Source organism: Oncorhynchus gorbuscha, linkage group LG08, assembly GCF_021184085.1.
Source record: "Oncorhynchus gorbuscha isolate QuinsamMale2020 ecotype Even-year linkage group LG08, OgorEven_v1.0, whole genome shotgun sequence".
Lineage (NCBI taxonomy): Eukaryota > Metazoa > Chordata > Actinopteri > Salmoniformes > Salmonidae > Oncorhynchus > Oncorhynchus gorbuscha.
Genome location: NC_060180.1, coordinates 64,082,146 through 64,364,202, shown reverse-complemented (window position 1 = coordinate 64,364,202; position 282,057 = coordinate 64,082,146). Strand labels below are relative to the sequence as shown.

Below are 282,057 nucleotides of genomic sequence, written 5' to 3'. Positions count from 1 at the left end.
TCAATATCACAACCCTTGATAAAGGCGAAAAACCAAGAAGGCAATATCAATTTCCTTAAATGTGTCCATAATGGAAAGAAAATTGCCTTATTAATGTGTATGCTTTAAGTTCATATGATCCTAAGTGTTTTGATTCTCTGAACCGCATATTGTTAGAATTAACCAAATTCCAAATGGTTATTGGGACGACATGAACGCCGTTCTGGACATGCGGGACAAATTTAATAAGACCAACTACAATTCACAGGCAACCAAGCCTCTCCAACATATACTCTCTGAATACCACCTCATTGATGCCTGGCAAGCTCAAAACCCTAAAGAAAAATAATGCACTTTCTATTCAACCAGACACAACATTCTGCCGAATCGATTTCGTACTATTATCTACCCCTCTATTTTCTTTCATCAAGAAATTAGAAATTCGACATACGAACCTACAGTATCTGATCATCATGCTTACTACTGCCAGATACACATTCCAGAATCTCCTGAAAGATCCACAAGATGTCACTTTAATGTTTTCTTACTACAAAATCCTATTTTCTGTGAACAATTTGAAATGGAATTGAATGAATTCATAATGATTAACCAAAAATTCAGTTGATGATCCTCTGATTTTATGGGACACCATCAAAGTTTTTATAAACTATGCAACTGCATTTGTATCTGGGCTGAATAAATCACAATTAAAAGAAGATTTCCAGAATTGGAAAGGTTGTTAACTTCTTCGGGATAGGGGACAGTATTCGGAAGTTCGGATGACTGAGGTGCCCAAAGTAAACTGCCTATTACTCAGGCCCAGAAGCTAGGATATGCATATAATTGGTAGTATTGGATAGAAAACACTCTGAAGTTTCTAAAACTTTTAAAATAATGTATGTAAATATAACAGCGCTGATATAGCAGGTGAAAGCCCGAGGAGAATCCATCCGGATTAATTTTTTTTGAGGTGTCTTCCCATTCAAATGCTTGTTTATGGGAAAATCAAAGAAATACCTCCCAGATTGCAGTTCCTAGGGCTTCCACTAGATGTCAACACTCTTTAAAGCATTTCAGGCTTGTTTTTTGAAAAAATAGCTAGAATTTGTAGTTTTTCTAGGTGGCTCTCATTTGGACTGTAGTCTCGTGGTGGGCGTGGATGAGGGTGCGCACTTCCTTATTTATCTCCGGTAATGAACATACTATTCTTTGTCTCAAATTTTATCGTTTATTTACATATTAGGTTACCTGAGGATTATTTAGAAATGTTGTTTGACTTGTTCGGACAAAGTTTATTGATAACGTTTGGGATTCCTTTGTATCCAATTTGAATGAGAGGAACAGGTGGATTATTCTTATTTTCAATGACGGCTTAGGAACAGTGGGTTAACTGCCTGTTCAGGGGCAGAACGACAGATTTTTACCTTGTCAGCTCGGGAATTCGAACTTGCAACCTTTCGGTTACTCGTCCAACGCTCTAACTACTAGGCTACCCTGCCGCCCCGAATCAAGCGTGCCAACTAAACTGACTTTTTTGGGATACAAAGAAGGACTTTATTGAACAAAACAACCGTTTGTTATGTAGCTGGGACTCTTGGGATTGCAAACAGAGGAAGATCTTCAAAGGTAAGTGATCTACTTTATCGCTATTTCTGACTTTTGTGACGCCTCTGCTTGTTTGGAAAATGTTTTTAATGCTTGTGTACGCGGGGCACTGTCCTCAGATAATCGGCATGATATGCTTTTGCCTTAAAGCCTTTTTGACATCTGACAAAGCGGCTGGATTAACAAGAAGTTAACCTCTTGCTCCTACCTGACACGCAGGCGTCCCATCTAGACATCTGGAAATGCAAATGCACTACGCTAAATGCTAATAGCACTCGTTAAAACTCAAACGTTCATTAAAATACACATGCAGGGTATTGAATTAAAGCTACACTCGTTGTGAATCCAGGCAACAAGTCAGATTTTTAAAATGCTTTTTGGCGAAAGCATGAGAAGCTATTATCTGATAGCATGTAACACCCCAAAAGACCCGCAGGGGACGTAAACAAAATAATTAGCATAGTCGGCGCTACACAAAACGCACAAATAAAATATAAAACATTCATTACCTTTGACCAGCTTCTTTGTTGGTACTCCTAGATGTCCCATAATCACTATTGGGTCTTTTTTTTTATTAAATCGGTCCATATATAGCCTAGATATCGATCTATGAAGACTGTGTGATCAACAAAAAAAAATAGCGTCTTATAACGTAACGTCATTTTTTTTAATTAAAAAAGTCGACGATAAACTTTCACAAAACACTTCGAAATACTTTTGTAATGCAACTTTAGGTATTAGTAAACGTTAATAAGCGATCAAATTGATCACGAGGCGATGTGTATTCTATAGCTGTACATCTGGAAATAATGTCTGGGTAAATCTCAACCAAAATATCCGGTCGGAGACCTGAAGAAATGGGCTGTCTTCTTCGTTTGACCAAGAAACAAAGCCTAGGCAAAGGACAAGACTGTTGACATCGTGTGGAAGCTGTAGGAATTGCAATCTCGGCTCCAGGTAATTTGCTTTCCCATAGACAATACATGCAAGTGACGCATTGATATATTTTCCAATTTTCAGTGATCAGATTTTCCTGCGCTTTTCGATGAAACGCACGTTCTGTTATAGTCACAGCCGTGATTTAACCAGTTTTATAAACGTCTGAGTGTTTTCTATCCACACATACTAATCATATGCATATACTATATTCCTGGCATGAGAAGCAGGGTGCTGAAATGTTGCGCGATTTTTAACAGAATGTTCGAAAAAGTAGTGTCGACTTAAGAGGTTTTTAAGCTTTTAACATTTTTGGGGCAAACTTTCCGCTAGTGGAACCCCTCTACAACATTCCGCTGAAAAGGCAGCGCGCAAAATATTTTTTAGAAATATGTAACTTTCACACATTAACAAGTCCAATACAGCAAATGAAAGATAAACTTCTTGTTAATCTACCCATCGTGTCCGATTTCAAAAAGGCTTTACAGTGAAAGCACAACATATGATAATGTTAGGTCATAGCCAAGTCAAAAAAACACTCAGCCATTTTTCCAGCCAAAGATAGGAGTCACAAAAAGCATAAATATAGATAAGATTAATCACTAACCTTTGATAATCTTCATCTGATGACACTCATAGGACATCATGTTACACAATACATGTATTATTTTTTGATAATGTGCATATTTATATCCAAAAATCTAAGTTTACATTGGCGCGTTACGTGCAGTAATGTTTTGATTCCAAAACATCCAGTGATTTTGCAGAAATACTCATAATAAACATTGATAAAAGATACAAGTGTTATTCACATAATTAAAGATAGACTTGTCCTTAATGCAACCGCTGTGTCAGATTTTTTAAAAACTTTACATATAAGCATAATCTGAGTACGGCACTCAGAGCCCAATCTGCCATGTTGGAGTCAACAGAAGTTAGAAATAACATTATAATTATTCACTTACCTTTGATGATCTCCCAGGAATCCCAGTTCGACAATAAATGAATGATTTGTTCCATAAAGTTCCATAAAGTTCATCATTTATGTCCAAATAGACACTTGTTGATAGCGTGTTCAGCCCAGTAATCCATCTTCATGAGGCGCGAGCACTTCGTCCAGACAAAAACTCTAAAAGTTCCGTTACAAGTCATAAAAACAAGTCAAACGATTTATGGAATCAATCTTTAGGATGTTTATAACATAAATCATCAATAAGGTTCCAACCGGAGAATTCCATTGTCTCCTGCCATATGAGTTCTGTTATACTCACAGACATCATTCAAACAGTTTTAGAAACTTGAGTGTTTTCTATCCAATTGTAATAATAATATGCATATATTAGCATCTGGGACAGAGTAGGAGGCAGTTCACTCTGGGCATGCTATTCATCCAAAAGTGAAAATGCTGCCCCCTATCCTAAAAAGGTTAAATGATGTAAGACACTTGTATTTTCATGAATGTTCATTATTACGATTTTTGTATTTTGAATTTCGCGCTCTGCAATTTCACCGGATGTTGTCGAGATGTAGTTTCCATCAACTTTGCGCGTAAATGTAGCTATCAAAGAACACTGCAGTTTGCGGGTAGAGAGGTGGGTGAAATCATTCACTTCAGGAAAAGGTGTGATATAAATAAAGTTTTCTTTCATTATGTGTTGTCAAATTCATACAAATATTTGCTGCAATACGAGAGGTCTTCGGACTTAACATTTTTTTGTATTATTTTCTTTGAATGAACAACTAGTGGGTTTGGAGTGCTTCTGTCCTATTTGGAAAGTTGGTCTGCCTGCTCTTCAGTCTGAGATAGATATTCTGAGAGCAGGTTTGTGTCTTCTTCTGTGCACACAATTGTGTCTTTAGAAAATGGGTTCAAATTCAATGACTATGTAAATTCAGCAAAAAAAAGAAATATCCCTTTTTCAGGACACTGTCTTTCAAAAGATAATTTGTAAAAATCTAAATAACTTCACAGATCTTCATAGTAAAGGGTTTAAACACTGTTTCCCATGCTTCTTTAATGAACCATAAAAAATGGATGAACATGCACCTGTGGAACTGTCATTAAGACACAAACAGCTTACAGACGGTAGGCAATTACGGTCACAGTTATGAAAACTTAAGACACTAAAGAGGCAAATCAAATCAAATCGTTAAAAAAAAAAAAAAAAAAACTGCATAGTTTCCTAGGAACGCGCGAAGCGAGGCGGCCATCTCAGTCGGCGCCGGAAGTGGTACATTTCTACTGACTCTGAAAAACACCAAAAGAAATATGTCCAGGGTCCCTGCTCATCTGTGTAAACGTGCCATAGGCATGCTGCAAGGAGGCATGAGGACTGCAGATGTAGCCAGGGAAGTAAATTGCATTGTCCTTACTGTGAGACGCCTAAGACAGAGCTACAGGGAGACAGGATGAACATCACACCTGCGGGACAGGTACAGGATGGCAACAACAACTGCCCGAGTTGCACCAGGAACGCACAATCCCTCCATCAGTGCTCAGACTGTCCACAATAGGCTGAGAGATGCTGGACTGAGGGCTTGTAGGCCTGTTGTAAGGCAGGTCCTCACCAGTCATCACCGGCAACAACGTGTCACAGCATCATCGGACTGAGCTTGTTGTCATTGCAGGCAATCTCAACGCTGTGCGTTACAGGGAAGACATCCTCCTCCCTCATATGGTACTCTTCCTGCAGGCTCATCCTGACATGAACCTCCAACATGACAATGCCACCATCCATACTGCTCGTTCTGTGCATGATTTCCTGCAAGACAGGAATATCAGTGTTCTGCCATGGCCAACGAAGAGCCCAGATCTCAATCCCATTGAGCACGTCTGGGACCTGTTGATCGGAGGGTGAGGGCTAGGGCCATTCCCCCCAGAAATGTCCGGGAACTTGCAGATGCCTTGGTGGAAGAGCGGGGTAACATCTCACAGCAACAACTGGCAAATCTGGTGCAGTCCATGAGATGCACTGCAGTACTTAATGCAGCTGGTGGCCACACCAGATACTGACTGTTACTTTTGTTTTTGACCCCCCCCCCTTTGTTCAGGGACATATTATTCCATTTCTGTTAGTCACATGTCTGTGGAACTTGTTCAGTTTATGTCTCAGTTGTTGAATCTTGTTATGTTCATACATATATTTACACATGTTCAGTTTGCTGAAAATAAACGCAGTTGACAGTGAGGGGACATTTCTTTTTTTGCTGCGTTGATGTATTTAAGGCCTATTTCAGCAAGTTAACCATGTTTTTGCTGGCTTAGCTAGCCATGTTAAGGATGAGCTAACTAGCACCATCAGTCAGTGCACTGTAATGTCACGCTAGCTATTGCTAGCAGGTGATTTATCGAAATACTAAGTGAATGTTTATTTTCTTACCACCTTAAAAGGTTTATATAAAAAGGTTTGTACTTGTGCTCTGTATTTATGGATTCATATCACTTCACATTGAGGGCATGTATCATTACTGTTGCTCCTATTTAAAATATATATTGTGTCCTTCCTAACCAGTGAATGTGTGGCTGTGACTGTCCTGTCAATGACTGTCATCACTGTTTGATATTTTGCTTTTACCTCAAATAAAAACCAAGTCAACCTGAAGTGTGGGTGTCTGTGTGCCTTTCTTCTGAAGGGCTATGTGAAGTTGGTTACATCAGCAAACACTTTTTCAGACCAAGTAGTGACTATTCAAGACAAAGCCAAGACAGAACTAAATCTATTGATAAGACAGAGAGCAGAATTTGCCACTCATCGCGTTAGACTAAACCTTTACTTCCATGGTAATCGACCCAGTCATCTACTGGTTAACAAGCTTCGCACTAATGATCAATTAGCAGATATTGCAACTATTGAATCTGAATCAGTTGAATTACTATCAGAACTCAAGTTAATCAACCAAAGATTCTCCCATTCTATAAAGAATTGTACACCTCTGATTGTAAATCCAAACCAAAGCTAGATTGAATTCTTTAAAAAAATATATACACATAAATAAGAAGTTCTGTTCTCTCAATGGAGGAAGCCGGCTTGCTGGGAGCCCAAATCTCTCTCCATGAACTCAAAAGAGCATTGGATAACATGAATAAAGGCAAATCACCTGGTTGAGGTCTATTTAACATTTTGGAACTGTTACTGGTCCACTGTTACTTGAAATGATTTACACAACCGTTCACAAAGATTCATTTCGAAGGGATGTACCTTTTTTTGTATATATAAAAAAAGGTAAGGACTCCACCCAGTGTTCTCACCATCGCCCCCTATCTTTGATAAACACAGTCTCCTAACTTACTTAACCAAATCGGTACATCCGGACCAAATCCGTGTTTGTTAAAACACAGTTCTTCTCAGATAACCTCCGTCGTCTGTTACATATCTTACATGCTTCATCAGAAACCAAAGCTCCCTGGGCAGTTATCTCTCGTCGCAGACAAATCTTTATGTCAATCTCTCAACCATAGTAATATAATAAGCAATACCTGCTCTGTTCCGTTCAGAATAACTAGAAGTAGTGTAACAGTACTCTTCTTGCGTTGTTGTGAACGATCATCGACAAGGACCCCAGCATGTAGCACCATTCAATAGTGTATTATCTGATAGGGAAACAGCACAGACAGCGACTTTATTATCTGATAGGGAAACAGCACAGATAGCGACTTTATTATCTGATAGGGAAACAGCACAGACAGCGAGTTTATTATCTGATAGGGAAACAGCACAGACTGCGACTTTATTATCTGATAGGGAAACAGCACAGATAGCGACTTTATTATCTGATAGGGAAACAGCACAGATAGCACATCATGCAATACAGTCACCACAGATCACTCTACTCTCTGCATGCCCTATACAAAATACATGAAACACCCCTTGACACAGTGAATAAGCTAGCATTAGCTGAAATTATATTCACAAAGGAAACACCACACATCTGATCTACAATATTCAAGCAATATTTACAAACAAATTGATATAACTTGTACATTCCAATCTGCACTTAGGAGTATAAAGAATACTTAAATTATAAGAGATCAATGTAAGAAGATAGTGATCAAACAACTAGAAAAATTGGATCTAAAAAATAACTGTATTGCTATTAGTCAGATTCATGAATTGTAGTGTCCAATTTTTTAAAAAACTATTCAAGTCACAGCTGATTTCTCTTTGTATCTGAATAGTCCACTCTTACCTTTTGTATTGACTGCTCATCCCCAGGGTGTCACACCTTGGTCTTAGTATTTTGTGTTTTCTTTAATAATTTGTTCAGGCCATGGTGTGACATGGGGTTATTGTATTTTCGTATTGGGGTTTGTAGTATTTGGGATCGCGGCTGAGTAGAGGTGTTGTATAGGCTTGGCTGCCTGAGGCGGTTCTCAATCAGAGTCAGGTGATTCTCGTTGTCTCTGATTGGGAACCGTATTTAGGTAGCCGGGGTTTCACTGTGTATTTCGTGGGTGATTGTTCCTGTCTCTGTGTAGTTCACCAGATAGGCTGTAATAGGTTTCACATTCCGTTTGTTGTTTTTGTATTTATCAGTTATTTCATGTATCGTTCCGATTTTCTTCATTAAAGACATGAGTAACCACCACGCTGCATTTCGGTCCGACTCTCTTTCGACAAACGAAGAACGACGTTACACATGGGATTTCAAAAGTTAGTGGCATGGTGATTACTCATGTAAGCCCCTGAAAGTCACATATTGAATTAAATGAATTATGGAATGGATTCAGAATGCTCGGGGTTAGTTGTGTTGTACAGTGTGACTAGAATTGCAAATGGAGGGTACAGTGCCTTGCGAAAGTATTCGGCCCCCTTGAACTTTGCGACCTTTTGCCACATTTCAGGCTTCAAACATAAAGATAAAACTGTATTTTTCTTTGTAGAATCAACAACAAGTAGGACACAATCATGAAGTGGAACGACATTTTTAGGATATTTCAAACTTTTTAACAAATCAAAAACTGAAAAATTGGGCGTGCAAAATTATTCGCTCATCCATATATTTATATGTACATATTCTTTCGCAAGGCACTGTATATTCCTGTACTGTAAAAAAACAATCTGTTGATTCAACATACCATTGAAAGGTAACCAGCTGCAAAAGGATTGTGAGTTTGCTCACTAGTTGGGCATAAATCTGAACCAGCATACTGTACATGTACATTCTTATGTTTAATTGTATGTTCACTAAATTTTGAATTTTAGGATGAGGGAACATACAATTCAACTTGAGAATTGATTTGAGAATTGAGAATTGAGAATTGCAACTTGAGAATTGCATATTTCCCAGCATGCCTTGCTTTTTGTTTGAATTATAGTTGCCAGTGTTATGATATGGGAGGAAGGTTAGTGTTAGGAGATAGACAAGCACACTACCCTGATACACTTCCACACTCCAGGTGGCAGCAACAACTGGGTGAGGGCTGTGTTCTTCCAGGAAGCCTAGATAATTCCGAAGGTGCAAGCAATCGAGATGATTGGGCCTCAGTGTGAGAGAGGTGTCAGGAAACCTATCAGCCAGACTTTTGTTTGTTTCTATGTGTTAGTTAACCTCTTTAGTTGGGCATGCCTTTTTGTAGTTTGGTTTTTGTACAGATTTATTTTGTCACCATGAACATATGAATAATGTGATCAGGTGCATTCAACACCTGGTCACATGCTTAAGTCTCACATTTATGCACTTGGCCTAAGACCCCTAGACATAATGAGTGCAGCAAAATCAGGCTAGTTATTGGTTTCGTAACACCCCCATGACTAACGGTTAGTGACAGAGTAGGGCTGTCAAAGTTTGTGAGTGACATGTTAATTGGCTTACATTTTTTTGACAGCCACAATGTTATATGCCTCTCCTATTTCTATAATGTATCTTCTTAAAATGTGATTTTAACCCATACTTTAACCCTAACCTTAAATTAACACACTGAACAAAAATATAAATGCAACATGCAACAATTTCAAAGATTTACAGTTCATACTGTATAAGGAAATCAGTCAATTGAAGTAAATTCATTAGGCCATAACCTATTTATTTCACATGACTGGGAATACAGATATGCATAGGTTGGTCACAAAGACCTTATAAAAAAGGTAGGGTCGTGGATCAGAAAACCAGTCAGTATCTGGTGTGACTACCATTTGCATCATGCAATGTGTCACATCTCATTTGCATAAAGTTGATCTGGCTGTGGATTGTGGCCTGTGGAATGTTGTCTCACTCTTCAATGACTGTGCAAAGTTGCTGGATATTGGTGGGAACTAGAGCACGCTGTCGTAGATGTCGGTCTAGGGCATCCCAAACATGCTCAATGAGTGACATGTCTGGTTAGTATGCAGGCCATGGAAGAACTGGGACATTTTCAGCTTCCAGGAATTGCTTACAGATCCTTGCGACATGGGGCCATGCATTATCATGCTGAAACATGAGGTGATGGTCCAAACACACCAAGAAAGTTGTGAATAGGGCACAGCAATAGCTTATCCCCCTCAGGAGACTGAAAGGATTTGGCATGGGTCCCCATATTCTCAAAAAGTTATACAGCTGCACCATTGAGTGAGTCCTGACCGGTTGCATCACTGCCTGGTATGGCCACTGCTCGGCCTCCGACCATGAGGCACTACAAAGGGGAGTGCATGCGTACAGCCCAGTACATCACTTTGATTTGATTTGTCACATACAGTTTACAGCATGTATAAAAGTTGCAGTGAAATGCTTGCATGCTAGCTCCCTCAACATTGCAGTACAATAATCAGTATCAATAATAAAAAGTCCAATAGGAAATATCAAATCATTAGAAGGTAGTATTGAATGACAAGTAATAAACAGATATGTACAGTATAGATGGTGAATGTGCTATGTCAAGTATAACTGTATTTACAAATATAAAGTGGGTAGTGTATTGGTCACGCAGTTAAATAAATAGTATATAATAGAACACCGGTGTTGTGTGTGTGTGTGTGTGTGTGTGTGTGTGTGTGTGTGTGTGTGTGTGTGTGTGTGTGTGTGTGTGTGTGTGTGTGTGTGTGTGTGTGTGTGTGTGTGTGTGTGTGTGTGTGTGTGTGTGTGTGTGTGTGTGTGTGTAAATAGTCTCCAATGTTCCGATACCACTTGCCAGATGGTAACGGAGTGAACAATCCGTGGCTTGGGTGACTGGAGTCCTTGACGATCATCCAGGCCTTCCTCATACACCGCCTGGTGTAAATGTCCTGAAGGGCCGTCCGTACAACCCTCTGTAGAGCCTTGTGGTTGAGGGCGGTGCAGTTGCCATACCAGGCAGTGATACAGCCGGTCAAGATGTTTTCGATGGTGCAGTTGTAGAACTTCTTGAGGATCTGAGAGCGCATGCCAAATTTCTTCAGTCCCCTGAGGTTGAAGAGCCGCTGTTGCGCCTTCTTTGTGTGATTGGTCCATGTCAGATCCTCTATGATGTGCATGAAAAGGAACTTGAAACATTTGACCCTCTCCACTATAGCCCGTCTATGCAGATGGGGGCATGCACATGCCCTTGTTTCCTGTAGTCCACGATCAGCTCCTTGGTTTTGAGGGATGTTGAGGGAGCGGCTGTTTTCCTGGTAAGCCCTCTGCCAGGGCTCTAACCTCCTTCCTGTAGGCTGTCTCGTTGGCGTCGACAATCAGGCCCACCAGCGTTGTATCGTCAGCAAACTTAATGATGGTGTTGGAGTCGTGAGTACAGTAGGGGCTGAGCACACAACCCTGGGGGGCCACCGTGTTGAGAGTCAGCATGGCGGAGGTGTTGTTGCCTACCCTCCTCACCTGGGGTCTGCCTGTCAGGAGGTCCAGGATCCAGGACCCTGAGCTTAATGATGAGCTTGGAGGGGACTATGCTATTGTAAGCTAAGCGCAGGTCAATAAACAGCATTCTCACGTAGGTATTCCTCATCCAGGTGGGATAGGGCAGTGCAGTGGCGATTGCATCGTCCGTGGATCTGTTGGATTGGTATGCAAATTGTAATGGGTCCAGAGTATCAGGTAAGGTGGAGCTGATATGGTCCTTAACCAGCCTCTCAAAGCACTTCATGTTGACAGAGATGAGGGCTGCAGAGCGATAATCAGTTAGGCAGGTTACCTTTGTTTGCTTGCTTACAGGGACAATGGTAGACATCTTGAAGCATGTGGGGAAACTATTACATTTTCTCTCCGCCCCATGGCAAAATTAGTAGAATTGCATGAAATTCGTTTTAAAACTGCAACGTTTTGAATTGCAGAAAATGTACTTTACCACTACAAAAAAACACACTGGCACAGTCGTTAATTCATTGTATATTCTGTTGGTTCAACGTAATTTAATTGAAATGATGTGGAAACAACATGTATTCAACTAGTGTGCGCCCAGTAGGAAAAGTATCCATTGCCAAGAGTGGGTGGCACCAACCAAATATCACTTAGGGCCCCCATTTATTTTACCTTTATTTAACTAGGCAAGTCAGTTAAGAACAAATTATTATTTTCAATGACTGCCTAGGAACAGTGGGTTAACTGCCTTGTTCGGGAGCAGAACAACAGATTTTTACCTTGTCAGCTCAGGGATTCAATCTTGCAACCTATGGGTTACTAGTCCAACGCTCTAACCAGTAGGCTACCTGCCGCCCCATAAGGCTAGGCACCTCTCATGGAACAGATGGATTTTCCATTTAATTTACTTTGTCATAATAAATAATGCCACGCGGTGAAGAATAAATAAGTAGCCTAAATATTTGAAGAAATTCTTGTAGTCTTTCTCTGAATATGAGTCAGCAGGAGACCGATTTTGCATCTCTATTCTTCCTCTCAATGTAAGCAGGTGCCTCTGTTCTGGCAGAACACATTGAGCTCTTCATTACCCATTCTATATCCTTCTCCATTTGATGGCACAGTGGGTGACTCAGAGCTGTCAGAGCAGTCGCCCACAACAGCGAGAAGTACTTTCAAGTAAGCACTCTCAAAATAGCTCATGCGTTAATTGTTAATTGGTGTAGGCTCTTCACCCAAATGCAGTTTGGACAGGGACGCATAGGTTGGATTGGGGGTGAGATGAGGTAGTGGATCAGCGACAGAGGAAGGGAATGAATTAGCCCAGTTCCAATTCTTCAAAAAAGTAATTGGATTAAAGTGGTTCTAGTTAAAATTGGAGGTATGGACAGTGGTCCGACATTCGATCGCAAGTTAACAGCGGTATCAGATCTCCTTTACCCTTTTCACTGGAAGTAAGGAAACTAGAAACACAGACAATATGCCAGTTGACCTGAATGGGTATTGGAAAATGATCTCCAATGACAACTTTGAGGAGTACATGAAAGCCCTCGGTGAGTTGTTCCAGCATCTTTCATGGAGTTGTGGTGTGCAGGGACTCGAACGTGGATGATTCTTCGAAGATACTGGCACTGCGGTCAATATTTGGGCTCTAGGCATCAATCAAAACCTAAACCAGGCTTATAGCTAACATTACCACACTGAATATACTGACAAATATAGAGGGCTACGGCTGAAAATGGGTTTATGAGCACTGGTAGATACGTACGGTTACTGACATATTGATTGTCATTTTGAATCCTCTCCAAAATGTTAGTTTTACAAAAAAACTTTTTCAAAGGATGCCCAAAAAGAGGACAGAATTTACTGAGTTGGATCCAGTTATATATTGGATCCTACTGAATAGTGCCTACTTCTCACTTAAAACATGTTTTTTTAAAGGGGTAGGAGAGAATGAGTGTGATGTTTGGGGAGCCTTTCTGGTCATTAGTATTAAACTCTCTCTCTCTTCTTTCCTTGGGTACTCATCCATCACACAGATGTAAATGTTGCCATTAGGAAAATTGCCAACTTGTTGAAGACTGACAAAGACATCAGTGTTGATGGTGATCACATGGTCATCAAGACCCTCAGTACCTTTAAGAACTACAACATGGATTTCCATGTTGGCAAGGAGTTTGAGGAGGATCTGTCAGGGGTCGATGACAGAAAATGCATGGTGAGTTGACAAAAACATTTCCATCACACATTCAGAAAATGCATGGTGAGTCTGTTGTACATTCAAACTACATTTTTATTTGGACAAAACATCTTTCTGGATATAGACTGCATGAGAACAAAGAGTAAATGTGATGTCTCAGTATTATTTGATCAACCAAATGCCCTCTCAGATCCAAATGGCAGTCTATGTGCTTACCCACACATGACTGAATTACAACTGTGAATACAATGGGCCTCGAGTTGACACTGAGGGGGAAACGGTAGATTGCTGCTTCAGAGGGAATCAGTTGAATACGGCTAAAGAGGGTGGGTGTAATTTGTGGAACGTTCCAACAGGAATCTGTTCCAAAAACTTCGTAAAGTACAAGGTTGCCAACAAAAAACGCATACAAAGTAGCATGATCACTTCACCTAGCTAACTAGCTGCAGAATAGGCATCAACTCACCACGTAGCTTATTCTTAATGTTTGTCCACAGGGTACCAGAGTGAGGACAACATTTTTAGAATAAACGTGGTGAGTGAAAAACTTAAATGAAATGGCCCACTCCCTACCCGGTATCTTATTCTGCCACTATACAACGTTGTATGCGTTGTTTGTTTGCAAACTTGATATTTACAACGTTTTTGGAACGGATTCCTGTTGCAACATTCCACAAATTATACCCACTGAAGTGCTGGAGAACACTTATGCCTATAGGGCCAAGCCGAGTTGCACTAAAGGTAGCCTGGTTGAGCACCCACCATAGTTGCTGGAACTGCTTGAAAGGACAGCGTGAAACGAAACGTATCCAAGTCAGCACAGTACAGTTAGGATCGGCCTCAGTGCATCCGGCTATAGAGGACAATGTTAGAATGCTAGTCAGGATCTGTGAATTTATTCTGATCTGCATATTCTTCGCCTCAAAAAGAACTGCCCTTGTAAATTTGTAGGCAAATTACTTTCCAAGCCCATTACATGCTGACTAGATCGGGCACGCAAGCATCGTGCGCATGTTGATTTTACCCATCCACACCAGATGCGATCAGGACAACCAGGTTAAACTCTGAACCAGCTATATTAATTTGGCGACAGGTCAAAACACATGAAACATTCATGGTCATTTAGCTAGCTAGCTTGCTGTTGCTAACTAATTTGTCCTGGGATATAAACATTGGGTTGTTATTTTACCTGATATTCACAACGTCCTGTTTTTAGAAATTTAACCCATTTAGAGTCACACAAAATTGTGTGTTCTCTACTCCGACAATTAATCCACAGATAAAAGGGGAAACCTAGTTCGTTTCCAGTAATCTCTCCTCCTTCAATCGTCTTCTTCTTCTGAGGACTTTATATGGCAGTTGGCAACCAACTTTAAGGTTCATTACCACCACCAATTGGACTGGAGTGTGGACCTCAGTTCTTTTTCAATCACTGACGTGGGTATATGTTCCTAAAAACCAATCAGTGGGTGTGAGAGTTGGCACTTGCAGCGAGCCAAGCGTCAAAAATAGAACCAAGTTTGGATCAAATGATTGAATAACATGTATGTATACATTTAGTTTGCAACGCTCCCAACACTAACGCCAGCTGTGTGGTCAGCATGTTAGCCATCACCTTGTGCGCTGCTGCGAGTAGGCTACAATCAGGGAAGGAAATGACGTCATCTGTCATTGACCACTGGGATAACTATTTCATGTTCTAATTAACCATTTGTGAGTCAAATTCAAAAATTCGTTACTATACCTTTATGACTATTTACAATTAACACCTGACATGTTTATGTCATGAAAGAGCTGGTGTGTATAATATTTGGTCAGTATTGTGTATATATATATATTAGTCAGAAGGATTTAGCACTGGAATGCTCCTGTTGGTATGAATATGAACTGGCTTGGTGTACTGTTTTGAAAATGCTGATGGGTAAAGTGGTCATATCGAAATGGTTGACTGTCTGTGGAGTAGCTGGTTGTGATAACGGTACAGGCACTGCACTGACCTGCATTCTCGTGTTTCTCTTTTCTCTTTTTTAAATTTTTATCGGTATTATTACCTTTTATTGTGCATTGTTGGGAAAGAGCTCGCAACTCCTCAACTTAAGCATTTCACTGTTCTGTTTTACACCTGCTGTATCCTGTGCATGTGACCAAAAAAACGTGAAACTTGGTGACTTCAACAACATGGGAAGAAGATCTCGTTCAAGTCCTTTAACATATTATTTTCTCCATCTTGTAATGGTAAACTCAACAGAAGTTATTTTTGCTCTGCTGAGAAAAGTGTGTGTTTGTTTGCAAGCTTCTGTCTGCATGTGTGTTCCCTGTAAGTTGTTCTACATATGGTCATGCACCCTCTGTGTGTGTTTGTGTGCGTGTGGGTGGGTCATGCTCAAAACTGACAGTAGAATGCATGATGGTGTCTCTCCTCTCTTCCCGTAGACAACTATCTCATGGGAGGGGGACAAGCTGGTGTGTGTTCAGAAGGGAGAGAAGGAGGGCCGAGGCTGGACCCATTGGGTGGAGGGAGATAAGCTTTATCTGGTAAGAGAGTCTATTCATGTCATTTGAATGCAAGTCTACTTCCTCAGTTCCTGATTTCACTTTTTGTCACAACATATCTCAGATCAGGTGATACATTTTTTTTAAATGATATAGATGGATAGGCTATAGAAAACAATAGCAGAGATGAAAACTTGCAATGTTTTTGTATGATTCAGTTTTGTTCAAATATAGCTGGTTTCTGGCTTTGGTAACCTCAAACAAGATTTGAACAAAACATGAACCACCGGGGGAAATACTGCATGATTAAATTCAGAAACTTTGTGGATAGGATTCGAGTCTAAGGACCCTTCAGAGAATTGGCCCTTTTATAGTGCACCCCTGGTCAACCCATACACAACCATTAGTACATTTACTGACCTCTACAATGACTTCATTACCTTGTCATTACCGATTTTCATTCTATGATTATTGTCATTAAAGCTAAATAAAAGGCATTTGACTGCCAACTTATTGAGTCACAGTGATTTCAACAGATGTTCGCAATCTTTGGCCATTAAATTATTCATTAGCAAAGCGGCTCCCTGGAGTCACTAAACCCCGGATCACTGAACAACCGCGGCCTCTGGTGGTTAGAAATATAACTGCAAATACAAGTGCTTTGCGTATGGTTATTCTCCATAGAGGGGATTGATTTACTGCAACCATTTTTGATGTCTTCACAGCTGTTTACCTCAATTAATGATGATAATGATTTATTTGTCTCTCTCTGCACAAACAAATAAATAATTAATCAAAGGGATTTATTAGAAATCCTGTTCACTCTCTCGGTGGAACATACTTTTACCTTCTGTTCTCTCTGCAGGAGCTGAGAGTTTGTGGAGTTGTGTGCAAGCAGGCTTTCCAGAAAACCTAAACCAGCACTGGAACAACAGAACGGCGCACCCGGCCTGAGAGGGCAAGACAGACATGAACATGACCCGAGCCTGTGACAGAGAACCCCTATTGTAATCATCTGTCTGCCCATCCATCCATTCTTCCTTATTTCCATCCACCCTTTTACATTTAATTCCATCAATACTGTTACATTGCCCCACTCAAACTATCCACAACAGGGGAGATGTAACAAAAAGGAAAACAACTGTTCATCACTGTACTGTAACTCTGTCTCAGGGCGGGTGCTCAATTGATTAACATGTTATGTGTGTGTGTACGCATTTGCACTGCAGTAGGTGTGGTAGGCTTTGTGATTAGTGCCTCAATCTCTGATGATGCACCGGACAGACAACTGGTGGTAAGCTTGACCACTATCAAGGAAGGTTTCAGTGTAAAGTCAACTAATATTTGGGCCATGAGAGAAGCAGTGAAATTAATTCAAACGCACAAACTTTGGATGCTACATTTTAGGATACATAAATAAATGAAAAATCTGTATTGAAGAGTGAAGTAAATAATACAAATAAATGTAAGAAGATACAGTGATCACGTAACCAGGAAAACTGGATATGAAAAAGACAAGCGGATTATTCGTTGGATTCATGAAATTGAATGTAAAAAAATGTAATTAAAAAAATCCACAGTTTGTCTCTTTGTGTCTAAAAAATCCACTCTTACCTTTGATCATCCCGAGGGATTTTAAAAGTACCCTTTCCCAATCCCAGTGACAGATAGACCTCTGGAGACAGACAGACATGGAGAGAGAAGAAAAAAGGTAATCACTCATTTTGGCTAAACCAATCAAATCAATACATTTGAATCTATAAAGCCCAACAGTTATCACAAAGTGCTTGTGGTCTATTCCCACAAATTCTGGTTTACTTAATCAATCATTCAATGAGCAGCCCATTAAGCAATCTATCAAACATTTATCATCACTAGCCTTCTCATACCTTTTTACTTTGCTTAGTCAGCTGCACTGGCGATTTTAGCGTGTAAATCTTGGTGGGGCAAAAAAAAGAAGGTGGGATGCATGCCAGCAAAGCCACTATAACTGTGACAAACGGTGCCCACAAAATGTTAGGGCCGACATAAAGCTGTCCCAACACCTTACCACCGCTACACTTGGCTTTCAGCGGAGCCTTGTCTGGCAGCAAAATAGTAAATTCAGCCTCATGTATTGCCTTTTAAAAAACATAGCTGATATGGCTGACTTGCTTAAACAAATGTAGTTTCTTATGAAAATTGAGATGTACAAACTAAGGCATAAGGGAACGACATATAATATCCAACAAGTAATCAAACAATTCCACAACAACTACCTAATACACACAAAACTAAAGGGATGGAATAAGAATATGTACATATAAATATATGGATGAGCGATGGCTGAGCAGCGTAGGCATGGTGCAATAGATGGTATAAGGTGCAGTATATACATGTGATATGAGTAATGTAAGATACAGTGCCTTGCGAAATAATATGTACATATAAATATATGGATTAACGATGGCTGAGCAGCGTAGGCAAGGTACAATAGATGGTATAAGGTGCAGTATATACATGTGATATGAGTAATGTAAGATACAGTGCCTTGCGAAAGTATTCGGCACCCTTGAACTTTGCGACCTTTTGCCACATTTCAGGCTTCAAACATAAAGATATAAAGAAGAATCAACAACAAGTGGGACACAATCATGAAGTGGAATGACATTTATTGGATATTTCAAACTTTTTTAACAAATCAAAAACGGAAAAATTGGGCGTGCAAAATTATTCAGCCCCCTTAAGTTAATACTTTGTAGCGCCACCTTTTGCTGCGATTACAGCTGTAAGTCGCTTGGGGTATGTCTCTATCAGTTTTGCACATCGAGAGACTGAATTTTTTTCCCATTCCCATGACCAAATTATTATGGTGAAGCACATGGTCTACTAACAGCTTGCTACACAACATACACTTAGTATTACTTTCTTAGCTACAGTATACATATATCCCTTGCATATTGCATCGTTTATGCAGCAGCAAACAAGACATTTTTGGACTCACCTTGTGAAGGTAGTGCAGCAGTCCTTTGTGGGCGAATTTTGCCATCAGACTTTGTCATTGAAGTCTGGCATTCTCTGGATTTATGGTGGGAACTCGGGGAAAAAACACACAGTCACTCCATTGAATGGAATAAGGCTAACGTTAGTGGTTGCTTTGCAATGCTTGCAGTTAGCCACTGATTCCTTCCGAACGACTCATTGTTGATTTTGCGATTTCCAACTTGTTGTGTAATCTTTATGTCCAATGGCCGATGAGCACCTATTCATGTTATCTATAATTTATCTTCATTATTTCTCTTCATATGACAATAATTAAAAAGGATTTGGCAGTAGATAATTGACTTGATTCATGATGATGACTGCTAGCTAAGACTTTGAAGGTAAGATATTGACATGATCAGTCCAATAAGAGCTACTGTACATATAACATGATTTGACTTCATTTAATCTGTGTCCAATGACCTTGAGGCTTCTTGGAAGGGCACTTGTAATATAACTCTATGGCAGGACCCAAACAGCTGACATTTTGGATGTCTACCCTTACTAAGCACTTAAACTTGGGAACGATTAAGTGTCCCCATGAGTGACAGAACACTGAGCCAATCACGGCGCAATGCTCCTTTTTTTCTGCTGGCTCACCACCACAGAGAGCACTGAGCTAGGCGGAAACCCCTGCCTTTTGGAGCTGCCTTACTCAAGAAAACAAAAAAGAGACCATGTTTGTATGCGGCTTTATTAACTAAATTATATATATATATTTCTAGCCATTGCCGCTCCATTTTTCATATGTCCATTTGTTTTGTCTTGTTCCATACACACCTGGTTTTCATTCCCCAATCAATCTACATGTATTTAGTAATCTGTTCCCCATCATGTCTTTGTGTGTAATTGTTAATTGTTAACGCTGTATGTTCACACGCGATACTTTTATAGTTTATGTTCTGTGTCTTTGGGCACTTATGTCATTTTTTGTGCCTATTGTTAAACGGAATAAAAGTGTGCCTGTTTACTCTACTCTGCTCTCCTGCACCTGACTTTGCCTCCCGCACACAGCCGTAACATATAGTTTTGGACAATATGGGTTTTCTTTCTAGAAGAGCAGAAAGGCACTGTTCTGTTCCAATCAAATCTAGTCAAATATCCTGACAAATCCAGTGCCTTCAAGAAAGTATTCACACCCCTTGACTTTTTCCCAATGGTGTTGTGTTATAGCCTGAATTTAAAATTATTGATTACATTGAGATTTTATGTCACTGGCCTACAGACAATGCCCCATAATATCAAAGTGTAATTCTGTTTTTTGAATATTTGACAAAAATACATTTAAAAAATGAAAAGGTGAAATGTCTTGAGTTACTAAGTATTCAACCCCTTTGTTATGGCAAGCCTAAATAAGTTCAGGAGTAAATGGCATATTTCTGTCACGCCCTGACCATAGTTTGCTTTGTATGTTTATATGTTTTGTTTGGTCAGAGTGTGATCTGAGTGGGCATTCTATGTTGTATGTCTAGTTTGTCTGTTTCTGTGTTTGGCCTGATATGGTTCTCAATCAGAGGCAGGTGTTAGTCATTGTCTCTGATTGGGAACCATATTTAGGTAGCCTGTTTTGTCATTGTGGGTGATTGTCTATGTGTAGTGTTTGTGTCAGCACGATTATTCATTAGCTTCACGGTTGTCACTATTGTTTTGTAGTGTTCCGTTTTCCCATTAAAATGATGAACACTTACCACGCCACATCTTGGTCCTCCTCTCTATCTCCAGATGACAACCGTGACGATTTCATTTTCAATATATTTCTAAAAACATGTTTTCACTTTGTCATTATGGGGTATTGTGTGTAGATGGGTGAGAAATCTATTTAATCCATTTTGAATTCAGGATGTAACAACAAAATGTGGAATAAGTCAATGGTCATGAATACTTTCAGAAGGTACTGTGTAGATAAGGCCAATAATCCTTGGAGAGGTGATAATGCTTTCATTTCATTTTCCTAATTGGTAATTTAGTGATTGTAGGTGTCTGGGTGTCTCCGATATCCTCTTATACACTACATACTCTCACCCAGTTGTCTTGTCTGCTAGAATCACTAAATCTCTGCCATAGAAATTTCACCATGACGATGAGTACAAACAAAAGACTGGGTGATGTGTGTGTTATGTTGAGGCAATGAGAATTATGGGTTGAGATGAGGAAAGTTTTTTTAGATGAGTAATTTTGATGGATGGCTTACTGGTGTGAACACTACCAGGGCAGTCAGTGAGGTAGAACATAGAATGATACAAAAAAATTGCGCCAATATTGTCTTACAATGAGCTACACCAGTGATTTTGCCATATTTCATCTGGTCCATTTTTTGCCTAGTGGGCCTGTCTAAAATGATAATTAACTGGCTATTAATGGGGGTCTCAATTAATAAAATGGGCCGTCGTGGGAGTCTCATGGGACAAAAATGGGCCGGTGTGTTAGAAATGCCAGAGCTGATTTCTGGTCCCAGTCTACCCCTGAAGAGGATTATCAGCAAGCAAAAGCTTTTGCTTTGGCTTTTGTCCTGTTATTTAAGCCTGACTGTTTTTGTTGTTTGTTTGTGGAAGTTTAATCTCAGAACCCAGAACAAAATCTCACATGCTCTGGCCAACAGTCTGTTACAAGGTGTGTCTAGTAACAGTAGTGTGTATGGTAGATTCAGCACAATTTCAAGAACACGATCTTGTGTGAGTGAGCCTTACTCAAACATTTCGGTTTTCCATTAGCAGATACTTGGTTTGCAAATGTTGAACTTGATCAACCTGCAATCTCAAAGCTCAATACCCTGATGTTTGAGCAGAATAAATGCAAGGGACAAGAAAGAAAAAGAAAAACTCTCAGCGGTGCAGATTCAGTCGATGAACTGTTTGCCTATCTGTCCTCTGTGTGTGTGTGTGTGTGTGTGTGTATGCGTGCGTGCGTGTGTGTGAGAATTGGCGCTATGTATCTGTTATGAGAATTATGTTCTCAATGTTCAATACAGCATATTGGCACACTAAATAGTTACAATACAGCACATTGGCACACTAAATAGTTACAATACAGCACATTGGCACACTAAACAGTTACAATACAGCATATTGGCACACTAAACAGTTACAATACAGCACATTGGCACACTAAATAGTTACAATACAGCACATTGGCACACTAAACAGTTACAATACAGCATATTATTATTATTATTATTATTATTATTATAAACCCAATTCAATTAACTATTCAGCCTGAAACCCAGAATTTGTAAGAAACTGGTTGAAATGAAACAGATGGAGGCCCAGCTACGATAGTCAGAAAGTTTATTTACGAGAGCGCTGGTCTGTTGAACAAAACGATTCATTTTATACTGGCTTCTCATGCACACACATTCACTCTAACATAGACACACACATTCACACTAACATTAGCACACAATGCCCTGCTACCCGGCCGACAAAGATTAGGGGAATACGTGAGATTTACTCCCCATCCTCCCTCAGGATAGGGAGACCCTGGGAAGTACTCTCAGTGGCCCCAGTCAAGGTCGGCACCAAATCTTGCTCAGACAGTGTTCAGTGTTTTTAAGATACTATAAGAGACATAAACTATACACACGGATATATAATTCTACTGACTAAAACCACACACATCATTAGAATAATCTCATGATTCTAATCAATTTCATCATGAGTCTAATCAATTTCATACAATCATATGGTTTCAGGGTGGAATATTCTAATCATTTATATGAACATATAACTCCCATTATCAGTATTCCCCCATTTGCCCCCTTTAACAATGAGAGAGTAATTTTGATGGATGGCTTACTGGTGTGAACACTACCGGGGCAGTCAGTGGGGTAGAACATAGAATGATACAAAAAATGGCACCAATATCGTCTTACCAGTGATTTTGCCATATATCTTCTCTCATTAAAGCCGAAAGGATCAGGTGCGGACTGGCCATCTGGCGTCTCTTCCCCCCTATAGCCATAGCATTCGACTGTTTTAGCAATAGTACTCTGCCCTCAGCCTTGGCTGATATATAAAGAGACTGGGATACTTTCCACATGCACATATGATTCAGCCAAAGGATAACCATTCAACAGAACCAACACACCAGCAGACTTCAATGTCAAATCAGAGTTGGAGAGCAGTGATAACTTTGAGGATACATGAAAGCACTGAGGATGATTCTTTTCTCCATTATCTCCATGGACTACCACTATGGTATATACAGTATAATATTCTTCCATCCATCTGCAGAGAAGGATGAGAAAAAATGTCAAAAATATTTTATTATCAAATACATACTAGTGCCTGTACAGTGTGCACTACCACCGCCAATGTGCTGTATTGTAACTATTTAGTGTGCCAATGTGCTGTATTGTAACTATTTAGTGTGCCAATATGCTGTATTGCAACTGTACAGTGTGCCAATATGCCGTATTGTAACTATTTAGTGTGCCAATGTGCTGTATTGTAACTGTTTAGTGTGCCAATATGCTGTATTGTAACTGTTTAGTGTGCCAATGTGCTGTATTGTAACTATTTAGTGTGCCAATGTGCTGTATTGTAACTGTTGTTTATTGCAACTGTACAGTGTGTGTAACTATTTAGTGTGCAATATGCTGTATTGTAACTGTAACTATTTAGTGTGCCAATATGCTGTGCAACTGTACAGTGTGCCAATATGCCGTATTGTAACTATTTAGTGTGCCAATGTGCTGTATTGTAACTGTACAGTGTGCCAATATGCTGTATTGTAACTATTTAGTGTGCCAATGTGCTGTATTGTAACTATTTAGTGTGCCAATGTGCTGTATTGTAACTGTTTAGTGTGCCAATATGCTGTATTGCAACTGTACAGTGTGCCAATATGCCGTATTGTAACTATTTATTGTAACTGTATTGTAACTGTTTAGTGTGCCAATATGCTGTATTGTAACTGTTTAGCCAATGTGCTGTATTGTAACTAATGCCAATGTGCTGTATTGTAACTGTTTAGTGTGCCAATATGCTGTATTGTAACTATTTAGTGTGCCAATGTGCTGTATTGTAACTGTTTAGTGTGCCAATATGCTGTATTGTAACTGTTTAGTGTGCCAATGTGCTGTATTGTAACTATTTAGTGTGCCAATGTGCTGTATTGTAACTGTTTAGTGTGCCAATATGCTGTATTGTAACTATTTAGTGTGCCAATGTGCTGTATTGTAACTGAATACATTACATTACATTTAAGTCATTTAGCAGACGCTCTTATGAATAGAGTGCCAATATGCTGTATTGTAACTGTATAGAGTGCCAATATGCAGGTCTACTATATATTACATTTAGATACTATCTTCAGCAGTATTAACTGAAATATTAATGTAAAATAGATTCATAACATTGTAGTTACTCCACAATACTAACCTAATTGACAGAGTGAAAAGAATGAAGCCTACACAGAATACAATTATTCCAAAACATGCATCCTATAAGGCACTAAAGTAAAACTGCTAAAAATGTGGCAAAGAAATAAAAAGAAATACATAATCTCAGATTATTCCATCTAATCCTCATCTTCCTTTTCTGTTTCTTCTTCTTCTTCTATTTTTCTACTTCATTGATTACTTATTTTCCTGTCCTCAGCCCTTGGATAATAGCATTTCCTTTTTGTTTTACAAATGTGTTTTCCTTTATGGAGAGACATTGAAACAATATATTTTTTAAACACTATATATTTTACTGTATCTTAACAGGCTCTTGTGTTGGGGGAGGCGGACAAACTGTGTGCCCAGAAGGGGGAAAATGCCAACCGTGGGTGGAAGCACTGGAACGATCATGTTCATAATAGTTATACTGTATAAGCAATGGCAGTATAGCATCTCTATCCTTAACATTGCAGATAGAAATATTAATGTGGACCTGAAATGATTCCATATTGTGCATGACAGAGAACATGTTACTTCTACTGTATCTGAATGTTATCGAAATGTTGCACCTTCCTCAGGAGCTGATGAACAGCACAGAGATATCGTCACCTGCAGGATATAAGTGGATGTGCAGCTTATTTTACAGACTGACAGGAGAACGCCATTCCAAGGTAGCATCTCAATGATTCTTTCCTTCGTTTGCACTGATCGACCAGGACAAGACCTAGACCTATCCTGTTTCTTCAAAGGGAATGAGATAAGTTGAGGAAGATGACAGCCCAAGCTCCCAACACAAAAATGTATATCTGACCTCAAACACTTTAGATGTATTATCTGAATTCACAGAAACTGACCTGTGAGGACATAGTCTGCTTGTAGGGGTTTAAACATTAAGAAAAAATAATAAAGGACATCTGGATATAAGTTACTGGATTCACCACTTTCTTTTGTCATACTGTTTCAAACTCATATCATAACACAAGCAAATCTGAATAAAGCATTGTTTATTGTTCCCTCTTTTCAGCCTTATATATGTTGTTTTTGTTGGGCAAATATTCCATAACTCTAATACAATGTTGTCAGTCTTGAATCCGTCATGTGTTAGCCTAAAACCTCTCAAAGTTGATCATGGCAACCCACTATTATTGCTAAACGTCCCTCTGGCTGATAATTTATAAGACTCATTTGTATAGCCCAGTGTTTCTTAACCTCTGTGTCATTGGCCAGCGTCAGTCTGAGGGATGTGCTGAATTTACAACGGAGTCAGTTTTACAGTTCTAGTTTTAATGTGAGCGGTCCCCCAAGCAGAAAAAGCTCTGACACAAGAGGGACCATAGCTTGCTGGTCCCAACTGGCATAAAAAACTTTGAGAAACTACTACCTGGTCAAAGACAATTCCATATGGCCATAGCTGATACACAGCGAAGACTCCTAAACCATATAGGATTAGGAACATAAACTAGTGGGTATGCTTTCTACCCTGGACTGAACACCAGTCTTACAAAGATGGGTTACAGTTGGGCAAATGCAGCAAGTATACCGCAATTTGGGCCATCACAGTGATTAATTTAGTTCGGGAAATAACCGTCTGAACATTTTTATAAACTGCAGAAACATCTTAATGTGCACAACATGTATATGCTATGTTTGAAATAGTAATTTTAACAAAGTTATAGCTAAACTACAGCAGGGCACCTTGGAAAAAGTGCCACGACCCCAAACCACACGTCATCGATTAGCATCGCACGCAGTTTCAGGAAGTTTCATGGGTTCCACGTCACTACTCGACAGTCCGTCCACAGAAAACGCAGCACCGACTGTAATTATTCGTAATTCATTCACATAAAGAGAGACAATCCAGGGATAAAACATGGTGAGACAAGTTTACATTCGATATTGAAAGTTATATATTACGTACAGATATGTAGTCTGAATTGTAATGTTTGGTGACATGTCACCAGTTTATGTCAGTAAAGACGGCGCGGTAGTGATTGAGACATGCTAGCTAAGGTAACGATAGCTAGCAAAACAAGCTAGGCCTGTTGCTAGTCAGTTAGCTCACAATTTGTCCACCTACTAACGGTAGTCAATTGTATTTATAAAGCCATTTTTACATCAGCAGATGTCAGAGTGCTATACATAAACCCAGCCTAAAACCCCAAACAGCAAGTAAGGCAGATGTAGAAGCACGGTGGCTAGGAAAAACTCCCTAGAAAGGCATGAACCTAGGAAAAAAACCGAGAGGAACCAGGCTCTGAGGGGTGGCCTGTCCTCTTCTGGCTGTACCGGGTGGAGATTATAAGAGTATATGGTGTTAATAGATGACCAGCAGTGTCAAATAATAATAATCACATTGGTTGTAGAGGGTGCAACAGGTCAGAAGTTATATCACGAGTAAAATCAGTTTGCATTTCATAGCCGAGAATTCAGAGGTCTAGACAACAGGTGCGGTAGTGCTGTTCGTCCTTGTGTCTAAACTATTCCAATGCATTATTATATTTTGGGAATGATGATAGCTAGCCAAACACTTGCTAAGTAGAAAGGATAATCAAGTCAAATCAAATTGTATTTGTCACATGCTCTGAATACAGAAGGTATTTCACCTTACAGTGACATTTTTAATTTTATTTGACCTTTTATTTAACTAGGCAAGTCAGTTAAGAACAAATTCTTATTTTCAATGACGGCCTAGGAATAGTGGGCTAACTGCCTTGTTCAGGGGCAGAAAGACTGATTTTTACCATGTCAGCTTGGGGATTTGATCTTGAAACCTTTCGGTTACAAGTCCAACTCTCTAAATGCTTACTTACAAGCCCTTAACCAAAAATCTAATTTTATTGTTCACATACACATGGTTAGCAGATGTTATTGTGAGTGTAGGGAAATGATTGTGCTTCTAGTCCCAACATGTAACCTAACAATTCCACAACAACTACCTAATACACACAAATCTAAGGGAATGGAATAAGAATATATAAATATATGGATGAGCAATGACAGAGTGGCATAGGTAAGATGCAAAAGATGTTATAAAATACAGTAAATACATATGAGATGAGTGATGCAAAATATGTAAACATTAGTAGTGGCATTATTAAAGTGACTATTGATCCATTTATTAAAGTGGCCAATGATTTCAAGTCTGTATGTAGGCAGCAGCCTCTCTGTGTTAGTGATGGCTGTTTAACAGTCTCATGGCCTTGAGATGGAAGCTGTTGTTCAGTCTCTCGGTCTCAGCTTTCATGCACCTGTACTGACCTCGCCTTCTGGATGGTAGCGGGGTGAACAGGCCTTTGCTCAGGTGGTTGTCATCCTTGATGATCTTTTTGGGATTCTTGTGACGTCGGGTGCTGTAGGTGTCCTGGAGGGCAGGTAGTTTGCCCCCGGTGATGCGTTGTGCAGACCGCACCACCCTCTGGAGAGCCTTGCGGATGTGTCTGCTACTTGAACTCTGACACATTTATTTGGGCTGCAATCTGAGGTGCAGTTAACTCTAATGAACTTATCCTCTGCAGCAGGGTAACTCTGGGTCTTTCTTTCCTGTGGTGGTTCTCATGAGAGACAGTTTCATCATAGCGCTTGATGGTTTTTGCGACTGCACTTGAAGAAACTTTCAAAGTTTCTCTTTGCTTATTTGAGCTGTCCTTGCCATAATATGGACTTGGACACATTAAAAGAAAGAAAGAAATTCCACAAATTAACTTAACAAGGCACACCTGTTAATTGAAATGCATTCCAGGTGACTCATCTCATGAAGCTGGTTGAGAGAATGCCTAGAGTGTGCAAAGCTGTCATCAAGGCAAAGGCTGGCTACTTTGAAGAATGTCAAATATAAAATAGATTTTGATTTGTTTAACACTTTTTTGGTGACAACTACATGATTCCACATGTGTTATTTCATAGTGTTGACTTCTTCACTATTATTCTACAATGTAGAAAATAGTAAAAATAAAGAAAAACCCTTGAATGATTAGGTGTGTCCAAACTTTTGACTGGTACTGTACATGTAGGTAGAGGTAAAGTGACTATGCATGAATAATAATCAGAGTAGCAGCAGTGTTAAAATGGGTAACCATTTGATTAGCTGTTCAGGAGTCTTGTGGCTTAGGGGTAGAAGCTGTTAAGAAGCCTTTTGTCTAGCTATCCTTTGGCAAAGATGCTCTTGTCCTCGTAGCTAGTTAACGTTAGCTAGCTACACTAAATATCACATTTCCCTACTACCGTTACGTTGAGCAGTTTCAAGTTTAATGTCACATGCATAATTCCAGTGAAATGCCCTTTTTACACGCTCTAAACCCAACAATGCAGTAATCAATATCCAATATTGTAGTCAATATTTATCTAGCTAGCCATCTCTATATTTTGCATGTAAAATATTTTTATTTGATGGTACGGTAGCTGCATTGCTAGCCACTGTGCTGTGTTTACATTTTTGGGGATTTTGGAAGGATTAGTAATTGTGTACTAGCTAGAGTTTTATCACCATTAGCTTGCAAACTAGCTATGATCTGCAATCTGGGGTGTATTCATTAAGCTGATTCTGTTGCAAAACGTTTCTTTAATAGAAGCAAACGGAATGAAACGTGGAGGGGCCTACCTGAATTTGTCCAATATAGACTTTTTTCGTTGCAAATTGCAACTGTTTGGACTAATGATTACACCCCAGAACAGTACACTGTGCACTGCTCTGTCAGTTTATTTGGATTGACTTGACAGCATCTCATCTGTCTCACAGCCTCTCAGGCTGGACATCAAGCGGAAGCTGACAGCCCGGTCAGACCGTGTGAAGAGCGTGGACCTCCACCCGACCGAGCCGTGGATGCTGGCCAGCCTGTACAATGGTAGTGTCTGTGTCTGGAACCACGAAACGCAGGTAAACAAACACACACGGTTCCAGTTTGATGTTGAGTACTTGCACCATGGAGATAAACAACTCAAAGCGAAACGTATATGCAATTAAAATGTACGATTTGTAAATATCTCCAATCCAGACCTTGGTGAAGACCTTCGAAGTGTGTGACCTTCCAGTGAGAGCATCGAAGTTTGTAGCCAGGAAGAACTGGGTCATAACCGGAGCGGTGAGTGATGCTGATTTAAAATTCAGGACAAGCATCTAGCTAATGAGAAACGAGAACTACTTATGGTCTTTCTTCCACCACTTTGTGATGACTTGTAGAATGGAGATTACGTGCTCACTGCATTTGCAATGTCTTTCCTCCTTCCTCTCTGTAGGATGACATGCAGATCCGTGTGTTCAACTACAACACCCTGGAGAGGGTCCACATGTTTGAGGCCCACTCTGACTACATCCGCTGTATCGCCGTGCATCCCACCCAGCCCTACATCCTCACAAGCAGTGGTGCGCAATCAGTAACTCTTCTCTTTCTTTTTTTGACTCCCATCTTTTTATACTTTTTATACTAATTCTCTGTCACACAAGTATGATATTAAGTGACTGTTACTTCCTGTGTGTGTCCAGACGACATGCTAATCAAGCTGTGGGACTGGGAGAAGAAGTGGTCTTGCAGTCAGGTGTTTGAGGGCCACACCCACTACGTCATGCAGATCGTCATCAACCCTAAAGACAACAACCAGTTTGCCAGCGCTTCTCTGGACAGAACCATCAAGGTAACACCAGACACTGTGTGTGTGTGTGTGTGTGTGTGATGACTTAACAAAAGTTGTGCTTAACAAAAGTTGTGTGCTTACAACAACCATAGTGTCGATGTTTGTGAGTGTTGTTTTTTTCTGACACATGGTCTGTCTTATCCCAGGTGTGGCAGCTGGGCTCCTCCTCTCCTAACTTCACCCTTGAGGGCCATGAGAAAGGAGTCAACTGCATTGACTACTACAGCGGAGGGGACAAGCCATACCTCATATCAGGTGCTGATGACCGTCTGGTCAAGATTTGGGACTACCAGGTAAGACAGAGGTGGGATGAAACATTGTAGCCACTTCCAGATCATAACAAGCAGTGAAATGACATTCTACTATAGTAGATTCAGATTTATATGTAGATGAGCATGGCCAAATTCTGTGTAACTCAGTAGTAAATGCAGTAAGACACTATGCAAAGCATCCATTCACTACTGCGTTACTAAGGGTGAGTGCTGTCCTGTGCCTCACCTACTCAATGGAGGCGGGGTTAGTGGACTGTGTGTTTGAGCATGACTATTTTAGTCTTGCTGACCGTTCTCGTCCCCTTGTCTCTCAACAAATAAAAAATATGTATTGTAGATGTTTGTAGCAGAGTATCACTCTCTCTCTTTATTTCCTCCCATCAGAACAAGACGTGTGTGCAGACCCTGGAGGGCCACGCCCAGAATGTGTCGTGTGTCAGCTTTCACCCAGAGCTGCCTATCATCATCACAGGCTCAGAGGACGGTGAGGAAATTCCTGATACACACTCTATCATATTCCGATCGTCTGAAAGTACTTCTTCTGTTGTTGCTGAGCAGATATATTTGCTCCACTCTGGATGATTTTACATATGGAAAAATACAAACGTTAAATAAAACCGTTAAATAAAAACATGCACACAAGTCCAAAAAATATTTTTTTAAATCCATTCTCTGGTTCCTTAGGCACTGTGCGTATCTGGCACTCGAGTACATACCGTCTGGAGAGCACGCTGAACTACGGCATGGAGCGCGTGTGGTGTGTGTGTGGCCTGAGAGGCTCCAACAACGTGGCGCTGGGCTACGACGAGGGCAGCATCATCATCAAGGTGTTCAATAGAAACGTCAATGACTATATATTTGTGCATAAGAGTCAAACTCAAGAAAAAAATATATATTTTCACACTGATGGGTTTCCACTGAGTTTGATAGAATTTGTTTGTACATATTTCACACGTACTCTTTAACTACCTTTCTATGTTGAAACAACTACTCAGTGACATCTCCTCTGCGCTCCTGAAAGCCTTGGTACTTTATTCCATCCTCTCCTGTGATCTGTAGCTGGGGCGTGAGGAGCCAGCCATGTCCATGGACACCAGTGGGAAGATCATCTGGGCCAAGCACTCGGAGGTGCAGCAGGCAAACCTGAAGGCCATGGGCGACACGGAGATCAAGGATGGAGAGAGGCTGCCGCTGGCCGTCAAAGACATGGGCAGCTGTGAGATCTACCCCCAGACCATCCAGCACAACCCCAACGGAAGGTCAGTCCGCACTGCATTGGACTCCCGTGTCAGCTATTCAGGGAATAGATTCAAATGTCTTGCACAACAACTGCATATTTGTGTGCCACACCTTTAAAGGCAAAGCTGTTTTCAAATGTTAGATCAAAAAAAATAATTTGTTAGAAAACATATGGACCACACACACACACACACATAATACTTTAAAACGTGTTCCACATCTCCAGAAATAAATAGCTATTTCTCCAAACACACCTCAACTTCAGAGTCTGTTGAAAATCTGTAAGTTTTATTGAGCCCCTCTCTAATCCATATGCATTGTTGTTTGTGTTGTCAGGTTTGTTGTGGTGTGTGGAGACGGAGAGTACATCATCTACACTGCTATGGCCCTGAGGAACAAGAGCTTCGGCTCAGCGCAGGAGTTTGTCTGGGCACACGACTCCTCTGAGTGAGTCCATCTCACACACACCCTTACCATTTATTCACAGCAATTGGGATTTAGCTTTATATAATTTAATTTAATAACCAATCAAATGATGTAATTGTATTTATTTTCTTCTTCCAAGAATGGATGATTACTTTCTGTCACTCACAAATGTCCATGGTCTGTCTTGTCATAGGTATGCCATCAGGGAAAGCAACAGTGTGGTCAAAATCTTCAAGAACTTCAAGGAGAAGAAGTCTTTCAAGCCAGACTTTGGTGCTGAAGGTAAGTGGAAAAGGCCGGCCCAGGTAGTTAGTAGTGAACAAAGATACTGCAAACAAATTATGACAGTTTTGATGGAACCCGCCAGGTAATGAAAACAGAAAATAAAATTAACGTTCTTATTGGACAAATCCAGGTAGTCCATATGTGTTTCAGTGTGTTTTCTTCCAACTGGTGCCCAATGAATATGACCCTGATATAAATTTCCCTGCAGGTATCTATGGAGGCTTTTTGCTAGGCGTCAGGTCAGTGAACGGTCTGGCCTTCTATGACTGGGAAAACACAGAGCTGATCCGCCGCGTCGAGATCCAGCCCAAACATGTGAGTACTGTTGAGAAAATAGCATCTTTATCAGAATATAGATATGTACAGGAGCATCCTAGCATGTACAAGGGTCTGTTTCGGTGAATGTTTGCTTTTCTACCCCGTATCGTATTGATAGAAATGTGCATATGACATTAACGTTTTCATCATCATGACATCAGGACCGTAAGCGAAGCATGAGATAACACTGCATCCTCCTCTCTCTTTCCCTCTCTCTCTGTTTGTAGATATTCTGGTCAGACTCAGGGGAGTTGGTGTGTATAGCCACAGAGGATTCCTTCTTCATCCTGCGTTACCTGTCAGAGAAAGTAGCCGCCTCCCAAGAGAACAACGAGGGAGTGACCGAGGATGGCATCGAAGACGCCTTTGAGGTGTGTGTGTGTGACAGGCAAATACTCTGGTGCCCTTGACAACATAACGCCAGTGAACACCCACCTCCCTTCCTCCTCCCTAATCTGTCGGCCATTTTGTGTCTGTTTTGATCCTCCAGGTCCAGGGGGAGATCCAGGAGGTGGTGAAGACAGGCCTATGGGTGGGAGACTGCTTCATCTACACCAGCTCTGTCAACAGACTCAACTACTTTGTAGGGGGAGAGATTGTCACCATCGCTCACCTGGACAGGTACGGCGAACCAGGGTTATATTTATTAGAGCACAGCGTAGCAATACGTTTTGCAACAGAAAACAAAACAAATATTTCTTATTGGGCAAATTGAGGTAGGTCCCTCTCTGTTTGGTTCATAGTGAATACGATCCAGGAGTAAGAGACTGGAGTTGAAGAATACGTGGAGCTTAGTGCTGCTTTGAGTGCGACCCCTGTCTTGCTGGCTGTGTAAGCACTGGTGTTGGGGGTATAAGACCAGAAACAATAACCTCTGTAGATTTGCTAAATGTTTGTGTTATGTCAGCTAATGTAAAGCCAAAAGTCCCCACTAGTGTCCTCTTTAGGGCAACATTTGAATCAGTCAAGTCCTTTTGCATTGAAAGCAGCATATGTGCTTGGGCTACATTGACATTCATTCTACAACAAGACTATCCAACAAATAACTGAACTGAATAAACGGGGGGCCCACTAACTTACTCAACAACCTAAGTGTATTTATTTGTTCTGGACAGAGATTGAAGTGGAACTGACAGAGTTTTAACTACTTTGCAGATATCAAACAGACAGTCATATCAGCCAAAAATATAAATTTCCCAGTTTATGCTACAAAACCAACAAACTTAAAAGACGTACAGTAGACATAGTTTGCAGAATAGATGGATGTTCAGAACATGATGAATATAATTCACCAATACATTCCTATCAGGTTATAAATGGAAGCTGGCCTGGTACATTGTTTGCTGCCTCCACCCACTTGGGATGCACCGTTTCACTTTCAATTACTACATTTTTTGGGACAAAAGCGTATGAATGTAACTAAGGCTGGGAATGTCAATATAATCAAACTAGCAAGGGCAATGATCACAAGTCAGTCATAACATGCCTAATAGGCTAGCGTATCTATTTAGGAGGCTAAATATACAGAGACCAATGTTAGTGAGCTAGCTGCTGGGAGGATGTCATGTCATTGGACAAGTGGGTGAGTGACTGACTTTTTCCCCCTCACCGTTTTTCAGTGGCTACAGCTAAAGATGCAGGTGTCATTTGGTTAGCTAGCAAGAAATGTGAATTGCTTTGCTAGCTATGCTGACCTTGAACAACTATTCTCCACAGAATGAATATCTCTTAGTTGTCAATCATGTATTTGGCATTGATCAAATGGGCAGGCAGGCAGTTCCCATTCAATTGGCAAAATGTGGGTTGGGACGAGCTTGCATTGGCTGGCAAGTTGCAGAAGGGCAAGCTACTTTTCCCCATTGTTTATCAGTGCAATTTTGACGGCCAACTTTTAAGCTGAAGAAGAGGGTTTGTCACTCTAGATTTGAGCTCATCTTGCTCTGGCTAACTTCTGTTGTTGATTTTAGGGAGGAAGAGAGCCTACCTGTTCGTAGTGGTTTGATCAATAGGACTGTAAAGTTTCCAAATATAAGAGGACTCCTGTGGCATTTACATTACTGCAGAAACCCATTCAGGTCTATTTTGTGGCTTGTGCAAATGCTTTTTAATGGTCTAAAGTCGAACTGTTGCTACTGCCTGTAAACACACAGTCCAGTTGAAAGTGAATGATGGCAGGCCCTACTGCCTGTAAACACACAGTCCAGTTGAAAGTGAGTGATGGCAGACCCTACTGCCTGTAAACACACAGTCCAGTTGAAAGTGAATGATGGCAGGCCCTACTGCCTGTAAACACACAGTCCAGTTGAAAGTGAGTGATGGCAGGCCCTACTGCCTGTAAAAACAGTCCAGTTCAGTGAGGGCAGGCCCAGTTCCAGTTGAAAGTGAGTGATGGCAGGCCCTACTGCCTGTAAACACACAGTCCAGTTGAAAGTGAGTGATGGCAGGCCCTACTGCCTGTAAACACACAGTCCAGTTCACTGCCTGTAAACACACAGTCCAGTTCAAAGTGAGTGATGGCAGACCCTACTGCCTGTAAACACACAGTCCAGTTGAAAGTGAGTGATGGCAGACCCTACTGCCTGTAAACACACAGTCCAGTTGAAAGTGAGTGAGGGCAGGCCCTACTGCCTGTAAACACACAGTCCAGTTCAAAGTGAGTGATGGCAGGCCCTACTGCCTGTAAACACACAGTCCAGTTGAAAGTGAGTGATGGCAGGCCCTACTGCCTGTAAACACACAGTCCAGTTCAAAGTGAGTGATGGCAGACCCTACTGCCTGTAAACACACAGTCCAGTTCAAAGTGAGTGATGGCAGGCCCTACTGCCTGTAAACACACAGTCCAGTTGAAAGTGAGTGATGGCAGGCCCTACTGCCTGTAAACACACAGTCCAGTTGAAAGTGAATGATGGCAGGCCCTACTGCCTGTAAACACACAGTCCAGTTCAAAGTGAATGATGGCAGGCCCTACTGCCTGTAAACACACAGTCCAGTTGAAAGTGAATGATGGCAGGCCCTACTGCCTGTAAACACACAGTCCAGTTGAAAGTGAATGATGGCAGGCCCTACTGCCTGTAAACACACAGTCCAGTTGAAAGTGAATGATGGCAGGCCCTACTGCCTGTAAACACACAGTCCAGTTCAAAGTGAATGATGGCAGGCCCTACTGCCTGTAAACACAGTCCAGTTGAAAGTGAATGATGGCAGGCCCAGCCTGTCACAGTCCAGTTGAAAGTGAATGATGGCAGGCCCTACTGCCTGTAAACACACAGTCCAGTTGAAAGTGAATGATGGCAGGCCCTACTGCCTGTAAACACACAGTCCAGTTCAAAGTGAATGATGGCAGACCCTACTGCCTGTAAACACACAGTCCAGTTGAAAGTGAATGATGGCAGGCCCTACTGCCTGTAAACACACAGTCCAGTTGAAAGTGAATGATGGCAGGCCCTACTGCCTGTAAACACACAGTCCAGTTGAAAGTGAATGATGGCAGACCCTACTGCCTGTAAACACACAGTCCAGTTGAAAGTGAATGATGGCAGGCCCATATGGCTTATTTGCATACACGTCTATTGTAGTTCTGATTGTCTATGGCGCACCGGTCTGTGTAGAGTCTGGTCCAGGACAGGGCCGACATCTTTATTAGGTTTTATTTACTGCGGTGTCTATTAATTGTCCAAACGCACAGACGCTTTCTCACTATATATTGCTGTAGAATTTTCCCAAAAGCCTTACTCTACGTCATTCCCAAACATTCTATGAAAGTGCTCAGAAAATGTCCAATAAATAAGGAGGCAACATTCTTCCCTGGTGTATATGAACAGATTTGTATCAGATTTCACATTGCTAAAACGCTGTCAGTTACACGTTAAGCCTAGTCCTGGACTAAAAAGATCTTCCTATGAAAAGATCTTCCTTCATTCAGCATGCTTTTTAGTCGACAACTAGGCTTTATCTGTGCATTGGAAACCAGTCCTAGAACGCCATCTCAAAGTGTGATCAGTTTCCTTTTAAATCCCTATTACATATGGTCTATCTGCTCCATCCGTAGAACCATGTACCTCCTGGGCTACATCCCCAAGGACGACCGCCTGTACCTGGGTGACAAGGAGCTGAACATCGTCAGCTACTCCCTACTGGTGTCTGTGCTGGAGTACCAGACAGCTGTGATGCGCCGGGACTTTGGCATGGCCGACAAAGTGCTGCCCACCATCCCCAAGGAGCAGAGGACCCGCGTAGCACACTTCCTGGAGAAACAGGTCAGAAACTTCCTGTTCACAGAGGAAGTGAGGCGAATAGATGAAGTAAAATGTAGTATTTTGAACCTATGGTGGAGCCGGGGTGCAACGGGAATTCTAGCTAGACTATGGGATGCTAGCATTTCTGGGCTCTCCATTTCAAAACAAAAATTGTATGTGGCTGCTGTTGTGTGAACTGACTGTGTCTTTGCATGAAATGTTACTATGTTTACTGATATGTGCTTGTTGGTCATCCAGGGCTTCAAGCAGCAGGCTCTGGCCGTGTCATCAGACTCGGAGCACAGGTTTGAGCTTGCCCTGCAGCTGGGGGAGCTGAAGATCGCCTATCAGCTGGCTGTGGAGGCAGAGGTGAGACCTACAGTACAATAGGCTATGGAGAGACCACTGCACACACTACAAGAGTTCAAAGACTAAAGATGAATATATGTCAGTCATTCTACAATTAGTTATTCAATACTGAAGACTATCTTCTAGGCTTAAATATATTTAGTCAACATCTGATTTAGATCTGAATGGACTGTGTAGTTAAATTGAATTAATTAACTGTCCTTCAGCTAAGCTGCACTAAACGATGCTTAACTATGTAATTATTTTAGCTTGAAGTGAGGTTTCAACTTCCTACCATATCCGTCTAACTGACAGTACTGTATAACGTGAATGTAAACATTAGAACCATTGTTTTCTCTGGTGGCAGTCGGAGCAGAAGTGGAAGCAGCTGGCAGAGCTGGCCATCAGTAAGTGCCAGTTTAGCCTGGCCCAGGAGTGCCTTCATCACGCCCAGGACTACGGTGGCCTGCTGCTGCTGGCCACCGCCTCGGGCAACGCCGCCATGGTGGGCAAGCTGGCCGAGGGTGCCGAGCGGGACGGCAAGAACAACGTGGCATTCATGACCTACTTCCTGCAGGGGAAGTGAGTACAGAAGAGGGGAACAGGCAGGTGGATGGAGCACATCATGTGATTTTACATTGAACAAAAATATAAACGCAACATGGAACAATTAACATTTTTACTGAGTTACAGTTCATATAAGGAATTAAGTAAATTCATTAGGCCCTAATCTATGGATTTCACATGGGTGGGACTTGGAGGGCAATAGGCCCACCCACTGTGGAGCCAGGCCCAGCCAATCAGAATGGGTTTTTCCCAACAAAAGGGCTTTATTACAGACAGAAATGCTCCTCAGCACCCCTCCCCCCACAGATGATCCTGCAGGTGAAGAAGCCGGATGTGGAGGTCCTGGGCTGGCGGGGTAACACCTGGTCTGCGGTTGTGAGGCCGGTTGGACGTACTGCTAAATTCTCTAAAACAATGTTGTATTTATTTTGGATTCCCATTGCAGCTACTCTTCCTGGGGTCCAGCAAAATTAAGGCAGTTTATAAAATTTACAACATTAAATCATATCAAATGTTATTTGTCACATGCGCCGAATACAAGTGTAGACTTTACTGTGAAATGCCTACTATACAAGCCCTTAACCAACAGTGCAGTTGAAGACGGGTTAAGAAAATAAATATTTACCAAGTTGACTAAAATAAAAAGTAACAAGAATAACAATAACGAGGCGATATACACTTGGCACTGGTACCGAGTCAGTGTGTGGGGGTACAGGTTAGTTGAGGTAATCTGTATATTTGTAAGTCGCTCTGGATAAGAGCGTCTGCTAAATATCTTAAATGTAATGTTAAATGTAGGTGGGAGTGAAGTGACTATGCATAGATAAACATTAGAATACGTTCACAGGTTTCACAACACACTGTGTGCCCTCAGGCCCCTGCTCCACCACTATCACAGATCTACAGTACAAAATCAATGTGATCATGTGTGTGTATAGTGCGTATGTTATTGTGTGCATGTGTCTGTGTCTTTGTTTGTGTCTCTTCACAGTCCCCGCTGTTCTATAAGGTGTTTTTTGTATTCATTTTTTAAATATAATTTTACTGCTTGCATCAGTTACTTGATGTGGAATAGAGTTCCATGTAGTCATGGCTTTTTGTAGTACTGTGCACCTCCAATAGTCTGTTCTGGATTTGGGGACTGTGAAGAGACCTCTGGTGGCATATCTTGTGGGGTAATGATGGGTGTCTGTGCTGTGAGCCAGTAGTTCGTTCAGACAGCTTGGTGCATTCAACATGTCAATACCTCACATAAAAACAGTGATTAAGTCAATCTCTCGTCCACATTGAGCAAGGAGAGATGGAGCTAATAATAATAAGCATGTCAAAGTCCTTTTTGTGGTATCTGACCACACGACTGAACAGTAGTCCAGGTGCGACAAAACTTGGGCCTGTAGGATCTGCCTTGTTGATAGTGCTGTTAAGAAGAACCCCACCTCTTTAAGGAATACCTAGGATAGGATAAAGTAATCCTTCTCACCCCCCTTAAAATATTTAGATGCACTATTGTAAAGTGGCTGTTCCACTGGATGTCATAAGGTGAATGCACCAATTTGTAAGTCGCTCTGGATAAGAGCGTCTGCTAAATGACTTAAATGTAATGTAAATGTAAGTTAGAGCAGCACTTTATTATGGCCAGACTTCTCCCCATCATAGCTATTGTTGAATCAATATGTTTTGATCATGACAGTTTACAATCCAGGGTTACTCCAAACAGTTTAGTCTCCTGAACTTGCTGAATTTCCACCTTATTTATTGCAAGATTTAGTTGAGGTTTGGGGTTTAGTGAATGATTTGTCCCAAATACAATGCTTTTAGTTTTAGTAATATTTAGGACTAACTTATTACTTGCCACCCTCTCAAACTAATTGCAACTCTTTGTTAAGTGTTGCAGTCCTTTCAGTCGCTCTAGTAACTGACATGTGTTGAGTCATCAGCATATAAAGTAAAGCCAGTGGTATGTCATTAGTAAAAATTGAAAGAAGTAATGGGCCTAGACAGTTGCCCTGGGGAATTCCTGATTCTATCTAGATTATGTTGGAGAGGCTTTGGCTCCCAAGTGGTACAGCGTTCTAAGGCACTGCATCTCGGTACTAGAGGCGTCACTACAGACACCCTAGTTCGATTCCAGGCTGTATCACAACTGGCCGTGATTGGGAGTCCCATAGGGCGGCGCACAATTGGCCCAGAATCGTCTGGGTTTGGCCAGTGTAGGCCGTCATTGTAAATAAGAATTTGTTCTTAACTGACTTGTAAAATAAAGGTTAAATAAAACTACAACTCCAGCAGCAGACTATTGTTGATAATGTCAAAAGCCACAATGAAGTCTAACAAAATAGCCTCCACAATTTATCAATTTCTCTTAGCCAAACATCAGTCATTTGTGCAAGTGCTGTGCTTGTTGAATGTCCTTCCCTATAAGCGTGCTGAAAGTCTGTTGTCAATTTGTTTCCTGTAAAATAGCACTGTATTTGTTCAAACACATTTCTTTCCAAAAGTTTACTACGGGTTTGTAACAGGCTGATTGGTCAGTTATTTGAGCCAGTAAAGGGGGCTTTACTATTCTTAGGTAGCGGAATGACTTTTGCTTCCCTCCAAGCCTGGGGGCACACACTTTCTAGTAGGCTTAAATAGAAAATATGGCAAATAGGAGTGGCAATATCGTATGCTATTATCCTCAGTAATTTTCCATCCAAGTTGTCAGACCCTGGTGGCTTGTCATTGTTGATAGACAACGGCTTAGGCTGCTTATGGTAGAGAAATTAACATTCAATTCTCTGGTGGACATCCCTGCAGTCGGCATGCCAATTGCTCCCTCAAAATACATCTGTGGTATTGTGTTCTATGACAAAACTGCACATTTTAGACTCTCCTTTTATTGCGTAAGGTGCACCTGTGTAATGATCATGCTGTTTAATCAGCTTCTTGATATGCATTATCTTGACACGGGATAAATGCTCACTAACAGGGATGTTGAGAAATAAGCTTTTTGTGTGTGGAACATTTCTGGGATCTTTTATTTCAGCTCATAAAACATGGGACGGACAATTTATATTTGTTTAGTTTTTTTGTTCAGTGTATTACCATTGGAATCTTTCTGTCACCGGCCCTATTCCTTCATCCATGACAGTGAGGCATCAGACTTACTTGTTGTAGCTGTTAACAATGAGCAAAAATAAGCTCTTGGAAAGTACATAACTTTACTCTTTATGATAGAACATGTGATTAGTAGGAGTGTATTGGACCTCTCTCTGACACTGGTGTCTGGCTGTCTGTCCTCAGACTGGACCACTGTCTAGAGCTGCTGATCCGGACCAACCGGCTGCCCGAGGCGGCCTTCCTGGCCCGCACCTACCTACCCAGCCAGGTGTCCAGAGTGGTCAAGCTGTGGAGGGAGAGCCTGGCCAAGGTCAACCAAAAGGCGGCTGAGTCACTGGCTGACCCCACTGAGTATGAGAACCTGTTCCCCGGGCTGAAGGAGTCGTTCGTGGCCGAGCAGTTCCTTCGTGAGACCTGCCTGGGCAACTCCATGCCCGCCACCAACTACCCTCTCATCACGGTGAGTGGTGGGGATTGGAGGTGGTACTTTAATAAATGTGAATAATCTGACGTTCACATCTCAAATCTGAAAGATAGTTATGGATGCATATTTGCATCACAGAAGTTGTCCACTCTCTTCATCCTTATCTCATCCATTGCTGTCTTTGTTTGATCGTTGACACACAACACCCATTCCTCATGTCTCTTTTCTCCAGCCCAATGAAGAACGTAATATACTAGAGGAGGCCACGGGCTACGAGCCCAAAGGAGCTCCACTCTCCCTCGCTACACCGGTACTGGTAAGTCTTCATTCTTCTCAGAAACCTCCACTACAAAGACTAATTGGTAGTCAACTTGATTAAAGGCTTTGTAGTTCTAGTTCTACACAGACAATATGTTTTTGATATCACAGACCTAGAAGTGGAAGAGTAGAGTTTCACATCTAGAAAAGCCCTCACATGTTGGCTGGATTAAAGATGGAAACAGGGGAGATGCTAAAAAACAGATCTCACACCCCTGGTGTGTGGAGTCCTGCTCATGTCTGTGTGCGTGCGTCCACCAGCAGGCTGAAGACAGCGGCGAGGAGACCGTGCTGGCCGCAGGTGTGATGGCGTCCGTGTTGGCGGCGGTAGTGGCCCCCGTGGCTGCAGCCGTGATCCCCTCTGAGGCAGAGCCTGAGGTTGCACCTGAGGAGGAAAACCCCAGCTCATCTGAGTCACAGAAGGACAAGGTAGGCAACAGCCTCCCTAGAAATAGACAAATGTTCAGTAGGTGAGGCGCTTTACCCAGTGAGAAGAAATCGAGATGTATGAACATACCCTGCTGCAATATCAGTACCATTAGCTGTGTTATGGGCCAGCTGTTAACGTTGTGTGTTTACTTCCCCAGGTCCTGGACGAACTTGAAGACGACCTGGACAACATGGAGCTGGACGACATTGATACCTCGGACGTCAACCTGGACGAGGACTTCCTGGATGACTGAGAACCCCCCCCTTCTCTCTCATTCATGCTATCAATTTATTTAAGAGACCAAACCCACTTTTGTATTTTTACTTTACCTGTGTTATTGTTGTCCTACAGTGTTTGGAAGACTAAGTAGATCATGATGCTGATTCCCAGGCGAGGGAAAGAGGAGAGTTATACATGTCTTGAATCTTAAAGCAGATTTTTTTAAACTTCATCCAGGACCTTCACTAATTATCTGTGCATTGAGTTATATATTTTCACCCCTGTATGTGTTCAATGGCAAATCAGTGTTCATTTACGCCAAATAAATTGCAAATTATGTACATGTATGTCAAACACTGGTGTTGTCAGTTTGACCTTTTTGATCCATCGGGGGTGTAATCATTAGACGCTGGCTTTTAAACTGACCTCTAAAAAGTTCAATATTTCATTTGTGCTGTGTTTATCAGCGTTCTTTCACAGTAGACTTGAGTTGTTAATTCCGTTTTTTAGCTTCATTTGTCGTTCCTCATGTATAAAACTAGCTGGTTTTGAATATTACTTCAAATTGTTTTAAAGCAACCATTATTATAACTTGCCAGTAAGCCATCATAAAGTATGTTTTCGCTTTGACCAGTAGATACACTGCTTGACTTGACCAAGGGCTTACCGGAACCGAGTACCAGTACCTCACATGTTCTACTGCTTGTTCCTGCACCTCTTAGAATATTAGCTGCACCTAAATATAAGCAGTACCGGCATCTATTTCAGTTCAGCAGGCCACACAATTGTGGAATATTCCGAAAAAATGTGTAGAACACTAGCGTTATCATATTTTTGTGTAAATCCCTCACGGATTCAACGTTTGATTCAGCAATTAACCACGTCTAAAAGAGTGTAGTGTGTGTCTGCGCAGCTTAACTGTAGTCGATCTCAAATGTTCCGTCTTCAAGTGACATCCTACACTTTCAGTAAACACGTGTAGCTTTGTCTGCTCTTGGCTTTAAGCACAATGGTCTCATGGCGCGCTCTTTTATACAGAGCTTTTCAGGGTTATATTTTCGTTTTAATCTGAAAATCCGGTGTTTCTCAAGATAAAATCGTTCAAACAAGCTACCTTATATGTCCACAGCCGGAGTTTTACAGCCTACAGCAAATAAGGAGATGGCTTTATCTGCCTAAAGTAGCAACATTGTTTACATTTTGTGTTCCGGCGGAGGCACAGGTAGCATTGGCTACTACTAGCTACAACAACAAGCGGAATAGCGGCCAGATCAGCAGCGAAGGGTTTGGCTTGCAATGTTCTGACATTAACAAGATATCGAGATGACTTGGGATTCCATGGATGAGTGAAAATGGGGTTTGTGGTCCTTCTGTATGGGATATCATCTGAACTACTTCGGCCGGGGGTGTGTTTGTGCTGTTCCAGGTTGTGGCCAACGGCGGCCATGATGGAGCAAAAGGTGGTGTGGCCAAACGCACTTTTGTTGGATGCAAGAAGAAGAAGATGGTGAGTTTTTGTGGACCAAATGTATCTAAAATACAATGGTGACTTCCTTTGGGTTTCAATCATTTTGCTTAGATGAATACTATCCTTAGGTTGACTAAAAACCAATATGCACTAAATGGTATTTATCTACACAGGGACAGTAAGAAATGTCTAACTTTGTTTTGTTTTTTGCTTTGGGGAGTTTTTGTTTTTATTGGGCAGAGGGTGTAGTGCGTTTTCCCCCCATGTTAACATTTGTTCTTTTGCAGGTTTTACTATACATTTTTATATTTTATTTAACTAGGTAAGTCCGTCAAGATCAAATTCTTATTTTCAATGACAGCCTAGGAACAGTGGATAACTGCCTTGTTCAGGGGCAGGATGACAGATTTGTACCTTGGCAGCTCGGGGATTCAATCTAGCAACCTTTCGGCTACTGGCCCAACGCTCTAACCACCAGGCTACCTGCCCCAGTGTCAGAACTTAAAATACAGCCAGACTGGGCTGCTACTGTGCCTTTCTCTACTTTATAAACGGTTGAGAGCAGACCCACAACTGATGCAAATGGAATGAAATCTAGAAAATCACAGGGCTTTTGTCGTTATTCAAATGACAATTTCCCTGCAGTATACATGCCTAGAGTCAAATGCTGTACTCACCTGTAAACAATAGCCTAATTCAATTATTCATTGCAATGCAGTGTTGTAGGCTAGTCTAGGTAGGATAATAATCCCTAAACATGTATATCTCTCTCCTATTTCAAGGTGTTTTGGTTTTCCCTTATGAACTATGCTTTCCTGTCCGCTAACTATACCACACAGGTCAATGTAGTCTACCGGTGCCTATCCTGCCCTCTATCCATCATTCTTAATGACAATAGTGGTAGGTGGATAGTTGTCCAGATCTGCAATATCCTAACTAGTAATCATACCACATATGAAATCATTCAAAACTGCTCCAATATAAGCGGAGAGGCCATGGTGTGTCATTGAGCATGAAAGAACAGTGAAGACGTTCTCAAAAAAGCTCCCTTATTGATCTTGTTTAGGGTGTAGGGTTTGAACATAGCCTCAAGAGAGAGAGGGGCAATTCCTCTTGATGCTTTGTAGGCAAGCACCATGGAGTAGCGGGGTGACATTGGAGAACTTGGGAGGGTTGAAAACCTGGCGGGTTGCAACGTTCTGGATAAATTGCAGGGATTTGATTTGCCTAGTTGAATAACGGTTAAATTAAACTAAAAATTAAATTGATGTTACACGCAGGGAGCACAGCCAATAGCGAGTTGCAATAGTCCAGACGGGAGATGACAAGTGCCTGGATTAGGACCTGTGTCTCTTCCTGTGTGAGGTAGTGTTGTACTCTACGGATGTTGTAGAGCATGAAGCTGCAGGAGCAGGTCACTGCTTTGATGTTTGCAGAGAACAACAGGGTGTTGTCCAGGGTCATGCCAAGGTTAGTTGCACCCCACAAAAGACCAGTATACAAACAAACAAGAACAAATTACAGATAATTCAAAGGCAATAAAAGACGCACACATTGACTGTTTTTACAGCTTTCTTCGACCCCAAAGAACTGGGATGTATTCATTACACCGATTCTGTTGCAAAATGTTATCTTAAACGAAAGCAAATGGAACAAAACGGGGAATGAACTACATGAAAACTCATTTTCGTTGCAACTCTTTGGACTAAAGATTATACCCCTGTTCAGCAGGACGCAACGCTTTGGAACATTCAGATAGAAATAGGCTATGTAGCACAAACATGCCTCTCTGACATATAGAATAAGGAATCACATCGGCTCTATTCATGTTATTTCAATCTGCAATGTTCAACAAAAAATTGAAAAGTGGAACATATAAGTAAATAATATGGAATGGTGGAATGCACATGCCTTCTGGAAGATCTGATTAAGCAGAAGATGATGGCGGTATGGTCGCTGGAAGATGTGTGGGGGGGGGGGACAGCATGGACCGCGTACAGGAAAAAAAGGAGAAAAGTGGAACATGTTTTGAGTTCATATGGATCACACAGAACCTTTGGAAGAGCTATTCTGGCCCAGTGAGAGAAATGTCTGGAGACAATGGATCCTTAACATCTGGCAGATCCATATGTGGAGAAAAGGTTGGGGAATGTTGGGTCAGTGAAAGTGACTTGAAGCAGAATCATGTCTATTTTTTTGCATTTCTGCTGTCCAGTAGGAGCGTGCGCTCCCCACCACGCGATTGGGGAGAAGAACTGTGACTTGCTTTCCTCTCCAGACCAGGGTGCCGTTGAAAGGAGTGATAACTGGAGTGAAGTTAAGTGTTGAGGAAGGTCAGCTGAAGTAGAAGTTTCCCGGTGTCTTTGACGCCCGCCGTTTGGTGTGACGCAGACCGGTGGAGAGCGTGGTTAAACAGACAATACACTGTCTGTACTACTACATTTTGATGTATGTCTTTACCAGATAAAGTGAATTTAGGATGTGTCAGTTACCCCGTGAGAGCTTTTTTCCCGAACCCATTATGGTGTTTTAAGTGTCAATCTTATGGTCATGTGACAGCAGTGTGTAGGAGAGAGATTCCTAGATGTGAGAAGTGTGCAGGAGGACATGAGACAAAGGAATGTTTAGTATCAGTGGAAAAAGTTATGTGTAAATTGTGGGGGTACCCATGGTGCTGGAGATCAGAGGTGTCCGGTGAGAGAAAGGCTGTTTGAGGTTGCCCTGTTCGACTGCTAAGGCAGTGAAGAGAGGAAGATAGATCCAGGGTGAGGGATTCTAAGAGTAGGACGAGGCCAATAGAGAGTGATAAAACAACATGTGCTTCAATAAGATTATTTTTTTGGCATTCATGGCCATGGTTGTCAATTGTACCGCAGGAATGGAACATAAAATCAGAGGATAGATGTTGTGGTGGCAGCTGCAGAGAAGTACTTTGGTGTATAAGATTTTACTGCAGAAGAGTTACATGATGTTTTGAACCAAAATGGTTCCAATCGTTTTTCCACCATTCGTTGTTCTCATAGGGAATTTTAGAAACAATTCAAATAAGGGCTGTGTTTTTTTTTTAGCTTACCCTGACATGACGTTAATAACCATGTAAATCTCTCTCGGACAAGGTGATTTTTATCCATATATTCGGCACTACTTACTCTCCAAATCGAAAGTGCTAACTAGTATCAAAGTAGACATAATGCAATAAATCCCTGCGAGCTCCTGCCCGCCATCCCTAGCTGACACCTTCCTAACAGGTAGTGTCAATTTAAAACTTGCACAAGGCAGTTCACAGAATTACCAATTTAAAGAAATGTAGCTGATTTATTAATTACAAAATGTAGCTAACATTAGATAGTTCATCCAGATTCTTACCTCGATTCATCAGTCTCTTCCAGATCATCATGGCATTTGTAGTTCTTTATGATAGCCTAAATAGCGTTTCATTTTTGTCGGGGTAAATTCAGGCGAATATACTGATAAATCACCTTGTCCTAGAGAGATTTAGTTGGTTATCAAAACGTCACGCCAGGGTAAGTCTACACAAAACATAGTCCTCATTGGAACAATTTCCTTGTTTGACCGCTAGGTTTTACGGGTGTTGTGACTCATACTGCGGTCCTCTATGAATTCATACCTCCGAATAGTAGGCTGATACATAGGCAATACAGTAGGTGGCGGCATGTACCTATTACATTTGTTTGATGACAGTCAAAATACCAAAAAAGAAGTAGAATTGTTAGCTGACGTGTATGTGCTATATGTTGTTTTTGGTTGCGTTGTTGTGCGAACTCTGTGTTGAGCAACGGCGGAAGAGAGAGGTAATAACAGAGGTGCATATCTCTAGTAATAATTTGGGATGGTGTTTGGGTTATGTAACCTGTTAGACACGTAAATATTAAGCATATATAACTGAAAGGCCCAAGTGCTGCTGTGGAACCATATGGGTTTGGTAGAATGGCTGCGATCATGTGTTTTGGCTTCAGGCAGAACCAGTGGACAAACAGCAAAGATGGAGCTGGAGGAGGTGCAGAACTAACGCTCCCTCTCTGAATGCGATAAGAGGTAGTATGCCTGAAGTACTTTAATATAAATTGCAATCATGTTAAAATACTTCTCCCAAAGAACACGTATTCCAAAAAATGACCATGTAAAACCATTACGTCACATAAAATGTAAAAATGTGTTCTAATGCAAATGAATGGTTCTGCATTACTATCTATGAAAGTCATTTATCACAAACAGAAAAAGCTAATTTTTATCAACGATTGCACAAAACAGCAAGAAAGATAGTGAGTCACAGCTTCACTATTAAATGCAGATGGATCTATTTTAATATACCTTGCTGATTAAATACATTACATTTAACCTTCATAGGGTGGTCCTGTGAGAAAGTCACACCTATATTTCTTGACTTTCTTGTGATTTTTGTCTGCACCTTGACTCCTATTACTGCAAGCTACAAATCTGGTATGACTCCAGTCTTTGCTCCCCTTCTCCACATTTGATGTTGATCAATCTACTGGCATTTAGAAATATGGCACACACAGTTAATGAGTTGAGAACATGCATCATATGATCAATTGTTTTCTCTGTGCTCCAGTCTTGGGCTCCCACTTAAATTGTGTGAATTAATTTCCATTGTTTTTGTCTGAAATACCTTCCAGGAAAAAGGCAATGCAATCTGAGAACAGCAGTGTTGTTCAAGATGACAATGGAAAGGAAGCAGGAAAAATGAATTCTGATGGAGAATTTCAAGCATGTGGCAGCAACGATTCATTTCTAGATTCCATCTTTGAAGAGGAGTTGGATCGACTTTTGGACCTGTGAGTTGAACTATTACATTGTTCAGAGTGGATAGCATTTTAATTTAAGCATCCGCTCAGTATTGTTTGCTTAAATATCTTTAACGTTCTAACACCCATTTTACACATTTTGATATTGAGTCATTTGCATTTTTATTTATTGAAATTACCACACCCAGTGTGATATTTATAGTTTCTTAATTATATACACTACCAGTCAAAAGTTTTAGAACACCCACTAATTCTAGGGTTGTTCTTTATTTTTTTTCTACATTGTGGAATAATAGTGAAGATGTCAAAACTATGAAATAACACATGGAATCATGTAGTAACCAAAAAGTGTTAAAACAAATCAAAATATATTTTAGATACTTCAACAAGCCACCCTTTCCCTTGATGACAGCTTTGCACACTCTTGGCATTCTCTCAACCAAATTCATGAGGTAGTCACCAGGAATACATTTCAATTAACAGGTGTGCCTTGTTAAAAGTAAATTTGTAGAATTGATTTCCTTAATGTGTATGAGCCGATCAGTTGTGTTGTGACAAGGTAGGGGTGTTATACAGAATATTGCCCTATTTGGTAAAAGACCAAGTCCATATTATGGAAAGAACAGCATAAATAAGCAAAGAGAAATGACAGTCCATCATTACTTTAAGACATGAAGGTCAGTCAATATGGAACATTTCAAGAACTTTGAAAGTTTCTTAAAGTGCAGTCTCAAAAACCATCAAGTGCTATGATGAAACTGTCTCTCATGAGGACCACAACAGGAATGGAAGACCCAGAGTTACCTCTGCTGCAGAGGACAAGTTCATTAGAGTTACCAGCCTCAGAAATCGGCAATTAACTTTACCTCAGATTGTAGCCTCAACATCAACTGTTCAGAGGAGACTGCATGAATCAGGCGTTCGTGGTCAAATTTCTGCAAAGAAACCACTACCAAAGGACACCAATAATAAGAAGAGACTTGCTTGGGCCAAGAATCCAGAGCAATGGACATTAGACCGGTGGAAATTTGCCCTTTGGTCTAGAGTCCAAATTGGAGATTTTTGGTTCCAACTGCTGTGTTTTTGTGAGACGCGGGGTGGGTGAACGGATGATCTCTGCATGTGTATTTCCCACCGTAAAGCATAGAGGAGGTGTGATGGTGTGGGGTGCTTTACTGGTGACACTGTCTGTGATTTATTTAGAATTCAAGGCACACTTAAACCAGCACGGCTACCACAGTATTCTGCAGTAATACGCCATCCCATCTGGTTTATTTTTCAACAGGACAATGACCCAACACACCTCCAGGCTATGTAGGGGCTATTTTTACCAAGAAGCAGATGGAGTGCTGCATCAGATGACCTGGCCTCCACAATCCCCCGACTTCAACCAAATTGAGATGGTTTGGGATGAGTTGGACCGCAGAGTGAAGGATAAGCAGCCAACAAGTGCTCAGCATATGTGGGAACTCCAAGACCTTTGGAAAAGCATTCCAGGTGAAGCTGGTTGAGAGAATGTCAAGAGAGTGCAAAGCTGTCATCAAGACAAAGGGTGGCTACTTTGAAGAATCTAAAATATTTGTTTAACACTTTTTTTGTTTGATTACTGCATGATTCCATATGTGTTATTTCATAGTTTTTATTTATTTACTATTATTCTACAATGTAAACAATAAAGAAAAACCCTTGAGTAGGTGTTCTAAAACTTTTGACCGGTAGTGTATACCTATTGATTCTTGAAAAATAACACTAATGTCTCATGGGCTTAGTTAAACTGTATAAAATGTATTTGTAAACAAACAATATTAAACGGGTTAGAAAATCTATCATATTGGCCTTATGGACTGTCAAGCTCTCCATTCCGTATTATTTGCATAAATATGGAATTTTATCAACAAACCCAACCTTTCTCTAAGTAAGTTGATAGAAACCAGATTGTCACAATGATGCTGTTTTATATGTATGGCACCACCTAAAACATATTTTATTAATTGTTTTTCAGAGATGAGAATGAAGACCTTCCTTATCTGACGGAACCTTCAGAGGCTATGGAGGGGGAAGAATCCCCTCCCAATGGAACAGAAGTTACAGAAACTATAGTGGAGGGTGAATACCCTCCAGATGGGACAGAAGTTACAGAGACTAGAGGGGGAGATGACTCTCCTCCAATTATGACACGACTCAGGGTAAGGGGCATCTCCTCTCGCCCTAAGATCGAAGCTTCAGAGTCAAGTGAGGAAGATGGAGAAGACCTTCCCCCTGATACAGAAGTAATCGAGAGCAGGGCTTCAAAAAGAACAAAACTCACCTCTAGCCCCAAAGCAGCACCGCAAAGGAAGGCCAGGCCTCCATCCTCTCCCCCCTGGACACCCAGCCCTGCCAAATCCAAAAACAGAGCTCATGCAGCCACACCTCTTTTCAGTGGGTCAGAGAGGAAGTGGAGGACTGAGGATGAACCAGACCAAGAGCATAAATGGTTACCTTTCGAACCAGCTAGGACTCCTGGACCCCAGCTAGACACTTCAAAGAACTACACTGTTCTAGAGCTCTTCCAGCTCTTCTTCAGTAATGACGTTGTTGATACTCTCTGCTCAAACACCAACAAGAATGCCAAGAGAAGACAAGAACATGGAATCAAAGAACCATGGAAACCTGTATCTGTGGAGGAAATGTACAAATACCTCAGCATTGTAATCTATATGGGTCTGCTGAATGTACACACTGTATCAGACTACTGGAATCGAAACAGAATATATTGCCTTCCTTTTTGTTGTACAGTCATGACTATGACAAGATTTCGGGCAATCACCTATTCACTGCACATGAGTGACCCAGCAGAGGATGAGGAAAACGACAAGAAGAAGGGGACTGCGGACTATGATCGGCTCATGAGAATCAAACCTCTAAAAGACCAGATTTTGGATGCATGCAGAGCCTTCTACCACCCATTCCAGAACCTTTCCATTGATGAGCGCATGGTGCACTCCAAGGCCCGCCACAGCCTCAAACAATACATTAAATCCAAGTCCTACAGGTATGGATTCAAGCTGTATGTTTTAGCAGATTCAAGAAATGGCTACACCTGCGACTTCAATGTCTTTATGACCAAAAACCCATCTGCTTCAGGCAAAGGGGAGAGCTATGATGTTGCCATGAACCTGTTGAAGGTGCCTTACTTGGGCACAGGATACCACATTTATGTTGATAACTTCTTCACCAGCACAACTTTCTTCCGTGACCTGTACAAAAAGAAATTGGGAGCATGCGGAACCATACGTGAAATCTGTGTGGGCATCCGAGAGAACAGCATGCCTGCTCGAGCAGAGAAGGGAACCATCCGCTGGCTCCGTGATGGGGAGCTGCTCTTCACCAAGTGGATGGGCGCACAACCTGTCACCATGTGTACCACCATTCATAAGGCATTCGCAGGGGAGCAGGTCAAAATCAGGAAACAGAGCAAAAATGGATCCTGGACAACACAGTGCATACCCGTCCCAGAGGCAATCAAGCCGTACAACAAGTATATGGGGGGTGTGGACCTGTCTGATTCCCTTATCAAATGCTACAGTGTGGCCCACAAAACCATGAAGTGGTACAAGACCTTCTTCTTCCACTTTATAGACATTGCTGTGGTGAACAGCTTCCTCCTGCAGAAGGACATGGCCCAGATGAAGAAGAAAAAGTCCATGACCCACAAGCAGTTCAGGGAGCAGCTGTGCCTGCAGCTTGCTGACATTGGTAAGCAGGAGGAGGCTGAAGAAGAGTCTTCAGAGGAGGAGGAGGAGGAAGAAGAACAACCAGAAGAAGAGAAGGAATTGGTGGAAGTGAAGCGACCATGCTACCCTGTACCCATAATTGATCCTACCACTGTTGACTCCTCTCAAAGAAAATCTGGCGGCAGGAAGAAATGTTGTCTGTGCAAGGAAAGCCAGACCAACTGGCAGTGTGAGTCCTGTCAGGTAGCACTCTGTATGATACCAGACAGAAACTGCTTCAGAGTTTGGCACATGAATAAAAAGGATCTCGTAGCAGAAGTTTTCAAGAGGCATATAAAGTACAACCCATACCCTACCCATCCTTGGATGGAATATGGAGGGAAAAAAATTGAGTTCAAGTCTCAAAAACAGGCCCAGAGTTTCATTAAATGCCATTTTGGCTTGAGGAACAACAGGAAGTGAAACTATTTTGCTATCCTGTGCGCACTAATGATCAAACCACTATTGCATCTCTCAAAGAGAAACCGTGGGCAGGAAGAACTGTTGTCCGTGCAAGACCAACTGGCACTGAGACCTGTCAGGCGCCGCTCTGTATGATAGAAGACTGGAACTGCTTCCGGTTCTGAGGATGGCATAGGGCTCAATAGAATGTCTCTGGCACAACTTTTCAGTTCCCCTGATAATACCAGTGGTCTCAAGTGGGATGATGATTATGGTAATGTTTATTATTATGGTTAGGCTTATTATTTGTATTGTTTTATTATTTTAGTTTATTCTATTAATATTTGTGCCCATGAATGATCCCAGCACTCTTAAAATCTCTCACAGATGTACTGTACACATGAAGTGTCATTTGTGCAATGATTATTTAGATTATTTTGAGTTAGTCTTGCCAGAAACTGCTTCAAAATATGGAATATGATTAAAGACAATGAGCAGACTGATGAAAATATGTTTTTTCCCTGGACTACAAGCTTTCTGAAATAGGTAATAGAAGAGTATTGTTCAACTTGGCAATATTTTGCAAGTTCATGGGGACGTAATAGAAAAAAGTATTAGATTAATATTGCCCCAAGCCTGTGTGCAAAGTTGGTATATACAGTGCCTTCAGAAACTATTCATACCCCTTCACTTATTCCACATTTTGTCTGAATTCAAAATCGATTAAATATTATTATTTTTAAATCTTATCCATCTACACACTAACCTATAATGGCAAAGTGAAAACATGTTTTTTTTTTTAAATATTTGCAAATTAATTGAAAATTAAGTACAGAAATATCTCATTTACATACGTATTCACATCCCTGAATCAATACATGTTAGAATCCCCTCTGGCAGCGGTTACACCTGTGAGTCTTTCTGGGTAAGTCTCAAAGGCCCTGATTCCTACCCGAGTTATGGGCGCGTAAATGGAATGTTATTACATTATTATGCACTTTTCTCTATGCGTATTCCTACCTTGAATTTAAGCACGAGAATAGCACGCTATTCACTTGCTATTTGTTCTTGGTGGAGATCAAATAAATGAAGGTATGGCGGAGGTGTCAATAGATACGCCGTATTCTGACCGTGACTTAATTCCCTCATAATTCCACCACCTTTAAGCAAGAGGAAACCATGTTGAGCAAATCTGCCGGTTTCAAGTGGAAAAAGCATCAACTTTATTTTTCAGATAGAAATTACAGCATTCTCCATATACTGTAATTTATAACGATAAGAGTTAGGTTAATGAGTCATCTGTTTGGATAAAGGAATTGTAAATATAAATTGTGTTTTAGATCTATTTTATATTGTAATCGGTGGAGACAGATGTGAAACCAGTAATATGGCAGCAAACTGAAGCATATCAACTTTCCCACAGTGAACTTTATGAAATGCTGTGGCATTATGCAGAATTTAAATTGTATGGCCTTTTAACTTACAGCAATGGGCACTATCAAATGTCTTAATTATATGCTACCCCAGCTTTCTCTGTTTCCTATTTCTATTGTGTTAAATATTAGCCACTATCAGTATCGACTGTCAGTAGGCCTAATAACACATTTAACTGCCAATTTACTGTTAGTTCCCTTCAGTTGGTATAGCCTAACTTGCTTAATTTCCTCTGTAAATGCTGTCACGGCCATGTGGTTGTTGCTGAGGGTCATTAGTAACAGTTTCTAACATTAAAATAATACATAGTATTTATGGACCAAGCAGTTACAGTTTCATCCTGACCCATGGCGCAACACATTGACTGTGTCATCCCACAGTTCCATGGTTAGTGCAGGCAATAGAGGGTATAGTAAATTATTATTGTAAACTATTATTGTAAATTATTCTCCCTATTATAATTATATGTACACTAATCTTCCAACATCACCGTGGGTTAAATAACAATGTGGCAATTTTCAGAATGAATTAAACCACTGTATTTTTGATTAATCTGTATTTTTGTGCATACATTTTTTTAAATGATTCATATACACTGCTCAAAAAAATAAAGGGAACACTTAAACAACACAATGTAACTCCAAGTCAATCACACTTCTGTGAAACCAAACTGTCCACTTAGGAAGCAACACTGATTGACAATAAATGTCACATGCTGTTGTGCAAATGGAATAGACAACAGGTGGAAATTATAGGCAATTAGCAAGACACTCCCAATAAAGGAGTGGTTCTGCAGGGGGTGACCACAGACCCCTTCTCAGTTCCTATGCTTCCTGGCTGATGTTTTAGTCACTTTTGAATGCTGGCGGTGCTTTCACTCTAGTGGTAGCATGAGACGGAGTCTACAACCCACACAAGTGGCTCAGGTAGTGCAGCTCATCCAGGATGACACATCAATGCGAGCTGTGGCAAGAAGGTTTGCTGTGTCTGTCAGCGTAGTGTCCAGAGCATGGAGGCGCTACCAGGAGACAGGCCAGTACATCAGGAGACATGGAGGAGGCCGTAGGAGGGCAACAACCTAGCAGCAGGACCGCTACCTCTGCCTTTGTGCAAGGAGGAGCACTGCCAGAGCCCTGCAAAATGACCTCCAGCAGGCCACAAATGTGCATGTGTCTGCTCAAACGGTCAGAAACAGACGCCATGAGGGTGGTATGAGGGCCCGACGTCCACAGGTGGGGGTTGTGCTTACAGCCCAACACCGTGCAGGACGTTTGACATTTGCCAGAGAACACCAAGATTGGCAAATTCGCCACTTACAGATGAAAGCAGGTTCACGCTGAGCACGTGACAGAGTCTGGAGACGCCGTGGAGAACGTTCTGCTGCCTGCAACATCCTCTAGCATAACCGGTTTGGCGGTGGGTCAGTCATGGTGTGGGGTGGCATTTCTTTGGGGGGCCGCACAGCCCTCCATGTGCTCGCCAGAGGTAGCCTGACTGCCATTAGGTACCGAGATGAGATCCTCAGACCCCTTGTGAGACCATATGCTGGTGTGGTTGGCCCTGGGTTCCTCCTAATGCAAGACAATGCTAGACCTCATGTGGCTGGAGTGTGTCAGCAGTTCCTGCAAGAGGAAGGCATTGATGCTATGGACTGACCCGCCTGTTCCCCAGACCTGAATCCAATTGAGCACATCTGGGACAACATGTCTCGCTCCATCCACCAACGCCACGTTGCACCACAGACTGTCCAGAAGTTGGCGGATACTTTAGTCCAGGTCTGGGAGGAGATCCCTCAGGAGATCATCCACCACCTCATCAGGAGCATGCCCAGGCATTGTAGGGAGGTCATACAGGCACGTGGAGGCCACACACACTACTGAACCTCATTTTGACTTGTTTTAAGGACATTACATCAAAGTTGGATCAGCCTGTAGTGTGGACTAATTTTGAGTGTGATTCCAAATCCAGACCTCCATGGGTTGATACATTTGATTTCCATTGATAATGTTTGTGTGATTTTGTTGTCAGCACATTCAACTATGTAAAGAAAAAAGTATTTAATAAGAATATTTCATTCATTCAGATCTAGGAGGTGTTATTTTAGTGTTCCCTTTATTTTTGGAGCAGTGTATATACTTTCCTAACCCTAAAATGTGCCAAAATAATCTTGTTATTTGTTTTAATTTACCAGTTGGTATTAACACTGAGATGAATATGCATATAACTGGATGTCTTTCTTTCATTGATGCCTATTTTCTGAACCCGTTCTCTCAATATATTCTAATCTGTCAACAAAATTCTAATTGGAAGGTACACTGTATTTAAAGGGATGGCTTAAGATAAATGTAATAAACATGAGAAATTCTGTTGGCCAGCAAGGTGGGTTTTCAGCAGCTGAATTACATTTTATTCAGCACACGCAAGGGAAACACACTTGCGAAGCCCATTACGCACCTTCATAAGGTAAGTCAATATACTAAATACTGAGAAGTGTGTAGGAAAGGGGTGCATAAGATGTCATTCCTCTGTCGGAATCGGGCACTAAGAGTTTTGCACACCTGGATTGCACAGTATTTGCATTTCTTCAAGGTCTGTCAAGTTGGTTGTTGATCATTGTTATACAGACATTTTCATGTCTTACCAAATATTTTCAAGACGATTTAAGTCAAAACTAAGGAACATTCAATGTCGTCTTGGTAAGCAACTCCTGTGTATATTTGGCCTTGTGTTTTAGGTTATTGTCCTGCTGAAAGGTGAATTTGTCTCCCAGTGTCTGTTGGAAAGCAAACTGAACCAGGTTTTCCTCCAGGATTTTGCCTGTGCTTATAGCTATATTCTCTTTATTTTTTTAAACTCCCTAGTCCTTGCCGATTTAAAAAATAATTGAACCTTTATTTAACTAGTAGGTAAGTCAGTTAAGAACAAATTCTTATTTCCAGTGACGGCCTACCAGAAGGCATAAGGCCTCCGGTGGGGACGGGACCTGGGAGTAAAAATACAGTTTAAAATATTAATATAGGACAAGAGAGACAACACTACATAAAGAAGAGACCTAAGACAACAACATAGCATGTGGGGCATCACAACATGGTAGCAGCACAAAACATGGTACAAACATTATTGGGCACAGATAACAGCACAAAGGGCAAGAAGGTAGAGACAACAGTACATCACGCAAATCAGCCACAACTGTCAGTAAGAGCGTCCATGATTGAGTCTTTGAATGAAGGGATTGAGATAAAACTGTACAGTTGGAGTGTTTGCAGCTCGTTCCAGTCGCTAGCTGCAGCGAACTAAAAAGAGGAGCGACCCAGGGATGTGTGTGCTTTGAGGACCTTTAACAGAATGTGACTGGCAGAACGGGTGTTGTATGTGGATGATGAGGGCTGCAGTAGATATCTCAGATAGGAGGGAGTGAGGCCTAAGAGGGTTTAATAAATAAGCATCAACCAGCATCGTCCGGGTTAGGGGAGAGTTTGGCCAGCATTGATGTCCTTGTCCCATCGTGCACTAGTGACTCCTGTGGCGGGCCGGGCGCAGTGCATGCTGACACAGTCACCAGGTGTTTCCTCCGACACATTGGTGTCTTTCCGGGTTAAGTGTGCATTGTGTTAAGAAGCGGCTTGGCTTGGCTGGGTTGTGTTTCAGAGGACACACGGCTCTCGACCTTCGCCTCTCCCGAGTCCGTACGGTAGTTGCAGCGATGAGACAAGACTGTAACTACCAATTGGATACCAGGACATTGGGGGAAAGGAGAAGTCACTCAGTGACTGCCTGCAGGGAGAAACTTTGTAGCGGGGCAGGGGAAAAAGAGGGAGAAGCAACAGGGATAGTCACATTAGAAGCGGTGGGAGATGAGGAAATGTCAGACGGTAGTCCCATAGAGCGGGCTAGGGTTTGGCCAGGATAGGCTGTCATTGTAAATAACAATTTGTTCTTAACTGACTTTCCTAGTTAAATAAAAGAGCCAAGCCCAAGATCCTAGTGGCGCGTTCTAACATAATCTGCGTATTTCCGTTAGGGAACAACTTCTCTATGAAGTGAGCGTGTGGAATAACTACATTTGCCTTTGCACTCCTAAACAACGCGATTTTATAAGTATTTTGCAAAGGGTAAAGTCTACAACACTTAGTCCACTCTGTTCATAACACATTATAGTTTTGGGAACAGAAAGCTGTTTTGAGATCAAATGTTTCCTCAATGATAAAATGTTCAGAATATCGGCCAAAATCCATCTCTTTCCATCTTCTCCCACTGCTGGCCAGTGGGTTTCCTCCAAATTTATGCTACACATTTATACATCCAGTGACATATCTGTCTCGACATTGTTCTATCTGTGGTATAGCTACATACAATTTAGCATTGACTCGCGAAACTACCTCTAACTTGCAGAGACATAAACATTTATACATTCGTTTATGGACTCTGGGGAAGTAGAAAACGGGTTTCATTGCCAAAATCCCGAAGTAAGGTTATTCCTTGAAAAACCGTTACGATTATTTTTCTTTCCTCCTCTCCGGTAGAGGGAGCACGTTTATTTTAGGGTTGGTGGTTGTTTGTTGTAGACTGCATTCTGAACTCAGGAGGAAGGATTCTTCGTGTTTATTCAACAAAGTAACTGCCAGCTAGCGTGAACAACGACTGCCTAAATTCACATTTAGTCAAGATTGGAATGTAGATACATTTGGAAGGTTGCGCCTTTTCAAATTGGTAACATAATATCCGGGTACATAAAAGTCTTCGTCTGGCTGAACCTTTGTGGAGCAAGGTGCTTCTAAATAGCTAGCTAATACTAGCTAACGTTAGGTTGCTACAGTAGCGAGTTAAAAGGATTCAAAATAACAACTGGTAGCCAGCCGGCTGGCCAGAAAGCCGGGGGAATCACCGCAGCACCGCGGGGAGCCGAGGCCCGAAAGGAGCTTTCCAGGACCGCGGCTTGATGTACCCTGCCTGCCTCGCCCCAGCAGCCCACAATGGGGGAGACCAAAGTCATATATCACCTCGACGACCAGGAAACACCTTACCTGGTCAAATTGGCAGTGCCCGCGGACAGGGTCACACTTGCAGACTTCAAAAATGTTCTGAAGAAACCGAACTACAAGTTCTTCTTCAAATCTATGGATGACGATTTTGGGTGAGCATTATTAGCATCTAAACAGTCTGTTACGGGAACGTTAACTAATTCTTTCACAATTAAATTATAATTTGTCAAAACGGGTTGGCTAACGTTAGCTAATCAACGTTTTCATGGTAATCATGGCTTGAGTTTGTTATTCCTTTGTTTTAACGTTATTCGTCGCTTTAAAAAATATATATATTACACAGTTAACGTTAGTTAGCTAGCTATTGTAACCGTTATATATTTGAGCTAACTAACGTTCAAATTATTTACGAAACTAGGCAACATTGTCAATTTTCCTATTGCACAAGATTCAAGTATGGATAATTGAGAGAGGTGGGCTACCTAGTTACCTATCGGTTGTATAATAGCCAGTAAAGTGAAGTGGCTAACATCAGGGAGAAGGCCAACAGACCAGGTCAATGGTCTCTTCTCTCCTCCTGCTGTTGTTGTCAAAAAAGGGATGCAGTAGACTGGATGGTTGGACATTACGTTCGGTCACTTACTCGGGAATGCGCTGTTGTTCACTGGCAAGTTTACAAGCCAGCCCTTTGCGTGTGAAATGGTAAAGGAAATTATTCCATGTCCCATTAATCACTGAAAATGGCCTTAAACTTATCAGTAAGGTGATTTGGATAGATATTGTGTTCCTACAGTGCATGTCAGAAATGGGTAACATCAGTGTTGAATACTTTCGTTGAGTAAAATGTTTTTTAAAAAGTGAAACACCTCAATGGCCTGTTTTATAGAGAATGGCTTAGGTCTAACTGTCTATCCGGACGGTGGGGAACTCCCAAGGGGCTTTGCCAGATTGAGCTCCTGGTAGAAGTCCAACTCTTCAGATTGAGAGTCAGGAAAGGTTATGTATTTGATCTCAAACCGGTCTGCAATGGGACTGAATGCACCACTGAGATGCAGTGCATTGGGAAAGTATTCAGACCCCTTGAGCTTTTCCACATTTTGTTACACTACAGCCTTATTCTAAAAAATATCCTCATCAATCTACACACAATACCCCATAATGACAAATACAAAACAGGTTTTTAGACATGTTTGCCAAAAAATAAAAATGATATAAACATAAATACCTTATTTGCATAAGTATTCAGACCCTTTGCTGTAAGACTTGAAATTGAGCTCAGGTGCATCCTGTTTCTATTGATCATCCTTGAGATGTTTCTACAACTTGATTGAGAGTCCACCTGAGTCCACCTGTGGTAATTTAAAATGATAGAATATGAGTTGGAAAAGCACACACCTGTCTATATAAGGTCCCACAGTTGACAGTGCATGTCGGAGCAAAAACCAAGCCATAAAAGCGTCTGCTAAATGGCATATATATGAGGTCAAAGGAATTGTCCACAGAGCCCCAAGACAGGATTGTTTTGATTCACAGATATGTGGAAGGTTACCAAAACATTTCTGAAGTGTTGAAGGACCCCAATGGCCACTCTGACAGAGTTCCAGGGTTCCTCTGTGGAGATGGGAGAGTCTTCCAGAAGGACAACCATCTCTGCAGCACTCCACCAATCAGGCCTTAATGGTAGAGTGGCCAGACAAAAGTCACTCCTCAGTAGAATGCACATGACAGCCCGCTTGGAATTTGCCTAAAAGCACCTAAAGGACTCTGACCATGATAAACAAGATTTTCTGGTCTGATGAAACCAAGATTGAACTCTTTGGCCTGAATGCCAAGCACCTCTCATCACCTGGCCAATACCATCCCTACTGTGAAGCATACTGTGGGGTTGTTTTTCAGTGGCACGAAATGGGAGAACGGGTCGAGGGAAAGATCAACAGAGCAAAGTACATAGAGATCCTTGATGAAATCCTGCTCCACTCACGACCTCAGACTTGGGTAAAGGTTCCCTTTCCAACAGGACAATGACCTGTTGTCTCTACCCTAAGCACACAGCCAAGAGAAAGCAGGAGTGGCTTCGGGTCAAGTCTCTGAATATCCTTGAGTGGACCAGCCAGAGCCCGGACTTGAACCCGATCGAACATCTCTGGAGAGATCTGAAAATAGCTGTGCAGCGACGCTCCCCATCTAACCTGACAGAGCTTGAGAGGATCTGCAGAGAAGAATGGGAGAAACTCTCCAAATACAGGTTGTGCCAAGCTTGTAGTGTCATACCCAAGAAGCCTCGAGGCTGCTAAAGGTGCTTCAACAAAGTACTAAGTAAAGGGTCTGAATACTTACGTAAATGTAATATTAGTTTATTTTTATAAATGTCTAACAGTTTTTGTTTTGTCATTATGAGGTATTGTGTTTGTGTAGATTTATGAGATGTTTATTTTTTGGATCCATTTTAGAATATTGCTGTAAATGTTGAGTAAATGTTGTTCTCTCTTTTCCTCGCAGGGTGGTGAAAGAAGAGATATCTGATGACAATGCCAAACTCCCTTGTTTTAATGGTCGTGTGGTATCTTGGGTAAGCACACACACACCACCTTTGTCTTAAGTGTTTGTCAATGACACCCATCTGTTGTGGCTGCTATTGACTCTGAACATCACTCTGTCTCTGGGGAGGAGCCTCACTCATTTGTTTGATAATATCATTATTACTAGGGCCGGGACGATACCAGTATTGCGATACTCATTAGTATTGTGGCAATGAAACAACACAAAGCATAATTAACTTATTAGGCCTGTTTTCTTGTTGGAAACAAACAACATTATGTTGTCCTCCAGGGTCATATCTATTTATTTTTTCTAGCTATAGCACACAATATTATATACTGAACAAAACTAGAAACTCAACTTGTAAAGTGTTGCTTTCATGAGCTGAAATAAAAGATCCCAGAAATTTTCCATACACACAGGAAGCTTATTTCTCTCAAATTTGGTTTGCACATTTGTATACCGGTACATCCCTATTAGTGAGCATTTCTCCTATGCCAAGATAATCCATGCACCTGACAGGAATGTCATATCAAGAAGCTGATTAAACAGCATGATCATTACACAGGTGCACCTTATGCTGGGGACAGTAAAAGGCCATTCTAAAATTGCAGTTTCACAATGCCACAATGTCTCAATTTTGAACGAGCGTGCAATGGGCATGTTGACTGCAGGAATGTCCACCATAGCTGTTGCCAGAAAATTGAATGTTTATTTCTCTACCATAAGCTGCCTCCAACATTCCTTAAGAGAATTTGTCACTATGCCCAATTGGCCTCGCAACCGCAGCCCACATGTAACCACGCCAACCCAGGATCTTCACACCAGGCTTCTTAATAAAATATAATTTAAAAGTTTTATTTTTAAGACATGCAATCTACTTGCAGTGAAGACGCTCAACATTTTCACCTGTGGGATATTCTGAGACCAGCCACTCGTACAGCTGATGAAACTGAGGAAACTCGTTCTAATTGGCTGGGCCAGGCTCTCCAGTGTGTGTTCCTGGCTCCCAAATGGATGGACCTATGCCTGCCCAGTCATGTAAATTCCATAGATTATGGCCTAAAATGTGTATTTAAATTGACTGATTTTCTTATGAGCTGTAACTCAGTAAAATCGTTGAAATTGTTCAATGTTGCGTTTTAAGATTTTTGTTAAGTATACATAGAGCAGGGGATTTAAAAGACCAAAGAGTTGAATCTGCTTCGTGTTTTCATTTTTGCCATTGAAAAAAATATTGCAATACTGGTATCGTCCCGGCCCTAATTACACACACACGCGCTGTTTCTCATTCTCTTTACTTCTCGTCAATCTTTTTAGCTGTCTTCCGAATACACACTTGTTGTTTGTCTCCAACTCATACATTCTCAGTACACACAGACCAGTGTGTGTCTTCATGACTGAGATGTTTTTCTGCACCTCCTTGCTTGTCCTCTTTTTCTCAATTGAGTTCTGATTAAGACAAACTGAAATCACAGGATCATAGACATCACTCTCAAATAAAGAACTTCACTGCACCTAATGAGAAGATTAAATCACAGAGAGTGGCAAAAGAAAGTGAGGAGTGAAAGGGTGGTTTGTTTAAGAAGGAAATGGTGTGTGTACTGAGAAATTTGTTTTGGAGACATTAACAACTAGTGTAGGGTTCCCCAACTGACACCCCCGGGTGGTTTAATTTGGCCCCCCAAGTTTTCTGACCCCCTTGTTGGACATAAGACTGTACAAACACCAGGAAATCCGCTCCAAATTATTTTAATTTAAGAAATCTGTTCCCAAGTATTCCCACGTGATTGTATACACATGTAAGCAAGGTTTGAAATGATTGTTTTAGTCAAACATATGTTTGGGCTTTTTGCAGTCAATTTTCAGTCTACAAATTATTAGTAATTATTTTCCAGTGTATGTCTGTTTGTCGCCTCTCTGCTTGGTCTTTGGGGCTTACAGGCCTGGTTTGCTGTAAAACGCATTTCTAAAAATAGCTGTATAATGAATGCAAATAATTTGAGGGTGCATGATTGTTGGGGTCTCATCGTTGGTCTCTGTCCTCAGCTGGTGTCGGGGGACGGTGCTCACTCAGACGGGGGCTCGGTGGTTGAGAGTTTGTTGGAGCTGCCGCCAGCCCCCCTGGAGAGGACAGGGGGCATCGGGGACTCCAGACCACCATCCTACCAGTTAGTTGTGTGTGTGTGCCTGTTCAGATGTGTGCGCAATGTACTGTTGTGACTTTACTTTCATTATTCTGATGACTGTTATTTATCTAATCAACTATGTTTATTTGTTACCCGATTTTTAAAGTAATCATGTAACAATTAACTCATTAGGAATTTGGGCACCACGAAAGTTACCATGTCCCGAATTATACTCTAAAGGTCTTTAGCTATCACCTCCATAAACAGTCAACGGATTAATCATAACCTCATATCATCATTCTGAACAGTCGTACCCTCCTGCATCTGCAAAAAACCCAGCCTTATGATTCAGTACTACACAAGTTAGTTTAATTATTTATTTACTAGCTAACTACAGGATAAACATATACACTTAATACATTAGAAACGGGTCCCTAGTGGACTGACTCAATATGGCGGCTTGTTACAAAGGAGAAAGATAGGCTAGCCAGCCGTGTCGATGGTTACCATTGGTGATGATAGTAATAGAATACGGTGATTTGAGAAGAGTAGTAGAATGCTCCCACATAAGTTCACTTTTCTAGATACTTAGGATAGCTAATCAGCCGTACCAGTGATTGTCTGGGAGGTGACTACCTTGTTGAGATTTCAGAGTTCGAACCACTTTGGAAGGTGTGCTGCAGCTTAACGCCTCTCTGGTCTCGTATGTTAATTCTTAACCCACCTTTTTTAGATGGTTCGTTCAAAAGGGGCGGTTCTTGCGGCTGACACATTCTCTGACCTCACTCAAGGAGGTGGTGACTTCTTACTTGTTCAAAGTTATAGAAATAATTTCCTCATAGTTTCTAAGATCACATCCCTCTCTTAACAAAAACACTCTGTTTGTCCTATTTCATACACAATGTAGAGGATGGACACTGTACATGTAGTATGTAGACTTTCCAAGTTACAGTATTTCCTTTATAACAATATTTAATGACGTCACAAAATGACAACCAAAATGACATTATTATTATTCTTTAGATCGCCTCTGACCATCCCCCACGTTTTATGTTTATGAGATGTTGTTCCAGTATTTGCTCTAGGATGTTTTAGAGTTTTGTCGAGAAAACCTCTGTGAAACAAAGGTACACTCCTGTGTGAATTTGGAGAGGGAGACAGCTGAAAGTTCTAATCCTTGATTTACAGCAGGGTATGAGCTGTCACCCCCCCCACACACACACACACACACATCAGTTCCCTTCTCCCCCCTCTGTAGGTGAGAGAGGGTTTGGTTGAAGTCACCCGATGCAAAGCTGATCCGACCCATCTGGATCATCACAGTACAGTCATGACAGCACATCTATTTGACTGTTATTTTTTTGGTTGTGTGTGTGCTTGTGAAGAAGTGTGTTTTTGTCTCTCTCCAAGACTCTGTATATGTCTTAGGGTGTGTTTGTAAAATCACCCTAAAGTGTCAGAGTGCACTCTGGGCCCATTCATAAATTCACAGCGTTTCGTTCTTGGTGCGGTCAGAGTGACCGAGGTGGACATTGTGAGGTTTAGAACACTCGGAACAACGGCAGTCAAGCGCCCAAGCTAACTGGCTAAAGGTGGCAATTAAATATAGTAAATATATATTATTGTTTAACCTTTTATTTAACAGTTGAGAACAAATTCTTATTTACAATGAAGGCCTACAGTGGGTTAACTTCCTTGTTCAGGGGCTGAACGGCAGATTTTTACCTTGTCAGCTCAGGGATTTGATCCAGCAACCTTTCGGTTACTGGCCCAACGCTAACTGCAAAACCTACTAGCTTCCCGACACAATGAAAGAACACCATATAATCGCTTGACTTCCAAGTCTACTTTGATATGATGGTGCATAAAGGTGTTTCCACCTCCATTTCTCGCATAATTATTTTACAGACACAAAAAGACCCCACCATGTCGAACGAACAAATTACCTGATGGCATGTACAATTTCTACCGGAACTTCCTGTTTCCATCATAGCTGTTGTGATTTTTCTTTAAAATACGGTATGACTTTACTCACATGAACTGTGGATAGAAACGTGCTTACTGGCCACAAATATATTTTTTGCCAATGTTTACTTAAGCCTGCCTAAATTATTCTGTGCTCTAGCTCTATCAAACCAGCTCTGAAGTCGGTGTAGATTGACAGGGTGAATTTACAAATAATGTTTTTGTGCTTCTAACATCTGCCTAAAAACCGTGAGCACAACTTCTTGCTCAATGGAATAATTATTACTTTTGTGACACGCCACTCTTTTCTCTCTTCCCCTCTGACCCGCTCTCAATTTCTCCCCCCTCCCTCATCCCTTTCTCCATCCGTTTCACCATGTCGCACTGCAGTGGGAAGGCCACAGGTGGACGAGACTCGTTGGACAACGAGACTGAGACGGGCTCAATGGTGTCCCAGAGGAGAGAGAGGGAGCGACCTCGCCGGAAACCCACTCACCAGCCTGGTCTGAGAGCAGTCTGTCCCCTCCACTCCTCTCTTTAGTCACTCACTCAGCATCTCTCTTCCACTCCTCTTTGACATACTCTCTTAACTCTACTGTCCACTTCCTAGTGGATGATGTGACAAATGACAGTTTTTGGATAAGCTTGGTGGATTATGCACCTATCAAGGGGCAGTGGGAAGCTATTACCACCATTTTAACCGATCCAGCTTTATAGTTATCCAAACTACATGACGTTCCTAGGGCCTGGGCCTATAGCGTGAGGCCTTTCGCTGAGTGCCGTGTCGCCCCCTGCAGGTGGGAGGAACGGTTACTCGCGAGTGGGCCGAGGGGCTGAGCTGAGCCAATATGACAGCTGCTCGTCCTTCATGAGCAGTGAGCTGGAGTCCACCAGCTGCTTCGACTCTGAGGACGACGACGCCACCAGCCGGTGAGGCCCTCCACCTAACCGTCATGCAACGTTTGTCTAACCTCCACTTTCTTGCCTCCTTCCAGTGGGAACCTTTGCCTTATGTATACTGTGACCCTTTTGGGCTTTCTCCTCCCAGCTTCAGCAGTTCCACAGAGCAGAGCTCCTCTCGTCTGATGAGGCGACACCGCCGGCGCCGGCGGAAACCCAAAACGTCCAACATGGAAAGGGTGAGATGGGCGGACACGCACACAGTATTTTGATATGTAAATGACCTTACGTCTTTCGTCACGCTTCTTTGTCTCCCGCTCCTTCTTTGTAGTCTTCATCCTTCAGCAGCATCACAGACTCCACCATGTCTCTGAACATCATCACTGTTACACTGAACATGGGTAAGTATTTCTGTTGCTGTGTTTCTCACTTTTCCTGATAAATTGTAATAAAACTTTGGATAGTCGTCTCTGTTCGTAGTTCTCAAAGCGTTTTTTGACAAACTGGGTTATTAACTAATTAACTACAAATATGAAGTAGAAATCCTACACTGTCTCAATGTGCCTCCTCTATATTTCTATCTTGTAGAGAAGTATAACTTCCTGGGCATCAGCATCGTGGGGCAAAGCAATGAGAGGGGAGACGGAGGCATCTACATCGGCTCCATCATGAAAGGAGGGGCTGTGGCTGCAGACGGACGCATTGAGCCCGGAGACATGCTGCTGCAGGTGTGTCTGTGACTCCAGAAATGTGTGGCCCCCATTCAACATTGGAGCAGGGTGATCAAGTAGTTGTATTCAGGGTTGAGTTCATGATGCATTAAATGGACTGAAACAGGGTGGAACTACCTGAATATGTCCAATAAGAAATGCTTGTTTTGCTATAATTTCCTACGGTGAAACCTAATGCGTACCAACCAGATCAGACATCGTCTCCTCACTCCTAACAGGTGAACGACATCAACTTTGAGAATATGAACAACGACGATGCGGTTCGAGTGCTGAGGGACATCGTACACAAGCCAGGGTGATTCTCTCACACACACACACACACACACACACACACACACACACACACACACACACACACACACACACACACACACACACCTGTGTTCTTTCACAAGCACATTTACAAACACACACAAGTTGCAACCACAGTCTTAGGACATAGAAAGAATGTTGTATTTTATACTTTCACTTTCTTTGGTATTGTATTCGGTCTGTAAAAAGACAGGTGTAAGTTTTGCTTTGCTTTGCCTTATACAGTGTGACAAAAAAGTATTTAGTCAGCCACCAATTATGCAAGTTCCCCCACTTAAAAAGTTTGACCTCTGTCATTGCCAACAAAGGTTATATAACAAAGTATTGAAAAACTTGTTATTGACCAAATACTTATTTTCCACCATAATTTGCAAATAAATTAATTTAAAATCCTACAGTGTGATTTTCTGAAATTTTTTTCTCTCATTTTGTCTGTCATAGTTGAAGTGTACCTATGATGCAAATTACAGGCCTCATCTTTTTAAGTGGGAGAACTTGCACAATTGGTGGCTGACTAAATCTTTTTTTGCCCCACTCTATATGTGTGTAGTGTGCCTAGCCAGCTCTGTGTTAAGTGTGTGTGTGTGTGAACTCTGTTTACAGTCCCATCACTCTGACTGTGGCTAAGTGCTGGGACCCCAACCCCCGGAGCTGCTTTGCTCTGCCTAGAAGTGAGTATTCTCCTGCTGTGTCTTCCTCATGCAACACACAACTCAAAATATGTTAATGTTTGTGAATATTTGTGGAGGTTTTATGAATGGTTTTGTGATATCTGTGTACTATGTCCGTCTAACCCCCTTTTTCTCCCACCAGGTGAGCCGATCCGGCCCATTGACCCTGCTGCGTGGGTGTCCCACACTGCAGCGATGACGGGGGTGTACCCTGCCTATGGCATGAGCCCCTCGATGACCACGGTCACCTCCACCAGCTCCTCCATCAGCAGCTCCATCCCTGAGACTGAGCGTGAGTCACACATACACCTGGGTTCCATCAAAACTCATGGAAACACTCTAAAATACCTCTTGTTTTTATTGCGTCATGAAGCAATCAACAGTCTAGTATGTGAACAAGATCCTAATGTAATGCCTTTTAAGTTCTACTAATCTTTGAAACGAACCCACAACTGTCATACTGGGGAAAACCTGCATCCTAACTAAAGAGTCCCACTGTTCCATTCTAAACCTGTAAGCTATGGTCACTACCCTGGCTAAACCCAGTAACCCACACCTCCCATTTGCTCCTCACAGGCTTCGACGATTTCCACTTGTCCATCCACAGCGACATGGCAACCGTTGCCAAGGCCATGGCTTCCCCGGAGTCGGGCCTGGAGGTGCGAGACAGGATGTGGCTAAAAATCACCATCGCCAATGCCTTTATAGGTACACTCACACTTTTCCTCTACCTCTCTTTCTATCTACCCCTCTGTCTCTCTTCCTGTTCTCCGGTTTTTCACTTTCTCATTTAGTCTAAATTCTTTCTAAATTCCCTGTGTTCTTTCTTTTTTGCAGGTTAATTGCCATTGAATGTGTATGTTTGTGTCGAGACTCATTGTGTGCGTCTTCCCAGGCTCAGATGTCGTGGACTGGCTCTTCCATCACGTAGAGGGCTTCTCGGACCGCAGGGAAGCCAGGAAGTACGCCAGTAACCTGCTCAAGGCCAGCTACATCCGCCACACCGTCAACAAGATCACCTTCTCCGAGCAGTGTTACTACATCTTCGGAGACCTCTGTGGCAGTGAGTGTTTTCAGTAGATCCTCGTATTTCCTAGTTTGAAAACAACCCCTAGTCCAAAACTACAACATTTATGTTCTTGACCTCTCTCTGTCTCTCTCTCTCTCTCAGACATGGCCCACTTGTCTCTGCAAGACCACGACGGCTCCAGTGGAGGGGCGTCGGACCAGGACACCCTGCCCCCTCTGCCCCACCCTGGGGCAGCCCCCTGGCCCATGGCCCTGCCCTACCAGTTCCCCATCGCCCACCCCTACAACCCCCAGCCCCAACCCGACCTGCCCCAGGGCTTCCCGGGGGTAGGGGCGGGCAGCGCTGGCAGCCAGCACAGCGACGGTGAGGAAAGCTGGGTCTCACCAGCAGAATTCAGTCAAACCCAGACACAGAGAGATGGGGAACTAGTTTCAGTTAACCAACACTACAGCCTAGGACAATGCAACACTTTGAGTTAACACACATTGTAAAAAATAATTAAACTGCATCATAATACAATCGTAACAATAATTCCTGTTGATTTAAAAGCTATTGAGCTATTTATCTGGCACATTTGATCTTATTGGCCAGTCAATATCAATGATATGTGTTGGCCCCGGCATGAATCAGCACTACCAGGACTGACTTGTGTTCACAGTGTAAATAAATTATGTAGAAAAACCTCAAGGAGATTTTAAGATTATACAGGAGTGTTGCTCTAATGTATATATATCCAAATTAATTTATCTAAGTCATGCACGCAGCAAAGCCAGAACTTACACACAGTCAATCATATAAAACATTTGCAGTCATGTATGAAGGACAAATAGTTGGATGTTCATACACTTTGTTTGTTTTCCTCCCCTGACTCCAGGCAGCAGCGGCTCCAACTGCAGTAAGCCCGAGGGCAGAGGCGGCGCCGGGGGCTCCAACAAGTCGGGTGGTAGTGGCAGCGAGTCAGAGATCAGGAGCCATCGGGCCCCCAGTGAGCGCTCTGTGGCCCCTAGCGAGCGCAGCACCCGCAGTTCCTACAGCCATCGAAGCGCCCACTCACTGTCCTACGGCCCTGGCTTGGTCTATGCCCCCCCTGGCCTGCCCCCTCAGCCCCTCCACCTGGCCACAGCTGCCCCTGGAGCACCCCCAGGCCGAGAGCTGGCCAACGCTGCCCCAGAGCTCACCGGCTCCCGCCAGTCCTTGCGCATAGCCGTCGGCAACTCTGGCGAGTTCTTTGTCGATGTCATGTGATGCAGGTCATGTCATAGGCACACCACAAAATGGTGGATACGAATTGTTTTGTTTAGTGCTGAGAGGGACAGACAGGAGGAGGAGGTCTCTAGGAAATCATTGTTGGGGTCAATTCCATTTCCTTTTTGAATTGGCGGAATTAAAATGTAATTGAGCCCAACCCTGCTGGAAATGTCCTCTTGCTCTTCTGCTCTACTTTCTTCAGTGAAGAAACCCCCCGTCAGTTTCCTCCCTGTGAGGCGAGTTGTGTTTGGGTCGTGACCGGGAGGGAGGCCGGGGAAACAGCTGAGGATGACTCGGCGCTTTTCTACATGGATGTTTTTAATTTGTTGTTTTGTCTTTCCTCTCCTTATCTGTACGTCCTCTGTCCCCCTCCAACCCCAGTCCATCAGAGACAAAGGTTAAAAAAGCTTCCTCCCTCCCTACGTACTTTCTTTCACCTAAAATGGTCCCTTAACAACCGATTTATGTTTGCAAAGTGAAAGAAATAGAAAATTAACACTAATCTTAAATGGACTTTTATTTGTATGACTCTGTTTGACTATGAAAATGTAGTACAAGAGACTCTGTTCTCTTGTGTTTATCATAGCTGGTTGCAGATACATGTAGTTTCTTTTCCAACACTAAACATGAGCTTCCAGTTTAGACTCATTGTTAAAGTACATTTGTCTGTTAATCAGAGGTATATTTGTGTCTCTGTCTTGCGATAATGTACAGTGGAGAGAAAAAGGTTTTCTTACCAACTCTCACTACTCTTTTATTGAGAAATGTGTTTTTATTTATATAAATATAGTTTTATGACTAATGTGTTTTTTGTGTGTGTGTGTGTGTCAAGAAACCTGGGGACGGACATTATTTGTGTGTGTTTACGCTTCCTTTTAACTGGTTGATCCACTGCATCAAAAAGCTTTCAAATGTAAATGTCTGGATATGACACTTTATGAAGGGAAAATCTTAAGGGAGCATGACTTGATCATGCAGTTCCAGGATACATATTTTGAGATGAAGTTGGTAGGACTGCTGTAGCATCAAATCAAATTATATTAGTCATGTGCCGAATACAACAGGCCTTACAATGAAATGCTTACTTACGAGCCCTAAACCAACAATGCAGTTTCAAAAAAATAAATAAGGTTAAGAATAAAAGTAACAAGTAATTAAAGAGCAGCAGTAAAATAACAATAGCGAGACTATACAGGGGGGTACTGATACAGAGTCCATGTGTGGGGGCACTGGTTAGTTAAGGTAATATGTACATGTAGGTAGTGTTATTAAAGTGACTATGTGTAGATGACAACAGAGAGAAGCAGTGGTGTAAAGAGGGGGTGAGGGGGGGCACTGCAAATAGTCTGGGTAGCCATTTGCCTAGATGTTCAGGAGTCTTATGGCTTGGGGTAGAAGCTGTTTAGAAGCCTCTTGGACCTAGACTTGGTGCTCCAGTACCGCTTGCCATGCGGTAGCAGAGAGAACTGTCTGGGTCTTTGACAATTTTTAGGGCCTCCTCTGACACCGCCTGGTATAGAGGTCCTGGATGGAAGGAAGCTAGGCCCCAGTGATGTACTGGGCCGTTCGCACTCTGTAGTGCCTTGCGGTCGGAGGCCGAGCAGTTGCCTTACCAGGCAGTGATGCAACCAGTCAGGATGCTCTCGATGGTACAGCTGTAGAACCTTTTGAGGATCTGAGGACCCATGCCAAATCTTTTCAGTCTCCTGAGGGGGAGTAGGTTTTGTCGTGCCCTCTTTACGACTGGTTTAGTTTGTTTGGACTATGGTAGTTTGTTGGTGATGTGGACACCAAGGAACTTGAAGCTCTCAACCTGCTCCACTGCAGCCCCGTAGATGAGAATGGGGGTGTGCTCGGTCCTCTTTTCCCCATAGTCCACAATCATCTCCTTTTTTCTTGATCACATTGAGAGAGAGAGAGAGAGAGAGGTTGTTGTCCTGGCACCACACGGCCAGGTCTTTGACCACCTCCCTATAGGCTGTCTCATCGTTGTCGGTGGTCAGGCCTACCACTGTTGTGCCATCGGCAAACTTAATGATGGTGTTGGAGTCATGCCTGGCCGTGCAGTCATGAGTGAACAGGAAGTACAGGAGGGGACTGAGCATGCACCCCTGAGGGACCATGTGTTGAGGATCAGCGTGGCAGATGTGTTGTTACCTACACTTACCACCTGGGGGCAGCCAGTCAGGAAGTTCAGGATCCAGTTGCAGAGGGAGGTGTTTAGTCCCAGGGTCCTTAGCTTATTGATGAGCTTTGAGGGTACTATGGTGTTACACGCTGAGCTGTAGTCAATGAATAGCATTCTCACATAGGTGTTCCTTTTGTCCAGGTGGGAAAGGTCAGTGTGAAGTGCAATAGAGATTGCAAATAAACAAACAAAAAAACACTATCGGTGCCTTTTTCCAATGGTATCCAGCTGCAACACTGAAGTAGCTGTGACTAAAACCAATACTAACCCCATCTACTGGTCGTGGTTAATCCCTACCACATTTATTTTGATTTTATTTAACCTTTATTTAACTAGGCAAGTCAGTTAAGAATTAATTCTTATTAACTGGCAAAAGGCCTTCTGCAGGGACGGGGGCTGGGATTAAAATAAAAAATATAGGACAAAACACCACGATGAGAGCCCTAAGACGACAACAGCGTGGCAGCAACACATGACAACACAACATGGTAGCAGCATAAAACATGGTACAAACATTATTGGGCAAAGACAACAGCACAAAGGACAAGAACATAGAGATAACAATACATCACATAAAGCAGCCACAACTGTCAGTAAGAGTGTCCATGATTGAGTCTTTGAATGAAGAGACAGTTAAAACTGTCCAGTTTGAGTGTTTGTTGCAGCGAACTGAAAAGAGGAACGACCCAGGGATGTGTGCACTCTGGGGACCTTTAACAGAATGTGACTGGCAGAATGGGTGAAGGGATTGAGGCCTAAAATACATGTACTCATTTTCTATCCTAGATTGCTTTCCGCCTCTCTTTCCGTTCCTAGCTTCCTCTGCTTAGCTTTTTTATGGCTATTTTTGCATGAATTCTTACTTTGCTTGCTCATGTTCAGGCAATACTTTTCTATGACTGACAAACCTTTCTAGATCATGAATTGGAAGCTACACACTTATCTCTCAGCCTTCCAGATCAGGAATACTACATTTGTACCTTTGTTCCCTGCACAGTGTGTTTACCTGTTGCTGCTGACCAAGATGACCAATGAAGAGGAATGAAAGGCAGACTCCAAGTTAGGCTGAAAAGACGGCATACACAACCTCTTCCTGGTATCCTGATGGTTAATGTCCAGTTGCTGGAAAATAAACTTTGAACTCAGAGCGAGGCTTCAATCGTGGAGGGACATCAGGGAGTGCTGTGTGTGTTTTTACAGAAACATGGCTTATGGATGATACAGTCTACTCAGCTATTCAACCAGACGGCTATCCCATTTTCCAAATGGATCGAACGGCGGCTTCTGGTAACAGTAAGCAGGGAGGGTTATGTTTCCTCATTAACAATTCCTGGTGTAGCGAAGTTGAAAACATCTCGAGTTCCTGTTCACCCGACCTGGAGTTTCTGATGCTAAACGCCGACCCCACTATATGCCGAGGGAATTTACGTGTGTTATCACAGCTGTGTTTACTGCCACAAGCAAATACCAAGGTAGCACTCAGCGAACTGAACAAGATCATCCTGTACTGAATGACTGTGTGATCACGCTCTCGGTAGCCGATGTGAACAAAACCTTTAAACAGGTCAACATTCACAAAGCCGCTGGGCCAGACGGATTACCAGGACGTGTACTCAAAGCATGTGTGGACCAACTATCAAGTGTCTTCACTGACATTTTCAACCTCTCCCTGACCGAGTATGTAATACCTGCATGTTTCAAGCAGACCACCATAGTCCCTGTGCCCAAGGAAGCAAAGGTAACCTGCCTAAATGATTACCGCCCAGTGGCACTCACGTCGGTAGCCATGAAGTGCTTTGAAAGGCTGGTCATGGCTCACATCAACAGCATCTTCCCGGACACCCTAGACCCACTCCAATTCTCATACCGCCCACACAGATCCACAGATGACGCAATCTCAATCGCACTCCACACTGCCCTTTCCCACCTGGACAAGAGGAACACCTATGTGAGAATGCTATTCATTGAGTACAGCTCAGCTTTCAACACCATAGTGCCCACGAAGCTCATCACTAAGCTAAGGACTCTGGGACTAAACACCTCCCTCTGCAACTGGATCCTGGACTTCCTGACCGGCCGCCCCAGGTGGTAAGAGTAGGCAACAACACGTCTGCCACGCTAATCCTTAACACTAGGGCCCATTATGGGTGTGTACTACGTCCCCTCCTGCATTCCCTGATCACCCACGACTGCGTGGCCAAACATGACTCCAACACCATCATTAAGTTTGCTGTTGACACAACAGTGGTAGGCTTGATCACCGACAACGATGAGATGGCCTATAGGGAGGTGTGGAGCCAGGACAACAACCTCTCTCTCAATATGAGCAAGACTAAGGAGCTGACTGTGGACTACAGGAAAAAGCGGGCCGAACAGGTCCCCATTTCCATCGACGGGGCTGTAGTGGAACAGGTTGAGAGCTTCAAGTTCCTTGGTGTCCACATCACCAACAAACTATCATGGTCCAAACATACCAAGACAGTCGTGAAGAGGGCACGACAAAACCTTTTCCCCCTCAGGAGACTGAAAAGATTTGACATGGGTCCCCAGATCCTCAAAAGGTTCTACAGCTGCACCATTGAGAGCATCCTGACCGGTTGCATCACCGCCTGGTATGGCAACTGCCTGGCATCTGACCGTAAGGCGCTACAGAGGGTAGTGCGAATGGCCCAGTACATCACTGGGGCCAAGCTTCCTATCATCCAGGACCTATATAATAGGCGGTGTCAGAGGAAAGCCCATCAAATTATCAGAGACTCCAGTCACCCAAGTTATAGACTGTTTTCTCTGCTACTACACGGCAAGCGGTACCGGAGCTCCAAGTCTAGAACCAAAAGGCTCCTCAACAGCTTATATCCCCAAGCCATAAGACTGCTGAACAATTCATAAAATCGCCACCGAACAATTTACATTGACCCCCCACTTTTGTACACTGCTGTTACTCGCTGTTTGTTTGTTACCTATGAATAGTCACTTCGCCCCCACCTACACGTTCAGATTACCTTAACTAGCCTGTACCACCACACACTGACTCGGTACCGGTGCCCCCTATATATAGCCTCATTATTATTATTCTTGTTGTTACTTTTTATTATTACTTTTTATTTTATTCTAGTTGGTAAATATTTTCTTCTTCTTTAACTGCACTGATTCTTAAGGGCTTGTAAGTAAGCATTTCACAGTAAAGTCTACACTTGTTGTATTCGGTGCATGTGACAAATAAAGTTTGATTTTATTTGAAAATCATTAACCAGTAAGAATCTTCTCACCCGGAAGCAGTCTTTTATTGCAGCGTGTGATTTAAACCAAGCACGTTTAAAACACATTTTTCAAAAATTTCACCAACATGTGTCCTGACCATCTACAGTATATTTTTTAGAATCCCATCCTCCCAGGCCATCAGCTTAGTGTAGGATCAGTTAGGGTCAAAGTAGTGGAATGGGGTAGGGATTGTTATTTTATTAAATAGTGGTATAGGTGTTGGCTAGTTGGTGGTGCAATTTTTTTCCTTATTCCACTTTCTATTTTCATATCACAAAATGTAACGCGATTGACCACACACTACCTGACTGTAGGTAGGAACACCATGATACCAACAAAGAAGAAGGAGTATCAATGGTCAGCTAGTGGGATGCTGGTACATGAGCAGAATTGAGCAGTCGGAAATCCCGCTCAGTGGTGCGCTGGGGCCTCCGCCTCCTTGCTCAAAGAAAATAAAATGCCTCTCCAAATTCATTCAATTCATAAAAATCACAATTTAACCAACAGCCATCTATTTGTGTGACTACCTGGACCTACCATTTGGTTTTAAAGTATTGAAACCAAACCATATGACATGAATGAAAAGTACTTTAATAAACATGAAAAGGTGAATGTAATTGTATCTTTATTTAACCAGGCAAGTCAGTTAAGAACAAATTCTTATTTTCAATGACGGCCTAGGAACAGTGGGTTAACTGCCTGTTCAGGGGCAGAACGACAGATTTGTACTTTGTCAGCTCAGGGGTTTGAACTTGCAACCTTCAAGTTACTAGTCCAAGCTCTAACCACTAGGCTACCCTGCCGCCCCATTAGCACTCATCATTTCAAATAGGCTACATGTTATATTAAACAACATATAAACTATCCAAATAGGTCAGAAACCAGGCAGGGAGCCTGAGGAACGACCATTAATTATGTCAATTCTTTTAAGGCTATAGCCTACAAAGAAATACATTGTGAAGCATTTGCGAGTGTGACACAATAGGCTAGTAGGGACAATTTTGCCTTGTGCACTGGTCAGTAAAGGAAGAGGTGGGAAGTATGGGATGTAGGAAGTTGTGTGGAGTAGACTATGGGTTGGGCACACAGGGTTGAATGCCACGTTGTGGATGTGAAACAGGTCTGTGTGATGAGTGTTAAGGGGAGGAAACGATGGAGTATGTGTTGATATTTTGGGAGCTGTATGATGTAGATAGGGAGAGATTGTGTGAGGGGTTCGAGACAGTGTTGCCAACTCATTTTCAGGGTAAATTGCTTGAGGCAGGTTGATTTGTTGCTAAAAATGGCTAAATAACGCTGTGATGTCATTGCGTGATAATGTAAAACTGCGTCATTACGTAGAATACACCGTAACGTTACTCAAATTGACTGGCCATCTCTGCAAAAAATATGACTTGACAATTGTTCAGCTACAGACAGACTTCCACTATTTTCTGTACTTCTGGCTGCACAATTTTGATTGAGACATGTTAATTGATGTTGTAAGTTCTGTTCAAGATCAAACATTCGTGACCAACTATATTCATTGGGTTTGCCTCGTCGAACCCGTACTATTACTGCTGCAGTCAGCCAACAATGATTTGCAATTTGCTGAAATTGCTGCTGCCTGTGCACAAGCTGAGCGCCTGCTGGTGACGTCACTCACAATGCACTTTTGCAGCCAGGCACGTGTGTTGTGACTGAGTGTGTGACAGAAAATCGTTTTTGTGTCATTTATAGGGAAATGCGTGTATTTTAGAATTTGAGTCACATTTCAAAAGTTGCTAAAGTTCCAAATAAATGTTTTAAAGTAGCTAAATTTGTTGCTAGGTGCTGTTTGAAAAAAAAGTTGCCAGGGTAGTCTGAAAAGTTGCTAAATCTAACAACAACATTGCTAAATTGGCATCACTGGTTCGAGAGGCTTTGACAGGTTTTTTCATATATTTTTTTATTTAACCTTTATTTAACCAGGTAGGCAAGTTGAGAAAAAGTTCTCATTTACAATTGCGACCTGGCCAAGATAAAGCAAAGCAGTTCGACACATACAACAACACAGAGTTACACATGGAGTAAAACAAACATACAGTCAATAATACAGTAGAAACAAGTATATATACGATGTGAGCAAATGAGGTGAGATAAGGGAGGTAAAGGCAAAAAAAAGGCCATGGTGGCAAAGTCAATACAATATAGTAAGTAAAACACTGGAATGGAAGGTCTGCAGTGGAAGAATGTGCAAAGTATAAATAAAAATAATGGGGTGCAAAGGAGCTAAAATAAATACAGTAGGGAAAGAGGTAGTTGTTTGGGCTAAATTATAGATAGGTACAGGTGCAGTAATATGTGAGCTGCTCTGACAGCTGAAGTTTAAAGCTAGTGATGGAGATAAGTGTTTCCAGTTTCAGAGATTTTTGTAGTTCGTTCCAGTTTGAGTGGTGTAGTGGGAGGAAAGGGGCGTGGCCCTCAGGGCTCTATTTCTTAGAGGACTCATGAAGTTAGTCTAATCACTGGGTCGTGACTGGCCTCACACTCCAGTACAGTTGGTGGCGGTGTACTCACCAAGAAGAAGACGACGCTGGTCAACTGACTTATAAAGAGGAGGGGAAAGCAGTAGGAGCATAATTAGTGAGTGTGTGTTGTAGAACTTTTGCTAACGAACCCTGAAATATATCGGAGTAAAAAGGGACGTGGACTTAGGTGTGTGAGAAGACTGAGGTAAGATTGTAGTTATATCGAAGACAAACTAGTCTTAACATATTCAACAGTAAACACAGTCTAGCTAGCTACCGGCGTTTATACCAGAAAGGCGCTAGCTAACGTTCATTTTAGGCTGGCTGGCAGCTAGCTAACTATAGTATCTGTCTTGCTAACTCTCCATCCTGTTTATCCCAAACCGAAGGTCAACTATCCACTAAAGTTGTATGTGTAGCTAGCAAGACATGGTGGAGTATACGTTTTCAGTTGTGCGTTAAAGTGAAGGGAGAATATAAACAATTTATGAAATTGTCGAGATGGCGAGCTATCTTTTCCGGTCAGGCAGACATCTTGGTGGGGCAATAAAACAGCGAGTAAACCGCTTAACGTTAGTGGCTTCATGCCATGCACAGCGTGTCCGCCAAGTCAAACAACATCCTCGTTTCGTGGAAGGGAAATTATCTTGCTAATCCAGCTATATGTGTGTCCAGCTAAGTAAAAGCATGTGCTGGCACGGGAAACTGTCTCGCCTTCTGTTACCGTACCTGGTCACAGCTAGAATTCCAGGAATGTCTTTCATTTAATGCATATTATTCGTACGCCTCATTATATTATAAACTACAGCAAATGATTAACGTTAATACGTTCTGTCCCCCACCGCAATGGGCATAATAAAGAAATTCTGTATTCTTCAATCCAATACCAGCAACCGTCCATATGAACTTGAAACCACCCCCATACTATTCATAGGTTATTAATAGGGAATTTTGCAAAACATTAAGACTAACTAAAATGGCCCTCATTATCATATCTAAGCTACTACTGCATGTAACAGGAATTTGACTTGGTGAAATGTCATCACCCATTCACTCTTCGTTAGGTGGGTGTTGTTTTCACCATGGCCAGTTTGGACTAAGGAGCAGCCACGATGATTGGAGGACTGTTTATCTACAACCACAAAGGGGAGGTCCTTATCTCTCGTGTCTACCGCGATGACATAGGGTAAGTAAGGTGGTAATTGGTTCTGGGGATTATAGAAGTGGGTTCTGTTACGAGGGGAGAAGGAGATAGGAAATGGTGTCCGCCTGGTTGGCCTCAGGTAAGTTAGGGAGACGAATAATATCACTTTAAAAAAAATTGTACACAAGGTCCAACAGGAATTTGACTTCTACTTTATCCCAACCCCTCTGAAAGATGCACATGCAGGTTGGAGCAGTGGGCTGCCACACGGGGGACCCGTGGAATAGTTGTTGGGGGGGATGGTTAGGTGTCTTGCTCAAGGGCATAACGGCTGGCAATAGAATCTAGAATTTGATAGACCCAACCCCTAGCTTGCCAGCTCACTTCCCGACTGCTCTGCCTTGAAGTGATCACTGAGGTTTAATGTGAACTGATCAGTGTAAGTAATCACACAGCTTTCACCTGTCAAGCCCTGTCTGATCAGGGAAGGATGCATTTGTATGAGAGGGAGAACACCCTAAAATTTTGGTCGACCAAGAGTCTGTTCTTTCGACCCACCGATTGGTCGAAATTTTAAAGTGTATTTTTCTATGTAGACATCCTGTTTTAATCAAGTCAAGTAATGTAAACTTACCCCATTCCGTACAAATGTGCGCAACCGCAACATTCACATCCCCCAATTTTGACGTCACAGTTGCTAGTCCCATTCGTTTTCTTTGTTGTTTGAACTAGGTTTCTATTCAAGCGTTGATCGACAGGGTAATGGCTCTATAGAATTGGAGAAAAATTGAAAACTGACCCTCCGTTACATCTTGATGTGTCATGTCAAAATGTACAGCACACATAAAGCAACTATTTCTGTCTTAAAATCTCTCTCCACCAGGTGTAGCACTTCTCTCATTTAAAAACAAGAAATGGACAGTGACGGGGGTAAGGGGGATACCTAGTCACTTTTTTTAGTCGTCATTGCATGCGATCATCATTCTCAAAGCCGCCGTTTACTTCGAAGATCACTGTAGCACCGCCCTAAACCCAATTAACATTCGACACAAACCTTCAAATAGGTATGTAATGACACATTATATAAAATATTTAGTTTTATTTACATTTTAGAGGTGATAAGTTGGACCGATCGAGTGGAAAAAAAGCAATTTTCCCACACAACTGTCCTTCTCACTGTCACGCATTAGTTTCACTTCCCCACTCGCCATTTTTAAAAAGACCCGACGGGTCATTGCCTGCTTGAATTATGCGGAAATGGCCAGCGTTTAGGTCATGTAATTGATTCTGTTGGAAAGGGGAGAAATTGTGCTTTACAATGGTATTGACATTACAGTTGATCTGGAAGTTTTACTTTTTTGGGGCGCTAAAATAAGGGCAATTGTACAAACCAAGGCGATGTACGAGTTTACGTTAGTGTATTCAACGTATTCAGTCCCCTTCACGATATCCTCATTTTGTTACATTATAGCATTATTCTAGAATTGATTAAATTGCTTTTCCCCTCATCTATACACAATACCCCATAATGACAAAGCAAAAACAGGTTTAGATTTTTTCTCCAAATGTATTAAAAATAAAAAATCTATTTACATGAGTATTCAGACCCTTTCCTATGGGACTCAAAATTGAGCTCAAGTGAATCCTGTTTTCGTTGATCATCCTTCAGATGTTTCTACAACTTGATTGGAGACCACCTGTGGTAAATTCAATTGATTGGACATGATTTGGAAAGGCACACACCTCTCTATAAGTTCCCACAGTTGACAGTGCATGTCAGCAAAAATCAAGCCGTGAGGTCAAAGGAATTGTCCGTGGAGCTCCGAGACAGTATTGTCGAGGCACGGATCTGGGGAAGGGTACCAAAACATTTCTGCAGCATTGAAGGTCCCCAAGAACAGTGGTCTTCATAATTCTTAAATGGAAGAAGTTTGGAACCACCAATACTCCTAGAACTGGCCTACTGGAACAATCGGGAGAGAAGGGCCTTGGTCAGGGAGATGACCAAGAGCCCCATGTTCACTTTGACACAGCTCCAGAGTTCCTCTGTGGAGATGGTGTCCTTCTGGAAGGTTCTCCCATCTCTGCAGCACTCCACCAATCAGGCCTTTATGGTAGAGTGGCCAGACGAAAGCCACTCCTCAGTAAAAGGCACATGACAGTCTGCTTGGAGCTTGCCAAATGCATGTAAGGACTCAATCTTGTTTTTCATGGTCTATCTGGTCTGATGAAATCAAGATTGAACTTTTTGGCCTGAATGCCAAGTGTCATGTCTGGATGAAACCTGGTACCATCCCTATGGTGAAGCATGGTGATGGCAGCATCATGCTGTGGGGACTGGGAGAATAGTCCAAACCGAGGGGAAAGATAAACAGAGCAAAGTACAGAGATCCTTGATGAAAACCTGCTCCAACGCGCTTTGAACCTTCGCCCCCAGGCTGAGGATCTTTCTCTGAATGTCCTTGAGCTGCCCAACCAGGGCCTGGACTTGAACCCGATCGAACATCTCTGGAGAAACCTGAAAAATAGCTGTGCAGCGACGCTCCCCATCCAACCTGACAGGGCTTGAGAGGGTCTGCAGAGAAGAATGGGATAAACTCCCAAAATACAGGTGTGCCAAGCTTGTAGCGTCATACCCGAGAAGACAAAGCTGTAATCGCTGTCAAAAGTGCTTCAACAAAGTACTGAGTAAAGGGTCAGAATACTTATGTAAATGTCAGAGATCCATCTTTTTTTTTTGTGCCGGGCTCAAACTTACCGCGCGGTCTGTATTGCTTAAGCTGCAAACTTAATTACAGCTATTTCTGATAAGTTCTGTTACTGAAATCCCTCATATGTTTTTTGGAAAAACATTCCCTATTCCCTCAAACCTGGCTCTCTACAAAAATACATGTATGCATCGTGTGCACATGACCAATAGGGCCTGACCTATAGCATATCATAATCACGTCAATAAATAGCTTACAACAAACTCTGAACGTTCGTTCATTCGTGAATGCAATTTCCAAAATGGAATGGTTTATATATTAAGCCATTTTTTTTTAAATAACTAAAATGCTTGATTGCATTTCAAATCACGAATGACTCGTATGCTGTGTGACGATTTATTGATACAGTAGCCTATAAGTATTGAAATATAGGCCTAAGTAAGTTACGGTATTAAGACAAAACAGAATGTACTCTTATGCCTACAGCTTGACAGTGGTAATACAAGACTACTATGCTAAGCCTACTAATGATAATGACGTTACCTATTATTATAATGATCATAATATTAACAATAAGGAGATCAAGAAAAAGGAGCATACTTAAATTATATTTATAGTAATGTAATTATTCTGACTATTTGGAACAATGTAAACAACACTAAATATATGATAAATAATACCAGAAGCTGTTCTAATGAAAATAAGTGTAACGCTTTTATAGCAAAGTTTAAAAACCACTACATTTGTGTAATTGTTTACTTGACATGTCGTTGCGTGAGGCTTCGTGCTCACGGATTCAGTAGGCTATTAAACACACAAACAGGCAACAGAAGCAGGATCTTGCTTATTTCTGTAGATATACATGGATGATTTGTAATGCCAGGCACATTTAACAGTTAGGCTATTGATTATAGACATTAGTTGGGGTTTCCTCTCTCCTCACTTTTCTTAGTCAATAAGGCAAGGCCTGTTTTCTGATCTCCTCATTCTGCTGCTGCCTCCACTGCACTGTTCTCAACACCAATATACTGGTTAACTTTGATATTATGCACATAGCAACATGGTCTAGGAAAAGATGCCAATTCAACAGCGCATTGATGTGTTTCAGAACCACGGAGAGCAACCGCTATCAAACGCGCGGGCATTTGTTATAAAATATTATTTGTATTATTGTTGCACCATTGTTCTTATGTAATATAACTATATACAATTTCCTTAGACTAATGTACTGTGCCATCCCCATGGCCTCCACAATGGATTGGTACTCAGATGCCAGAGGTGAATTGTACACCATGATATTTAGCAGGAAAAAAAACATTTTTGCAACTGCTCGACTAAAGAAATCTGTCGACCAACAGACTATTGACCAAACAATCGACCAGTTAACTAAATGGGGTCAGCCTAATAAATAAATATATAATTGTAATTACTTATGTTAACTTTGGTCTTAAAACAAGTGTAATGCTATTATAAGTTATTGGTCTTTTCCTCCAAATGGTGATGGAGTGTGCATTTTTTTTTACAGGCATCACCTCAATGCACTGTGTATCAATCATTCTAATTCTAGCTCTTTGTCAAACCTAACCTCTAATTTGCAAGATCATAGTTATGGGCAGCTGCTTTCATTAGTTTCATGTCCTTCCTCTTTATCTAGTGGTTAGGAAAGTGAGGTGGAAGGCAGTTTTTACATGTAGAGGAATTAGTGTAAACCGGTTATTAGAAGTACAGTCGAGCCTTGTAAGCCTTTTTTTAACATGGGCGTAATTGTCTTTTTTGAAATTGAGTACAATGTTTTTACTACTGAGATATTGGACCAGCATTACAAATATCTTGTGAAAGTTATAAATATTGCGTTGGGAATGTTTTATCGTAACCTTGGTTGTCAGTTGAAAATTTAGAAAAACATACTCTAAATTGACTCTTTGATAAACAAAACAACTCATCCAACAGGAAGAGTTCAACAGATGGGTCCACTGATTTTCGCACCCACCAAAGAAAATAACTGTGCTAATACCAGACTATCATATTGTGGATAATCACTATTGAATCAGGTCTGACATTGCAACCTCTCTGGAGTAGCAAATGCTCAACCAACTATCTAACCACACCACTACAGCTCGGATTGATGCAGAATCAATACATTCAACTGCCAAGATTTTCCAGAGGAGACTCGACACGTTCAAGCTGCTTAAGATTTTAAGACTAGTTTTAAATTCAACCACTATTGGTGGTAAAAGTAGTTCATTTAACACATTGAAACTGCATTTGGTTGCCGACTACAGTGTTCCTCTACCATGGATGGTATTTCAACACAAAGTTACTCGCTCTATGCACAAAAATGTATTTGTGTGCATTTTGTCTCTCTCCTTTACATAATCTCTTTATCTGTTTGCCATTTTCCTCCATATCGCTGTCTTTGCCACTGTAGGAATAGGTAAGCAATGCACCAGCCTATCGAGCATGTCCCCTGACCCATGGTAACCAATTCCTGACTCTCAATGCATGACCTCTGACCTACAGCAACTACCTGATGACACTTTCAGCATGTCACCTGACATATCAGTGACCAAAGAAAACAAAGTTAATTATTACAACCAACTAATGCCTCACTGATTTTTATACACCTATTAGCAACAGGTGTGGCTGAAATAGCCAAATACACTAAATAAGGGGTGTCCACATACTTTTGTGTGTGTGTATATGTGTCTCCCCTGCTTAATGGACATTACCTTCTGAAAAAACAGCAGGACAGACTGTTAAATGAGCAAGTATAGTACCAGTGCACCTTCCATCTTTACCTCCATCTGTCTTAACTAGTGCAGTCCTGACTCTGCGGAGTCCGTAATCTGAAATTGGTTCCAGAGATCCATATTTCTGGGAACTATTTCCCTGGATCGGCTCTGGTTCCAAATAGAGGTATGATTAACTACTAGGCAGTAGCTTTGTGGTCAATATCATTTTCACTACTGTCAAGCTCACAGAAGTTGTGGACCCGTCACCTAAGGATCTATTCCAGAATATTGCACATCACTGATTGAGAATCGACAGTCTTGTCTGGACATGCTGCCTCATCTGTAGTAAGAACTGTAGTGATTTATACATCTTGGATGTCAAGTAGGTCTGAAAAGGGAATGTATGGAAGGTAGTGTAGGTGATTAGTGTGTGACTATCCCTCTGAAAGCCTAGTCGGAGACTGGTAATTTATACACATTACTTTAGACTACTTATGTATATGCGTATTAACCAAGAGCGTGATATGAGGTTGCTTTTGTTGTGATCAATTGCAGATGGAGGAACATCCTCTTCCACATTTGCTCATTACTCCTGACATGAAAGTAATCCGTATCTTGCTCTCTCTACCTCCTTTTCTCAGGCGCAACGCGGTGGACGCATTCCGTGTGAATGTGATCCATGCCCGGCAGCAGGTGCGCTCTCCTGTGACCAACATTGCACGTACCAGCTTCTTCCATGTCAAGCGCTCCAACATCTGGCTGGCGGCGGTCACCAAGCAGAATGTCAACGCCGCCATGGTGTTCGAGTTCCTCTACAAGATGTGCGACGTCATGGCCGCCTACTTTGGCAAGGTCAGCGAAGAGAACATCAAGAACAACTTTGTGCTGATCTACGAGCTGCTCGACGGTAACTGTCACTTCGTACAGTCATGCCATTCGTATCTTCTTTACTATCTCTTACCCTTCATCATTTATTCATGGTTTGGTTTCTTTGTTTTGTGTGCAGAGATCCTGGACTTCGGGTATCCCCAGAACTCTGAGACTGGAGCACTAAAGACCTTCATCACCCAGCAGGGCATCAAGGGCCAGGTGAGGATGAGAAGTATCCCCTTGTCATTGCTGATGACCTCTGCAATGGGCTCTGTAGCAGAACTTGTGTGCCGTCTGTTTTCCAAATGTTTTCTAAAGGTTTCTCCTATTGTTTCTTCTTTCTCTGGGGTTGTGGACACTGCCGGCTGCAGCATCAGGTAATGATGAGCCTCGTTTGGGCTGTTGATTTCAGTTCTATTTGGTACATTGGGCCTGGTTTCAACTATATGCTGTTTTTTTCAACTTCATATCATGTTGATCTCCCTCTCTTTTTACAGACAAAGGAAGAGCAGTCTCAGATCACTAGTCAGGTGACTGGGCAGATTGGTTGGCGTCGCGAAGGAATCAAGTATCGACGCAATGAGCTCTTCTTAGATGTGCTGGAGAGTGTCAACCTGCTTATGTCGCCTCAAGGTGAATGTTGGTCATAACACTTGACCGTAAACGACCTAAACAGGTGTTGAATATGCTAAGAGCAAAAATAACTAGGGGAAGTGTAGGAGTAATGTTGTTTCAATGGGAGAATCACAATGACATAGTGCTCGCGTCCTCTCTCCTCGCCGCCTCCTCAAAACCCATGGAATGAGAGCCAGAGGTCCCTCCCCTCTGAGCTTCTCTTCCAATGTTTTTTGAGGAGAGAGGACACAAGGAGTATGCGATTGAGAAAAGGCCCTAATGATTGAACCTTTCACTTTTATCTCCTCCAGGTCAGGTCCTGAGTGCCCACGTGTCCGGCCGTGTGGTAATGAAGAGCTATCTCAGTGGAATGCCGGAGTGCAAATTTGGCATGAATGACAAAATTGTCATTGATAAGGCGGGTAAAGGCGGTGTCACTGATGAGGTGGGAAAGAGGTGAGTAAGAGGTTGTTTTTGGATGGACCCAGGGTTGGGGTTTATTCCTTTTCAATTTGGGAAGTAAACTGAAATTCCAATTGCAAATTTCATGAGGAGAATTGGAATTTCATTTTAGTTCCTGTTCTGAATTGAAAAGCATTTGACTCCAACTCTGGGCAGAGCTTGTCATTAAAGGGCTAGAGTTTAATACAAGAGACTTGTGCTGCAGAATCAGATAATGTATTTCTCAATTGATTTTAAACGTGGTGTTGATTATGACTTATTCTTCTGTGTAGGAAATAGGAATGCGATCTTTATCAGACCAACTGTCAGTCCCTGGACTAAGACCTCTATATAGAGCTTGTGTTGAGACTTACCATTTTTTCCATTCGATACATCTTTCTTTCCCTCTCTTGTTCTGTACCTCAGTGATTTAGGGGGAGGAGGAAGGTACTGTATTGATATCTGGCCTTACTCCCATACCTCCCTGCTGTCTTGTCTATGGTGTCATTAATGGTGACTGCTTTACTAAGCATTTGAGGAGGCTCCCAACATTTACTGTATTAATCGAATAGTGTGACTGCTAATTGATGAGAATCTAACTAGCCTCCTCAAATCTTTAGTGGACTTCCCAATGGTTGTGTATTTCTTAGTCATCAGTGAGTGTTAGCTTTATTACCCACCTGCTTGACCCTTAACCCTGACCCAGTCTTTGACAGGGATGGAGATTAGCATCCACTGGGTTGCTGTGGTATCCCTTTTTGTGTGTCTTTATGTGTTGTGTGTTTGGGTGGTGGTGGTGACGTGTTAGGAAGTGGGGAATGTAGAGTAGTGTGTTTTTTAAATGGCTGGTTTGTGTGTTAGTTTTTAATGTCTGTATAAACAGGTGTGTATGGTGCATAGACAGTCAACCCTTCTCCCTCTGCTCCTGTAGTACCAGTGGTAAGCAGTCCATAGCCATCGACGACTGTACATTCAACCAGTGTGTGCGTCTCAGTAAGTTTGACTCGGAGCGCAGCATCAGCTTCATTCCCCCGGATGGAGAGTATGAGCTCATGAGGTAAGTATGTCACAGGCTAAACTTCAAACCTATATTACCCTGTAAACTCACATGTTTTGTAAGTCATCCCGCTTTCTGTGTGCATTTTATGTGCCCAATGATTGTGCCCCTCAATCTTTGGACGTCTTTGTACTGTTGCCCCCTGCGTGTGTCTGCTTTGACATGAGTTTGGTGTGGTTTTACCAGGTACCGTACCACTAAAGACATCATCCTACCTTTCCGAGTCATTCCGCTGGTCAGGGAGGTGGGCCGCACCAAACTGGAGGTCAAAGTGGTCATCAAGTCCAACTTCAAACCCTCGCTACTGGCCCAGAAAATTGAGGTAGCTATTCAGCCTTTTGTCTTTTTACATTTTGGTTAGTAAGCTTGGGGTAAACCTGTTCTTTGAATTTATATTATGTTTTGTCTCCTAAAACTTATATTTTCTTGGTCTGTGAATTTCACCTATTGTTATTCTATAAAGTTCAGGTTTAGACTGCTGTATGAGAATTTGTTTATCATGTTATGACTTGTTTTCTGTTGCTCCAGGTGCGCATTCCCACACCGCTCAACACAAGCGGTGTCCAGGTGATCTGCATGAAAGGCAAGGCCAAGTACAAGGCCAGCGAGAACGCCATCGTATGGAAGTTAGTGTTATTTCAACCCTCTGCTTCTCCCCATCACAGTACCAAAGATCACACTCTTATTTTGTATCTCCTTCCTTGATTGTGAATGTCTCTTTCTGATGTTGTGTGTTTCCTGCATGTAGGATCAAGCGCATGGCTGGGATGAAGGAATCTCAGATCAGTGCTGAAATCGAGCTGCTGCCCACCAACGATAAGAAGAAGTGGGCCCGTCCTCCCATCTCCATGAACTTTGAGGTAAAGGTTGCAGTCACACTCACCCTCTCAGCAGTAATGATAAATTTAGCATTTTATCATACAGTATTAATATGCAGTTGTGTAGAACTTGTAACCTGGATGTCTTTGTACCCCTCAGGTTCCATTTGCCCCCTCAGGGCTGAAGGTGCGTTACTTGAAGGTGTTTGAGTCCAAGCTGAACTACAGTGATCATGATGTTGTCAAATGGGTGCGCTACATTGGCCGAAGCGGCATCTACGAGACTCGATGTTAGAGCGCGAGCTGAGGCATACCTAGCATTCTCCCTCCACACTTTACATATTTTCTTATGTCCCTCTCTCTTCCCTCCATCTCTCTTCCCTTTATTCCGCAATGTTAGGGATGAATTTAAAAAAACTGGCATAACATACAGATACTGTATATGCAAAATGTGAACCATAGTATGGCATCTCTTACTATGGTTAAAGGTAGACTCAACGATATGATGTAGAAAGTAAACAGCATAGTGGGTCATTTTCTGCAGCAACTAAGAGCGTTGAAGCTCAACTTCTCTGCTATTTTGGTGCCCTGCACTGTGAGAGCTAAGTGTTGCATCTTGCTCATTTCAATAGCCAGTGCTGCTCATGGCAACATTTCGATGAGTCTACCTTCAACTTGCAAACAATCTGCCCCTGTATAGAAAGAATGACGTGAAAACTGGTGGGGTTGAAGGGTCCATAATGTGGAGGAAGGTCCGGGTTAAGTGTTACTGTCCAGGTCTTTGAAGCGTCCACTTGTTATCCACCCTTTTTCTAAATGGCCTTTTGAGTCCAACATCCTCTCTTACCTGTGACATGCATCTAGTGAGCTTATTGATAATTGGCTGTTTGTAAATGGTAGTTTGTTTCTTTGGGTGGAATACAACCTGAGCACTACAGTGGCTTGGCGCTGACCTGCCTTTTCAGAGCCCGCCCCACCCCCCCGGTGGTCACATTGCCTTGTTTGTAAAACCTGGTGACTGTCCAGTAAAATCCCATCATGTAACCAGCTCTGCCTGTCATTGTCTTTTTCTAAACTGGGTGGTTCGAGCCCTGACTGCTGATTGTCTGACAGCTGAAGTATATCAGACCGTATACCACGGCTGTTAAACTATTTACTGCTCTAATTACATTGGTAAACAGTTTATAATAGCAATAAGGCACCTCGGGGGGGTTGGGGTATATGGCCAATATACCACAAACCCTTGTGCCTTATTGCAATTTACATGAACACGTGCTAGTAAAGGATAGGTTGTGTTCCAGGCAGACTACATTCTAGTCTGCATCCAACCAATGGTTGTGTGCCATGTCATCAAATTGCTATGTGGTTACCTGATATGACCGACACCTCTAGGTGTTGTAAAAATCTGCAATGTAGTCATACCGGAACGCAGCCAATGGGGGATTTGATTAAGCTGGCCCAAGTTTGTACCGGGTGAGAAGTGATTGAACAAAACTAATGCAAAGCCGGCACTGAACACTAAATGTCAAGCATGTAGAGTAATGACTTAGGATAGCTGCATGGCGTCTCTTTAACTCATACGTGCTGTGTCTGCCTTGCCAAGTAAAAACTAGTTTTGAAAATGTGATAATGCATTATGGAAAGGATGTTTCTGAACAATGCACCTGGTGTTGATTGGGCTGTGACCCTTGTCAAATCAATCTCCCAAAACCTGAAGGATAGGTCCAGCTAGTGCACTGAGCAGGGTTCTGATTTAATGTGTGGCTGGTCTGGTGTGTATTAACTTGGCTATTACAATAAGCAGGAGGATCCAACTCATTTTTAAAAGAAAATTTACATGGTTGTGGGTAAATTTAAAAAAATTCCATTTATGTTCTACTGGTTTCTCTTAGCCCTACAAATTCAACACAAACAATGGTTAAAACAATGTTCTTGTTTCCATGTATATAGTTAGACAAGTCTTGCCACCAAGTGATCTATAGCCCATGCCCCTAATGAGAAGCAGTTTTAATGGACTGATTCTTAAATCTAATACTATGCTTAAAGTAATCCCATATTTCAGCTAGCCTACTGTATAGGGAATACATTTTTTAAAATCCTGCTTTGCCACCATGGAGACTAAGCCCAGTATGGGATGGGCCAACAGCCAAAAACAAGCAATGCCCAACTACAGGAGGGAGAGATGGGACAATTGTATTCCCCAGTCGTTTTTAAAATGAAGTCTTGTTATTGGGCACATTGTCAAACCCCAAAAAACAGGAACCCCCTGAAAATAAGTTCTTGAGCCCTACTGAACAAGATCTAGTTCTGGAGTTCAAACGCTGGGCACTATTCTTTAAAATCCACTGTCCAAAGACTGACCATCAAAACCAACTAAGCATTATTACAATGTGCAAAAACAGTCAAGCTGAATCCAGGTCAGTCCATGGATGGAGGACATTGACATGCCTACACAACTAGCAGTTTACACACATGCACAATAACACTTTGAGGGGAGAGCATGGGACTGATGGTTCCTACATTGCAAAGACTCAACTCTGAGAAGGAATTCAACAGTGCACCAAACACCAATTCCACAAGATAAAATCACCTTGCTAAGATTAACATCTTGAGTAGGAACGGTGCATCAGAGAAATTGATAATGTGAAATTAAAATTGAAGTGACATGAAGGGTAATGGTTACTGACTGAATAAAATTAAGAGATGTGACCGCTACACTGCATCAACCCTCCTTGGACTGACAGTAGTACAGTCCATAAGAAATGGACATCAATTGAAAAAGGGAGCAGAAAAATTAAATGGGTAGAGCAAATGAAGTGAGAGACAATGCTATACATATATAAGTGGACATACTGATTTGTTTGGAGGGGTTGAATGCTGATATTGTTGATGGGCGGGATTAACAGACCAAGAAAAATAAATAAAAGTGAGCCTTAATCTTCATCAGACTCATCATCCTCGCTGATGTGGTATCCCCGTGCTGCATTGTGGTGGGATGGAGGGGAAGGTGAGGCCTTGTTTAAGAAGGGTGAGGGGGAACGCTCGCGGGTGGGGCTGCTGCTGGGGCTGATGGCCTGCAGCATGCGCCCTTTGCCCTCCTTCAACATGTGCTTCTAGAGAGAGGGAGAGAGAGGCAGCATCTCAGTCTAGATTCCAAGTTAATTTGTTGCTCTTAGGCTATAAAACAAATCCACGTTGATCTACAGCACGACATCTTCCATTGAACGCTTCACTATATTATTCCTCAGAGCAGTAAATTAGGATTGCCACAAAAGACACCATTCTCATCCACATTAAAATACACACACAAAACAAAAAAAGGTCTCACCAGTGCTCCCTCAGGGCCGAACATCTGCAGAAAGTTGCCAATGAACTCCCGGGACTTCTCCTCCCACTTCTGGATGAGGTCAATGCTCTTGTTCTCCACCTTCTGCACAAACTCTTTACTCTTCTCCTCCACATCTTTCACCTTCCTCTTCACCTTGTCCACACGTTCCTGCAGGTGGTACTTCTTCTCCTGAAAGACAGGGACACAGTGTCATACCAGTGCATACCAGTCATAATGCCAGACCTTGGCAAGTGAGGCTGCACTAAACAAATCATGTTTCCTAGCAGCTTTTATTCAAATACAACTAGTACTACAACTAATTCTGATTCCACTGTCTTTCATGACAAATATACCTTTCACCCCTTTTTCTCCCCAATTTTATGGTATCCAATTGTCCCATCGATGCAACTCCCCTACAGACTCGGGAGAGGCGAAGGTCGTGAGCCATTTGTCCTCCGAAACACGACCCTGACAAGTCGCACTGCTTCTTGACACACTGCTCGCCTAACCTGGAAGCCAGCTGCACCAATGTGTTGAAGGAAACACCGTCCAGCTGACGATTGAAGTAAGCCCGCCACAAGGAGTCACTAGAATGCGATTGGACAAGGAAATCCCGGCCGGTAAAACCCTCCCCTAACCCTGACGATGCTGGGCCAATTGTGCGCTGCCTCATGGGTCTCCCGGTCATGGGCTGGCTGTAACACAGCCTGGCATTGAACCGGGTCTGTAGTTACACCTTAAGCACTGCAATGTAATGACAAATAGACCAATAGCTACCTCACAACTACTGCTCCTTAGGACTCAAAAGTCATCAACCAAATACCATCATTACTACTAATAATGATAGTAACATGAAGTGTTACATTGATGAAGCTGACGTTGAGCTCCTTGGCCGTGTAGCCGCGTTGCAGGTTGCGTCGCACGTACACATCATAGTCGCGGACGATGCGCGTGATGATGTCCGAGGTGGAGATTCCCTCCGTCCGCTGGGTAGGCGCAAACATGCCTGTAGGCACAAAGGGCCAAAAGGTGAGAGATGTCATCGTGACACACGGTCCCAGGACATTCATAATGGACATTCCTACTGGTTGTTATGGTACCCACCCGCCTCCTTGATGTGCTTGTAAACGTCGTCCTGGCCTGCTGATGTATATGGGATGTCGTCATGAGCAACAAAGTCGATCTGGTGGGGTGAGGGGGGTGAACGAGAGAAGGAATACATTATACACCGCACAGACAAAATACACTCTGAACGCACAACATTGCATTGCATTCCATCCCCCCCCCAATCCTTCCTCCCTCTCACTCTGTGCTTGGAGAGGAACTCGGGCGTAAGCGTCCAGGGCGCGTTCCTGACGACCTCATCCACGTAGCGACAGTGGCTGACTGCGTCGTAGCGCTCGTCCTCGTTCATCACCGTGAACCCCTTGAACTTGTGTGTCAGGTCGTCACTACACACTGAGACGAGAGGAAAAGAAGCATGGCGGTTCAGGGGAAGTGAGTAAACTTGAATTAGTTCTAGCACTTTACATAAGAGGGTGCTTGCCTCTGAAGAACCAAATAAATGGACAGACAGTAAACCAGCAAGAGGGCACTCAAGGCATGTTGAGCGAGGAAAGGTTGACACAACCAGAGTGAGACACTCACCGCCCACAATAAGGTGTGTGTTCGGAAAGAGGCCCTTGGCCTGCATGAGGGCCCGGGCATGGCCTGAGTGGAACACATCAAAGATGCCATCTGCATACACCCGAACTGGCCTATCAACTGTGGGAGAGAGGGACATGATGGTGATGACAGCCAATCACAGGTCACGTCATTAACAGGTCACGTCAATAGAGAAACATTCCTTATAGTTTCAGAACTGTTCATGTCTTTTGAATGGTACTGCTTGCTACAGTTTGAGAGTGATTGAGATGTGTTTCTGAGTGTGTGTTGATGTGTGTGTTGATGTGTGTGCGACTCACATGGAGTTCCCCTCTTGGCCTCATCCATACTGACTCGCAGGTATGGAGTGTCCTCAGCCGACTCCAGCTCATCAGCATAGGGGGCGGGATCTTTTAAACCCTAGTGTACGAATACACATTATTACCATGACAACCATGAGAAGGGTTTCCTTCATAAGAATCATGACTCATTATCTTATCTTAACCAACACACATCAACTCCCTGTAAATGAAGTCTGCTCACACACATAAAACCTCTTCCTCACTCACCACGGTGGATCTTGGGACTTTCCCTGGCCGTTCTACCTCCTCGGTCTCTCCGTTAGACCCATCTCTCCTCCTCTTCCTGGATAGGCTGGACCGGCTTGAGCTGTGGGCCTCCATCCCGGGGCTGAAATGTTACACACACACAGTAACAGCTATCATCTTGCTTAAAGAGAAAAAGCAATAAGATGCACTATTCCAAAAAATAGAATTTGCTGTCTGCATGGACAAAAACAACATTCACCTGTAGCGGGATGTGCAAACAAGGAGTCTTATTGCAGCTACTGAATGTTATACTTTTGTAAGAAATAAGCCTGTCAAAATAAAGGAAACCCCAATATAAAATGTCTTAATAGGGCTTTGAGCCACCAGATCAGCTTCAATGCACCTTGGCATAGATTCTACAAGTGTCAGGAACTCTATTGGAGGGATGTGACACCATTCTTCCATGAGACATTCCATCAGCTGTTTTGTTGATGGTAGTGGAAAACGCTGTCTCAGGTGCCGCTCCAGAATCTCCCATAAGTGTTCAATTGGTTTTAAATCTGATGACTTGAAACACACACCCTTTAACCACCCTGTTTCAAAGTCACAGATCTCTTTTCTTCTAGCCATGGTAGTCAAAATAATGGGCAACTGGGCATTTATATACATGACCCTAAGCATGATGGGATGTTTCTTGTTTCCCTCATTAACTCAAGTGTTTCCTTTATTTTGGCAGTTACCTGTCTGTCATAGATCAGTCTCTCCCCAATGAGTCTACATTGAATGCAATTCACACCAATTCCATTATCCACCACAAGGCGGCGTCCATCCACTGGGCACTACAAGGAGGTAGAAAGGTCGAGTGGTGTGTTTCTGCGTCTGCCGGCAGGGTCGAATGGTGCGGTTACATAATAACCCAGGCATGTTCTCGGTGAACACGTTCACTGGCCTTTCAATCACCCACACTAAGTCGACACTAATACCGTACAGGTTTCATGTGCGGACTGATGTTGAAATAATAAATATGCACATTTTTCAGGAAATAATTTAATTTAAGATATGTATTTTTTGCCTCGTCTAATTCCGGACATGCCTTTGCACTAACAAAATCAGTGACAGGTTAAAAAAAAGAACTCACTCCACTTTTTAGGGTAGTCGAGTGTTAAAGTCCGTTTGACGGCTGTAATATTCTTTAGTCAAAAAGTACTACTGGATTAGGGTAGTGGGTTCGATCCCCGGGACCACCCATACGTAGAATGTATGCACACATGACTGTAAGTCGCTTTGGATAAAAGTGTCTGCAAAATGGCATATATATTATATATAATATATATATATATTATATATATATAGTACTGGATTTATGTAAGGGGGGGGGCGCTTGTTGCGCAACAAGCTCGGCCTTTCCTGGACTGTTTCAGAGATTCACATGTCATGTCTGAAATTGGTTGCGATAAGGAGAAGACCAAGGACGATACATGCGATTAAAAAGTGATAGGCTTCTTGAAATGTAAACTGTTGCCAAACGGAAACAGTTAAAACACAACGTTCCCATAATTATTTACCCGTGTGTATGTTCCATATGGGACCTGTTAGCGACTTTAGACTACAAAAAATATTCCATTCCAGTCTACATCATCTCGCAACGTGACTGTGTGGGCTTGTATTACTATCTTCATGGGTACCGAAAATCCCCAAAAGGATAGAATAACAAGGAAAAGTCTCCTTCATTGGGACAGTTCCCACTTCCCCACGAGGACAAAGGCTATTTTATGCTTAGGGGTTAGGTTTAGGGTTTAAATTATGGTTAGGGGATAGTGATACGAGTTCGGGGTTATTGAAAATATGTTTTTTTAAGTTAAATACATTTTAGGTCCACACACGGATAGTAAAACGTATGGTGGGTGTATGTATCACCAACGTTGTCACTCACGGGCTTCCTGTGTCGAGTAAAGGCGTTCGCATGCTTACTATCCAAAACAGTTCAGTTTGTGCATATATTATGATGACACTTTGACGTTATGGTCTTCGGCAAGGTTTTTTTTTCCGGTTGTTCATGCTCACAAAATATTTTCTCGAGACGAACCTTCGACCTTCACTTGAAAGTACCTATACTTCAATAACGAGGAAAAAAAGCAGCAATATTACTATTTACCCATCTTGAGTCACTGTGTAGCCACTCTCAAAATAGTCCGAATGAATCTAAGATAACTCAAGAAATCATTAAGTTTGACGTTTTTGCCAAGGAGATCTCAGTCTCGCAATTTTACATCAAACGGGGATGTTTGGTGCAGTATTTCATAGGTGAAAACATTTGCATGAAAATTAGTCATCTCTTGTTGACTGACAACAATCACCAATAAAGGAGCATAGACTCAAAAAAGTGTGTGCACGACCAGCCCAAAAAAACCTAGCCGAAGACCAAAACGCCACAATATGTTTTCGTTATATATGCTTAAATGTACCAAACTGTTTGGATGCAAGTATGCCAATGGATGCCTTTACACGGGAAGCCTGTCCGACCTTGTACAGCTGTAAGCAAACGGGGCGTATCTGCTGGCTACAATCTACAGCAATCGATTGTCATCTGATAGTAGAGAGAAAGGCGGAGGTATGGGGTTATCACACGTAGCTAGCTTCGTTTAACTGACAAAGAGAGAGTGACCTCGAAGTGCAGATGTCCAGTCTTAATAACAAGCGGTCTTACATATACTAGCTTGACTATCTCTGACAATCCAACAAAGTACGTAGCTAGCTAGGTAGCCAGTTGTACCAGGTATAACTATGGGAAAGCAATCTAATCACACTATAGCTAGCTAGCTAAAAATATTTACTGTAGTATGATTCACGAACTTACCGTTGTGCCTGGCCTGGGTTTTGCAGTGTAGAAGTAGCTAACGTTACTGTTGAAAACTAGCTCATAGGCAGTGTTCTAGGAAAATCTTACTGACTGTGAAGTTGGTGCGCTTTCTGCTGCTAACTAGCTAGCTGTTGGCTAACGCTAAATGTAATAACTAGCTAGTATAACAATTTACCGACTCCCAACAAGCAGGTAACGTTAGTCCAATGTCACGAACTGTGTCAGCAGCTCGATATGTAGAGGGGAAGAGCAGACGGATTATCAACACAGTACTTCTGCAGTCCTCGGATTGACAGGTTTACTCAAAGACATTACAGTATGTGGTTTACTCCACATAGGAACTACAACAACCAGAACATATTTCCAGGAAATGACGTTATTTTTTAATGGATGGCCTGACGTTTCCGGTGAATTTTCCGCTGAAATCTCTGATGTCAGAGAACGGTATTATTCTGCCACCTTGAGGCAACTAACTATTCAGGCAAATTCATTTTTAGGAAACTACAATTTGATGTATGTATGCTTGCCAGTGGAGGCTCCTGAGGGGAGGAAGTCTCATAATGTCTGGAACGAAATGCTATGACTGGAATGCAGTGAATGGAATCAAACATCCAAACCATGCGTTTGATACTAGTCCAGCTATTCTTTTTGAGCCATCCTCCCCTCAGCAGCCTCCACTGTTGTGTGTGTGTGTGTGTGTGTACATACATTTGAAGTCGGAAGTTTACATACACTTAGGTTGGAGCCATTAAAACTTGTCTTTCAACCACTCCACACATTTCTTGTTAACAAACTATAGTTTGGCAAGTCGGTTACGCCATCTACTTTGTGCATGACACAAGTAATTTTTCCAACAATTATTTACAGACAGAATTTTTCACTTATAAATCACCGTATCCCAATTCCATTGGGTCAGAAGATTACATTCACTAAGTTGACTGTGACTTTAAACAGCTTGGAAAATTACAGAAAATGAAGGCCTTCCTTCAAACTCAGTGCCTCTTTGCTTGACATCATGGGCAAATCAAAAGAAATCAGCCAAGACCTCAGAATTTTTTTGTAGACATCCACAAGTCTGGTTCATCCTTGGGGGCAATTTCCAAACGCCTGAAGGTACCACATTCATCTGTACAAACAATTGTACGCAAGTATAAACACCATGGGACCACGCAGCCGTCATACCGCTCAGGAAGGAGACGCTTCTGTCTCCTAGAGATTAACATACTTTGGTGCGCAAAGTGCAAATCAATCCCAGAACAACAGCAAAGGACCTTGTAAAGATGCTGGAGGAAACAGGTACAAAAGTATCTATATCCACAGTAAAACGAGTCCTATATCGACATAACCTGAAAGGCTGCTCAGCAAAGAAGAAGCCACTGCTCCAAAACCGCCATAAAAAAGCCAGACTACAGTTTGCAACTGCACATAGGGACAAAGATCGTACTTTTTGGAGAAATGTCCTCTGGTCTGATGAAACAAAATAGAACTGTTTGGCCATAATGACCAAAGTTGTGTTTGGAGGAAAAATGGGGATGCTTGCATGCCGAAGAACACCATCCCAACCGTGAAGCACACCATCCCAACCGTGAAGCACGGGGGTGGCAGCATCATGTTGTGGGGGTGCTTTGCTGCAGGAGAGACTGGTGCACTTCACAAAATAGATGGCATCATGAGGTAGGAAAATTGTGTGGATATATTGAAGCAACATCTCAAGACATCAGTCAGGAAGTTAAAGCTTGGTCGCAAATGGGTCTTCCAAATGGACAATGACACCAAGCATACTTCCAAAGTTGTGGCAAAATGACTTAAGGACATCAATGTCAAGGTATTGGAGTGGCCATCACAAAGCCCTGACCTCAATCCCATAGAACATTTGTGGGCAGAACTGAAAAAGCGTGTGAGAGCAAGGAGGCCTACACACCTGACTCAGTTATACCAGCTCTGTCAAGAGGAATGGGCCAAAATTAACCCAATTTATTGTGGGAAGCATGTGGAAGGCTACCTGAAACGTTTGACCCAAGTTAAACAATTGAAAGGCAATGCTACCAAATAATGTACTAATCGAATGTATGTAAACTTCTGACACACTGTGAATGTGATGAAAGAAATTAAAGCTGAAATAAATCAGTCTCTCTACTATTATTCTGACATTTCACATTCTTAAAATAAAGTTGTGATCCTAACTAACCTAAAATTGAATTTTTACTGGGATTAAATGTCAGGAATTGTGAAAAACTGAGTTTAAATGTATTTGGCTAAATTGTATGTAAACTTTCGACTTCAACTGTACATGCAAATATGTTAGTATTTATTCCGGGTGATGATTGGCATCTTACATAAGAAAAGCACAAAATAATGTACCAATTATCATATTTTATTAATTTCGCTCTTACATTGCCAGCATACTTTATGCACAGTAAAATAACCAGGTTGAAATTTTCATCCAGCCCTTAATATTTAATTCTAAACACTGGTTTAGTGAAGATAATTACATTTTATCCAGTAATCTTGAGCCTTGAACTGTTTCCGTAAACATGAGGACAGGACGTCAGATCAACTACCAAAGCTTGAAGATGTCCTTATCTTACTGATCCATATTCAACTGACTGTGGATCAGTTGACAATCCCAAAGCCGCAAGAATAGGCAGGGCCAATCAATAGATACAAAATATTTTAAAAGTAGATGAGGACTAGACCGCAAAAAAACAATAGGACTGCTTATCATTACGTACCACTAATTTCTACCAAAACCATATAGAGTTTGCCCAACTTCTTAAACCAATGCCATGTTAGCGGCTTTGAGCATTCCATTTGTATGACAAGTATTTTAATTATAGACATTCAGGAACTGTTTGATGATAAGGTGTCATGTAAATGCATCATAATGCCATAACTTCAATGTCCTAACTTTCTAAATACATGGCTCTGGTTTCTACCATTTAGTTGTTCTTTTGGCATGAGTATTATATCCAGCTTCAAATCTTGTGCTAAGATTTGTGTTGCTGAATTTCTTTCCAGTCTGACCAAGGCATTTGGCCATTCTACCAAACAGAAAACATGTTCAAAGCAAAACAGAACATTTCTTTCAATACACTAAATTAAAGTAGAAATTGTAGTTCATATTACACACTGAAATTACAACAAAGTGGTGGCAAATAAGACTTCTAGAAACGACCACCAAAAACAGAGCTCACAATTCCACAAGATGGCCAACTTGCCTGAGATTGACAGAGCACATCACCTTATTATTTCAGAAACCCCACTATTGGAATGCAGCTTGATGGCTTTTTGTTGTGTGCTGAAAATTGTTAACCTCTATCATTTAAGGCACAAGGTAGGAATGACTTGACAGAGCTTGCCAAACGTAACCAGAGACAAATAACAAAGGTCAAACAAAATAATACAAATTAAGAACAGAAAGTCACAAAGTGCAAGACAGTGGCTCATCGTCCTTGGCCTAGCTGTGTGCAACTTAAGAAGACTGAGAATGTTGAGTGAAGGATAATGGGACGTCATCGAGCTGAGAGAGGTGGTACTTGGTTGGGCGGATACTGAGTGGAATGAACGGGGTGGACATTTCATCCTACATGCCCATCCGAATGCTCTGAATGATCTGGAAGATAGCTGTGGAGAGAGAATTCAAATGTCAAGAAAACAAATCTACACTGGAGTTCATTGACAAGGAATTTAGCTGAGTCAAAGAACCCCTCAGATGACGCTAGAAAACCCTGACCCCTAAGTGAAGGTTTTTATTCACTTACAACAGCAGTCGTCATTGAAGCTCGGAACACTGTTGGGAACTTACCAGTATGTACTGCTGGAATAGTTTACCTTTTCTCATTTCTTTTAACTTGCCAGTGTGACTATATCCCTCCTTTCCTGCAAAGTATTAATTTATGTTTCCAAGGTGACTAATGTAATTGCTCTATTATGTTCTGCTGGAATCTCTGAAAGTGTTGCCTAACCCACTGACTACTAAAAGCCTGGACTGGGACAAATAGCGGGAGGGGAGGACAAGGGAGTAAAAGCCAAAATGTCAAATCAGACCACACAGAAACAGTACAAACATTCTGTCTGACCCAGGATAAATGACGAAAACAGACTCCCAACAGTTAGCAGGCGGAGTTCTTCGAACACTTATCAAAACTGGTCTTTCCCTAATATTAGCTGAGAGGCAATAAGCGCATTGATATTGCCTGACAAAAAGCAAATATTGACAAAAAGATAAATGTGCAGAGGACAACCCTATGGCTGTGAGGAGATATAGTGGTCCTTCGTAGCTCAGTTGGTAGAGCATGGTGCTTGTAACGCCAGGGTAGTGGATTCGATTCCAGAGACCACCCATACATAAAACATATGCATGGATGACTGTAAGTCACTTTGGATAAAAGCGTCTGCTATATGGCATATACTAAAGAGCCTAACAAACCCCTAAAGGAGACCATTGCTTGGTTTGAATACGGTATGAAGGTCCTGCCTACTTCCTGGATCATGTCCCACACTGTTTTTCAATGGCCTTATTATAGCATCATGAAACCGTGACCATTTAAGATACTGTATATGTACAATTCTATTAGTATTTGTGGATTTATTTAATTCTACCCAATGCCTTTGAACATTTTCAATTATACAAAAATAAAATGTCATTGAAAAACCTCAATGAAAGGCATCAGGTAAATATAAATGATTCCACAAATATGAATATAATCTTACATAGGAATTTGATGATATAGTCTTGAAGGCCATTAAAAAACTGAGTGGTCCATGATCCAGGAAGTAGGCGGGACATTCATACTGTAGACGTGGGTGTATACTAGGAACCAAACAGAACTAAACAAGGAGGGACCTACCTGAATTTGTCCAATAGAAACAAATTTTTGTTGCAAAAGATTTTCCGTTTGCTACAGTTTGGACTAATGATTACACCCCTGGTCTACATCAAAGACTTTGTGAGATAAGGTTATGAGATATGTTTTTTATTTCAACGTTATATTCAGCACCATAACAAGTCGTACAAGACATCACACCTGTGGGAATGTGAACACCTGCACACACTTGAGAGAGGAAACATGCTCATTTCAGATATGAAGAAAGAAGCAATGGGAGGACACAATTTGCCCCAGCAGTACGATTTCACGTTCCAAATCTACACTTGTAGACCTCAAAGGTATAGATAGGTAAGCAATTTGGTTTCATCTGGCCTTATGACAAGCTCGGCAGAATGTTGGATACACCTTTCCAATCCTTTCAGATCAACAAAAGTGTCTGGGATAAAGTATGGATCAATTTCAGAGTTCTGCTCATCATCACTGGGAAATTAGTCAAATAGTCAACAGAACTCACCTGATCCACACACAACAAAGATGAAGAGGGCCAACAGCCATGGTCCCACAGCCACCTTATCATCTTGAGGGTTTCTCTGTGATATCAAATACAGTACACGTCATGCTACTGTACCTAACATGGCAACGGTAAAACATGTATCATTCTCAAACCGGTAATCAGAAACATACAGCTGTTTAAATAGAATCTAAACAACTTTGTATGATGTTACATTTCATGGATACTATCGCAACAGCTGACTAAAGATTGAAAGCTTGAGCTGGGCAACTTGGCAATTTGCATATACTATGGGCAAAGCATAAGTGAATGTTGACAAAAACTAAACAAAAACAACTAGCAAACAATCAGAAAATTAAGCATTTGCTAGTTACTCATTTTAAGTAACATATTCCTTAAATCAAAATAAAATGGTTCAAATATTACCGTAGATTTGGCTACGTTGCCTCTTTGCGTGATATTCTTGCTGTGTTTTTCGTTGGCCATACGAATCCTCTGTTTGGCGACCATCTTCCAAATAAGTAGGTTATTAATTATTTTACAAAAATGTGGAATGTTAGTTATATTGTTAATCTGGCTCACTGGTATGCAGCTGGCACTCGTCTACTCTACAGTACAAAATGTTTCAAAAGGGAGAATAGAAGCAGGGCAAATGTCTACGTATGCAAAGTCTTAAGCCCGCCCACACAGGAAGACCGCATTTCGAACGTGCAATGTATATTTGCTATATCTTTCCGCCGCTCACAGTGTGGCGATATAGTTCTTCCCACTTGGACCATTACAAACGATCGCTTACCATATTATTGCATTTGCTAGTGCTTCAGCTCTTTCGACTTTGATATATGTAGTAAATGCAAACCTAATGCACTTGACTTCGATGGCTGCATTGACAGAGACATGTTCATTTCAAATTCATTTCAGTAGTGTCTTAATTTTTGTATATGGGAACATGTAAGGTAGGACAATGGTTACCCAAACAAACAATGGTCAGAATGTACTCAAGCGGCAGAGTCGATATTCGCGTTTATAAACCCAGGGTCGTTACAGTACTAATATATCCAATCCACAGTTAGATGACAGGCAAGGCACTGCACTTGGTTGAGTGCAGTAAGATAATTCAATATTACAATTGACATATTTTTGGTTGTTGATAATTCAATTGTACAGGTAAACGGTCACCTACTCATTGAACGCTCGTTGCGCATCAATTTTAAAGCGTATGTTCTTGTGATGCGGTCTTTAATGATGACGTGTATCTATTTACCTATGCCAAAGAGTTTTATAACTAAACCAAGATAGACCACAGCTTGTCATTTCAATTGGCTGCAAATGAGTCATAGGGGCAGAACACGCAAAAGCTAGCGAGATCCCATTGGCGTGTGCTAATATATTTCTGTTAAGGAACGCCTACTCTGAGTAAACAACGGCATTTTAAAAAACTTTTGCAAAGGGTAAAGTATACAACATTCTAAACAGGCTTTCTCTGGTTGAGCAACGCTCTTTTTTATTTAACCTTTATTTAACTAGGCATGTCAGTTAAGAAAAAAAATATTATTTAAAAATAAGGTCTACCCCCTAACCTGGACGACGCTGGACCAATTGTGCGCCGCCCAATGGGACTCCCGATCACGACCAGTTGTGATACAGCCCGTGATCGAACCATGGTCTATAGTTTTTTATTTTTTATTTCACCTTTATTTAACCAGGTAGGCTAGTTGAGAACAAATTCTCATTTGCAACTGCGACCTGGCCAAGATAAAGCAGTGTGAACAGACAACACAGTTACACATGGAGTAAACAATTAACAAGTCAATAACACAGTAGAAAAAAAGGGAGAGTCTATCTATATACAATGTGTGCAAAAGGCATGAGGAGGTAGGCGAATAATTACAATTTTGCAGATTAACACTGGAGTGATAAATGATCAGATGGTCATGTACAGGTAGAGATATTGGTGTGCAAAAGAGCAAAAAAGTAAATAAATAAAAACAGTGTGGGGATGAGGTAGGTGAAAATGGGTGAAGCCTCGAGCACCGAGATGCAGTGCCTTAGACCGCTGCGACACTCAGGAGCCTTAACATTGGCTAGTTAACGTGTTTTTTGTAAGTGTCTTTGAAGGTGTACTGTCATGTATATTCATACTCAGAAAAATCACATAATTTATTAAACATGTGCTTAATTTTTCACTGAACTGTGACGTTTCACTTATAACTCAATTTCTCGGGCAATATGCTGCGTTCATACTAGTCGGAACTCTGACATGTCTGACTTGCTAACTGGTTGCAGTTATATTACGTGCCGCGTTCAATCAGTTAGCAGGTCGGAAATGTAAGTATTTCCGAATTCCGTCTAGAACGTGAACCTGGCAATAGTTTCACAGAGCAGAGTGGGGGACGGGAGCACCGGATTGATTGCAGTAGTGAAGAAATCGTAGCAGAATGGCGGAGAGGTGGCTACCTTTTTCGATCATATTTCTAGGAGTTCTCTCCTTGTATTGTGCTGCGTCGGATGATAACAGCGGCATTAAGAAGATGAAGATGCAATTTGCAACAGGGCCACTTCTTAAATTCCAAATCTGGTAAAGGAGTACAATACATTTTGAGTAGACCTCTGTTGTTCAGTTAGCATTAGCTACTTGCCTGTATGTGTCTAAACCGAATTTGCATTTCCTGTCTCGGAACAAGAATCGTTATAATTTCCATGTAATCGAATTGACTGTCAAACTGGTGTAGCGTCCCATATTTTTGTTCAAAACATTATCTAACCTATTTTTCTTGAATTAATTATTTAGCTAGGAGTAACGAGCTAACGAATTAGCTACGGCAGTGCAAAGCTACTGTAGTTAGTTAAATCCTATTAGGTAACTAGCTAACTATTTCTGCTCAGAAAGTTGGGTGGGTGCAGTCAAATAACCTTATTCAGCGCAGTATTTTTGGTTAGCTAACAACATCCACATGTTTATGTAGCTAAATGACAACCGTGTTTTGTCTGTTGTTAATTAATCATCTGTAGGTGAGAGTTTGAAAAAACATCTAGTTAGCTACTCCCACTGTCAAATCGTTAATCCTGTGATTTGCATACCCTTGTAGGCAATAACTGTTGGATTCATTTATACCATATCAAGAGCATGGTATTAACTCAAACCAAGGGAGATTTGTGTTTGGAATGTGAAATTGTTATGTTCAGTAGTTTAATGATGCATTTGTGCAATAGAGTAACCGTGTGCCATACAATGAAATGTCACCACATGCTTTACTGGCAACACCAGTATTAGCATGGAAGTCGCAACAACCAATCAAAGATTACTTTAGTTTGTGTATATGTTTGGCTGTGACCAAGTGTATCTAGTCTTGCCTCTGAGGACTGTGTGTTATTCTGAGTGCCCCACTGTCTGTTCCCCTGACTCTGGCCCTGTTTGACTCTCTCTCAGCATCTCCTGAGGGTACAAGAGGGTGTTTGAGGAGTACATGCAGGTCTTGTACCAGCGGTACCCAGACATCCGCATTGAGGGAGAGAACTACCTTCCTCTACCCCTCTACCGGTAAATTACACTCAATGATGTATATAAACCCTGGATTGCTGATGTTATGTATTGGCCATTGAGAGGCTTTGAAGCCACCGGTCGGCCATATTGGCACTCCCCAGTAGGAGCAGTCCTCCATAGGAATGAATGGAATTCTACAGTATTTTAGTTCAATGTTTCAAGAACAAAATTACATGTATTTATATATTTGTGTTGTTGTGGGGACCATTACATTAGTCATCTCAAAAAATTTTACTTTAATTGACATGTTTTTACCTTTTATTTTTATGTTTAGCTTACAATGTAATAATTCATAATGTCATTACAATATGCATTGAGTTGTCTATAATAATGTAAACATTAATGAATTAATTTCTATAGGAGTGCTAAGATGGAGGTACAGTGGCTTCAACACAGCGCTCCCTATCAGACATCTAGTGTATATCAAAAGAACTGGTTACACTGTGTGCCACCATACCATGGAAACACTTGACACTTAAATTTGAAGCGTATTGCAATGTATTCTTCCATGTGTGGTTGTTAACAACAAATTGACCCTCAGGTCTTCATTTGTTCTGGGCCTAATGGCTAACACACTACATACTGCCGGGTGCAAAACCCTTTTCTTTGTTGACGATTTACACCTTGATATCTGCCACTGTGTTCTACCCTCTCTCTGGAAGTTGACATCTTGTTTGCTGTCCTCAGACATGTTGCTTCCTTCCTGTCCATGTTCAAGCTGGCACTGATCGGACTGATCATCATCGGCAAGGACCCTTTTGCACTCTGCCGTATGCAAGCCCCAGGCATCTGGGTCTGGGGACAGGAGAATAAGGTGAGACTCTCTTAGGTAAAAAAATACTACATGACACTTGGTGTTAGCATCACAGGCATACCGTATGTTATTGTATAACAATACTCTGCAGTTTAAGTATAGCCATGTTGATATGTGTTTATTTAACTCAGTCCTTAAGAGATACATTGAAAATGTAAGAGTAGTCATAGGCAAGTCACTACTGAGTAGTGCCTACTGAGAGACACACACACTCTCATACCTTACCCATGGGAGTTCATAACAACTGTTTGTTGTTTTACCTGGCTATGAACCTGGATCTCCACGGTAACATGAGCCAGTGGCGCTGAAGTAGAGTGCACGCAGTATTGAAATCCCATCCATATATACAGTGAGCTCCAACAGTAGAGCGAGAAAGTTAGACGCACAAATATCCTCCCCCCAAGACATGCTAACCTCTCACCAGGGGTGGGTATAATTTTTTTTTTTTTGGGGGGGGGGGGGTTGTGATATTTATGATTAACATTCTCACTAATTATTCATGATTCATTCAGGATTATCTGTAATCATGGTAGCATCCACATTATTGGAGAAGTGTTTTGAAAACATTCTATTCTTATTTACAATTAAATTTACTCCAAAATGACATTTCTATTGGGCACAAAATAATCTGAAACACAACCAAAACAAACAGCAAATGCATCTAACACGTTCATAGAATAACAATCTTGATGTAATCATTGCGTTCTAGGAATATGGGATGAAAATAATAACCTTTTTACTACTTTAATACATAAGTGAATTTTACCCAATACTTTTGGTACCCTAAAATGGGGGGTTCACCTGATATGGATGAAAATACCCTCAAATGAAAGCTTTAACCTCATTGTCATTATATCATTTCAATTCCAAAGCGCTGGAGTACAGAGCCGAAACAACAGTCCCAATAGTTTTGGTGCTTACAATATATGCAAAACACACTGTGGGCAAATAAGAATGTACTTGGGTTATGTAAGCAGTAACACGGGAGCACTATATTACTCTTGTGTGTTCCTCTGCCTACCGCTACAACATGTTGCTGTTTTATCCTTGAGCTGGGGTACACAGGCTATGGAACAATTTGAGATTATCTATACTTCTATACATGTTACATACAAACTTTCTAACTCAAATTGACAACCAGTGAACTTTGCCCCAGTAATCTCAAATCCTGATGTGGAGACATCATTTATCTACGTGTCATGTTAGACACCAGAGAAGATGTAATCCATGGGAAAACACTCATCGATTGGTGTTGATAATGAGTTTCTGTTTGTGTCTCTTTCAGATTTATGCCTGCATGATGGTGTTCTTCTTCAGCAACATGATTGAAAACCAGTGTATGTCAACAGGAGCGTTTGAAATCACATTAAACGGTAAGGCTCACTTTGCCACATTACTTGTTTGCATGAGTATTCACAAATCCTCCACGGACCTTTCATCATTGTAAAACATCACACAGAAAAGAGTGCAGAGAGTTGATGTCTTTGTACCTACCTGGGCAGATGTGCCAGTGTGGTCCAAGCTGGAGTCAGGTCACCTGCCCTCCATGCAGCAGCTGGTCCAGATCCTGGAGAACGAGATGAAGATGAATGTACCCATGGACACACTCCCCCACCACCGCTCCTAACCCTGTCTCATCCCCCCCGGATGGAGCCATAGACCCCTCCACGTACGGAACCCTCCTCCACGTCTTCTATCCACCTCAGTCTGCACAGTGGAAAGAACCACCATCTCTCACACACACACAATATCTCAGACTTATTTACAATGTGGTATGGTGTTTGTGTGCTTAAATGTTCTATTCACTTGACCATAGTTGTCAGTTTAGGAATACTGAACCTACTCAACCTTCCATCAAAAGTTAGGGCGTCATTTTTTGACAGAACTTCAAGGACTTTTGGATGCGCTTGATGTACTCACTTTTGTCTCTTTCCTCTGCAGGTTTGAGGTGGGTTTCTCAATGGACTGTGAGGTGATGTTAATGAAGGTCTGCGCTGAAGGCAGGAAGACTGCTAGCTCAGACTGGATGTCCCCATTGCTCCTCACCACGCCCCTTTGACGCCCCGCCCCTGATGCTGGCTTGGGATCTATGGCAACCGCAACAGCCATTTTCTTGTACTATTACTACTGCAGATCATTCATCTTGTTGCAATAAACATTCCGTTTGGTCTCTTATGCTCACATGGATCAATTTAAGTGCAAAAATATTGATGTGAATGGTCAGATATTAGAGATTAATATAGATTTACCCCCCCCCCCCTTCCAGATCACAGGTCTTTAATCCATGTGAGTTAGGCATGACCATAATCAGCGGTGTCCATAAGGCCAAAATGATATAGCCTAATTAGCCTTTTCCTGTCTATACAGAAATAAATAAAATCATTTCAAATGGGCTACTAAAGTATGATTTGCCCATAGCGGGTCATAAGCATTGCCTGCAGTCGGAAGGAAAGGCAGCACACGGCATACACCAAATGCATGATTGTTTAGTTGTGACTGTCATTGAAAAGCAAAGGCCCAGCCAGGAATTTCACAATGTTTCAAAATACAACCGAAGAAAACCTTTATTGCTGTCAGGAGAAAACAATGAAAAGACTAATCTGACTATAACAATTATCAACTTAATTGAGCTAGTGGACATCTTGACAGCAGCGTGAGTAAAATAAAACGTTTAAGAGTTAATTTCCTCCAATTCTACACATTTTGCTGTGGGGCAGAGAGGAAGATTAGCTGTTTTACAATTAATTCCCTGCAATAATATATATATTTTTGCCATAGGGAGGAGAGAAATGCTTGCGGTTTAATATATGAATGAGACTAACCAAACAACAGTGGCTGGTAATTTGACCATGACAAGTTGACCACTAAATTAATTTAGCAATCCCCCCCAAAAAATGCTGATGTAAAACCAAATTTCGAAATTGCTCCTTGTGCATTCTACTATTCCGAGGGCCGCCAGTTGCCCTGTCCGAAGCCTACTGTACGCTATACATGCTCAGCATTACATCCAACAGGTATTGAGTTATATTATTTGCCTAAATTATGACAATACAATCTACTCATCACATTACGAATAGTAGGCTTGCATAAGTGCAAATGCGATGATGCATATGGAATGCTTTATTATGAAGGTGCATTTTTATGGTGAAAATTTGCTTGCCCAAACTTAACTCACACGCCTCATAGTCATGACGTTTTGCTTTTGAGCCATTATTTATATTATAACCATTGTTAGTGAACTACACGGAAAACATTTTACATCATCTGATCATGAGCATTTGAATAACATTTAAAATAGCATTTCAGAATGATTGTAATTTGTATATTTCTTTGCATAGCTGGAAGTGTAGCTAAGAAGATTAATCATTTGTCTGTCTAATGGTGGAAGAGTTGGGTGAGCTCGGACAAGGTCAACTGGTTTCAGTTGTTGGTATGACAATAAGTCAATTATTTTCTAAAGTGACTAGGCGGATGAGGTCAAGAGAAAAACCACACCAGCTGTTTTTCAAAGGTTACGTGCACAGATAGATCCAGGAAGGGATACATTTTTGTAAGAAACAGGATCACAGTTTCATCCTAAAGTTCTTTGTAAATGCAGGAGACCGAAAACATCGCAGATGTAATGTGTATTGGAAATGTATTGATTTAGAATTTGCACCCTTCAGTACTTATGGAGGACTACAATGGATATAAATTATATTCAAGGTACACAATATAAACTACCGTTCAAAAGTTTGAGAGAAAAGCACATATTCTTTGTCCATTAAAATAACATAAAATTGATCAGAAACACAATGTTGACATTTTTAATGTTGTAAATGATTATTATATATTCCATTATATTAAATTCCATATGTTCCATTAATAATCAGCTGTTTCCAGCTACAACAGTCATTTACAACATTAATGTATACACTGCATTTCTGATCAATTTTATGTTATTTTAATGGACTTTTCTTTCAATAACAAGAACATTTCTAAGTGACCCCAAACTTTTGAACGGTAGTGTATAAAAGTATATACAAACTTTTTTGACTCATCTCATACACTGTAACTACTGTGTATCTTTCCTGTAGTCTAGTCACTTTATTCCTAGTTATATGTACATATACTATATATACAAAAGTATGTGGATACCCCTTCAAATTAGTGGATCGGCTATTTCAGCCAAACCCGTTACTGACAGGTGTATAAAATAGAGCACACTGCCATGCAATCTCCACAGACAAACATTGGCAGTAGAATGGCCTTACTGAAGAGCTCAGTGACTTTCAACGTGGCACCATCATAGGATGCCAACTTTCCAACAAGTCAGTTTAGAATGACATTGTAGATGATTCTGTGCTTCCAACTTTGTGGCAACAGTTTGGGGAAGTCCTTTTCCTGTTTCAGCATGACAATGTCCCTGTACATGAAGCGAGTTCCATACAGAAGTGGTTTGTTGAGATTGGTGTGGAAGAAATTGACTGGCCTGCATAGAGCCCTCACCTCAACCTCACTAATGCTCTGAATGGAAGCAAGTCTCCAAAGCATCGTTTTAACATCTAGTAGAAAGCCTTCCCAGAAGAGTGGAGGCTGTTATAGCAGAAAAGGGGGGACCAACTCCATATTAATGCCCATGATTTTGGAATGAGATATTCAATGAGCAGGTGTCCCCATACGTGAGGATAATGTATCAACATCCAGACAGACCCAGGGCTCTCTGGTTTTAGTCCCTCAGCCATCTCTAACGACTCCTTCTGCTCTAGCTCAAAGGTTCTGAGCATTAGATTTCTAATAGATTTCTAATCTAATGCAGTACATTGCAAGGCCTGTTTTGTGGAACAGCCTACTCTTAACACACCATTGGCAATGTTCCAATACCATCTAATAAAATGATTTCCTAGCTAATCACTGACAGTTGAAATGGCTGGAATAATCTTTGCAGTAACACTTTCAGTTCGGGCCCCTGGATTCTTTCTGACCATGTGACTTGACCAGGAAAAACTATGGGTTCTAGGCAGCAGTAATTGTACTCTATCACAAGGACTTAGAGTTCTTCAGGATGCGTCTTTGACCCGCTCAAATTAAACGAGCGTCGGTGAACCACATGGGGATTTTATCTCGAATCTCAAAAATGTATCTGAGCAGCTAAGTCCTGGCCCATGTCCTGTAGTGTACACCCGGCTTTATGCGGAGACGTCAGGAGTCAATTCCTAGAAATGCGTGGAAAGCCACACTTAACAAATCCCTTTAATGAGAGAATTCCGTTAGAGTGTTCCACAACTGAAGCTTCTGTACTGTTCAGCTATTAACAATGTAAATAGTCTAAACGAAATAACTAAGTGTGTTGCATGGTAAGATGCCCCTTCCAATCATTCTTCTTCACACCAAAAGCTATCAATACTGAAACAAAATATGAATGCAACATGCAATAATTTAAAAGATTTTACAGAGTTACACTTCATATAAGGAAATCAGTCAACTGAAATAAATTCATTAGGACCTAATCTATAGATTTCGCACGACTGGGAATACATATCTGTTGGTCAGATACCTTAAAGAAAAATCAGGATCAGAAAACCAGTCAGTATCTGGTGTGACCACCATTAGCCTCATGCAGTGTGACACATCTCCTTCGTATAGAGTTGATCAGGCTGTTGATTGTGGCCTGTGGAATGTTGTGCGAAGTGCTGGATATTGGCGGGAACTGGAACACACGGCCATACACGTCAATCCAGAGCATCCCAAACATACTCATTGGGTGACACTTCTGGTGAGTATGAAGGCAATGGAAGAATTGGGACATTTTCAGCTTCCAGGAATTGTGTACAGATCCCTGCGACATGGGGCCGTGCATTATCATGCTGAAACATGAGGTGATGACGGCAGATGAATGGCATGAAAATGGGCCTCAGGATCTCGCCACGGTATCTCTGTGCATTCAAATTGCCATTGATAAAAAGCACTTTTGTCCATAGCTTATGCCTGCCTAACCATAACCCCACCATGGGGCACTTTGTTCACAACGTTGACATCAGCAAATCGCATGACCACAAGACCGGTTGGACATACTGCCAAATTATCTAAAATGACTTCGAAGCCGGCTTATGGTAAAGAAATTTACATTAAATTATCTGGCAACAGCTCAGGTGGACATTCCTGCAGTCAGCATGCCAATTGCACACTCCCTCGAAACTGCAGCATTGTGTTGTGTATGAAAAATTCACATTTGAGTATTTTTATTCTCCCCAGCACAAGGTGCACCTGTGTAATGATTATTCTGTTTTATCGGCTTCTTTACAGTGCATTTGAAAAGTATTCAGACCCCTTCACTTTTTCCACATTTTGTTACGTTACAGCCTTATTCTAAAATGGATTTTCTATTATTCTCATCAATCTACATATAATACCCCATAATGACAAAGCAAAAACAGGTTTTTAGACATTTTTGCAACAAAAAATATATATAATAAAACTGAAATATCACATTTACATAAGTATTCAGACCCTTTACTAAGTACTTTGTTGAAGCACCTTTGGCAGCGATTACAGCCTCGAGTCTTCTTGGGTATGACGCTACAAGCTTGCCACACCTGCATTTGGGTTTCTCCCTTTCTTCTCTGCAGATCCTCTCAAGCTCTGTCAGGTTGGATGGGGACCATCTCTGCACATCTATTTTCAGGTCTCTCCATAGATGTTCGATCAGGTTCAAGTCTGGGCTTTGGCTGGGCCACTCAAGGACATTTAGAGACTTGTCCAGTGTTGTCTTGGCTGTGTGCTTAGGGTCGTTGTCCTGTTGGAAGGTGAACCTTGAGCCCTAGTCTGAGGACCTGAGCACTCTGTAGCAGGTTTTCATCAAGGATCTCTCTGTACTTTTCTCCATTCATCTTTCCCTCAATCCTGACTGGTCTCCCAGTCCCTGCCACTGAAAACATTTCCACAGCTCGATGATGCCACCACCATGCTTCACCGTAGGGATGGTCCCAGGTTTCCTACAGACGTGACGCTCTGCATTCAGGCCATTCTACCATTAAGGCCTGATTGGTGGAGTGCTGCAGAGATGGTTGACCGCAGAGAAACTCTGGAGCTCTGTCATAATGACCTTTGGGTTCATGGTCATACCATCGCTCTGTGGGGGCCATACCATCACTTCCAGGACTCCTTGTTCTTCTTTACGCTGAAGATACAGCGAAAGTCATTAAGAACTGTTTGGGGTCGTTGTCATGCTGCAGAATACATTTTGTGCCAATCAGACGCCTCCCTGATGGTATATTGCACAATGGATAATTATCTGCTTGTACTTCTCAGCATTGAGGAGACCATTAATTCTGACCAAATTCCCAACTCCATTTGCCGAAATGGAGCCTCGAACTTGCAAGGAACCTCCACTATGCTTTACTGTTGCCTGCAGACACTCATTCGTGTACCGCTCTCCAGCCCTCCAGCGAACAAACTGCCTTCTGCCACAGCCAAATATTTCACCTTTTGACTCATCAGTCCAGAGCACCTGCTGCCATTTTTCTGCACCCCAGTTCCTGTGTTTTTCGTGCATAGGTGACTCGCTTGGCCTTGTTTCCACGTGGGAGGTATGGCTTTTTGGCCGTAAGTCTTCCATGAAGGCTACTTCTGACCAGACTTCTCCGGACAGTAGATGGGTGTACCAGGGTCCCACTGTTTTCTGCCAATTCTGAGCTGATGGCACTGCTGGACATCTTCAGATTGTGAAGAGAAGTAAGCATGATGTGTCTCATCTGCTGCTGTAAGTTTTCTTGGCCGACAACTGCTTCTACGGTCCTCAACGTTGCCCGTTTCTTTGTGCTTCTTCAAAAGAGCTTGGACAGCACATCTGTGTCTTGTTGCTGTGCTAAGTCTTGCCATGGTGTATGACTTTTGAAAGTAAACTGTCTTGGCTGTTCCTCACCCAGTTTTATTCCTCCTACCCAGCTGTTTCTGTTTCAGTTAATGATTGTGTTTCAACCTACATATTGAATTGAAGATGATTAGCACCTGTTTGGTATAATTGTTTAATCCTACACCTGACAATAAGCCTACAAAAACCCTGACTTTGTGCAAGTGAACCTAGAAGAATTGATGCTGTTTTGAAGGCAAAGGGTGGTCACACTAAATATGGATGAGATTTTCTTCTTCTGTTCACTCACTTTATATTTATCAATGAACTAAATGCAATCTATTAACGTGTTCATTTTTGAAAGCATTGTTACCTTACATCATTCTTTCACACCTGCCTAAAACTGTTGCACAGTGGTGTATATCAGCTCATGGAACATGGGACCAACACTTTACATGTTGGGTTTATATTTGTATTCAGTGTACCACCATTTCTTGACATGCCACTTAATAGGAGTATATTGCTGCCTGAAGAATATTGCTATGATAACCGTCTAAAATGCTACCTAGACTCGTAAAGAGAAGCATGTCTACAAGAGCATATTTTCTAATTAGGTTAAATGATTAAGGGGTTTAGCAAGAGCTTAAGCAGAGTCTCATCTGGACGGGAACAGTTCTGGTTGAGACTCTTAATGAAGAGACCGTCCCATCTTGGATTACACCAGACTCTTTAATCCACAGTGAAAGACATAGTACAACCCACTATCCCCGCTAGTGTTACAATCACAGGAGGTTGGTGACACCTTAATTGGGGAGAACGGGCTTGCGGTAATGGCTGGAGCAGAATGGTATCAAATACATGAAACACGTGGTTTGCATATGTTTGATGGCATTCCATTTGCGCAGTTCCAGCCATTATTATGAGCCATCCTTACAATGATTAAAACATAGCACAATTCAAGACTTTACTATTGACCCTGCTCATAGGTGTTTATCACAGGAAGCTGCTGAGGGGAGGATGGCTCATAACGATGGCTGCCATTACCACAAGCCAGTCCTCCCCAATTAAGGTTCCACCAACCTGTGTTTATTGTATGTTGCTACAAATAACATTATTTGATGTAGTACATTTGATACACACATGAATCTAGAAGAAGAAAAAAAATATCTATTTAAAGTCAGAAATTAATATTGAAATTAAGTTCAGTTATTGTGACACTATTGAGTAATTTCACATAACTCATTTCATGTTTAAAATTAAATCAGACTTCTCACAATTACACATTGCAGAGGTCTAAAAAGTATCAGACAACTAATAAAAAAGTTATTACAGTCAATATTACACAGTAGGCACAGTCTCATGGCACTATGATGTCACAATGAGCTGAGTGTTCACTGCATGTGACATGATACAAGTGGTGCTGTGTGAGTGCATAATGAGCTGATCGTTTAATAAGGACCATGGGGGTGTTGTGTGATGTCATAATGGGATGGAAGTTTGTACAAGTACAGTGCCTTCAGAAAGTATTCACACCCTAGACTTTTTCCAAGTTTTTGTTGTGTTACAGGCGGGATTTAAAATGGATTAACTTGAGATTTGTTACTGGCCTATACACAATACCCCATAATATCAAAGTGGAATTGTATTTGATATACATTTATCATTAATTAAAAATGAAAAGCTGAAATGTCTTTAGTCAATAAGTATTCAACCCCTTTGTTATGGCAAGTCTAAATAAGTTAGGGTGTGAAGGGTGTAAAGATTTGCTTAACAAGTCACATAATAAGTTGCATGGATTCACTGCAATAATATAATAATAAATGCCATTTAGCAGACGCTTTTATCCAAAGAGACTTGCAATAGTGTTTAACATGATTTTTGAATGACTACATCTTCTCTAGACCCCACACAGAATTATCTGTAAGGTTCCTCAGTCAAACAGTGAATTTCAAACACAAATTTAACCACAAAAACCAGGGAGGTTCTACCGATTGGCTGATAAATCATTTTAAAAAAGCAGACATTGAATATCACATTGAGCATGGTGAAATTATTAATTACACTGTGGATGGCGTATCAATACACAGTCACCACAAAAATGCAGGTGTCCTTAACTCAGTTGACGGAAAGGAAGGAAACCGCTCAAGGATTTCAGGATGAGGCCAATGGTGACTTTAAAACAGTTAGAGTTGAAAGGCTGTGATAGGAGAAAAACAGAGGACGGATCAACAACATTGAAGATATTCCACAACACTAACCTAAAACAACAGAATGAAAGAGGAAGACTGTACAGATTACAAATATTACAAAACATGCATCCTGTTTGCAATAAGGCACAAAAGTAAAACTTCTAAAAAGTTGGCAAAGAAATTAACTTCACATCCTGAATACAAAGCATTGTGTTTGGGGCAAAGCCAACACAACACATCACTAAGTACCACTCTTCATATTTTCAGGCATGTTGGTGGCTGCATCATGTTATGAGTATGCTTGTCATCGGCAAGGACTTGGGAGTTGTTTAGGGTAAAAAGAAACAAAATAGAGCTAAGCACATGGGAAATCGTAGCGGAAAACCTGGTTCAGTCTGCATCCCAAACAAACACTGGGAGACAAATTATTTTTTTTATACAAATGTTAGAATTTCTCTTCCACTTTGACAGAGTATTTTGTGAAATAGTTGACAATTTTGTTTTTTATCCCACCGTGTAACAACAAACTGTGGAAAAAGTCAAGGGTTGTGAAAGCTTTCGGAAGGCACTGTAGGCTGTGATGTAAGTCAAATCCATATAATTAGGAATTCATTTAATAGGATCACTATTGTCAAATCTGTGTGGTGTCATAATGAGCTGAAATGTTCAATGTTTCCACATAATGATGCTTTGGTATAGAGATCACAGGCAATCCTGGAGACACCTGTGGACAAAGGCCCTCTCACGCTCCTCAAGCTGAAGAGAGCAACTGAAGTCCAGTAACCTTTTGGCCAGAGAGAGGCTAGGAGCTAGTCCAGCCCTCAGAGGCCTTGGGTTGGAGGGGCAGCGCAGGCAGTGGTGGAGATGCCTAATGACCTGATGGACCCTTATCCGTCCAGCCAATAGAATACACTCCTCCTTGGATATGGATGGACCTGGAGCCTGAATCATCCCCAGAGCCACTGGCTGTTAAGAACAATAATTTGTAAAAATGATTTTATAAGATTTCTAGTTGAATAATTGGGCAAAATGTTGATTTCCGCTTAAATAGACCTTTCTGGTGCAAAATATTATGAAAAATCATATTTTTTCCCCTATTCAACAAAAGTAGGGCATTAGCACTTGACATGACTGACATGGTTTTAAATATAGTAATAATCTAATTATAAATGACTTAAGATTTCACATAACTGTAAATTAAATATGGTCCGTACAATATTGGCACCATTTCATATAACCAAATACATTTTATAACTAACCCAAGATAAACCACAGTGGGAGCAAATTAATCATAGTGAGCAGAACAAGAAAGGAGGTGGGCAGAGCCAAGCATGATCTAGAGAGATCCCATTGGCGCATTCTAGCATGTATTTGCATATTTCCATTAGAGAACACCTACTATGAAATGCGCTTGTGGAATTACGCAATTCGCCCTTGCACTCCTTCACACAATTTTAAAAAACTTTGGCAAAGGGTAAAGTCAGCAAAACTGTTACTAACAGATTCTAGTTTTTGAAACAGAAAACTGAATTGAGATCAACATTTTCATCAATGATAACAATTGCATAATGTTGGACAAAATCCATCTCGCTCCATCTTCTCCCATTGCTGGCCACTGGGCTTCCTCTCATCACCATATTTGGTGGTGAGTGGAAATTCCAACCGGATGCTTCAAACTTTTACATTCAGTGAAAAATCTGTCTGTTTGTTTTATCTTTGACATAACTGCCAACAGATCAGTTTCTCCTAAATGTCCACTGAGCGATGCAGACACACCATTCAAATGTTTGTTGACTCATTACAACTTCAGTTTTAAGGACTCAGTGATTTCCTCCATCCGTGACGAAGAGAAAGTGATCCTAGTTCAATTCTAATAAATTATTTTGTATTTTTTAGTGTTGAGAGCTAAATCTGGCTGAAAATATCACAGCGAGATGAAACTAGTATTGTTACATCCACTATATTCCACAGTTTCATACGCTCTACTGCAAGCCCAGCTGTGAGTTTCACAGACACAGGAAATCGTTCCTTTGTCTCGATAGGCCAGAAAATGTGACATCTCTGCCTATGCAAATGTCGGGCCTGAAAACTGACATTTCAAGTCAGCCCCGGTGGAGAGGAGGGCAGAGGTGGGGCTTTCTTGCACTATAAGACACGGGACCCTACAACATTCACAGGGCACTTTGTACACAAAAATATCAGTCAGAACCGCTCAAAGTCCCCCAAATACATCTAAGAGGATATGTGTTGGTGTGGACAGGTGTATAGGACTGAGTACATTTGTCAGTGAGTTGGCGTATGCTTACCTGCAAACAGGCCCCCACACTGAACTTGGCCTGTTGGCCAGCAGAAAGGAAGGACACAAACATGTGTTCCTGTCCCAGGACCCTCACCCCCAGGCTGCGGTTTAAAGATAGGAAGAGCGGCCGCAGGGGGGTGGGCGTCTGGCTGTGGCCTCTCCATCTCCACCTTCTGATCCTGGCCCCTGCATCATTCAGACACTGACCTCCTGACGCGTCCAAGCTCAGCCTGGGACAGACACTGAAGTTACGGACAAGACATTTTCCTGAATATGTACACATTTTTTATTACAAATTACTAATCACAGCGAGTGTCCCCGTCTTACCAGACATTACCGTTGCCATGGTAACATGTGGCCCTGCCATCAGATTGGAATAGGGCTCTGATTGGCTGCCCAAGGGAGTGGTCATCATGTACAATACATACCCTTTCTCTTCCATCAGAGATTATGACCAGGGCCAAGAAGCCAGAGGGATAGCTGTTTGGCATAATAAGGATGGACAACACAAAATTACATGATCATATAGTTAAAATCTCCAACAATGAGTTTACTTATGTTGTGAAAGGATACAAAACCTGGGCAGAACCATCTGGGAAGACTGAGAAACTTGCTCCCACCGGCATAATACTTCTCCAGAAATTGTGCCCCATCCTGCCAACACAAGCCATATACAAAACGCATTGATCAGTTAACCTGTATTCATAAGTATTTTCAGATGTGACCACCAGTGGCGTATAGTCATTGATGCCAAGGGAAGCAAGGCTTCCCCAAAATATTTGACCTTAATTTTCAGTCAATTCACAAGTGGCTGAATCTCACCAGAGAAATCAGTGCGAAGGAAATAGCACCCCCTCTGTCTTGGTATGGGTAACCATGCATCTAATGCTGTCTGGACCTAAAGAGTGTAACATGTTGCCATTTGATTGATTGATTGATGCCAACTAGCATTTGGCCTCCCTCAATAAAAAAAAAACAAATAATTAGCCAATAAGCATTGAGCTGAGCTCAATTGTGGAGTTGTCCTGGTGTAACAAAATGCCCGCAAGGGAGGGCTTCAGACCAATCAAATCACTTCCTTTGCCAAATGTAATTTTCAGAAAAAGGTGTCAGTTTCTGGTCTGCTAGAGTGTTTATGTCCTGCAGTAGGTAGCTTGCTAAATCAGCCCTTTCCTAAGCCATGGATGGAGATGGGGATTTGGACTTGTGGTTTTGACTTAATTCTCTGTACAGGCCAATGATTGACGGTGATTCTGATCTAACCATAAATTAATATGTTGTGCCACTGGACTGAGACGATTGAAGCTCAAAATGTAGCCTAGCTACCTAGCTAAATTAACTAGCTAACTTAGTGGTTCATTGTTGCCCATGCAAGGACATCAGGCTAGCAAACATTTTAGCTAGGTAGCCTATAACAAAACCTAAAAGTGCACTGTATGACAGAGCCATAGACCATTTTGACAACATGAAAGAGAGGAGGATCAGGGTATTGGCATTCAACTAGTCTACGAGTAGGGCGAGTCAATATGTTTTGTTTTATTTGCGCGAGCATGGACACACACAAATCAGTACAATGGACAGCCAGATGATATTTAGAAACATTGGACTAAATTGTTTTTGGTATCTTAATTTTAAAAAATGGTATGTATTAAACAAACCATATATAGCCTTATTGATTTGATGTTCTTTAAAATGTTTGGTGCTGGAATAGCGGAGGCAATGTCTGTTGTCTTTGTGCTGATTGCGGTAACCCTGTAGTTCTCAATCAGTAGTTGTTTAGTAAACTGTCAAACATTAAACTTGCTTGACCATGCTTCAAGTGATAACTGTGTTTGTGTTAGGGTTCGTTCCTGTTTCCTTGTCAATCATTGGTTCATTGGTGAAATTAGCATTATGACAAGATCTTTAATTAAATCATTCAAATAATGTAATGCAATTGCAGACAGAAGTTGACCATCAGGAACATAGCAGGCATGTTTACATGTAACTTCTGTATCAAAGAAAAGGTCCCATGTTATTTAATCAAAACCGAAGTCCAGCCTTTAGTGATGTCACTACTACGTCAGTACCTTTTACTCCTAAAACCAAAACCATGCCTACAAAGCTATATAAACAAGGCTTTTAGTGTTATCTAAAAGCTTAGCAGTAAATGTCCACTCCCCAAAGTTGATTTTTAATGGAATGTCTGACTAGTCTTCTCCTTCACTCCCCTGCAGACTTCTGTCTCAGTCACACATTTCTCAGAGGTGTCTCTTTATAAGAGAGAGAACTAGAAAACAACTCTGGAACAATTCTAAACCTTTATAATGAATATATATATCGTTAAACTGTAGTCTAGGACCATATAAATATGAGGATTAAGGAGTCTTATAACCCCTCCCCTTAATACAACATAAGCATAATCAATTATTCTAATACATCAAACATTTGTACAGCCCCAATCATGACCCCTAGGTGAACTTCTAACATATGCATCATTTGCTTTGTGGACTTCACCAGACAGATGTTGCTCTCTGGTTTTGTGATTAAACAAGCATATACTGCTGTGTGACTTGTCTTTTTGTTGTCACGGCCTTATTGTATATCGCGGTGGCGTATGAACGAAAGGGTTATAGAGCAAACACAATTATCACAACAGAGTTTGTAATATGGCTTTTTTTTACTGGCTTGGCTTCCTCCACATGCACCTCTACTGGTGACCACATGATGGCACTGTCCTCATGCAAACCTGTACACCAGAATCTCTCACTTGTCTTGCTGCATCATCCATCATGTTGTTAGGTTCAAAGTCAATGTAATAAAGGTTAAAAAATAATTTGTACCTGATGCGGAGAAATGCCAAACTCAAATGACTCATGGTCATAAAGGGTGTCTCCATTTTCTTTTTCCAGGTCCTCCTCAATCCCAGGATGTTGTGTAACAGTCCACTGTCCCTCTTTGGCTGTACAGGTGGACAGCTGGTAGCTGATGGTCCTAGAGAAGCGTGTGTCTATGAAACAGGACAGCAGGTCAATGACATTAAAACTACATCAGTTCAAAGTTAATGGAAATATATGGCTTTTAAAAAATATATAAAGATGAACATCCTGAATGAACTTAAAGTGATTAATTGACCATTTCCACAGAAAACAGACTCATATTTAAATGTGTGTTTATAAACTGTTGCGTACTCACAGGTATCTGCAGATCGGAGGGTTGACTGTGTGTCCTGGTAGAGTCGGTCTCGCTCTTGCTCCTGCTTTCTGAGGAGGAAGAGGTGGAGTTTGCTAGTGATGTGCTGGATTTCCATCCTAAATTCAAACTCCACCCATCCAGCACACAAGGCAAGCTCAATCAAGCACACCTGATTATGCTTATGGGATGGCAGACTATTCTTCTCAATCCCAACGTGTGGAGAACAATAAAGAGTCAGACACTAAGAAACTAATAGCAGATGATCCATTAGTAAGGAAAACCAATGATCCAATCATGTTCAGGCAGCAAGCTGCCTTAGTGTCACCTATTTCCTAGACAGAGAATAAGATGCAAATTTGTCCCTTATTTTGACCTTTCATCCATGACCCCTCATACCTGTGCTCCGCTCTGTCCCGGGCCTGGGCCTGCAACTCCTCCTCCTCTCTGGTTGGCTGATTGTTAGGTGGGAGTGTCGAGTCATCCTCCTGATCAGGTCTCTGCAGGGCAAGCCACCTTTCATGGGCCAGCATGTCACACAGCTGCTGGTACTGGGCACAGCAGAAGATCTGTGTGTGTGTGTGAGGGCATGTGCGTGAGATAGATCATTAAAGAGAGAAATAGAGTAGGGTAGTGTGTGTGTGTGTGTATGCATATAGAGTGTGGGGAGGGGCAAATGGAGTGTGGGGAGGGGCAAATGGAGTGTGGGGAGGGGCATATCATAAAAATCATGTGTCATGCTTTGTTCACACTAATATTCCCCATCCCCTCTTTATACCGTCCATGACATTCAGCCTTACCCCAGGGTCCTCTGCAAATGTTGGTCCAAGTGGAGGCCTTGCTTTCTCTCCACAGTACTCACACATCACTGGAGAGTCCACGAGAGGCTGGGGCAGGACAACAGGGGTGTGATCAAAGATGATCACACAATGGATCACTTACAATAATACAGAGTTATACACAGTCTCAAAAAATGTCTCAGTTGTGCTATTCTAGAAGAAAAATAAACACCTTTTTAGGCGAGGTGCTGGCTAGCGGAGTAAACTTGAAAATAAGAGAGAGCCGCACACTCTAGGAGCTCAGATGCAAAAATGTAATTACCAATGTTTCAACAGCTTTGACTTTGCCATTGTAATTGCCATTGTAATTGTTTGTAAGCTTGTGTAGTCAAATTAAAATATGATCGTATGCTATCCATTTGTTGTTTGTATGCTGTTCTTTGTATGACATTTTCATATTTAATAATTAACCAATGATATTAGGCTACACAAGCTTACAAACAATTACAATGGCAAAGTCACAAGAATGGCTATAGCCATGGCTGTTGAAACGTTGGTAATTACATTTTTGCATCTGAGCTGCTAAAGTGTGCGGCTCTCTTATTTTCAGTTGTGCTATTCACAATTTCTATTGCATATGGGTTGCACATTATATTCATAACATCACAATGCCAGTTCTATCCCTGAGTGGAAAACATCTTCTGAGATAGAAGTGCTGGGTTTGAGGGGCGATACTTTGACCTCCCATATTCTGATCATTAGTACCTGGCTGACACATGGAACTAATAAAGTGGACTATGAAGAGATTTAGAGACTAGGGTGTGGTAGCAGACAGGTGCGTAAGGTGTTTTACCTCTGGGAGGATGTTCCTTGGGTTTGGTGCTTGGTCCTGGGACTCCCTCTTATATCTAAGAACTCCCAGAAAACCAGAAGTGGGAGTTGGTGGACAATCAAAAGACTGTACATATTCATCTTGCAGCCCCTATAGAGAGAACACATAGGGAGAGAAAATAAGTAGTCAGGGAGAGAAGGAGAAAAATAACAAGACCTGTCTTAAATTGTACATTTCTCTTACATGGTCATCCATGAGCAAAAAGACTTCATTGGGTTCCTGCTCTAACCTAGAAGACTCATCTGAAAAATAGACAAATAGTCAACATAACTCATTCAGAATGACATGAGATCATTCATACACAGTGTAAATATGTTGCCATTTATTGCATTTTTTACTAAATTGTGGTCTTCTTGTGACTTCGGTCTCAATTAGTGACATTGATCTCATGCATCCTGCTTTAATCTCACCCACTCAATTGATCAAAGTTAAAACTAAGCCCAGAACTTTACATTGAAGGATATCAAAAACTGTTCCACCCGTCTCTGTGTCTCGCACTTGCTTCTCTCCCTCACTGGGCAGAGTAGTGACATCACCGTCCATATGCCAGCCTTGATTTGGGGCACCTGCAACTTCAGCCTCCATTATTTCCTTTTCAGAAAAAGACAGGTCAGAGGTAGACATTTACACACACACGCCTAAACAAATTCATACACTCACCGCAGTGTTGTGCTTGTTCAGACAGCATGTAGCTAAACTTGCTGATGTTGTCAGTAACCGTGGAGATGAAATGGTTGCGTGGGGCTTTCTGAACCTAATATCTAACCATATTGCCTGGCATTATGCATTCCAAAATAAGAGACAGCAATAGCATGCTTAGTCCTAGCAGGTGGGTGGGTAAAAGTTAAGTGTATTATTGTTGTAATGTAATTTATGAAAGTTTAATCAGGAAGGCTTGTTTGAATGCTCATTTAACTTCAAGCAGCATAGCATAATTCACTCTTTCCTATTATACAGGACATAGTGGGAAGGAATAGAAACGTATCAGCAGCATAGCTTCTCGTTCTGCTCCTCTTCCTGTTAGCCATGTGCGCACGCTTGCTGTTTAAACTATGTGCTCATTTTTGCAATTATCACCTCTGTCTCTCAACCAATGGGTATAAACCTTGGAATGTGTTTATATGTCAACTTACCCATGTTCTCTCACTTGCTGTGATAACCATCCACCATCAGCTATATTACCCTAAGGCCAGTCATCGAAACTTCTTACCCTCTAGCGGGGGTTTTATGCCAGCTGCCCAGCAAAATGCTGTCATTAGCATCTGATGAGGCCAAACCCCAAACTATTCAATACAATTCCATATCGCATTCTGTCTCTTATTCATTCCGTTAAACCTGTACTCGATTGAATTGTGATTTATTTGTTCTGTATAGTACCTTTATAATCTAACATTATTTTGCTGGGTTGGCCCTGTCCGGGTGATACCGTCAGACAGGGTGGTGCCACAGTGTCCCCTGACCCACCCGTCTCAGCCTCCAGTGTCTATGCTGCAATTGTCTATGTGCCTGGGGGCTAGGGTCATTCTTATATCTGTTGTAATTCTCCGGTCTTATCTGGGGTCCTGTGTGAATTTAAGTATGCGCTCTCCCTCTGAGTACCTGAGCCCTAGGATCATGCCTCTCGACTACCTGATGACTGGCTGTCCCCAGTAATGCTGCTGCAGTTTCAACTGTTCTGCCTGAGGCTATGGAATCCTGACCTCGTCACCGGACATGCTACCTTGTCCCGGACCTGCTGTTTTCGACTCTCTCTACCGCACCTGCTGTGTCGAACTCTGAATACTCAGCTATGAAAAACCAACTGACATTTACTTCGGAGGTACTGACCGGTTGCAACCACTGATTATTATTTGACCCTGCTGGTCATCTATGAACATTTTGAAGAACAATCTGGCCTTAATGGTCATGTACTCCTATAATCTCCACCTGGCACAGCCAGAAGAGGACTGGCCACCCCTCAGAGCTTGGTTCCTCTCTAGGTTTCTTCCTATGTGCCTGCCTGTCTAGGGAGTTTTTCCTAGCCACCGTGCTTCTACATCTGCATTGCTTGCTGTTTGGGGTTTTAGACTGGGTTTCTGTACAGCACTTCTGATGTAAAAAGAACTTTATAAATACATTTGATTAATTGATTTGTGGGAAAAGTAACCATCCTGCATTTAGCTTTCAGGTGTAGAAACGTTATCAAAACATTGTGTTTACTTGATAGCTACCTACACAAATATCTAGCTAGAACAAAGTGTTAAGAAATTCATTCAAAATATTAAAATCAATAAACAAATGTTGTACAGTAGGCATCTACAGAGGGAGCTAAGAGTTGTGTTATGTGTAAAACAACTTAAATTGTTTTCAGAGTAGGCTTACCAATTTTTGTGTCCAATTAACCAGTTGACTGTCGCACAGTTTTGATTAGATGGTATGCAGCAGTGGTAGGTTACCCTGTTCCTGGAGTGCTGCAGGTACAGGATTTTGTTCCAACTTGGCACCATGACCAACTGAGCTAATTGATCAGTTCAGTGATTGCCTAAATTCAACACACCTGATCTTTCAGATCGGCTCAATTAAAAACATGAAGTGCCTGTGGCACTCCAGGACCAAGATTGCCTACCCCTGGTATAAAACTACGGGCAGAATTTACTTTTCATAGCAGGTTAGGATAATTAACATAGCAGGTTAGGAGAATTGGGTTAAGGTTAGGAAAAGGGTTGGGGTTAGCTAAAATGCAAAAATTCTCCCTGACGTGGTTTGAACGTGCAACTTTTAAAAATCATAGCTGTATACCATCTAGCCACAACCCGCACCCTGTTACACCCTAATTCATTTCAGTGTAATTGTACGCGATTTAGATAACGCGTTATCCATGCATGCCAGCTGTGCCAAGGCAATTAAATTAAGAAAACAGATGAGAATGATTGTCCCAGCGGAATTCAATTGGCCAGAGAACGACTACACTATGTCAACTACAGAGTCCACCACAGCCACCGAGACTCCCTCCCACTGCTAACGCAACAACCATGAAACCCCAGGGGTGCGTTCAGTTTGCTTGAACGTTTGCTACGTTGCGAAACGGTTTGTACTGAACGACACGTTTCCCCCAAACTTTCTTGTATGTTCTTGAACAGACTGAAGTACGTAGGTTTGCTCCATTCTGTAGGTGTGCTGGGGTGTGGCTTGAAGCAATGAGTGACATATTTAAAGGGCAGGGGTGCACGAACCACAACCCAGGTTAAGATTCTGGTTCAGGATAAAAATGGCAGGGCAAAGTTGGTGAAGACGAATGTTCTGAATGAACAGCAGTATTATTGAAAACTGGAACAAAAAGGAAACGGACGGATACGTGTATAAATGATAATGAATCGCTTCATGTTGGGATGCGTTTGTTGAGTAAGGATGCATATGTTGGAATCCCATTTGAGGTGTTAAATGGTGAAGTACGTGCTGGGAAAAGTGGAATCTGTCAGAGTGGTCTTATTTTGATGAATTGTATTTCTGAAGAACAGAGGAAGATTGCAGTGAGTCTTAAAAGAATCCGGACAACAGGAGTATTATGTTTTGAACTTGGGAGTAGAGCACTGTTAGTGGAATACTACATTCCTCTGTATTATTTCCCAATCAGAATGAAGTACCCTGTCAATGCATTCTATGGGATCGTAAAACCCATATTATTATTATTATTATTATTATTATTATTATTATAGGAATGGATAGAGCCCCAGTCTTAAATTCAGGTAGCAGCGTTTATTACAAGAGAGTACTGACCAAAAATACAAAGAACCTTACATTATAACAGAGACAACATAAAATGACATCATCAGTTTCCCACATCCTTTCCGATCCACACAATAGTGCAGTGTCTTCAGCTCTGGAGATCTTCTTCTACTCCCCTCATAAAACAAACATTCCAATCTGTCTAAAAGACATCTTCTCCTCCACTACTGGAACATCAAATACCATTCTTATCTGTCAGAAAAGATATATGCCTCCCTTTTCCCTTTCCCACAAGGTACAGATAATTAATTTGTTTTACTTACATTTTCAGTAACAGCTTAACCAAGAACCCATACATTTCATACCATAACATAATAGTATTAAAATAACTGGTTCTAATCTAATGTATGCATAATTAATCATTTCAACTATAATTTCCTCCAACAAGCACCCATCAAAGGAGTCATCTCAGGGGTGACAATGGATGTTCAGGTTCAATAGCTGAAGGGAATTCCTGGTGGGGTTGGTGCCTGGCGTCTGACCTGTTGGGTGAATGGATGAATGAAGCTTGGTTGTGTAAGATATGCCGTAAGAGCTTTCGTCCCCAAACCATTGCAGTGTAAAAATTGTAAAGGATTTGACCATGTTTCAAGTGTGTGCAGACGGACAGAGTATATTGATGAATGATGTGTAGAAGGACGATGGTGTTGCAATTGTGGTGGGGATCATGTTCCCGAGTTCCTGGAGAGCCCTTTAAGGGTGAAGGGGATTGAGGTGGCAAAAGTTAGCGGTCAAGCAAATCTTCTATGCGGAAGCAATAGTGATTCTAGTGAAGATATGGTTGTAGACGCACCAGAGTACAGTAAATGTTTGCTGTCAGTCAAAATATACACTGTGTGTTAAAAATGGTGATTTTGTAACATTCATTGCTACAGTTATGAACTGTAGGGCACAAGTCTAAGAAACTGGACTTTATTGTGGCTGCGGCAGAAAAGTTTTTGGGACTTAAGGATTTTACATCTGAAGACTTGCAAGGCGTACTGGCTCCAGAAAACCCACCCTCCCAGGTTCACCTTGAGCCTGTGTAGTGATCAGATCTGTTTTATTTATTTTTAACAGAAAAGTTGTTTGATTTAGTTTATTTCTTATGTTTTGCGACAGGGGGTTGTATTTTGTTACATTTTGGGGAATTCTGTTTCCTTTCTGCACAGTAGGTGGCGGGATGCACATTAAATTATGCAAAAGCCAATATATCATTTTAAAAAAAGAGCCCACAACCCAACCCCGTTTTATTTCAACTAATTGTTCAGTACAGCACCGCTTCTGCTTAACTGAATTCTTCAACTACGTTTTTTCATACTGGACGTAGGCAAGGATCCAGTCTACCTACATGAGATCATGCATTCCTACTTCATGCACCAACATCTTCACCATCATTATCCTTTTCCATATCCTCCTCCAGCCCTGATCAACACTCTCTCTAAGACCACGATGCCAACTACAGAGACCACGATGCCAACTACAGAGACCACGATGCCAACTACAGAGACCACGATGCCAACTACAGAGTCTCTAACGATGCCCAAACCAACAACCATGAAGCCACAAGATCCTGTCTATCCCACAGGGTACTATCCACAGCCTCCATATTAATACACTAGTCCAGTTTGCCACAATTATCCTCACTACCATTATCCCCATCTTCCCCCTGCCTCAGAGGTCCATTCTAAGATGTACCATAATGCAGTTTTCTAGTATTTCTATGGTGCACTGGCAGATCAATTTAATGGTCCATGTTCATACAATGCCTCCAATGTCAAGAAAAGCTGAGTCTGAATGCAACACGAAGTCAATCTTTTTTGGGGCTCCTGTTTGTTTTGAGTAATTGGTCAAAAAAGTCATGGACATGACAAGGACTTTTTTTATTATCAGAAACTCATATAGGGCCAGGTGTTTTAAAAGTTTTTTTTTTTTCATGAAAGAGGAATTCTGACAATGGTAGTGTGTAACAATGGAATTAAAAATAAGTGTTTATAATTGAAGAGGAGGAGAAGGCAAGGATTTGTTTCTTGTTGGGATGTGATTATTATCATTTATCTTTTGATGGGGATGTTAACTGGAGTCCCAGATGTATTTAGTGCCAATTCTTTGACCCGCATTGTGAAAGGAAGAAAGTTTGTCGGTTCTATGTTAAAAAAAAAATGATAAGCACTTTCCTACGCATGTGAAGTTGGGTTATATGAGGTGAGTACTACTCAGTGATGGCTTTTGTCCCCAAACCATTACAGTGTCAAAATTGTAAAGGATTTGACAATGTTTCAAGTGTGTGCAGACGGGTGGAGTATACAGAAGATCAGAGTGAAGAACGGCCGTGTTGCAATCGTGGTGGGGATCATGACCCAGACTTTGTGTAGTGACCTATAAGGGTAAAGGAGGTTGAGGTGGCAAAAGTTAGGGCAGTCCATCGGCTCTCCTACGCGTAGGCAATCAAAAGAATTGAGAGAGGAAGTGAAGTTGAATGAATGGTAGTGGATGCACAAATGTCCAGAGTTAATAGGCCTACTTGTCAACCAAGAGATCCAGACATGCTGTATGCAAAGAAAGTGGATTTTGTGGCGTTCATTGCAACTGCAATAAACTGTACGGCTCAGGTAAAAAGAAAATCAAAGAATTTGGACATCATTGTGGCTGCCGCAGGAACGTATCTGGGAATTCACAGCGGAAGATGTGCAAGGGTTATTGGAAGATGTGCTGCCCTCCCGGGCTCCTGAGATTAATTAGCAAATGGGATCAGACATTGATTATTGATTTTAACAGATGAATCAAGGAGCATGTTGATGAGTGATTTTCGGGTAGTCAATATGAGTATTCCAACATCGACATTTTAGTATTTTGTGATCTTTTATTTTCATCCCACACAGTTGGTGGCTACAGTACTTATTTTTGCGTGTAGTTCGACATAAAACCGAAAGAATAATTATTCTCATCAGCAGTCTATGCTTTAGGCTGATGATTGGGTGAATTATCAACAAATATTTAACTTATTTTTGGTCGTTTATCAACATTTATATGGGAATAATAGGCTTTTTTTTAAATGGGAGCTGGGGAGCTACAGCTCATTGAGGTAACCTTGAATGCCAACATGTACTGTGACATACTGAAGCAGAGCATGATCCCCTCCCTTCGGAGACTGGGTAGCAGGGCAGTATTCCAACATGATAACGACCGCAAACACACCTCCAAGACGACCACTGCCTTGCTAAAGAAGCTGAGGGTAAAGGTGATGGACTGGCCAAGCATGTCTCCAGACCTAAACCCTATTGAGCATCTGTGGGGCATCCTCAAACGGAAGGTGGAGGAGTGCAAGGTCTCTAACATGCATCAGCTCCATGATGTCATCATGGAGGAGTGGAAGAGGACTCCAGTGGCAACCTGTGAAGCTCTGGTGAACTCCATGCCCAAGAGGGTTAAGGCAGTGCTGGAAAATGATGGTGGCCACACAAAATATTGACACTTTGGGCCCAATTTGGACATTTTCACTTAGGGGTGGACTCACTTTTGTTGCCAGCGGTTTAGACATTAATGGTTGTGTGTTGAGTTATTTTGAGGGGACAGCAAATTTACACTGTTATACAAGCTGTACACTCACTACTTTACATTGTAGCAAAGTGTAATTTCTTCAGTGTTGTCACATGAAAAGATATACTCAAATATTTACAAAAATGTGAGGGGTGTACTCACTTTTGTGATATACTGTAAATACATGTAAAAACGTAGCCTAAATGCTGAGGATATGGTTTATGCAAGCACCAACATCTCTCTCAAAAAATTTGACAATCCCAAAATGCGCACATTCATTCAACATGTGTAAAAAACTTAGGCTCAGTCTGGTAAAAAACAACAGCTGAAAACATCATGATAACGGACAAATCCACTGGAACACAATACCAATTTGTCTTTCATATTTTGTAGGAGAGCTGGGTGAAGATGTTAAAGTTGTTCTGGCTGATACAGTGTATTTACAGGCAGTGAACTATTCAACAGTGTCAGAATATCATTCCGAGTGCCTGAGCTTTTACGTGCGCTTTTTGGAGGCTGAGAATCATCTCTCCAAATATTGCCGTCTTAATACTTCTTATGGCTGCAGGGGCAGTATTGAATAGCTTGGATGAAAGGTGCCCAGAGTAAACGGCCTGCTCCTCAGTCCCAGTTGCTAATATATGCATATTATTATTAGTATTGGATAGAAAACACTCTGACGTTTCTAAAAATGTTTGAATGATGTCTGTGAGTATAACAGAACTCATATGGCAGGCAAAAACCTGAGAAGAAATCCAAACAGGAAGTGGGAAATCTGAGGTTGGTCGATATTCAATCCAGCCCCTATTGAATACACAGTGGGATATGGATAAAGTTGCACTTCCTAGGGCTTCCACTAGATGTCAACCGTTTTTAGAAACTTGAATGAGGCTTCTACTGTGTTGTGGAACCGGATGGGAGCTGTTTGAGTCAGTGGTCTGGCAGAGAGCCAGGTCCTGGTCAGGCGCATTTCACATGATAGCAACCTGCGTTCCATGGCTTCTCTACAGACAGGAATTCTCTGGTTGGAACTTTATTGAAGATTTATGATAACAACATCCTATAGATTGATTCTATACTTAGTTTGACAAGTTTCTTCGACCTGTAATATAACTTATTTTTTTCGTCCGGCGTTCGGATGGACCTGCACGAGCGTTTGGATTTGTGTACTAAACGTGCTAACAAAAGTAGCTACTTGGACATAAATAATGGACATTATCGAACAAATCAAGCATTTATTGTGGAACTAGAATTCCTGGGAGTGCATTGCATTGATGAATATCGTCAAAGGGAAGGGAATATTTATAATGTGATTTCTGATTTCTGTTGACTCCAACATGGCGGGTAATTTTATTTATTTTCTGAGCGCCGTCTCAGATTATTGCACTTTCACTGGCTGTTGTCATATCGATCCTGTTAATGGGATTGCAGCCCTAAGATTAAGAGTTGGATTAGTTGTTGGGTTGATATTTCTATAGAAAATGTACATTCTGAAAATAGTCTACATTACCTCTCTACATTTACTGATATGAAAATGTCCATCATACCCATATGTTAAGAACAGACAACGAATATGTTGTGAACTATTTTTGGGGGGGATTGACATTGTCTTGTTATGTAGCCACAGGAAGATACTGTTTTGCAATATCCTCCACAACCTTCTAATGTAGAAGCATTATTCCAAGACAGCGTCATGTTTTTTTAATGGTTTATGGCTGTCTTTCCGTTTATAAAACATAATAATTTAAAACCTTGCTTACATTTGTATACAATCATGCATCTCTCAGTTAAATTCGGCCCGCAACCCGCCAGTTGAGGAACCCTCGTCTCGACTGGCTATTCCTTTGTGATAAATAAACTATCATAAGGATATTCACCTACCAACAAGTGACTGTAATATTATTTGACAAGTAATTGGCTCAAACTCACAGGAAAAAATATATTTTGGGAGGAGCAATGACAATTGCAGTGAAGCTCCTAATCGCTAGGACGATGAATGAGTTTAATGCCAGAATCTACCATCAGTAGCCCTCAAAATGATGAACCCTATCCGATATGTATTTATTGGACTGCTTCTTTGTTCGTTTATTTCGCAAAATGATGTAGGACCTACGGGTAAGTTATCATTTGAAAAAGCGTTTTTGAAAGTGAAAGCAAGTAATGGGGCTGTTCTGCTAGTCTAAAATGTTAACAAAACATTTTAAACTTATGTTCGTTGTATTATAGTTCAAATAAGGAATAGGGTACATAATATCTTAAACATAAAATTACATATTGAATAGATTCTATATATATGTACTCTACTAAAAAGCTAGAAAAATACTAGTTATGCATGTCATTCAGGCTATAAAACAATGGCAACTTAACTCATTTCAGTTTGAATGACAGATCAATAACACATATTTCTATATGAATTTGGTCGGATTGCCCAAAAAAGTTACATATTGTCGCTTTAAGCAAAACATCCATGCCCCTGTAAAAACGATTTTATTTCACGCATATACTCTCACGTTTATATCCACGGATTCTCGAAATGTTTAGAATTAGAAGAGTGCATTTACTGTATGTCTTATGACCGATTTTAAAAAGCATTGCTTTTATAGTCTTGCATTCATAAATGTATTTCTGATATGGCCATATGCTGTTAATGTAAATATGATTTAGGCCTACATGTAGCATATTCTATCATTTTGTTGTTTAAATAAAATATGCAGTTTAAGGTCATCAGAAGTTCTAACAGTTTTTCTCTTAACATCACCTGCTCACAGTCAAACATGTACTTGAGTACATGTACACACGCTTCAATTCCTCCCACTATGAAGTCGCTGGGTTGTTGGATGGAGAACTGGTGGACTTCTACAGCAGTGCCCTCAAGTCCCCTGTACCTAAAAAAATCTGGAATGAAGAAAGTACGAGCTTTGGATATAATGACTGGCAGGAAATTCTTTCAGCTCGACAGAAAGTTAATACGTATTTTTTATCCAGTGCTGTAGATCTGAGGAGGCACTTTGTAAAACATCCCTTAAGTGAGTTGCATTTATTATGTCATAGTTGACCATCTTTGCTTTGTCAGCGTTGTTTTAGTTCAGTTTTAGTTCAGTTTTAGTTCAGTACACTATATGAGTGTTAATCCTTTTTATCTTTGTCGTATTAGGAGGTGATATTGTGCAGATGAAACTTGGTTGTACTGTGGATATAACCATCATTGAAAGAAAAAAAACAGAGAAAGCCGTTGGCTTTGCTGAGTTTGCCTATGATGGAAACACAGTGCTGTTCCTCAGTGATAACTCAAGTATGTGGATCCCAAAAGATGTATATGCTCACGATATTCATGATATCGTACACAAATGGAACACGCAAAGCATGAAAGACCACTTGACCAACTTTGTGAATGTGGACTGTCCAGTGGCACTTGATCGTTTCCGATTATTAGAGCGCACAAACTCATGTGAGTGTTACTATTGGTTGCACTGTGGTTTTACAAATGTCAAATTTGATTAGCTGTTCCAGAGCTTTCACACAGTTTTACTGGCATGTAAATCCCCACCCGTATGGAACACATTCTTATTACTTCTCCCAATTTCAATCAGTGTCTCTTATCACCTATTTTTCCAGGTCTCATATTCATGTTCTGGAAGTAACGATGTATTTCTATGTCTCTACAACGTTGTAGCTGCTCCAAAGGTCTACACTGTCCCTGGCGGCTCTTTAAAACCTGGGTTGATCAACCTGACTTGTTTAATTACCGGATCCTATCCAAAGTCATCACCCATTGAGCTGAACCTGTTTAGGGACAACATCCTCCTAACAGAGATGGAGGGTGTCCATTCCTCAGGAGTCAGACCTAACGAAGACCACACCTACCAGCTGAGGAAGACGGTGAGGATCGACACCTCCGAGTCTGTCGTTTATCGATGTGATGTCAATCATAAAAGCTTCCCTAAACCCCGGAATTACACTTGGGGTAAAATTCTTTTTTCAATTCAATGTCTTCAAAGCATGGACACATTGATGTTTGTGAGCAATTAAAATGGTCTCTTTAAGGTCAGAATTTGTATATGTAGATATGTTTATATGTTGGAAAAATGAATGTGGACACCATTAAAGGATTATTGCACTTCGTACACTTGTATAACAACTATGCAGAAAGAAATGGAATGACTACTGTGTGCTCTTGTGTGCTTACAGAGGTGAAAAAACAAGAGGGATCAAATATTCGAATTTACATTGGACTATGCATATTGTTGCTTTTCATACTGGGGATTGTTGTACCGTTTTTCAAAAACAGATGGAGATCTGAGCCTAATAGATATTTGGCTGGTGAGTAAAGTCTATTAAACCAAATGAATGTCAGCCCAACTTAAACAGAGACAAGGGTGCTCAACCAATGAATACAGTGCATTATATTAACCAAGGTACTAACCATGCTGGTTAATGACTTATTCTCTTTATTTAGATTCATATTTTGTTAGAAGTGTTAAAACACTGGCTTGATCAGAGCCATACAGACTCTTCTCCATGTGGAACCAAACATTGTATGATACTGTACGTAGAACATAGGTTCTAGACTAATGTGAAAGGATTTCCCCCAGCTAATCCTGGAAAGAATGCTGCCCTGGGAGTTCAAGATGGAGGTAGTTTGATTGGTGAGTTTCATTCTCAGGATTGGTCTTTTCCAGGACCTCTGTTTTTATATTTGATGCTGGTGCATGATAATCATTGTGTTTTAATGTCTTCATGTATTGATTATTTTAGATCAAGGAGGTGATGCCACTTCTGGTAAGTATTCTGTTCATGCGCAGTATTCAATTTGAAAGTGATCAACAACTCTTTAACAAGTGATGAAAATTAAATAGATGTGTCTATTCCCCTGATGCATCATGTCTTGACTATCCGAAAAAGAATAATGGCATAAAATGTTTTCTTTTCTTGGCTACTGTAGTCGATCTGTCCACTGAGAGAGAAGATCTTACAAATGCACCCGATGCTGAAGGTGAAAACGGTGAGATCATAATTTCCTGGCCAGTAATGAAAGGTTATCTAGCTCTCACAAATAAAGCTAAATAAAGCCAGAATAATAATATACATGTTGAACATAGCTATAGCCATAAGTAATGTGTGTTTCACTCACTGTTAATTTTGTCAAGGTCCTGACGTCAGCGTACAGTATTCTACAACGGGGCTCTTGGACGCATTACGCAAACGTGACGTTTGCGTCTAAACAAAAAATTGCTTTATTAAGCGCTAACATACTGACCACACCGCAAAATAAATGTGCACGCATGTTATTCAATCATTGCATCCACACTGCTCACGCGTGTCTGCGTAGCGTCTACGTAACGTCTGCGTGCGGAGCCAGGCGCTAAAATAGAACTTGGTTCTATTTGTGACGCTTAACACGCTGCAAGTCCCGCCTCTCACATCTCCTCATTGGTTTTTAGGAGCATATACCCACGTGGGTGATTGAAAGTTGAACTGAGGTCCACACTCTAGTCCAGTTGGTGGTGGTAATGCACCTTAAAGTTGGTTGCCAACTGCCATATCAAGAAGAAGAAAAAGCCTGAAGGAGGAGAGGTTACTAGAAACAAACTCGGTTTACCCTTTTATCTGTGGTTTAATTGTCAGAGTAGAGGGTCTTGTGCATTTCAGGTAAAATAACAACCCAATGTTTGTATCCCAGGACAAATTAACTAGCTAGCTAAATTGCCATAAATGTTTCATGCCTCCCCGCAGCGCTAGCTGTGCCACCAGAGACTCTGGGTTCGCGCCCAGGCTCTGTCGTAACCGGCCGTGGGGCGACGCACAATTGGCCTAGCATCGTTAGGGAGGGGTTGGCCGGTAGGAATATCCTTGTCTCATCCCGCACCAGTGACCCCTGTGGCGGGCCAGGCGCAGTGCACGCTAACCAGGTCACCAGGTGCATGGTGTTTCATCCGACACATTGGTGCGGCTGGCTTCCGGGTTGGATGCGTGCTGTGTTAAGAAGCAGTAGGTTGGTTGGGTTGTGTATCGGAGGACGCATGACTTTCAACCTTTGTCTCTCCCGAGCCCGTACGGGAGTTGTAGCGATGAGACAAGATAGTAGCTACTAAACAATTAGATACCACGAAATTGGGGTAAAATAAATAAATAAATGTTTCATGCTTTTTCGACCTGTCCCCAAATTAATATAGTTGGTTCACAGTTTGTTTTGATATTTCTACCTACTGATCACGTCTGGTGTGGTTGGACAAAATCAACATGCTCGCAATGGCGTTCTAGTCAGTACAGTACACTATACTACTATAATACTATACTACTACTAATATTGATTTCTGCCTTTGCTTGTCATTTTAGATGAAGCCTATGGAAGTCGTGGAAGCTCTGGTGAGTATTACAGCACTAGCAAGGTTTCCATCCACTTGTCGAAAGATTTAGGTGAATTATCTTTTACTTGAATAAAAAAGATATGTGCATTTTACCCTCGGAGGTGTGTTTCCATCAAACTGTCTTGTTGTAGATAAAAAAGCAGTGGGTAATGATGCACTGCACATATAAAGAACTTTGCATCATGTCTTTCCATATCCCAAATAAAACAAAGTTCAATGTGTTTCCATTGCATTATATCCTTGTCTCATCGCACACTAGGAACTCCTGTGGTGGGCCGGGCGCAGTGCATTCTGACCAGGTCGCCAGGTGTACGGTGTTTCCTCCGACACATTGGTGCGGCTGGCTTCCGGGTTGGATGTGCATTGTGTCAAGAAGCAGGTTGGGTTATGTTTCGGAGGACGCATGGCTCTCGACCTTCGCCTCTCCAGAGTCCGTACGGGAGTTGCAGCGATGAGACAAGATTGTAACTACTACCAATTGGATACCACGAAATTGGGAGAAAAAAAAAATTGTATTTATCAATTAGAAGCCAAGCACCGACTATCATGTCAGCATGGGACAAACATCTACATTAGAAAACACTTTTTATGCAAAGATGTGCTGTATTTAATTATGCCTCACTATGTCCCATCCAACAGCATTGCCTACAAATAATAATTATTGATATTTAACCTATTGGAAATTACCATTAAGCTCATCGCCGTGCACTTTCACCATCCTGTGAAGTTCATCTTAATTAATTTCATCTGTAGCCTAATTTAACCCTTCATGCTTTTCCAAGTCATAGTGGGAGGACCACAACATAGCATCACGTGACTGCAAATATATAGTGACAATTGCTGTTTTCCATCAGGGCCGTCTTGAACTTTTTATCTGACAGGTTCTTTACTTGCATATAAATGGTTGGATGGGAACATAGTGAGGCATAATTAAATACAGCACATCTTTGCATGAAAAGTGTTTTCTGATGTTGATGTTTTTCCCATGCTGCCAATCATAATAGTTAGAAATATAAATTAATAATCAACAAACATTTTTTATTGACTGACAGGCCTAGTTCTTATATTAGTGCTATAGTAGCCCGCTAACAAATCTTTCTTCCATTCTCTCAGATTCAGACCTGTCACAGATTCAAATAACCTAATTGGAATTCAACACAGACCCAGCTGACAACTAGTACAGGGTCTTAAGTAGGTACTTTGAAACACTCTGATCCGATTGTCAATTTCCAAGCGTTTTACGTGCCAACTGAAGAAAACCCAGAGTTTATAATTATGCATTACCTCTGCCTGGGATCAAGTTACCAGAGGTAACTGACTACAAGAGGAGACACTCAACACTAACATGGACTGACACACAATACAGTAAAGAATACTGAGGAAATGAAGGGCTTGTTAGGGACATTTCCTTGTGTCCTGATCGTTGTCTGGCTGTTATCACAGAGCTCATTACTAAGATGGTGATAGATATTTGACTATATATTTGTAATGTTTCTGTAAAGCAGGCTAGTTACGTCCTGTGTGGCTCAGTTGGTAGAGCATGACACTTGCAACGCCAGGGTTGTGGGTTCTATTCCCACGAGGGAGCATTATGAAGTATGAAAATATATGCACTTTCTTCTGTAAGCTGCTCTTATTTTGTAAATGTACTCGGATGTCACGACTTCCGCCAAAGTTGGCTCTCCTGCCTGTTCGGGCGGTGCTCGGCGGTCGTCGTCACCGTCCTACTAGCCACTACCGATCCCTTTTTCGTTTGTCTGTTGGTTTTGTCTTATTAGTTTCACCTGTGTGTATTTTTGTTTAATTAACGCCCTTATATGTAGTAGGTTGTCCCGCCCTTGTTTTGTGCGGGATTGTTTTTGTATTCATGTCATTTGGTGTAGTACTTGTGTTTTATTCTCCGGTCTATTTTGATCCTGTGTTTGATTATTCACCCTGTGTGTTGGGTTGACCGTGTGTTTTATTCTTTGGTCTATTTTGATCCTGTGTCAGTTTATTCACCCTGTGTGTTGGGTTGACCGTGTGTCTTTGTGCGCCGGAGTATAAACTGTCGAATCACTAAAGCTGGTCTCTGCGCCTGATTCCACCCACCTTGATAAAACGTCACATCGGAATTACAAGTCATGCTGTAATTGTCCCAAACTTCTTCAACTTGGGGACAGCTCAGGGATCAAGTATCAAAAATAGAAGTTACAATGTTCTACTTTTTCATGTACTGTATTGTTAAGATATTTTATCAAGGTTGAAGATAAATGATTAAATAATTCTACCTAGAAACTTAACCATTAGGATTAGAGGTTATGTAGCATGGACAAAGGGTAATTGGAAATGGTAACCATTGTGGATGAAGGAATGTATGTGTGTGTCTAAAGTAAACAAAGAGAATCATTAACCTATGTTTGAACCGACCCAGCTATAACTCTGTGGACATAAATTAATGCAGCGAGAGCTCCTCCGGGTTTTCCGTATCGGGGGGGAGACTGGAACTGTCAGCTAAGTGGTAATAAACTTGTGAGACTTCAGGAGATAATCCAGATATAGTGTGTGCGTTAGTTGGTTGGAATGGACTTTTGAAGCTGCTTTGTCGGAGAAGAGGAGGGTCATCTAAAAACTCTATGACGAAATGTGAGGTATATTAACCAATATACATGGCATTATGACCAGCGCTCTCGAGAATAAATGCTAGGCTAATTTCGGTTGACTGGTCTCTGTCCATTTTATGCAAATAAGGATCTTACAAATTCTTAGAAACGGACAGAGTATTTTAAATTGAATTGGTTAATGAACACATAAAAACTAAATTAATCTAACATGTATATATTTTCTGCTATGATCAATTTAAATAAATGCTGTATAGCTTTAAACTCCTGATCTTTGACACTATCTCTGACCTCCCAGAAGGACACTAAATATATGTTCAAAGAACTTTTCACATCAATGAATACATGCATTTATTTAACCCACCACCATCCAGTATAATAAAGATTTGTTCATACATTAAAGTTAATTCTCATTAAATGATTTCCCCCTTTTTCTAATGTCATAAGTCATCTAATTACCGGCTTACACCGTGAATCTAATTACCGGCTTACTGAGACGTGGTTAAGGAAGAGTGTTGCTAACCTTTCTGGTTATACCCTTTTTCGGCAAGACAGATCTTCCATAGGTGGGGGAGTGGCAATCTTTACCAAGGATTACCTTCAGTGCTCGGTTGTCTCCACCAAGTCTGACCCCAAACAATTTTATTTGCTGGTTTTAAGCATTAAACTTTCAAATAGTTCTTTGTTGACTGTTGCTGGGTGCTATTGTCCTCCATCAGCACCGGCCTGTACCCTAAATGCCCTAAGCTCTCTCCTGGCCCCTTAGACTAAGTCTGAATTTGTCCTGCTAGGTGACCTAAACGGGGATATGCTTAAACCACCTGACCAAGAACTAATTATTACCAATCCCACAAGGTATGACTCCAAACACACAGAAAAGCTACTCTCCTCAACGTTATCCTCACAAATAACCCTGATAGGTATCAGTCTGGTGTTATCTGTAATGAACTTAGTGATCACTGTTTTACAGCCTATGTTCATAATGGCTGCTCAGTGAAACGACCTGTCCTGATTTGAAATAGACTCTTGTTAAAAAACTAATGAGCAAGCCTTCCTTCGTGAACTGACCTCGGTAAAATGGTATAGAATCAGCTTGATCCCCTCTGTCGAAGATAGAGTGGTATTGTCAACAAACACTCACCCATAAAGAAAATGAGAATTAAAAACAGGTTCTGCCCCTGGTTCGACTGTGATCTGGCAGAGTTACTCCACCTTAAGAATTGCATTTGGCGAAAGGCTTGGCACACGCATACTCAGGCTGACTGGCTATCGTTCAGGCAAATGAGAAATAAGTGCACTCAGGCTATCTGGAAGGCCAGTTCTCTCTGTGGGTCTAAACCCAAGAAGCTCTGGAAAACGGTTAAAGACCTGGAGAATAAACCCTCCTCCTCACAGCTGCCCGTGTTCCTTAATGTTGATGATCTGATTATTACTGACAAGAAGTAGATGGCCTTTAATCACCACTACATGAAGTCAGGATTCCTGTTTGACTCAGCCATGCCTCCTTGTCCGTCCAACACTTGGACGGGCAGTTTGTTTTATTCACTACTTTAGCACACTCCGCCAACCCGGATGTCATAGCCGTGTCTGAATCCGTTTTATCACCAACACAAGTCAATTGTCAGCTTCAAGCTATCTCTAGTAGAACCCATGTCCTCAACGCCCAGACTAACTGCAGGGTGCAGAGTGGAGACCATAAAACACAGCATTAGCAGGACAGAAATATCTTACTGTTTGTTAAGTAAATAATTGTTACATATCCAACAAATAAGGTGAATACATCATTTTTCCCTCACAGATCACTGCCTCATTGCCTGCATGCGTAATGGGTCATTGGTCAAACGACCACCCCTCATCACTGTCAAACTCTCCTTAAAATACTTCAGCGAGCAGGCCTTTCTAATCAATCTGGCCCGGGTATCCTGGAAGGATGTTGACCTCATTCCGTCAGTAGAGGATGCCTGGTTGCTCTTTAAAAGTGCTTTCTTCACCATCTTAAGTAAGCATGCCCCATTCAAAAGAACTAAGAACAGATCGAGCCCTTGGTTCACCCCAGACTTGACTGCCCTTGACCAGCACAAAAACATCATGTGGTGTTCTGCATTAGCATCGAATAGCCCCTATATCCATCCTGCCCTGCCTTTATAAAATCTTCGAAAGCGAAGTTAACAAACAGATCACTGACCATTTCGAATCCCACCGTATATTCTCCACTATGCAATCTGGTTTCAGAGCTGGTCATGGGTGCACCTCGGTCATGTTCAAGTTCCAGGGCGGCAGGGTAGCCTAGTGGTTAGAGCGTTGGACTAGTAACCGAAAGGTTGCATGTTCGAATCACCGAGCTGACAAGGTACAAATCTGTCGTTCTGCCCCTGAACAGGCAGTTAACCCACAGTTCCTAGGCCGTCATTGAAAATAAGAATTTGTTCTTAACTGACTTGCCTAGTAAAATAAAGTTTTTTTTATTTATTTTATTAAAAATTAAACAATATCATAACTGCCATCGATAAAAGAGAGTACTGTGCAGCCGTCTTCATCAACCTGGCCAAGGCTTTCGACTCTGTCAATCACCGCATTCTTATCGGCAGACTCAATAGCCTTGGCTTCTCAAATGACTGCCTCGCCTGGTACCAACTACTTCTCAGATAGAGGTCAGTGTGTCAAATCGGGGGGCCTGTTGTCCGGACCTCTGGCAGTCTCTATGGGGGTGCCACAGGGTTCAATTCTCTTGCTGCTGGTGATCCAAAATTAAACTGATTTTGCAACAAAGCCTCCTTCACTCATGCTGCCAAACATACCCTTGTAAAACTGACCATCCTACCAATCCTTGACTTCGGCAATGTCATCTACAAAATAGCCTCCAACACTCTACTCATCAAACTGGATGTAGTCTATCACAGTGCCAGCCGTTTTGTTACCAAAGCCCCATATACTACCCACCACTGCGACCTGTATGCTCTAGTTGGCTGGCCCTCACTACATATTCATTGCCAAACCCACTGGCTCCAGGTCATCTATAAGTCTTTGCAAGGTAAAGCCCCGCCTTATTTCAGCACACTAGTCACCATAGCAACAGCCACCCGTAGCACGCGCTCCAGCAGGTATATTTCACTGGTCATCCCCAAAGCCAACACTTACTTTGGCCTCCTTTCCATCCAATTCTCTGCTGCCAATGACTGGAACGAATTGTAAAAATCACTGAAGCTTGAATTTTATATCTCCCTCTCTAACTTTAAGTATCAGCTGTCAGAGCAGCTTACTGATCACTGTACCTGTACACAGCCAATCTGTAAATAGCCCACCCAACTACTTCATCCCCATATTGTTATTTATCGTCTTGCTCTTTTGCACCCCAGTATCTCTACTTGCACATCATCATCTGCACATCTGTCACTTGTTAATGCTAAATATAATTATTTTACCTCGATGGCCTATTTATTGCCTTACCCCCCTAATCTTCTACATTTACACACACTGTACATAGATTTTTCTATTGTATTATTGACTCTACGTTTGTTTATGTGTAACTCTGTGTTGTTGTTTTTGTCGCACTGCTTTGCTTTATCTTGGCCAGGTCGCAGTTGTAAATGAGAGCTTGTTCTTAACTGACCTACCTGGTTAAATATAGGTCAAATAAAAATTAAAAATACCCACTAGTTGATACTTATTTATAAAACCCTCTTAGGCCTCACTCCCCACTATCTGAGATATCTACTGCAGCCCTCATCCTCTACATACAACACCCGTTTTGCCAGTCACATTCTGCTAAAGGTCCCCAAAGCACACACATCCCTGGGTCGCTCCTCTTTTCAGTTCGCTGCAGCTAGCGACTGGAACGAGCTGCAACAAACACTCAAACTTGGCAGTTTTATCTCAAACTCTTCATTCAAAGACTCAATAATGGACACTCTTACTGACAGTTGTGGCTGCTTTGTGTAATGTATTATTGTCTCTACGTTCTTGACCTTTGTGATGTTGTTTGTGCCCAATAATGTTTGTACCATATTTTGCTGCTACCAGGTTGTATTGCTACCATGATGTTGTTGTGTTGCTACCATGCTGTGTTGTCATGTGTTGCTGCCTTGCAATGTTGTTGTCTTAGGTCTCTCTTTATGTAGTGTTGTCTCTCTTGTTGTGATGTGTGTTTTGTTCTATATTTATATTGTATTTGTTTTAAATTTTTAATCCCAGGCCCCCGTCCCACCAAGAAGGCCTTTTGCCTTTTAGTAGGCCGTCATTGTAAATAAGAATTTGTTCATAACTGACTTGCCTCGTTAAATAAAGGTTAAATAAAATAAATACATAAATAAAATGATCTCCAAGTGTATATGACATGATACACTTCCAACACACATTTTTATACCATTCTGGTCTTGACTTTATCACTCGGAGGTGGTTTAGTCAATTGTTCAGTGAATTCTGCTTGTGTTATTTTGCCAAAATAATGCCTAGGCTTTAGCTCAGCGGACTTACACAGTTATGTTTTACAGTAACAACCTGGGTTTATACCCGGTTGGACTTTTCCCTCTTCCCTTCCTTCAATTCCACATTTTGTCCACTATGGGAGAATCTCAATTGCATACTCCTCGCATCCTCTCGCCTTGCTTCCTTCTCAAAACCCATTGGAGGAGAAGGTCAGAGGGGCGGGACCTATGGATTTTCTCATCTTCTGGATTTTTCATCTCCTTTTGAGGAGGTGAGAAGAAAGGACACAAGGAGTATGCTATTGAGATTCTCCCTATTTTTAATACCGGTCTCTTCTTTGTCTTCATTGTCACCTCCAGTCTTATCATTTCCCTCCTGATGATACTGTTTGACTGCACGGAGGCCCCTCTCGTTCACCCCATTCTGTCCACCACTATATATTTTCATATCTACTCTACAGAACACACACACAGACAATTGAACATCGCTGTATCGTCATCCCTGAAATTGAGTCACAAGAACTACGGAACATGAAGTGTCAGTGTCTTTGAAAGTCTAGCATAGATCAGGGGTTTTGGTTTTCATGTATCTTTACTTGGAAGTCTTGAATGTCAGCTGGTTAGTTGCCGTAGGGCTTTGAGTCTCCGGCTCTAGTGATCCACGACGGATTCTGGAGATGACTGATATCCTTGGGCGATCACACTACATCTCTCCCTGTATCGTCCAGAAGCGGTCTTTACATCCGGCTCAATGGTTTCACTCTCGGCTCATCGCTGTCCCTCGGTGGGTTGGCATTTCGGTCACAAGTCTCTTCAGAAGCAAGTGTGTCTCTGCAATGACTGTAAGTACCATTTTTTTGTGTTATTTTTGGCATGGGTAATAGATATGTGATAGCATGTCAGAATTACATTATATGGCTCCATGATACTCGCATGGTAATTTGATTGTTTACTGACCGTTCTCTGTCTTTGAGTAACACTGTCGTAGCAACACTATCGGTTCTCTGTGAGCCATCACTCTGAAGGGATGTTTAAATACAGTATGTTCAGATGGAGATCCGGTCAGCTTTTTGCTGCTCTCTAAACATCACATTAGATGTAATCACGTATGGGGGCCTATTTGTGAGCGACGTATGATGTTACACAAATGACATCAGAGCCTAGTGTAAACCTTTGCTGTGTTGCCTAATGAGAACATTTGCATACCAAAAGCACTCCTTTATCCATCTTCATCCTCTTCCTCTCAGGAAAATGGGGGACAGGATGGAGATAAGAATTGACCTCTATCCCAGGCCTGCCTCAGGCCCCAACCAAGAAATCAGCCCCACCCCCATGCTTGAACCAGGCTCTTTCCACAGTCAGGGTCATTTAATGGAGGACTTTGACATGGATGTAGAGGAAGAGGGCTACAGGAAGAAGGTCACAGGGCAGTGGTGCGAGTGCAACAAAGATGCATGTGAGGAGATGGAGGAAGGAAGAAGAGAAAAGGGCAGAGGCAGGATGGTTAACAGTCTGAGCTGGGCTGAGGAGCTGCAGGACATTCTCATTCCTGTGGCTGAGGCTAACTGTCAAAGGAGAACAAGCAGATCATTAAACATTACTGTAAGTGCTCTCTCTCTCTCTCTTTATCTCTGTGTTATGATGGTGGTGATGAAAGGTAGTGTGTGTGTGTGTGTGTGTGTGTGTGTGTGTGTGTGTGTGTGTGTGTGTGTGTGTGTGTGTGTGTGTGTGTGTGTGTGTGTGTGTGTGTGTGTGTGTGTGTGTGTGTGTGTGTGTGTGTGTGTGTGTGTGTGTGTGTGTGTGTGTACGGATTGTCCAGTTGATGGCACTGTTTTGTCTTTTAGTCCCTTCCACTCCAACACAGACTGAATATAACACAGCATACTTCAGCCAGCCAGTGATAGAATAGAGTAAGCAATTAGCTGGAAACGGATCCATCCTTTGACCAATCAGAGGTCATGAGGAAGTGGGGTACCATTAAAGAGTGTTGTGACACATTTATCTCGTCACTGGGTTTCAATTGTACCATGTGGACTAGTATTTCCTCTAAAACTCTTTTATAGTCACAGTATATCGCTAATATATGAGGGGAAGTGATGGAGTATGACTCATAGGTTCATTCGTTTAATCAGCCACAGTGAGCCACTGCTGCATAGTGACACAGCAGCCTCCGTGTGTGTGTGTGTTTGTTGTGTGTGTGTGTGTGTGTTTGTGTGTGTGTGTGTGTGTGTGTGTGTGTGCGTGCGTGCGTGCGTGCGTGCGTGTGTGTCTTTGCCTTCTATGTGTCTTATGATTCACTACACGAGGAATGAGGAGCAGTCCAAAGTTTGGACACACCTGTTAGCCTGGTCTCGCCACCATTGATTTTGTTTGTCTTCCATTCACTCCCATCCTAATTCTTTATCTCAACATGTCCTTGAATTTCTTCCTTCACATTTCTACATCATGCCATGTTTCCGTGTCACGCTCTATCAATCATGGTGTTCCCATGGTGGAATGGAGAGATAGAAAGATGGAGGTATAGAAAGACAGAGAGATTTGAGTCAGAAAAGGATATTCATATGATCGGTAAGATACATAAAAACCTCTATGTAACTGACAATCTCTTCAAAAAAAAAATAAACTATTGGAATCAAGACTTAAAAATCTCTAATAATGGCACAATCTAGAGGGAATATTGGAACATAAATAACGAAATTACAGTTAACAGAAAATGTAAGCTTAGTTCAGTATGCATTCATGTTTAAAATGTATTACAGAAGAGATGACGGCAGAGTCATGTCTTAATTGTAAAAGTAACAATGACTCAATAATCCATGGCCTTCTGGGAATGCTATAAAGTCAAAACGTTATGAGCCGAGTTAGAATGTTGTCTGTCAGAAGTATTCCAATGTAAATCTACTTTTAATCCGTCTGTTGGTATATTTCAAGACATGGCATATGAGGGTGCAGTGAGATACCCCATGGGTTGGACCATTCTGTTCTCGTCAATTCTCTTTAAAAATATATATCCTTAACTGTAACTCTAGCAAATAATATGCTTCATTATCTAAGTATTGAAAGGGTGTGGGCGACCGAGAGGAACAAAATGGTGCAATTTGAGGAGATAGGTGTGAAAACAGCTGGGTCTGGGTAGGTTTGATGTATGTCTGTTGTATTTTCTTTATATCTTTCTTTAACGAGGCAAGTCAGTTAAGAACAAATTCTCATTTACAATGACGGCCTACCCCAGACAACACTGGGCCAATTGTGTGCCCCCCTATGGGACTCCCAATCACTGCCAGATGTGATAGAGCCTGGATTTGAACCAGGGACTTTAGTGACACCTTTCCTTCGACCACTGCGCCACTTGTGAGCCCTTTTACTAGTGTATGTTTTGTAATGTTAAAAAATGTAAGAGAGAAAGAGGGGAATGGAGGATACAGAGAAAGAGGGGAATGGAGGATACAGAGAAAGAGGGGAATGGAGGATACAGAGAAAGAGGGGAATGGAGGATACAGAGAAAGAGGGGAATGGAGGATACAGAGAAAGAGGGGAATGGAGGATACAGAGAAAGAGGGGAATGGAGGATACAGAGAAAGAGGGGAATGGAGGATACAGAGAAAGAGGGGAATGGAGGATACAGAGAAAGAGGGGAATGGAGGATACAGAGAAAGAGGGGAATTGAGGATACAGAGAAAGAGGGGAATGGAGGATACAGAGAAAGAGGGGAATGGAGGATACAGAGAAAGAGGGGAATGGAGGATACAGAGAAAGAGGGGAATGGAGGATACAGAGAAAGAGAGAGATGGAGGAGCAGATAGCAGGTATAGAAAGCAGCAGCCATGCTAAACAGTCACACAGAGGAGAGTAGTGGAGAGCGCCTACGTCTTTCCATGAGAGGAGAGTAGTGGAGAGCACCTACGTCTTTCCATGAGAGGAGAGTAGTGGAGAGCACCTACGTCTTTCCATCAGAGGAGAGTAGTGGAGAGCACCTACGTCTTTCCATCAGAGGAGAGTAGTGGAGAGCGCCTACGTCTTTCCATCAGAGGAGAGTAGTGGAGAGCACCTACGTCTTTCCATCAGAGGAGAGTAGTGGAGAGCGCCTACGTCTTTCCATCAGAGGAGATTAGTGGAGAGCACCTACGTCTTTCCATCAGAGGAGAGTAGTGGAGAGCGCCTACGTCTTTCCATCAGAGGAGAGTAGTGGAGAGCACCTACGTCTTTCCATCAGAGGAGAGTAGTGGAGAGCGCCTACGTCTTTCCATCAGAGGAGAGTAGTGGAGAGCACCTACGTCTTTCCATCAGAGGAGATTAGTGGAGAGCACCTACGTCTTTCATCAGAGGAGAGTAGTGGAGAGCACCTACGTCTTTCCATCAGAGGAGAGTAGTGGAGAGCGCCTACGTCTTTCCATCAGCTGAGCAGAATCTCTCCCCTCCCTCTATCCATCCCGCTCCCTCCCCCTCTCCCTCTTCTCCCCCCCTCCCTTCTGCATGTAGCTGAGGCATATGAGTGGGTCTCCTGGGTCTGGCTCACTGCAGTGTATGGAAGGGTAGGGCTGCTGCCTGTGCAATGTACTGAAGAATGGTGCACCAGGAGAAACGTGTTTACCAGGTGTGTGTTTGTATGGTGTGTGTATGTTCTTGTAGTATAATGTGTTTACATGTATTGAAATACTGTATGTTAGGTTAATATAGGTATGTTAGATGAATATGTGGGTTATGTATTTATGTGTGTGTGATTGTATCACACCAGGGTGTGTCCGTGCGTATATTTGACAAGATTGCACGTCTATTTCCGACTAGTAGTTTTTGGTTTGCCATCCTGTCTGTGTACATTTCTGCTGTTTACGTTGTTTGGAGGTGTGTATTTCTGTGTATGTGCTGCTAGGTGTATGTGTATGTGTGAGGTATGTTCGTGTTTCGCCTAGGTGGTGTGTACATTTTGGTGTGTACATTTTGTACAATGCGTGCGACTTTGTTTGAGAGTATGTTAATGCCATGCTTTTTACAGTTAAGACATTCAGTATCATATACCAAAAACATCATACAGTGTGTGTTGTTTATGTTTCATATGTGGTGTAGATGTAGATGTAGTGTAGATGGTCTATCTACCCAGTGAGACAGTACCTGGCTGTGTGTAGATGGTCTATCTACCCAGTAAGACAGTACCTGGCTGTGGTGTAGATGGTCTATCTACCCAGTAAGACAGTAACTGGCTCGGTCTCCAGTGTGAGGAGACTAGAGGGGGTGGAGCGTTGGCTGCTTCTTCTACAATGGGAGCGTACATCTGTGATTTATGACGTTACATCACAGCACCATCTAATCACTATGCGTGTGTGTGTGTGTGTGTGTGTGTGTGTGTGTGTGTGTGTGTGTGTGTGTGTGTGTGTGTGTGTGTGTGTGTGTGTGTGTGTGTGTGTGTGTGTGTGTGTGTGTGTGTGTGTGTGTGTGTGTGTGTGTGTGTACACAGCTGATGTGGCACAGTCTACAAGTGGGCTTGAAGAAGTGTGTGTGTGTGTGTGTGTGTGTGTGTGTGTGTGTGTGTGTGTGTGTGTGTGTGTGTGTGTGTGTGTGTGTGTGTGTGTGTGTGTGTGTGTGTGTGTGTGTGTGTGTGTGTGTGTGTGTGTGTACACAGCTGATGTGGCACAGTCTACAAGTGGGCTTGAAGAAGTGGGCTTGTGTGTGTGTGTGTGTGTGTGTGTGTGTGTGTGTGTGTGTGTGTGTGTGTGTGTGTGTGTGTGTGTGTGTGTGTGTGTGTGTGTGTGTGTGTGTGTGTGTGTGTGTGTGTGTGTGTGTGTGTGTGTGTGTGTGTGTGTGTAACATACATGTGTGTGTGATGTCCCAAACTGTGAGTGGCCCTGTGTTAGGAAAATTATGATTAAATGACTGAACAAATCATTTTAAATGGAACTGTAACTAAGTAAACTTATACTCTGTTTTATTATATCTGATTAACAATATGAGTTCATAAGAAGGGATTGTGTGACACGGACAAGGAGTAATTAAAGTTAATGAACACCATTCCAACTTGGAAGAAAGAAATGGGTTGTGGATTAAGTAAACAGATAAGGTAGTTAACCTATGGTTGAACCGACAAAACTTAGCTCTGGGGTGTTTTAGATAAGGCCGTGAGTGCATTCCTAGGTTTGCTGTTAATTAGAACTGTCAGCTAAGTGGTGATCGATAATGTTGAGGGGTCAAAAGTTAATTCAGTTGTGTTGTGTGTCCTGTGTATGTGCTGGGGGGTCAGAATGAACTCAGAATGAACCTTTAAAGTTCCCTTTGTCTCGGTCTGGAGGAGGAGATTCTGTTAAGCAATGAAATGACGTCATGTTATTGTATATAAACTGTTGCTCGTGGTAACGTGGCAGCGCGTTCTGAGAATAAATTATGTTACCTATTATTGATAAGACTGGTCTCCGTCTATTTCATGCAAACAAGAATCTTACAAATTCTCATAAAATAAATTAAGGGAATTCAATTAATGAAAACACATTGGTATAATTAAATTACAACAACACCTGAGGGATGTGGGCGCAGTCACAGACTGTAAACATAAAATCTGGAAAGGAAAGTCATGTTTACTGTTGCATGATGCATTTCCATTGGATCTCTATCTGTGTGGTTGCAGAAGCAGGCCTCTATAAAGAAAGGATCTGTATGTCAACCTAAAAGCTATATGACACAAACAACCTGCCCAGGACACAATGTTCTTTGGATGTAGTGGGTGTGGAGTACAAACAGAAAGAACAGGAAAATAGAGATACAGGTAGATTAAAAGGTAGTCAGACATGGGAGATGGGACAGACCAGGTAAAGAGAGGAAGAGGAGAGAGTATATGAGAGTTAAGATGACACAAGATATTAAAGACGAGGACAAAGAAAGATGAGATCAAATCAATGCGAGGTGACTGGACATTTATCTCTGTGTGTGTTCCGCCTGGCTGCGTTGCTCTCCACGACTCACTGAGTCCGCAGTGATTTAGCACCCAGCCAGTCAGACTCCATTAAAACGCTCCATCCATCCCTTCTTCTTCATCCTCCCTCCATTCCTCCACCCATCTCTTCTCTTTGTGTGCTTGTATGACCATACCCCAACTCTACATCTCTCTATTCCCTTGGTTTAAGCAATAGTATACTAAGTGCTATTCGTTGTTATACTGACTATAGTTTTCGCATTTTATTTAATTGGCCCACCTACTATATATTTTTATGTTTTAGGCTATATTTTAATGTTGTCCAGTCATCTTAGTTTTCTATGCCTCTTAAAAATGCCAATGAATTAAAATCCTTCCTCTTTATCATTGGGTTGATGCCTGTTTTTATCATCAGGATTTTTACTTCAGGTTTATTGTGGTATTGTTGTATTTTCTTCAATATGCCTCCACTAGGCCCAGAGGAATGACAGAGAGTCCATCAGGCAGAAGCTAGCCTTTGGCAGTTTCTATGACGACGAGGAGCCAGCCATCTACACCAGCTGCAGCAAGAATGGCATTTCCTCCCGGTGGGTTTCTCTGATGGTGATAATGCATGAGTATACCAGATAGTGTGCGTGCATGTGTCTGTCTGCTTGCTTGTGCTCTTTATCTGAAATAGGTAGGTTCATTTGGAATTTTGAGTTTAATGTAGTGTGTGTTGTACTATTATGAAATATGGGATCGCCCATAGTTTTAGGACAGTTTTAGCTGCTGCGGTATCAGTATGCGATAATAGCGCCACACTAAAAATATTGAGTCAGTTGTGTTGCACCCTTTCCACCACTAGATGGTGTGATGCTGTGGAGCTCAGTGAGTGTTTGACGTACTTTCTAGCGGAAGAGAACTAGGCACAGGTCTAGGATCAGCATTCCTTCTGTTAAAAACTGATCATTGTCTGTAGGGGTAGCCTCATTCTACTCCTTGAATAGAGAGCAAGAGGGTAGAAAAATCGATACACCCCACTTCCTTTTTTTTTTATTGTGCGGGACCATTCTGGTCTACTTATTTCCCCTGGACAAAACATCTCACGGGCGAACGAGAGGGGACAATAAGAGAGTGAACGTTATTTATAATAAGGTTTACATGGAGAAAATCAGACCTCTCTGAAATAGAAATGGATAGCCCTCCCTTCAGCAAAGTATATTTTTCCTAAACCCTCCCTGAAGCTTAAAAACAAATGACCCTCCCCTATACAAAAAAATAATCATAAAACATCAAGTGGATAGCAGAGAACATGCTTACCGTTTAACCTCACTTCTTAGACAGACCAGAGCCGTAGATATGCAGTTTTAGAAACTGTTCTTTATCCTGTAAGCATTAGATGGCAGCGCACCAATTCTGATAGAGCAAAGAACTGCGGGCCAGAAGGTTTTGGGTTTGCAGACAAACCATGGACAAGATTAGGGGTGGAAATATCTCCTTTATAGTAAAAGCATTGCTTGAATCTATCATCGTGTTTGCAGGTCCGAGAAAAAATAGCCTTTTATAAAAATGTCATGCAATTCTATGCCAAGTACATATTAGCTGAATCTTTTTTATTACCACGCAAATTAACGAAATGACAGGCTAAGAATGGACAGAGAGATTGGCCTGTGTGTTCATTTGATCATATTTCTTAATGCCAAATCAGTGTGTCGTGTTTGCAACGAAACTGTCCCTTTTTGCAAATAATTTAATCTGAGATGTCATTAGGAATCTGAGCATGGTATTTTCAAAAATTAGGCCTATCTTTCCACCCCACACAGAGTAGGCCTACTGACGGAAACAAATGTAAGCATTACCTGCTGGCTAAAGTTACTCTTCTTCTGTTGCTTAACAAAACAAGAGAAGGTCACAAGTGTTTCCCTGAAAGCTGTCTGGGTTAAAACATACTCCCGGCCTGTTATACAGGAAGTGAATACCTTAATCAATTGACAGTGACATAATTATACTACTTCCCAAGCAAAGTCCATGTTTTGTCTCCTCGGCTATAGAAGGTTGTAGCTCAGCATCTGAAAGAAACAAAACAAAATATCCCCATATGCATCTGAGTCACGTCTTACCGGGGTCTTTTACAGCTTGTTTCTAGCATAAAACATTGCGGGCTAAAGCACTAATGAGATCTGTTTTATTTTCTTCAAAACTAACAAGGGGTAGGCCTGTACATTTTAAAATGTTCTTTAACTTTACAGCCCTTCACCGACAAGGAGGTAGGCTATTTAAAGAGTGTATGGCGGGTGAAGGTATTGACCGATAAATCTATGGATATAACAGTTTATAGCCTAATTTAATCTGTAAAACAGGTAGACCGACCTCATATTTCGTAAATAGGAAGAAACAGGCTCCGACACAAAGCCCTCTTGTCGTTAGTAAAGTCTAACTAAAATTAAGACAGTTTAAATGAATTATGCCTACTGGAATTGGACTACTTTCAGCACCATGAGCGGTCCATTTCGGATTCATTGTGTTGCGGCTGCTGCTTCAAGTTTCAGCACCACAATCTACGTTACTGAAATCTGGCTTAATTGTGAGGTCAATAACTCTGATAAATGCATCAATGGCAAGAAACATATTGTTTTTATTCAAATCAGTTTTATTTAGTAGCAAGCTATCAAAGTAGTTATCTTCACCTCTCCTTCTCAAGCTGAACAGAACATCGGCTATAGACTAGTCTGCACGCAAGATAGTGCATTTTTTTAGACTAGGCCTAATCATCAATTATTTTCGGGAGAAGCCTTTGACTCTACTCCTGAACTGCAACCGTAGGCCTACAAAGCACAGCCATTGGTTAGGCACAGAAAAACGTTTTTTTTTTTAAAATCAGGAAGAGCAAACAGGCTAGGGCTCAGGGTTGTAATGTCCAATGCAGCCTAGTTTTATTTACACCATCCTAGCAGCTATCTTAGAAATACAACTTTGCTCTGTGCTTCTCCGAGTATGCACTTCGTAGCCTATAGGGTATGGATCATTTGATTGAGACCACACTAAAAAGCCTATAGGCGCACATGATAGCAGAGAATCAGAGATGAGGGTCGGTATCGGGCACACGTTGATATAAATATCCTAATAAGCAACTAATTCTAAAACACTGAGAAATATAGACATTCCATCAATTACAATTACAAAATACTAAACCCTCCCCTTGACTGAAATGTAATTAGCGATGACCCTCGCCCATTTTCCTCCAGGTAACCATGCTGTAAATTCCGATCCCTCCCTAAGTAGACCAGAGCCAGGTGTTACATCTCTCACGTGAGAATGCTAGATATTATGGAGGATCCATAAACACACAGGAAAAGCATGTACACAGAACCAAAATATAAACACAACAATTTTGCTCCCATGTTTCATGAGCTGAAATAAAATTTCCCAGAAATATACCACACGCATAAAAAGCTTATTTCTCTAAAATTGTGTACACAAATTTGTTTACATCCCTGTTAGTGAGCATTTCTCCTTGGCCAAGATAACCCATCCACCTGACAGGTGTGGCATATCAAGAAGCTGATTAAACAGCATGATCAATACACAGGTGCACCTTGTGCTGGGGACAATAAAAGGCCACTCTAAAATGTGTAGTTTTGTCACACAACACAATGCCATAGGTGTCTCAAGTTTTGAGGCAGCGTGCAATTGGCATGCTGACTGCAGGAATGTCCAACAGAGCTGTTGCCAGAGAATTGGATGTTCATTTCTCTACCATAAGCCGCCTCCAACGTTGTTTTAGAGAATTTGACAGTACGTCCAACTGGCCTCACAACCGCAGACCATGTGTAACCACACCATCCTAGGACCTCCACATCGGGCTTCTTCACCTGCAGGGTTGTCTGAGACCAGCCACCTGGACAGCTGTTGAAACTGAAAAGTATTTATGTCTGTAATAAAGCACTTTTGTGGGGAAAACCTCATTCTGATTGGCTGGGCTTGGCTCCCAAATGCCCTCCCAGGCCCACCCATGGCTGCGACACTGCCCAGTTATGTGAAATCCATAGATTACGGCCGAGTGAATTTATTTCAATTGACTGATTTCCTTATATGAACTGTAACTCAGTAAAATCATTAAAATTGTTGCATGTTGCTTTTATATTTGTGTTCATGATAATTACCAAGCCATTGAGCGAGTTACAACAGAACCATTGGCCTAAGGGATAGGGGGAAGTTTGGGATTGGCCCATTGTCTGGAAGCAGCAAATGCTTTAAAAAAAAGTATATTCATGTCAGAGTGTTAGTTTATCCTCCCTGAAATGAGTCATTTAAGCGGAGAAAATCCCACAGGGGGAGACAAGAAAAGGTATAGAGAAAGAGCTTCCCGGAAAGCTACATTGTCTTCTCTGTTTTTCACCCAGTAACAGTAACACCAGAACCTCATTCTAAAGGGCAAGACGAGAGTCATTGACTGTAAATGGCTGAACGGGGAAGCATACAGATGTAATAAGCATACAGATGTAATAAGCATACAGATGTAATAAGCATACAGATGTAATAAGCATACAGATGTAATAAGCATACAGATGTAATAAGCATACAGCACATGCACACACTGATCAATGTAATCTTCTCACACTGACTTATAAATACTCATCAGCTCATAGCATAGTGCGAACACACAAAAACAAATGCACAATGTCACTTAATAACCTGCCCAGGGACTGTGGTTGAAAATTAGCCGGGCTGGCTAAAACCGGCACTTTTACTGAAACGTTGATTAATGTGCAGTGTCCCTGTAAAAAATAAAATAAACTCAAACGTCAAATGACACAAATGTCACACACTAAAATACTGTGCATTCACACGTAACCACTGAACCCACAAACCCAAAGCATACTACACCCACACACTAGGTTTATGAGTATAGACACACAAGGTTACGCCATGCCTTCAGAAACGGCAAGTCTCTCTGACGAGTGAACTTGAGTACCTACACCTACACATTTTCCTGGAAAAGTGGTTGGTGTTTATCCTAAATAAAGGGGACCGCCCCTTTTCAGTCCAGTTTAGGGAAGTGCTCATCTGTCTGTGGTCAAGCTACTGGAAATAAAGAAGTGTTGCCTCTTTCTGTCCACTGTTCCTATTGAACGTTCTCTAGTCACATGACCCTTAGTGGAGGTCAAAGTGTACCTACCGGTACATTGTAAAGTGGAAATTCCAATGCTAACAGGCTTTTAGGGGTTGAGTGCGGTTCCTATTCCTACTTTGAAGCAAGGAGTCTAGGTTTCAACCAAATTCTCATATCTTGTTTAGTGAGAGCTTCTTGAATGAACGACGTATGGACTGTTATGATGACTGAAAGTCTTGCTTACTGAAGGTGACTGAGAGTCTTTTTGACTCGTCATCACTGTGGCTGAGAGATTTCAATGGTTTCAATTATTATGTAATTTTATGGGTCTGGTTGTTTAATTTACCTTTTTGTTATTGCTTGTGACGATATATGATGTTACCAAACGAAACCGCACAATGCCCAAGGTAACATAGTAAACAAAAATCCGGGACACTCAAGATAGTGTAATATGTTACTGTTGGTATGGTTGCATAAGACAGAGGTTAAATACAGCGAACTTCTAGCAACCCAAAAGTTGTGTGTTCGAATCTCATCATGGACAACTTTAGCAGTTTAGCTAATTAGCAACTTACTACTTTTTAGCCACTTTGTAACTATTTAGCATGTTAGCTAACCGTTTCCCTAACCCTAACCCTAACCTTAACCCTAACCTTAACCCTTTAACCTAACTCCTAACCCTAACTCCTAGTCTAGCTAATTTTATCCACCTAGCTAATGTTAGCAACAACATTTCGGGAATTTCTAAAATATAAAATATCAAACGTATTGCAAATTCATAACATATTATATGAATTGCAATTCGTAACATATTATAGTTAATGGATGATGGACATCCACAAGTTAATACATACCATACGAAACATAGCATATCATACTAAATAAAGGGAGATCAATTCACATTGACTGTGTTACATTTACCCCTGAGTCCAGGTTGCACACAATCCCTTCTGCCCTCATTCACTCCCCTGTGTGGATCTGAGTGAAGGGAAGGGGAAAGGGGGATACCTAGTCAGTTGTACAATTGAATGCCTTCAACTGAAATGTGTCTTTCGCATTTAACCCAACCACTCTGAATCAGAAAGGTGCGGGGTCGCTTTCTTAATCGAAGGCTATGTTGTAGGGGGCTAACTGCCTTGTTGGCAGATTTTTCCACCTTTCCGGCTTGGGGATTCAAACCAGTGACCTTTTGGTTACTGGCCCAATGCTCTTCACAGCTAGGCTACCTGCCGCCTCCATGACTGGGTTACTGGTGTAAAAGCAATAGCTCCACCTTTCATGTTTTTTGAAAGTCAGACCTCAGATTAGCAAAGGACAGTGAATGAAATGCAGCCAGGATTTGTAGAGGTTATATGGATCAGGGGTGGGGTTATATGTATCAGGGGTATGGTTATATGGATCAGGGGTGGGGTTATATGGATCAGGGGTATGGTTATATGGATCAGGGGTAGGGTTATATGGATCAGGGGTGGGGTTATATGTATCAGGGGTATGGTTATATGGATCAGGGGTGGGGTTATATGGATCAGGGGTATGGTTATATGGATCAGGGGTAGGGTTATATGGATCAGGGGTAGGGTTATATGGATCAGGGGTGGGGTTATATGGATCAGGGGTGGGGTTATATGGATCAGGGGTGGAGTTATATGGATCAGGGGTGGGGTTATATGGATCAGGGGTAGGGTTATATGGATCAGGGGTGGGGTTATATGGATCAGGGGTGGGGTTATATGGATCAGGGGTGGGGTTATATGGATCAGGGGTAGGGTTATATGGATCAGGGGTGGGGTTATATGGATCAGGGGTAGGGTTATATGGATCAGGGGTGGGGTTATATGGATCAGGGGTGGGGTTATATGGATCAGGGGTAGGGTTATATGGATCAGGGGTGGGGTTATATGGATCAGGGGTGGGGTTATATGGATCAGGGGTAGGGTTATATGGATCAGGGGTGGGGTTATATGGATCAGGGGTGGGGTTATATGGATCAGGGGTGGGGTTATATGGATCAGGGGTGGGGTTATATGGATCAGGGGTAGGGTTATATGGATCAGGGGTGGGGTTATATGGATCAGGGGTAGGGTTATATGGATCAGGGGTAGGGTTATATGGATCAGGGGTATGGTTATATGGATCAGGGGTGGGGTTATATGGATCAGGGGTAGGGTTATATGGATCAGGGGTAGGGTTATATGGATCAGGGGTGGGGTTATATGGATCAGGGGTAGGGTTATATGGATCAGGGGTAGGGTTATATGGATCAGGGGTATGGTTATATGGATTAGGGGTAGGGTTATATGGATCAGGGGTGGGGTTATATGGATCAGGGGTGGGGTTATATGGATCATGAGTATGGTTATATGGATCAGGGGTAGGGTTATATGGATCAGGGGTAGGGATATATGGATCAGGGGTGGGGTTATATGGATCAGGGGTGGGGTTATATGGATCAGGGGTGGGGTTATATGGATCAGGGGTGGGGTTATATGGATCAGGGGTGGGGTTATATGGATCAGGGGTGGGGTTATATGGATCAGGGGTGGGGTTATATGGATCAGGGGTAGGGTTATATGGATCAGGGGTGGGGTTATATGGATCAGGGGTGGGGTTATATGGATCAGGGGTAGGGTTATATGGATCAGGGGTATGGTTATATGGATCAGGGGTAGGGTTATATGGATCCGGGGTGGGGTTATATGGATCAGGAGTAGGGTTATATGGATCAGGGGTAGGGTTATATGGATCAGGGGTGGGGTTATATGGATCAGGGGTGGGGTTATATGGATCAGGGGTAGGGTTATATGGATCAGGGGTAGGGTTATATGGATCAGGGGTAGGGTTATATGGATCAGGGGTAGGGTTATATGGATCAGGGGTGGGGTTATATGGATCAGGGGTGGGGTTATATGGATCAGGGGTAGGGTTATATGGATCAGGGGTAGGGTTATATGGATCAGGGGTGGGGTTATATGGATACATTTGGAATTGAGCGATTATCTCGCCCCCTTGCTTCATCTAACTGTATGCCTCTCCCTCCTGCTCCCCTTTTTCAGGTTGTGATTTGATTGTTCAATCTATCTCTCCGCCTCTCCTTTTCTATCTCCTTTTCTATCTCCTTTCCCTCTCTCTCTCTCTCTCTCTCTCTCTCTCTCTCTCTCTCTCTCTCTCTCTCTCTCTCTCTCTCTCTCTCTCTCTCTCTCTCTCTCTCTCTCTCTCACTGTCAGGCCTCAAAGTGGTGTGAATCTGCAGGTGTGTTTTGTGAATGACAGCAACAGTGACAAGGACAGCGATGCAGAGGACAGCAGGACAGAGACCAGCCTGGACACGCCGCTGTCACCTTTGGTACACGCTAAAGATGTAGATGTGTGTGGTGTGGCGTGTGTTCTCATCAACTGATACTTTGGAACCTGACATAACAGGACTTAACAGGAGAAAAATAAGCTAATTGACTGTGGAATGTGTGTGTGAGCACACACACCAATATGTTTGGGTTTGATGACTATGAAGTATGCATGTATTTACATTACAATCTATGATTCTGTATAACTAGCATGTGTATGTGTACTTACTGTGGTGTATGTGGGCGTCCATCCAGAGCAAGCAGAGTTCATCCCTGTCGGACCGGGACACGGGAGAGGAGGACTCAGACCCCCTGGAGGATTGTGGCTTCTGGCGGGTGCAGCGGAGGCTCCAAGAGGAGGCACGGGTGGCCCTGGCGTTGGCTCGCCCTATGGCCCGCATGCAGGTAGAGGTGGAGAGACAGATCCAGATCCACCGCCGCTCGCCTGTCGCCGACCTGGTCAGTGTGTGTGTTGTAGACCTGCCATTTCTGATAAGTTGACTTGGCTGGAGAGAGAGGACACTTGAGGCCATGGTGCAGTCATAATAACACATTTAATACCTGGGGTGGTGTAGCGGTCTAAGCCGCAGCTTAAGGCACACATGTCTAGTGTTGACATAGGTTAGAATCCAGGCTACTGCCATTTGACACAACCTCTATCTTTCCCCATGTCAGAAGAATATGTATTTAGAATTATTCTGGGTACATGCATTTACATTAAATATGTAAGATGCGAGATCAAGTTACATCTTAGATACAAGGGCATAGTACAAAATGAATAACATGGTATTTCCGTTTACAGTTGTTGGTGTTAAAAGCACTTGCTAAAAAGCCCTATAATGTAATGGCTAAGAAGCCAATTATTCTCAAGATCAGATGTTGGTTGAAATGAAACTGATACCACTTTCAGTCAAACAATGAGAACAATGAGACTTTTTCATGTTTCCTGGTACAGAGAGTGAAATTCTGCCGTCTCAGCCAGTTCCAGATTGGATTGTCATGAGTTCCTGAGGCCTTTGAGAACTCTTTCCTGTGTGATCTGAGGCCCAGGGTGATGGAAAAACACTTGTACTTCAAACCATTTTAACTTACACTACCGTTCAAATGTTTGGGGTCACTTAGAAATGACCTTGTTTTTGAAAGAAAAGCACATTTTTTGTCCTTTAAAATAACATCAAATTGATCAGAAATACAGTGTGGCTATTGTTAATGTTGTAAATGACTTGTAGCTGGAAACGGCTGATTTTTAATGGAATATCTACATTATTGTACAAAGGCCCATTATCAGCAACCATCACTCCTGTGTTCCAATGGCATGTTGTGTTAGCTAATCCAAGTTTATAATTTTAAAAGGCTAATTGATAATTAGAAAACCCTTTTGCAATTATATTAGCACAGATGAAAACTGTTGTACTGATTAAAGAAGCAATGAAACTGGCCTTCTTTAGACTAGTTTCTTCTGAAACTCGTCAGTCTATTCTTGTTCTGAGAAATGAAGGCTATTCCATGCAAGAAATTGCCAATGAACTGAAGATCTCGTACAACGCTGTGTACTACCCCCTTCACAGAACAGAGCAAACTGGCTCTAACCAGAATAGAAGGAGTGGGATGCCCCGGTGCATAACTGAGCAAGAGGACAAGGACATTAGTGTCTAGTTTGAGAAACAGACGCCTCACAAGTCCTCAACTGGCAGCTTCATTAAATAGTATCCGCAAAACACCAGTCTCAACATCAACAGTGAAGAGGCGACTCCGGGATGCTGGCCTTGCTGGCCTTCTACGCTCGGAGTCGGGAAGCAAGTACAGGGAGTGAGTGTTTTAATAAATAAAACTATAAACACAAAACGCAAACAACGCCCCAACATGAAACAGAGTCAATAACACCTGAGGAAAGAACCAAGGGGTGTGACAGATATAGTGAAAATAATCAAGGAGGTGATGGAGTCCAGGTTAATGTCATGAGGTGCTGGTGCGCTTGACGATGGGGACAGGTGTGCGGGATAATCAGCACCCTGATGGCCTAGAGGCCGGAGAGGGAGTATACGTGACATATTCCATTAAAAATCAGCCGTTTCCAGCTACAATAGTCATTTACAACATTAACATTTTCTACACTGTATTTCTGATCAATTTGATGTTATTTTAATGGACAAAAAACATGCTTTTCTTTCAAAAACAAGAACATTTCTAAGTGACCTCAAACGTTTGAATGGTAGTGTATGTGCAAGCAATTAACGTATGAGCAAGCAATTAACTTATGAGCAAGCAATTAACTTATGAGCAAGCAATTAAGCAGGTTACTCTTATTATGATTGCAAACAAAGATAATTAGGATATGGCATCCGGATTGGATTGTCCTCCGTCCTCAGTGTGTGCGTGACTATGTGTGTGTGACTATGACAGTGTGCGTGTGACTGTGTGCGTGCAAGAGGCCTGACAGGCAGCCGGGGCGGGACAGTGCGTTTATTAGCCTCAGCTGGTCGACCTAGTAATTTACTGGAATAAACTTTGTTGTCGACTTAGTGCTTTTTTGGAACAAGCTTTAGCACTTCTAAGAAATTGGTAGTTACCTAGATGTAATTTTTATATTTTCCCCGCCCCAAAGATTGTGGTGAGTGAGTTGTAAATACGACCATACAGTCATTGTGTGTCAGACCGAGCGAATTCCCCCCTGACTGGAGTTTTACATAACTGTTGATGTGTATGTCACTACCTAAACAAACAATGGTGAGATGATGTCATTTAACTCGCCCCGGTCTAAAGAAACTGCTCTAAGATCAGGATAACAGGAAGGATTGAATTATTTGCATATAGAGTGCATCCAGAAATTATTCACACCCCTTGACTTTTTCCACATTTTGTTGTGTTACAGCCTGAATTTAGAATGGATTAAATTGAGATTTTGTGTCACTGTCCTACACACAATACCCCATAAAGTCCAAATGGAATTATGTTTTTATTGATTTATTTACCAATTCATTAAAAATCAAAAGCTAAAATGTCTTGAGTCAATAAGTATACAACCCCTTTATTATGGCAAGCCTAAATAAGTTTAGGAGTAAAAATGTGCTTAAGAAGTCACATAATAATTTGCATGGACTCACTGTGTGCAATAATAGTGTTTAACATATTTTTTTACGACTACTTCATCGCCACACCCCACACATACAATTATCTGTAAGGTCCCTCAGTCAAGCAGTGAATTTCAAACACAGATTCAACCATAAAGACCAAGGAGGTTTTCCAATGCCTCGCAAAAAAGGACACCTAATGGTAGATGAGTAAAACATAAAATAAAAATCAGACATTGAATATCTTCCATCATCATGAAATGATTTATTACATTTTGGATGGTGTATGAATACACACAGTCACTACAAAGATACATACGTCCTTCCTAACTCCCTTGCCAAAGAGGAAGGAAGCCGCACAGGGATTTCACCATGAGGCCAATGGTGACTTTAAAACAGTTACATGTTTTAAATGGCTGTGATAGGAGAAAACTGAGGATGAAACAACAACATTTTAGTTACTCCACAATATTAACCTAAATGACAGAGTGAAAAGAAGGAAACCTGGACTGGAAAAAAGTATTCAAAAACATGCATCCTGTGTGCAATAAGGCACTAAGGTAAAACTGCAGAAAATGTGGCAAAGAAAATGACTTAATATCCTGAATACAAAGCATTGTGTTTGGGGCAAATCCAACACAACACATCACTGAGTACCGCTCTTCATATTTTCAAGCATTCTGGTGGCTGCATCATGTTATGGGTATGCTTGTCATCAGCAAGGACTAGGGAGTATTTTAGAAATGGAATATAGCTAACCACAGGCAAAATCCTAGAGAAAAACCTGGTTCATTCTGTTTTCAAAACAGACACTGGGAGACATTCACCTTTCAGCAGGACAATAACTTAAAACATAAGGTCAAATATACACTGGAGTTGATTACCAAGACGACATTGAATGTTCCTGAGTGGTCTAGTTACAGTTGTGACTTAAATCGGTTTGAAAATCTATGGCAAAACTTGAAAATGGCTGTTTGATGATCAACAACCAACTTGACAGAGCTTGAATAATGTGAAAAATTATGTGCAAGTATTGTGCAGTCCAGGTGTGCAAAGCTCTTTGACATTATAGAATTTTGTGTGTAAAATTGACAACAAAAAAAGACAATTAAATCCATTTCAATCCCACTTTTTAACACACAAAATGTGGAAAAAGTTGGGGGTGTGAAAGCACTGTAATCACCCTAACCCCAAAGGCCCAAATACAGTGCATTTGGAAAGTATTCAGACACCTTCACTTTTTCCACATTTTGTTACGTTTTAGAAATTTGTGCGATTAAAAAAAAAATATATATATTTTTTTACACTGAAATATCACATTTACATAAGTATTCAGACCCTTTACTCAGTACTTTGTTGAAGCACCTTTTGCAGCGATTACAGCCTTGAGTCTTCTTGGGTATGACGCTACAAGCGTCATGTATTTGGGGAGTTTCTCCCGTTCTTCTCTGCAGATCCTCTCAAGCTCTATCAGGTTGGATGGGGAGGGTCGCTTCACATCTATTTACAGTTCTCTCCAGAGATCTTCGCTCGGGATCAAGTCCAGACTTTGGCTGGGCCACTCAAGAACATTCAGAGACTTGTCCCGAAGCCACTCCTGCGTTGTCTTAGCTGTGTGCTTAGGGTCGTTATCCTGTTGGAAGGAAAAAACCTTCGCCCCATTCTGAGGTCCTGAGTAGGTTTTCATTAAGGATCTCTCTGTACTTTGCTCCGTTCATCTTTCCTTTGATCCTGATTAGTCTCCCAGTCCCTGCCACTGAAAAACATCCCCACAGCAGGATGCTGCCACCACCATGCTTCACTGTAGGAATGATGACAGGTTTCCTTCAGACCTGATGTGTCACGAGTCCGACCGAGGGTGGCTTCCCTTCCCGGTCGGGTGGCGCTCGGTGGTCGTCGTCACCGGCCTATTAGCTGCTACTGATTGTCTTTCCTCCCCCTCCTTGTATGTTTATTGGTAGCACCTGTTTGTGAATGATTAGTCAGGCTTCTTTAGACAGCCGGCCCGCCTGTTTGTTGTGCGGGATTAATTATTGTAACCTTCGGCTCTGTAGTAGAGGAAACGTGTTTGTTCCTGGTCATGCATTTTTCAGTTGTACATTTTTTATTCCCCGTGTTTGGGCCCGTTATTGTTGTGAGCACCCTGTGGTGCGTTGGTGCAATTAAAGAGCACAGCATTGCACTCTCTGTCTCCTGCGTTTGACTCCACACCCACGACACCCAGAGCATTACATGATGCTTGGCATTCAGGCCAAAGAGTTCAATCTTGGTTTCATCAGACCAGAGAATCTTGTTTCTCATGGTCTGAGAGTCATTTAAGTGCCTTTTTGCAAACTCCAAGCGGGCTGTCATGTGCCTTTTACTGAGGAGTGGTTTCAATCTGGCCACTCTACCATAAAAGCCTGATTGGTGGAGTGCTGCAGAGATGGTTGTCCTTCTGGAAGGGTCACCCATCTCCACAGAGGAACTCTGGTGCTCTGTCAGAGTGACCATCGGGTTCTTGGTCACCTCCCTCCCCCAATTGCTCAGTTTGGCCGGGTGGCCAGCTCTAGGAAGAATCTTGGTGGTTCCAAACTTCTTACATTTAAGAATAATGGAGGCCAGTGGGTTCTTGTGGACTTTCAATGGTGTAGAAAGTTTTTGGTACCCTTCCCCATATCTGTGCCTCGACACAATACTGTCTCTGACCTCATGTCTTGATTTTTGCTCTGAAATTAACTGTCAACTGTGGGACCTTATATTGACTGCTTTGTGCCTTTCAAAATCATGTCCAATCAATTGAATTTACCACAGGTGGACTCCAATCAAGTTGTAGAAATAACTCAAAGATGATCTCAAGGATGATCAATGGAAACAGGATCCACCTGAACTCAGTTTTGAGTCTCATTGCAAAGGGTCTGAATATTTACATAAATAAGGTATACATGTATCTGTTATTTATTTTATTTTTTTGCAAAAAATCCTAAAAAAACTGTTTTGCTTTTTCATTATGGGTATAGTAGATTGACGATTAAAAAATAAAAATAATAATTAGAATAAGGCTGTAACATAACAAAATGTGGAGAAACTCAAGGCTGCACTGTATGTTGCCTTGTTTCTCTCTAAACATGACTGTACCTAATGTTCCCCTGCTTGTCTAGTTAATGTTCTAACGTTGTCCCCATGTCTGTTTGTGTGCAGCTGCCCCACCTGCCCCATATCAGCGAGGGTCTGATGAAGAGGAGTCTGAGGAGGGGAGACATGAGGGACATGAGCCTGGGCCAGCTTCAGGTCATCACCAACGACCTGTACTCGCAGATACAGAGTGAGTACACACACGTACGTATGCACACGCACCACCGGAGGCTGGTGAGGGGAGGACGGCTCATAATAATGTCTGGAATGGAATAAATGGAATGGTATTAAAACACATAGAATGCATGTGTTTGATACTATTCCATTAATTCCTTTCCAGCCATTACTATGAGTCCGTCCTCCCCAATTAAAGTGGCCCCAGCCACCTGTGGTACACACCCAATCTACCTTTCATCACCACCATCATAACTCTGTTGTTCCAGGGGCTATAAGGATGTTAAGATAACGTTGTGGTGACGTTGCAGGCCTGAATGAGGAGCTGGTGCAGCTGCTGCTAATGAGAGATGAGCTCCATGTGGAGCAGGACGCCATGCTGGTTGACATAGAGGACCTGACCAGGTGAAGATCATATTGTACAGTACTGTGAACCTAGAAGCACACACACACACACACACACACACACACACACACACACACACACACACACACACACACACACACACACACACACACACACACACACACACACACACACACACACACACACACACACACACACACACACACACACACACACACACACACACACCTTAGTTCTGGAGGTCAAATGCAATGGAAAGTCTACGCTAAAATACAATCTTCTGAAAACAAACTAGTCTTTTTAAAAAAGGATCTAATGATGATTTTTCATGCATTCTTTAATGTACCTGTTATTTGTTGTTCTCTCTTGTCACAGGCATTCTCAGAGCCTCCAGAGACACATGGCAGAGAAAACCCTCTCCAAATAAAACCCATAGTCACCTGTCCCCATCATCACCTATGTCACATGACAGCCAGAACCAACTCAGAGCAGTGGTCAACAACCCTGGTCCTGGAGACCAATAAGGCATGCAGGGTTTTGTTCCAGGTCAGCACTTTCACACCTGATTTAACTGATTAATACCTTTGATGACTAGGCAAATGGTTGATTCAGGGTTGTTTTAGTGCTGGAACAAAAGCCTGGATATGCTTTAACTCTCCAGAACGAGGTTTGTTGTCCACGGCTACAGAGGGACCAAACCCAACCGGGAGTCATAAAAAAGTCCTGAATTTGAAGAGTTCAGGCAAAACTCCGGGCCCCAGTCATAAACCATGTGTGGTAGTGACAGTTTGATCACTGAAGATGACTAGGGTTCTGTTTGTTGCCCCGCTCAGCCAGTCGTGGTGCTTTGTAGAATACTAAACACACATAGCTGTTTGTCCTGTTGCTAAGGAATTAGCTCCTAGGCTTCCCAGTGTATAAACATTGCGGCAACTAAACAGATCTTGTATGAATAATTTATACACACAAATGGATGTAGTATAGCTGTTGTTGCATAATTCCACCTGTTTAAACATTCTGATGTTTTGAAGCTTTACTGGTTTATCCTTGATTTTGCCAAATGTTTACAGACAGATTGCAATGACCTTACTTTTGTCTGCACTTTAAATTAAATGGAAGATAAGAGTCCTTTTGGTGTTTTTTGTGGCAGAGTTCAAATAATGGTGGTGCTTAACTAATATTGATACCCATATGTTCAAAATATTAACAGATTTTTAGGGCGCGACCAAAGGTCATTATGCAATTCGATCCCTGCTTTGTGACCCAAATGCTACTCGACAGAAAAACAAATTATTTTAAGACAAAATATTATTGACAAAGTCAAATCTCAATGGTTAATGCCAAAAGATGCCTGAGCTGACTGTTCTTGACACTGGTAAAGTGATAGCTGGTCGGTCTGGACTAAATAAAAAACCTGTTGCTGAGCAGGAAAGAGACTTGGATGCCTTGTGGCCTGGCTCAAGATGGCATCTTTGTTCAGTATGATTAGTCCATCTTCAGCATTTAGAGAGTGTCATTTTCCATCAGCTCTTTTTTATTTATTTATTATTCTCTGTCGTATTATACTAAGGTCCTTCAACTGTATTATGCTGCATTCTGAAAACGTTTTGTGTACAGAGATTAAAATTATAGATAAACGTTTGAAGTGTGTGTCTTTATTAGTTCAATGTTGTGTTCTTATGGTCAGTATTGATAGCCATCTGAACCAGATCTAACTGACAGTAGATGAGACAGTCCAAATGACTGAATGAATTGTACAGAAGGATGCTTGAGGGACCTAAGAAGGCTACATTAGCCTACATGTGCCTTATAAATATATATAAACACATAAAACCTATAAATACAAACCAAACTACAAAATGGATACGGTTAGGGTAGCCTACTAGCTATTTTCTTCTACGGGTGTTAACAATTACATAATTAAATTGGCCTTAATGCTATGACATATCTTAATATAGGCAAGTGACTGTTGCATGTGTGTGCAAAACAGGCAGTTTCTTCCCTACTTTCTCACGTTGCACTACAATGCTCCAAACACTTATGTTATTGAGTTTTGGCCATAGTGAAAGCCCATACTGAATCATTACCTAGACTTAGGCCTAGCCAACCACTAGAGAGCAGAGGAGGCGACCACATATTTTCTACCAAACTGTGGGAAACTGCTGTGGTTATAGTGGCCACAAACAAAACGTCTAATACAATCAACTCAACTGCAGTTAATGTTAATTCCAGTTCCACTCTGGGAAAACGTTTCATTATATTGATATCACTGGCATCTAGGAAAATGACACACTGTAACATTGTTACCTGATTTACTTTCAATTTATATTTTCAAACATTGTTATTGTGGTAGGGAATTCCCTGCCCAGGAAAGTATAAAAACACTGAGAGATGAAGCAAGACACACAAAATAATTAGGATAAACCAAGGATATACATTGTTACTACCATGATACCAAACGCCAAGCTTTGTGAGTAATCTATAGCCTATATCTCTTTCTCTTCTAACAAAAGTATTGTTATTAAGTAGGTAGCCTATTTATTATTTGCTTAAAGTTAGAATAGGTCAGGTTATCTGAGAATATTTTTTTCCTGCATGAGAATATTGCAAAATCATCTAAACATTATTGGCATATTATTAACAAATGTATTTGTATAGAAAGTTTAAGTTTTAAGTATTTGTTCTAAGTTGTTCTTGAACCTGTCAGATTTTGCCACTTGGCTGCTCTTGGTCGCGCTCACTTGTTCTCTCTGGCACGTGAACATGTCCAGCTCAGTGGTGTCGCGCAACCGCCCGATAACTGACAACTGTCTTACTACTGCGCAAACACTACTTTGGAACATCACGGACGCACTTGCACAGGTGAGACACAGGCACATTTTCCAATACTGTTCTTGATGGCAGACTATTTATTTAATTCATATCTGCAGCCTATTCATTAAATTCGTATCAATACTAGGAACACCTGTTCAAAGGATTAAACTGCACGGACCAGGGTATGGAGTTGAACACGAGAACACAAACGGTGCAGGTGTGTGCGCCAAAGGTAAGAAAATAACCCCATTCTGTGATCTGTATTCAATTTTTTCAGACAATAATGTGAATTTCCCTATATAAGGCTATAAAAGATCCATGTTGAAATCCTTTGCTGAATAATCTATACTTTGTTTGACAGACCAAAAGCACTCAACAGCACTCAACATGTTCCAGAGTGACAAATGTAAAGTTTGATCAGGTAGGCTATTTGCTATTGTCTATAAATGACATATTACTGTTGTTGCTCAGAGCAACAGTTTTTCCCATAAGAAATGGCATGTTTATTTACAGTCTAAAGGGGGCAAATCTAACACACTGTCTGCCTATATTGGTAACTTTTTATATGTCCTTTTTCCTGTCTATCACATAGGACAAGTGTCTGAGGAACATTGAGGAGGATCTGCGTTGTTATAGTGACATGCTACAAGCTATTGACCCTAAACTGCTTGGACCCAATGTGCTGCAGAGCCTCGGAGAGATTAAGGAGGTAAAATATGGGAATAACTATGCCAAAGTACTGGCATGGAGAGGACATGACCTAAAAAAATAGCCTTTTGAGATATTTCTAACACAACCAGTTTTGTATACGAAAGTCATTGTAGCTGCAGGTTTAGGATACACAAGTCTACTGACATATATTGCCTCTTCTCTCACCCTTTCATTTGCTTTCGTTTTTTAAAACAGAACTGCTTCCCCTCGTCTTGGTTGGGAGTCTGGTCCTCTCAGCAGGTAAGAGATTCTCAAAAGCTACCGTGACTAACATAAAGAGGCCTTTCACCGACTAAAATTAGCAGGGATTACATTGGGATGTGGGTGGTGGAATTAATGGTCCCTAAAATATATCCTAACCAAATATGGTCATTTGTATGTCAACTGTGTGTAACCAAATAGAGATAAAGTTAACTTGACACAGTGTGCACTATGTTTATTTTCAGGATACACAAGGTTGTAGGCCTACTCAAGGTACTGCTAACCACAATTCCTTTGATGAAAGAGTACATTTGTGTAAAGTGCTGAAGGGGCTCCAGGTTCGCACCGTAACCATCAACAGAATCATTGGATATATTCATGCTGGAGAACACAATATGTAAGTTGGCATGTCATCATGGACCTGGCAAGCGCCTATGCTGTTGGAGACTATTCCTCATCGCCATCATCGTCGTCATCACCATTCTCCCAAGGGAAAAATAATAGTTTCCATGACCATAACAAAGTTGCCTTGTCCCGTGGACAAGTGTTCTATAATGTTATCATCAAATAACAGTCTGATTAAGCTATTGAGGATTTAGAATTTACAGGAGTCAAATATTTATGACTTAATATATAAGTATTTAATCTAAGTTTTCATTTGTTGATTTTTTAAAACTTGAAAAGCTAAATAATATTAAATGTGATATTTATTATCAACCTAATGGGTTGTATTATTTATTTTCCTAATTTATGATTTAAAAATATTTATTTTCTACATATCAATATAACTTATTTCAATGTTTACACAGTTTTTGTTTGAACATCTCCAAAATAAAATGCATTTAAGCAATTAATAAAAATAGCCTAATGCCAGCTGTTTTATTTCTCTCTTTGTTTTCATGGTATTTTACTCAAACTCTCTCTCTCTCTATCTGTTTGTATGTGTGTGTGTTTTGCGGTTTTTACTATCCTTGTGAGGACCAGAAGTCCTCACAAAGTTAGCAAAACAAGGAAAATTTGGACAAGTGGGGACATATCACTGGTCCCCATTATTTTAGTCTTAGGGGTTTAGGGTTACAATTAGGATTAGGGTTAGGGGTTAAGGTTAGAGTTAGGTTAAGGGTTAAGGAAAATAGGATTTTGAATGGGAATAAATTGTTTGGCCCCCACAAGAATAGTGTGTGTGTGTGTGTGTGTTGCCATATATAGTCAATGCATTAAACTGAGTTAAATGATGGGAAACAGTAAGATTTATTTCCAGGAAAATACACAGTGGTAACCCCATATCACTGATTTGGGTGGTGCCCAAACCACCCAATATGCTCGTTCTTGTAGGCCTACACTGGTCAATTCACTTGGAATCATAGCCTACTGTAACTGTGTGGAATATGTGGGCGGTTATTTTGAGGCCATACATTTGTGTAGGCGTATAGATTATGCAGACATGATGACATGTAGTTTACTACTTAGGCCTTCCTATACTCTATTATCGGGGTGGGGGTGGTATGGTTTTAACTGAACACAGCCAAGTGACTCCCGCATTGGTCCTTTTTTCACTCTCGAGAAACGTGAGCCCGCATGCAGTCGAAAAGGCTGACTGACACATTGTTCGAAAGTCAGATTTTTGCATTCGGTTTGAGCTCATAAATGGCCTAATGTTCGGCTATATTGGCCTATGTTCTTCCCATTATTAGTAGCTAGGCCAGGGCGGACAAGTGCAATAATAAGTTCTCCTTCGGGTAATAAATGTCTTACCTCAATAAATTCAAACAGGTGTGAATTTATAAAGACTATGTTGACGAGGAATAACATGTCTATTTGTGGGCATTGTTGGATGTTTTCAAACGATAACCATGCTAGGTTTATGTGATGGGCACGAGGACAAGGTTGGTACATTAGACTGCACCGTCGGTGAAGGGGTGCGGTTGGTCAGCAATTTAATGGAGTTGAGAAGATGTCGAGTACAAAGCAGTCTATATTTTGTATATTTGTATTAAGACATGCTGCCTGGCCATAACAGCCTACACAGACAAATATCAGTCATGTTCATTCAATGGAAATGTACCACTGCCACCCAGTGGAAGGTGCACGGTACTGTCAAAATAAATTCATTAGGTTACACAGGATTTTTTCATTTTTAATTAGCGCTGATTTGACACAGGTGCGGTAACCCCACATGTTCTCAATGATTGGTCTATGCTTGGAGATTTTTGTCATGTAAATGTTTGTAATTCGTTTTAAGCAATTCAGTGGGTCTGCGAAACTACATTCAGATTGCAAGCTCACAAATGGAGTTCATGCAAAAATCTCCGTGGTGGGTCGCGACCCTGCTGTCAATTTCTTTCCTCGCTGATTGTTATCAGTCTTTTAATCATCGTGGTTATAGTTATAAAGATGTCAGTCAGGCCCAATCCTTTAAACCGAGTGCAGAGCCAACCAGTCCTCCTAGCCCGAGAACAGTCCTCGTGAAGTGCCACGAAGATTCTCTTGAAGTCGTGGTGAATGCTGACCTATTTGACTTAGGCATTCTGGTGGACGGCAGCGATTTGCACCTAGGTTTCAATCAAATGGGTAGCAACGGCGTTGAAGATCCTTGCAGTGCGGTTCCAACGGGGGAGGCAGAGTTCATCATCTTTGCCCAGTTGACCGCATGTGGAACCAAACTCGCAGTAAGTTTTTCGAAAATTGCAGCTTAATTTTAAATTAATCGTGCCACAGTTCTAAGTAGGCTAATTAGGTTCACGTATTAAACAATTTACACAAAGGCTATGGGACTCTTGCAGGGGGGCTGAGCCAAAGGGCTATCTAAAGAATGTCCTGAAACGCTTCCATGGACAGGAAGGTAGCCATGGACTCTGCAGCTGCAAATGGTTTCGTGAATCCATGGCTACATGTATAGAAAGGGGCACACCGCCCAAGGCCATGATAAACCCAGCAAAAAAGAAACGTCCCTTTTTTCAGGACCTTATCTCAAAGAATTCTTTAAAATCCTGAGGACTGCAGACTGGGCCAGGGAAATAAATTGCAGTGTCCGTGCTGTGAGATGCCTAAGACTGGGATACAGGATGGACAGCTGATTGTCCTTGCAGTGACAGACCATGTGTGAGAACACCTGAACAGGATCGGTACATCTGAACATCACACCTGCGGGACAGGTACAGGATGGCAACAATGGCACGAGTACACCAGGAACTCACTATCCCTCCATCAGTGCTCAGACTGTCCACAATAGGCTGAGAGGCTGGACTGCGGGCTTATAAGGCAGGTCCTCACCGGCAACAACGTTGCCTATGGGCACAAACCCACTGCAGGACTGGCAAAAAGTGCTATTCACTGACGAGTCGTGGGTTTGTCTCACCAGGGGTGTTGGTCGGAATTGTGCTTAGTCGCTGGAAAGAGCGTTACACAGAGGCCTGTGCATGATCGATTTGGAGGTGGCAGGTCTGTTATGGTCTGGGGCGGTGTCCCAGCATCAGACTTAACTTGTCATTGCAGGTACTCAACGCTGTGTGTTACAGGGAAGACATCTTCCTCCCTCATGTGGTACCTGCAGGCTCATCCTGACATAACCCCACAGCGTGACCATGCCACCAGCCATACAGGAATGTCAGTGGTCTGCCATGGCCAGCAACAAGCCCAGATCCCCATTGAGCAGGTCTGGGACCTGTTGTATCGGAGGGGCTAGCCCCCCCCCTCCCCACACAGAAATGTCTGGGAACTTGCCAGTGCCTTGGTGGAAGAGTGGGGTAACATCTCACAGCAATAAATGGCAAATCTAGTGCAGTCCATGAGATTCACTGCAGTACTTAATACAGCTGGTGGCCACACCAGATACTGACTTGATTTTTGCCCCCCCCCTCCCTCCTTTGTTCGGTGATACATTATTCAATTTCTGTTAGTTATGTCTGTGGAACTTGTTCAGTTTGTCTCAGTAGTTGCATTTTTATGTTCATACAAAGATTTACACTAAGTTTGCTTTAAATAAATGCAGGTGAGTATGCTTTCTTTTTTGCAGAGTTTATATTGTTAGCAGAGTTTATATTGTTAGCCTAAGGTTTGTGGTTCATAAGTTGTGTTTTAATATCTGCATATACACAGCGCTCTTGAGGAAACAAATTTGCAGTACTTCCATTATGAGTCTTCAAGCTGCACATATAACACCCCTAACCTCTCCACCTCTTCCACAGTTTATGGAGACTGAGCTGGTTTATTCCAATATTCTCAGCTATTCGCCTGCACCCTCTTCTGGTGTCGTCAGATTTGATTCGGCTGTGATTCCCATCGAATGCCACTACGGAAGGTGAGTTACCTGTAGTAAACATTGATGCCTAGTCTTTTGATGATGGGTTTTTAAACACATAAATAATGTGAATTTCTTTTAGGAGGTATGCTGTTGACAGTGCTGCCCTGGCTCCCACCTGGATCCCCTTTGCCTCAACAGTGACTGCTGAGGACCATCTGCAATTCAGCCTCCGCCTCATAACGGGTAGGATATGTGTTTTGTTCACTTCATTAACTTGTACATTTTCAGTTATTCATGGACCTTAACCTTTTCACACAAACATGCACTCTTGTGTGCAAGTTGCCAGTGTAGACCAGTGTCTATATTATCAGCATAAACCAGTTGATAATGTTTGCATCAATCTCCTTTCAATGTGACTGGTGTATTATGAAATTCAAACCAATAACATTAGTATAAGCATCCCCAAATGGCTGTCTGGTTGCACATGCTCATCCCCACCTTCTCTACAGATGACTGGCGCTCTGAAAGGGGATCAAATGCCTACTTTCTGGGTGAAACCATACACCTGGAGGCAGCTGTCACCATGGGCAACCACATGCCCCTCCGTGTGTATGTGGACCATTGTGTGGCCACGGCAACTCCTGACGCAGACTCAAACCCTAGACACAACTTCATAGAGTACTACGGGTAAGGTCATCTAGAAGGTATTGACTGTTGATGGTTGCTTCAGCTTGCTGTAGGATTCATTTAATTTTTGTTCAAATGCTTGGCTGTTGGCTCAACTGTGGTTGGGTAAACAATTGTAGAAAGCCATCTAGTTGGCTAATTCCTTTCCCTAAACACCTAGCTCCCTGTCTTGCCTAATTAGATGCCTCACTGATGCCCAGCTGACCGGCTCTAATTCACGGTACATGCCCAGGGTCCAGGATGACAAGCTGCATATCATGCTGGACGCCTTCAGATTCTACCAGGAGGATTCCAATATGGCAAGTGCCCACTCCTGTGTTTAGTCTTGTCATGTTCTGCAACTTTTTTTGCCATTCTGATATCCATTCCGTCACCACAGATCTTCATCACCTGCCATCTGAAAGCTGTCCCTGCCATGTTTTATGGGAAATCAAGGAGTCGAGCGTGCTCCTTCATTGAGAACAGGTATGAGATGGAGAATGGGCATCCTGCCTCTTGTTAAAACTGAAATTTGTATGTAGGCTGCAAACATTAATGGTTTCTTCATTAGCACTGCCAGGGGATTTCATTCTGTACAATATTGACTGTAGAATTAGACCTTAAAAATGATTGTCAGGTTAACGGATGGATACTGTAAAGTATTTACTGTGCATGGCCTTAATGAGGGAAAGTTATTTAACTTTGCGCTGCAGTCGAACCAGATCTTCTTTCTCATTCCAGCTGGAGGTCAGCAGATGGGAACGACCAGGTCTGTATAAGTTGTGTAGTCTCCAAACGCTTTGCGGAGCCTACTGCCCCCATGACCAGAACCAACACCAAGACTACTACTCCAGAACCAAATTCATCCAGCTTCCGCATTCGCCCAGGCCAGCGCACAGAGCAGCTCCAAAAGGTTGAGCACAGATCCAAAAAGCCTTACTCTGGTGCCTGGAAGAGGGGAACGGACACAACAGAAGGTGGGTTACGGATAATGCAAAGCCAATTGGAGGCAACCTAGATGAATTGCATGTTTACTATGTACTGGCTTTTGCTCCAGCATATGCTTTTCTCCCATGTGATTTTTTTTTTTTTTTGGTTGCATGTTAAGATTAACGGTCCAGCAATGTGCTCTAGCTAGAATTCAGGAAAGATTTTGAACACTTCTTGAACTGTTTGAAAGTCATTGTGACAACCAATAAATGTTTTCTAAAATTAACTCTAGGTTTAGCTAAATCAGAATTTGATTTCAGAGTGGAGCAAGACTACCATCTTGGGGCCCCTGATTGTTGTCCCTAATCAGGAAGTTATCAGCTTGGCAACGGACTCCACGACACTCCGCTCAAAATTGACACCGGGTGAGACCTTAGACTCGGCGGCAGTCCATCCCAAAGAGCTGCAGGAGGCTACAACAGACATCTCCATGGGCACCGGTGGTACTTGCAGAAGTGAAGGCAGGAAATGCACTGTTTCTGAATGAGGCACTGCTGTGAACACTGAGTCTTTCCAGTCACACAAGATGGCATCTCACTGGATTGAAGGGTGCTGTGCAGGAAGTCTACTGTGGAACTTGAATGAAATTCACTCTATGATGGCGATTGACCAACCCTTGGCTTAAACCACTAACCAAGTTCTTGGTCCTTTTAAAGAATTGTGAATTCAAATTGTTTTGAATGTTGCTCATCTGCTGTTCCATTTCACATGGCCAATGCAAATAAAAACGTTACACCCGTAGTTTGCTTATTTGATTTAGTTTTTAGCTCTTCAATTTATGAGTTTGCATCAATGCTTGCCCCTGGATCATTAAGTCAAGCAATAGGTGTGTCAAATTATGGTTCTGGGGTGCTTTAGTGGTCTAAACCGCTGCCTTGGGAGCACGTACACTGTTCTGCTGCCAGCATGTGTTAGTCTGACCCTCTTCTCTCAGCACTCCTGTCATGTAGCAGGTATAAAATATGACTCGTCTGTAGCATAGTAACTGCAAGATCATGAAATGCATGATGCCCTGCATTCATGACCAAGCGTGATGGTGGCATTTACCACATACAACTGGGTAAAATCTATTTAAATGCCCATCTAGTAAATACCAGTGGGGAAACTAATCATCCCTGAGCGCTTAAGTCACCTAAGAAAATTCCCTGCTTTTTGGCAGATGCAGGAAGCAAAGCTTTAAGGTTATTGAACAATTTATTTACAAGCGTGATGGCTGTACTTTAAGTTTATGGTTGCTGTTGCCCATTAAAGCCATTTTATGCTTTAAATGTGCTCAAGGCTCTGTAGGGAGGGTGTGATGAAATAGCAGAACCTCCGTAGGACATCAAGTGCCACATTGTGTGCTTCCCAAATGTTGCAATGTGAATGTAACTGTCAAATGGCTAGCTAGTGGGGTGTGCCCTAATACAGTTTCAATCGGTGACGTCATTCTGAGACCTTGTAGTTCCCCTTGCTCTGCAAGGGCCGTGGCTTTGGAGCGATGGATAACGTTGCTCCGTGGGTGACTAGTGTGCAGAGGGTCCCTGGGGCGATGAGGGGGATGGAAGCAATACTGTTACACGGAAAGCTTTGACTTGGTGGGTGAGGTCCTGTATGAACAATCACTAACAGTTCGGTGCAGTGCACGTATGAATGCCCTGACTTCTGCAGAGGCCGAATCACTGCCAAGGCAGACTGATTGACAATAGTGAATGTATCCAACTGATATTTAGAACTTCCAACTGGTAATTTCCACCTTCCCACTTGGTTACGAATGCAGCATTAGCACTTGGTCTTTGGAGCGGACCCAGAACTAATTTGATTTATTAGGATCCCCATTAGCTGACGCTAATGGCGACAGCTAGTCTTTCTGTGGGTTGACACAGGAAGAGACATTAGATTGACTTTACAATTTACATATTTAACATGTTTTTACATGCTATATATATAAAAGTATGTGGACACCTCTTAAAATTAGTGGATTCGGCTATTTCAGCCACACCTGTTTGAGAGGTATAAGATCGAGCACACCGCCATGCAATCTCCATAGACAAACATTGTAGAATGGTCTTACTGAAGAGCTCTGTGACTTTCAATGTTGCACCGTCATAGGATGCCACCTTTCCAACAACTCAATTAGTCAAATTGCTGCCCCGGTCAACTGTAAGTGCTGTTATTGTGAAGTGGTAATGTCTAGGAGCAACATTGGCTCAGCCACAAAGTGGTAGGCCACACAAGCTCACAGAACGGGACCACCGAGTGCTGAAGAGCGTAGTGTGTAAAAATCGTCTGTCCTCAGATGCAACACTCACTACTGAGTTCCAAACTGCCTCTGGAAGCAATGTAAGCACAATAATTGTTTGTTGGCAGCTTCATGAAATGGGTTTCCATGGCCGAGCGCTACTCCGGACCAATGGAAATGCGTTCTCTGGAGTGATGAATCATGCTACACAATCTGGAAGTCTGACAGGCGAATCTGGGATTGGCAGATTCCAGGAGAACGCTACATGCCCCAATACAAAGTGCCAACTGTAAAGTTTGGTGGGGGAGGAATAATGGTATGGGGCTGTTTTTCATGGTTTGAGCTAGGCCCCTTAATTCGAGTGAAGGGAAATCTTAACGCTACAGCATACAATGACATTCCAGGCGATTCTGTGCTTCCAACTTTGTGGCAATAGTTTGGAGAAGGCCCTTTCCTGTTTCAGCAGTAAAATACCTCGGTGCACAAAGCAAGATCCGTACAGAAATGGTTTGTCAAGATCGGTGTGGAAGAACTTGACTGGCCTGCACAGAGCCCTGACCTTAACTCCATTGATGAGATGGTTTTGATTGAGCTGTTTTGTATAAACTGCTGTACATTGAGCTACAGTACCGCAAGAGTTTGGACTTCTGTTTTGAAGACATTCTTAATTTTTATAAAAGGTACTGATGATAGGTGTAGTGTTGCTTCATGCGTGGTATGCGTGAAGCAACACTAATACCCAGTAGGAAACACTTCCCGTTGGCAGGCAGGTTGATACATCACTGGTGCACTGGTTGCAGTCTTATTGACTTGTCGTGCAGCCCAATCAGTCACGCAAAATGGTCTTGAGTGGCAACAATTCTGCCCAATTAGCTGATTGATTTTCCATACATACATTCACGCACGCACGCACGCACGCACGCACGCACGCACGCACGCACGCACGCACGCACGCACACACACACACACACACACACACACACACACACACACACACACACACACACACACACACACACACACAAACACAAACACAAACACACACACAAACACACACGAACACAGTTTGACACACCCACTCGCCCATATTCTGGTTGCCATATTGGGCCGCCTCTACCCATACTTGGAAGTAACGGGGCGTGTTTCTCTGCCAAGGCGTTGCTGACGCCTGACAGATCTTACAGCGCCTGGATAGAAGTTATTAATTATTATTATTATTAATCTGCGATTGCTACAGTCGTAGCCAAAATATGGGAACCCTTGCATTTTTTTCAAGTAACTGCAATCAAAATAACTGCAATCAAGCGCTTCCTATAGCCATTGATGAGCTTCCTGCACCTCTGTACTGGCAGTTTGGTCCACTCCAAACTGAGCAAACTGCTCTAGTTCTCACAGATTTTAAGGGTGCCTTCTCCCAACTGCTGTTTTCAGATCCCTCCATAAATGTAATGGATCTGGACTCAGTGATGACCACTTCAAAACAGTCCAGCGGTTTGTCTTAAACCGTTCCTGAGTGCTTTTTGAAGTGTGTTTGGGGTCATTGTCCTGCTGGAAGACCCAATACCTTCAACGGAGACGCAGCTTTCTGACACTGGTTCTGACATTGCACTCCAAAATGCCTTGGTATTCTCCTGATTTCATGATGCCATGCACACGTTCAAGGCCCCCAGAACATCTCTGATTTCATGATGCCATGCACACGTTCAAGGCCCCCAGAACATCTCTGATTTAATGATGCCATGCACACGTTCAAGGCCCCCAGAACATCTCTGATTTCATGATGCCATGCACACGTTCAAGGCCCCCAGAACATCTCTGATTTCATGATGCCATGCACACGTTCAAGGCCCCCAGAACATCTCTGATTTCATGATGCCATGCACACGTTCAAGGCCCCCAGAACATCTCTGATTTCATGATGCCATGCACATGTTCAAGGCACCCAGAACATCTCTGGACCTTCATGTCTGACTGTAGGGAAGGTGTTATTTTCTTTGAAGGCTTCATTTTGTTTTGTGTAAACAGAGAAGGTGTGCTTTACAATATAGCTCAAATTTGGTCTCATCTGTCCACATCAAGGTCTCTGGAGATGAACTTGTAGCCTTGAGATTGTCCATGCTTGGCTACAATCTTGTGTCTGACTTCTTCCTCAGATAATTCTCTGGTTTTATTTATTTTCTCTATGCTCATTGCGGTACATACAGTGACACAAAACAGGAGAATGAGTCCTTTTCTCTATTCAAACTGGTTGAATTAGTCATTTTATATTGCACCTGCAACTCACCACAACTGACAAAAATATTGTCCTGGCCATTTTAGGATTTCTTTGTGTAATTAGCTAACATTTAGAAAATTCAGATTTTTTGTTTTGTTAAACTGCAAACCAAAGATGTACATACAGTATGTGGATACCAAAATATTGTTTTATTTCAACAGTTTTCCGAAAGAAATGGTGCATTATTTGAAAAAAAGTGCAAGGGTACCAATACTTTTGGCCATGACTGTACATTATGATTATTTTTTTAAACCTTTAATGAACTATATGTAGCCATTGATTCTTGGATAATATATCTTATAAATAATGACTTATTAGTTCAACTGTATACACCATCAGAACCCTAAATATCATCTTGTTTTACTCCATTATTTGTAAACAATGAAATTGTAAACAAACACTGTATAGCTTCAAACATTGTTTAAACTATCGTTTTGATCTCATGGATGGTCAGTCCTTGCATCCATAGCTTTATATTGGATTTCTCCAGCTTCAACCCTAAACTATTTACTCAAAAGGTGGCGCAGAATCTGTTTTGTTTGATCTGCAGAATGCACCTTTAAGTTCTTGTCATGCAGGTTGTTGATAGCCTACGAATGGAGACGCAGCATTACTTCTTCCCATCGTTTCTACATTGCATGGAAGACTGGCCTACACTGTTTCTAATCTCTATAGAACATTGGCCTACATTGTTTCTAATCTATATGGAACATTGGCCTGCGCTGTTTCTAATCTCTATAGAACATTGGCCTGCGCTGTTTCTAATCTCTATAGAACATTGGCCTGCGCTGTTTCTAATCCCTATAGAACATTGGCCTACGATGTTTCTAATCTCTATAGAACATTGGCCTGCGCTGTTTCTAATCCCTATAGAACATTGGCATGCGCTGTTTCTACTCCCTTTGGAACATTGGCCTGCGCTGTTTCTAATCCCTATAGAACATTGGCCTACGATGTTTCTAATCTCTATAGAACATTGGCCTGAGCTGTTTCTAATCCCTATGGAACATTGGCCTGAGCTGTTTCTAATCCCTATGGAACATTGTCTTACACTGTTTTTAATCCCCATAGAACATTGGTTTGAGCTGTTTCTAATCCCTATGGAAAATTGGTTTTCACTGTTTCCACTCCCCATTTAATATTGGCCTGCACTGTTTCTAATCCCCATGGAACATTGGCCTGCGCTGTTTCCACTCCCCATTTAATATTGGATGCTAGAGTGCTTGTTCTAAACAGGTAGACAATTGTCAAGAATGAGAACGTAAAAACAACACACATGAAAATATAATTCTGGGTAACCAAGATTATACTACTAAACGGGTGTCAGGACCGTGGAGAGCCAGTCACTCACGATCGCCGTCGTAGGCCTATATCGGATAGGCTTGTTGTAGTTGCACCAGAGTTATCACTCATCTACAACAAGACCGAACATAAACTGTAGCCTATCGATTTCTTGGTTTATCATTACTGATCTTGAGTACAACTCAGACAACAAATGGATCTCTCCGTCCGCCGGCGCCAACTGTTTACCTGTAACAGTTACTGTATCTAATGACAACCCTCCAACAATTGGCCGTTGGGTGCTCGCTAACGATTTAATAGCAGGCAGATAATTGCTCATTTGGATTTAATGCCCTGAAAGTGGACACTGAAGTGCACTCTAAAGGCACTTAGTCTTCGGATGATGCAATGAGTTGACTATTTCAACAAAGCACATTTTTAAAAGGCCCGTAGCCTAGATATGTATTCCAGTCAATACTATCTACAATGGTCTGGCGATGGTTGTTTTGAACCAAAAGAGAAAATTGACCAAAATAAACGCTATATATGCATAAAAGGCCTAATTTGATAAACCACAACCAATTTTGTACCCTAGTGATGGAGGTCATCCGTTTATAATCAGACACAGAAATGAGATTACAAGCATTTGGCTCAGTGAGCTTGCTATGTAAACACGTTCGGAGAGACAATATGGATGACAATTCCAGATTCATTTTTCAACACCGCATGTTCAGATGCTACCGCTCACCCAGTGCCATCGATCTATGGTTTTGGCTCATTGCACATTGCCTCATGTAAACTACAGCGTACGTCGTTCCAACCAACTTGACATGTTTACAATCAAAACAGTAGACTTCTAGCATTTTCTTAAAGAATAATGTGTCTTTATCTCAAAGGTCACACGCCGAGCTTGACATTTTTCTCCTTATTTGTTATAAACATTGGACATGCGCTCCGAAACTGTGGAGAGATCCTTTGCAGAGACGACCAAATATGCTGCGCGCACGGTAACGACAGCGTCGTCGTCGGCTGTTGCAGACACACGGTTCACAGCACCTTCTACAACATCGCAATGGTTACGCGGAAACTCTCCGGGGTCCTCCTTTTGCTCCTTCTGTTTGCCCTGGGCTACTTCATCCAGCGGATTGCCTGCTCGAGACCCAGGCGACAGCTTGACAGCCATGATCCGCACCCGCTCCTGAACGGACGGATAACCGTATCTCAGGACCCGCTCATGGAGAGCTACACATCGCATAGCCTTGCTACTGACCTAGCTCCCCCTGTCTCTCTACCCGCCTACGATGAGGTGAAGTACTTGCCAACATATGAGGAGACCGTGCGGGAGGGGGACAGAGGTCGGTTGGAGACCACGGAGCAAGCGGGACAAGAACAGGAACCGGACACGTCCACCTGCGCCTCTCCAACAGTATGTCATCGCTGAGAGAACCAGGCTAACTGACCTTCACTGTCAGCATAATGACGTTTGATAACTCTCACAAGTGTTGTTTAGAGCCTATTATGTTAAAGATTAATCAAATCGGTCACTCCTGAGTGTTAGTACGCAAGACGTGCCATATAGCCTTACGCAAAAATGTAATACGTGTGAAAGAGGCCAGCCATGTTTAGGTGGGAAAAAGATATAGCATGTAGGGAAGACATTTTATTAGATACAAGACATATATATTAGGTTATAGGTCTACATAAAAGATTAAAAGTGAATTTGACCATTTGGGGTGCGTTTTTACGCATTGCTCCCCAAAGTCCATAATGACATGTTCATTATTAGGTCTATAGGCGACTTAACATTATTTATGACCATATTTCTCAGAGGAAATAATCTGATACAAACGTATTAAACTTAGTTGGAAAAAATGTCATAGGCTGATTTAAAGTCAATTGAATAGCTTCGTGGATTGATTTTGTTTCCATGTAGTCTATTGCACTGTGACAACCTTTTCAAGAAACACATTGATCATAGTGAAATGTGATCTTCATCCGTAAAAAATAAAAACAAATTATCATCATTTGTCAATAACTTTTGACATATCCTATCATTGCAAACATTACAAACCCCTTGACGTGACTGATTTTGATCGTAGATACTGCACTGTCTCTTTAATATTGTCTTGAACGTCCTCTGATGGTAGTTTGAGCAGGTGTGCCACCTTTTGGAAGCCCTCTATAAGCCCAGCACCGGTCACGGCAGAGCAGGGCTGAACGAACCAGTCCCGCTCAACGCTCATCGTCCTCAGGTGAAAGCGCTCTGTTATCTCCGTAACGGATACGGCCTCGGGAAGGTCCTGCTTGTTGGCGAGGATGACCACAGGCAGACCCCGTAATAATTCACTCCTCAGGGCGTGATCTAGTTCCCGCCGGGCCTCGTCCAACCGGCGCCTGTCTGAGCTGTCCACCACGAACACCAGTCCAGCAGTGTCCTGATAGAAGCTCTTCCAGTAGTGCCTCATTGTATTCTGGCCGCCCACGTCCCACACGGTCAGAGCAACTGTCTCCCTCTTCTTCTTGGCTTCTATCATCTCCACATTGAAACCGATGGTGGGAACGGTATTGACCGATTCGTTATATTTCAGTTTGTAAAGAAGGGTTGATTTCCCCGCTGAGTCGAGACCCAATAGGAGAACTCGGGCCTCGGGTTGGGGTCTCGATCCCCGCTGTCCCATGTGTGGTGAAGCGTAACCCGACTACTTGGCAAAGACGCAAGTCAGGGAGAGGCAGTGATATCACTGTTCTCTGCCTCGAGCTGCGGTGTTTACCCAGTGCGTTGCCTTTCTGTTACCAGGTAAGCGATTACATGCTACCTATAAACCTTTCGTTCACCGATAAGCAAGGGTCAAAGTAGGTCCTATATGAAGCAAGATATGACTGTTGTTTGGTTAGGAACTTATCCACCAAATGAGCCAGTCTGGCGTGACTCAAATCAGTGTGCTGTTGACACAAACAATACAACAATGTGACACATGCGCAGGTTTGATAGCCTAATGTTTTTATCACACTTCACATGGTAAAATCCCCCATGTGCATGGTACATTTACATTACATTTAAGTCATTTAGCAAACGCTCTTATCCAGAGCGACTTACAAATTGGTGCATTCACCTTATGACATCCAGTGGGACAGTCACTTAACAATAGTGCATCTAAAACTTAGGGGGGGTGGGGTGAGGTATTTAACCTGCTCTAAAGACACATTGAAGTGTCACCTCGAATGGTCTGACCTTTACGTAAAGTTGAACAAAGTGTACGCATGGAGACGAACGCACGCACCTCTATATCATCAGATAACAGTATATCATTATGTCATTCAGATGTATTTAAGGCCAAGGCAACCATTGGTTATGTCATGTGTAGCCTAGCCTATAGCTAAAATAATATATGGGCCATTAGGACACCATATAGAATATATTGCATTTTCCACTTCAATCTGACAGATACAGATACCTTAAATCACATTAAAACCATCAGGCAGGCAATATAACTTACATTATAGTTACATATCAAACAATGGAGAACAATTCCAAAGGTGTTTAGATGAAAGAGAGAGAAATAAAGAAATAACACATTTTTGCTTGGTTCTCAGTTGCTGCCTGTAGCCTTCAGGCCTAGTATTACATTTAAACTAACTGGTCATATTCAGTTGCAACATAATCTTACACCCAATTAGTGCAAATATGTACAAAAAGTATTTCAGCAGATTTTGTGCGTTTTTGTGTGGCTTAATAATTAGTGTGAAAATACAAAAAAAAATTGTGTGACTTAATTCGTAACAAAAGACACATTTTTCGACTTCATTCATAGGAAAATTATTTTTTTTTAGGGGCAAACTTAGGAAAAATCTTTTGAAAGTTATTGGAGCAGTGCATTTGGGGCAGTGGTGTTCCACACTGCTTATTTTTGCCCCACATTTATCATTTATATATATATATATATATATATATATATATATATATATATATATATATATATATATATATATATATATATATATATATATATATATATATATATATATAAACGTTAACAACCCAATATTGTTAATCGACCAGGTTATCACTGAAATACTTATAATAAAATAGTAGCATTATGTTTTATTTATTTATGCCTATGATGTTTTCTATGCTTTGGGATACTGGTGCTATGTCAGATTTTATGAGGGTTGCCAGATTGGAGAAAAGCTGTATTTGCCGGTTTTTTGTGGTATCGATAAAGGTATTTGATTGAAGATGGGGATACATTTTCACGATGGGAAATTAATTAATCAATAAATGTGGGGAAACAGAATACCTGCAAAGAAAAACATGTTTGCTTTATATTCCCCTGGTGCAGCTGCATAGTATTTGCAACTGTAACAAGTCTGGACTATGATCAATTAAGCCATATCATTGCAGTTTAACAGGTTCATGTAAAATAATGAATTATGTTGGTTTACACTTATGGCACTTCCAAGGCCGTTTCATGATGATTATTACCATCATGTCAATCATGGTATGTACTTAGGCTATTGTAACATGCCTATTTATGCATTATAGGCCTACTGCCTCTGCCCAGAGGAATACTAGGCTTTCATGGTAATGGCCGTTAGAGTTCACTTTGCCACGTATGAGCCCTGTCTAGAGTCCCTGTTGAAGCTTTCACTTTCTTCTGCTACATTGGTGGCAGCGGTGGGATCACGTCCAGCTCATGCCTATTTATGTGATCTAGTGTTGAGAAGCATTCTGTTTTTCAACATTGTGTTGGGTGTAATTACATTGATATACTTAGTGAACAATGGTTAAGAAACAATGGGTGTGACGGATAAAAGTAGTAATTACAGGTGTGATCAAGCCTTACATCAAAGTTGCCCGAAGCTGAATGGAAAGTGCTTTGCCCTGAACAGTTATTCATAAGAAAATCCTCTGTGACTGTCTCATTTAAATAAGTTAACTCACTAGTGTGGACCCAAAACAAACATATTTTACACATTTACAAACTACCTGTTTAAAGTGCTATTACAAACCATGGTGTTCTGTTGTTATTGAAGCTTATAGAGCTAACAACCTGACAATGATCCACATCATATGGATAGACAAATAATAAGTGTGTTATGCAGCAAAACACAACTATCCTTTTAATTGGATGCAAACCAGTAATATGAATCACTGTTGATCCATCCTGTTATGATCTAATGAGATGGCTGTAGGATTTGCTACGGCCTTTCCCAGTCAGGAAGGACAAAGCTAGGTCCCTCTTGGTTTCTCATTGGTGAAGACTGAACTCAAGTTAGGGGTTATATGTCAAACTCCCCTATACCACTTTGCTCAACATCTTATACCCCTGAGGTTATAAATAAACATTTTTTTAAGGTGATATAACTTGTATCAGTATTATAGACCTGTGAAACTCATATCCCTATAACGGCTTTCAGACTGGAAATTGCTGCTGACATTGAACATAGCTCCTATTCTCCTAATGCCTCTATTCCCAACATGTTATACCCCATAGGTTGTAAATAAACCCTTTTATAAAGTTATATAACTTGTATCATTATCATACTGTAGGGCTGTGAACCCCATAGCTGAATGGCTTCAGACTGAGCTTTTTTTATGGAGAGCAATTTCCGTGTTATAACAGGCTGTCCATTTATTTACAGTAGTGTGTTGGTTAATTATTGCTTTCTTCAGTGGAAATACAGAATGTGTATAAAAATGCCAAATATACCAAAAGCTAAATCAAGCAGAGATTTACGACTATTTAACCATGTTAATCATTACTGAAAAATGCAAACTACAAACATGTAACTAGTTATAGATAATGAATACATGACAACTAGATACAGATATTTGATAAATTATTCATACAAAATTCTAGGAGTTGGCTATAACATGAGTACAAACAATGTGAGTGTGTGTGTATGTGTTTAAATGTTCGTGTGTGTGTGTGTTTTATCATTTCCCATCATAAATATGTATCCCCATTCCCCAATCAAGTATCTTCATCGATACACACACAAAAAAAAGAAAGTGGAGCCTTGTAAACATAGAAAACAGTATTGGTATATAAAAGAAAAAAAATAAGAACATAAGGCTACTGTTATATTACAATTATTTTGGTGACAACCTGGTTGATTGTGTTGTTAACGCGTTACTATTGCGTTATATTGTGTTGTTAACGCGTTACTATTGCGTTATATTGTGTTGTTAACGCGTTACTTTAAATATATAAATAAACGTGGGACACAAAAAAAGGCAGTGTAGAACACCATTGACCATCATCTCTCTAACAACTTTCAAAAGATATTTCCGAAGTTTGCCCTCCAAAAATGTATTTTCCTATGAATGAAGTCGCACAAAAATTTGTATTTTCCTAATAATTCATTTGCAGAAAAAAGTGTATTTTCACACGAATTAACACACACAAAAACCCACAGAATCTCCTGAAATAGTTTTTGTACATATTTGCAAGAATTGAGTGTGAGATTGTGTTGCCAGATTACTTATGCTTGGTTTAAATATACACGTGATCTTTCCATACTCACTGGGCGCAGTTGTCAACTAATGTGAAATGTCAATGTGAAATCAACAAAAAATGTTCCCATGTCATTGGATTTAGGTTAAAAGCTGTGTGAAAAAATACGAAATTCCCTTAAATCCAATCCGTTTCCCACGCTGATTCAATGTCATCACATTTCATTATTTGGTTGAAATGTCATGGAAACAACGTTAATTCAACCAGTTTTTGCACGGTGGAATTTCTATCTTCATATTACTGTAAATGCCAAACGGTCCCATCAAGTTGCTGACTACAAATACAGCCCACCACCAAACAGAAATAGATGAGTGTATTTCCAAACTCAAGCTGGAAAGAGAAAAAAGATATATCACAATCAAACCCTGGTTGTGTTGATTGATTTCGATGCAGTAGTAGGCTGGTAGCCTAAAAAGGTAAAGTCGGAGTTCATGGGTGTGGCTCCTGCCCTTGGCATATCTCTTCAGTTTTACTGATACAATTGTTTCGCTTACAAAAAAAGATTGCAGTCAGAGTGCAGTTTAACTGCAGTATGCTGACAATACTGCATCCAAATAATACCACAGTCGACCGCAGTTACTGCACTTTTACAGTTTCAAAACTGTAATCTTTTTGTGTAAGGGTTGCGATGAGAAGACTAGTAACATAAATAAATAAATAAATAAATAAATAAATAAATAAATAAATAAATAAATAATAAGTATCTTTGCTGTAGTCATTGTGGACATAAATGTTCTCATCCACATGACGGCGGCATTGTTCCTTTTTCTGCCAGCAGGTGGCATAGGACTGCATATGTGCCAAGATAATCCACTTTATCGAGCCTATTATGAAGTCCGTTCCACAGGGTTTTAAATAGTTGACACCTGAATTGTGCTTAAATATGTTTTCACTGAATAGGCAGGCCTATGAACATATTGGTTAAAATTAATCTTGCTCATGCTGGATAACACGTCAAAGAAAATGTAGGATAAATGTGCGCAAAGAACAATGGCACAATGAATGGACTAAGGCGACTCCAGAGTGGAGGCACCTGATTAGGCTGTGCTTCCAAGCATGCATTTTCATCCACAAGTGTTAGATTAATTAATCATAATACAACGTTTGGTGTATTAACCTTAGGACAGTGGATGATAACAATCTGCTGGATAACATACACCCAGAGAGTAATCAATCCAATGTAATCATTTTTCTCACTGGTCAGTGCAATGTGGTGCGGTCAAGCACATCCCCCTGAAACCTCTCTCAATCACTGATCTTCTGTCCCCTTGAGACAAACACCGAACAAGTACGCCGCGGCGATTACCCACGATTGCGCAGAAGCCGAGAAGCACCCTACTAGAGAATGCTAAACTTTCCCACGAGAGAAACCAATTTAAAACCATAGATGTCACTATGTTTCAGGATCTTGTCCATTTCTCTCTCGGCTTCATCCAAACTCCACCCGTCGGGTCATCCATTACATATACGAGTCCCGTGTCCCGGCGGCTGTAGTGCCATGAGTGGGGTCGCGTACTCCTCTCATGAATCCCGGCGTCATACGAGAGGTCCGGCCTCTTCACCGTCTCTTGGAACCGGATAGTAAGGGCACGCGTGGAGCTTTCGTTCATTTTTTGATACACTGAATTGCGTTTCACCGGCGCCTGAGCACCAAAGCACTGGAACAGCTCCCACACCTCTACTACAGTGGGCTTGGAACCGCGCTGACCCATTCTTCAAAACTAAGACCAAATTCACCTCAAAAGCAGATATGAGTCAGCTCCGAAAGAACCAAAGCTCAGATAGAGACCCTAATTGCAAACACCCTCAAAGGTCCTGTCTTTCCTCACTTGTGCTGTTGTTTGCTACACACTTGTCTCGCTTGGCCCAATGACCGAATACTTCTTATAGAGGCTCAGTATCCCAAATAATGAGCTTAGCTTTCCTGTAAGGCGGCGTTAAGTACAGTGACTTTGGTTTACGGAAAACCTGTTGAATGTTACCACACGTCTCTGGCATTTTGCACATTCGATAAGACTATTTTACAAATGTAGACCTACATGCTATTCTAAGGCCGGTTCCACCTGGCACCGGCCGTCAGTTTTGACTTGGCCCCTAGCTTGCGCGCTGTCTAGGCGAGGCACGCCAGCAACTGCCAAGCCTCTGTAGCTAGTGGTAGGGTGTTTGGTTACTAGAGTTATAGCGCAGACAGAACTATGTGTGCCTGTGTCTAGCAGTCCCAGAAGTGTATCAACAACGTCATATGTTTTCTTTCTGGCTGTGATCTCACCAGCCCGAACATTCTTATGCTTGTTGTCATCATTGAGGATTTTCAAATAAAACCCAATCAATTGTTTAGTGTCATGACGTGACTGATGGGAAACGTATTCAATGTGTGACAATCCAGCACACTGGTGAAGCAAGAAACATGAATACAGAGATATGATTGTGCGTGCGTCATTGTGGTTTCTTACGGGCCCCAGAGAATAGTGCACAATACTGTTTCTTGGCGGCCATACTTGGTTTGTAGGCTAAAGAAAGGTCACATACACATTGCCATACATGAATAAGCAACAGAGGTCAGACAAACCCGTTTATTAATCCCTTTTCTGTATTATATTTTCAATAAATTATTGGACCTATAATGTTAAAAAGTAATTTACTGTGTTAAATCACAGAGTGCAGTGGCAGCTAAATAGACTGTCTGCACAGTCTGTCAAATTGGCAGGAATAACAAACTAAAACAGCAACATTTGACATGGTAGCATTGGATTTTAATACTGACAGACAAATTCATACATTTTGTGTTTGGCAGATTATATGAGTGACTTGTTAGTTAACTGTCTACAAGTGATGCTTGTTTCATTATCAACATATGCATACTGTATGCACAGGTGAACAATAAACATCTGTGTATGTTTTGTTTTGACAAGATTAAAACAGAAAAAATAAGGCAATTAAGGTACATTGTTAAATGATAAACGGTTTGCCACATCATAGGGCAGCAGGTAACCTACCTGTTAGAGCGTTGTGCTAGTAAAGGTTGCTGGTTTGAATACCTGACCAGACAAAATAAAACATCTGTCGATATACCCTTGCGCAAGGCACTTAACCTTAATTTGCTACAAGGGCACCGTACTATGGTTAACCCTATAAATAACACCTATTCGGTGTATATGATAATATAACATATATATATTTATATATATATATATAAATTCAAATGATGTACCTATGAAATAAATACCAGGCAGGTCACCCCTTATACAAGTCAGTATTCAATGTCCATCCATGTCTGAGGACTCCGGGAGATAAAAGAGGAAACCAGCCACTAAGGACAACAGTCCCCTGTTCCCTTCCAGTATGTTTGGGTTTTGCTAGGACGTTGTGAATGGGGATGGCGGTTGGGTGTAAACATCTGCATTTGGTTCCAAAAGTTGCATATTCGAATCCAGCGATAGAAAGCTGTTTTTATATTTGGTTTTAAGCCTATCCCAAACCTTCATTCTGAAAGGTTCATGTATAACCGTAATAATTCTGAGTTAATGCCTAAACATTACCCTAACCTAAAAAATGTGGAGTTAAAAAAACCTTAAACACTTTGAAATTTTATGTTATGAACAACTTCGAAATTTGACGTTTGAGAAACATGAATGAACGTCAAATTCTGAGGTGAGCCTGTGAGAAATAGTTGGAAATACAGTCGTAATAGTAGTATTCAATACAGTAGCACACTTGTAAAACTAACACACGGGTGGCCATATTACTGTCAATTAGCCTTCCTGTTTCAGCTGTGTAGCCTTTAACTCAGTCGCCATGGGTAACGGTGCTTTAATAAGCAGTCTGAGATGCACCTCCCAGTCTGTACGATTCCCATGATCGAAGGCATTAACACCTGAGTGCTAAAATCCACAGATCTTTCCTAAACACGGATAGGCTAAACAAATGTCCTATACAGGTTCAGTACCATAATACAGTAAATTAACATCAGCCCTGTTAAGACTATGGTGATGAAAAAGGCAATGGCTGGAACTGATCCTGTATATGACCAAGAACATTTTTATGGGCCGATACGTAAGGGCTTATCATTCCACCAAAATGAAAAGTCTCAACAGGTGCTTATTCTTTTACAATTTTCTTTAGGACAGTATCAGTCCTGTGACAGTACAACCCACTGCAGCAGGGCATGCAGAGAACACTAGATCAGTTTGCTTTACTGTTTGAGTCAGAGAGTCATCTCAGTGATGAAAAAGAGGATATCTCCAGTTGTGTGTTCGTGCTGAATGCCAATGTGTGAGATGGCAGATGGACGTGTGTATGTGTGAGTGTGTCAAGATGATCAAGCACTCCAGCTTCCGAGTTAAGGCCATAATTCAAACAAAAATACTTCTCTATCCAGTCAGAAATGTCAAACAAACTACATAGTTTAGGATGTTGGTGTTGGTGTGGTTATACATGCGTTTCAAAGAGAATGCCAGGTATGCATGTTGCAACAGTTCCCAATCCTCCCCATTGATTGCTTGCTGCACTATCCATACGGGAGGAGAGTCTATCTATAACATAATGACCCCATCACAACCTTGTGACATCACCGCCTCTACTTCTCAGCCTTGCTCCCCACGGGGCCGCTCTTGAACTTGACCACCATGACGGTGATGTTGTCGGGGCAGCCGCGGTAGAAAGACTGCAGCACGATGCTCTTGGCACCGTAGTGCGGCTCGTCCAGGCGCTCACGCACGAAACGCACTGCCTCCTCGTTGCTGAAGGCATCCCACAGCCCGTCCGACGCCAGGATCATGAACTCGGGCTGCAGCTTGTCCAGGTCAAAGGTCAACACGTCGGGGTCGGGGATGACCACGTTGAGGTTCTTTAGGGGGTAGTCGCCCAGCGAGCGAGACATGGCCAGGATGCCCTGGACGCGCCATGAGCCGTTGAAGCTGATGAAGCCCCCTGGTGGTGAAGGAATGGAAGTGCAATGCCCTATGATTAAACTCTCAGTAACTTTATTATCTCACACTGGGACATTGGTCATTGATTGTGTACACAGAAAAAAAGTGCAGATGGAACAAGGGAATTTCTGTATCACAGTCAAATGACATATCTATATTTTTATAGATATTCTATTTACCAAATCCACCTCAGCATATCAGTGCTTCCGATCATTTGTCAGACCAAGTAATGTATTCAACTTCTCTTGCACTTCAAAAGAGGGCCAATAGGTGGTGAGTCAAGGCTGCAATTCTGCAGTCTCTCCTTTTGACACTAATTCGTTCTAGTGAGTCATCCTAGCGTGCCATTGTCATCTGCTCAAGTATGGGAAACATTTTATGTCGTCATGACATTTTGCACTACCTTCCACAGCCAAGAAAATGGTATGTGTGTTTTGTTTCTGTGCTGAACACTAAGGGCTGGTTTGCTGGACACAGATTAAACCTGGTTCTGGAATAAGAAACAGTTCTCCAATTAAAGTGGTCTTTAGTTCATGAGTAGGGCTAATCTGATTCAGGAAACCCACTCCAATAAGTGAGTTCACTGTGTTGAGTTTAGCTAGGTTTGACACAAACACATCTTTTTAAGGCCCCCATAGCGTTGTGGTGCTGTTCACCCATGCTGGTGGTCTGCTCACCTGCCCTCTTGATCCTCTTGCGCTCCTTCAGCTGGTATGGCTTGTGGTCATGTGACAATGCCACAGCGTTTCCGTCCTTGTCACACAACACACCTCGTGAGTCCCCAACGTTGGCCACCGTCAGCTCCCTGTCCGATAGCAGGGCGACCAGACATGTAGTACCTGAGAGAGGGAGACAGAGGTGATATTTCAAAACCATAGATGATCTAAACAAGCGATGGCCTGGGACGGGGGCTCATCTTGACATTAGACTACTGTTATTATCTGAAAACATCTGAGTGTAATTAACCTTTACATGTTTTTCACCTGTGATTCTCATTCTCAGAATACCCCAAGTGTATCAAAGTCCGCTAACCAACCACAATACCGAGAGCCATACTGTATTTTCATCACAGCTATGAAAGTCCAGGTAACAGGAGAAGGCCCAAATAACGTATCTGACCAAGGTCTACCTTTTCATGTCCTCCTCCTCCATTGAAAAATCCAGTGGTTTATAAGGTACTGTTTCCAGTACATTCATCTAATCCCTTTCTCAGGGCTGACAATAAATCTCTCAGGGCAACAAAGCAGCTTCGTGTACTCCGTGACACTGACTTTGTGTCTTGACCTTCCAAAGGTTGTCTCCATGGAGACATTTCACCCCCGCCATAATAAATAAATAAATACTACATTTGATGTATACAGCTTTACTTTTACAGACCAAATCTGTAAAAAAATCAAAAAAGTACTTTACATTTCCATAATTTTCTTCTCTCCCTTTAGGCATAAAGTGATTGGGATATTTTAAAGAGGGTCAACTCTGACCTGTTTTAACCCGTGTGTTGTCTTAAGGGTAAAAAAATGACCCGCCACTATGTTTAACAGCAGAGAAAACTTGAATTTGATGACTTTTCCTAGAGTGACCCCAACATTAGAAAACGTGTTTAATGTTTCAGTGCCCAACAGGTCGTATATCAGATTTCTTTCAGATGTCCAGGAGGAACAAGAGAACAATGATTTAGAAGAGGAGGAGGTATCTGAAGAAGAAGATGGGGAAGAATACAACCCAGAGCACGATGCATAATCTTCAGATGAAGAAGAAATCCCCCAAACTGAAAGAGAGACATTTTTGTCAAAGAACAGCAAAATAACATGGTCCTTGTCACAATATGACAGCCAGGGCAGGATGGAAGCACACATGGTTATAAGGATGACCCCAGGGCCCACAAGACATGCAGTTGCCCATGCCCAATACATCTACATCACACCAGCCATAAAATAAATCCTCCTGGAGATGACAAATTCATGGCATCAAGATATGGGTGGCCTGTGACGCACAATCCAGATACGCTTGGAAGATGCAAGTCTACAAAGGGAAGCCGACCAGTGGAGGCCCAGAGAAGAACCAGGGGATGTGGTTGTGCTTGATGTGACAGATGGACTGAGGGGGCACAATGTCATGTGTGACAATTTCTTCACCTCTTATGAACTCAGCCAGCAGCTCATAAAGAGGAAGATCACCATGGTTGGCACAGTTAGAAAGATCAAGCCTGAGCTCCCCACTGCACTCCTCGCAACAAGGGGAAGACAGGCCTTCTCATCAAAGTTTGCCTTCACCCCCACCACCACTCTAGTTTCTTACCCCCCAAAGCGGAACAAGAGTGTGGTCCTCCTGAGCACACTGCACAAAACGGCTGAGATCAGTGACCGTGAGGACAGGAAGCCGGTCATCATCCTGGACTACAACCACAACAAAGGAGGCGTTGACAATCTGAAGTTGATTGGAACTTACAGCTGCAGGAGGATGACTGCCTGCTTGCCCCTGGTCATCTTCCATAACATCATTGATGTGTCCTCATACAATGCCTTTGTGATATGGGACCAGATCAACCCTACCTGGAGGCCTGATAAGCGGAACAAGAGGGTGTTGTTCCTGGAGCAGCTGGGAAAGGCACTTATAACCCCACACATTCAAAGAAGGGAGCGCCTCCCCCTCACAGCAGCCTCTGCAGCACTTGTGAAAGCTGTTCAGTGGGCTGAATCTAGTCCTGATCTAGTCCTGATCCACCTGAGGCTGCAGCTGGGGCAGGCAAGAGGGGGAGATGCCAACACCCCAAAGAAGGACTGTAAATCAAATACTACGTGCTGCACATGTGAGAAATACATCTGCAAAGTCTATGCACACACACTTGCATACTGTCCTACATGTGCTAATTAGAGTTGATTGATTTATGTTCTTCATATTTTTGTATCTATTATCTTATTTTATTCGTATTTATTGTTGTTGTTTATACACCTTGTGGGTGGGGGCAATATTTAAACAAATGGGAGAAGACTAGTATCTTGTAGTTGAATTCCTCATTGTACAGTATATAAGAATATATGGGAGAAGACTAGTATCTTGTAGTTGAATTCCTCATTGTACAGTATATCAGAATATATGGGAGAAGACTAGTATCTTGTAGTTGAATTCCTCATTGTACAGTATATAAGAATATATGGGAGAAGACTAGTATCTTGTAGTTGAATTCCTCATTGTACAGTATATAAGAATATATGGGAGAAGACTAGTATCTTGTAGTTGAATTCCTCATTGTACAGTATATCAGAATATATGGGGAGAAGACTAGTATCTTGTAGTTGAATTCCTCATTGTACAGTATATAAGAATATATGGGAGAAGACTAGTATCTTGTAGTTGAATTCCTCATTGTACAGTATATCAGAATATATGGGAGAAGACTAGTATCTTGTAGTTGAATTCCTCATTGTACAGTATATAAGAATATATGGGAGAAGACTAGTATCTTGTAGTTGAATTCCTCATTGTACAGTATATCAGAATATATGGGAGAAGACTAGTATCTTGTAGTTGAATTCCTCATTGTACAGTATATCAGAATATATGGGAGAAGACTAGTATCTTGTAGTTGAATTCCTCATTGTACAGTATATCAGAATATATGGGAGAAGACTAGTATCTTGTAGTTGAATTCCTCATTGTACAGTATATAAGAATATATGGGAGAAGACTAGTATCTTGTAGTTGAATTCCTCATTGTACAGTATATCAGAATATATGGGAGAAGACTAGTATCTTGTAGTTGAATTCCTCATTGTACAGTATTAAGTGGGAGAAGACTAGTATCTTGTAGTTATCAGAATATATGGGAGAAGACTAGTATCTTGTAGTTGAATTCCTCATTGTACAGTATATAAGAATATATGGGAGAAGACTAGTATCTTGTAGTTGAATTCCTCATTGTACAGTATATCAGAATATATGGGAGAAGACTAGTATCTTGTAGTTGAATTCCTCATTGTACAGTATATCAGAATATATCACTATGTTGCCAAAAAGTTCAAGACCTATTGTTTCCCTTCAATAAAATGCTTTCAAAACTACTTTCTGCATATTTCTGCTACCTTCTTAGGCTATACAAGTGCCATCTCTTGCTAAGAAATGTATGTTTACATCTATGTAGTACCCTTAGCAATAAAAAACCTCTACTTTAGTAAAGAAAAAAATGATGACAGGTGTGGTGTCCACTGATTAAATGCAGTCTTTCTGCATTGTAAAGAGGCAAAACCCAGATATTCAAAATTTGTGATGAATGGCAGGTTGTTTCTTCATGCAAAATAGATTTGGGGTTTAAAATTCGCCTCTCCCCCTCTGACCCATCTCTGTCCGAGTGTATCGGACTTAATGTCTTAACCAATCTGCAGTATTGCCACATTTTTAACCCGTCCGACCTCGTACTCATAAACATCTCAGAGAAGGAGTGCTTATCCAGGACATAAAAGGCTAAACTGATCTTAGATCAGCACTCCTACAGTCCCTCACCTGCTTCGTCGTGATTGGCGGAGAGCTTGTCCACCATGTCTCGGTCTACAGCCAGGATACGCTGCTCCAGGATGCTGGGGTAGGAGGGAACGCTCTCCCTCTTCTCCCTCTCATAGGACAGCAACTGCTGCCTCAGAGCCTCCGGAAGGTGGGCCTTTACATAGTCCGCTGCAGCCTGTGAGAGATGGAGAGAGAGAGGGGAAAAGGGTAGAGAGAGAGAGCAATATAAGTATTTAGAAAGTTTTTCCTCACGGTTGTGGTTGAATTTCAGTTATTTGACCAGGCAACTTTCTGATTGGTTGATAGAATTCTGTGCTTTTACTTGTACAGCGGTACAGAATGCTTGTTTTTTTTGCCTGTAAATGAATCCAGATTAAATGTTTGAACGAGGCACATTTATTTTTCTGTGTTCAGCAGTGTGGTGAGCCTCCGATGCTGTAAATGACTGATAGCCTATTTCTCAAGGACACAGGTTGTCTTAGTGCCCATATTTTGCAAGAATACAGCCAGGAGATAGCCGCCAATGTAAACAGAGACTATCAGACGTTTAGTTTAAAAATGTCTGTTTATATCATGGAAATTGTTCAATCTGAATTCAAAGTCCAAACAAGTTCCTCATCTTATAATACATTGAGCCCAAACTACAAGTTTAAAACACAAAAAACTATTATTGAAATACACACCAAAAGGCATGACACCAATGTTTTCTAGGACCTACCAGAGATATCCAAACAAGAGCTATACATAGTGCAAGACCAGAGAAATGATATTTGACGAGCACATTTTATACCGTATGTAGAAAGGGTTTTAATGTGGCAGGCTGTCTACAGATAATTCATGTGTCTACATACAGCACTGGGTGAATGGAGGCAATATGTAAGAGATTTTAAAATGCATGCTCAAATGCACACTTGGTGGCTTTGCTCACTTCCAATATGAATTAATGAATGAATAATGACTAATCAATTACCATGGGCCAAACCCGGGGGGCATGAAGGTTAACACTGGTTTCCAGTGCTGTTAAAGAGACGGTCTGTTTCTCTTTATATATTCAAATTAGAACAGTAAATATCCTTGGTTTTACTACACGTAGAAATGTGATTTCAGTTGGATTTAAAGCAGTGTATTTTCAGTATTTGACTGATCTATTCTGATACGTGGAAAAGAAAACGGAGGAGGAAGGTTCGCCAGGTGTTCTGTGCTGAATTATTCAACATCCTCTCTTCTCCATTCCTCCCTCCTTCCTGCTCTGTTTTTTAGCCCCTTTCTTTATGTTCACTGGCTTTCTCCTCAGATCATGTTCATCATATTGAATATGAATTCAGCTGCTGGAAGTTTATTTATTTCATTATAGAAGCGTTCAAAACTCTTAAGACTTGAGAATCGACACACTCATGTTATCGTTTGCATATTCTTACACTTTGCAATCAATAGTTCTTGTGTTTTAATCAGTCCTGTAATCAAGCCATCCAATTAACCGAGGCAGATGAGATATTAACGAACAAACTCATTTCACTCATGGTGATAATTGTAGGAGCAGATTGATTTGAGAGAGGAGAGGAGCATGTAATTAGGAAGTGAAATTGAATAAAATAAATTATTAAAACAGTCTTCATTAGTCACCAGTGTGAGTAATCTCACTCTCTCTGAGTGTAATCATTAATTAGTTCAATTTGTTTGGGAGGAACACAGGGAGCCTTGAATAGTGAATGTAAAGTTACCCATCCAAGAGCCCAAATGACTAAGCCATGTAAAAGTACATTTACCATTCAACCTTTTTTTCATTCAATGCAATGTATATTTTGCATCTTGAAATTATCTGACTTTGGTGATGAAGACCATTAAACTGCGAAAAGATTGAAAAAGGATAGAGTTGAGAATTTGCTACATATTTGTAGTAAGGACACACTGCTCAGACAGAGACAAGCTGTTCTGTACACAATATTTGTTAAGGAGACATTTTGCTCCTTTTGATACCTGTCACGGTTCTCTTGACTTGAAGGAGAGTCAGACCAAAATGCGGCGTGGCTATTGAGATTCATGTTTAATGAAACAAAGTAAACACGAATCAAATACAAAAACAATAAATGTAACACGAAAACCGAAACAGCCTAATACTGGTGCAAAGTAACACAGACAGGAACAATCACCCACAAACACACAGTGAAACCCAGGCTACCTAAGTATGATTCTCAATCAGAGACAACTAATGACACCTGCCTCTGATTGAGAACCATACTAGGCCGAAACATAGAAATACCCCAAAACATAGAAAAACAAACATAGACTGCCCACCCAACTCACGCCCTGACCATACTAAACAATGACAAAACAAAGGAAATAAAGGTCAGAATGTGACAATACCAGGGGAAAGCAAACATTTATTTTAACTTGCAGAAAATAATTTGTAAAAAAGCAATTGAGCATGTGTCCTCACATTGACCACAAACCCCTCCTGCGACTTGAAGGCGGACTTCTACAGACTTGGGTAACTGAAAGGTTCATACTGAAAAGGTGAACATTTAGTCCTCTGAGTGTGTTGGGTTTGGTGCTCTCTCCAACTAACACATCTCTGTTACTCCCACCACATGTTTGCCATAAGAGCTCAGATCAGGATAGGTTAATTCAACACTCCCCCCAGCCCCTTCTGATAAAAAGTTCCACAACACAAACCCATATGCATGAGCTTATAACTCATTCACTCAGCAACCTAGTCTACTGTGCATGTTTCTCTTGACGTGCCTCTGGCAGTACTGACAATGTTGTGGAACCTTCCCCTCGTGATTTCTCAGGAGGACCAGGCCTTCCTTGTGAACCAACTCTACAATCAAGGGGGCCTGCCCGATGTAGGCATCGACGACTCCCTCCTGCGGTATTCTGGGCTCAACTCGTCGGTCCTGCTGCAGGACCACTCTGCCCAGCTGCTGGCCTTTGTGGGCAGCCAGGCCCCATCCTACGTGGCCAGCCTGGGTGCGGTTCTTGCCGGCCTGAGCAGTGTGCCCAACGCCTTGGGCATTGGTGCTCTGGTGGTCTCCATGATCTTAGAGATCAGCGCAGCAGGTCATGGGGAGCCCCAGCGAGACGTGTCCCACCTGCTCCGCCGTGTCTTTGCTGAAGAGAAAGCTTCAGAAGTGCGTGACCTGATGGAGGAGTACCTGAAGCGCTACCGGATGCATGTGGGGGCTAGTGAACACCTGCTGAAGGACACGCGCCGTCTGGAGGCTGAGCTCAGCGTGCAGCTGACTCGTCTGAAGAACTCCATGCTGCACGACGGCCACATTAGCACGCGGGCACTCAAGCACTGGGTCAACGGAGCCGCCTTCCACTCCCAGATGCTGGTGCACCAAGCCCGTCTGGAGCAGGACAATGGGACAGCTGCCCATGCAGCTTTGGGCTCCTACCTGCAGGGACTACACCCCCTGCTGGCCGAGTACAGGAGGTACAGAAGCTCCAGCCTGGAAATGGTGAAAGATTGTTATGGTTCTTGTCACAAGCGGGAGCGAAGGAGGAGGCAGATATGTTCCGGGGATTGTTGGCCATCATGTTCAGTTTGTGACAAAGAGACTGTCAAGACACGAAGCGTTCCACTCCTAAACAAAGATTCATGGTATCTACCAAGAAGCTATTGCAAACAGATCAAAGAGGCCTACATCAATCTCACATTCTAAAACTATGACCAGATCACAGGTATTAAGGGTTATTTCACAGCCATCCAGGTGAACCTGACCAACCTTATAGCTCAGCGTGGCATATTCCATGTTCCCACACAACTGTCTCTAGCAAACCCAACCCAACCCAGGCAACAGGGTTGGAGTCGATTCACTGGTGTACAGATGGAAAAGTATTAATAAAGATGATCAAGTTACCCAGAAACCCCTGGATTTCAGATAAGAAGTTCTGACTTGAACGTGTGTGTGTTTGGGGGGGGGGGGGGCTCTGATTTGTGTGTTCCTGGCAAACTCCCACTGAGAACAAGGTCCACCTTCATAGTCATAGCTCATGCATGTCACTCAGTCACCATGACCACAGGAAGGGTAACAGGATCATGCACGCGTGCACACACACACGCACGCACGCACGCACACAGAAACACACACCCAGCAGGGGTGGTAAGGGGACCTGACAGGAAGGTTAAATATTTAAGGATAGGAATAGTCTGAAAGTTCCAGATAGATATGTAAACAGCCTGCCCTTTCAGACTCCACTACACAAGGCCAAGCACGTCCCTTATCTTAAAGGGTAGGTAGCATAAACGTAACCACATGTAACATATGGGTTTGCATTAGAATATGCATTAAAAGTCCCAATGCAAAGTTACACTTCACTTTTCTATTTGTTTTAGTTATTATATTTAAAAAATCAGAATTCTGAATGCTGCCTACTCCCTATAAAGTAAACTGTAACAGAAATAACTTCAAATTAAACCAAATCGATTACACTCAGCAAACTTACAAGCAAATACTTTGTGTGTATTGTTTCTTGCAAGGTTGCTAGCCAACTAGCCTGCTAACGTTACATTGCTATCAACACCTAGCATACAGCGACATTAAAGTAAACCAAAGTTTTCTAAATATATAACGGCATCTAACCAGTTATCAAATAATGTTACTGGTATATGCAGTTATCTTAGCCAGCAAGCCATCCAGCTAAAGTTAGTCATTTTAGCCTGCTAACTAACCAGCTAACTAGCCAACCACCACGGTCTATGTAAGTAGTAAACCAGAGAACAACTAGTCTAGCACAGACAGGAACTCCCATTCCAAATCCTGCCTTCAACTGGTTATACTAAACCATCAAAGTCCTTCTGGGTGAAATGATTACTGCATACAGTAGACGTGCGCAGGGTTCCTATGCTCGAAACTACTCGCTTCAACCTGACAAATCGTTCCGACTTCAAAGCTTGCTTCTCAGTTTTTTTTATATTTTATTTATTTTATTTTTTATTTTTTATTATTATTATTATTATTTTTTTAATATATTTTTTTTATTAACAACAAATCAATACATAAAGCACATGAGGGAACACAAGCATACATAGATTACAAACAATGGACAATCGAGCTAGGGGGTACAATATCACATTACAATTACACAAGGACCTTAAGGGACATGCATATACTTACAATTCTAACAGCTTTTTTGTTAGTAGAGCATTTAACCTTCTTAAAATACAGTTCAATTTCTTTTTGTAGGATACGAAAATGTGGTTTTCTGTTTGTAAATTTACATTTGTGTAAATTTATTTCTATTGTATGTAAAGAATCCAAACAGTACATCTCTCCACAATAGTGTAAAATCTTCATAAATGTGTTCAATTATAAACCTACTGATGTCTTGCCACAGTTTTCTTACATGCATACAATGCCAAAAAAGATGCACAACTGTTTCTGGGTGGTCATTACAAAAGGAGCAATTTGAGTTGATGTTTTCCTTAAACTTCTTCATATAGTGGTTGGCAGGATAATATTTATGAATAATTTTAAAGGAAACTTCCTTAATTTTGTTAACAAGTAGGTATGTTTGTGGCAACATCCAAACTTTTTTCCAACAGATATTATCAATAAATCCATTCCAATAAGGCATGACATAAGGTATAGATACAACATCCTGCTGAAACAAGGATCGTATCGCTCTGTTGTTGAATGGCCCAAAAGAGAAACAAATCTTTCCTACTGATGAGTCAACAGGGTCAATAGAAGGTAGGCTCCGAGGGTCAGGTCTTGACATGTTCCTGAATAACATAGCAACACCTGAGGGAATGGCATCTAAAACAATTGCAAAATCTTTAGGTGTTACAGGGACCTTGTAAAGTGATAAGAATTCTTTATAACTGAGTAAAAGACCCTCTGCATTTACCAGTTGGCTCATCAATAGGATATTATTTCTGAACCAATATTCTAAAAACAGAGAGGTATTTTATACAATATATCCCGATTATTCCATATATAATATCTGTGTGGAGCTTGCTTCTCAGTTTTGAGCCACAAGTGAGTCATAACCCCGTCATTGTGGGTATTACTACACTATGTGGGTATTACTGCATTAGCTACAAACAACGGAAAACGACTACAATACTCACTCGACTACCGATACCAAACGTACAGGAGAAAAAGAGTTGCAGTTTTTCCACATTATTGCATGTTTCTTTTTCTTTGTAGATGTACATAGTAGCTCACCAGTGCTAACACTTGGTCAGAAATATGTAAAACCACTAAAACATAACTGTTTGTAGTTATAGGTAACTAGAAATTCATGCATCTGTTGCTAGAAATTCATGCATCCTTCCCTTTAACAGGATCTATTTGTAAATTATTATTTTTTACCTTTATTTAACGAGGCAAGTCAGTTAAGATCAAATTCTTATTTACAATGACAGCCTAGGAACAGTGGGTTAACTGCCTTGTTCAGGGGCAGAAGGGCAGATTTTTATCTTGTCAGCTTGGGGATTCGATTGGGTTACTGACCCAGCACTCTAACCACTAGGCTACCCGCCTCCGACCACTAGGCTACCCGCCTCCGACCACTAGGCTACCCGCCTCCGACCACTAGGCTACCCGCCTCCGACCACTAGGCTACCCGCCTCCGACCACTAGGCTACCCGCCTTCCGACCACTAGGCTACCCGCCTCCGACCACTAGGCTACCCGCCACCCCGTATTAGAATGTCATAGAGTGGAACTTTCAATGGTTGAAAGCAGGGCCTGGAACCGGTTCAGGCTACACAACCGAAAACCGGAAAATACAATTTTTCAAGGAACAGAAATGGTTAATAACATTCTGTCAAGGCATTTTATTCTATTCCCACAAAAAAACGCCTATCCAAAGCCCTCAATCTGTCACTCAGAAAGTAATTCCAGTGTCTGCCTGCCAGCTGAAAATCTTTGCCTGTGTGTGTGCGCGTGTTTGGGCTACCTGACCCCCCCCCCCCCCCCAAAGATGTATAGACTACTGTACTGATGTTACCATAGTCTACTGTACTGGCGTTACAATAGTCTACTGTACTGGCGTTACAATAGTCTACTGTACTGGCGTTACCATAGTCTACTGTACTGGCTTTACCATAGTCTACTGTACTGATGGCTACTGTACTGATGTTACCATAGGCTACTGTACTGGCGTTACCATAGTCTACTGTACTGGCTTTACCATAGTCTACTGTACTGATGGCTACTGTACTGATGTTACTATAGTCTACTGTACTGATGTTACCATAGGCTACTGTACTGGCGTTACCATAGTCTACTGTACTGGCGTTACAATAGTCTACTGTACTGGCGTTACCATAGGCTACTGTACTGATGTTACCATAGGCTACTGTACTGGCGTTACCATAGTCTACTGTACTGGCGTTACAATAGTCTACTGTACTGGCGTTACCATAGGCTACTGTACTGGCGTTACAATAGTCTACTGTACTGGCGTTACCATAGGCTACTGTACTGGCGTTACCATAGTCTACTGTACTGATGGCTACTGTACTGATGTTACCATAGTCTACTGTACTGACGTTACCATAGTCTACTGTACTGATGTTACCATAGTCTACTGTACTGATGGCTACTGTACTGACGTTACCATAGGCTACTGTACTGATGTTACCATAGTCTACTGTACTGACGTTACCATAGGCTACTGTACTGATGTTACCATAGGCTACTGTACTGATGTTACCATAGGCTACTGTACTGATGTTACCATAGGCTACTGTACTGACGTTACCATAGTCTACTGTCCTGACGTTACCATAGTCTACTGTACTGACGTTACCATAGGCTACTGTACTGATGGCTACTGTACTAACGTTACCATAGGCTACTGTACTGATGGCTACTTTACTGATGTTACCATAGTCTACTGTACTAACGTTACCATAGGCTACTGTACTGATGGCTACTTTACTGATGTTACCATAGTCTACTGTACTGGCGTTACCATAGTCTACTGTACTGATGGCTACTTTACTGATGTTACCATAGTCTACTGTACTGACGTTACCATAGTCTACTGTACTGATGGCTACTTTACTGATGTTACCATAGGCTACTGTACTGACGTTACCATAGTCTACTGTACTGACGTTACCATAGTCTACTGTACTGATGGCTACTTTACTGATGTTACCATAGGCTACTGTACTGACGTTACCATAGGCTACTGTACTGACGTTACCATAGTCTACTGTCCTGACGTTACCATAGTCTACTGTACTGACGTTACCATAGGCTACTGTACTGATGGCTACTGTACTAACGTTACCATAGGCTACTGTACTGATGGCTACTTTACTGATGTTACCATAGTCTACTGTACTAACGTTACCATAGGCTACTGTACTGATGGCTACTGTACTAACGTTACCATAGGCTACTGTACTGATGGCTACTTTACTGATGTTACCATAGTCTACTGTACTAACGTTACCATAGTCTACTGTACTGATGGCTACTTTACTGATGTTACCATAGGCTACTGTACTGACGTTACCATAGTCTACTGTACTGACGTTACCATAGGCTACTGTACTGATGGCTACTGTACTGACGTTACCATAGGCTACTTTAGGGGTTCCCAAACTTTTTCACTCTGGGTCCCCCTTCCAGCATTGGGGAACAAGTAGCGCCCCCTGTGCGTGCATGAGCCCCGTCAATTTTTATGTGCACAAGCACTGTTCATGACAAACTGTTCACACCCCTCTTGTTGGTGGAGAGAATTGTGCAGGTTTAAAGCTTATTTCCTGCAATTCTACACATTTTGTCATGGAGTGCAAAGAAAATGTTGCCGTTTTGAAGAAAAATGTATTGCAATTCTATACATGTCTAACATGTATACATGTATTGATGTGATATTTAAGGCAACAAAAAAATTACAACAATATTTATGGGAAACCTAAATAAAAAAATGTTAGCTGACATGGTCTAGTTGATCTGGACATTTATGACAAGTTATAAATAGCTCTCTAAGGTATGCAATGACTAACATGACAAGAGGAACTGATGTCGAAATTGCAGCTTGTGCATTCTACTATTCCGACTTTCACACTGACTGCTGCAGTAATTTAATTAGCTAACTACTGTTGATTTCACAGGTTAAAAAAGGACCAGAAAGGAACACTATAAACCGGTTTCTTTTTTTTGTCTCAAACCGGTTGAGAACATTATATTGCTGGTCAAAACAGTGGAATGGAACGGGAAAAAACTGTGGTTCTGTTAACAACAAAAAGATTGGAAAATAATTTTGGTTCCAACCCCTGGTTGAAAGTCAAAGTTGGTTTGTTTAACTGGCTTTGGTTTTCAGAGTGTTTTTTAAATTGTTAGAAAATGCAATGTAACAACAAGAATGCATGAAGCATGCATGAGAGCATCAGCTGTTCAGGACAACTGTGTGATCACCCTCTCCGTAGCTGATGTGAGTAAGACCTTTAACTTCTTGCGTCGAGCCATCCCGGATCCGGTATCGTGACTACAGCCTCCAACTATTCATGAAAATCACATGAAAATTTGCTCTCAAGCTTAGCCTTTTGTTAACAACACTGTCATCTCAGATTTTCAAAATATGCTTCTCAACCATTGCAAAACAAGCATTTGTGTAACAGTATTGATAGCTAACGTAGCATTTAGCGTAGCATTTAGCATTAGCATTCAGCAGGCAACATTTTCCATAAAAACCAGAAAAAGCATTCAAATAAAATAATTTACCTTTGAAGAACTTCGGATGTTTTCAATGAGGAGACTCTCAGATAGCAAATGTTCAGTTTTTCCTGAAAGATTATTTGTTTAGGACAAATCGCTCCTTCTGCGTCACGTTTAGCTACGAAAAAAAACCTGTATCCAGGATTGTGTAAATCTATCCGCAAGCTCATTAGCATAACACAACGTTAACTATTCATGAAAATCGCAAATGAAATGAAATTAAATCTATTTGCTCTCAAGCTTATTAGCCTTTTGTTAACAACACTGTCATCTCAGATTTTCAAAATATGCTTTTGAACCATAGCTAAACAAGCATTTGTGTAAGAGTATTGATAGCCTAGCATTGCATTAAGCCTAGCATTCAGCATGCAACATTTTCCACAAAAAACAGAAAAGAATTAAAATAAAAGAATTTACCTTTGAAGAACTTCAGATGTTTTCAATGAGGAGACTGTTAGATAGCAAATGTTCCGTTTTTACAAAAAATATTATTTGTGTCGACTAATCGCTCCGTTTTGTTCATCACATTCGGGGAGGGGAAAAAAATATATTAAGTCATTAAAACGCAAACTTTTTCCAAATTAACTCCATAATATCGACAGAAACATGGCAAACCGATGTTTAGAATCAATCCTCAAGGTGTTTTTCACATATCTATCGACGATAAAATCCATCGTGGCAGTTTACTTTCTCTTCTGAAGAAATGGAACGCGCATGGACCTACAGATTACGCACACAGGACACCGGGCGGGACACCAGGTAAATGTAGTCTCTTATGGTCAATCTTCCAATGATATGCCTACAAACACGTCACAATGCTGCAGACACCTCGGGGACTAGACAGAAACCGCAGGCTCATTCCTGGTGCATTTACAGCCATATAAGGAGACATTGGAACACAGCGCCTTCAGAATCTGGGGCATTTCCTGTATGAAACTTCATCTTGGTTTCACCTGTAGCATTAGTTCTGGGGCCCGCACAGATAATATCTTTGCAGTTTTGGAGACATCAGAGTTTTGTCTTTCCAAGGCTGTCAATTCCATGCATAGTCGAGCATCTTTTCGTCACAAAATATCACGCTTAAAACGGGCACGTCTTTTTATCCAATGATGACATAGCGCACCCATAGATTGAAGAGGTTAAACAGGTCAACATTCACAAGGCCGCTGGGCCAGACGGATTACTAGGACGTGTATTGCGAGCATTCGCGGACCAACTGGCAAGAGTCTTCACTGACATTTTCAACCTGTCCCTGACTGAGTCTGTAATACCAACATGTTTCAAACAGACCACCATAGTCCCTGTGTCCAAGAACATTAAGGTAAGCTGCCTAAATGACTAACGACATCTATAGCCATGAAGTGCTTTGAAAAGCTGGTCATAGCTCACATCAACACCATTATCCCAGAAACCCTAGACCCACTCCAATTTGCATGCCGCCCAAACAGATCTGTCAGGACCTGGTTACGAACCCGGGTCTCACTTAACCAACTGAGCCACGAATAGTCGGCAGAACCCAGAAGATGAGGCAGACACAGCAGTACTTGAGACAGTGTATTTAATGAAGTAAAAAGTGAAGTTCTTCAGGAAAACATGTAACTCCACAACCTCAAAAGGAATTCCACAAGAACAAAGGTAATCCTCCAAGACAAAAAGGTAAATCCACAAGGTGGAAGGTATAGCACAAAAAGCCTCAAAAGATACTCAAAAACAAACAAACAAGAACAAAAAACAGAATTCCACAAGAGAGTCCACCAGGATCAACAAGAGTTCACAGAGTACTAGGGCTGGGTGCTAACATACAAACACAGAGCAAAGAACTGAGGAAAACAAAGGGTTTAAATACAATCAGGGGAAACGAGGCACAGGTGCAAATAATAATGGGGATTAAGGGAAAACAATGGGGGCATCTAGTGACCAAAAACCGGAACAACCCTGGCCAAATCCTGACAAGATCCACAGATGATGCCATCTCTATTGCACTCAACACTGCCCTTTCCCACCTGGACAAAAGGAACACCTATGTGAGAATGTTATTCAGTGACTACAGCTCAGCGTTCAACACCATAGTGCCCTCAAAACTCATCACCAAGCTAAGGACCCTGGGACTAAACACCTCCCTCTGCAACTGGATCATGGACTCCCTGACGGGCTGTCCCCAAGTAGTAAGGGTAGGTAAAAACACATCCGCCACGCTGATCCTCAACACGGGAGCCCCTCAGGGGTGCGTGCTCAGTCCCCTCCTCTACTCCCTGTTCACTCATGACTGCATGGCCAGGCATGACTCCAACACTATCATCAAGTTTGTCGATGACACAACAGTGGTAGGCCTGATCACCAACGACGATGAGGCAGCCTTTAGGGAGGAGTTCAGAGACCTGGCCATGTGGTGCTAGGACAACAACCTCTCCCTCAACGTGATCAGTACATAGGAGATGATTGTGGACTACAGGAAAAGGAGGGCCAAGCACGCCCCCATTCTAATCGAAGGGGCTGCAGTGGAGCAGGTTGAGAGCTTCAAGTTTCTTGGTGTCCACATCACCAACAATCTAAGACAGTCGTAAAGAGGGCACGACAAAGCCTATTCCCCCTCAGGAGACTGAACATATTTGGCATGGGTCCTCAGATCCTCAAAAGGTTCTACAGCTGCACCATCGAGAGACTGGTTGAATCACTGCCTGGTATGGCAACTTCTTGGCCTCCGACCGCAAGGCACTACAGAGGGTAGTGCGTACGGTCCAATACATCACTGGGGCTAAGCTTCCTGCCATCTATACCAGGTGGTGTGAGAGGAAGGCCCTACAAATTGTCAAAGACTCCAGCCACCCTATTCATGGACTGTTCTCTCTGCTATCACATGACAAGCGGTACCGGAGTGCAAAGTCTACGTTCAAAAACCTTCTTAACAGCTTCTACCCCCAAGCCATAAGACTCCTGAACAGCTAATCATGGGCTACCCAGACCCCTCTTTTACACTGTTGCTACTCTCTGTTTATTATCTATGCATAGTCACTTTAACTCTACCTACATGTACATATTACCTCAATTACCTCGACTAACCAGTGCCCCCGCACATTGACTCTGTACCGATAACCCCTGTATATAGCTTCGCTATTGCTATTTTACTGCTGTTGTTTAATTATTTGTTACCTTTATTTTCTATTTTTTTACTTAACACTTTTCTTTAATCTTTTTTTCTTAAAACTTCTTAAACCATTGTTGCTTAAGGGCTTGTAAGTAAGCATTTCACTGTAAGGTCTAGACCTGTTGCATTCGGCGCATGTGACAAATAACATTTGATTTGATAACACCCTAGAGAGAACTGCTAATTCAGCCAAAACATGATGCACTTCTTGTTGAATAGCCAACAATTACAACTAAATCAAACTTCTCCCACAAAAGATAAAAAGGTAGAGAGGATGAATCTACATGAATCTCAAATTTGATCAATTTTAAAAATGGAAGACTCGAATACCTGTTACAGTGGTCACCAACCGGTCGATCTCCAAGCCACTCCTAGTCGATCACCAAACATTTCTGTAAAAAAAACAACGATAAAGCCTTGCCGCCTTATTTTTTTTTTCTCTCTGTTGTTTCTCTGTTTTTTCTCTTTCTGAATTTCCGCCTGACTGATGTGCCCAAAGTAAACTGCCTTGTTACTCAGGCCCTGAAGACAGGATATGCATATAATTGGTACCATTGGCGAGAAGACACTCTGAAGTTTGTAGAAATGTTAAAATAATGTAGGAGACTATAACATAATAGATATGTTAGGAGAAGATGCAAAGAAAAACCAACCAGAATTTTTATTTTTGAGAGCCCATGCTCTTCCATTATAACGTATAGGGACTAAGTTAAATCCAGCTCCCAGATTGCAATTCCTATGGCTTCCACTAGATGTCAACAGTCTTTGTTCAAGGTTTCAGGCTTGTTTAATCCAAAACGAGGAAGAATTCTGTGTTTTGATACAGGAACACAGAGCTGGAAATCAGTCTGTGTGCGCACGATGAAGAGGATGCGCACCTGCTAACATCACTTTTCTATTGAACATACTTCTTTCCGTATGAAATATTATAGTTTAATTACATTTTAGGGTACCTGAGGATTACATAGAAACTTATTTTGACTTGTTTTAACTTCTTGACGCTACCCATCCCTTAAGCGGGATAATTGTCATCAGAAACCGCTGAATAGCATAGCGCCACAGTCAAATAATATGACTAAAAATATTCATATTCATGAAATCACAAGTGCAATATTGCAAAACACAGCTTAGCCTTTTGTTAATCCACCTGTCGTCTCAGATTTTGAAATGATGCTTTACAACGAAAGCAATCCAAGCGTTTGTGTAAGTTTATCGATCACATGACAACTTTAAGTACACTTAGTATCAGGTACCTTGGTCACGAAAATCAGAAAAGCAATCAAATTAATCGTTTACCTTTGATGATCTTTGGATGTTTTCACTCGCGTTATGTTCAGAAATCCACAAGAAAGAGCGGCCACGACAACGCAGACGTAAATTCCAAATAATATCCATAATGTCCACAGAAACACGTCAAACGTTTTTTTAATCAATCCTCAGTGTGGTTTTAAAATATATATTTGATAATATATCAACTGGGAGTTTAGGTTTTTCAATGGGACAGGGAGAAACAATGGCCGCTTTACTCTGTTGCGCAAACCTCACTTTGAAAGCCCCCACCTATCCACTTACGCAATGTGATCTTTCACGCTCATTTTTCAAAATAAAAGCCTGAAACTATGTCTAAAGACTGTTGACACCTTAGGGAAGCCATAGAAATAGGAATCTGGTTGATATCCATTTAAATGGAGGATAGGCATGCATAGGAACAGAGAGGTTTCAAAATAAGAGGCACTTCCTGATTGGATTTTCCTCAGGTTTTCGCCTGCAATATCAGTTCTGTTATACTCACAGACAATATATTTCGACCGTTTCGGAAACTTTAGAATCTTTTCTATCCCAATCTGACAATTCTATGCATATTCTAGTTTCTGGGGCTGAGAAATAAGCAGTTTCAAATGGGCACGTTTTTTAGCCAAAAACGAAAATACTGCCCCCTACATGCAAAAGGTTAACCAAGTTTAGCGGTAGCTTTTTGGATTCCTTTCTCTGCATGTTGAATGAATGGATTACTCAAATCGATGGCGCCAACTAAACTGACTTTTTGGGATATAAAGAAGGATTTTATCTAACAAAACGACACTACATGTTGTAGCTGGGAACCTTTAGATTGGAAATCATAGGATGATTTTCAAAAAGTAATATTTAATCGCTATTTGTGAATTTATGAAACGTGCTGGTTGAAAAATATTTTGATGTGGGGCGCCGTCCTCAAACAATTGCATGGCATGCTTTCGCTGTAAAGCCCATTGTAAATCGGACAATGCAGTTAGATTAACAAGAATTTAAGCTTTTAACCGATATAAGATACTTGTATGTACCTAAATATTAATATCCATAATTTATTTATTTGAATAGCTTTGATAGCTTCGATTATTTATTTGAATTGCGCGCCCTCCAATTTCACCAGAAGTTGTTGACAGGTGTCCCGCTGATGGGACACCTATCCGTCAGAAGTTTTAACTTTTTATGGCTGCAGGGGCAGTGTTGAGTAGCTTGGATGAAAAGGTGCCCATTGTAAACGGCCAGCTCCTCAGTCTCAGGTGCTAATATATGCATATTATTATTATTATTATTGGATAGAAAACACTCTAAAGTTTCCAAAACTGTAAAAAAATATTGTCTGTGAGTATAACAGAACTGATATTGCAGGCGAAACCCTGAGGAAAATCAAAACAGGAAGAGGCTTCTATTTTGAAAACTCCATGTTCTATAGCCTTCCATTGCTCCATTTAAAGGGATATGAACCAGATTCCTTTTCCTATCACTTCCTCAAGGTGTCAAACAGTCTTCAGACATAGTTTCAGGCTTTTATTTTGAAAAATGAGCCAGAACGATAACATTGCATCAAGTGGTCACATGAGTTTTGCTCGCGCAACAGAATTTGGATAGGGATTGCTTTTCCCTCTCCTACTGTGAAAGACATTTGCGGTTGATATATTATCGATTATATATTTTAAAAACAACCTGAGGATTGATTATAAAAAACGTTTGACATGTTTCTGTGGACATTATGGAAACTATTTGGAATTTTCGTCTGCGTTGTCGTGACCGCTCTTTCCTGTGGATTTCAGAACATAACGCGACAAACAAACTGAGGTATTTTGGTTCTAAAAATAATCTTTATGGAACAATAGGAACATTTGTTGTGTAACTAGGAGTCTCGTGAGTGAAAACATCCGAAGATCATCAAAGGTAAATTATTAATTTGATTGCTTTTCTGATTTTCGTGACTGAGCTACCTGATGCTAAGTGTACTTAATGTTTCATCGTGCGATCGATAAACTTTCACAAACGCTTGGATTGTTTTCGCTGTAAAGCATAATTTCAAAATCTGACACAACAGGTGGATTAACAAAAGGCTAAGCTGTGTTTTCCTATATTGCATTTGTGATTTCATGAATATAAATATTTATAGTAATATTTATTGTATGCTATGCTATTCAGTGGTTGCTGATGACACTTATCCCAATATCGGGATTGCAGCCATAACAAGTTAATAAAGGAATAAGAAATCCCGCTATGCCCTCCAACGAACCATCAAACAGGCAAAACGTCAATACAGACTAAGATCGAATTGTACTACACCGGCTCTGACGCTCGTCGGATGTGGCAGGGCTTGCAAACCATTACAGACTACAATGGGAAGCACAGCTGAGAGCTGCCAAGTGACACGAGCCTACCAGACAAGATAAACTACTTCTATGCTCAAAGAGGGAAATAAAATAGAAACATGCATGAGAGCACCAGCTGTTCCGGAAGACTGTGTGATCACGCTCTCCTCAGCTGATGTGAGTAAAACCTTTAAACAGGTCAACATTCAAGGCTGCAGGGCCAGACCGATTACCAGGACGTGTACTGCGAGCTTGCGCTGACCAACTGGCAAGTGACTACACTGACATTTTCAATCTCTCCCTGTCCGAGTCTGTAATACCAACATGTTTTAAGCAGACCACCATGGTGCCTGTCCCCAAGAACACAAAGGTAAACTGCCTAAATGACTACCGACCCATAGCACTCACATCTGTAGACATGACGTGCTTTGAAAGGCTGGTCATGGCTCACATCAACATCATCATCCAGAAATCCTAGACCCACTCCAATTTGCATACCGCCCCAACAGATCCACAGATGATGCAGTCTCTATTTCACTCCACACTGCCCTTTCCCACCTGGACAAAAGGAACACATGAACACTATGTGAGAATGCTATTCATTGACTACAGCTCAGTGTTCAACATCATAGTGCCCTCAATGCTTATCAATAAGCTAAGGACCATGGGACTAAACACCTCCCTCTGCAACTAGATCCTGGACTTTGTGGTAGGTAACACACATTTGCCACGCTGGTCCTCAACACAGGGGCCCCTCAGGGGTGTGTGCTAAGTCCCCTCCAGTACTCCCTGTTCACTTATGACTGCACTGCCAGGCATGACTCCAACACCATCATTAAGTTTGCCGATGACACAACAGTGGTAGGCCTGATCACCAACAACGAGACAGCCTATAGGGAGGTCAGAGACCTGGCCGTGTGGTGACAGGACAACAACCTTTCCCTCCCTCAACGTGATCAAGACAAAGGAGATGATTATGGACTACAGAAAAAGGAGGAACAAGCACGCCCCCATTCTCATCGACTGTGCTGCAGTGGAGCAGGTTGAGAGCTTCAAGTTCCTTGGTGTCCACATCACCAACAAACTAAATGGTCCAAGCACACCAAGACAGTTGTGAAGAGGGAACGACAAAACCTATTCCCCCTCAGGAGACTTGGCATGGGTCCTCAGATCCTCAAACGGTTCTATAGCTGCACCATCGAGAGCATCCTGACTGGTTGTATCACTGCCTGGTATTGCAACTGCTCGGACTCCGACGGCAAGGCACTGCAGAGGGTATTGCGAACGGCTCAGTACATCACTGGGGCCAAGCTTCCTGCCATTCAGCTGTGAGGGGAACGGCACCTCAGTACCTCCAGGCTCTGATCAGGCCCTACACCCAAATAAGGGCACTGCGTTCATCCACCTCTGGCCTGCTCGCCTCCCTACCACTGAGGAAGTACAGTTCCCGCTCAGCTCAGTCAAAACTGTTCGCTGCTCTGGCTCCCCAATGGTGGAACAAACTCCCTCATGACGCCAGGACAGCGGAGTCAATCACCACCTTCCGGAGACACCTGAAACCCCACCTCTTTAAGGAATACCTAGGATAGGATAAAGTAATCCTTCTCACCCCCTCCCCCTTAAAATATTTAGATGCACTATTGTAAAGTGGTTGTTCCACTGGATGTCATAAGGTGAATGCACCAATTTGTAAGTCGCTCTGGATAAGAGCGTCTGCTAAATGACTTAAATGTAATGTAAATGAATATTTTCCTTTCTCTGGTCATAGGAGTAACAACATGAATTGGTGCATGAGGCAGAAATAATGCAATGCGACTTAAATTTCACCATCAGCTGGAAGACTGTGTCCCATTTTCTCAGTGGAGTAAGGAAGAGAGGAGGAACGGTGAGTCTGGTGAGAGGCAGCCTCATCGCTGCTCCCTCCCCCACCTCAGACTGACCATCAGCTGGAAGACTGTCTCCTTTTCTCAGTGGAGGAAGGGAGAGAGGAGGGACGGTGAGTCTGGTGAGAGGCAGCCTCATCGCTGCTCCCTCCCTCACCTTAGACTGACCTTCAGCTGGAAGACTGTCTCCTTTTCTCAGTGGAGGAAGGGAGAGAGGAGGGACGGTGAGTCTGGTGAGAGGCAGCCTCATCGCTGCTCCCTCCCTCACCTCAGACTGACCATCAGCTGGAAGACTGTCTCCTTTTCTCAGTGGAGGAAGGGAGAGAGGGGGGACGGTGAGTCTGGTGAGAGGCAGCCTCATCGCTGCTCCCTCCCTCACCTCAGATTGACCATCAAATGCAGAAAAAAAAGTGAATTATTATGCTTACTCAGCTGTGCCTCACAAGAAATACAACAAATGATCTATTACCAATGTCTTCATACACCTTAATTGTAGTAATATCATTTCAAAATGGTCAGAGGAACCACATTGCCAGGGCAATTCAAGCATACATAGCCAATGATCATGTATTGGGCCTATAGCCTACTACACAAACCTCATGGCTATATACAGTAACTGTTTTTAATTGGATGATGTTGAATAGGCTTACTTTTTTAAAGTCATGCAAAAAAAAAATCTGAGTGGTAGATCTTGGCTTGCATTTTGACTCAGAAAGTGATCTTGACTCCAATGATTCGATTCCCACAGTTGTGTCAAGTCCATTCTTGATACACACAGGAAACTGTTGAGCGTGAAAAACCCAGCAGCGTTGCAGTTCTTGACACAAACCGGCGCGCCTGGCACCTACTACCATACCCCGTTCAAAGGCACTTAAATCTTTTGTCTTACCCATTCACCCTCTGTTTGGCACACATAGACAATCCATGTTTTAAAGCTTAAAAAACCTTTAACCTGTCTCCCCCTTCATCTACTCTGATTGAAATGGATTTAATAAGTGACATTAATATGGGATCATAGTTTTCACCTGGTCGGTCTATGCCATGGAAAGAGCAGGTTTTGTCGGTTTTGTCCACTCAGTGTAAATCTTTTAGTATTTTGATTTGGTGGAGATAGACACAGTCACAATACTAAAGTGGCATTTGTGACTTCTAAAACACAGATGTGTAACAGTGTGTAATAGAGTAATAGTATTGTAATAATGTGTAATAGTGTTTGTGTAATAGCTTTGTTATAGTGTGTAATAGCTTTGTAATAGTGTTTGTGTAATAGCTTTGTTATAGTGTGTAATAGCTTTGTAATAGTGTGTAATAGGGTGTAAGAGCTTTGTAATAGTGTCTGTGAGAAAGAGAAACCTGGCTACAAGCTCACTATGGACACTGAATTGGCAGATGGCTCCCTAGACATGTGGTCTGAAGGCTACCTTGGGCATTCCCTGACCCTTGACAGTCAAAGGAAGAAAAAATGGTTTTACACCATGTGCGACACACAAAGCTTCAAGACTGGTTCTTTGTGTGGGTTTGCAATTAAATTCCTATGTCTTTGAGCTGAGGACAACACACAAAAACACAGTGGGTGATTCTAGTTTCATCAAAGGGTAGTAGTGGTAGGCGACATACACAGGGCCTTCTACTAAATAGTGAATAGGCCAAATAGTGAATAGACCCTGTAAATCGTACTGCAGAGGATTTAGATGCTGCCTACTCAACTTAGATTCTGGTCATGGTTAGGATGGCCTAAGACCGTGTGACTTTTAAAATGCTCTGTTTGATAGTTTAATGTACCCTGAAAGCTGGAGTGGGAAGATGTTTCGTTTGGACTTAACTCTCTCATTCCAAATCCAATGAGGATGCTGTGCTGACCACAGATGCTAATGATGTTCAACAGCATCCTTTGTGTTTTAAGCTAATATTTCTAATTAATGGTGATAAACATATTGGCCTCTTTTACTAGGCTATGGATTTGAGAAACACCTACCCAGTGGGACCCATCATTCAGGGCAAGTGGGGCAGGGCCCCGCCTGTTTTGAGACCCACCTGTTTAGCTAAAAAAATAATGGGTTGCCTGAAGTTCTGTCACACATGGGGACACTACTTCACCGCAAAATCTACGGGGAGAGCTCATAAATTCAAGCCCCTTGGGTGCTGCCGTAGATTTACATTAGAATTGCCCATCCAAGGCTCAAGGTCATTGGCCACAGATAAATTACCGTTATATCTACCGTAGCTTTGGTTGGACTGATCATGTCAACATCATACTTTCAAAATCTTAGCTAACAAGCTAGACAAGCAGTCATTTTCATGAATCAAGTTGACAATCTATTGAAAAATCCTTTTCAATCCTTGTCATACGAAGAGAAATTATAGATCAAACGTATTGGTGCTCACCGGCCACAAGTTGTAAATCGCAAATTCAACAATGAGCGGTTTGGAAGGAGTCAGTGGCTAACTGTGAGTGTTGCAATCACTAGCCTGCTATTCAGCGGAGTGGGTGTGTGTTCCAAGTCTGAGTTTAATATGGCTGCAGGGGCAGTATTGAGTAGCTTGGATGAAAAGGTGCCCATTGTAAACAGCCAGCTCCTCAGTCTCAGTTGCTAATATATGCATATTAGTATTGGATAGAAAACACTCTGAAGTTTCTAAAACTGTTTGAATTATGTATGTGAGTATAACAGAACTCATATTGCAGGCAAAAACCTGAGAAATTCCACTTCCTGTTTGGATTTTTTTTCTGGGGGTGGCAGATTTTCAACCAAGCTCTCATTGAAATTACAGCGAGATATGGATGAGTTTTCACTTCCTACGCCTTCCATTAGATGTCAACAGTCAATAGGACTTTGTCTGATGACTCTAATGTGAAGGGGGGGGGTCGAATGAGACAGGAAATAGTCACCACTGCCACGAGTTGACCATGTTTTCACTATGTGCGTTCACAGGGGAAGGACCTGCGTTCCACCGGTCATCTGAAGTCATTCTAATTCTCCGGTTGGAATGTTATTCAAGATATATGTAAACAACATTCTAAAGATTGATTCAGTACATCGTTTGACATGTTTCTACTGACTGTTACTGTCACGCCTTGGTCATAGTATTTTTGTGTTTTCGTTATATATTTGGTCAGGCCAGGGTGTGACATGGGTTTATATGTTGTGTTTCGTATTGGGGTTTTGTAGGCATTGGGATTGCGGCTGAGTAGGGGTGTAGCATAGGTTTGGCTGCCTGAGGCGGTTCTCAATCAGAGTCAGGTGATTCTCGTCGTCTCTGATTGGGAACCATATTTAGGTAGCCGGGGTTTCACTGTGTATTTCCTGGGTGAGTGTTCCTGTCTCTGTGTAGTGCTCACCAGATAGGCTGTATTAGGTTTTCACGTTCCGTTTGTTGTTTTTGTATTTATAAGTTATTTCATGTATCGTCATTTGTTTCATTAAAGACATGAGTAACCACCACGCTGCATTTTGGTCCGACTCTCTTTCGACAAACGAACGCCGTTACAGTTACGGAACTTTTGGACATTTCGTCACGTTATAGTGGACGCGCTTTGTGACTTTGGAATTGTTTACCAAACGCGCTAACCAAAGTAGCTAATTGGACATAAATAACGCACATTTTCGAACAAATCAAGCATTTATTGTGGACCTGGGATTCCTAGGACTGCATTCTGATGAAGTTCAAAGGTAAGGGAACATTTATCATGTATTTTCTGGTTTCTGTTAACTCCAACATGGTGGCTAATTTGGCTAATATTCTAAGCTCCGTCTCAGATTATTGCATGGGTTGCTTTTTCCGTAAACCTATTTTGAAATCTGACAAAGTGGTTGCATTAAGGAGAGCTATATCTATAATTCCATGTGTATTATCATCTACATTTATGATGAGTATTTCTGTTGAAACCATGTGGCTATGCAAAATCACTTGATGTTTTTGGAACTAGTGAATCTAATACGCCAATGTAAACTCAGATATTTTACATTTACATTTACATTTAAGTCATTTAGCAGACGCTCTTATCCAGAGCGACTTACAAATTGGTGCATTCACCTTATGACATCCAGTGGAACAGCCACTTTACAATAGTGCATCTAAATATTTTAAGGGGGGAGGGGGTGAGAAGGATTACTTTATCCTATCCTAAGTATTCCTTAAAGAGGTGGGGTTTCAGGTGTCTCCGGAAGGTGGTGATTGACTCCGCTGTCCTGGCGTCGTGAGGGAGTTTGTTCCACCATTGGGGAGCCAGAGCAGCGAACAGTTTTGACTGGGCTGAGCGGGAACTGTACTTCCTCAGTGGTAGGGAGACGAGCAGGCCAGAGGTGGATGAACGCAGTGCCCTTATTTGGGTGTAGGGCCTGATCAGAGCCTGGAGGTACTGAGGTGCCGTTCCCCTCACAGCTCCGTAGGTAAGCACCATGGTCTTGTAGCGGATGCGAGCTTCAACTGGAAGCCAGTGGAGAGAGCGGAGGAGCGGGGTGACGTGAGAGAACTTGGGAAGGTTGAACACTAGACGGGCTGCGGCGTTCTGGATGAGTTGTAGGGGTTTAATGGCACAGGCAGGGAGCCCAGCCAACAGCGAGTTGCAGTAATCCAGACGGGAGATGACAAGTGCCTGGATTAGGACCCGCGCCGCTTCCTGTGTGAGGCAAGGTCGTACTCTGCGGATGTTGTAGAGCATGAACCTACAGGAACGGGCCACCGCCTTGATGTTAGTTGAGAACGACAGGGTGTTGTCCAGGATCACGCCAAGGTTCTTAGCACTCTGGGAGGAGGACACAATGGAGTTGTCAACCGTGATGGCGAGATCATGGAACGGGCAGTCCTTCCCCGGGAGGAAGAGCAGCTCCGTCTTGCCGAAGTTCAGCTTGAGATGGTGATCCGTCATCCACACTGATATGTCTGCTAGACATGCAGAGATGCGATTCGCCACCTGGTCATCAGAAGGGGGAAAGGAGAAGATTAATTGTGTGTCGTCTGCATAGCAATGATAGGAGAGACCATGTGAGGTTATGACAGAGCCAAGTGACTTGGTGTATAGCGAGAATAGGAGAGGGCCTAGAACAGAGCCCTGGGGGACACCAGTGGTGAGAGCGCGTGGTGAGGAGACAGATTCTCGCCACGCCACCTGGTAGGAGCGACCTGTCAGGTAGGACGCAATCCAAGCGTGGGCCGCGCCAGAGATGCCCAACTCGGAGAGGGTGGAGAGGAGGATCTGATGGTTCACAGTATCGAAGGCAGCCGATAGGTCTAGAAGGATGAGAGCAGAGGAGAGAGAGTTAGCTTTAGCGGTGCGGAGCGCCTCCGTGATACAGAGAAGAGCAGTCTCAGTTGAATGACTAGTCTTGAAACCTGACTGATTTGGATCAAGAAGGTCATTCTGAGAGAGATAGCGGGAGAGCTGACCAAGGACGGCACGTTCAAGAGTTTTGGAGAGAAAAGAAAGAAGGGATACTGGTCTGTAGTTGTTGACATCGGAGGGATCGAGTGTAGGTTTTTTCAGAAGGGGTGCAACTCTCGCTCTCTTGAAGACGGAAGGGACGTAGCCAGCGGTCAGGGATAAGTTGATGAGCGAGGTGAGGTAAGGGAGAAGGTCTCCGGAAATGGTCTGGAGAAGAGAGGAGGGGATAGGGTCGAGCGGGCAGGTTGTTGGGCGGCCGGCCGTCACAAGACGCGAGATTTCATCTGGAGAGAGAGGGGAGAAAGAGGTCAGAGCACAGGGTAGGGCAGTGTGAGCAGAACCAGCAGTGTCGTTTGACTTAGCAAACGAGGATCGGATGTCGTCGACCTTCTTTTCAAAATGGTTGACGAAGTCATCTGCAGAGAGGGAGGAGGGGGGTAGGGGGAGGAGGATTCAGGAGAGAGGAGAAGGTGGCAAAGAGCTTCCTAGGGTTAGAGGCAGATGCTTGAAATTTAGAGTGGTAGAAAGTGGTTTTAGCAGCAGAGACAGAGGAGGAAAATGTAGAGAGGAGGGAGCGAAAGGATGCCAGGTCCGCAGGGAGGCGAGTTTTCCTCCATTTCCGCTCGGCTGCCCGGAGCCCTGTTCTGTGAGCTCGCAATGAGTCGTCAAGCCACGGAGCGGGAGGGGAGGACCGAGCCGGCCTGGAAGATAGGGGACATAGAGAGTCAAAGGATGCAGAAAGGGAGGAGAGGAGCGTTGAGGAGGCAGAATCAGGAGATAGGTTGGAGAAGGTTTGAGCAGAGGGAAGAGATGATAGGATGGAAGAGGAGAGAGTAGCGGGGAGAGAGAGCGAAGGTTGGGACGGCGCGATACCATCCGAGTAGGGGCAGTGTGGGAAGTGTTGGATGAGAGCGAGAGGGAAAAGGATGCAAGGTAGTGGTCGGAGACTTGGAGGGGAGTTGCAATGAGGTTAGTGGAAGAACAGCATCTAGTAAAGATGAGGTCGAGCGTATTGCCTGCCTTGTGAGTAGGGGGAAGGTGAGAGGGTGAGGTCAAAAGAGGAGAGGAGTGGAAAGAAGGAGGCAGAGAGGAATGAGTCAAAGGTAGATGTGGGGAGGTTAAAGTCGCCCAGAACTGTGAGAGGTGAGCCGTCCTCAGGAAAGGAGCTTATCAATGCATCAAGCTCATTGATGAACTCTCCGAGGGGACCTGGAGGGCGATAAATGATAAGGATGTTAAGCTTGAAAGGGCTGGTAACTGTGACAGCATGAAATTCAAAGGAGGCGATAGACAGATGGGTAAGGGGAGAAAGAGAGAATGACCACTTGGGAGAGATAAGGATCCCGATGCCACCACCCCGCTGACCAGAAGCTCTCGGGGTGTGCGAGAACACGTGGGCGGACGAAGAGAGAGCAGTAGGAGTAGCAGTGTTATCTGTGGTGATCCATGTTTCTGTCAGTGCCAAGAAGTCGAGGGACCGGAGGGAGGCATAGGCTGAGATGAACTCTGCCTTGTTGGCCGCAGATCGGCAGTTCCAGAGGCTACCGGAGACCTGGAACTCCACGTGGGTCGTGCGCGCTGGGACCACCAGATTAGGGTGGCAGCGGCCACGCGGTGTGGAGCGTTTTTATGGTCTGTGCAGAGAGGAGAGAACAGGGATAGACAGACACATAGTTGACAGGCTACAGAAGAGGCTACGCTAATGCAAGGAGATTGGAATGACAAGTGGACTACACGTCTCGAATGTTCAGAAAGTTAAGCTTACGTAGCAAGAATCTTATTGACTAAAATGATTCAAATGATACAGTACTGCTGAAGTAGGCTAGCTGGCAGTGGCTGCGTTGTTGACTTTGTAGGCTAGCTGGCAGTGGCTGCGTTGTTGACACTACACTAATCAAGTCGTTTCGTTGAGTGTAATAGTTTCTACAGTGCTGCTATTCGGGGGCTAGCTGGCTAGCTAGCAGTGTTGATTACGTTACGTTGCGTTAAAAGAACAATAGCTGGCTAGCTAACCTAGAAAATCGCTCTAGACTACACAATTATCTTTGATACACAGACGGCTATGTAGCTAGCTATGTAGCTAGCTACGATCAAACAAATCAAACCGTTGTGCTGTAAAGAAATGAAATGAAAAATGTGATACTACCTGTGGAGCGAAGCGGAATGCGACCGGGTTGTTGAGTGCGGAAGTTCTATTCAGTAGACGTTGGCTAGCTGTTGGCTATATAAATATGAACTTTATCAAACAAAACATGTATTGTGTAACATGAAGTCCTATGAATGTCATCTGATGAAGATTATTCAAGGTTAATGATACATTTTCTCTCTATTTATGCTTTTTGTGGATGCTATATTTTGCTGGAAAATGGGTGTGCTTATTGTGGTTTGGTGGAGATCTAACATAATCGTTTGTAGTGCTTTTGCTGAAAAGCATATTTGAAATTGGACACTTTGGTGGGATTAACAACAAGATTACCTTTAAAATGATATAAAACACATGTATGTTTTTGGAATTGTAATTATGAGATTTCTGTGGTTTGAATTTGGCGCCCTCTATTTTCACTGGTAGTTGTCATATCGATCCCGTTTGCGGGATTGCAGCCATAACAAGTTATTAACTTCTTCGATATAGGGGGCGCTCTTTTAATTTTTGGATGAAAAACCTTCCCGTTTTAAACAAGATATTTTGTCACGAAAAGATGCTTGACTATGCATATAATTGACAGCTTTGGAAAGAAAACACTCTGACGTTTCCAAAACTGCAAAGATATTGTCTGTGAGTGCCACAGAACCGATGTTACAGAAAAAACCCAGATAAAAATACAATCAGGAAGTGCCACATTTTTTAAAACCGCCTCATGGCAATGACTCCTTATATGGCTGTGGAGGAGCTAGGAGTCATCTTACTTTTTTCACGTTTTCCCCAAGGTGTCTGCAGCATTGTGACGTATTTGTAGGCATATCATTGGAAGATTGACCCTAAGAGACTACATTTACCAGGTGGTCACTTGGTGTCCTCCGTCGCAATTATTGCGTAATCTCCAGCTGCAGTATTTTTCAGTTTTCTTCGGAAGAGAAGCCAGCTGCCACCACTGATAGATTATCGAATAGATATGTGAAAAACACCTTGAGGATTGATTCTACACAACGTTTGCCATGTTTCTGTCGATATTATGGAGCAAATTTGGAAAAAAGTTTGGCATTGTAAGTGACAGTATTTTCGTTTTTTTTCTTAGCCAAACGTGATGAACAAAACGGAGCTATTTCTCTTACACAAATAATCTTTCTGGAAAAAATGAACATTTGCTATCTAACTGAGAGTCTCGTCATTGAAAACATCCAAAGTTCTTCAAAGGTAAATGATTTTATTTGAATGCTTTTCTTGTTTTTGTGAAAATGTTGCCTGCTGAATGCTAGGCTTAATGCTATGCTAGGCTATCAATACTCTTACACAAATGCTTGTGTAGCTTTGGTTAAAGCATATTTTGAAAATCTGAGATGACAGTGTTGTTAACAAAAGCCTAAGCTTGTGTTTCAATATATTTATTTAATTTCATTTGCGATTTTCATGAATAGGAAACGTTGCGTTATGGTAATGAGCGTGAGGCTATGATTACGCTCCCGGATACGGGATTGCTCGACGCTAGAGGTTAAGGGTCTCTTTTCCAACCTTAAAAGGATAAACATTGATATGCCATGGGACAGAAAAGGTTGAATAGATTGTCCATGCTGTCAATCCAGCATTACTTCTGCGGCACTCATAACAACTGGAAACAGGAAACTGGGAAATCTCATTCTTCAGTGAGTTCAAGACAACTGCGGAACTCTGGAAAAAAAGTGAGCTCTGACTGGGAAAATAAGTTTTGAAAGGTCACCCAACTCGGAATTCCAAATCGGGAACTCGGGCCTCTTTCTACAGCTCCGACCTGAAGTTCACCGACATCATGATTGTTTTTTTTCAGTTCCCAGTTGTCTTGAAAGCACCATAAATCCAGAGAACGGCAGTCATTGATTACAAAATTTGGCCACAAGAAGGACCGCCGTGCCAACTCCCTGTTTAAGCTAGCACAGCAGGTGAGTCCAAAAATGTATCTTATGCTGCTGCATAAATGGTGTAATATGAAAGTAATTCTAAGTGCATGTTGTGTAGTAAGCTGTTAGTAGCCCATGTGCCTCACCCTAATAATTTGGTCCCTTTCCCCCTCATAATTTAGCCTACTGTTATGACTTGGTGGTGCACATGTAGCCTATAGCCTGTTTTAGAGAAATGTCATCAAACATTGTAAGAGCTTTCATTGTCTGCTTATATGCCCCCTTTATTTATCCTACGGTTCGGACTTGGTGTTCTGGGAGAATACTGTAAGAACGGCCCATGTTCTGACTTATTTTGCTGTACATTTCAAAAGTACTGAACAAATAGTTATTGACAATGACAGTCCTAGCTCGGATTGCCTCTTATTCGCTCGTTGTTCCCTTATGCCATAGTTTGTACATCTCAATTGTCAGTAGAAACCACATTTGTTTAAACAAGTCATATCAGTTATGTTTTTTAAAGGCAGTAAAGGAGGCTGAATGAACTGTTTCGCTGCCAGACAAGACTCCGCTGATAGCCAGGTGTAGCGGTGGAGAGGATTCATTCACTCCATAGTGCTGAATAGAAAGCCTGCTGTTGGGCCCTAATGGTTGCTTTATGTAGGCCCTAATGGTTGTAGTGCAATTAATGTATTGTTTAGTGTTGTGTTGTGTTGTGGCTACATCTAAAAACATTTGTGGAGTTTTCCCCATCAAGATTTACATGCTAAAATAGCCACTGCACCTACCTCACCACCGTGACCGTCAAATATCCCGAATATAGACGGGTGACTCTTGTTGGTGATGTCGGTGAGCACCTCGAATCGGTCCTCCATGTGGTCGCGCCGCCCCTGAATGGAGTACACTGCTACATTGTTGTTTTTGAAGTCCCAAGTTTTGGAGAACTCCGCATCTAGGACATTCAGGCCCCCCAACCTGTCGTTTTGCATCATTTCCGCCACTTTCCCCTTCACCATGTTCACGGCATCCCGGCTGGACTTGACGATGGTCTTCACCTCGTCCGTGTGGAAGAAGTAACTCCATAAGGCCAAGCTAATGCATAGCAGAAACAATGTCTCCGGCCTGAGGAGGAAATAACGCATGATCCGACCCAAAAGAGACAACAGCGTCATTGTGTCTCCTATCATCACACGCAAGAAAACTGTTGACGGTTGCCTCTCTCGTGCAGGTCAATTCACTTCATTATATCAGTTCACGGGAAAAAAATAAAACGTCCACCATCAATGTTTGATGTCAGAACTGCTATAAATATATCAAACTGGCTTTAAATGGTCAATGCAGGCTATTTCCAGCCTTAACGCTCAACGGAATGTAACACTGAAGCGCAAGAGCGAATGACGAAAGCGGGCAGAGTCATTGGCTTGAAAGACAAGTGAGACTGTCCTGGCTCGCGAAATAACAGCTGAAGCACGAGGATTCGCCGAAAAAACTCGTAATGAAGTCGCTGTAGTCTGTAGCCCATTGTAGGCTTCGCGAATAACGGGAGACGACCCACCGGAATGTGAGGAGGAGTTGTCACCAGGGGCGGAGCAGGGGTTTCAGTTTCGGTGGCCTGTTTTTGCGGTGACCGCGTTTCTTGTGTGGGAAACGCTCCCATTCAGCCTCTACTCACCCGCGTCAACAACAACCCCCTTGCGCACCCCCCGTATTCAACTCTATAGTCAGTGATGACAGTGTGCGCAGCTGCTGCACAATGTCCTATGATGGATCATGATCACAACAGCTGCAGCAAGCGAGGGTGTTTATAATAGTATTAATATTCAGGATTTGTAATGCAGGTCTGTCTATAGCGTTCCTCTTTGCACATTTTATTATCAAATGTATTTTTAAATTATTAGGCCTAATAAGCATATTACACTGGTATCAGTTGTTAGTATTAGGAGGGAACAAAAGCCTGCACGCCCACCAAAGGCTGCCTGGGAAACGGTTGGTGACCATTGAATAGCCACTAGCCTATAAACTGCACCCAAAGCACAACATGAGGAATGTGTAGCTCTCTGGCGGCTGACTCCAGTCCTATTTTTTATTTATTTAACTAGGCAAGTCAGTTAAGAACACATTCTTAATTACAATGACGGCCTAGGAACAGTGGATTAACTGCCTTGTTCAGGGACAGAATGACAGATTTATACCTTGTCAGCTCGGGGTTCAATCTAGCATCTTACTGCCAGCAGCATACCACTGCTGACGTGCTTCTGAAGCTAAGCAGTGTTGTTCCTGGTCAGTCCCTGGATGGGAGACCAGATGCTGCTGGAAGTGGTGTTGGAGGGCCAGTAGGAGGCACTCTTTCCTCTGGTCTAAAACATATCCCAATGCCCCAGGGCAGTGACACTTTCGGATGGGATGTTAAATGGGTGTCCTGACTCTCAGTCATTAAAGATTACATTTACATTACATTTAAGTCATTTAGCAGACGCTCTTATCCAGAGCGACTTACAAATTGGTGCATTCACCTCATGACATCCAGTGGAACAGCCACTCCACAACAGTGCATCCAAATATCCCAAGGCACTTATCGTAAGAGTAGGGGTGTTAACACCAGTGTCGTGGCTAAATTCCCAATCTGGCCATCAAACCATCACGGTCACCTAATAATCCCCTGTTTACAATTGGCTCATTCATCCCCCTCCTCTCCCCTGTAACTATTCCCCAGGTCGTTGCTGCAATTGAGCATGTGTTCTCAGTCAACTTACCTGGTAAAATAACGGATAAATAAATAAATAGCAACCTCGCCCAACACTCTAACCACTAGGCTACCTGCCGTCCCACAATTGGGATGAAACAGAACTGGTCCCACTTTAAAACCTATGTATTTACATCGCAATTACATAGACATATACATTGCATATTGTTACATAACTCCTATAACATATATACCAGTTTGTGGCTTGCACAATTTCAAAGATGTGCAAATAAGCTCACAGTGGACATAACTGTAACCTAACCAATCATTCTCAAGTAAAGGGAGGTCTTACCACAGCTAATTTAACTATTCTAATAAACATAAACAAATGATTCTGTACTTCCACAAACTGCAAACAAATTTTCACAGGCTAATGTACTATGCAACAATGTGACTGTGAACATATACATTGTAATACTGGCCTATGTACCATGTGAATATAGTCTCTGAAACATAGACCTAGGAGCAACAGGTACATTGGTACATTGTTTTTGGAGGCAACCCTGTCTGTCTAGAGAGACTAATGTGAAAATACACTTTTTAGCACCATCACGTAATGTTATATGGGACCACATTATTAGGAAACGGTCATTGACATATTGGGGTGTCAAACTCAATTCCTGGAGGGCAATTTTACATGGCACAGTGGTCACACAGGCATATGCATCAGACATTCTTACTTGCAAGAATAACATATTTAGGCAAGAGGCACTGCATGTCAAATGTGGGCCTAGATGTTTTGATAAAGGTCCCTCAATGTTAACTTCCTTCCTTTGGACTCTCTTATTTTCTCCCTCTCTGTTGCTTGAAGAACATCATTCCAGAAAGTCAAAATAACATTATTTTGTTTAATATGTTTGGGCCTACCCCCACCCTGTAGTACATGGCTAGTAGACATTCAGATACTGTAGTAAAAAAGCACATTGGGAATGTGATTAAAAATCCATGTAGGTCGACCCAAGGCTGGTACAAAACATTCCTTCACCAGGAGACTTCACCAGGTGACTATCCCATGAAATATATAGAAAAAGGAGCACTATGTGTCTGCATTGATCATGAGTCTTTTCATGGGACAAACAAGTCATATATGAGGCTTTCATCTGAGTCTTAAATAGGACCATAGATATAGAACACAGTAACATAAACAGTGCATTCGGAATGTAATCAGACCCCATGACTTTTTACACACTTTGCAGCCTTTTTCTAAAATGAATTAAAAATAAATAAAAAAGCTCATCAATCTACACACAATGACCTATAATGACAAAGTGAAAACAGGCTTTTAAAAATGTTATCCAATTTATATAAACTCCCCAGAAATACCTTATTTACATAAGTATTCAGACCCTTTGCTATGAGACTCGAAATTGAGTTCATGTGCATCCTGTTTCCATTGATCATCCTTGAGATGTTTCTACAACTTCATTGGAGTCCACCTGTGGTAAATCCAATTGATTGGACATGATTTAGAAAGGCACACACCTGTCTATGTAAGGTTCCACAGTTGACAATGCATGTCACAACAAAAACCAAGCTATGAGCTCGAAGGAATTGTTCGTAGAGCTCCAAGACAGGATTGTGTCAAGGCACAGATCTGGGGAAGGGTACAAAAACATTTTTGCAGCATTGACGGTCCCCAAGGACACAGTGTCCTCAATCATTCTTAAATGGAAGAAGTTTGGAACCACCAAGACTCTTCCTAGAGTAATTTGGGGAGAAGGGCCTTGGTCAAAGAGGTGACCAAGAACCTGATGCTCACTCTGACAGAGCTCCAGAGTTCCTCTGTGGAGATGGGAGAACCTTCCAGAAGGGCAACCATCTCTGCAGCACTCCACCAATCAGGCCTTTATGGTAGTAGAGTGGCCAGATGGAAGCCACTCCTCAGTAAAAGATACATGACAGCTTGCTTGGAGCTTGCCAAAAGGCACCTAAAAGACTCTCAGACCATGAGAAACAAGATTCTCTGGTCTGATGAAACCAAGATTGAAAAACTTTGGCCTAAATGCCAAGCGTCACGCCAGGAGGACACCTGTCACCATCCCTATGGTGATGCATCATGCTGTGGGGATGTTTTTCAGCAGCAGGGACTGGGAGACTAATCAGGATCAAGGACAAAATGAACAGAGCAAAGTACAGAGAGATCCTTGATGAAAACCTGCTCAAGAGCGATCAGGACCTCAGATTGGGATGAAAGTTCACCTTCCAACAGGAAAACGACCCTAAGCACACAGCCAAGACAATGCAGGAGTGGTTTCAGGACAAGTCTCTCAATGTCCTTGAGTGGCTCAGCCAGAGCCCGGATCTGCAGAGAAGAATGGGAGAAACTCCCCAAATACAGGTGTGCCAAACTTGTAGTGTCATACCCAAGAAGACTTGAGGCTGTAATGTGGTCACTGTCAAAGGTGCTTCAACAAAGTAAAGGGTCAGAAAAGCTCATGGAAATGTGATATTTAAAAAACATATATTATTTTATACATTTGCAAATAATTCTAAAAACCTGATTTTGCTTTGTCATTATGGGGTATTGTGTGTAGATTGACGAGGAATAAAAACAATTTAAATCCATTTTAGAATAAGGCTGTAATGTAACAAAATGTGGAAAAAGTCAAGGGGTCTGAATACTTCATATATATGGTATATCTCTATGTGTAGGACCCTGTCATGAGGCACCTATACAGCCTCAGAGGGGTGTGTTGTGTACCTATTGAGGAGGTGGTGTTGGGTTCACTGACCAGGCCACAACGCAGCACACTAGGGGGCTCAATTGTCCAACTTCAAGCCACACCCAACCAGTGTCAACATAGAAGGTGGACATCCTATCCATAATGCCCTCTGAGAGGAGTTGTAAAAGTCAGCAGTACTGGAGCTAGACAGCCCGTCATGCGGACAACGACTCCCATGTGGACAACGACTCCCACTGCTAGGGCGATGAGACATGTATCTTGGCAGTATATCCATAATCTTTGGTTTCCTAAAGGTTGGTAGGATGTTGCATCAAGGTGGTCACTGGTCATGGAGGCTCATTTGAGACATTCATCCCTCCCTCTGGGGTTGTGTTTTGGACCCTTCCACTTTGAGGTGGTGCCAGCGTGGTGTGGTCGTTGTGACGCCTGAGCGTACAGGTCCTGCCTCCATCTCAGGTCCAGCCAGACACACCTGCTGGCCCAAGCCTCAGAATACCAAGAAGTGCCGTCGCGGAGGTGGGACTGGAGGAGGAGGTGGTGGAGTGGGAGGTGGTGGTCCACTGCCGGCCCGTCTGGGCTTCAGGCAGACCACCACCACAGAGTTCCAACCAGATGCCATGTTGTCCCCGGGAAGGGTCACAGGGGAGAGGGGACCCCCAGGGCCGAGAGGAGAGAGGGGACTTCCAGGTAGACTAAGAATATACATTGTGTTTATTTCAGTATAGGTTGACTAAAATTATACATAGTACTGTAGTGGCTTGTGACCATGAATGTAGGTTGTGTGTGGTGTGCTTGCAGTTATATTGTCTTCATGGTGTGTACTCCTAAATATCTCCTCATATCCCCATCCCTCATACCTTTGCTCTTCCCCTCCTTCCCCCTGTTTTCTTTCAGGTGTACCTGGAGTGACAGGGGATGTTGGACTCATGAGACCTCCTGGACTGGATGGAATGGCTGGAGCTACTGGACTGGAAGGAGATAAAAGTAAGCTTGTCAATTCTCATGTAAAACTTTTAAAGGAGGTAATCTGGGTTTATACATTTACAGTCCAAAGTGTGAGCTATGCTATCTGTTATCTCATTCCTGAATACGTCGTTATCTGGTGCTGTTTTTAATCAAATCGCAAATTTTGATCTAAAATAGAATATTCGTGCTTGAGACTTATATCTATCCTCATATGTTGACATGTTTCAGATACCAATCCTTCTCTCTTTCTTATGACAGGTGAGATCAAGGAAACATGGGTCTGCCTGGTGCTCTGGGGCTACTTGGGAGACAAGGGGAGAAAGGTCTACTCTAGAAGCGAGAACGACAGCATCTTCACCGTCTTCCTGCTCTATGCCGACCCCAAGGCCTGACCTACGACTTTGTCTGTGAACCCGGCTTGACCTCTGCATGAGCTTTATCTGACAACTTATGCTGACTGGATCGCCTCCAAACTCTTTTCACTACTCTGATGAATCATCTATTTCAATATAGCTACTGCTGCTAACTTTGTTCCTGCTTATTGCTATCAAAATAATCTGACCAAATGCTTGCTGTATTTTGATGGTAAAGGCTGTAACACTGTATCCAGTGGTTCCCAAACAGTGGGAAAACTTTTCAGTGTAAACTTAAATGACTAAAACCAAATAGAATGTATGTATAAAAGATAATGGACCTATATATTTTTCAATAATAGCCTATAATCTTAGAGAATTTACAATCAAGAAAATAGCGCTAGACAATCAGGCCCCCATTGATTTAGTTAAAATGCTTGAGCATAAGAACACCAGCCATGTCAAAATTAGGAAATGAGCTTAAAAATAGAAAACAAAATATCTCAGCTCCGTGGCAAAACGCATAGAATTGCAGGGAATTGACTTTAAAATTGCAAAATGTTCTTTCAGCTCCATGGCAGGATGTGTGGAATTGCAGGAGATTAGCTTTGAAACTGCTTCATTTTCTTATCTAGATGCCAAGATAATATTTGTTACTTATTCTTTGGTCTGTGTATGTTTTTTCTTTTTTAACAGCTCAACCCTTATGTTGGGTCACGACTCAAAAGACACCTCAATCGGTGGGTCAGTTTGGGAACCCCTGCTTTATACAACGCTTACAGTTTCTATCAATGCAATAAAACACTGCTAATGCTTGAAGTTAAAATGGCTTGAATTTTGTGAGTTTAGGTCTGAACCTATCTAGACTTTACTACGACTGATTTGAGTTTTGTCAACTGCCCAATCCCAGCTCTGCTTAGGGACAATCTCACCCATTACTACTTGAATGTGCTCCTAAGAGTCAAAAGCCGTCATCATTGTTGTGCCATAGAAATATAGCTCCAAGGTCTGTGGGTGATGGTGAGTGATGTATGAATGCATTATGTTTTACAGCCTACTGATGTACTAGTCACCACCAAAATATATCTGACTGAAACATGCATGTTATTTCCCCCACTAGAGGGCACTGGGACATCACAGTTTGAAGAGGAGGGCTGAATGAGGATTGTATTAATTCTACAGCATGTAAAATAAAAATTTAAATACAGTAAAATAATGTTGATATTCAAGCAAATGTAAAGGGGGAAAACACACACATGCTATAATTATTTATGTTACACCACCCAATCACAGATAGACACATACATTTAAATCAAAATAAAGCAGGTTTGTACTAGCACAATTCCCCCCTGGCGGTGACTGTCATGCTTCATCCCTGTGACCTGTGATGTTGCCTCCCACCACTCAAGCCATTGTTTGATGCTACCAAGACAAATAGCTTCAGCTCCATCCTTGACTTCCTGATTTACTGTTTTTGTTTCATTGTTTAATGACTTGTATGTGTTGTATACATAATTCAGGTTTTAGCTGCCATCTACCGCGGCCTACATGTAAATGTATCAAAACTACTACTACTACAAAGTATGTGATATTGATAAAAAACTAAGAGGAGGCCTTCTACAGTTAGAAAATGTGAAGAAACAAAGCAGCACTGTGATGTCACTGGCCCTCGTTTAGAAGAGTAAATCTCCATGGAAACTCCAAGTTATACAACATTCTAGAATTCAGTAGCAATCACAGTGGCAGACAAACATTTGATTTCTATCAGTTTTCTCTACTGTGAGACCTTTGAGAAGTAACATAATGTTTATATAAATATTGTCTAATCTTCACTCCATAGAGATGGTAAGGACAGGTGGATGGGGAGAATCCTGCCCCTGAAGAGTCCCAAGAGGGGAGCAGGATCATGACAAACATCCTATAAGAGACCACCATGAAGATGTCAGTGAATCACCATCTCCTCCAATAACATCTTGCCAAGATGATCAGCTGGACAACCAATATGACACCCAGTCAGTCAGCCTGCATCTAGACCTCCAAAAAGGTGGCAGGTCTAATTACCAGCAAGACATGCACGTTATGAATGATCCAAAGCAAGTTGAAATGCAGAATGATCATCAAGACATGCACCAGGATGTCCAGCAAGATGCAATGCCAAATTACCAGCAAGACTATGTATCACTATGTAGAACTAAGTGTTTCATCCAGCGTCAACAACTCATCTTGGTCAGCGAGTCAGTGGGAATATAGCGACTCAGACTCTTCCACATCAGAAAGAGGGCAGCATATAAGCTATTCTGCCCCACTGATGCCAAAGAGTGAGGATGGTACAATTGATTTGGCCCCACTTCTACAAAAGAGCAAGGGTGGTATTAGTGAAGACTCCACAACCAATGCTGCTTCCATAATGCCTAAGAGCAAAAGAGATCTCAGCAATTTGGACTTCTCGACATCGGAGAGTGAGGTGGACATGATCGAAGCTGCCACCCAAACAGTCAGCAGAGATGCTTTTCCACTGGCTTCTGATGGCTTAACCAGGGACCAAGATCCCTCCTGGAAGTGGTGTTGTTCACCCTCTCTTCTGGAGACCCTAGCCCCAGCCTGGAGGAGTCCCAGCCTGGCTGTGAGGCTGTGGAGGACAGTGGCGGTGTCTATCGCCTCTGTGGGAACACCAAGACCCTCAATCTGGATCCCAGTCTGTCTGTGGATGATGCCCCACCAGTTGCCCCAAACACTGCTGCTGACTCACCCCAGGATGGGACTGCTCTACCTGGGCAAGCAGGAAGCAGTAGTAGCCCCCGGCGTGGTGTAAGTGCAGGTAAACACACCATCAGATGCTGCCAAAGCTCCTTGAATTGCTTCAAGAGGAAGGCCGACATCCAGCAAGAGACAAAGCCAGAAGAGACCCTCTGAGAACTCTGAGCTGAGCACAGAGCAGGGAGGAGAAGCGAGCTCTGAGCAGGGGAACGGACAGAGCTCTGAGGAGACACTCTTCCCCAAAACAAGAGGAGGAAGTTGTCATCAGATGGAAAAAAGAAAAGGAGACAGTTATCAGGTGTTGCCTATGACCTTCCAAGACCTCCATGATGTTATCTCCTTGGAGTTGGATTGAGGGAGAGCAGGATATTATTAGATTAACTATTTAAAAAGGTATGGAAAAAAGCCAAACATCGATGTGTGGAATATAATCTCAGCACCATGATAATAGTTTTGTGTTCTCATTCGGATTAATTTAATTTCAATTTCACATATTTTTGTTCTGAATATTTAAGGTGATGTATAATATAATTTTTTATACACTATTTTACAATGGTGGACTCACATGCATGTATATAAATGGTACATTGGGAAGATGTAGTATGGAGAGCGTTAACACATTGGCAAGACGTCTTGCAGATGTATATAGAATGTCGGCATTCTAAATTCTACAGTTCTACATCGTTTATACGTCGCCCAGACATCAACATTCTATTCTGATGTTTCTGTGACATTTTACCAATGTGCAAAATACATATTCTCTACACATTTTGATTTGTCGGCTGAAGGTGTGCGTTCTGACTGGGTAAGAGTTATCAGTGACTATAATGCTCATCATTAACTTATCAACTCACTGCATCAACTTGCCTAGACCGTCAGATTTGGACATGACAGAAAAGTCTAACTATGACTTGGAGCCAGTTATTAGCTCGCCAAAATCATGACGTTATTACCTCGTTTGAATGTCTTCAGTGAGGAAGAACCTTAAGTGTGTCTACTGGAGGTCTATGTCTATATTCATGAAGTGTCTCAGAGTAGGAGTGCTGATCTGGGATCAGTGTGCCTTTAAGATCATAATGAATAAGATTTCATGGACAGTGGGGACCTGATCCTATCAGCACACCTGAATATAAACAGCCACACCTGAATATAAACAGCCACACCTGAATATAAACAGCCACACCTGAATATAAACAGCCACACCTGAATATAAAAAGAACTGAAAACTGCTGTTCACAAATGCTCTCCATCCAACCTCACTGAGCTCGAGCTGTTTTGCAAGGAGGAATGGGAAAAAGTTCAGTCTCTCGATGTGCAAAACTGATAGAGACATACCCCAAGCGACTTACAGCTGTAATCACAGCAAAAGGTGGCGCTACAAAGTATTAACTTAAGGGGGCTGAATAATTTTGCACGCCCAATTTTTCAGTTTATGATTTGTTAAAAAAGTTTGAAATATCCAATAAATGTCGTTCCACTTCATGATTGTGTCCCACTTGTTGTTGATTCTTCACAAAAAAATACAGTTTTATATCTTTATGTTTGAAGCCTGAAATGTGGCAAAAGGTCGCAAAGTTCAAGGGAGCCGAATACTTACGCAAGGCACTGTAAGTGGTTTTCATGTTGAAATCCAAGATGGCAACGCAGTAGGTTGGGTATATCTGTTTTTGTCTTATCCCGTGTCTTATCCCTTGTAAATAGCCAGTCTTTTTCAAATATATCTTAATCTCACATTCTATCTACGAACTAAATATACTTTCCTGCAACCCTCCTCACCCAATGTGGTACGGATCTGTTATTTTTATTCCTTATAACTGGAACTAGCCAGCAAACTAGCTACTAATTTAGATGCACTATTGTAAAGTGACTGTTCCACTGGATGTCATAAGGTGAATGCACCAATTTGTAAGTCGCTCTGGATAAGAGCGTCTGCTAAATGACTTAAATGTAAATGTAAATGTAATCTTTGTTAACCATGGCTAGTGGTCCTCACCTTTTTTTCCCCGGAATCAGCCAGCCTTGAACCGGACAATCACCGGCCAGTCTGCACAGCGCAATATCAACCCAGACCATATCGGACTCCTTCTCTCTACCATATTACCAGATTCCTGCCGCTCTGCATCATTACACCGAATCATTACTCAGGATCATAGCAGCTAGCTAGCTGGCTACTGTTAGCTAACGCCTCTGTCCCAAAGCAAGCAACAGCTAGCTTTGAGCTAGCCTCGAGCTAGCACATATACCAGCTAATTCTAGGGCACCTCCTTTGCCAATTGGTCTGGACCCTTTATTGTCGACATGGAGCCCCGCCGATCCATCACGACTGGACTGCCGACGTGATCGCCCGATGTGGTCTCAACAGGATATTCTGTTACGATATCGCCGAAGAACCATCTACCAACCCCGGCCCGCTAGCTTTTCTGAACTCTGTCCCCTGCTCGCCCAGCGTAGTAGTGACTACCGAACGGCACCCTGACTCACCTATTGCTGCTCTTTTGACCCTATGATCTCTCGGCTACACAGCTGATGCCCCCTGGACTGTTTCAATAACACAGTACCTCATTTTGTTTACCTGTCGGCCCCAGCATCGAACTCAGGTCTTGTATGTACCTAACTGACCCGCTCTGCCCATTCATCGCCATTTACCCGTTGTTGTCTTGGCTCTCCTGATCAACACCTGTGATTGCTTTATGCCTCTCTCTGTCAGTATGCCTTGTCTACTGCTGTCCTGGCTAGTTTGTATTGTTTTATTTCACTGTAGAGCCCTCAGTCCTGCTCAAAATGACTAAAATAGCTCTTTCGTCCAACCCCACACACATGCGGAGACCTCACCTACGTTAATTGATGCATCCAGAGACAAAATCTCCTCCACTGTACTCACACATTCTACCATACCCTTGTCTGTACATTATGCCTTGAATCTTTTCTTCCACGCCCAGAAATCTGCTCTTTTTATTCTCTGTCCCCAACGCACTAGACGACCAGTTCTTATAGCCTTTAACCATACCCTTATCCTACTCCTCCTCTGTTCCTCTGGTGATGTAGAGGTCAACCCAGGCCCTGTAGCCCCCAGTTCCACTCCTATTCCCCAGGCGCTAACATTTGTTGACTTCTGTAACCATAAAAGCCTTGGTTTCATGCATGTTAACATAAGAAGCCTCCTCCCTAAGTTTTTTCCCCCACTGCTTTAGCACACTCTGCCAACCCTGATGTCGTAGCTGTGTCTGAATCCTGGCTTAGGAAGGCCACCAAAAATTCTGAAATGTCCATCCCCAACTACAATATTTTCCGCCAAGATAGAACTGCCAAAGGGGGTGGAGTTGCAATCTACTGCAGATACATTGGTTCACTCCAGACCTGACTCCCCTTGACCAGCACAAAAACATCCTGTGGCTTACTGCATTAGCATCGAATAGCACCCGCGATATGCAACTTTTCAGGGATGTTAAGAACCAATATAAACAGGCAGTAAGGAAAGCAAAGGCTAGCTTTATCAAACAGACATTTGCATCCAGTAGCACAAACTCCAAAAAGTTTTGGAACACTGTAAAGTCCATGGAGAATAAAAGCACGTCCTCCCAGCTGCCTTCTGCACTGAGGCTAGGAAACACTGTCACCACCGATAATTTCAATAATCATTTTTCTACGGCTGGCCATGCTTTCCACCTGGCTACCTCTACCCTGGTCAACAGCTCTGCACCTCCCATAGCAACTTGCCCAAATCCTCCCCCATTTCTCCTTCACCCAAATCCAGTTAGCTGAGGTTCTGAAAGAGCTGCAAAATCTGGACCCATACAAATCAGCTGGGCTAGACAATCTGGACCCTCTCTTTCTAAAATTATCCACCAAAATTGTTGCAACCCCTATTACTAGCCTGTTCAACCTCTCTTTCGTATCGTCTGAGATCCCCAAAGAATGGAAAGCTGCTGCGGTCATCCCCCTCTTCAAAGTGGTAGACACCCAAACTGTTACAGACTTATATCTAATCTACCCTGCCTTTCTAAGGTCTTTGAAAGCTATGCAATCTGGTTTCCGAGCTGGTCATGGGTGCACCTCAGCCACGCTCAAGGTCCTAAACGATATCATAACCGCCATCAATATATGACAATACTGTGCAGCCGTATCTGTTGACCTGGCCAAGGCTTTCGACTCTGTCAATCACCGCATTCTTATCGGCAGTCTCAACAGCTGTCACTACTTCAGCCGAAGTCGGTTCCTCTCCTTATTTGGGCGGCACTCGTAGGTCGGCGTCGCCTGTCTACTAGCCATCGCCGATCCACTTATCATTTTCCATTTGTTTTGTCTCTGTTTCTACACACCTGTTTTTCATTCCCCTAATTATTGTTCATGAAAATAACCCTCTGTTTCCCCCATGATGTTGTGCGGGATTGTTTTACGTCATGTTCGGTAATGTTGGTGCTGTTTGTTTCGACGGGTGCTTTTGTTTGCCCGTGCGTAAAAGTTGATGTTTGTGTATTTGTGTTTGGGCAAGTGTAATGTTTTACCATGCACCATTCATTATTCTGAGTAAAGTTACGTTGCTCCCAATTCTCTGCTCTCCTGCGCTTGACTGCATACACCAGCTACACCCACCATTATGACAACAGCCTTGGTTTCTCAAATGACTGCCTCGCCTGGTTCACCAACTATTTCTCAGATAGACTTCCGTGTGTCAAATCGGAGGGCCTGTTGTCCGGACCTCTGGCAGTCTCTATAGGGGTGCCACAGGGTTCAATTCTTGGGCCGACTCTTTTCTCTGTATATATCAATCAAATCAAATCAAATTTATTTATATAGCCCTTTGTACATCAGCTGATATCTCAAAGTGCTGTACAGAAACCCAGCCTAAAACCCCAAACAGCTAGCAATGCAGGTGTAGAAGCACGGTGGCTAGGAAAAACTCCCTAGAAAGGCACAAACCTAGGAAGAAACCTAGAGAGGAACCAGGCTATGTGGGGTGGCCAGTCCTCTTCTGGCTGTGCCGGGTGGAGATTATAACAGAACATGGCCAAGATGTTCAAATGTTCATAAATGACCAGCATGGTCGAATAATAATAAGGCAGAACAGTTGAAACTGGAGCAGCAGCACAGTCAGGTGGACTGGGGACAGCAAGGAGTCATCATGTCAGGTAGTCCTGGGGCACGGTCCTAGGGCTCAGGTCCTCCGAGAGAGAGAAAGAAAGAGAGAATTAGAGAGAGCATATGTGGGGTGGCCAGTCCAATCAATGATGTCGCTCTTGCTGCTGATGATTCTCTGATCCACCTCTACGCAGACGACACCATTCTGTATACTTCTGGCCCTTCTTTGGACACTGTGTTATCTAACCTCCAGACGAGCTTCAAAGCCGTACAACTCTCCTTCCGTGGCCTCCAACTGCTCTTAAATGCAAGTAAAACTAAATGTATGCTCTTCAACCGATCGCTACCCGCACCTGCCCGCCCGTCCAGCATCACTACTCTGGACGGTTCTGACTTAGAATATGTGGACAACTACAAAACTATGTGGACAACTACAAATACCTAGGTGTCTGGTTAGACTGTAAACTCTCCAGACTCACATTAAGCATCTCCAATCCAAAATGAAATCTAGAATCGGCTTCCTGTTTCACAACAAAGCATCCTTCACTCATGCTGCCAAACATACTCTCGTAAAACTGACTATCCTACCGATCCTTGACTTCGGCGATGTCATTTACAAAATAGTCTCCAACACTACTCAGCAAATTGGATGCAGTCTATCACAGTGCCATCAGTTCTGTCACCAAAGCCCCATATACCACCCACCACTGCGACCTGTATGCTCTCGTTGGCTGGCCCTTGCTTCATATTCATCGCCAAACCCACTGGCTCCAGGTCATCTAAGTTTAGCTAGGTAATGCCTCGCCTTATCTCAGCTCACTGGTCACCATAGCAGCACCCACCCATAGAACGTGCTCCAGGAGGTATATTTCACTGGTCACCCCTATAGCCAATTCCTCTTTGGCCGCCTTTCCTTCCAGTTCTCTGCTGCCAATGACTGGAACGAATTGCAAAAATCACTGAAGCTGGAGACTCATATGTCCCTCACTAACTTTAAGCATCAGCTGTCAGAGCAGTTTACAGATCATTGCACCTTTACATAGCACATCTGTAAATAGCCCACCCAACTACCTCATCCCCATATTATTATTTTTCTTCTCCTTTACACTCCAGTATCTCTACTTGCACATTCATCTTCTGCACATCTATCACTCCAGTGTTAAATTGCTAAATTGTAGTTATTTCGCCACTATGGCCTATTTATTATCTTATCTCCCTAATCTTACCACATTTGCACATACTGTATATAGACTTTTCTGTTGTGTTATTGACCATATGTTTGTTTTTTCATGTGTAACTCTTTGTTGTTTTTTGTGTCGCACTGCTTTGCTTTATCTTGACCAGGTCATAGTTGTAAATGAGAACTTGTTCTCAACTGGCCTTCCTGGTAAAATAAAGGTGAAATTATAATAAATAAAAAGGGGGATGATGTGCCAGCCCAGCCCAGCTGACACTCACCCTGGCACATACCAACCACCGCCCTGGACTATGGACCACTATATTCCAGTCAACCATTCTGGATCGGATCAAAGGGCCCTTCTTTTTTTCCTTCATAGGAAATTATATTTGAGAACAGTGGCCAATCATGAAACAGATTTAAAGTCAGGCCCTGTCAGGGAGCAATCACAAAAACACACATATACAGTCATGGCAACAGGTAAACAGAGAGTTTTCTATAAAAACCACTTCATGTTTCAGTCACTTCACCACTGTATTCAGCAAAATCATTAGGCACTTCCAATATCCAGGTCATTTGTTATTTATTTTATTATATAAAGACTGAATTCACGTTAGTACACTGTACAACACAGCATGACATATACAGTCCCAGTCAGAAGTTTGGACACACCAACTCATTCAAAGGTTTTTCTTTATTTTTTACTCTTTTTTACACTGTAGAATAATAGTGAATACATCAAAACTATGAAATAACACACATGGAATCAGGTAGTAACCAAAAAAGTGTTAATCAAATCAAACTATATTTTAGATTTGAGATTCTTCAAAGTAGCCAACCTTTGCCTTGATGACAGCTTTGCACCCTCTTGGCATTCTCTCAACCAGCTCATGAGGTAGTCACCTGGAATGCATTTCAATACAGGTGTGCCTTGTTAAAAGTTAATTTGTGGAATTTCTTTCCTTCTTAATTCGTTTGAGCCAATTAGTTGTGTTGTGACAAGGTAGGGGTGGTATACAGAAGATAGCCCTATTTGGTAAAAGACCAAGTCAATATTATGGAGAGAGCTGCTCAAATAAGCAAAGAGAAACGACAGTCCATCATTACTTTAAAACATGAAGGTCAGTCAATCTGGAAAATTTCAAGAATTTTGGAAGTTTCTTCAAGTGCAGTCGCAAAAACCATCAAGCGCTATGATGAAACCTGCAGAGGATAAGTTCATTAGAGTTGCAGCCCAAATAAATGCTTCACAGAATTGAAGTAACAGACACATCTCAACGTTAACTGTTCAGAGGAGACTACGTGAATCAGGCCTTCATGGTCGAATTGCTGCAAAGAAACAACTACTAAAGGACACCAATAATAAAAAGAGACTTGCTTGGGCCAAGAAACACGAGCAATGGACAGCAGACCGTGAAAATCTGTCCTTTGGTCTGATGAGTCCAAATTTGAGATGTTTGCTCCCAACCGTATTGTCATTGTGAGACTGTATTATCTCCGCATGTGATTCCCACCGTGAAGCATGGAGGAGGAGGTCTGATGGAGTGGGGGTGCTTTTCTGGTGACACTGTCAGTGATTTATTTAGAATTCAAGGCACACTTAACCAACTTGGCTACCACTGCATTCTGCAGTGATACACCATCCCATCTGATTTGTGCTTAGTGGGACTATCATTTGTTTTTCAACAGGACAATGACCCAACACACCTCCATGCTATGTAAGGGCTATTTGACCAAGATGGAGAGTGATGGAGTGCTGCATCAATTGACCTGGCCTCCACAATCACCTGACCTCAAACCAATTGAGATGGTTTTGGATGGGTTGGACCACAGAGTGAAGGAAAAGCAGCCATCCAGTGCTCAGTATATGTGGGAACTCCTTCAAGACTGTTGGAAAAGCATTCCAGGTGAAGTTGTTTGAGAGAATGCCAAGAGTGTGCAAAGCTGTCATCAAGGCAAAGGGTGGCTACTTTGAAGAATTTAAAATATAAAATGTATTTGGATTTGTTTAACACTTTGTTGGTTACAATATGATTACAACATGTGTTATTTCATAGTTGTGATGTCTTCACTATTATTCTACAATGGCGAAAATAGTCCAAATAAAGAAAAACCCTTGAATGAGTAGGTGTGTCCAAACTTTTGACTGGTACTGTACATTTTACATTACACACCACAACATGGAATTAAAATGCATATAAATTCAAAGCAAGACTGTATACTGTTGTCGATGCACACGTGCACATGTTGATGATTGAGCAGCAACTTCAGTGTTTGATATATATCTGTGAAAATGGGAATATATCAAATATTTTAAGTGCTTACTAATGTTTCATAGTTATTCATTTGTTGAAAAATAATTATTTTAAAGCATAGTTTTGTTGTTGTGGTTGTTATAATAATGATCATAAGTAGCTGTAGCAATAGAACCAGCAGAGCAGAGTAAAGGTAGCTAATATAGAAAAGTTATAAACATACATATGTAACGCCTGGGGTGTAGCGGAGGAAGAAGTCAGGCGCAGCAAGCAGAGAGTTCAGGGTAGCGATACTTTTAATACACCACACCGGTGAAAACAACGCCAACCCAAACAAATGCCCCAAATACGGGAACTAAACAGTACAGCAAAAACCACACACACGGACAACCTTGACTTACAGGCGTGTACAAATGTACACTGAAAACAATCCCGCACAACCAGCAGGCGGGCTGGCTGGTAAATAAAGCCCAACCAATTAACCTAACTAAACACAGGTGCAACTAATAAACAGACAGGAGGGGGGGATCAGTGGCAGCTAGTAGGCCGGTGACGACGACCGCCGAACGCCACCCGAACGGGAAGGGGAGCCACCTTCGGTAGGAGTCGTGACATGAGAGAATTATCACATTTCCCACTTGGAAAAAACAGGTTGAATCTATGATGTTTCCACTTTTAACCCCAAACTATCAATGTGATGACGTTAAATACACGTGGAAAACTTATTTGGATTTGCAAAAAGTCATCAACCTATGGACACAAATTTGAACTTGATTGATAATTTTTGTTGATTTCATGTTAAATTCACTGTTAGTTGACAACTCAACCAAATGTAAATCAAAACTAGACATGGAACTGAAGTCTGTGCCCAGTGGATAACCTCCTGTCAGTGACATTTAGTCTACTAAAACACAATGACAACAATACTCCTCTGGAGAACTGATCCTCGGTCACCCCATGGGTAATATTACACGTATTCCTCAACTGTAACAGTCCCTGAATGCAGTCTTTTCTCATTTAACAACGCACAGTGAACAACACGCAGGATATACAGTGAATTCTGAAACTATTCAGACCCCTTCCCTTTTTCCACATTTTGGTACTTTACAGACTTTTTCTAAAATGGAGTAAATGAAGAAAAACAAATCCTCATCAATCTACACACAATACCCCATAATGACAAAACTCGTTTTATATTAGAGTCCACCTGGGGTAAATTAAATTGTTTGGACATGACTTGGAAATACACACAGCTGTCATGACATGATTTGGAAAGGCACATACCTGTATATATAAGATCCCACAGTTGACAGTGCATGTCAGAGCAAAAAACAAGACATAAGGTCAAAGGAATTGTCGGTAGAGCTCAGAGATAGGACCGTGTCGGAGGCACAGATCTGGGGAAGGGTACCAAAATATTCCTGCAGCATTGAAAGTCCTCAAGAACACAGTGGCCTCAATCATTCCTAAATGGACAAAAGGGAAGGGCCTTGGTCATGGATGTGACCAAAAACCAAATGGTCACTCTGACAGAGCTCCAGAGTTCCTCTTGTGCCTTGACACAATCCTGTCTCGGAGCTCTACGGACAATTCCTTCGACCTCATAGCTTGGTTTTTGCTCTGACATGCACTGTCAACTGTGGGACCTTATATATACAGGTATGTGCCTTTCCAAATCATGTCTAGTCAATTGAATTTACCACAGGTGGACTACAATCAAGTTGAAGAAACATCTCAAGGATGATCAATGGAAACAGAATGCATCTGAGCTCAATTTCCAGTCTCATAGCGAAGGGTCCGAATTTGATGGGGTATTGTGTGTAGATTAATAAGGTAAAAAAATACAAATAAATCTGTTTTAGAACAGGGCTGTAACATAAGAAAATGTGGAAAAGGTCAAGGGGTCTGAGTACTTTCACGAATGCACTGTAAATGCATAGTACTTATTTCAAATAATGTTTTGATACATTGGTCGACTCCCATGCATTTGCAGCTCCAGTTAATTATGTCTTCAGTACTGTGCCGCCATCCTGTTAGAAGGTAACAGATTATTTTAACACAATGAAAATCGAATTTAACCATTGTAATAAAATAATCTGTTACCTTCTAACAGGATGGCAGCACTAGGGGCAGAATAAGTACTGCTAACTTGATTACCAACTATGGGGAAAAAAGGCCTTGATTCATATGAGAATGCAAACATTGGTGAAATACTGAGACGATATATTAGCCACTAGAGTAATAGACATTCCAACAGCTAATATTGCAACTGGGATATTTCCTGGAGATTTGCGTCCCTACGCTATCAGAAATCATTTAATAGTGCTTGCAGCATTGAACAACCACAGAGAAAAAGTCACTTTCTTTTGGTTTCATTTCATAGAACACAGTAAATCTTTCTTTTTTTTGACATTGGAAATTGTGGCAAAGTTTTTTTTTATACCAAAATCAGGGAAGTCCCAGTCAGGCCAATCATGAACACACACGTACAGTCAGGTTCTTTCAGAGACCAATCATGAACACAGGCCTACAGCCAGGAAACAGGTTTCTATAAAAGCTTCTTGTTTGAGTCCAACATTCAAACAATTTTACATTCAAAGAGCATTAGCCCAAAGCTAATCCTGTGATTTGACCACCTTCAGGTAAATTATTAATTTCATTATATCAAGACTGCATTTTATTACACTGCATAATATATATTTTATTATTGTGTTGTTTATATCACACTAACAACGTTAAATATGGCTGATGGGGTGAAACTCGAAGCAGAACCCTTTTCTGACTCTGAGCAGGTGACAAAGATTAATTACAAACGCAAATGTTGCTCTGCAAGTGAGAACACCGAGTACATACCAAGTATATACCAGGTATACATGATGCAGATTATAAAGCATTAAGAGTGAAAAAACTGTTGTGCAGCAACTCACTGCTTTCCTGAATAAAAATAATGTATACAAAATGCTCTAGTAATGCTCCATTAAGAGTAAAAAACAATGACTTCTCAGCACTGTCCTATCAGTGTAATGAACACGAGGGGAGACAGAGAGCTGGTTTCAAACGCAGGGCGCAGCAGGTGTTTATTGAAAAGGACCACAGGAGGAGGCAGATAGCTGGGTCCAGGGACAGGCAGAAGGTCATACACGTGGGTCCAAAGGCAGGGAAAAGGCTAGTAACGTAATCCGGGAGATCAGGCAAATAGGTAGATAACAGGAAATCTAAAGTACAGGTAGGGAATAGGCAAAAAGGCATCGTTAGTGAGGCAGGCAAAAATTATCATACATGGGAGGAGTAAATCAGAGGAAAGACAGAGCTCTGAAAGACGTATGTCACAAAACAAACAATACCTCACAGTGATGGGGGGCAAAGAACTGAACTAAATAGGGTGTGATAATGATATACAGTTGTGTGAACAGGTGATTAGAATTCAGGTGATTGGGATCTGGAGAGTGAGCTGCGTTCAGGGGATCTAAGTGTTTGAGAGTGTGAGCTGGAAAGTGGGCTGGAAAGTGAGCTGTGTTCAGGGGATCTACGTGTTTGAGTGTGTGAGTCGGAAGCAGACGTTACAATCAGATTCTGATATTTTGGAGACTCAAACGTTCGAATAGATAAAAAATTCCACCACGTTTTTGAGTAAAGCTGTGACATGTATACTAGAAAATATATGTGTTTTAAGTATACTTTGGAGATACAACAAATCTAATAAAGTCTTCACGATGCCTTCATACTGTCATGCAGTCTTACATAGCTGGTTCAATTATTATTATTTCCCTTTCAACAGTATATCATCAGACCTACTCCTATCGGCAACATGTATTAAAACACCATGAAAACAATACACTTCTGGACGTGTGGTCCTCGGCCTCCCAATGGGTAAATATATACATGTTTCTCTACTTTAACTGTCAATGAACGCTGTCTAGTCTCTTTTGTCAGGAAGACTATTAATAAGTTATTCATTTTTCAAGGCTTCATTCTGTTGCAAACAGTGCATTCAGGCTGTAACACAAAAAACTGTGAAAAAGTCAAGGGCTGTGAAAACTTTCTTTTCATACCCCATTACTTTTTCCCACATTTTGTTGTGTTACAGGCTGAATTTAAAATAGATTTGATTTTATGTCAAAGTGGAATTAAAATTGTTTTCAAATGAATACAAAATGAAAAGGAGTTGCTTACTAAGACGACATTGAATGTTCCTCAGTGGCCTAGTTAGTTTTGACTTAAGTAGTCTTAAAAATCTATGGCAAGACTAGAAAATGCCTGTCGAGCAATGATCAACAATCAACTTGACAGCTTGTACAATCCAGTTGTGCAAAGCTTCACAAATCATTTGAAACGTACCCAGAAAGACTCACAGCTGTATTCGCTGCCATAGGTGTTTCTACAAAGTATTGACTCAGGGGTGTTGAATACTTATGTAAATGAGATATTTCTGTATTTACTTTTCAATACATTTGCAAAAAAATCTAAAGACATGTTTTCACTTTGGCATTATGGGATGTTGTGTGTAGAAAAATATATATTTCATCAACTTTGAATTCAGGCTGTAACACAACAAAATGTGGAATAAGTCAAGGGGTATGAATGCTTTCTGAAGGCACTATTGTCAAGATTGTTATGTCAATCCTTATCATTACCTTTATATTCATTATCGTTATCATCAGCAAATTCATCATCTATAAATACCAAATACCATGCAAATCTAATTATTGATTGCTTAAGAGAGTAAACATATTTTTGAACTGAGAACCTTTCTTCACATTGCAGGGCTGGGGCCAGGGCTAAAGCAGGGGCCAAGATAGTGGATGGAGAACACACGGACCCCCTGAGGACTTATGTGCCATCGCTGCCCTCCTGTTACCGCTGCTGGAGGCTCCCGGATGGATAACACCAACCACTCCGCTTTCTCCCTCCCTCTGTCCCTATCTCTCTGTTTCTCTCTCTCTTTCTTTCATCATCCTGGAATTAAAGTGTGACTATGTTAATAACATGTCAGGTCAGTTAAAAAAGATTGCTACTGGTGACACTGAAACCCGGTACTATCCTGTGTCAGTATATTTGAGATATATATGGTTAAATTCAAAAAGATTTGTAATATTGATTTTGCGCGTGACTTAAATATGTCCTTTGGAGTGGAACTTGAGGCAGAAGATTTTTCTGACTCTGGGCAGGCGACAAAGATTCTGTACAAACGGAAACGTCGGAGAAGCATAACGGAGCCTTTACATTTTAGCTCTGATACTGAGATCTTCATAAGTACAGCGGGTGCAGATCAGACATTGAGTGTGAAAAACAACATCATAGACTCTTCTCAGCATTCCATCATATCAGATTCTGATATTTTAGACAGACGCAAACGTAGGAATAGCTTAGATATTCCACCAAATTTTGTAACATGCACACTGGAAAATATTCAGTATGTATACTTTGAAGTTTTATGTTTTATGCATATTTTGAAGCTACATAGTCACACTTTAAACCAGATATATCTATTAAAGCCTTCATGACGCCATCATAATGCCTTCATAATGTCCTACACTACATAAATAGAAGCTCCGCATATCATTTGCAAGCAAATGTCATGCTGGAAAAAGGAGGTGTGCAAATGCGGAAGCAGAGATGTGCCAACAGAAGCGAACTTTCGATGCATAATTCTGTTTAAACGAACCTAACGGACAGCGCAGAAGCTGCAAAATTAGGCTTTAGAGAGGTGGAAGGTTGCTTGATCAGTAGCCGGAAGGTTGCTGATTCAATCCACGGACAGGGTATAAAAACAGAACTGTGGGAACTGTTGGTCTATGATTCCAGGTACTCCCTCCTGCCCTTGTGCCCTTGAGCATGGGACTTAAACCCCAACACTGCTCTCCATCCAGGGGTGCTGCTCTGTAGCTTATCAACTTAGCTGATCAATGATTTGTGCAGTGCCTATGAAATGTGATGAAGCAGATAATGAGGCTAAACAACTAACAATATTCAGTTAAGTAATGTACATTTAGAAGGTTATGATAGGGTCATACTCACACTGCTCCTATAAATATATTTAGCATTTCATTATCTTATATTCTGGCTTAGCTTTTTAATGCAATAAAAACTGTGACAAACTATTCAGTGATGCTTTATTTGTCCTAATACAATCCTCATTTTAAACTGTGTATTTAAACTATGGTCAAATAGTTCCCTCTTACCAAGTCAGAGCTTTGGAACAAAATGTCCTGCATCATCAGCCCAGCATTGTTAATGCTGTTTTTTTCATCCTCTTGAAAATGCACTCAGTAAATGTACTGGAATGGTCATGTCTTAAAGTAAGGTTGACACTAAGGAACAAAGTTCAATGGGATTAACACCTAAACCTTTAATGGGTGACTGACTGGGAAAACAACTGTCATTGGAGGATGAGGATGAGAGATGAATACTGTAAATTAGACCAGTGTTAACAATCTGCCTGTTTAAAAACATTCCGGAACATGTAAACAGTTGCATGATACAAGCGTGTTAATCAGAGGACAAGAGAGCATCTCATTACAAACAAAACAGAAAATAGTACTTATTAATGCAGTCAATGAACACTTGATATTTATCGGTGTCAATTCTATATGTTAAACAGCTGTAAGTATATGAGAAAATCAGTTGCGGTGCTTTTCTCTGGCAATTGTACAATGGCAATGATGCATTATTACCAACTGGGCACAGATGTCCTTTCAATGTCTAGTTTTGATTTACATTTGGTTGAGTTGTCAACTAACAGTGAATTCAATGTGAAATCAACAACAAATGTCACCATGTCATTGGATTTAGTGTAAAAATTGGGTGAAAAACCCCCGAAATGCACTTATGTTGATGACTTTTACAAATCCAGTCAGTTTTCCACGTTGATTCAAAGTCATCACATGTTCCTGCATATTTATGTGGTAAAGTTCGACACTCAACACAAATACAGAAGTTGGACAATGGGGATTTACAAGAAGTCACGTGATTTTCAGGAAATTGTAGGCAGAAAAGAGAAACTGATAAGATGCCAAATAAATGGTAACTGTGACAGTTTTTACTTCACTGTTCTTGTTGAGACAAAGACTTTCACATGGTACCTACTTTTCCACTTAGGTATTATTTGACCCAGTTAGATTCCTCTCATTGTGTTATTGGTTCATGTTGCATTTAGAATGAGAGCACACAAAGACCCAAATGGGAGTAAACAAACCCCAAGCTCACTTTCCTTACCATTTGTATTTTGAGTAAATTATCTCTTCAAGGTGTTGTCTTTAATTAACTTCACGGCACTCTGTTTCCTCTAAAGGTTTCTTCTCTTGCCAGTGTTGCCCGGTTTTTGAGGAGTATCTAAACTTAATTTGTGTAAAAATACAACATCAGCATAAAGACAGAGAGTGTGCAAGAAAAGATAGATGGGACTTTGTGACTTAAGTAACAAACCGGTTATATTAGTCATCACATCTACTCATCCATCTCATTTCATGTTTAGACTCAACTGTTTCTGGCTACTGACAAACTGTTTAAGTTGATTTATATTTGTGCACCATCACTGCTTGTGCTGTTGACCTTTTCCACTTTCACTGTGGAGAAAAACACATACAGGAAATACTTGTTAGTGTGTGTGTGGCTCCCGTCCGCTCCCGTCCACAGTACACTTTTCCAAGGAGGTGTGTGGATGTTAGTGTGTGTGTGGCTCCCGTCCACAGTACACTTTTCCAAGGAAGTGTGTGGATGTTAGTGTGTGTGTGGCTCCCGTCCGCAGTACACTTTTCCAAGGAGGTGTGTGGATGTTAGTGTGTGTGTGGCTCCCGTTTCAAAGTTGAAACTCATTTACTGCATTTCTGTACAATTGAAACATGTTAAAATTCTATTTGAAGAAGAGCAAAGACATGCAAAAATTACCCCAGCAGTTATCCCCTTGGTTGCTTTAGATTCATTAACCGCAGTCGATCTGCAAACACATAACCTATTAGCTATACAATTGTAATGTTATACCCCAGAAAGGGGTGAAATATCAGAAATGATTCACTCTGAGAAAATATTTGTGCTGACACGTCAGTGACTAAACAAAAACGGATGACATTTTTAGAACTGTATTGTTTGCATTGTAATGTATGCCGAGGCCTATAAGGAAGATAGGCCATGTGGAGATGTTCATTTTAAAACATATCTTATTTTTTTAAGTTCCTAACTTGTTTGATAAGATTAGTACAGATTTTCTCAGGGGACCACATGTGCCCCGGCCCCAAGTTTGGGAACCACTGTACTAAGCTCTCGCTTGCTTCCTCTCTCTATGTTTCCTCTGCTTCCTCCTGCATGCATTGCAGCTTGCCAGCCTCACCACTGAGCGCCACATCACTGTCTGTCTCAGTAGCCTACTCTCTGAAGCAAAGTTATAATGAAAATTTAGCAGCTTATTTTTTTCCATTTGCACAAAAAGTGTATTTCTCTCAAATTTTGTGCACAAACTTGTTTACATCCATCTTAGTGAGCATTTCTCCTTTGCCAAGATAATCCATCCACCTGACAGGTGTGGCATATGAAGAAGCTGATTAAACAGCATGGTCATTACACAGGTGCACCTTGTGCTGGGGGACAATAAAAGACCACTCTAAAATGTGCAGTTTCATCACACAACAAATTTTGAGGGAGCTTGGAATTGACATGACTGACAGAGTTGTTGCCAAAGGAATGTCCATCTGTCAGAGTTGTCCCTTGCTTCCCCAAAGAACTGAATGTTATTCCCCTAATCAATCATTTTCTTCTGTTACCATTAGAGTCCCTATTTCTTCCTTTGTGTTCCGTTCCTGTCCCGCCTGCATCACCGTGCTGTGTTTGTGTTCGCCCTGTAGTGTCGTGTTTTCCTCAGATGCTTGGTGAGCAGGTGTCTGAGTCTGTCTGGTTCAAGTGCCTTCCCGAGGCAACCTGCTGTTTGCTGTTCAAGATGTCAACGAGTGAAAGTTGTGTTTTTTGTTTGTATTTACTTTACTGGATTAAAGACAAAGTGTCCTCTTTCACCCATGACAGCATCGTCGTTTTTGGTGGCAGTGGGGTTATGGTTGAACAAAGTGCCCCATGGTGGCAGTGGGGTTATGGTTGGGCATGCATAAGCTACGGACAACAATCATAATTGCATTTTATCGACAGCAATTTGAATGCACAGAGTTACCATGACGAGATCCCGAGGCCCATTGTCGTGCCATTCATCGACGTGCATGACAGCGTGTTTACAGTTCCCGCCAACACAACAACTTTGCATAGCCATTGAAGAGGAGTGGGACAACATTCCACAGGCCACAATCAACAGCCTGATCAATTCTATGCTAATCCATGAGGCAAATGGTGGTCACACCAGATACTGACTGGTTTTCTGATCCACGCCTCTACCTTTTTTTTAAGGTATCTGTGACCAACAGATGAATGTCTGTATTCCCAGTCATGGGAAATCCATAGATTAGGGCTTAATGAATTTATTACGTTTTCGTTATATGAACTGTAACTCTTAAATTGTTGCATATTGCATATATATTTTTGTTCAATATATAAGCAACTATTTACCAGTTGCACTCATTGTCCAAGAGTCGTTTTTTGTTTGTTTGGAGGATATCTGTAGACACGGCAGGAGTCACAGGGCGGTTTTAAAATGACCTTTTGTCTGACATCTCGCAAACACGGTGTAAGCAGAGCCGAGCTGTGGTATTTCATTTTATGTCTCAGGCCCTCTGGCTGTGCCACGAGAGGGCGGGGTTAGCCTTTTGAGAGAGTGGTGAATGTGCTACTAAAAAGGCAAATCATGTGGAGCAGGCGAACATAATGAACAAACCACTGTTCATGATTCCACTTGTTCGCAAATAGGCAGGTGCGAATAGAACAGTCATATCTAAACTATAAGCTTTATGGGCTATGATCAACGCTGGAAGCTAATTTTAGATGTTGACACGTAATTGATTTTCTTTCTTGTGTACAAAATATATATTTTTATTATTATTATTTTATTTCTTATTAGAAAAAAATGTCAGAGGCCCGGACCTCGGTGTACTCATATGTAGTTTTGGCCATGTGCAGAATGAAAGCCCACAAACACCCAAATGGATGTAAACAAACCACAATCTCGCTTTCTCGACCCTCTAGGTCATAGACTTCCTTCCAGTGGTTGAAACCAAAATAACTTTCCAATTGTTTCTTTCTGAACAGAACCACAATTCTTTATTTCGGTTCCACTGTTCCAATCAGCAAAATACACTTCTGAACCAGTTCGAACATGAAGAAAGTACCGTTTTTCATTGTTCCTTTTTAAACCTGTGATAAACTGTTTTTTACATTTAGCTCATTACATTACCTCACCAATCAGTGTGGATAGAGCAGGCAAGATAGTTGCTTTATATGCATGATGGACAGACAAGTGTAGCTTATGACAGAAATGTTGCTGGTAGGGAGAGAGAGAGAGAGAGAGAGAGAGGGTTGAGGAGCAGACTTGAAGCGCTGGGCATCTTGTTATGAAATGCATGAACTGAATTAGGTCCAGAGAATTACACCTTGAAGGAGCAGCTTCTATTGAGGTACTTTGAATGTTCTTTAAGCTAGTAAGCTAACAAACTTGTGTGAACAGAGGGCACCAGAATTAAAAACATGTCCTGTTGTAGTTAATAAATCCAACGTGAATAAATAGGCCTATACAGTGCCTTGCAAAAGTATTCGGCCCCCTTGAACTTTGCGACCTTTTGCCACATTTCAGGCTTCAAACATAAAGATATAAAACTGTATTTTTTTGTGAAGAATCAACAACAAGTGGGACACAATCATGAAGTGGAACGACATTTATTGGATATTTCAAACTGTTTTAACAAATCAAAAACTGAAAAATTGGGCGTGCAAAATTATTCAGCCCCCTTAAGTTAATACTTTGTAGCGCCACCATTTGCTGCGATTACAGCTGTAAGTCGCTTGGGGTATGTCTCTATCAGTTTTGCACATCGAGAGACTGAAATGTTTTCCCATTCCTCCTTGCAAAACAGCTTGAGCTCAGTGAGGTTGGATGGAGAGCATTTGTGAACAGCAGTTTTCAGTTCTTTCCACAGATTCTCAATTGGATTCAGGTCTGGACTTTGACTTGGCCATTCTAACACCTGGATATATTTATTTTTTAACCATTCCATTGTAGATTTTGCTTTATGTTTTGGATCATTGTCTTGTTGGAAGACAAATCTCCGTCCCAGTCTCAGGTCTTTTGCAGACTCCATCAGGTTTTCTTCCAGAATGGTTTTGTGATGGCCACTCCAATACCTTGACTTTGTTGTCCTTAACCCATTTTGCCACAACTTTGGAAGTATCCCTTCTTTCCTTTCTCTCCAAAACTCTTGAACGTGCCGTCCTTGGCCAGCTCTCCCGCTATCTCTCTCTGAATGACCTTCTTGATCCAAATCAGTCAGGTTTCAAGACTAGTCATTCAACTGAGACTGCTCTCCTCTGTATCACGGAGGCGCTCCGCACTGCTAAAGTTAACTCTCTCTCCTCTGCTCTCATCCTTCTAGATCTATCGGCTGCCTTCGATACTGTGAACCATCAGATCCTCCTCTCCACCCTCTCCGAGTTGGGCATCTCCGGCGCGGCCCACGCTTGGATTGCGTCCTACCTGACAGGTCGCTCCTACCAGGTGGCGTGGCGAGAATCTGTCTCCTCACCACGCGCTCTCACCACTGGTGTCCCCCAGGGCTCTGTTCTTGGCCCTCTCCTATTCTCGCTATACACCAAGTCACTTGGCTCTGTCATAACCTCACATGGTCTCTCTTATCATTGCTATGCAGACGACACACAATTAATCTTCTCCTTTCCCCTTCTGATGACCAGGTGGCGAATCGCATCTCTGCATGTCTGGCAGACATATCAGTGTGGATGACGGATCACCACCTCAAGCTGAACCTCGGCAAGATGGAGCTGCTCTTCCTCCCAGGGAAGGACTGCCCGTTCCATGATCTCGCCATCACGGTTGACAACTCCATTGTGTCCTCCTCCCAGAGCGCCAAGAACCTTGGCGTGATCCTGGACAACACCCTGTCGTTCTCAACCAACATCAAGGCGGTGGCCCGTTCCTGTAGGTTCATGCTCTACAACATCCGCAGAGTACGACCCTGCCTCACACAGGAAGCGGCGCAGGTCCTAATCCAGGCACTTGTCATCTCCCGTCTGGATTACTGCAACTCGCTGTTGGCTGGGCTCCCTGCCTGTGCCATTAAACCCCTTCAACTCATCCAGAATGCCGCAGCCCGTCTGGTGTTCAACCTTCCCAAGTTCTCTCACGTCACCCCGCTCCTCCGTTCTCTCCACTGGCTTCCAGTTGAAGCTCGCATCCGCTACAAGACCATGGTGCTTGCCTACGGAGCTGTGAGGGGAACGGCACCTCGGTACCTCCAGGCTCTGATCAGGCCCTACACCCAAACAAGGGCACTGCGTTCATCCACCTCTGGCCTGCTCGCCTCCCTACCACTGAGGAAGTACAGCTCCCGCTCAGCCCAGTCAAAACTGTTCGCTGCCCTGGCCCCCCAATGGTGGAACAAACTCCCTCACGACGCCAGGACAGCGGAGTCAATCACCACCTTCCGGAGACACCTGAAACCCCACCTCTTTAAGGAATACCTAGGATAGGATAAGTAATCCCTCTCACCCCCCCTTAAGATTTAGATGCACTATTGTAAAGTGACTGTTCCACTGGATGTCATAAGGTGAATGCACCAATTTGTAAGTCGCTCTGGATAAGAGCGTCTGCTAAATGACTTAAATGTAATGTAAATGTAAATGGAAGTATGCTTGGGGTCATTGTCCATTTGGAAGACCCATTTGCGACCAATCTTTAACTTCCTGACTGATGTCTTGAGATGTTGCTTCAATATATCCACATCATTTTCTTTCCTCATTATGTCATCTATATTGTGAATTGCACCAGTCCTTCCTGCAGCAAAGCAACATGATGCTGCCACCCCCGTGCTTCACGGTTGGGATGGTGTTCTTCGGTATGCAAGCCTCCCCATTTTCCCTCCAAACATAATGATGGTCATTATGGCCAAACAGTTATATGGTTGTTTCATCAGACCAAAGGATATTTCTCCAAAAAGTACCATCTTTGTCCCCATGTGCAGTTGCAAACCGTAGTCTGTTTTTTTAATGGCAGTTTTGGAGCAATGGCATCTTCCTTGCTGAGCGGCCTTTCATGTTATGTCGATATAGGACTCGTTTTATTGTGGCTACAGATACTTTTGTACCTGTTTCCTCCAACATCTTCACAAGGTCCTTTGCTGTTGTTCTGGGATTGATTTTAACTTTTCGCACCAAAGTGCATTCATCTCTAGGAGACAGAACGCATCTCCTTCCTGAGCGGTATGACGGCTGCGTGGTCCCACGGTGTTTATACTTGCGTACTATTGTTTGTACAGATGAACGTGGTACCTTCAGGCGTTTGAAACTTGCTCCCAAGGATGAACCAGACTTGTGGAGGTCTACAATTTGTTTTCTGAGGTCTTGGCTGATTTCTTTTGATTTACCCATGATGTCAAGCAAAGAGACACTGCGTTTGAAGGTAGGCCTTGAAATACATCCACAGATACACCTCCAATTGACTCAAATGATGTTAAGTAACCTATCAGAAGCTTCTAAAGCCATGACATCATTTTCTAGAATTTTCCAAGCTGTTTAAAGGCACAGTCCACTTAGTGTATGTAAACCTCTGACCACTGGAATTGTGATAAAGTGAATTATAAGTGAAATAATATGTCTGTAAACAAATGTTGGAAATATTACTTGTGTCATGCACAAAGTAGATGTTCTTCCCGACTTGCCCAAACTATAGGTTTTTAACAAGAAATTAGTGGAGTGGTTGACAAACTCCAACTTAAGTGTATGTTAACTTCCGACTTCAACTGTAATTGTTACCCAGAAATTATATTTAGATAAAAAGAGCTGCATTGGACCTCTAAAGCAAGTTTTCTGCAATTCTACTAATTATGCCATGGGGCAAAAAAAAAAAAAAGCTAATTTACAGCAATGACCTATTTTGCCTTGGGATGGAGAGAAATGTTTACAGTTTTAAAGCTAATTTCCTGCAATTGTACACATGTTGTAATTACTTATGCCTTGTTAATATGATATCTGAGTGAGAATGACTGACAGGGGACCTGGAGGTCAAACGGGAAAAGTCTCCTCTCTCCTGTGTGACACGGGAAACAATAAGTGAGAGAGTGTCAATTCATTAGTAGGCGAACAAAGGAGTTTGCGCCCATCATCGATGACCTACTTTAACAGAGGATGCACAAGAGTATTCTGGCAGCGGTAAGTGTGTAAGTGTTTTAATATCTGCCACACCTGCTTTGAATCAGCTGTTGTTTTCTCAAAGGAGAAAGCATGCACACATTTAAAAGATATTACACTACTTATCCTTTCATCTATAAAATGTCTTGCACAAGTATTTTCATTTTTTCTTTATCACTTTACACATTTATTTTGGGATCTAAACCCCTTAAACGTAATACGCCTGAGTGGAAAAGGAGTCTCATTTCATATGAGTTCATTTCCCTCGTTTCCTCTCCTCATCTCCACTTCTGGATTATCTTTGACCTTTTTCAAAAGCAGGCGAGGAGAGGACGTAGGAGAGAGGCCATAGGAGTCGAGCAAATTCAACTGAGATTCTCCCCATGAACTCCCCATTACTCTATTATGTTACCTGCTTAGAGTTGGATGGAGTGAGAGAAGACCATTTTTTATGAGATGTAAAGTAAGGCATAATTCCACCAAAATAATTAAATATTGAACTTTAACAGCCTGTTATATTCAATGAAGTGACCTTTAATATAGACCATATGGAGAATTTTCCTCGGTGGACCCTTTGTGACTTCTAGGAGGATTTGAATCGACTTAACCGCAAAATGTCTCCAAGATTTCCCATCATTGTGAAGCCTTAGTTATACTGTTGGTTTGTCAAAATAATTTCAGAAGATTATTATTTATGTCATGTGATTAGTGATTCATTTATGTCGGTCCCTCATTTTAAGGTCAACCCTGTTACGTGAACTGAACTCTCGTTTTAATATGGTGAAAATATTCCTTTAAAAAAATAAAGAACAATAATCTAATAGTCAAATCACAGTGTGAAAGCAGGTGAGCTGGTGGTACATTGGGCTGGATGTGTCAATGTGGAGTTCATACATGCATAATCTATGTGTATAAGGTAGTTGTTGTGGAATTGTTAGCTAGATTACTCGTTGGTTATTACGGCATTGTCGGAACTAGAAGCACAAGCATTTCACTACACTCTCATTAACATCTGCTAACCATGTGTATGTGACAAATAACATTTTATTTTATTTTATCTATGAGCAAAGTTACTATTTTACCTCAATTAGCCACATAATCCCTAGTTTGAAAGCCACTGTTTTCTGATAGCTCTGCTGTGGCATTTTCCCTAAATTTCCCCCCACGTGGGCCATCCCCCTAGCAATTTAAGTTGCAGCCAATGACATCCAGCTCCCCACCAACTAGCAAGAATAAAACAACGCAGAGTGAGAGAGAGCAATGACATGGTGTGTTATGCAGGTGAGTGAGGACCCAAAAGCGACTTAACAGAAACAGAGTTTATTTAAGTCCAAACAGAAATAACATAATCCTCAATCCTTTACAGGAAATGTCCAAACGGGGAAAACAGAAATCCTCTAGTTGTAGAGGGGAATTGCAGGATAAGCGGCAACAGACTGCAGGTCCCTTCGGGTAGGCGCGGGCCGTAGCTGACAGAGACACCTGCTCACACGCAGCATCTGAAGATAAGGCAAAACACGACTGGACGGAACAAGAACACAGCAAACAGCAAACAAGAATCCGACAAGGACAGAAGCAGAAACAGAGAGAGAAATAGAGACTTAATCAGAGGGCAAAATAGGGGACAGGTGTGAAAGAGTAAACGAGGTCGTTAGGAGAATGAGGAACAGCTGGGAGCAGGAACGGAACGATAGAGAGAGAGAGGGATAGAGAGAGGGAAAGAAACCTAATAAGACCAGCAGGGGGAAACGAATAGAAGAGAAAGCACAGGGACAAGACATGACAATATATGACAATACATGACAGTACCCCCCCACTCACCGAGCGCCTCCTGGCGCACTCGAGGAGGAACCCTGGCGGCAACGGAGGAAATCATCGATCAACGAACGGTCCAGCACGTCCCGAGATGGAACCCAACTCCTCTCCTCAGGACCGTACCCCTCCCAATCCACTAAGTACTGGTGACCACGTCCCCGAGAACGCATGTCCATAATCTTCCGGACCCTGTAGATAGGTGCGCCCTCGACAAGGACGGGGGGAGGGGAGACGAACGGGGGCGCGAAGAAAAGGCTTGACACAGGAGACATGGAAGACTGGGTGGACGCGACGAAGATGTCGCGGAAGAAGAAGTCGCACTGCGACAGGATTAACGACCTGAGAAATACAGAACGGACCAATGAACCGCGGGGTCAATTTGCGAGAAGCTGTCGTAAGGGGAAGGTTACGAGTGGAGAGCCATACTCTCTGACCGCGACAATACCTAGGACTCTTAGTCCTACGCTTATTGGCGGCTCTCACAGTCTGCGCCCTATAACGGCAAAGTGCAGACCTGACCCTCTTCCAGGTGCGCTCACAACGTTGGACAAAAGCCTGAGCGGAGGGAACGCTGGACTCGGCGAGCTGGGATGAGAACAGAGGGGGCTGGTAACCAAGGCTACTCTGAAAAGGAGATAGCCCGGTCGCAGACGAAGGAAGCGAGTTGTGAGCGTATTCTGCCCAGGGGAGCTGTTCTGCCCAAGACGCAGGGTTTCGAAAGGAAAGACTGCGTAAGATGCGACCAATAGTCTGATTGGCCCGTTCTGCTTGACCGTTAGACTGGGGATGAAAACCGGAAGAGAGACTGACGGAAGCCCCAATCAAACGACAAAACTCTCTCCAAAACTGAGACGTGAATTGCGGACCTCTGTCCGAAACGGCGTCTAACGGAAGGCCATGAATTCTGAACACATTCTCAATGATGATTTGTGCCGTCTCTTTAGCGGAAGGAAGCTTAGCGAGGGGAATAAAATGAGCCGCCTTAGAGAACCTATCGACAACCGTTAGAATAACAGTCTTCCCCGCTGACGAAAGCAGACCGGTAATAAAGTCTAAGGCGATGTGCGACCATGGTCGAGAGGGAATGGAAAGCGGTCTGAGACGACCGGCAGGAGGAGAGTTACCTGACTTAGTCTGTGCGCAGTCCGAACAAGCAGCCACGAAACGGCGCGTGTCACGCTCCTGAGTAGGCCACCAAAACCGCTGGCGAATAGAAGCAAGCGTACCCCGAACGCCGGGGTGGCCAGCTAACTTGGCAGAGTGAGCCCACTGAAGAACGGCCAGACGAGTAGAAACGGGAACGAAAAGAAGGTTACTAGGACAAGCGCGCGGCGACGGAGTGTGAGTGAGTGCTTGCTTTACCTGTCTCTCAATTCCCCAGACAGTCAACCCGACAACACGCCCCTCAGGGAGAATCCCCTCGGGGTCGGTAGAGGCTACAGAAGAACTGAAGAGACGGGATAGAGCATCAGGCTTGGTGTTCTTAGTGCCCGGACGATAAGAAATCACGAACTCGAAACAAGCGAAAAACAACGCCCAACGAGCCTGACGCGCATTGAGTCGTTTGGCAGAACGGATGTACTCAAGGTTCTTATGGTCAGTCCAAACGACAAAAGGAACGGTCGCCCTCCAACCACTGTCGCCATTCGCCTAGGGCTAAGCGGATGGCGAGCAGTTCGCGGTTTCCCACATCATAGTTACGTTCCGACGGCGACAGGCGATGAGAAAAATACGTGCAAGGTTGGACCTTATCGTCAGAATGGGAGCGCTGGGACAGAATGGCTCCCACGCCCACCTCTGACGCGTCAACCTCGACAATGAATTGTTTAGTGACGTCAGGAGTAACAAGGATAGGAGCGGATGTAAAACGCTTCTTGAGGAGATCAAAAGCTCCCTGGGCGGAAACGGACCACTTAAAGCACGTCTTGACAGAAGTAAGGGCTGTGAGAGGAGCTGCCACTTGACCAAAATTACGAATGAAACGCCGATAGAAATTCGCGAAACCGAGAAAGTGCTGCAACTCGACACGTGACTTAGGGACGGGCCAATCGCTGACAGCATGGACCTTAGCGGGATCCATCTGAATGCCTTCAGCGGAAATAACAGAACCGAGAAATGTGACGGAGGAGACATGAAAAGCGCACTTCTCAGCCTTCACATAAAGACAATTCTCTAAAAGGCGCTGGAGAACACGTCGAACGTGCTGAACATGAATCTGGAGTGACGGTGAAAAAAATCAGGATATCGTCAAGGTAAACGAAAACAAAGATGTTCAGCATGTCTCTCAGTACATCATTCACTAATGCCTGAAAGACAGCTGGAGCATTAGCGAGACCGAACGGCAGAACCCGGTATTCAAAATGCCCTAACGGAGTGTTAAACGCCGTTTTCCACTCGTCCCCCTCCCTGATGCGCACGAGATGGTAAGCGTTACGAAGGTCCAACTTAGTAAAGAACCTGGCTCCCTGCAGAATCTCGAAGGCTGACGACATAAGGGGAAGCAGATAACGATTCTTAACCGTTATGTCATTCAGCCCTCGATAATCCACGCAGGGGCGCAGGGTACCGTCCTTCTTCTTAACAAAAAAAACCCCCGCTCCGGCGGGAGAGGAAGAAGGCACAACGGTACCGGCGTCGAGAGCAACAGACAGATAATCTTCGAGAGCCTTACGTTCGGGAGCCGACAGAGAGTATAGTCTACCCCGGGGAGGAGTGGTCCCCGGAAGGAGATCAATACTACAATCATACGACCGGTGAGGAGGAAGGGAGGTGGCCCTGGACCGACTGAAGACCGTGCGCAGATCATGATATTCCTCCGGCACCCCTGTCAAATCACCAGGTTCCTCCTGTGAAGAGGGGACAGAAGAAACAGGAGGGATAGCAGACATTAAACATTTCACATGACAAGAAACGTTCCAGGCTAGGATAGAATTACTAGACCAATTAATAGAAGGATTATGACACACTAGCCAGGGATGACCCAAAACAACCCCACATAGCCCGGTTCCTCTCTAGGTTTCTTCCTAGGTTTTGGCCTTTCTAGGGAGTTTTTCCTAGCCACCGTGCTTTTACACCTGCATTGTTTGCTGTTTGGGGTTTTAGGCTGGGTTTCTGTACAGCACTTTGAGATATCAGCTGATGTACGAAGGGCTATATAAATAAATTTGATTTGATTTGATTTGTGTAAAAGGTGAACGAAAAATCAAAAAAAGAAATGGTCTCACTATGGTTACCAGATACTGTGAGGGTTAACGGTAGTGTTTCACATAATATACTGGGGAGAGGACTACCATCCAAGGCGAACATGGTCGTGGGCTCCCCTAACTGTCTGAGAGGAATGTCATGTTCCCGAGCCCAGGCTTCGTCCATAAAACAGCCCTCAGCCCCAGAGTCTATCAAGGCACTGCAGGAAGCTGCCGAACCGGTCCAGCGTAGATGGACCGACAAGGTAGTACAGGATCTTGATGGAGAGACCTGAGTAGTAGCGCTCACCAGTAGCCCTCCGCTTACTGATGAGCTCTGGCTTTTACTGGACATGAAATGACAAAATGTCCAGCGGAACCGCAATAGAGACAGACGCGGTTGGTGATTCTCCGTTCCCTCTCCTTAGTCGAGATGCGAATACCCCCCAGCTGCATGGGCTCAACACCTGAGCCAGTGGGGAGAGACTCGTTAGTACACTCAGCCCTTGCCTCCCAGACTGCCGTGCCCCACTCACGAGCCCGTCCAGTAAGGAGAGATATGACGTAGGCGATACGAGCTCTACCCCTTGAGTATGTGTTGGGCTGGAGAGAGAACACAATATCACACTGGGTGAGAAACGAGCGGCATTCAGTGGGCTGCCCAGAGTAACACGGTGGGTTATTAATTCTGGGTTCCGGAGACTCGGAAGCCCAGGAAGTAGCTGGTGGATCGAGACGGAGATTGTGAAACTGTCTTGAGAGGTCGGAGACTTGAGCGGCCAGGGTCTCAACGGCATGCCGAGCAGCAGACAATTCCTGCTCGTGTCTGCCGAGCATCGCTCCCTGGATCTCGACGGCTGAGTTGCGAGGATCCGTAGTCGCTGGGTCCATTCCTGGTCGGATTCTTCTGTTATGCAGGTGAGTGAGGACCCAAAAGCGACTTAACAGAAACAGAGTTTATTTAAGTCCAAACAGAAATAACATAATCCTCAATCCTTTACAGGAAATGTCCAAACGGGGAAAACAGAAATCCTCTAGTTGTAGAGGGGAATTGCAGGATAAGCGGCAACAGACTGCAGGTCCCTTCGGGTAGGCGCGGGCCGTAGCTGACAGAGACACCTGCTCACACGCAGCATCTGAAGATAAGGCAAAACACGACTGGACGGAACAAGAACACAGCAAACAGCAAACAAGAATCCGACAAGGACAGAAGCAGAAACAGAGAGAGAAATAGAGACTTAATCAGAGGGCAAAATAGGGGACAGGTGTGAAAGAGTAAACAAGGTCGTTAGGAGAATGAGGAACAGCTGGGAGCAGGAACGGAACGATAGAGAGAGAGAGGGATAGAGAGAGGGAAAGAAACCTAATAAGACCAGCAGGGGGAAACGAATAGAAGAGAAAGCACAGGGACAAGACATGACAATATATGACAATACATGACATGGTGCATATATCTGAACATATGTTACTTGCTCTCTCATAATCAGTCACATTGACCCCCAAAACACATTTAGATTTGTATACACTGCTGGAAAGAGGAGATTCTTAGCTTCAAAACAATGTATAGCTAGTTTCAATGGAGGTCTGTCACCCTTATGAGCTGGTCAGAGAAAATCACCCCAGAAGTTTGTTGTTGGTTTTTAGCATGGCGCCAATTGCATTCTGCATGTCTCCCTGTATGAGACAGTGTATAAGACTTGTTATTTGGCATCACTTGTAGCTGGCTTGCCTCTCATTAACAGTTGACAAGATAATGTGCTAGCTAGCTGGTGTTTGTGCTTGTGCTAGCCAACTAAACAGCTAGTTAGCTAGCTTGTCAGATGACTTGTCAAATTAACTTGAACTCCAATTACCATTTTACTCTTGTCAGGGTCGTTTTTAATCAACTCCCTTGTCATTTTACACTTTTCTGTGTTGTTTTAAATAAACAATCAACTACAGAGGAGTACATTTCACTTTCAGTTGACCTCCTTTGAGTTATAAGGGTGTAAAGCCTTATTTGAATATTTCTTAATGTGTCACATTATCGTGGTTAACAATGTGAAATCAATTCCCTGTTGGAAGCCTATTTGCAGGAAGATATACAGCACTTTTACATCACTCACACCTTGCATTAAGAATACTTGTCAGAGTAGGGAAGAAAATACAGTACATGAAGACTACCAACACCATGTAAACTGGAACAACTATCTCACCTACGGTTGCTATAAATCAAACCACTTACAGATTGGATTATTATTTTTTTAAATACACCTTCCCTTTTGTCCTCAGAACAGCCTCAACTCATCGGGGCATGGACTCTACAAGGTGTCGAAAGTGTTCCACAGGGATGCTGGCCCATGTTGACTCCAATGCTTCACACAGTTTTTTTCAAGTTGGCAGTATGTCCTTTGGGGTGGTGGGCCTTTTTTGATACACACAGGAAACTGTTTAGCATGAAAAACCCAGCAGCCTTGCAGTTTTTGACACAAACCGGTGCCCCTGGCCTAGCACCTACTATCATACCCTGTTCAAAGGCAGGTAGTCTAGCAGTTAAGAGCATTGGGTCAGTAACCGTGAAAGGTTGCTGGTTTGAATCCCTGAGCTGCCTAGGTAAAAAAAACATGTTGATATTCCCTTGAGCAAGGCACTTAACCCTAATTGCTCTGGATAAGAGCATCTGCTAAAATGCACTTAAATATTTTGTGTTGCCCATTAACCTTCTGAATGGCACACACTCACAATCCTTTTCTCGAGGCTTACAAATCCTTCTTTAACCTGTCTCCTCCCCATCTACACTGATTGAAGTGGATTGAATAAGTGACATCAATAAGGGAACATAGTTTTCACCTGGATTCACTTGGTCAGTCTGTGTCATGGAAAGAGCATAATGTTTTATAGACTCAGTGTATACACATACACATATTCCTCTTCTGTAACTGTCACTGAGTGGTGTCTTGTCTCATTTAGCATTCAGCAGGATATACTGTAATCCTGGATAAATAAGTGTTGTGTTGGGATGTGTTGTGACATGAATATCATTAATGCAATGACTGGTATCTTATCAAATCAGTTAACTATGTTGAATTGATGATATGATTAAATAAATTGTGTAACAATTAACTCGATAACTTGGGGCACCACAGGAAAACTTATTGAACAAGTAACTAACTCCCTAATTAAACTCTTATAAGATGTACAGTATTTTATCTCATATCAGTCTCATTCTGAATGTCGTAATATTCTATAAATCTGCACGAACCCCAGTCTACATGATGACAGCAATACACAAATTGGCGAAATTATTTATTTACGAACTAACTAAATAATCACACAGAATGACATAAGCGCACACACAGGATAGATTATACGCGTATTTGTTTGAAACCTATCACTAGTTTGTGTCGCACTGATTTGCTTTATCTTGGCCAGGTCGCAGTTGTAAATGAGAACTTGTTCTCGACTAGCCTACCTGGTTAAAAAAAGGTGAAAGAAATAAAATAAAAAACTAGATGGTTTCATTTCAAAGAGACAAACAATTACATTTAGTTGCAAGACCTCACTCTCAGAGAAAAAAGTAGCAATGCAAGTTTTTCACAGTCAAATTTTAACAAAATAACTGTACAAGTTCTACATTTGTGACATCAATATTTAAAAAAGGATATACTGTATAATACATTTTTTTGCAATTCGGTAAAATGAGATCTGGGCTCTGGTCAAATGTAGCGCACTGTATAGGGAATATGGTGCCATTTGGGATGATGCCTCATTCTAACCTAACACTATAGCATGACGCTAGATTGATGACGTGATGAATTTATATTTTAAACAAGATGCAAACTTTCCATTTTATCTAAACAATGGATATAGCATTTTCGCACCAAACCAATTGCAACATCTCAAATCTATGAATTAATTATCTGAGGACAGTAATATTTTACACACACATTTATTTTACCAGGTAAGTTGACTGAGAACACATTCTCATTTACAGCAACTACCTGTGGAAAGTTACAAGGGAGAGGAGGAATGAATGAGCCAATTGGAAGCTGGGGATGATTTGGTGACCGTGATGGTATGAGAGCCAGATTGGGAATTTAGGATGCCCGTTTAACGTCCCAGCCAAAAGACAGCACCCTACACAGAGCAATGTCCCCAATCAGACCAAAGGAAACAGTGCCCCCTACTGTCCCTCCAACACCACTTTCAGCAGGATCTGGTCTCCCATCTAGGAACCAACCAGAACCAACCCTGCTTAGCTTCAGAAGCAAGCTAGCACTGCATCTCTAAGGCACTGCATCTCAGTGCTAGAGGCATCACTACAGACCCTGGTTCGATTCCAGGCTGTATCACAACCAGCCGTGATTGGGAGTCCCATAGGGCGGTGCACAATTGGCCCAGCATTGGCAGGGTTTGGCAGGGGTAGGCTGTCATTGTAAATAAGAAGTTGTTCTTAACTGACTTGCCTAATTAAATCAAGGTAAATTTTAAAAAAAAAGGTACCATAAGCATTCATTTCTGATGAAAAATTGGATTAGAAAGCATTTTGGGAATAAACTCTTCAGTTGATGCTTCATTCATTTCACCCTCACCTCTGTTGTATGGTATACCTAAAATTCTACTTTGTTCAGGGGATTTACATGTTGCATTGCATATTCAGCACTCAACACAAATACAGAAGTTGGTGACTATGAATTTCCTAGAATGAAATATAAAAAAGAAACAGTGTTACTCTCTGACACGGTCTTGTCCCCTGTTCTGTTTCACCTAATGACATTGGAATTTACAAGAAGTCACATGATTTTCCTGTGGATATAGGTTAGACAATATATCCACAGGAAAGTTAAATTAAATCAAATGTTCAAAGCACTGGTAATACATTCAGATTTCTATCACCTGAAGCATGCACAGAGCAATGTAAACAAGTGCACGAGCTAGGCAAGTATGCATGCATCTCGTGCATGTAGTTTTTTATATTGTATGCATACTTCAGGTGATAGAAATTTGAATGCATTACCAGTGCTTTGAAAGGTTGATGTAATTATACTTTACTGTGGATATATTGTCTCACATCCCTACCGCCAAAAGGATCAACCGCACAGACAACCAGTAAGGTAAGTTAAAATCTAATTTTATTCAACATTCTGGCTTGTAGTAGTTGTGAGGAAACTTTCCTGATTGAAACGCTAATTTCTGGCGGACGTAGAATTCAAAGTAATTCAACATTGAGTTTACAGGCAGTACATGACCCTAAGCATGATGGGATGTTTCTTGCTTAATTAATTCAGGAACCGCACCTGGTGGTAGCACCTGCTTTCAATAAACTTTGTATCCCTCATTAACTCAACTGTTTCCTTTATGTTGGCAGTTACCTGCACATCCAATACAAGCCATAAAAGGAGAGACATCGCCACCTGTGGGTAGAGAATGAGAAAAGCGTCTTTCCACGATGAGTTTTGAACCATCCTATTTTTCCAGGTAAATTAAAAGAGATAAACCATGTATTTTTGTTTACGTTTGAGTGTGTGTGTGTGTGTGCGTGTGTGTGTGTGTGTGCGTGTGCGTGTGCGTGTGCGTGTGCGTGTGCGTGTGTGTGTGCGTGTGCGTGTGTGTGTGTTTGTTTCTGAGTGCATAAATGCATATGCTTGTGTGTGTGTGTTTGTGTTGCTATACTGTATACTGTGTATAAAAATATAAATAACTGCCATGGTGGTGTAGGCAGTGTAATCTGTACCCAGCAGGCTGGATCCCCACTGTGTGAGAGTCAGTGTATTGTTCCTGCAGCGCGTCAGATAACAACTCATTAACATACAGAATAATTTGGCTGCAAGAGACACTCTACCATCCATCTGCACTGAGATGATAAATACACACACACACATGCGTGCACACACATGAACGCACACACACACTTACCCTGTCTTTTTGTCACTCTTTCTCTCTCTCTCGCTCTCTATTATACACTCTTTTTAGGTGGCCAGTATGACTATAGTCTCCAGTTTGCAGGTAAATGTATGTTAGGCAGTCCAGTCACAGAGCTAGTTATAGAGGTCACAGTCCAGTCACAGAGCTAGTTATGGAGGTCACAGTCCAGTCACATAGATAGTTATGGAGGTCACAGTCCAGTCACAGAGATAGTTATGGAGGTCACAGTCCAGTCATAGAGATAGTTATGGAGGTCACAGTCCAGTCACAGAGATAGTTATGGAGGTCACAGTCCAGTCACAGAGCTAGTTATGGAGGTCACAGTCCAGTCACAGAGCTAGTTATGGAGGTCACAGTCCAGTCACAGAGATAGTTATGGAGGTCACATTCCAGTCATAGTGATAGTTATGGAGGTCACAGTCCAGTCACAGAGATAGTTATGGAGGTCACAGTCCAGTCACAGAGATAGTTATGGAGGTCACAGTCCAGTCACAGAGATAGTTATGGAGGTCACAGTCCAGTCACAGAGATAGTTATGGAGGTCACAGTCCAGTCATAGTCGACTGTGGAATACTGGAGAGGTCCTAAAACACCCGGTTGTCTCCCCTTTCCTAGAAACACTGCACTTTGTTTTTGTGATGTGTGCAAGTGGAGCAAATATCACAATAATTCATACAAAAACAGAAACATATTTTTACTGCAATATTATTGTTAAGTAAAATGATTGATACAGCGATTATGCATTATATGTAGCGTTTATGCATTATTACTTTGTCTGTGGTTTACTTTTTGGTTTTGTGTCGCATCATCACTGAATAACTCTCCATGTTGGTTGTGATTGTTTGGTAATGCTTCAGACAGTCTGCGAGTATGGAGAATCTAAATACTGTGAACCACTTTCACAATGGCAGGATATCCTGAAGGTCACTGAGCCATGCTGACCTTTGCAGGAAGTTGTCACTTGCTTAGAGGAAGTGAAGATTCCAGACTTAAGTGGGAGTGTTTTACATGCCTTGTGTGGGGTTATGGATTTACTTCACATTGCTAGGCAGTAGGATATGTTACAGGGAGAGATTGGTCCATTTGAGATTAATTCAGCTTTCAAATGTAAGAACAAGTTGTTGTCAAATATTCCTAACATATTAGTTCCATAGTCTTAATTCTATATGGGTAATTATTCCTGCGAAATAAGTAAATAAGAAAAATGCATAAGAAAAATGTACAAATCTGTGTTATAAATATGATTGAAAAAATTGTCTAGTTTATAACCCACAATTGTCATGGTTTACAAAACACATAAGGAGTATTTTGTATGGCAGTATTTTGTGTTTTTGTGTGTTCATTTTATTCAGCATTTGATATAAAAGTCATTGCATATAGTCATAGATATATTTATCATACAACAAACATGCTTTTTTACTAAAAACAACAATGTCCCTTTGCTTTACTGTAGTTCATAAAATAGTAACCAAAGGTACCAAGATGGGCTACTAAATGTCTGCTGAAAGAGCAGCAATCAAATAACCAAACAACAGGGATGTACGCCTCACTGTTTACTGACATAAAACTGCTGATGTCGTTGCTAATCCCAACAGAGAAAAGGAGGGCATATTAAGAAGGTGATATACTAAGTGTACCATACCAAATCACAACTGCATTACAATGAAAGAAACATTGAAATAGAAATGTATAATATACAAAATGATTGAGTGAGTCATCATACGATTTCATTGGACCTCAGTTACAGAAATACTATTTGTACCTCTTGACAGGAGAAATGGTCATTTATTATCCACTGGTATCTGAAGGTGCTAGTTACCTTGCTGCACATAAGTCCATCATCTACATGCTATGGCAGTGTGTCTCAGGAATCAGATTGTACTTGATGTGTGTGTGTGTGTGTGTGTGTGTGTGTGTGTGTGTGTGTGTGTGTGTGTGTGTGTGTGTGTGTGTGTGTGTGTGTGTGTGTGTGTGTGTGTGTGTGTGCGTGCGTGCGTGCGTGCGTGCGTGCGTGCGTGCGCGTGCGTGCGTGTGTGTGTGTGTTTGTAAACGGTTTACGGTCAGTTGCCATGTTACTCTGGGGTGTTTTACTTAATGCTAATCAGTAATGTTTGACAAAAAAATATACAAATAAGGTACCACATTTATATCATTATATGTGTTTGTCATACATTTTCTAGAGAATATGTTGTTTGTTCACTGTTGAATGAATGTAATCAGGAGCACTGAGCAGAATCTAAAAAAATGTTTTTAAATGCCTGAAAACCCAGTGTAAAATATATCAAACTGCCTAATCACATCACTTGACATGAACCACTGTAAAAATATTTTGGTAGGTAATGATATATGTGCATGTTTGATAATGTGTTGTGAGTGCTAAAACCTTAAGATAACACATTTTCAAGCAAATAATTGTCTTTAATGCTTGTTTAAGTGTGTATTTTATTATGAGGATTTGACATCAAGCCATTGCTATCAGTGAAACAGCTATGCTGTTGTCATGTTGTTGTCGTAAACTTGACTACTCAGAAGAGTTAGAATGCCCTCATTGACAACTGGCGAAGTTGGATCCTAACCCAAGGTGAGAACATCCCATTGCCACTTCCTGGTGTAAACCTCCATTGAGTCGCCTCATGGTACCATGGCATGAGTGACTTCTATGATGATGACATAGGATGTATACTTCTCATGACATGATAATGTAACAGAAGCACACTGTATTTGAACATTCACAACTCAGGACATATGAGGTGTTCCTCAACCCAGGTCATAGACAGCATTAAAAGCATGCGGAATTTACAAGTCTTTCGTTTTGTCAACCAATTGACCGAATAAGGACCATACCAAGCAAGCTGCCATTGGATTCAGTATGAACTGATTAGAATCCTGACGAAGTGAAATTCTGTCATCAGCATGCTTCCAGAACCTAAAGCACTGCTCTTTTGATGAATCTCAGAGATGCTAGGACCCTTGTCATCCATATTTAAGTCATCCCTCTTTCAGGGAAAAAAGTCAATCCATGTGTTTTACTGTGGTCCACCATCATCATCAACTCCATCATCGTCAACTCCGTCATCGTCAACTCCGTCACCATCATCGTTATAACTGTCACCACCAATATTATCATCACCATCATCGCTGACTGCCGCTGTCTTGTGGACGCACGTTGCGTCGCAGTTCCCTACCGCGCGGGGCGGGCACAGTCCTCTGGCCTGTGGGTGAGTCCCGGTCTTCGGTGAAGCTCTCAGGGCTGCCGTCCCCATCTGGCAGACTCCCGCAGCTGGACCCAGGCGACAACGTGCCCTGGAGGAGCAGGTCGTCCTCCGTGGCCAGTCCCACCACGTCCTGACGGGGCCCCTGGGGTCGACCCTCACGGCCCCCCACCAGAAGCCCTGTCTCGTCGCCCACGGCCACTGTGCCACCTCCATCCTGGTCATCCAGCAGGTTGGACAGAAAGCTGATATACTTCATGGCCAGACGCAGTATCTCATTCTTGCTCAGCTTCTTGTCTGGGGGGTGGGTGGGGATGAGCTTCCGGAGCTCGGAGAACGCTCCGTTGACGTTCTGCTGCCGCCAGCGCTCCCGGCTGTTGGTGAAGATCCGCCGTACGATCTTTGGCTGGCCAGCTGGCAGAGGAGAGGAGGAGGAGAGGGGGATGGGGGAGGAGGAGAGGAGAAGGGGAGGGGAGGAGGAATAGGAGGAGTAAGGGAGGGGAGTGGAGGAAGAGGAGGAGGAGAGGTGAAGGAGGAGGAGGAGGAGGATGAGAAAGGAGGAGGAGAAAGGAGGAGGAGAAGAGAAGGGGAGGAGAAGGTGATCAGGAGTAACGGGAGATATACGGGATGTAGGAAGGGAGATGCACAAATGAAAAGTAAGACTCAGTCAGTCCAAATGTTTTATCATGTCAATTTCATTGTTAAAGTCAGGCTTGCTTATTCTCTTAACTCCTCTACAGAAGTGGACACTTCAGATGTAAGTTTTCCTCCTCACGAGGTAAATTAAAAATGATAAGTGATGAGAATGTGTTAAAAACTCTCTGGGATCGCCAACAGCCAGTGAAAGTGCAGGGCGCCAAATTCAAAACAACAAAAATCTCATAATTAAAATTCCTCAAGCATACAAGTATTTTACACCATTTTAAAGATACAATTCTCATTAATCCAGCCACAGTGTCTGATTTAAAAAATGCATAACAGCGAAAGCACCACAAACACCACCAACTCACAGAAAAACACAGCCATTTTTCCAGCCAAAGAGAGGAGTCACAAAATTCACAAATAGAGATAAAATTAATCACTCAGCTTTGATGATCTTCATCAGATAACACTCATGGGACTTCAAACCAAGCGCGCTAACAAAAGGAGGTATTTGGACATGAATGATGAACTTTATCGAATAAATCAAACATTTATTGTGTAACTGGGATTCCTGGGAGTGCATTCTGATGAAGATCATCAAAGGTAAGTGAATATTTATAATGCTATTTCTGACTTCTATTGACTACACAACATGGCGGATATCTGTTTGGTTTGTTTTGGTCTCTGAGCGCTGTACTCAGATTATTGCATGGTTATCTTTTTCAGTAAAGCTTTTTTCAAATCTGACACAGCGGTTGCATTAAGGAGAAGTTTATCTAAAGTTCCATGTATAACACTTGTATTTTCATCAAATTTATGATGAGTAGTTCTGTAAATTGATGTGTCTCTCTGTAAAATCAGCGGATGTTTTTGGAACTACTGAACATAACGCGCCAATGTATACTGAGATTTTTTTTGTATATATATATAGGAATTTTATCGAACAAAACATACATGTATTGTGTAACATGAAGTCCTATGAGTGTCATATGATGAAGATCATCAAAGGTTAGTGATAAATTTATCTCTATTTCTGCATTTTGTGACTCATCTCTTTGGATGGAGAAATGGCTGTGTTTTTCTGTCTATAGGCACTCACCTAACATAATCGTTTGTGGTGCTTTTGCCGTAAAGCCTATTTCAAATCGGACACTGTGGTGGGATTAACAATAAGTGTATCTTTAAAATGGTGTGAAATACTTGTATGTTTGAGGAATTTCATTTATGAGATTTCTGTTGTTTGAATTTGGCACCCTGCACTTTCACTGGCTGTTGTCATATCGATCCCGTTAGCGGGATCTCAACCATATGGAATCATGTAGTAACCAAAAGTTTTGAACAAATCTAAATATATTTTATATTTGAGATTCTTCAAAGTAGCCAACCTTTGCCTTGATGACATATTTGCACATTCTTGTCTTTCTCTCAACCGGCTTCATGAGGTAGTCACCTGGAATGCATTTCAATTAACAGGTGTGCCTTGTTAAAAGGTCATTTGTGGAATTTCTATCCTTCTTCATGCATTCGAGACAATCAGTTGTGTTGTGACAAGGTAGGGGTGGTATACAGAGGATAGCCCTATTTGGTAAAAGACCAAGTCCATATTATGGCAAGTACAGCTCAAATAAGCAAAGAGAAATGACAGTCCATCATTACTTTAATGAAGGTCAGTCAATCTGGAAAATGTCAAGAACTTTGAAAGTTCCTTCAAGTGCAGTCGCAAAACCCATCAAGCACTATGATGAAACTGGCTCTCATGAGGAACTTCACAGGAAAAGAAGACCCAGAGTTACCTCATCTGCAGAGGATAGGTTCATTAGAGTTACCAGCCTCACAGCCCAAATTGCAGCCAAAAATAAATGCTTCACAGAATTCAAGTAACAGACACGTCTCAACATCAACTTGTTAGGAGAGACTGCGCGAATCAGGCCTTCATGGTCGATTGCTGCAAAGAAACTTCTACTAAAGGACACCAATAAGAAGAAGGGACTTGCTTGGGCCAAGAAACACGAGCAATGGACATTAGACCGGTGAAAATCTGTCCTTTGGTCTGATGAGTCCATATTTGAGATTTTTGGTTCCAACCGCTGTGTTTTTGTGAGACACAGAGTAGGTGAATGGATGATCCCCTCATGTGGGGCTCCTACCGTGAAGCATGGAGGAGGAGGTGTGATGGTGTAGTAGAGCTTTTCTGGTGACACTATCAGTGAGTTATTTAGAATTCAAGGCACACTTAACCAGCTTGGCTACCACAGCATTCTGCAGTGATACGTCATCCCATCTGGTTTGCGCTTAGTGGGACTATCATTTGTTTTTCAACAGGACAATGACCCAACACACTCTGAGATGGTAATGGATGAGTTGGACTGCAGAGTGAAGGAAAAGCAGCCAACAAGTGCTCAGCAAATGTGGGTACTCCTTTAAGACTGTTGGAAAAGCATTCCAGATGAAGCTGGTTGAGAGAATGCCAAAAGTGTGCAAAGTTGTCATCAAGGCAAAGGGAGCTACTTTGAATACTCTCAAATATAACATATATTTTGATTTGTTTAACACTTTTTTGGTTACTACATGATTCCATGTGTTATTTCATAGTTTTGATGTCTTCACTATTATTCTAAAATGTAGAAAATAGTTTTAAAAAATAAACAAAACCCCTTGAATGTGTAGGTGTGTCCAAACTTTTGACTGAGACTGTATGTTACCCATTATCATATACACTACATATACAAAAGTATGTAGACACCCCTTCAAATTAGTGGATTCGGCTATTTCAGCCACATCCTTTGCTGATAGGTGTGTAAAATTGAGCACACAGCCATGCAATCTCCATACACAAACATTCGTAGTAGAATGGCCTTAATGAAGAGCTCAGTGACTTTCAAGGTGGCACCGTCATAGGATGCCCCCTTTCCAACAAGTCAGTTCGTCAAATTTCTGCCCTGCTAGAGCTTCCCTGACCAACTGTAAGTGCTGTTATTGCGAAGTGGAAACGTCTAGGACAAACAACGGCTCAGCTGCGAAGTGGTAGACCACACAAGCTCACAAAACGGGACTTCCGAGTGCAGAAGCACATTGCGGGTAAAAATCATCTGTCGTTGGTTGCAACACTCACTCCCGATTTCCAAACTGCCTCCGGAAGCAATGTCAGCACAAGAACTGTTCATCAGGAACTTCATGAAATGGGTTTCCATGGCCGAACAGCCACACACAAGCCTAAGATCACCGGAGCAGTGGAAACGCGTTCTCTGGAGTGATGTATGACGCTTCACCATCTGGCAGTCCGAAGGACAAATCTGGGTTTGTCCATACACAAAATGGTTTGTTGAGATCGGTGTGAAAGAACTTGACTGGCCTGCAGAGACCCTGACCTCAACCCCACATTTGGAATGAATTAGAATGCCGACTGCGAGCCAGGTCTAATCACCCAACATCAGTGCCCGACCTCACTAATGCTCTTGTGGCTGAAAGCAAGTCCCGGCAGCAATGTTCCAACATCTAGCGCAGGGCTGCCCAACCCTCTTCTTGGAGATCTCCTGTCCTGTAGGTTTTCAGGCCAACCCTCTTCCAGGAGATCTACTGTCCTGTAGGTTTTCAGTCCAACCCTAATTAAGCATATCTGATTCTAGTTAAGGTCTAGTTGAGCAGCTAATTAGTACATTCAGATGTGTTTATTTAGGTTTGTACTGAAAACCCACAGGATGGTAGATCTCCAGGAAAAGGGTTGGGCAGCCCTGATCTAGTAGAAAGCCTTCCCAGTAGAGTGGAGGCTGTTATAACAGCAAAGGGGGGACCATCTCCATATTAATGCCCATGATTTTGGAATGAGATGTTCGACGAACAGGTGTCCACATTCTTTTGGTCATGTAGTGTATTTTCCAAAGTAGTTTTTTAGATATTGGTACATGAAGCCGATTAACAATATCGGCGGCTCACGCCAGAAACTGTGGGATGCATTTGAGAAATAGAATATCCCATTGGTGCATGCCATTCTCTTGGAACACACCCAGCCTCCCTTAATCCTCCAGTTTACTATGCAGCAAAGCCTTGGCATGGCAGCACCTAACTCCCTCCACCCTCCCTTTATTCTACAACTGCATTTGACTGTGAGTGGGGGATAGAGAAAATTAGATGCAGTATATTATGTTTCTAAGAAGCTAAAACCATAGACATCAGATGTATATTTGACCATTTCAGAAGATTAGGTTTAGTTAGGAGTTCTCTAGAAGTTGGTGGTCAGTAGACTATTTTATTAAATACCTGCCCATATTACAGCCATGCCAGGGGATAAAAGGAATGGGATGACGTTGGGATGAGGAGAAGATTGAGGAGAAGACTGCAAGCAGCAGGAGGACACAGCAGAGGTGCGTCTTACCATACTTAGAAAGATCTAAAAATGTGCCTACCCTCGTCAAACTCAACCTCGTAAGGCGCTGGGCGGTGCTTTGCCCTGTTGCTGGGGTACATGCAGTATTGTTCCGACTCTCCTCCAAGGCTAGTGACAGAGAAAATATATGAGGCACAGGTGACCATAGACACACACTATTTACACACAGGCACATATAGGCTATAACAGCTCACCAATATGAGGTATGAAGCAATACCTAAATATTTCATGAAATTGATAGCCTAATTATAGCCTCTATAATATATGCCATTGAGCAGAGGATTTTAGAAAAATGACTTTAAGTCATGCATGCATACATTTTCAGGATGGGTGGTCCCGGAAATCAAACCCACTATTCTGCAAGCACCATGCTCTACCAACTGAGCTACAGAGGACCACAGATGGTCTCAGTGTCCCTACTCACAACCAAAACACATAATCTATGTGTGAGTATAGGCAGTAGACTAACCTGAAATCCTCCACATTCAAATGAGTCAAGGAAAAGACTGCAATTAATGAACATAGGTAACCTAGAGGTAAAGGCACTGACAGATACCCTTGTGAAGGTAGATTAAGCCAATAGCCTAGATAACAAGCAACTACATTCACTTTTGCCCGTTTCTCATTTATTTTAATTTTTAGGGAGACTATAAATACATGTGTTGATGTATGCCTATCGGTAGACCTAATACTGTATGCTACATATAGTTATTCTACCTTAAAAAGAAATGACGATGAATAATATAGGCTTATAGACTATATTCTTTAGAGTGAAATAAACATATCAGGAAAACATAACATTTTTTTTCAAATGCATAAAGGCTAGGCTATTTGATGTTTTATTATATTTTACCTGTTGATTGCGGAGAGAGGTTGCGCCAGGTTGTAGAGCATTGCTCGCGCTGGGAGAGGGAACGCGTTTGGGCTCAGCTGAACCATTCGGGCGTCGTTCAGCGCGTCTCGGTGCGGCAGCGGCAACGGCACGGGTGGTCTGCGAAGCTCCGTGATCGGTACCGTGAGACTGTCCGTTCTCTGCTGTCCCGCCTTTATATCGTCTCTCCTCGAAAGCTCGATTACTGGTACTTCCCCTTTCAGGTCAAGAGCGTCGTAAGCGGTTTCCTTGGCAACGCCGTTGAGGATGATGGTCCGGTTGCGTTGGTCCCGCAGAGGCGCGTCATCTGTTTTAACCCCCTCCCCTGGGAAGTTCTCCTCATTCGAGTCCTCCGGGTCTTTGCATCCATTCCCCCTGATGATGGAATCCTGCTTCAGTGGGCTGCACGATTTGGCACCGGGACTTCCAGGACAAAGCTCCGGCTTAATTTTTTCCATAATTTCATCACGTTGTAGTTATGTCCTGCCTTTCCATAAATCAGCTGTCGAAAACACCACACTATGGGGCAGAAAAATGTTTCGTAAATAGATGCATGCGATAGTCTAAAATAAGACTGATCTATAAAAAAACGTGTTTGATTCTTCAAGTCAGATTCAGATTCTAGACTTTCCCCCGTCATTTCATCACGCCATAATTCCATCATTATAACGCTGTTATTATACTGTGAAGGGTCGTGTGTATAAAGCCCCATATTTTAAAGAGAGAATGTGTTGATTTCGTTTAGTCTAGAAATTAGCAAGAAAATAACCCCTAAAATGCAGGCATCTGCACATCAAATTGTTACGTGTTTTTGATTCAAAACGGATGGTGCATGTCGTAATCAATGTCCCAAATCATCATCACCAACACGTTTCCGTGTCATTTTGTAGGATATGGTCGAGTTACTTATTTTCCACATTTTGGATTAGCCCCTAAATAAATCCTGGAAGGCTCACCGAAGGGTTTTCTATTATGAAAAAAATAGGCTAGTTCTACTTCTTGAAATTCTCCGAATACCTATGGACATCTTTGAGTGCACCACATTGAATATGTTTGAAAGAAGAAGAAATACATTCAACGCGAATAACGAATAGGCCCACAAAGAATATGAACAGCACAAGGTGCCTACATTATGAGAGGTCAGTCAAAAATAGTATTGAATTAACTGCTTTTGATGGTCAGTCGTTCGTGTTGTTCTTTGAAGTCCGTTCCCCCTCAAACAACTGTGCTTTTACTCGTACATTATTCAAATTTCACCAACAACCTGACCAAGGCCTATGGGGCAAGCATTCAATGTGGCTTTTGAAATGGGAAATTGGTGTTGATGTTTTCGAACATTACTTTTTATTCAAATCCTCTAACGTTTTTATTTTGTTGTTGCAAGAAAGGCCACTTGAAAGCCAATTTGCTCTTGAAATGATCTATTATTATAGGCCTATCTAATTTAATGTATTAATTTATGTATTATTAACAAGAGAGTAAGTGAATAGGATTCTTAAAAATCCCTAATCCAAAGGCCTTTATAACGACCATGTAATGTTTTTTCTCTCTCTCCCACAGTTTAAGCAATAGCCTAAGATCCAATACAGACATTTGGAACAAAGGTTGGCATAACTGAGCTTTTGTAAGAATTTTGGATGTATTTTTCGTTCCATTTCTTGTTTTACGGTAAAGGCCTAGATGCTGTAGTATTGAAGTGTGTAGCCTACCATAACTCAGAACAACGAAGAAACCACAAGGCAATCTTTTTTTAACTGTAGGCTAATAATACAACCTACCACTGTCAATGAGACAATGACAATAAATATTTATATCCATACAGATTAAAATAGGCCAAAACAATCCGTTTTAACCAATAGCCACATAATTATTTAGGCCTAGGCTAATGAGCCTATAATTGTGGGGAGGGGGGGTTAAATCTGAGAAAAATAATAGGCCCTATAGCGTTTCTAATGCTTTCCAAAGTGTCCAAGGAACGAACAATAACGAAAAAGCTCTTCAAACACACTCCTAATTGGAATTCAAAATAATTATCGTGCAAAGCAGGCATGGAAAATGAAACATAGATGAATTGTATGCGCTTACCGTTCCCGACGTGTTGTTGATGTCAGTGTGAAAGTGGAGCCATTTTGTGAGTGGGTCATCCATGTCTGAGTTTTTTTGTGCTGGTGAAGTGCAGTGTGGAACTGGAAGTGAGGTTTGAGTTATTCCTCAATTGCGTCCAGGACGCCCGCTCAGTTTGTGCAGCGGAACACGACCGCAATGTGGCCAGGCGAGATAAGCGCACGGCAGCGGCCTCTTCGTTCCCGATAAGACCCTAAACCCATTATTTATGAAATGATTCATTATTATTTGGCTGTCGTAGGCTATATAGGCTTGTGGAGGGCAAAGCATAAAAAGATATGGATGCAACTCCAGTAACTACAACGATGCGAGGAATAGGCTAAAGGTTAATCGAGGTGATTACATGTTTCTGATCCAATTTTTTCCCTGGAAAACAAACAAACATGTATTTAAGGTATAATATGTTTATCTTTGTCGTGCATACGGCTTAAGGGCATATCAACATTAGGCTAAATAACCCTATAATTTATAGAGTAAGCCTGATAATAATAGCCATACAATAATAATAGCCTAATAATCATAATGATAATCATTATAGTAATATACATTTCAGTTGAATTTAGGTCTAATCTCTATTATATTCGTTAATAAACAACAATACTTTGCTACATTTTTGAATGTACAAATGGACCCAATATCAAAGGACTTCTGATAGGCATAGTGTCATTGTTTTTATGTAGCCTATGTATGGAGTGGCCAGACCTGGGATTCATGGCAAATTTAGCGGGTCTCCCCCGGGGGAGAGAGATAAACCCATATCAGCTCCAGTCGTCGGATTAGTGAACGGAGAAATCAGCAGTAAAGCGCCATCACCATCACTGGATGACATATAAGGGGTTTCTCGTTGAGACAAAAGTTCGGCCTATGTCCTCTCTCCTCCAATAACAGGAACCGATAAGTGGTCGAGGAGTGTGTCAATTCATTAGTAGGCAAACGAAAGACAGCCCTCCCCTCTTCGATAGCCTCTTTTTGGCAAGGAAGCAGAAGCATATACTACTGTGGAAGAGTTTCGATACTGTATAGTGTTCGGGCAACAAAACAAAATATGCACCCCTTGAGGTCCCGAGGACCGAGTTTGTAAAACGCTGGCTTAAGGGCTTCCGTAGAATAGAGGTGGATATAGGCTTATTGCTTAACTAGGCCTAGGTTAAAACACTTGGCCAATAATATATGTGTATTCTACAAAGACGTGTTGAGAGACATTTAATATTCAGAAACCTTTATAAGTTTCAAACTGCGGAGAAAACCTAATCAGGTAAAGTTAAACAGAACACCTGGAGACACCTGAGCCACTTGCACTGATAATTCCTTCCTCTGTTTTAGCGACTTGTGAAGTTGACTGTCACGACCGAAATAATATCACGTGCTTTTAGATCACTGGTCACAAGCATCATACTGGTGAAGCAGACTGAGAAAAACAAACAGCCTATTTCCCAACGAATTTCATTCAAGACAATAACGTGATCGCAGAATGAGACACTGCCACACAAAACAAATAAGAATAACATAAAATACCTAAATGTTGAAGAACTTTTGAGAATCGTTTTTATCACATTGGTAGTAGACCTACTATGAATGAGCTTTTTCGACAAAGTTTGCAATTTGATTCCTTCATGTTATGACAAGGTAGGCTTTGTGGTGGGAAAAGGTAGACTAGTGTGTTGCACAACATGGTGTAAATGACCAAATATAAGGCTCTAATGTGCATAGACTAAGT

General features: G+C 42.0%; 16 protein-coding genes, 1 long non-coding RNA gene and 1 pseudogene across 39 annotated transcripts; 12 read left to right on the top strand and 6 right to left on the bottom strand.

Annotated features, from left to right (window-relative positions):
• Positions 1–12,537: 12,537 nt before the first annotated feature.
• Positions 12,538–17,930, top strand: LOC124041996 (retinol-binding protein 1-like). The gene is made up of 4 exons (XM_046360243.1): positions 12,538–12,818; positions 13,305–13,483; positions 15,899–16,000; positions 16,824–17,930. Exons 1-4 carry the CDS (start codon positions 12,746–12,748, stop codon positions 16,872–16,874), a joined length of 405 nt encoding a protein of 134 aa, XP_046216199.1. The 5' UTR covers positions 12,538–12,745; the 3' UTR covers positions 16,875–17,930.
• Positions 17,931–26,079: 8,149 nt separating this feature from the next.
• Positions 26,080–42,523, top strand: LOC124041994 (coatomer subunit beta'). 2 transcript variants are annotated; one of them, XM_046360234.1, is made up of 21 exons: positions 26,080–26,232; positions 29,095–29,232; positions 29,351–29,437; positions 29,592–29,718; positions 29,839–29,987; positions 30,134–30,280; positions 30,644–30,743; positions 30,944–31,086; positions 31,319–31,518; positions 31,835–31,945; positions 32,118–32,206; positions 32,418–32,524; positions 32,755–32,898; positions 33,018–33,148; positions 36,576–36,783; positions 37,021–37,131; positions 37,478–37,692; positions 40,960–41,236; positions 41,433–41,516; positions 41,783–41,947; positions 42,106–42,523. In XM_046360234.1, exons 1-21 carry the CDS (start codon positions 26,230–26,232, stop codon positions 42,199–42,201), a joined length of 2,832 nt encoding a protein of 943 aa, XP_046216190.1. In that variant the 5' UTR covers positions 26,080–26,229; the 3' UTR covers positions 42,202–42,523. The 2 variants fall into 2 exon arrangements, with proteins under 2 accessions (XP_046216190.1, XP_046216189.1); XM_046360233.1 differs by having other exon boundaries at positions 41,780–41,947.
• A 425-nt stretch (positions 42,524–42,948) lies between these two features.
• LOC124041995 (piggyBac transposable element-derived protein 4-like) lies at positions 42,949–54,569 on the top strand. Of its 7 annotated transcripts, none has more exons than XM_046360240.1 (5): positions 45,627–47,447; positions 47,613–47,691; positions 48,004–48,096; positions 48,294–48,452; positions 50,425–54,569. In XM_046360240.1, exons 4-5 carry the CDS (start codon positions 48,304–48,306, stop codon positions 52,598–52,600), a joined length of 2,325 nt encoding a protein of 774 aa, XP_046216196.1. In that variant the 5' UTR covers positions 45,627–47,447; positions 47,613–47,691; positions 48,004–48,096; positions 48,294–48,303; the 3' UTR covers positions 52,601–54,569. The 7 variants fall into 7 exon arrangements, with proteins under 7 accessions (XP_046216191.1, XP_046216196.1, XP_046216197.1 ...); XM_046360241.1 differs by having other exon boundaries at positions 45,627–47,459; XM_046360238.1 differs by lacking the exon at positions 48,004–48,096.
• Positions 54,570–58,549: 3,980 nt separating this feature from the next.
• LOC124041993 (segment polarity protein dishevelled homolog DVL-3-like) lies at positions 58,550–71,323 on the top strand. Of its 2 annotated transcripts, none has more exons than XM_046360231.1 (15): positions 58,550–59,147; positions 61,495–61,564; positions 63,583–63,713; positions 66,018–66,130; positions 66,425–66,557; positions 66,676–66,766; positions 66,859–66,928; positions 67,116–67,255; positions 67,477–67,553; positions 68,174–68,241; positions 68,384–68,533; positions 68,818–68,949; positions 69,137–69,304; positions 69,413–69,634; positions 70,146–71,323. In XM_046360231.1, exons 1-15 carry the CDS (start codon positions 58,987–58,989, stop codon positions 70,514–70,516), a joined length of 2,097 nt encoding a protein of 698 aa, XP_046216187.1. In that variant the 5' UTR covers positions 58,550–58,986; the 3' UTR covers positions 70,517–71,323. The 2 variants fall into 2 exon arrangements, with proteins under 2 accessions (XP_046216187.1, XP_046216188.1); XM_046360232.1 differs by having other exon boundaries at positions 58,551–59,147; positions 63,583–63,704.
• Positions 71,324–78,493: 7,170 nt separating this feature from the next.
• On the top strand, positions 78,494–89,889 carry LOC124041991 (AP-2 complex subunit mu-A). 2 transcript variants are annotated; one of them, XM_046360222.1, is made up of 13 exons: positions 78,494–78,662; positions 79,522–79,643; positions 85,683–85,948; positions 86,048–86,130; positions 86,283–86,288; positions 86,409–86,544; positions 86,838–86,982; positions 87,394–87,414; positions 87,899–88,024; positions 88,211–88,346; positions 88,553–88,650; positions 88,773–88,884; positions 89,003–89,889. In XM_046360222.1, exons 2-13 carry the CDS (start codon positions 79,570–79,572, stop codon positions 89,135–89,137), a joined length of 1,338 nt encoding a protein of 445 aa, XP_046216178.1. In that variant the 5' UTR covers positions 78,494–78,662; positions 79,522–79,569; the 3' UTR covers positions 89,138–89,889. The 2 variants fall into 2 exon arrangements, with proteins under 2 accessions (XP_046216178.1, XP_046216179.1); XM_046360223.1 differs by lacking the exon at positions 87,394–87,414 and having other exon boundaries at positions 78,496–78,662.
• Positions 89,890–90,690: 801 nt separating this feature from the next.
• On the bottom strand, positions 90,691–97,565 carry LOC124041992 (choline-phosphate cytidylyltransferase A-like). 6 transcript variants are annotated; one of them, XM_046360225.1, is made up of 10 exons: positions 97,220–97,565; positions 95,103–95,241; positions 94,384–94,504; positions 94,135–94,234; positions 93,818–93,934; positions 93,477–93,628; positions 93,275–93,353; positions 93,034–93,176; positions 92,171–92,359; positions 90,691–91,955 (listed from the first exon to the last, which is right to left on the bottom strand). In XM_046360225.1, the coding sequence occupies exons 2-10, from the start codon at positions 95,111–95,113 to the stop codon at positions 91,776–91,778; spliced, it is 1,092 nt and encodes a 363-aa protein (XP_046216181.1). In that variant the 5' UTR covers positions 95,114–95,241; positions 97,220–97,565; the 3' UTR covers positions 90,691–91,775. The 6 variants fall into 6 exon arrangements, with proteins under 6 accessions (XP_046216181.1, XP_046216184.1, XP_046216180.1 ...); XM_046360228.1 differs by having other exon boundaries at positions 95,159–95,241; XM_046360224.1 differs by having other exon boundaries at positions 95,103–95,201.
• A 2,015-nt stretch (positions 97,566–99,580) lies between these two features.
• LOC124041990 (stress-associated endoplasmic reticulum protein 1) lies at positions 99,581–103,254 on the bottom strand. Its single transcript, XM_046360221.1, has 3 exons — positions 102,989–103,254; positions 102,566–102,641; positions 99,581–100,846 (listed from the first exon to the last, which is right to left on the bottom strand). Exons 1-3 carry the CDS (start codon positions 103,070–103,072, stop codon positions 100,806–100,808), a joined length of 201 nt encoding a protein of 66 aa, XP_046216177.1. The 5' UTR covers positions 103,073–103,254; the 3' UTR covers positions 99,581–100,805.
• A 1,679-nt stretch (positions 103,255–104,933) lies between these two features.
• Positions 104,934–109,095, top strand: LOC124041989 (annotated as a pseudogene). The gene is made up of 6 exons (XR_006840029.1): positions 104,934–105,140; positions 105,993–106,103; positions 106,794–106,920; positions 108,206–108,293; positions 108,423–108,589; positions 108,862–109,095. The product of XR_006840029.1 is annotated as a thioredoxin reductase-like selenoprotein T1a (transcript).
• Positions 109,096–115,360: 6,265 nt separating this feature from the next.
• LOC124041988 (glutamate-rich protein 6-like) lies at positions 115,361–126,879 on the bottom strand. Of its 7 annotated transcripts, none has more exons than XR_006840027.1 (11): positions 126,443–126,879; positions 124,534–124,672; positions 124,265–124,323; positions 124,043–124,171; positions 123,211–123,297; positions 122,810–122,979; positions 122,414–122,481; positions 122,062–122,228; positions 119,818–119,893; positions 119,567–119,719; positions 119,327–119,469 (listed from the first exon to the last, which is right to left on the bottom strand). XR_006840027.1 is itself a non-coding variant. In XM_046360218.1 (11 exons), exons 2-10 carry the CDS (start codon positions 124,664–124,666, stop codon positions 119,688–119,690), a joined length of 921 nt encoding a protein of 306 aa, XP_046216174.1. In that variant the 5' UTR covers positions 124,667–124,672; positions 126,443–126,879; the 3' UTR covers positions 119,331–119,469; positions 119,668–119,687. The 7 variants fall into 7 exon arrangements, 4 of the variants coding, with proteins under 4 accessions (XP_046216172.1, XP_046216176.1, XP_046216174.1 ...); XR_006840028.1 differs by having other exon boundaries at positions 119,813–119,893; positions 124,561–124,672; positions 126,443–126,877; XR_006840026.1 differs by having other exon boundaries at positions 119,813–119,893; positions 126,443–126,876.
• Positions 126,880–133,320: 6,441 nt separating this feature from the next.
• LOC124041986 (zinc-alpha-2-glycoprotein-like) lies at positions 133,321–139,796 on the top strand. Its single transcript, XM_046360215.1, has 9 exons — positions 133,321–133,480; positions 134,134–134,391; positions 134,520–134,813; positions 135,039–135,329; positions 135,554–136,011; positions 136,121–136,144; positions 136,308–136,367; positions 137,702–137,731; positions 138,847–139,796. The coding sequence occupies exons 1-5, from the start codon at positions 133,402–133,404 to the stop codon at positions 135,691–135,693; spliced, it is 1,062 nt and encodes a 353-aa protein (XP_046216171.1). The 5' UTR covers positions 133,321–133,401; the 3' UTR covers positions 135,694–136,011; positions 136,121–136,144; positions 136,308–136,367; positions 137,702–137,731; positions 138,847–139,796.
• A 6,270-nt stretch (positions 139,797–146,066) lies between these two features.
• LOC124040982 (schwannomin-interacting protein 1-like) lies at positions 146,067–168,453 on the top strand. 2 transcript variants are annotated; one of them, XM_046358131.1, is made up of 7 exons: positions 146,067–146,359; positions 152,130–152,242; positions 159,975–160,092; positions 160,346–160,549; positions 166,342–166,465; positions 166,761–166,854; positions 167,192–168,453. In XM_046358131.1, exons 1-7 carry the CDS (start codon positions 146,090–146,092, stop codon positions 167,241–167,243), a joined length of 975 nt encoding a protein of 324 aa, XP_046214087.1. In that variant the 5' UTR covers positions 146,067–146,089; the 3' UTR covers positions 167,244–168,453. The 2 variants fall into 2 exon arrangements, with proteins under 2 accessions (XP_046214087.1, XP_046214088.1); XM_046358132.1 differs by lacking the exon at positions 146,067–146,359 and adding an exon at positions 149,231–149,351.
• A 1,076-nt stretch (positions 168,454–169,529) lies between these two features.
• Positions 169,530–171,394, top strand: LOC124040981 (interleukin-12 subunit alpha-like). Its single transcript, XM_046358130.1, has 6 exons — positions 169,530–169,678; positions 169,776–169,862; positions 169,992–170,051; positions 170,223–170,339; positions 170,537–170,581; positions 170,788–171,394. The coding sequence occupies exons 1-6, from the start codon at positions 169,580–169,582 to the stop codon at positions 170,941–170,943; spliced, it is 564 nt and encodes a 187-aa protein (XP_046214086.1). The 5' UTR covers positions 169,530–169,579; the 3' UTR covers positions 170,944–171,394.
• Positions 171,395–172,772: 1,378 nt separating this feature from the next.
• Positions 172,773–177,182, top strand: LOC124040980 (zona pellucida sperm-binding protein 3-like). Its single transcript, XM_046358129.1, has 8 exons — positions 172,773–173,211; positions 174,730–174,842; positions 174,925–175,028; positions 175,295–175,472; positions 175,654–175,771; positions 175,852–175,937; positions 176,193–176,428; positions 176,702–177,182. Exons 1-8 carry the CDS (start codon positions 172,831–172,833, stop codon positions 176,926–176,928), a joined length of 1,443 nt encoding a protein of 480 aa, XP_046214085.1. The 5' UTR covers positions 172,773–172,830; the 3' UTR covers positions 176,929–177,182.
• A 6,683-nt stretch (positions 177,183–183,865) lies between these two features.
• arl14 (ADP-ribosylation factor-like 14) lies at positions 183,866–185,020 on the bottom strand. The gene has a single exon (XM_046360214.1). The coding sequence runs from the start codon at positions 184,894–184,896 to the stop codon at positions 184,282–184,284; it is 615 nt and encodes a 204-aa protein (XP_046216170.1). The 5' UTR covers positions 184,897–185,020; the 3' UTR covers positions 183,866–184,281.
• Positions 185,021–191,274: 6,254 nt separating this feature from the next.
• LOC124041984 (protein phosphatase 1L-like) lies at positions 191,275–227,602 on the bottom strand. Its single transcript, XM_046360213.1, has 4 exons — positions 226,698–227,602; positions 198,165–198,339; positions 194,342–194,503; positions 191,275–193,665 (listed from the first exon to the last, which is right to left on the bottom strand). The coding sequence occupies exons 1-4, from the start codon at positions 227,094–227,096 to the stop codon at positions 193,313–193,315; spliced, it is 1,089 nt and encodes a 362-aa protein (XP_046216169.1). The 5' UTR covers positions 227,097–227,602; the 3' UTR covers positions 191,275–193,312.
• Positions 227,603–231,255: 3,653 nt separating this feature from the next.
• LOC124040979 (otolin-1-A-like) lies at positions 231,256–233,474 on the top strand. The gene is made up of 3 exons (XM_046358128.1): positions 231,256–232,023; positions 232,231–232,320; positions 232,561–233,474. The coding sequence occupies exons 1-3, from the start codon at positions 231,954–231,956 to the stop codon at positions 232,692–232,694; spliced, it is 294 nt and encodes a 97-aa protein (XP_046214084.1). The 5' UTR covers positions 231,256–231,953; the 3' UTR covers positions 232,695–233,474.
• Positions 233,475–246,440: 12,966 nt separating this feature from the next.
• Positions 246,441–250,024, top strand: LOC124041983. Its single transcript, XR_006840025.1, has 3 exons — positions 246,441–246,565; positions 247,702–247,793; positions 248,688–250,024. It is a non-coding gene; the product is annotated as an uncharacterized LOC124041983 (long non-coding RNA).
• Positions 250,025–271,033: 21,009 nt separating this feature from the next.
• Positions 271,034–280,535, bottom strand: LOC124041982 (T-cell acute lymphocytic leukemia protein 1-like). Its single transcript, XM_046360212.1, has 4 exons — positions 280,302–280,535; positions 278,199–278,735; positions 277,365–277,453; positions 271,034–272,733 (listed from the first exon to the last, which is right to left on the bottom strand). Exons 2-4 carry the CDS (start codon positions 278,672–278,674, stop codon positions 272,240–272,242), a joined length of 1,059 nt encoding a protein of 352 aa, XP_046216168.1. The 5' UTR covers positions 278,675–278,735; positions 280,302–280,535; the 3' UTR covers positions 271,034–272,239.
• Between the last annotated feature and the right edge of the window lie 1,522 nt (positions 280,536–282,057).

What these genes read in the sequence shown, in the direction of transcription:
- LOC124041996 (XM_046360243.1), top strand. Translation starts at nt 12,746, where the DNA reads ATGCCAGTTGACCTGAATGGGTATTGGAAAATGATCTCCAATGACAAC. An exon ending in GGAGTACATGAAAGCCCTCG is followed by an intron (nt 12,819 to 13,304) that starts GTGAGTTGTTCC and finishes TCCATCACACAG; the next exon opens with ATGTAAATGTTGCCATTAGG. An exon ending in AGGGAGATAAGCTTTATCTG is followed by an intron (nt 16,001 to 16,823) that starts GTAAGAGAGTCT and finishes TTCTCTCTGCAG; the next exon opens with GAGCTGAGAGTTTGTGGAGT.
- LOC124041994 (XM_046360233.1), top strand. An exon ending in TCAAGATTTGGGACTACCAG is followed by an intron (nt 30,281 to 30,643) that starts GTAAGACAGAGG and finishes TCCTCCCATCAG; the next exon opens with AACAAGACGTGTGTGCAGAC. An exon ending in AGCTGGCTGTGGAGGCAGAG is followed by an intron (nt 37,132 to 37,477) that starts GTGAGACCTACA and finishes CTCTGGTGGCAG; the next exon opens with TCGGAGCAGAAGTGGAAGCA.
- LOC124041995 (XM_046360235.1), top strand. Translation starts at nt 43,520, where the DNA reads ATGGGGTTTGTGGTCCTTCTGTATGGGATATCATCTGAACTACTTCGG. An exon ending in GATGCAAGAAGAAGAAGATG is followed by an intron (nt 43,675 to 48,293) that starts GTGAGTTTTTGT and finishes AATACCTTCCAG; the next exon opens with GAAAAAGGCAATGCAATCTG. An exon ending in TTGGATCGACTTTTGGACCT is followed by an intron (nt 48,453 to 50,424) that starts GTGAGTTGAACT and finishes ATTGTTTTTCAG; the next exon opens with AGATGAGAATGAAGACCTTC.
- LOC124041993 (XM_046360231.1), top strand. Translation starts at nt 58,987, where the DNA reads ATGGGGGAGACCAAAGTCATATATCACCTCGACGACCAGGAAACACCT. An exon ending in CTCCATCCCTGAGACTGAGC is followed by an intron (nt 68,534 to 68,817) that starts GTGAGTCACACA and finishes TGCTCCTCACAG; the next exon opens with GCTTCGACGATTTCCACTTG. An exon ending in CATCGCCAATGCCTTTATAG is followed by an intron (nt 68,950 to 69,136) that starts GTACACTCACAC and finishes GCGTCTTCCCAG; the next exon opens with GCTCAGATGTCGTGGACTGG.
- LOC124041991 (XM_046360222.1), top strand. Translation starts at nt 79,570, where the DNA reads ATGATTGGAGGACTGTTTATCTACAACCACAAAGGGGAGGTCCTTATC. An exon ending in GATTTAGGGGGAGGAGGAAG is followed by an intron (nt 87,415 to 87,898) that starts GTACTGTATTGA and finishes CTGCTCCTGTAG; the next exon opens with TACCAGTGGTAAGCAGTCCA. An exon ending in GGAGAGTATGAGCTCATGAG is followed by an intron (nt 88,025 to 88,210) that starts GTAAGTATGTCA and finishes TGGTTTTACCAG; the next exon opens with GTACCGTACCACTAAAGACA.
- LOC124041992 (XM_046360225.1), bottom strand. An exon ending in AAGTCCCAAGATCCACCGTG is followed by an intron (nt 94,235 to 94,383) that starts GTGAGTGAGGAA and finishes TTCGTACACTAG; the next exon opens with GGTTTAAAAGATCCCGCCCC. An exon ending in CAAGCACATCAAGGAGGCGG is followed by an intron (nt 93,177 to 93,274) that starts GTGGGTACCATA and finishes TTGTGCCTACAG; the next exon opens with GCATGTTTGCGCCTACCCAG.
- LOC124041990 (XM_046360221.1), bottom strand. Translation starts at nt 103,072, where the DNA reads ATGGTCGCCAAACAGAGGATTCGTATGGCCAACGAAAAACACAGCAAG. An exon ending in GCAACGTAGCCAAATCTACG is followed by an intron (nt 102,642 to 102,988) that starts GTAATATTTGAA and finishes TTGATATCACAG; the next exon opens with AGAAACCCTCAAGATGATAA. An exon ending in CTTTGTTGTGTGTGGATCAG is followed by an intron (nt 100,847 to 102,565) that starts GTGAGTTCTGTT and finishes CTCTCTCCACAG; the next exon opens with CTATCTTCCAGATCATTCAG.
- LOC124041988 (XM_046360216.1), bottom strand. Translation starts at nt 122,933, where the DNA reads ATGAAAGGTGGCTTGCCCTGCAGAGACCTGATCAGGAGGATGACTCGA. An exon ending in CCTCCGATCTGCAGATACCT is followed by an intron (nt 122,229 to 122,413) that starts GTGAGTACGCAA and finishes CCTGTTTCATAG; the next exon opens with ACACACGCTTCTCTAGGACC. An exon ending in GTGTGGGGGCCTGTTTGCAG is followed by an intron (nt 117,907 to 119,246) that starts GTAAGCATACGC and finishes TGTTCTTAACAG; the next exon opens with CCAGTGGCTCTGGGGATGAT.
- LOC124041986 (XM_046360215.1), top strand. Translation starts at nt 133,402, where the DNA reads ATGATGAACCCTATCCGATATGTATTTATTGGACTGCTTCTTTGTTCG. An exon ending in CTTTGTAAAACATCCCTTAA is followed by an intron (nt 134,392 to 134,519) that starts GTGAGTTGCATT and finishes TTGTCGTATTAG; the next exon opens with GAGGTGATATTGTGCAGATG. An exon ending in ACCCCGGAATTACACTTGGG is followed by an intron (nt 135,330 to 135,553) that starts GTAAAATTCTTT and finishes GTGTGCTTACAG; the next exon opens with AGGTGAAAAAACAAGAGGGA.
- LOC124040982 (XM_046358131.1), top strand. Translation starts at nt 146,090, where the DNA reads ATGCTTGAACCAGGCTCTTTCCACAGTCAGGGTCATTTAATGGAGGAC. An exon ending in GCAGATCATTAAACATTACT is followed by an intron (nt 146,360 to 152,129) that starts GTAAGTGCTCTC and finishes TGCCTCCACTAG; the next exon opens with GCCCAGAGGAATGACAGAGA. An exon ending in AAGAATGGCATTTCCTCCCG is followed by an intron (nt 152,243 to 159,974) that starts GTGGGTTTCTCT and finishes TCTCACTGTCAG; the next exon opens with GCCTCAAAGTGGTGTGAATC.
- LOC124040981 (XM_046358130.1), top strand. Translation starts at nt 169,580, where the DNA reads ATGTCCAGCTCAGTGGTGTCGCGCAACCGCCCGATAACTGACAACTGT. An exon ending in GCCTCGGAGAGATTAAGGAG is followed by an intron (nt 170,340 to 170,536) that starts GTAAAATATGGG and finishes TTTTTAAAACAG; the next exon opens with AACTGCTTCCCCTCGTCTTG. An exon ending in GAGTCTGGTCCTCTCAGCAG is followed by an intron (nt 170,582 to 170,787) that starts GTAAGAGATTCT and finishes GTTTATTTTCAG; the next exon opens with GATACACAAGGTTGTAGGCC.
- LOC124040980 (XM_046358129.1), top strand. Translation starts at nt 172,831, where the DNA reads ATGGAGTTCATGCAAAAATCTCCGTGGTGGGTCGCGACCCTGCTGTCA. An exon ending in ATCGAATGCCACTACGGAAG is followed by an intron (nt 174,843 to 174,924) that starts GTGAGTTACCTG and finishes AATTTCTTTTAG; the next exon opens with GAGGTATGCTGTTGACAGTG. An exon ending in CAGCCTCCGCCTCATAACGG is followed by an intron (nt 175,029 to 175,294) that starts GTAGGATATGTG and finishes CCTTCTCTACAG; the next exon opens with ATGACTGGCGCTCTGAAAGG.
- arl14 (XM_046360214.1), bottom strand. Translation starts at nt 184,896, where the DNA reads ATGGGACAGCGGGGATCGAGACCCCAACCCGAGGCCCGAGTTCTCCTA.
- LOC124041984 (XM_046360213.1), bottom strand. Translation starts at nt 227,096, where the DNA reads ATGATAGGAGACACAATGACGCTGTTGTCTCTTTTGGGTCGGATCATG. An exon ending in TTGACGGTCACGGTGGTGAG is followed by an intron (nt 198,340 to 226,697) that starts GTAGGTGCAGTG and finishes CATCTCTCACAG; the next exon opens with GCTGCAGCGGACTATGTAAA. An exon ending in CGCCAATCACGACGAAGCAG is followed by an intron (nt 194,504 to 198,164) that starts GTGAGGGACTGT and finishes TCCCTCTCTCAG; the next exon opens with GTACTACATGTCTGGTCGCC.
- LOC124040979 (XM_046358128.1), top strand. Translation starts at nt 231,954, where the DNA reads ATGTTGTCCCCGGGAAGGGTCACAGGGGAGAGGGGACCCCCAGGGCCG. An exon ending in AGGAGAGAGGGGACTTCCAG is followed by an intron (nt 232,024 to 232,230) that starts GTAGACTAAGAA and finishes GTTTTCTTTCAG; the next exon opens with GTGTACCTGGAGTGACAGGG. An exon ending in TGGACTGGAAGGAGATAAAA is followed by an intron (nt 232,321 to 232,560) that starts GTAAGCTTGTCA and finishes TTCTTATGACAG; the next exon opens with GTGAGATCAAGGAAACATGG.
- LOC124041982 (XM_046360212.1), bottom strand. Translation starts at nt 278,674, where the DNA reads ATGGAAAAAATTAAGCCGGAGCTTTGTCCTGGAAGTCCCGGTGCCAAA. An exon ending in CCTCTCTCCGCAATCAACAG is followed by an intron (nt 277,454 to 278,198) that starts GTAAAATATAAT and finishes CTCTGTCACTAG; the next exon opens with CCTTGGAGGAGAGTCGGAAC. An exon ending in CGAGGTTGAGTTTGACGAGG is followed by an intron (nt 272,734 to 277,364) that starts GTAGGCACATTT and finishes CTCCTCTGCCAG; the next exon opens with CTGGCCAGCCAAAGATCGTA.